Below are 274,164 nucleotides of genomic sequence, written 5' to 3' on the forward strand. Positions count from 1 at the left end.
AGTCTTCAAAAAATATTGTTTGTAAAATTCTTAATATCTGTGGGTAGTGGTACCACCAGAAACTTCATATTAAACAAATATCAAAGCCATGTATTTTACCAGTCTGGATACTCTGAATAATAAAGTTCTGGAGTTTGATGCTAGGATATGCCTCCTAAGAACAGGGTTGTGTTTGAAAACCTGCCTCCAGCAACTACAGCTGTGTGTGCTTTCTATAACCATGTCATAAGGGAAGAGTTGCTTAGATAATCTGCATCCAGAGTTGCTAAGAAAATCATGATCACACCTTTAATGTGACATGGTCACTGGACAGTAGTAAAAGCAGGGGCAGGGGAAACAGGAAATGCAAAACACCCTAGGGAAAATACCAAAATAACAAGTAAAGAAGTAGTGCTATTAAAAAATATTGAAGAAATGAAAATTGCAAAGAAGATTCTCTCTAAAATACTGCAACTGCAGAGAAAGTGTTCATTTCAACCATGATTCCTCCAAGAATCTCTTGGCACAAGTGAAATACCAGGTACTTAAGGACTGACCCTTCTGTCAAGTTCCCACCAAGGTGAAAAAAAATTGCTTGTTTACATCACTTGTAGGCAGCTCGAGAACTAAATATTTTCAAGAACTGAACTTGTTTTCTTAGGAATAAATGGTCAATATCAGCTATTCCAGCTGTCACTGATGCTGTTTAAATGACCATGACAGACTGTTTAAATGATCATGTTTAAAGTTACCATGACTAACTCTCACCAAAGGCATCTTCATTTAATCAGTTTTAGGATTCCTAACAAGTGTATTTATGTGGAAATGTTTTCTAATACCTCATTAAACAAAACATGCTGTAAAATAATTTTAAATTCAGAAACTTTTGTCTGAAGATTCAACAAATATATATACATAATATATGTATATATATACAACTATATACATAATATATAAAAATAATAAATACATATATTACTGAAAATGTTATGTTCCAAGATCATATCCTGATTGAAAAAGGAAGAAAAATATAAACATTTCTGTCCGGTGACAGAACTTACATTTTAGCCTTACTAATGTCTCAACCAGCAGAGCAAATCTTTGGTGGCAGTCTGGAAAAATAAAACTTTCTGTAAATTAAATTAAAAGGACAAACTGAAAAATATGTGTTTCTACATTTTCACAAAGGTCCCTTTCATCTTCTGTTTTACATGTAAAGATAGTGCTCTATATAAATTACCTATATGCACACAGCAAGTGTACTTTGTTTTGATTGACTGTTTCCACAGCAGTATTTCCAAATGAGGGGAAACCAGCTGGCCAAAAAATCAGGCAAACAAGACACACACATGATTCCTCCCACGGTGCTGTTCAAGATGTTCGAGCACAGGTCATGAAAAGAGTGTCGAGAGATAGATTTGTCTGGCCTCAAAAAATAATAAAAAGCAAGGGAGAGAATGAATGACTGTCCACTGATGCCTAATGAAGAGGATAGAAGGAGAATGAAGCTGAGAGCTTTGTTAGGAAATGCTGGATAAATCCTAGGAAAAACTTTATCATCATGAGTAGGTTCAAGCAGTGGAAGAGATTGCTCAGAGAGGGTGTGAAACCACCTTCCTTGCAGACCTTCAGAATTTAGCTGGGCATAGACATGAGCAAGGTATATAGAGATGGGCATGAATTGAGGAAGTTTGGACTACTTCCCTTGATCTCCCTTGGAAGTTAAAATATTCTTTGGTTCCAAGTGTTTACATTCACTGCTCTCAGGTCTGAATAAAAGCTTGATTCCTAGCCCTCCCCAGGGAATCCCACTACTGACTACCAGCATAATACCAGGAATTAACTTAGTCTCGCATACATAGGATCTAGTTACAGATTCTCATGTCTTTTCTCTTTAAGACTGACACCCCCCAAGTTGATACTATGTCTTCCCTAAATTATTAAAAACCTACAATATTTTATAATTAAATCAGAAAAAAAAATCAATAGAGGAAAAATCTGTGCTTACTCTTAGCAGAATTTTCAAGCCATAAAACAGAGAAATATTGAGAACTGATGCTGTGATTGTGCCATATTCAGTGAAATGGACTAATCTGAGGAAAAAAAATCCTCACTTGTCTTCCTGATGTGGGTGCATGAAAAGGATATCTCCTCTAGGACAATGCACCTAAGTCAAATTAAGAGACAGATTCTTTGCCCAGGTTTCTCATAGCTGTTTGAAGCAGCTCTTTTCAACCCTCCTAAGTGAATCTTCCGAGGGAAAAAAAAAATATCAACCATAATATTTGTTGTGTTCTGTTATCATTTTGCAGAATAAACAGTGTTACTAGGTCACAACATCAAGCCTAAAAGCAGGAATGAGCAATAAATGTCCTATTAAATTTTGTCACAAAATGGAGACTTGTATGGGAATTATGCTCTATTATTTTGGCCGGAATTATTTACTGAACTCACATATTCTTCATTGCTATCATCTGATTTCTTCAGCAGAGAAAAGCTAAAACCCACCAAAATCCACTGTCTTGTACAGGTAGGAATGTATGTAGCATTTTGGTACCTAAAGCTTGTGCTAAGTTTTGTATGTTTACAAACCTAGACCAACAGTCTTTGGCTTTCTGGGTTTTATTGCTGAAACATGTCTTTTCCTCTCCTCAGAATATCAAATATTATTATCAGTCCGAAGAAAGATTAAATGATGTGCTCATGTACATAAGCAGAAGTATCTTCATGGTGAAAATAAAAGTCACAGTGTTTCTGTAGGCATCAACGAAGTTCAAAAGACATTGCAAGAATATGTCAGAGTAAAAAACCAAAAATTATTCTACTCTCTACTTTGGTTAGATGTTACAATAGATATTTTATAGGTTAGATGTTTTGTTAGATATTACAAGATGTTGTAAAGGTTTTCCCAAAATTACTAAATTAGAATTTTTAATCCATTTTGTATTTAAACATAAGCAAGTCCCTCACGTACATTTCACAGACAGAGGAAAACGGCATCTCTTTTAAGAGAAGGTCCTCCTCTAACCAGGCTTTTTTTTTTTTTTAACCATTGTAAGGCTTTAGGGGATTTAGATGTTTCTTAAAAGTTTATTTACCTGAGTATGGTGACCTTAGCAAAAGCCTTTAAAGGATTCTTCCATGTTTGTCCCCTGTTTGCTATAGAGAAAGCAGAAACGATTTGACTAACATTTCCAATGGGAAACTCTTATACAGTCGAAAACCTACAGTCACACACACCTTTATTCTCCCCCTTCCCTTTCCCCTTCTCCCCCCCGCCACCCCTTTCCCATTGCCTTTTTCTTTTTCATTGAGGGGTAAGGACAGCATTGCAAATTGGGTTTTCTCAGTAACACTGAGTTCAACAGTGAGAGCAGCAGGAGGAAGCACAGTGGAATCAAATTCTATTTCAGTTTTTCTTCATGTTTTAGAAATCTGTGTGGGGTTTTACATGTTGGTTGTGGCCAATTTTCTCTTTCTCTGATTTTCTCTTAGGGTCCTTAGTTGTCTTCCTGCCTAGTCACTGAGCTTTGGTGTAGATCTAAAATCAAAAGTTCTTTTTCCTTCTGTTCTTGCCCTTGACTACTTTCAAATCAGATCAAAATATATACTGTCACACAGTAAAAAAATAGAAAAAGGTACAAAAGGATACAGAGAGAGAGAGAAAAAAAATGAAATAACTTCCTCTTACTTTTAGATAGTTTCAGAAAGAAAAAGCTCCGGAAAATTTTATTTGGGGTTCTTCCCTTTATGAGAGTCTCTTACAGTAAGTGCTTTTTTAATAGTGAGAAAGCATAACAGTGTTTCTCTAGGATCTGTGATCTGTGCTAGCTGCATGGTTTTGCCTATGTTTTTCTGATTTTTTCTATTCATGAGCAGAAAATAATTTTGCTTGGGGGTTCACTTGTCAGCTTTGATTACATGCTGCAGTTGTACAATACAAGCCACAGCATACAGAGTACAGGTAGTTATTAGTCCTCACTGAGAGGGGGGAAGAGGAAGAAGAGGATGAGATAAAGGAGTTCATTTGTGTTTCAGGATTTTTTTTTTCAGGTGGCTGGGCTTTTTGGGAGGGAAGGTGTGGAATGCTTCTTACTATTTAAACAGAAATTAGCTGGATTCTTAAAATTACATTGTAATCATATAGGCCAAAAAGATAAGATCAAGAACACTGCTAGAAAGAGCTCTTGCTCTTTTATTCACAATGTGAATAAAGATGAAGAAATGTAGAAAAACTGAGACAGACCTCACAGGATCTCCACAGAGGAGTCTAGCTTGTGAAAAACTTATGGTGGGAGAAAGGGAGTAAATAAGGTTGATGCAATTCTTTGCTTCAAACTGTAAAATTAAAAAGGCCAATCCACAGTTTACAATTAAAATATCTAGCTGTCACAACAATTAGCTCCCTCCATCATAAATACCTCTTTTCTGCATTCACAGCCCTCTTTTTTTTGATACAATAGACTCAAACTTTCAAATGTCAGGAAAAATAGCCTCCTGCTGAGATATTCTTACTCTTAACATTCTGTGTTATGTCACTGGTTTTGTTAATTGACTTTACTGTTTATGTAAGTCTGGAATTATTATCATTACTGTTATTGCTATTATACTTTTAGTAAGCATTCTGCATAAACACTTTTTGTTGTGGAAAAGAATCCAAAAGGCAAATACTAATGGCTACACTTCAGGATCAAATAAAAATTACCTTTTCTGTTATTGCATTATAAGGCTTCTGTCTCCTCTTTAGTACCAACAGTGGTTGGAAATCTCTCTACTAACATCCATACAAAAGGTTCACAAAACGCTTTTTTTTAAAAAAAACCTCATTTTCATATAAGGTGCTAAAATGTTTCTTCAGAAAAACAAGTTCTTTTAATTATGAGTTTAGTATTTTTTGTCATTTCTATTATCTTTCCCCTTTCTTCCCAATAAAAATGCAGTAGAAAAGCACAATGCTTAATTATTTTCCTTTAACCAATTGTAAGTGAAGAAAAGAAATCCTAAGTTAAACATTAAAAAAAAATACAACTGAAAGTGATGGATTCTGGTTAAATTTCTGCTTCCTCCACGGATGTACTTTTTCTGTGAAGAAAAACAGAGTGATGGACACAGGAGGAGAACAGGAAAAAAGCTGTGGTGAATTATGAAAACAATTTTAAAATATGAAAACCAGTTCCATTTGAAGAGACCCCTAATAATGCTAAACTCAGTGTTGAAGAGTTATACTGAAAACATGTTTTCAAATTTAGCAGACAGTTTATTTTCTAACAGCTGCAATTTCTTATTGGCTAAAGAAATGTTGCAGCCATCCCAACCCCCCACAGTTGCAGACTAGTTCAGTGAAAGAAGAAGCAACTAGAAAGAAATAGTCATCAAATTTATGAATTCTAGCAAGACCCATTAAAATATATGACTAATGTTGTACATGTTTAGTGTCAATTTTTTTTCTTTGATCAGCTATTTTTTCCCCTGACATGACTAAGATGAACCCTTTAAGGCCGAAACATATTCAGCTTCACTTTATTTTTCTTCTTCATGGCATATATTTTAATTTTTAAAAACTAGTTGGTTTGAGTAAAGTAATGGTCAAAAGTCAAAAATACACTTGGAAGCCACAACTGTAGATATTCAATAGGCTAAAAAAGTGCATTCAGGGGCAGACTGGAAACTTATATTCTTCAAAAACTAGACTATTTTTAAACTTTATCTGTGAAAAAATAAATGTGGAAAATCTGTTGCATTAAATAGTGGTTCAATTATATTGTAAACTTGCAGTCTGGTTGCACCATCAGGAATACAAACTTTAAAAAAAGCTGGTACTATTAGAACCAAATACTATGTGCTAGAGACAACTGAAGGTAGAGGATAGTTTTACATTTTCCCAGCGGGGAAAGAAAAAGAAAACAGTGATAGAAATAGGATATGAGAAAGGTGAAGAAAAATCTTCTTTTAGATTGCTCTTTAGTATTTTGTCTCAGCTGTAAAATAATGTAAAATCTCAGCTGAAAAAAAGAGTACCCTGGAAGCAACCATACAAATAGCAGCAATTTCTAAATACTCCTTTTGTAATGATGTGTCGTCTGGAGGTCAAAAGTGTCATTCTAGAACAGGCTTCGTTAAATGTTATTTACATAACAGCAGGAGACTCTTCTCCTAGGTTATGACAGGCTCCTAGCACGAACAAACCAGCAATCCACACAATGGTCCTCAGAATGAAAAAGTGCAAATCAAATAATTACTATAATAGCATAGCAAAAGACAGATAAATGCAGAAATTAGGGGAGAAGTATGGTAAGAGAGGTCTTCCATCTAGTATTTAGGAAGGCTGTGGATTGCATTAGCTGCAACTCTTAATGATTATTTTTGTAAACCTAAGAGTCATATAGACTGTATCATACAGATTTTGACAATTCCCATAATATAAAATGGCTCAAACTACCATTACAATCAACAGCTATTACAATCAACTGCAGGACACAGTAGGAAGATACTGAAATGTCTTTTCTGCCAAGTTGTCATTCACTGAGGCTGACCTCAGACCATTTTATTCCCTTGCTGATTAGACCATCTCTTACTGCAGCCAGGACTCCAATTTAACACACAAGGATAACACAATAATTCTTTGTTGCTGGGATTTTTTTATTGTCTTGTCACTTTATGCCAAATTCTAACATTTTACCTATGTCAAGAATGCAGATGAAAGATGTGCAGGGTGTTACAATAGATTTTTGGGTGCTGACTACCACCATCTTCGCTTATTTTATGTCACAGTAATTACATGCTGGGAAAAGGGACAGCCTTGGCTCTAAAGAGATAGGAGCAGGGTCTTTCTTTCATAGGCACCTGAAAGAAACTACAACTTTCCCCCCAGTCCCCACTATCCCTCACTGTCACATTGCAACATGACACTCCCCTGGTTTGCAAATATTTCTGATGCTGCATCTGAAAACAACGCAGTTGTGACAGTCTTACTGCTACTGCCTGTTGTATGTTGCTGCTAACAGCTTCTGTCCACTCTGGTATTTTGTTTGCTTACAAGTCCTCTTCCCACCTTTATCCCTGTGAAAGCAGCAGTCTGGACACAGCTCAGGACAGCCAAGTAATGTCCCCCTAAGCACCATTCCAAAGAATAATAGCCAGATGAACTAAAACCCACAACAGACTAGAATGTGGAGTCTAGAGCTTTCTTGTAGCAGCAGAATTACATAAATGCAATTCTGTTGATGTCAGTGAGCTCAGAAGAAGTGGGAGCAGAATGGTGAATTTCAGAATTTCTTTAAAAATCGAGTTGGCTGTTTCACCTCTACAGACATTACAGTGGAGAGCAGAAACTTCTCTGGCACTTATTCATTGCAAATTAATTGCTATTATGACTCTCCATTGGATTAGAAAAAGCAGTTGTCTTGAAAGAGAGAATACTATCTTGAGATGCTGAGAAAAGTCAATGATCAGTATTTATTTTTTTTCATTTTCTTTCCAATCAATTGTCAATCATTAAATATTCTATAATTTACAGGATCGTGTGCTTGCTTACCAATATGTTGTACACAATGTCTGAATATGTATCAGATGTAGTTATGCTGACTTACATTTTGCAATATTGGAGAAAAGGAGAGAGACTACCTCAGAAAAGACTTGAACATCTTTTTAGAGGGTAGAGAGAAGGGGAAGTATTTCATATCCAGAACAGAGCCAGACAAAGCAACATACGTTTCTTAAAATGTCAGTAGGAATGTTAGATATGTACTTTTTATGCATTTTATTTACATCCATTTGTCTTAAGCTTTCCTTCAAGAATGCAGGAAAACCAAAGAATTAGAGAAATCCCTTCCAGCAGTTTTTCTCTCTGTTAGGCCATTTTTAAATTATTGTTCTTCTGAAAAGAAGACTCAAGTGTCATGAGATACATTTCATAAGCACTGATATTCACTATCACATTTTTGTTCGTTTGCTGTTTCTAGAAGATGACAGAACTAAGATTCTTAGCTAGACAGAAAAAAATAAATGAAAATTAATTTGAACCATCATCTCTATTCATTGGCACCTGCTGAATGAGTTATGGGAGTAGTCATATTTCTTCAGCGCCGAAACATATAGTTCCTTTAAAAAAATTAGACATCTGTTATCCACAGAACATACATGTGCTACACAAATTAGCCTTTTAAATCTTCTGCAAGTTTTAGAGAACGACATCCTGGAAGGAGTGGGAATTCCAGAGTAAAGGCTGGGCACTCTAGAAGTGCAAAGAGAATTTAAAGAAAATCTCCCATGAGTCCAGAACAGGAGTGAAAACACAGCCCCGGCTTTGGAAATGGCTTCAATTTGCTGCAGGATGTGCTCCAAAACTGCCAGTGGAATTAGAAACCAATTTTGAAAAGGTAAGTGAAATCAGAAAGCAAAAGACAGAGCAACAAACACTCTGGGCTCTTCTCAGCTCCTGTACCACCTCTGTCATTGGCCTTGGTTAGCAGTGTTACAGTGTGTGGCATGACTCTTCTGTATTTTCTGGGTTTAAGTGTTTTCACATGCTTTCACGAATATTTCCAGTAAAATTAATGCAACAATCCCACAGCAAACAATGTGCTAAATGGCTTCATTATTAAAACTGTGAGATGTTTTAAAGCACAGACTTTGGAGACTAATGGGAGCCAAAGAGCAGGCAAGGCATCTGCAGGGAACTCTAAGGACATTGCTGTATTAAATGATGATTTGTTGCAACAGCCCCCTCATTAGAGGTAGAAATGAGCTGAGACACAGACTTCTTGTTTATCACAGTATGAAAATGTCCTGGTTTACTCCTTTTTATAACTCAGTTTTCCTGACTCTGGCTACAGCAAGCTCCTGCTGTAGGTTTGTTTGCCTTGCAGCCTCTGATGGCTGGTTATATCCTGCTAGACTATGACTGCACATATTATTTCACAGACTCTGAACACAGGTTCCAGCAACAGGCTCTAACTGCAGACCCAGACTGACCTAACACAGCAGTGATTCTCTCTGTCCTGGTATGTCCAGTCCTTCTGCATCACTCCTCTTCCTCCAGGTCATCCCTCAAGGTCCTCCCATAACCAGCCAACCCATCCCTTTTATCACACTTATCTTTATTGGAAATAGCTGTGACTCTTCAGGGGCAAGGCTGTATTGGGTAATTAATACAGCTGTTATTTATCAGGGGTGATGTTGTCTGTAATCCCTTCTCCTACAATGATTGATATCATCAGTCATTTCGGGGATGCAATCTGTAATGTAACATCAATGGAATACTGTGTGTGAGTACCTGCTTAGATGAATTATTAAGACAATCTTATACTGTGTAGCTGTGATGATACTTGTTTCTTAGATCTGCCTATTTCAATGTATGAATACTATGAACCATACTGTGAAAATATATTCTTGTAAAGTACACTTAATATCGTAATTTTAGTTCCAGTGAAGAATGCTAATACTTGTAAAAAAATCACATAGAAAAAGATAATTTTAATTTTGATTAAGACATCATAAAGTCCATGTGTACCAGCAGACAAGTCAATGCCAAACACCAGCAGCCTTCTGCTCATATAATTTTCTTTTGCCTTTGAAGCATTTTCTATTGATCCATAACGTTAGCGTATTCCTTATCTATCTGTGCCCCAAAATTCTTACTCTGTAAGACCCTATAGCCAGACACCTTGTGTGTGTTTCTGGGGGTGCTGTCATGGGTATTTATAAAATTGTCTCTCACAGGGAGCTTCTTTGCCGCGTGGTATTTACTTCGTGTGCAGTCTGGTCTTTGCTCAGACAAAGGTTCTTTTCTTCCCTTTGCAGTTTTTGGGGATTTTTCCTCTCCTCTTCTGGGGAGGCTGCAGCAGGAGTTTCAGGCTGCCTTGGGGAGGGTTCTGCAGGTGCCTGTCAGCAGCGGAGGTGCTGCCCCAGTGAGCAACATCTCCCTTGGTCCCACAAGCCCGAAGCCGTCCCTGCTGGGCATGGTCTTGGGAAGGGCATTTCCAGCATTTTGAGTCTCTTTGTTCAGGTGGCAGATCGTGAATTTGTGTTATTGCCCCCTTTTCGCCTTTCCTGTTGACATTCTGTTACTAAACTTATTTTTTTCACTTGTATCTACTCATATCTCACTCATCATTGGTGGGAAGAGATTGGCTGGAATCAAGAGGCAGGTTATTAATTTCATACTGGCCACCTCATTAAACTGTCTCAATCCAAGAGAGGCTTAAAAAATTTCCTAGGGTCGAAAAAGGTTTTTCACCTGCTTGAAGATTATTAGGTCTAACTAAAAGGGGAGTGTGTGGCAACAGGTTATTTGAGATTCTACCAGTAGTCTAGGTTTGTATTTTGGGACTGCTTTTTGAACCTGGACCATTCCCATATTTATCTTTGGTTCTCCAGATTGAAAGCACTAATACTGACCCATAACTCACAAGGTTTTTATCAAAGGTCAGGGTCATCACAGTGGGCTAGGCATGTGTAACTTTTAGACCAAATCACTTCAGCAGTCCCTACAACATCCTCAAAAAGCTATTGAAGCTCTGATGCTGGATGCAGCTACCCTTCCATTAAGCTGTGACAGCTGTAAATAGATCACACTACCTGCATCCTGCTTTTCTCCATCAGCAGTCCTAAGCTGTGAGTGCCATAATTTATGCAGCTGGGATTCCTGTTGCAGGTTGCAGGTGCCATGAATAAAAATCACCTATTCCACCACTCCAGGGACCGGAAAATTAACAAGGGACAGAGAAGAATTTTAGCCATATTTAAACTTTCTTTGTTTCTCAGTACATGAAACACAGTGCAACACCTGTTTTGAACTGGTATGATTAATTGTAATCATAGCAGCCTAAAAAATTAGTCAATAGTCAAAGTGAGACAATTCAAAGAAATCAAGAGTGTTTGTAATGCATTGGATTTGCAGTTCTTTTCCAAGTAAACACCTGCACGTGGCATCAAACAAATCAATTTCAGACTCAATTTTTAAATTTCTTAATTAATTCCTCATAATTCAATGGGAAAAAAAAAAAAAACAAACCAACAAACAAAAAACCCATAAAGCCCCAAAAAGAAAAACAACACCACTTCCCACCCCAACATTTGGATGGAATTGGTTAAAATAAAGGTTACTGTAAGTTTACTGAAAAACAGATGACACTGGTTTCAACATCTGGAGTCTTTTTATTTTTTATTTTTGTATAAAAAGACTGAGTCATTGCTGGATCTTTTAAAATGCAGTGTTTTTTTTTTTTTGTTTGTATTTCCAGGTATCTAAAGAAAATAATAGAATTTGGAACTCTGGACTTTAAATCATCCTGTGGACTATATAAAAATGGTACAAACATAGAGATCTTGTTTCCATGGTCTTTTGTACCATAAACATACAAATCAGAATTTTTTTGTTGTACTTTTGTGAGGGGCAGCATAGAGTTCATGACTCAAGGAAAGCAGATCCCTGTTATGAAGCACAGATTGAGGACAATGGGGGAAACTGAAGTGAAAAAATTACTTTTTATAACCTGATTCACATATTTTGCTGGATAGACATTTCTGTGTTAGTTTCTGTACAATTTCTTTGGTCTGTGTACATGCTTTGTAATGCAGCTTTTAACCCTAAGACCTAGACCCCACAATGGTAGCAGCTATCCTAAACATAGCAGAGAGGGCAGGGGAGGAAATGGGAGTGAAGAAGAGGAGAGGGGAAACAATCTCCTTCATGAGACTGGCACAGAGAGAGCAGAACTGTGTGGAGGTCAGCAGCAGCAGCAGCGACTGGGTTACTAAAAAAACTGCTGCTGTTTTTCTCCTGGCCCAGACACTGCAGTCAATTTGCCTTGACTGAGCAGGGAATGATATTTAAGAAACCAGCGTACACCAGTGAATTTCATTATTAACTTAATTCTTCAGGGATCAATTCTATTCTGAGTTCTGGAGCAACTCATGGCAAAATTCTTGTAGCTTTGCTTCTGGATTTCCTTAAATACCTATAATCCTCTCACTGTGGATTCTTGCATTGATGATCCACTTGCATTGCTGCCTGGACCAGGCATTTTCCATGTGATGTCTGGACAAGTTATCAGGCCTTCTGCACAAGTCAGCTGAGAACCGTGGAGTCACAGGAATGCATAAAGATATGCAAATGTTGAAGTAACAGCCTATTTGCATTAATCATTGTAGAAGAAAATAATACAAAAAGTTTTGTATATGCTTTATGCATATACATACCTTACTTTTATTGATAAGAAAACTTTTTGGGGTTTTTATATCATATTTTATTTTGTATTTCTTAAATCATAATTTTCCTAATTAAACTGGCAATTCTAGCATAATTTTACAGAGCGGTACTGTCAATACAATTTTAAAAATTACTGTGGCACAGGTAACTGAAAAGCAAAACAACTTAAAAGCAATATAAAAAAAAGCAATGGGTAACTTTTTTAGATGCATTTCCCACAAAAATGGTAAAATGGGAAACAGAACATTTATAGATGCAACTGAAAATAAAACCTCATAACTAATTTTGACTCAGTTCTACAAGCATTCCCTGATATACTGCCAAGTGGTCACTGCATTCAATAATCTAGACAGATTAGTACAGGACTCCTATTTTCAGGAATCCATCTGGTATTGTGGCAATTGCAGCTCTTCAGATTACTGCTATGTCCCAGCTATGTAAAATGCATCATTGCTCCAAGAGAAACCTGCCCTGTACCACTCCAGTCACAATGTCAGGCCAGTTGCTGGAAGCATATATGTTATCTTATTTTCAATGATCATTATGTATAATTAATTCATGAACAGTCATATTATGTTTAAATTTTACACTACATTCTTGTATCATGTGTAATGAGGAGGGTCTGACAAATTCAGAGATGGTGAAAAGACATATGTAATATTTTAAGGAAAGCCACAATACGAAGATTTGCTTGAAAAAAAAAAAAAAAAGAATCCAAAACATCACTTACATGAACCAACAAATACCCAGCTGTGGAAGGGGAGGAGGAGGGGGGCAGGCAGGTGTGGGTGTGTGTTTGGGTGTGTGCGTTCTTCCTGCTGCAAGCGTCAACAGCTACATCTAGTGGTTTTTGGCAGTACGGACAATTCATCTGCAGCCAAACTACGTCTGAGGGAAGCATTTTGTATTCTGCATTAACGAGAAAAGTAAAATTCTTCTCCAGTGTAGAGCTTCAGCATCAGCAGCCCTGATGCTTCACCGAAAGTAGTTCTTTTCTCCAGTTCATTTTATACTAATAATGAATCTATAGAGACTGGGAGTTCTTTATCTTTTTAATTTTTCAGTTGTATATTGTAAGATAATATATTTGTGTATATTTGTAAGACTGTATTATATTTGTGTATTTTCCTTAATACTAGGCTAAATACGCATCTAGATGAAATTATAAATTAAAAATCCTAATATTTTAATTTTGTGGACTGTAATTAAACAAGCTCAGGTAACTTGCCATAGGTTCATATCAGGGTATGATGAAAAAACTTAACTATCACATTGTTTCTGGACTTGGTAGATGAGCTATAGATTAACAAAATCTTCAAGTTTCCATAATATCAAGTATCCTATTTTTCAGATACTCCAGAAGCATTTGCCCCAATCAATTAGAGGCAAGCATACTATATTTCAAACAATTCCACATAATGGTAATTTCAGATTAAACAAAACAAAAAAATCTACACACAAACCTCCAGTCTTTTTTGCACAATCAGACAGTGTTAGCAGGAATAATTAACAATGTATGGTATCTATTAATATCCAGTTATTATTTGAAATAAGCAAGTATTTGGAAATAATATTACCAATTTAGAAGGCAAAATAATTAATTTGCCAATAAACTCATGCTAACTGAAATGTTAAATTCCGAGAAAATATATTAAAAAACTTCCAATCATCCCCATAATTAAGCATATATGACTCCATGAAGAGTGGAGAGCTTTACTGTAAATGGCAGAAATAGCAGAAGAACCTTTACAATTCAACTGGACTTGAAATCTGACATAACTTCCAGAACTTCCAGAAACTTCCAAGGTATTTACCAGTTGTTTAGCAGCCAAGTTCTATCATAGGTTAGAATATGGCAAGAGGTGGTTGTGGAAGAAGGTGTTGAAGTTTTAAATGGATAAAACTGAGCAATAAGAAATTAATTTTTTTTTTCTTCTGACATTAAATTTCATTAATCTACTATTTTGAAAAATCAGCTGGCAATTTTCTTATAGTGACCTACAACCACTTAATGCAGATAAGAAGGAAGGACTAAGCAGAGTTTGAAAGAGGCAGAATAAGTTCTATTGCCAAGGTAAGTTATTATTGCCAGTCAAAAATATATGTTATATGATACTCACTAGCTGAAACTGCTCAGAAAACATCTATTACTCTCACAGTGAACAATTTAATGTAAAGCTCCACATAGCATAATCAAGGAACATACATGATCTAATTTCTGCACTAGAAATACTATGATTCATTGATTTGTGAAGAATAGCACAGAAAATAATAAATATGGCAATGGGCATCTTGACACCAGTTTTGTAAATCTGAACTCCCTAGAAGTGGAGTGTTTGGCTTTTCTTTCAGTGGGACATTTGGTCCCACTGAATGAGGAAGGCACATGAATAGGTTGTAAAACCATATATTAAAGACTAAAGCCCAGATTTTTAAATAACTTTTTGTCTACATTATTCCAACTATTTGAAGCAAAATGGACATACCATAAAAGCACACAGCAATTGATAGAATTGGTCACAGACCACCTCTGGAATGGAGATGGGAAACCAGCCTGATCTGATATGCCACTTTATCTTTACTCTAGATAACCACACATGGCTGTTTAGCTGTATCACCTTGCCACAGCATCTTCTGCAGTGGTGTCTATTCAAAGTTCACCCTTCTTTGCCCAAATCTGCTGAATAAGAGACATACCACATGACAGATGAGTCCTTCAAGTACAGGGTTTGTTGTTAGCACCCGTACACATTTGCTACAGTTTTAGAGAGGTCTGGTGGTATGTTGGGTTTGGAGGGGTTTTTTTCCCATATTCTACAACTGTCAGCATCAGTGCTTTGAGAAACTTCTCCTTGCCTCTACCCTAAGAATACTTCTTTCTACTTGTTCTTTTTGAAACTGTATGAAAAAAATGAACGCTGGAGCAGGGGGGAAAATAGAAACCACCCATTTTCCATAATATACTGAACAACTTTATTTTTTATTATGACAGCTGGGAAACAGTGCCAGTATAAGACCTTCTGCTGGTTGAGACTGAATTTCTGTAGAAATACTATCCCTTGTCCTTGTTCTCGACTGTCACAAGGTGGCACCACAATCTTTTGGAAATGCCATTTGGAAACATAATCCTTTTCTTAGCTTCCTGTAAATCCATTATTTGTTTTGTGAGGGCAAAGCCATAATAGTCAGAAAAGCATTCACGGTGAAAGAGGACCTGAAGAATCTGTCCAATGTGTGTAGCAGATGGCTGATCATAAAGTAATAATAAATTAAATGTGAGAAGTGTAGTATTTCCAGTGTATTTTATTAAACAGTCATGAAGGAGTTAGTGCTATTTGAAGGAATGGTTTTCCAATATATTTCTAAATTATTTCAAAGTTATCAGCCCTTATGAAATCTTTTCCTGGTGGAGATGCAAGATGACCCTTCATTTACATGTTTGCATTGAAGCTGTGCCCTCGCAGTAGTTTTCTTCTGATAGACTACAAGTGTACAGTGATTTAAAAAATCATATTTCAATCTTCTTGCTGCCTTTCTTGTGACCCTTTTGTCTCTCCCTCTCCCATCAACTTACAGCAAAACAAGGAAGCCCTTCTCATGAATTTCACTATGGCCTTTATTTTAACATAGTTACTTGACATTTCCTCTTGATTTCACCACTCCATCACCTCTTGATTTCCTCCCCTCCATCACCTTTAAATGGCGGGACGGACATTTCTCATCGAGTGGATCACCATTCCTCACAAGTTGGAATGCAAGTCAAATTCTAATACATGACTTCCCAATAAAATCATATCTTACTGTCTTTGAAACATGGCAGGCTACATTCCTTCTATTCCACGTTCACACCTGATTAAAGGCTTCTTTATTTTTGCAGGGTGTTATGAAATACCCGCCACATCTCAGAAGAGGCATAAAAATTCATAAATTCAAAATTCATTAAAAAATCATAAAAATTCATAAATTGAGTTTCACTAAAATAGTGGTGAAAACCTGGGGTTGTTTAGCCTGGAGAAAAGGAGACTCAAAGGTGACTTCATCACTCTCTACAACTCCCTGAAAGGAGATTGTGGCCAGGTGAGGGTTGGTCTCTTTCTCCAGGCAACAGAACCAGAGGACACAGCCTTAAACTGTGTCAAGGGAAATATAGGTTGGATATCAGAAAAAAGTTTTCCACAGAAAGGGTGATAAAGTACTGGCACTGTCTGCCTGAGGAAGTGGTGGAGTCACCACCCTTGGATGTGTTTGAAAAAAGACTGGATGTGGCACTCGGTGCCATGGTCTAGTTGAGGTGCTAGGGCATGGGCGGGACTCAATGGTCTTGAAGGTCTCTTCCAACCTGGTCATTCTGTGACTGTGAATTCTGTGAACTCCAGCACTGTGCCCCAGCAAGCCTTCCTCTGGACAGTCTGAATAAGCACCAAGAAGTCCTTTACAGTACGACACTGTCACAGCTGCCTTTCTGATTTTGAGATAACTTTAGAAAAACTTTTTCATTTTGCCTTTCTTACTTTTCCTTATACTGGTGCTTAATATCTAACATTGGTTGGGAAAACAGCCGCAGAAAAATGTGAATGTACTTCTTTGGAACAAATCTGATTCTTCCCATGCTTGAAGTTCAGCATAGACAGAGGCATGCTGCTGAATGGACTCCTTAGAGACTTATTAAAACTCATTTGCAGTGCTTTTATGTGACATTTACTCTTTTGATGCAAAAAGAAAGGAACAAAAAAATCCAAACAACCTTTGATTACCAGTCTTCTGTGGTAATTCATCTTAATGACAATCTGACTAGAGCTAGCATATATAGACCTTCACTTACATTTCACTGCTAATGCTCCTATTAATTTGCATTGAAAATGAAGATTATTTGTGCTGGTCTGTTTAATTCTCTGTCCCCCTTACTCTGCAGCATAGCTCTTTATGACAAGGGCTGTCCTTCTTAATGACAGAAAATGACCTTTCCATTTATGTTAGCATACCTAAAAATCTTTGGTTTTAATTTGTTTTTTGTTTAGCAGCATCTCTCACTTCTACTCAGACCATCATGGGGCCTTCTGGCATTGAAATAGATGGTGCTGTTTCACAAGCATTAACCTCAGTCCTATATTTTGCAGTATGAAAATTTCCAGACTGTTATAAAGGGCTCCATGTTTCCATGACAATAAACAGATCATACTACTTAAAACAATTGTGAAACAGCCATATGAAAGGAATTTTTAAATAAAAACTTCTGTTGTTTTTTTTTTTTTGAATGTTTAAGGAAGTAGTTCCCTAAGAGCACAGAGGCTTTTCCCTCTCAGACAGAAGTGAATGCTTAGGGAGATTAAGCTGGCTTGCTGTAAAACTGTGACTTACTCCTTGATATAGCAATACACAAACCAATCCCTCCTCTCCAAAACAATCAGCATTTGCATTTTAGGAGTAGACAGAAATAGAATATAAGCAAAATGCAGCTACTCTTGCCTCTAGCTAAGATGCATACATACAGTACTTTAAAAAACAGTGAAGCACCTTAAAATTAAGATAAGTGCTTTAAATGCAGCAATGCACAGTAAACATTTCCTCTGTTGCATGGTCCTACAAAGCCCCTGTAATCAGGTAACAACTGTTTCCATACTAATAACATGTTTAACTTTATCTTCTCCTGTACTTTAAATTAAAATTCTCTTGAAATTAAAATGCTTTCCCATTCCCATTTTGAAGTTAAAAAGTTAGGCTGGGCTCCCACAAAGGACATATTCCTGCTGAAACCCTTTTACATTCTGCTAAAAAGAAGTCTTATGCAGATCATAAGTCTGCTACATAGTACTTGATATTACTACATTATGTTTTGATTAAGCTATTTACTGATTTTTCCCTCACATCTTGAAATTGAATGCAAAATAGCAACAAAGGATATACAAAGTTACACAGGTCTGAATTTTATTTTTAAAAGTTTATTTGCTTAGCATAGATAAAAAATTTACCATTTTTATAATTAATCACGTGAATATAAAATTGGGGACATTCTTTCATTTTGGATAAATAATGGCAACCAGAAATATTGATGCCATTCAGAGCAAGAATATTGAAAAAAATATATTCTGAGTTAGAGGTTTTAAGCATAATACATATTCACTAAGTGCCATTCCACAGAAACCTCTGTGTGTAAAGCCTGTGTTTTACATAGACATGCAAATATAAAGATTTTCAGCAACTGGGCTTGAGTGCATTTCAGGAACATGAAACTTAGTTATCACTTCCACATAAAGCCACCAGGATGGTTTCATAATCCCCTTTGAGTTCATCCTGTAAATTTAAGCATGAAAACCCCACAATTGTTAGAATAATGGTCTCAAGTAAAATAAATTTCAATCACCATTCAATATATATTGATCAAATATTAGTGCTCCACCTATATAAATTAATCACTTGATAAGACACCAATTAGCCACAGACTGAGATGAAACCAAGCACCCTCACTGAAGTGATTTTCATGATCTAGAAATAAGCACATGCATTTCCAGGGTGGACCATAGCAAGGTCCAATAAAAGCATAGCAAGGCTAATAAAAATGCTGGGAGGTCTAGTGGCAGAGGTGAAGAAAAGAAGCATAGAATATTTTTATCTGCCCAAGAGCTTAAGCTTTTACTCTGAATAAAATGAAACTTTCTCTTTCTTGATCAGTGGTGTCCAATGCCCATTAGTATTTACAGCACTTTGTGTGTGCTCATTGTGTCCAGGAGCATCTCAAACAAAGGCTAAACAATACAGTAATGCTCTACCCACCATGGAATTGCTTATTCAGCTTGGTAAAAATTGATAATAGGCATCATGTATGAAGTGTAATTAATACACGCATTTCTTGTTTTCTCTAATTTGAATCTAGTTTTCAGAGCTATTTGAATTGTTTAGGATAGCCAAGCTATACCTCAAGACATTTGGATGCAATCACCACTTTGGAACGTGATGAGGTGGTGTAATTATGTACGGAATCATAGGCCTCACACATTTAAGAGAAGATTAAAACTGACCTTTGTCACCTAACTGTAAAAGTAGCAGATGCCAGTAAAATCCATCATACATGTATGGAGTATGTTTCTACTCCAATGAAGACTTTTTTTTTTACTTTTTTTTTTCCCCAGAAATGTCTACTACTCTCCACAAAGATGCTATGCTTTGCCAGCTTAGCTTTCTTTGAGTCCCTCACCACTTGAATTTTCTGTAAAGGACACTGGGGGGGGTCATTCCTTTTTAGCAGAATATTTTGATTAGTTTAACTCATTTATTTAGATCATAGGGAAAATGGGGAAAATAAATGTTAATAAAATTAAAATATTAATTTGCTGGAGTACCCCAAATGTTAAAAGCCAATATCCAGTTGTGTCAAATACCTCCCTTAAAGCTGTCATGGTAATTATCTCCACTCTCCTGACAAGGTACTGCTTAAGTACAAAGAATCTGGGGATATTGTACTCTCCATTCAGCTCTTGGATTCTGCTGTAAGATGATATCTAATAGATGTATCACTACTAGTTCTATAGGTCTTCTGACAAAAACTTTGACCTGGAAAAATGTTTCATTCTCCCAGCCTGTGGGCCATAGGAAACATAAAATACTCATCTACAATGAGCTATGCAGGATGAACAGGTGACTGAGAAGTAGAAAATTAACAGATTTTTACTGGACTTCAAAAATCATCAGGTTGTTTTGTGTTTCATGTGTCATGTGGCAGAAAACCTACCATAATGGCCTGGCGGAGGGAGATGCCATACAGACTCTTGTAGTAGCCTTTGATCTCATTCATATCCACTTCATGGCGTGAAACCATGATTCTGATGAGGTCTTTGTGCCGGGTCCCAGCACCCTATTAAAAGAAACAAAGAGAAAAGGGGGAGAAAAAAAGAGAGAAAAGAATTACGCTGCTTTCATCACTGAAATATCTTTAATCAAATTCTGTATGTTAATCCATCAGACTAGAGATGAACACAGCCCTGTCCTTTTCCTCTAGTATCTCTCATAACACACACACTTCAGTCTCATAATATGAAGGTCGTGAGTTCGATCCTCACACGGGGCACCATTTGTAATTTCTCTCTCCCTGCCTCCTTTGGGCTGAATTCTCCGTGGATATAACTTTTCTCTAGTCTCTCAGCCTCCTTTGGGCTGAATTCCTCTGGGATCCTCCCTCGTGGGGAGTTCCACTTATCTCAGTCCTAATGATTCGATGAAAACTCCCGAGCTCGTTAGAATCTTGTTTCTCGTGTTTATTAACAGGTGATCACAAAACTTGACAGATCTCTCTAGGCTGGTTACAAGGTTAATTTTTGCAATTTGGCACATTTCTTTCTTCTGATGGTACAAACAAGGCCTTGTGGCACACTTCCTGTCTGATGCACAAAATGGCCCCGAACTACGCAGGTCTTTTATATTTATTCCTATTTTTACCCAATTAACAATAGACATGTTTATTATTTTTCTTAATGACCCAATGACCCATCACCTCTGTGCTGCACTGTGGCGTTTTCTGTCCAATCCCTTACTACTACCCAAAAACCTCTAGGAGAAGAACATGAAGAAGAAAGAAGAAGGGACAAGGGACAGCACCCTAAATCCTCCATCTTGTCTCCTGTTCTCTAAACTAATTTTTTCACCTAGTGATTTAAGAAAACTTTCCAATCTACACACTTACACTGTTAGCTTTTTCTATCTAACTTTAACATTTGTTTTCATGTATCACCATGAAAACATGCTCATGAATTTCATATTATATGAAATTCAATGTTTTTCTGGATCTTATAACTAAGTATCAGAAACAAGGGCACACAATCTGTATTCCAGACTCCAACATGGGAGATCTCATATCTGCCTTATGTTCCCTATGAGCACAATTCACTTCTGATAGGCTACCTCCACCCTGTTCTTTTGGGGGCTTTTTAAATATTTTTAAACATATCTTTTAGCTGTTTCCTAAAAGCAGACATCTCCTCCTTCACTGTGCTTGCTAGACAATAGGGACAGCCTAGACTTTACTGCCTTTTTTCATTACTTTTTTAATAATTTGGTAATCTTCATTTTTATAATGTTTCACTCAATTTTTGACACACTGCTCCTAACCAAGTCACAGGAGTTATGACAATACTCACATACTAGACTGTTTCATGATCTCCATCTACCTCACTAACATAGGTTCCAAGTCTGCCAGAAGGATCGTGGTTATCTCATTATAGATTAGGCATCCACAAGATTCCTACCATGAACTATAATTGCTCTCCTTTTCCCTCTTTACTACAATTGTTGTTTCATAAGGAGGGTTCCAGCCTGTTTCCTGTGGCTGTAACAGTAAAAGATGTGTGGATGGACAGATGCCCTCCTGAACACACCACAGCAAACAGACAACCCCTTCAAAAGAAGCTTCAAAGAAAGCAATGGAAGGAGTGAGAAATACTCTGATTTTCCCTCTGCTGCTTTTTCTGCCACACAAAGTGCCTAGAGACCTCTAGCTAACATCTTATTTCTCAGCTTATAAAGCATCTCATGTTTACAAAGAGGAGATATTTATTTAGATTACCTTCATCGCCAAATGGAGTTTTTCTGCAAAGAAGGCTGGCTTGCTTGTGGCACACTTTACTGGAACGAAGCAGTGAGACAAGGTCACTTCAGCTATACATTTAATAAAAGTCTACCAATAAAACACTTTCATTTTTCCTACCCACATACCCTATTCATAAATATTCATAAATACTCCTTTGATACCTTTCTTCATAATGTATAAGGCCAAAAGGATCCTTTCCTCTGTTTATTCAGAAAGCAATTCAGTCAGGGGAGAATAATTACTATAAAAACAGCACATTACCTCCTAGTTTACTGCCACAAAATTAAGAAAGGTGTTGCAACTCCCAAGAAGAAAAATGTGAAATCATTTATGCTTTCTATGTCAGAGCAAGAAGTTATAATTGATATTTTCCAAACCAAGATATAGTTTGATTTTGATATTTAGAGGGATTAGATGGAAATTATTATTTTATCCAAAGTATGTTTGACTAATATAAAAGCTAAGAACCAGATCAGTCCCTGGCTCCCAATTACATCCTTGATCCAGTGGTAAGAGGGAGGCCCTTCCTTAACTTTTTGTTCATGAACAACAGTTACTAACTTTATATGAATATTTTCTTCAACAAAACCACTGAAGGAATTTTTCTGGTTTTAATAATCAGTACTATAATATTGATTAGATATAATATATATTATATATAACATGTTATATCATATATTTAAATTATATTATAATATAATATTATATATATTATATTATTCTTGCAACATGAACCTTGGAGAAGAGTGGCTTTGGTTGAAAACAGGTTTAAAACTATTGGATCTTTGATACAAAACTATACCTGTTCTGACAGGTTTTTTTTGGTATATTGATTTCTTGTAAAGGTCTGTGTCAGCAACTCATCTGTTCTCCTCAAAAGACCTTTCCAAATATCAGGAAAGGTGCGTCTACTCATTCATCAATTTGAACAGATTTTAGGTGCAAATTAAATCACTATGATTATATTAGACTTCCAAGGTATTATTTAGCAAGCTTCTCAATGAAGCAGGGTAAGTACAGAACAGTTTCTGATCAGAGCAATTATGGCAGAAATAAAAGTTTAAGCTTAGTCAGAACGTACAGTAGGTTTCAATCTGCAGAACCACTTACCAAGGGCAGTGAGGCAGTTCTCAATATCACCTTTCAGCTCCAAATCCAGTACCTTGTTCATGTCATGCTTGCTGTATTTGGTGTACTTCTGAAAGACTAGGTAATGGGAAAAAAACAATATTCTCCTTGCACTGTTTCTGCCCTTTTCTGTCCTCACAGGTACAGCAGAGGACAGTTTGTGGGTCATCTTTCTCACTTTCTTTGGACAGCACAGCCTGAAGGGCAGTGTTGCTGCACAGACTGATGGAGTCAGCATACGGAATGGGACTTGGGTAGGATGGAAGGTTTCATTTCCCATTGGGTGGGGTGGAGTTGGCCAGCACTGGAGCCTGTGACACTCTGAGATAGCCCCCTGTCTAGGGCAAACTGGGTAAGAAGCAAGAGCATTTTGGGGAGCTCTCATTGCTTGGCATTGTGATCACAGCTGGGACGTCAGTTTTGCTAACAGCCTAAATGATCCCTGTTCCTGAAAGAACAACTAGGCTGCCAACCACACCCTTAGTCAGCAAGCACACTTCCAATTAGAGTCACTCTTGATAATCTGTATCTTTGAATTCATGACAAGGCAATGTTCAAAAATCATCCCAGAGAAGCATGAAGCTTTGTTCAACTTACCCCTTCGAAGATGTGGGTAGCTTCTTGCAGTAAGAACAGTTACAAACACACCAGTATCTGTTCCTTTCCTTTTCTCTCCTGCTTCGTACAAGGCCTGTCATAGAAAAGATGGTGGCAAGGTCAATATCAGAATAGTAAAACTCAAACAGGAATACTGTATTTTGAGGTACAAATTGCTTGTTAGTAGTGAGCACTATCCCTTGACCCAGATCAAAACTGTACCCTACCTCAGATTAACTCCATCTCTGTAAAATAATACTTCCTATTTCACTTGTGTAGTAATAGCACCTAGAAAGCAGACTTTCAGACATTTTATGACAATCATCTAGCTGTCCTGGGTATACTACATTCTTGAAATAAGTTATTTTTCATTTCTCTTGATAGTAGTCTGCATGAAATCTCAGGACTGGTAGGATTTTGTAAGACTGACTAAATTATTTCTGCAACTACCTTGTGCAACATGCAGGAGAAACCTATGCACTAAGCACTTCCTCATCTTCCCAGGGGTGACTTTTACTTCCAGGAAAGTAAAAACCAAACCAGTCTCCTCCATTTTCCTCACCTTCTCAAACCTCTCCAAGAGTAATAATAGAAGACCTCCACACAGCATGAAGATTTAACAGTCTCCATCAAGGTAAACAGTACTGAACTTTCTAACTTAGAAAAAAATATTAATTTACTTTCATATCTAGGGCTGATGACAGAACTGAACTCCTTATGTAAAAGGAATTAAAGCAGTATTTCTCAATGGCCTTTTCTTGGCTTTTTTTTTTTTAATCAATTTAAAGTAATCTAAGTTTAAATTGCAACTATGATGTAACATTTTGTAGGTGAAAACTCAGCAGCAACTGCTAAATTTTATCAAGATTTTAGCAAAGATAATCCCACTAATGTTGGAAGAAATAATAAGATCAGATGTTTATTTTAGAATTACTAAGAAAATGACTGTGATGTTTGCCAATAATCTTGAAAGGTCTGTCACTAAGAATCATCTGCTGATGTGATACTCTGTGGTATCTAACATGCTGCAGAGTTCACACTGCTACTATGGTAGCTAATTCTGCACACAGATGAGCACACCCTTGTCCCTTAATTCAAGAACTGTTTTATAAACAGAAGCAAGACTGGGTCTGTTTCCTCCACTTGTTAACTTGTACTTCAAATGGTCTGCATGCTTTTCACCAACTAGACAAGGTCTTGCAGAAATGTTTCTGAAGGTAGATATTAGGCTAAAGATCTAATTTCCTTTATATAATTAACTTAAATGAACCTAGTAAAATACTGTCTCTCAGAAATGATTGCTGTATAACATTGAAATCTCTGCAATGCACAGGATCCAGACAGTCACTGGAATCTCAAGTAAAGTCAGAAGAAGAAGTTCTGAAAAGTGCCAAGCATGATCTTACCCTGGCATCACTGTCAGCAAGTTCATCATTCACATGAGGATTTTCACATCGATCAGCCTACATAAAGAAATAAATAAAATTTCAGTGGTACTCACAATCATTCAGTTCATGAGGGTTCATGAACTTGAGAGTTCTGCAGCACTGCCCTCATACATAAACCAGTACATAACTGGAAATTGATGCAGTTATGTCAATCATCCTGTGACTAAAACTGTTGTATTTGTAATCAGAGGACATACTTCTACAGCCATCAGCAACTTACTTCTTAATTCCTACCTAACAGTTCACAGTAAGCATTTGTTTCTTGGCATGAAACTAGAGGCTTCAAACCTATGACCTGTTCCCTGATGGTCATTCAGCAGACTTCTTTTCAAGCTGATTTGATAGCTAAAACTGGAAATCCAAGCCATGCACATGGATCTATCAAAAAATCATTCTGTATGCAAATACAAGTTTCATATATACATACTCAAAAATCAAATATTTATTAATTTTAGAAGGGTATTTTAATCGGGAAAGTCCAGCGTTTGAGCTCATCTACTTTTGAATGTAAATTTACAAATCATTTTGTCCACTTATTGACTGCCTGCCCTTGACCTATTATCTAACTAGTATAAACATCATTAAAAGGAAAAAAAAAATTTCTCTAATGTTAAACATTTCTTCTTTTCCTAGTCAATTGACATGATATTATGCCTCTCACTTTTTCTAGTGCTTAAAGATAGCACAAAAAAAAGTCTTAAAAGCACAACAGATAAAAAAAAATATATTTTTTTACAATAAAGTTTTTTAAAAGGTATTTGAGATAGATCTCATTATAGTTTGTTTAAGAACAGTTTCTAATGGTCTAAGATATGAAAGTGAAAAAAAAATGCAAATAAATAAATATTGCATAAATCTTTAGCTATTACAGGTCTATCTAAAAGAGTCTTGAGAACATTGATTTTTGATTGTAGATATTGTCACTCAAAATGTTTAAACATAGCATACCTTGGCTAGAGCAACCAAAGCCTTTTGAAAATCTCCAGATGTGTCAGAGATGATGTCTTGAGTCAGGTCTCTCTTCAACACTGCAATCAAATAGTTTGTTTTGAAGTTATCAACTTAGTTGACTACATAATCTTTAAAGGTCCCATCAAAACATTCTGTGATCTTTTTCAGTATTTTCTTAATTTCCCACTTAAATATGCCCACTAGAAATGTGATTTTCTTGCTTTCTTTCATTTGGTTTCAAGTAAAGGAGTTTGTTAGTAATGTATCCTTCAGATCCTGAGATGTGCTGTGAAATTGGAGGTTAAACCTAAAATGTGCTGGAAATGTCCTTCTCTAAGGTCTTTTGGGGAGCATTGTCTAAGGTTTCTGCTTATAAAATACACAAGCCTTTTTCTGAGCCTTTTTCTTTTTCATTCTTACTTTTGGCTGCTCTTATCTCTATTGAACACAAACACAAAACTCGAAAAAAATCAAGCTCTTAATATAGGCATCTAAGAAAAAATGTCTTGGTAAAAATTTACCTCATCATCTCAGAAAACAGGATTTAATTAGACAACACAGTAAACATGATATATAAGAGAGAGACACCACATTTACACTGAAGTAACTTCTTCAAGTATTTTCCCCTAATAGTTCACTGGCTGCTCCTACTGCTAACATGCCTGTGTTGCTAACTCAACTACATTTTGTTTGGGTTTTTTTTTCAAGCCTATGCTTTTATTTTAAAATGTCAGCCAGGGTTTAGTTATAGGGGAAGAAAAGCAGCTTGGCTTTGCATGCATCCAAGAAAACATCTCAATGTGTGACTCATTCCATGAGACACCCACAATTCCAGCAGTGGTGATGTATCTTTTCCTTCTCTATTAAGATCTACACAGGTCAGCAAAAAAATCACCATGACCTCCCTTGCCAGAAACCCTGACAAATCTTTGTGAAGCTTCTTTTGCCTCCCATATTATTATATTTATATATTATAAGTGAGGCTGTGACTCCAATGTGTCTCCTATATAGTTATACAATGGTATAACTACTTCCTCGCATCTTAATACTTCTTTCTTGCTCTGAATTACCTTCCTTGTAGTACTTGCTGGCTTCTCTGATCTGTTGGTTGTTTCTTGAGGCCAGAATCTCAATTAAGGTATCTTCATCAGTTCCAAGCCCCTGATAAAAACGATTGAAGTTTTAGAGATGTTATTCAATAGAGAAAATTTAAAATTCTTATCAGAAATAAGATGAAAATCATTGGATTAGCTTTGAAGACACCACATGGAATGGGAAATAAAAATTAAAAATATTGTACTTCCATATAATGTAATTTCAGCTCTTTTGGAATTAAATTTTTATCACACTCAATATACTAGTGCCTAAAAGAAGTGCTAAAAGATCAAACAGATAAAAGATAAGAATACAAAATCTATGAAGAAAAAAAAGACTCCCCTTTTTTCTTTCTCCTATATAAGCATGAATGTAAATGTTGTGGCTCCCATTAGCAACCAGTTTTCAGAAGGCAGAAAGAGTTCATTCTCACAAAAGAATCTCCTCCAACTCTGAAATTCATCAGGGATTACTGGGTCTTGTTCTCATAAACCGAGTTACCAATAGAGATTAATGCAACAAAATGAAGTTAAAATAAAGATAATACCCAAGCCTTGAAATCTATGCCCAGTGTTATTTACAGGCCTTGATAAGTACAGATGCTCCCTAGGAAACTTTTTCTTTGGAGATTTTGCCCTTACCTTCATAGAGGCTCTTAATTCTTCAGCATCAAATTGAGCTGGAGTTTTGAGCAAAGCCACAACAACATCTTCTAGATGGCTTTTCAGAGCTTTTTTCAAAGCCTCTTCTAGACTCTGTTTCAGGGAGAATAAGAAACACACATTAGTTAATGAATGGTAAAAGGGTAGCTGCTGTTCAGCTGCAGTCCAAAAATTAGTCTGGCCTCTGATCAATCTTAGTCTACATCATTCCTATATCCATAACAGAAAGAATTATGAAGCCCTACTTCAAGTTTCAAATTTGTCACGTTTGACACATTAATTAAAAGTGTCAGGCAGGGTTTTTCAGTGAGTATTCTGGAGTGCTTTCACACATGGCAGTTCAGCTATATTGAAACATTTACAGCATCACAAGAACACTCAAAATAGGCTGCTCATTCTTCAAGAGAAGACAATGCCATATTACTCTTACAGTTATGATTGAGTTGCTTATTTGTGTAACATTTGAACTCATTTTTTATTGCATGAAGTTTGAATTGAACGTATGTAATATCACCCTGAAAAAAACCCACAAGTTCTGAAGATAAAGGCTATATTTCAATTTGACCTTAATTAAAATAAGGTGAAAAAAATAATTAAAAATCAGATTTATTCTGCCACCTATCTAAAAATATTCTAAAACCACTAGAAGCACCTCCTTATACACTTATATAAGTGCTGGTATACTTGGGGAGCAGTGTTATGGCCCTACAACTCTAATGTCCTATTCAGTATTCCGTTTTTACTCATATATACCATTCGTGCCATGAGAAACATTGATATTCTGGATGAAAATTAAGCTTGGTTTGAATACACTTTACCTTTCCTTTAGCCTGCTGATAGGCAGCTTTGATCTGCTGTCGCTGAGCATTTGTTCTCTTAGTCAAGATGTCAATGATGGTGGCTTCATCTACACCTATGAATATCAAACAAGATTCCAGTATATCCAAAATAGATTTTTGAATACAGCCAGCTAATTTTTTTAGTTATTATCTGCTTTAAGTCTTTGATTTATTGACAAACTCATATTTAACCAAAGGAAAAACTGTAATAATCTACAGACTCACAAGATTAATGATGAAGCTAAGAAGCCAAATGAATAGTTCTTACTAAGATGCAGAAATTCCATAGAAAGTCTTACAGTGTTCTGAGTGTAGATCTTCCCCTACACTGAAAAAGCCCTAAAAAACTCCAAACAAACAGAAACCCCCACTAAAAAACAAATTGATAGCATACTCCTTTTATCTCAGTAAGTCTAACTGAAAAACCTTTTGAAGGTAAATGAAATGAGAATTTCATTAAAACAGTGAAACGTTTGAACGAAGCATACAATACACTACCAGCATTACCACTGCCTCTTGCAGGAATTTTATGGAAATCAAGCCAAAAAATATTAGTATGGTATGCTGAAATAATATTTCCTTCCCTAGAAATTAAATTTTTACAACCCTTCCTTCAACATGTTCAAGAACTTTAATATAGTGTTAAGGTCTGGAACCATAATACATCAGGCTATGGAAGACAGAGATTCTTCACCAAGTGGCATAAAGCTTCACCAAGCTTTCAAAAGTAGAGGCACCCCTCCTGCTTGCCACTGCACTGCCTCTTGCTCCCATATTTTATTCAGTGCTATTCTCAAAATTTTCTAAGAATCCTAATGTACTAAGTTAAATATTTACTCCTCTTACCCTTCACAGTAATAGCTCTGTCCAAAGCGACAACATCAGCTGATGGATCAAAGTTTGGGTATGTCTGTACTCCACGGGTACCTTTTGAACTCTTCTGCAGAGGGAAAATAAAAAATAAAATTTTAAAAAGGAAAAAAAAATTATGCTCATATCAAATATTTTTTTTACAGAAGCAGTTTTGAATGCTCAAATAGACTAGGCATTTGAGATTGCCTTTCATCATCAAGGACATAGTTTTGTAGCTACAGGTAATTGAATGGGTTCAACAATGGCTATGCATCAGATCTGGCCCTTTCACAGCTCTCATATGAAACAAAAAAGTACTTCATAAATTGGTTTAGGTTCCTGAACACCTATTTCTTAGGGTAGGTTGGATTGTATAAGAAAATAATCAACTATCATAATTAGGAAGTTATGCTCAAATTCTATAGGCTCTAAATCCACAAATCCTAGGCACTTCCATAAAAAGTGCTAATTTCTTTGTTCATCTTATGCAAACTGCCTGTGTATCACACTGAGTGTGCCCTCAGCTGATTAATAGCTAAGCTTGCAAACACTTCTTGCATTCAAGATCTGGGGGAAGTGTTCAAGCCTACCCCAACAAGGAAGTGGAGACCTCTTGCCCAGCTTCTTTGAAACTTTAGACATAAGGCACAGTCTTGGCAAAGCATTATCCACCAGCTGGTTGTGGTGAATCTGCCCCTAGATGGGCACGCCCTAGTCAATGTCTGAAGATCTCTGGGAGCTGTACAACAGATCATTTGGCTTACCCTGTCAGCAATGTGACACATCAAGTTAGGGGTAGGACCTAACAGCATTAAATAAGTCATACAGCACTCAACAGCACTAAATAACTGATTCTCGCCTACTGCTATTACATAACTATAAAATGCTGTAAGATTATTGGATGAAAGATTTATAGAAAATTCCCATTGTAGTGGTATATGGTGAGATTTCTTATTAGAAGACACCAGTAGTTTAGCTAGATGACTCAGAATCATCTTTAGTCTTTCTCTAGTTTCAAAAACTAGTATTTTTTTTTTAAATCTTTTGCCATTAAAACAAAATAATATTATTCAGAAAAGGTTTTCTGAATAAATGTAAATAATTGCATACTTTTCAAGAGATCACTTTGTCTTGTGTGCTAAGTCAACAAAGGAATGGGACTGTCTCACTGCCTGTTTCTCAATCTCAAAGGCTAACCTTTGTATACTGGTTTCCATGCCAAACTTATCTACCAGCAATACAAAGCTCTCTGTAACCACCATAGCCAAGAATGTCTCAGGGCCCTGGGAATGGAAGTGGGACAGGATGGTGGAGCCAAAAGTTTGTGCACAAATTGTTGTAAAGTCAAAGTTACAAAATCTACAGGGGCCTAGAGCAGAAAACTTTTGTTTAATGAAATTTCCCCTATATAAATTTGTTTTCAAAATGTAAGTTTTTTAGGGAACTTGTGTGTTTTCACAGTGTACTGTTTTACCTTTGCTTTCATTTCAGTATCTTCACCTCATTCTGACAAAGACTCTCCATATCATCCTAGCACAGTAACTCTTGACTCCTCACAATCATATCCCTCCCTTCTAATGTATAACAGTACTCATCGTCTGAGGCTTTATAATACGTGCTGTGGCTCGTTCCACCATGAGCATGACATGTGATATGAAAGCTAGGATATACACTAGGGACTTTCTCTTCCTCCTTTACATTCCTGGGTTCCAAATCATTGGCTTCCTACGCCTCAGCCAAAGAGTTCCTGTTTTATTCACATACATTACCTGAACATGTTCATACACATCCACAACGCAGCATCAGATTACTACATTAAAGATGATCTGAGTGAATTAGTGACTGGCCACTGGGAATTACAGTTTAATCACACTGACTAGTTCTGCCTAGGAATTGATAACTTAACAGATAGGTACAAATAGGTGCAATTTTTCATCTTATAGTAAACTTCCTAGGTTATGTGGTTACATCAGACTATACACTGCAATAAAATTGGGTTCCAGTTCTAATCTGCTAGAGTTTTGCCATTGTTTTCCTTGCATCTGCATGTATGAAAGATGTTTAAATGCTTTTAAACCACTTGTAAGCATACAGGAAAATAAGCATGGTGCTTCCAAAAGCTAATAACACTTACAATACATTCCTGCTCCTGATTGTCCATGAACCATGCCTGCTTCAGAAATTCTGATACCATAGCCATGTTGACAGAGTTTCTGGGAAGAGATGCATCGAGTTACAAACCATTTTCATCATTTTCAGAACCAGTGCAACTCAAGATTTTCCACCCTCAAAATCACTTCTCTAGCACTATGACATGTCATGGTTACTGTTCCACATGGCACCTGGCCTGTGCTACTAGAGGCAGGTAACTTTGGTGTTTCAGGAGTGATGTGATGCTCCACAGCTGCTTTCTCAGCCCTACTCAGCTACTTGCAGAAGTTTTAGATAAGAACAGCAGCAGCAGCACTATTTGCTTATTAGCATAATAATATTATTAATAATAATAAATATTATATATATACATATATTATTAATACACAATAATAATTAATAATACATTAACATTAGCACTTCCTTACAAAGGGAAGTTACTAGAAACCAATTAGTCTTTCTCACTAATTAATCTATCATCTACGCCCACGTAGTTTGATCATTTGGAAACTCACTGGTAAACAAGGGCTCTTGTCTCCTTCACTGTGATTGCAATTCTTGTGTATTTTGTTAGGACAAAAGAAGATACTCCCCTGTTAAATATACTTTCATGTAATTTCTTTGACTAGACATTTTCTAAGGAAGGTGAGTAAATCTGGATAGTTTTATATACATTGTTTTTTCTGACATATTTTCTACCATTTCTCTATAATAATAAAACATTACCAATTTAAGAAGAGGAAAGAAAAATAAGTTTTGCTTTTTACCACTCAAAAAGAAAATCCACCCAGCTTTCCCAAAAGTCACTATGCAGAAAAGGAAAAAAATGAGATTTGGTGTAACAGTAAATACTCAAAAATAATGAAGAGGTTGCTTCATAACAACTTCTGTTGGTGGTGTGGAGAACGTTCTGTTTGCTAACTGAAATAGTGAGGGAATAGAAAGAAGAAATCAATGGTTTATCAAATAAAATTATTCAAACTACACGTTTTTTTTAAAACATCCTTCCTCAGCAAGCTTTAGGGAATACTTGGTTTTAAAGCATACATGTAAGCAGTAACTAGAGATAGTATTGCTGAGTAAACCAGACTTACTTTGAAACTACTGTTAAGACACAAAATTCTCTTTGCAGTCTTTGAGTACAGTTGATAAACACAATTATATAAAATTATGTTACTTATGCTGCTAACACATCCCCTCTGTCCTGTAGCAAGGGCAGGGACCAATCTTTTGAATCGATACAAGTTTAGGACCAAGGAGTGTAGCTGCAGCCCAGCTCCTTCTTTCCCTCGCAGAAAAACCGTAAAGATTGGTTCTGCCAACATTCATCTGCCAACAAAGTGACAAATACCTCAGACTGCCTGCCTGCAGCTCTCTCCAAGGTAAGAGCCAGCCACATTCCCTCTTCCTCAAAGAACTCTTGCTTTTGCTTTCTTCCCTCAGGAAGGAATTTAGCTCTGCCTGTGCTGCCAGAAAAGCTGAAACTGATTTAAAATCTGTATTTGTATGTTATTTAGAATAGGCCTCAACTGGGCAGAATGAATAAATAAATAATAATAATTAATAAATAAATAATGGGCAGAATGTTCAGTCAGATTTAAGGGCCAACTTTTTATGCAGGATAAGAAAAGCATGCTCACATCACAATTGCAACTTTTCTCAAGCAGTCAGAGTGACTTCTGCACCCTTCTGTTGACAGAAGTTAGCAAGGAGAGATGAAGCAATACTGTACCCAAAATTCTGCTGCATTTTTTAACAGCACACATGAAAGCTGCGTGCAGTGGGATGGAAACACTTAAAAGTCTCCACACTGGGTACACTGAGTCATCAGCACTGACATGTCCTGGAATGTCTGCTGACTATCTGACTCAGAGCAGAGAACCTCTCCAAACTATGAAACAAGATTCGGTCTCCCAGCACCAGATCTGAGAAGAAGAGTGTTTTGCCTGATAAATTAACCCTTTCCAGGGGGAGCTGGCTTCAGGAAGCAGTGCTAACACATCTCTTCCTTCTACATATCCCCTCAGCCACCCTTGACACCAAGCTCTAAAGGTTTTGATACCTTTGGAGCTAGTAGTAGTAGAAGGCCACTAAACTACACTAAGTTTGGTTTATTAAGCCTCTAAAACTTCATGTCTTTTCTGATTTAAATTATACAGTAAGGGAGAAAAAAAGAGGTGCGTCTTAAAAACTTTTATAAGTACTTTTTCTTCCTTTGAAATAAAGACAATGGCATGTAGATCCACCTACTTCCATATAGTAAAGAAATAATGCAATTTTGATACAAGTCAAAGCAATCAATGGCCCTTGGGTGGAGCTAAAAACCTTAGTCTGCTTAAATTAGTTTAGCAAGATAAGAAACCAATTTATATATAAAACTCTTCTTCTGCTTTGGAAAAAACTGCATCTGATAAGAAAAAAGAAAACTGGAATCTAGGAAGACAGCCAGCCCAATGATGGAGACAAGATCTTGCCCAATACTTTGTCCTGCCACTCTAAAATGTAAAGAGATCATGTAAACAACACCTAGATACATGAGGGAATACATTGAGTGCAAACATTACTTTAATATAGTAAAAAAGCAACTGATTCTCACTTGGAATTATCAACATCTCAATGGGACCAAAAAAATCAGACAGACATCCAGACTGAAAGACCTAACTGTTGTATCACAAAAAAAAATAATAAAAAAAAAAAATAAAAAAAAAAAAATCACCATAAAATTGCTTTCTGCCTGACTCTTAATCCCCTGAAGATGCCCCCTCAAGCAGGACCAATCAAAAATTTTTAAGGTTCTGAGAAAATACCGTATTAAAAATATTTAAAGACACAAACTAGATTTTTACATTACAGTCTGTGTCAGATGACAGTATTTATCTATACTTATTTAACCATATCATGAAGGATGTAAGATTCCTGGTTACTTTCAAAGTCTCAATATCAGGATTTTGATAAAAATTACAGTCATGATTTCCAGTCAGATAATCAGGCAGAATATTTAATAGAATAATTTAGTTTGCAGTGGAAAGTCTTCTGAATATGGAAACATCAGAAAGAAAAACAATCTTGTCCTTGTGAAATTCTTTGGAAAGATTTAGCAGAAAGAACTCCCAGTGAAGCAGCTTTTACATGGCTTTGCCAAGTTCTTAATCAGAAAAGCAGGATTTTGCTCTTATGTTTCTAAAAGATTGGTTTGATTTGTAAAATTTTATTTCTAAGAGATTTGATTCTCATCACTTTCATGAACAATGATTCCTCTACAGTCATAATGCAGCAAACTGTTGAAGTTTCTATTTCTAAAATTTACATAAAATGCACAGTAGTTTTCTAGGAACTCTGGTTTTACTGCAGATTTCTACAGCAACCTACTAAAAAGGCAAAGAGAAAGCATATGAAATTGTCAACTCCAAATAAGTTTACTTTTCAAGTTTTATCCATTTTTTATTCCCTTTATTTGATTGCATTAAATAAGAACTATAATTGTCCAAGCCTTTGTGTGAAATGCTCCAGAATGGAAGGAATTTCTCCTGCCCACACCAATCTTTTTCCCTGACAGTGAGCACAACCCACAGAAAGTTTGTACCAGGTCACTTGGTAAATTCAGCATACAATTCCTAAAGTGTGCTGGGTCAACAGAGAGCAATAATGAACTGCAAAATCCTACCTTCCTCCTCACAAACACTGCCTTGCAGGGCTGCACAGTCAGGAGTAAAGGAGCAGAGGGCTCTCAAAGCTTTTATAGCCTGTGAAGGAAGCTCCACCCAGCAACCAGTGTTTCCACAGCCCTTGTAATCATCTGCAGCAGTTATATCTGGGTGCCACCCAGAGTGGAGAAACATCAGGGAAAAAAAAAAAAAGTCATTGCGAAACTATGTGCTGGCAAAAGTATGAGCGGATTTCAGAAGGGAAAAGATAACAAATGAGCAAGCCACAGTAGCTCCCCTCTCCTGCCCTGACCACATCCCCAGTTTTAATAAATTGCCATAAATCTTTTGGGATCGTGAGATTAAATATTGAGAAAACTAAGCCTGAGTTATTCTCTTCACATGCTGACATGTCTGATATAATTTCGAAAGTGAATATGTTAAGATATGCCTTTGCTCAGTGAAACTTTGAGAGAGGAAAGGGTAAAGAGTCAAGGCAGCATCCTCACTTCACTGAGATCCACTGGCTACCAGTTCTGCATCTTTTGCATGCAGGCCCGTGGCAGAAAAAACCCAGGAATAAAACACATCTAGTCTTTCATATAAATAACTTTTTTTTTTTTTTTTTTTTGAAAGAAACTTATGGAAAAAGGCAGGCTTAATATAAGGGCACTAACTAATTGGCACCTATGTAATTAGAAAGAGATTGAAACAATCAGATTAAACTCTGAAGTTCAAAGTGAGAGTGGTTTGCACAAGATGAGGGTATATCTGTGGTTTTCTGCAAGCACTTCCTTGCCAAGCCATCACAGCACAACACCATGCTTATCACTAACATCTCAGATTGGCCTGGGGCATGATGCCCAGTGAAGAAATACCTGCTGCTGAACCAGAAGTGCTTGCAGTGGGCAGATAAGGTCCCCAGCAGACTTTCATCCTCCTTCTGCTGACTGGCTGCAATGCCCAGGTACCCCCAGTATGGCTGATCTGCCTCGAATGAACATACAGGAAATCCAGTCTGCCCTTGAAACCCATGTCTAACAATTAATTATATGATATGAGGAGGAGGAACAGACTGATAATTATTAGAGGGACCCTCTCAAATTTCTCAAATATAACATAACACATAGGCACATTCCAGCATGGCTTACATCTTCCTTCCTCTGTGCACCCAAATATGTGGTGCTCAGAGTTATGTCAGAGTTATTATCAGAGGACAGTGCCCACCCCAGGTCCTGCTCCTGGCAGGGGTGATGGGTTAGGAGCGGCTGCTGCTGACCCTCATAGGGATACATCTTGCTCCCAGGGAGTGCCCAGCCCCCCTGGCTCTCTAAGAGCAATTTTCTCCTATGCTTTGTTATTTCCTTTCTCCCTGTACATCTAGTATATCATTTCACAAAAGTATTTTTAATGTTTCCAGTAAGCTGAATAATTGAAGGGGCCTACCAGCTGACACAGATACAGTGAGCAAGCTGTCAGGTGTATGTTGATTTATTTAATTATGATGTGTGATATTCAGATTACTCTAGCCCACCTGAATTCCATGTCAGAATGACACTAGAAGTCTTATTTCACTTGGGTCAGGTTTTGGTCAGAATCGCTGTTTATACTCTTTTTCTGGGGTTGTTTCCCCTGTCTATTACTGAGCACTGCTAGGGGTAAAAATCAGTGCTCTAGCCTAGTAAGACACTCCTTCTTGTTGACTCTTTTTTCTAATAGTTTTCCCTAATCAGATTACTATCCAATTTTATTGCCTATTTTTAACTTCTCACTTAGTTCTTTTGTTTTTTTGGTTTGTTTTTTTTTAAATCTATTTCTATTGTCTTAAGGCCCATGTTTCCACCTTGAGAGTGATGTCACAAGAAGGCATTGTGCTACTACTCATTGCAGGAGCTGTTTGCATTTGCTTTTCCTCCTTCTTAATGGGTGTACAGATGTTGGTTGACTCAGTCTTCCTGGAGCTCGACTGAGTCACCATCTGCTCTGGACTGCTTCATTGTACAAAATGCTGCCACTTCAAAAAATGCAGTTTTGTTTCACAGAGATCTTAAAAATTGTTTATTGTTAAGTTTTTAATTGTTACTCTGTCATTTGTTTCATAAAGCTATCACAGTTTGCATATTGTTTATTGTTGAGTTGTCACTATTTACTCAGAAGCAGCAAACAATGTAGCCACTGATGTAGAGGCTCAAATGCCCCGAAAGTGACAAAAATAAGTATGTTTGTTTACAAGCCTCTATGCATGGAATGCATTTGAGAGAAACAGAAATGTTCAGTGAAAATAGAAAACTGCTCACTTGATAAACTGCCAGATTTGGCCATGCCAAATATTTCTCTTAAGGCTAGTGATGACAGCTCAGCTGGGAAAATGAGATTTCCCCAAACAATCCATCCTACACAAAATGTTAGGAAAATGAGTTAGGAATTTTCATGGAGTTTGAGAGACAGAGTAGCAGCCCTTGCATCTATTCTGTTGTAACTGTTTTTATTCTGTCCAAGAACAAAACTCTTAAAGAACAGTTAAGTTTGGGGAAATTTAGGAAATGACAATTCTACCTACACTAGACCAAAGACTCCATTTTATGAATGAGCTTCATACTTTCTCTTTAAGAGAAAATCGATGCTCACAAATTGCATTGTTATTAAATACCATTATCCTGAAAGAGCTCCTGACAGTACGGTCAGGCAATAAATTATAAAACAGAGATCTGCCTCTCTCATCTTTTGCACCTTGTGACGTCAGTTATCTTCAGTAGCTCTTATCCACTTCCTAAAAACTGAGGAGGAGCACATTACTCAATTTCCTTAGGCACCCAGGACCTGCAGTACAGCAGGCAGACCTGCTGTACTCTGGCTTCAGGCAACAGAGACATTAATATCGATGATAAAGATCTAAGAACTTGAATGGCTTACAGCAAGCCTACTGAAGGCAGTAATAATTCCAAGAAATCATACCAGGGATAATGCAGTGTTTTTCCTAACACATATTTACCAATTCCTGTACAATTCCTGTTTCAGGAAGTATGTCTCAGTTGCATTATTCAGAAAAATATCTTTCCTTCATATTGAGTTATGGGGTCTCCTCTGACCTTCATCTCTTCCTTTGACATAAGAGGTTAAATATCAGATTCAGGGAGAACAGCTACACTGTCTATTCATTTTTACCTGATATGCATGATTGCAGTTAGGTCCTAGAGTCAGGTTGTGATTATGTATATCCCTGTGATCCTGTATTATGATATTATGGGCTGGATGGCTTCAAATCTAGACGTACAATTTCTTTTTTATTTTTATGCTTAAACAAGAAAAAAGTACATATTCATTAGACACAATAGGACACATTCAAAACTGTGTAATATCTCTTATGGATTCTCTGTTAAAGGTTTTATTTTCATTAATAATGTATTTCCCATTCAGATCATGTTTCAGTTCTGAACCCCTTTGCAAGCTTGTAAATAGGGAAGAGTGCATTTGTTGATACTGATGCAAAACAAATCATAAATATTTTTTAGGCATTTTCTAACAAGGATTTATTTTATTTACACTGCATAAAATATTTACCACCTCTGTCTTTTAACATGGATTTGCATTTTGTTATTGCTTCATGAAATACTGAATTAGCAATAATTCTCAAGCAACAGGAATTCCATGGTTTAATTAAACACGAATCTGTTTCTATAATCAGTTTTAATACTTACTGCTCTCTTAGTTGCAGTAAATACCTTTCTGCAGTTCCATAGATTTTTAAAAGTGTAATGGGATGTACTGAGTCTCATGGTTAAACATGGCTTGGCTATCCAGAAGACACAAAATGTTAGTGAGCAACGCCCTGCACAGAGAAACAAAAATAGCCCATCCTCTCGTAAAAACAAGCAGAGTGACTGCATGAGAAATTGTGTAAAGGTAACATCATTAGAAATCCCATTCAGTTTAAATGAACTCACGTTCGGGTAAGGACTTCCAGAAGCTTTTCAATGTCTCAGACTGCATTCCAGACAAAAGCTCCTCTGTGTGCCAGAGTAATTTATTTGAGGAAAATATGGGCCTTCTAGGCAGCCTCTAGGAAAAACAACTTTGGAAATCCTCATTACACGTATCTTCTTCCAAATCATGGTAGAGCAAAACAGACCTGTTTGATAAGGAAGCTGTGGCAAAAATAGTAAATTACAGTGGAAGGTAAAACTCATTGCACATTCAGGGGAAAGTGCTAAGGGGACACGGAAAAGTGGGAATGCATAAGCTTTTTACTGTCCTATGCAGTGTACAGTGCTAATCAGAGGGTGCAAATAATAACAGAAGAGTCATTCAGATCAAGGGAGCACATGTGACTTTGACAATTGAACTGTGCATAAAAGCTGTGGAAAGGTTGGTGCCCTGAAAGGAGAAAATGCCCAGACATCCTCCCCAACAAAAAACAAAGCAGAAGAGGAGAGTTGGTGGTGTGTCACACCTGATCTTGGGAGGAATGGAACTGGGCTGTCTCTTCTACAGAAACCAAGCATCAAGATGAGCAGTCCTCTGATTGACAAGATACTGAACCCTGCTGCACAATTAGGTTGTTGTAACTTCAAAGAAAGAAGAGACAGCACTAATTAACAAAAAAATAATCAGCAGATGAACCACCTATGGTACTGCAATATGCAGGTTAAATTTAGCCATCTGGGATTTCCCAGTTTACTTGGCATTCTGAAATTGACTCTTTGAAGTAGCTTTACATCTACTGCCATTTCTTGTGCCACTTTTTCTTTTAAAGAAAATTAATATTCTATTTTATTTTAGATATATTTCTTATATTAAAAATATTTATTTATAATTTTATAATATTTTCATATATATTAATAATGATTGTAATAATTATTATATTATATTATATTATATTATATTATATTATATTATATTATATTATATTATATTATATTATATTATATTATATTATATTATATTATATTATATTATATTATATTATATTATATTATATTATATTATATTATATTATTATAAAATATATAATTCTTATAATATTTATTTATAATATTGTAATATTTATAATATTATAAAACATATCCATATCTACAACAAGAAGCATGTATCATGCTCTAAATTTTCAGAATCACTTCAGTCAAAGTTGCATTTGTTCTGAGTGGCATTGCCCTCACTTGGGTCCCACAACTATGAAGAAATAAGAATTACATAACTGCATAATAGTAAATCATGTTTTGCTCATTGTCTGAGTTCAAGGTGTGGTAAGAACAGTCATAAGAAACCTGAGGAAACCTGGGGAAACTACGCATTCCAATCACTCTTGTGACATCTTCTTCCCAGAATAGTGGGGATGGTTTGTGGTTAGGAGTTTTTGGAGGCTGCTTGGCTCTTACTATTTCACTCAGCACTTTACCTGCCAAACTTAGGAGACAGAGCTAATTCACAATTAGTCAGTGATTGCAAGACTGATTTGCTTCCATGGAACATTAGAATAACCTCAGATAAAATAAAACTTTTCATGTACCTTTTCTTCAAATCTTCACCAAAACCAAAGTATTGATAGTGAAAAATCCAAATGGCAGTATTCAATTTGAAAAAGTATTTTTTCTAACCTCCTGCCTCGGTTTGGAAGACAGGTGCCTGCTAGGGAAGGTAAGAGCCTCCCTTGGAATGGAAAATATAGACTCCAAATTATTGTAATTTTCAAATCAAGGGCTCTCAGGCAGAGATCTGGGGATAGGAATAACAGTTCCTTACTAGTATGTTTAACAAGGCAAACAAACAACAATAACTACAGTAATAGCAAGAAAACAGAACCAGGGGCCCTGTGACAGCTTTTCTCAGCTGAGATGGGAAAGGATGGAATTAAAAAACCCTGGAGCAGTCAATCCCAGTGCACCTGCAGGACTCTGAGGAGCACCTGCCTCGGATGGCAGGAATGAGCAGAAATCCTGAGGTGATAGATGAGATGTGTCAGAAGCTCCAGAGTGGAGCTGGAACCATGGGATGTCTCAGCAGACAAAGATGAAAATGAAGAAGAAAAAGAAAAAGAAGAAAAAGAAGAAAAATTCTATAGGTAAGAAGGAACAAAAGAAAAGAAACCTGTCCCTGAACACCTTGTCCATTTTATGGTTTTTTCCTCAATTTAAATATAATTTTATTGCTGACTTTCAGCAAAATATTATTTGGATCCAGGCATTTTCCTACAGACTTCTGTACTGTGATGTTGAACAGGAATTCCTTATTGTGTTTCCAGCCAAAACTCCAGAAAACTCGTGTTCTTTTGCTTCAGTGTTACTCTAGACTGTGTTGTCTCAAGTCTGCCGGAGAAGTAACACCTCTAGGGCACAATGGGTGACATGGTGCAAGTCACAATTATTAAAGGGAAATTTTAAGTAGTTTAAGCTTGCTTCTGTTTTGGAGATAACAAGGTTCAAGGCATGTTTGTATTTGTTGTAATTTGTCCCATCATAGAACTGCCTGAAGGTACATTACTCAGAGTTTGATTTGCATCTGATTTTCCTCAAAGGAGAAAGATGCAGATGAAACATTTCAAATGTAGCCCAATTCTATACCAGTGTAAATCATTTCTCCCTGTAACTGCTATAAGTTTCTCAAGATAATCAAAGTCATTGGGAGTATACATGGAATTCCTAGCCATAGAAATTCATCTTCACATAATTAGGCATGAAATATCATGGATAACAAAATATAAGAGTGGAATGTTGGGTCTCAATGACATTAATATAACAAAAAGACATAAAGTGTAACTGATTACTGTGGGTATTTTCTGAAGGTTGTTTTAAGTAAAAAAGTAAATATTTTTGAGGTAAAGATTCTTCTTAAAGTAAAATTACCAGGAATACCAGCCAAAACAAACATAGTGAAAGGAGTGACCTCTCCCCAGATATCAGCACTACCAATCTGTTTTAACAGCTAGCACTGTCACATTCTAGTTCAAGAATGGGACTACTACATAGACCTAAAAGATTAAACAAAGCAAAAAGCATCACAGTGAAAATTAAAAATTTAAGTAAAAACCTAAAATACCCTACTTAAATACTACTGGGAGTGTGGTATTTTCTGATTGCTTTGCCAGTTTCTTCATTTAGCAATAGCTGTAGTGCTTATATGTCTTACATAATTTATCAGTGTAAAAATAACTTGGAAACATAATCTTTCAAATATGTTTTTATTTTTATAAGATTGTGATCATTTAAAATCAAACACCCTCACTTGTTCCAATGGCTCACTTTCTTCTTTTCCATTTTTTTTTCTTTTTTTTCTTTTTCCCCCCTGTGGTAAGCAGAGAGAGGACAGAAGGCAAAAACACCCTTTGTTATCATAAAAAGAAAAATCACAAAAATAATCCCTTTAAAAAACCCAAAAAACTCAAAAATCTTTTTGTATAGGTCCCATACTGTTTTCTTTACATCCCAGTGAAGCTATAAAATATTCAAATTTGCACAACAGAGTAAATAGTCATAGAAGTTAAATTAGTGGTGGGTTATTCATACAAAGGTTCACAATGAAGCTGCTTCCTGAAAACTCACAGCGAAACTGCTTGTTGAGTTAGTGATACCAAAAGCCTTCCTTTTGTACTATAAGCTAAAGGCAGGTTTCTGGGTTTAGTCCCTTTTGTCATAAGGGTGGGGTACACAAAAAATAGCAGTGAGGTAGAAATCCTGAGCCACTGGTCTTACCTGTCTAGGCTCGATCATGTCAGCCTGCAAATTTAATTCTGTATTTTCTTTTGCAATTGGTAAATAGCACTTTCTTCTCCCTGCTTCTGCTGCTGTTTTTTTCATATTAATATAGGAATATCAGAAGTTTTGTGCCTGGAGTTATTCCAAGAAACTTACAGTTTGATTTACAGTTCAAAATAACCAGCCTGTCTCAGCTGAGGCCATTCACAGTATAACGGCATAGGCAGCGATAAAAGTATGGGCTTGTTTTACCTTTAATTTTCAGAGAAGAGAAATGACAATACACTTCCTTGAAACAACTGTAAAAAGCAGGGGAAACTTTGTTCTAATGTAGTAACAGCTTCATCTGGACCGATTTAATCACTCTGTTCATATGAAATTAGAGCTGCAATTGTATAAAATACTACTTGGAACTCTATCAGTTTAACTCCTACCAGAAGAATTGTGTTTCATATTCTTCGAGCTGAAACAAGTGTGGAGACTTATAAATTATTCTAATGAAGCCCTTCTCATCTTGTGGATATTTGTGCTTTCAGATATATAGAACCAACCTGTACTTTTTTCACTTATAGCTAAGTTTTCTACAGCTTTGAGTTTCATCTAGTAAGTTTTAGTCTGCTGGCAAAACAGGCATTGCCTGACACAGGAGTCAATGAGAAGAAACCTGATCCATGTCTATTTTATTTTCTGCAGGTATCTTGTTGCCTAGTGAGGCTCTTGCATTTTTTGCAGGTTAAATATTTATGTTCACAGTGTGGGAGGTTTTCAGAAAATACCAGAAGTTAACTCTCATCTCTCTGGAAACACTGAGAAACAGACGGATAAACATGGATGAAGGTAATTGTTTAGGACTTAGTATGTATTTATTAAAAATAAGAAATGTTTGTGTATGTTACACTATGACACATAGATATTGAGTGTGGTAAGGTGGAGCCAGGCCAATGTTTTATCAAATAAGCTGAGTTCAAATTGTGATGAGGACAACCATCACTTTTTCAGGGAAAGAAAACAACTCATGCAAATGAAATGCATTCTAAAAGAGCTAAGTCCTTTACATAACAGAAAGATAAGCACAAATGAATGAAAATAGTTTTATACATAGCTAATTATTTTTCAAAAGCTGTCTTGCTAACCTAGGAAATACGTGTTTGAATGCCAGGGATAATTTGGAAAGCTGTGTATGTATTTGTCTTCACAGACATTTAGAAAAGTGTGATAAATTAAGGTCTTCTAAGTCACTGCAGGATTTTCAAATAGTGAAAAAAAATAGTGATTTTTTTAGAAAAATAGGCCTGACTTTTCACAGTTCAACAAGTTACTGAGTATTTCAGGCATGATACTTCTTTCATTTCAGGAAATGCAATCTTAGAAGGTAAGAGAGATTGTACAGGGGAATCATCAAAGAGCTGATGAATGTGGCTTCTGGTGAATGTCTGAAAAGTGGAATGATGGTCTAATAATGTAAGAATCTTTAGTTATTTCTTAGAAGACTGAGTTCAGAAATCTTCAAAAATCATCAGTTTCATTGTAGGACAGGAAGCAATGAACTTAAGGAAAGGGAATTTCAACTGGATTTTAAACATAAACCATTTTCACTAGTAAGTGATTAAAAAGAAATTTCTTGTTTACTATTATTTTATTTAAGGCTATTTTTTCACAAACTTAGAGCTTTTCTCAAAGTCTTGCATCCCTACTGCTCATTTCTTCCCTGAAATTTTAACTCCTGACTGCTCAAAAAAATTAACCTGCAAGGCAAATAAATTTTCCCAGAGGATTCTGTCTCAAAAAAGAAATGATGATGCCACAAAAAAAGAAAAAAAAAAAATTGTATTGCCAAAAGTTGTGGGTTTCCTCCTAGATTTTTCCATAGAGATAACATGAATCCTAACCATGTCGTCTTAAAACTGTCTTTAAATTATCCTTGTATTCTTAAAAATATTTTTTTTTATGCAGATTACCTCCTATAAAAATTATTGTGACTGTTCAGGCTTCGGGTTTTTTTCTGATACAAACCCTCATGTGTCCATATTTGAGGACCAACAGGTAACCAAGGTTGGGTCTCAAAAATTAAAACATTCAGCATCCACAATCATTGATAGTTTGAGACTTTTATTAAGTATGCATTAAAGGTTAGGATAAGCGAAAGCAGAAGGCCAAATTCTAGAATTGCTTTTCAAGGGTGTACAATTAAAAAAGAAAGGAGCAGTCATGCAAAGCCTGTAACAAAAATGCAGGGTGGTTTGTCTTGCCCCACCTTAGGGACCAGGGTGCTGAAAAGCAGGATAGGGAAAGATGAGGAAGATCTGCTATTCAACCTGCAGATTCTGCCCATAAATCATGAGGGAACAGTCTTCTCTTACCTAATATTAGACCCTCCCACACGTATTTGTAAAAGTAGTTTTTCCTCAGACGTCAAACATAGTTATCAAGCATTATGTTTAAAATTTAAATGCAATAGTGTGGATTAACAATGAATTGCCAGGTCTGATTCAGAGATGAATAGCACCATTGGTGGTCTATTTGTAGTCTCAGGCAGCTGACTAATGAATGAGCAGACTGGTAGTAGCACGGAATCTCAGGTCTAACCAACATGAAGGAACAACTCTGTCTATCAGTAGACACACAAACACACATCTTTTTCCAAGGAAAGTTAAATCTACTTTCCTGCATTTTGTCCAGCATCTCTGTAACTTATAGTATAAAATGTATGCCTTTATTTTCAAGACGAAATATCAACAAAATAGAGCAAGAAAGCTTTGTTGTCTGTGGTAGCAAACTGGAATATTAACTCCTGTCATGGGTGTTTTGCTCCATGGTGTCAACTTATCAGGTGATAGCTCCCATATATTCTCTTCTCCTTGCCAGGATACTACACATACACACATATATATCCTGACTGACTGTTTAACCTTCACACCAGAACTGAAGAATAACAAGTTAAACAAGTTTGATTGTCAGCTCTGTTGGGCAATACAACTGGGCAAGGTTGTTACATAAGGCAGAGTAACCTGAGAATGCTAGAGATAAAAATGTAGTTTGACCAGAAAGAATAAAAAGAAAGTGTTTGCTTAATATATTTCCATCTTGAAAAGAACTGAATTGCAGCTTGCATCAAGACAAGCTTTTACTCGTAATACACTGTCCAAATTCATTGCTAAATCACTGTCAGAGGATGAGATGGAGTTATAAAAGATATCCTGGTATGAATCTTCATTCCAGCTGATACCAACATGATGTAGTACTAATGAGGAAGGAGTGCCCTTCAAAAACAATCCAGGCAGTTGTTAAATAGAAGGGGAAAGTACTATTCCATGCACAAAAAAGAGATGAGGGTTCAGAAGGCCCATTTTCCAACTACTGAGGTATACTGAATATTGCAACTACATTGCTACATTCCTGCTTCTCTGAATGATCACTAGCAGAGATAAAAAATGACAATTTCCACATTTTTGTAAGCCACAAAGGGAAACAATATGGTCTTGCTTATCAGGATGTTGGAAGAATGGTCGTTCTCTATCCACACTGTTTCATGTTCCATTTTCCACGTGATGAAGGAGGAAACACTCTTTATATCTCCCTGTCCAAGTCCAGAAGGAATGGTTTTCTCTTTCACTCTGGCTGTTTTAATGAACCATACTTTAAGGACACTCCCACCGCTCCTACCTGTCCTCTTCTCACGCTGCTGTTCTTTGTTTTGCGTCAGAGCACAGAGGGTGAGACGGGCTCTGATCAGTCTGCTGATGTTATTGTAAGACAGCCCAGAGCGTGCATTTTCACTATGGGTAATGTTGAATAGCAGAAAATCTGTTCAACAGTAGAAAGTGCTGTAACAAGAGGCAAAAAAGAAACTTGCTCTCAGACAGCTGCTGTACACAAAGATATCAAAAGGGCGTTTGTTTTATGTTGTGAGAGAGTGGTGTGCTTAGGAGTGTGCTTAGTGTGTGTTTAGGAGAGTCTTGGTGCAGCCATTGAACTGGACGTCACCATTCCTAAACTGCAACACCGTCCAAAGGGACATCCTCTGCAAAAATATTGTGTGCTGCAATAAAAGTTTAGAGTTTAGAGGAAAAGAGAAAGGATTTTTTGAGATACAGAATTTGTCTTTTAAGTAACAATTATATGCAATGGAGCCCTACTTTCCTGTAGAAGACTAAACGCTCACTTGGCCATAGGAAGTAGTGAATTAATTCCTTATTACATTTTGCTTGCATGTAGCTCTTTGCTTTACCTATTAAACTCTCAACCCACGGTTTTTATCACTTTTACCCCTCTGATTCACTCACCCATCACTGTGAGGAAGTGAGGCTGCACGAACCTGAGTTGCTAGATAGGTTCAAACCACAGCAGAAGCTGGTATCAATCTAGCAACATATTCTTGTGCTGCTTCTATGGGAATGCTGCTTACTAAATTGATCAAGAAAACAAAACAAAAAAACAATTCAAACTGTGGTGATAGTGGGAGGGAAGGATTAAAGTTAAACCAGATTGATCTTCGTTATATTGCATTTCTGAAATGAATTTCTCAGTCTGTCTTATGAAAACATTCTGTCAGCTTTGTTAGATATGTAGAACTTCAACTGGTCCATGGTCATTTCAATAACTTTGCAATCATCTTAATTCTTTATGACCACTTTTAAGTGTAATTCTCAGGCCTTTTCAGTGGGCACAAGCCAAGTTTTAAAGGCTTTAGTACTTTTTGTGTGAAGCTGACTGGCAGTCATTGGCAAGTCCCAATTCTGACAGCTCTTGCCAGATAGCTGAAATTACTGCAATGACATGAGTTCAGTTGCTGAACTTAGAGTCACCTATGTTTTCATTCCTGTGCACATGCTCTAATTGCTTCCCAAAAGGCCTGCCATTTGTATTTCATGTTCAGGATCAAGTATTCATTTTCTTCTGTTCTATAAACCTTGAAGGTCTAGAAAAGCAACATGTTTCTCTATAGGACTTATGAGGTTGACAAGGTAATAAAAAAATAAAAAAAATAAAATAAAATCTTTTTGCTAGTAAATATCTTTGGTTTCTTTAAAATTCATCAAGAAGATCTTCTTCTGGGGAAACAGAAATTGATCATAAAAAGAGATCAAATGTATTAGAGACTTCCAGAGACAAAATTTGGCCAAGAGTTATGCACTGAGGAGTGTGTTTGAGATGTGCTTTTGGATAGAAGCTGCATGAGACTTGCCAGGTTTTATTCAGGATAGATGGTGAATTCTGACTATATTTCGTGGACCTCAATGTGCTTTCCTAATTCAGCTAAATCTGGCAGTAAAATCAAGATTAAATCACCAAATCATGTTAGATTTCAAAAAAGACAGAAAGACCCAAAACCAAAGGTTTTCTCTGATCAGTTTCTAAGAAAGTCACCCAGGTTTAATTAAACTGCTGATAGTTTCCAATATTTTAATCTTAAATCCATTTTGGTGTCTGATATTGCAGATCTGGTCTTGTTTCACAAAATCTGTTTTTAAGAATCTCAACTGAATGTCTTGAGCTACCATTTTATTAAAAAGAGTTATGTTGCTTGTTTTTCAGAAGCATGGGTACAAAGTGTTGACCTTCCATGCTGGCAAGTCCCCAAAGGCTCGGTGCAGACTGAAACAAAACCACTGACCACCACGCACTCCACTGTTGTCCTACCAGGGAGCATTACTGATGATTCGGAGGATGCACAGGAACATCCTTCGTGTGTGATTGAAAGTGTTGTGGTGAAAGACACACCTGAGGAGCGTAAGTAGTAGTAGCAGAATCAGATTGTACTCCACTGCTTTCCACAAAAGGCAGTGGTGGTATCTGTACTGTAGAGTCACAGCAGCAGGACATTATATTATGTGCTCTTGACCTACACACATTGATGTGTAAGTGGCTAATTTTGCCTAAAGTAGGATTATGGGAAGGGTTGCTAAGAGTCTCCAAGATGGCAAAAATGAAACAAAATGTGAACGAAAAGGATGTAGATGTGAGACATCAAGTCTTTTAAAAAATACAGGTTTTGTGTCCTTCAATGACATTATCATTCACATGAGATCATATCATAATCACAGAACAAAAGCTGGTATTTTTATATATGTAATGTAGAGCGATGAAAATAATGATTTCAGGAAAAGGAATAGTTTGTGTAGAATAGCAAGGGCAGTGTTTTCAACACGTATTTTATGTATTTTGTAAATCACCAAAACTGGATCTTGGAAAACAAGACTTTTATGGCTGTACCTGAACTGGACCATCTGGTAGCTGGACAGACTGTATTTTAGAATGGTGCATCCTCTTACAGTACAGCTAGTAAAAGCAACATGCAGAGAGTTAGTATAAAATCAATAGTATAAAAGCATTTGTTAGTATAAAATCACTGCAGTATGTAACTAAATAAGAATTGTGTTAGGAACTAAGGAAATATATACATTTAAATTTTTCCAGAGTGCAAAATTTCTTCATTTCTAATAATTGTTTCGACCAATTCAAAGATTCAGAGGACTTCTTTCAGACACTGTTTTCTCTTTCACATCAGAGTACTTGAAGGTTTTGTGGGTAGGTTTTCTCTCAGCAAGTGTTGCGTGCATCGAGAGTCAGACACACCTCACGTAACCATGTGATGCAGCCCCACCTCTTAGCACACACATACACACACACTCACATTTTCCAAGATATTGGGAAAAATCCAGTTTATTTTGTAATTTTTAAAATAAAATTTTGAAGACATTCCTACAGAAGGTGAGAAAGAAGTCCAAAATGTAGCTTTTGCATTGGATATCCCTGTTTTCAGGATCAAGTGGAACCATTCAAGTGTCACACAAGTCCTCACACATCCTTCTTATGCTTGTGGTTTTCTCAATAACTTCCCAGTCTCTCACATTTTGTATTCCTTTTAATTACTTAGAACACTTTTTAGACAAAGAGAATCAGGGCAAGAATGTCAATGATTTTTACAATATTTTAGCCCTTGAATTTTGTTAACAGACTTAGAGGGAAGCTCATGGTTGCACAAGCTTGGAATGAATATAAACAAGTGGTCATTTCTGAATTCCCTGATTGGATGGAGTGAAGACAGAACTCAAGATAAAGGTATATTTGTAAAGCAAGTATTATTCTTGTTTTTGGGAACAGATAATACCTTAAATAAAATGAGGAATTTTATTCTTTTTTTTCCCCTTATATGTGAGCTCTGATTGAATTAAGCTGCGTTGCTTGGATTTTCAAATAAAATTCTTTAGCTTAGATATACAAAAGTCACTATTCTAGATAATTACATCAGTATTTTTGAATTCATACTCCTATTAGTTAATAATGATACTGGGTTGAGAATTGTGGTACTTAAATTAATTTTCCAGTAGCAAGTCAGCTACTGTATTAAGCAAGAACAATCTAATTGTTGGGGGGAAAAGTAATTTTACATTCTTATTTAACAAAAAGGAAGATTAGAAAAAAACTAATATGTATGTCATACCCTGATAAAAAAATGTGTCTATCCAGTAATTTGCAGCAGGTAGTTTCCAGGATGTAAAGTGTCCTCTTAGTTGTTATAAAAGCTAGTTTTCTTAAGAGGCAGCATGTTTCTGCATGAGTTTTTTAACCTGATTTTTAATTTTTAGTTTTAATGACATAAATATATGTAAGTAATGAATATCAGAGTATTCATGAGAAAACAATTGTCTAATGTAAGTCTGTACAATGGTGTCTAGAGGAAGAAGCTAACAAGTCTGTTACTGTATTTCTCCTCCCAGGATCCTATTTTGTCATTAGAATAAATCCCAAAAAACAACAATAAATGCCACTAAAAAAAATTTAACCGTAATATGTACATGTGAAGTTGCAGTGTATTTTAGTTGATAAAATAAATTTTGTTTTACACTAGATCAGTTTACCACATCTGGAGTTTGTTCTGCTGCTGATCACAAAGCAACTGAGTTGGAGGAATGTACAACCAAAAAAGTGCCATACATTCCATACAGCCTAGCTACATTGCATATCATCAAGGTAAAAAACCCCAAAACATCCAAATATATATGTATTTGTATTTATTTTATATACAAAGGAATGTGCACAGATGATGTTCCATAACTTAAATATGGCTAAGTACAAAACCATATTTTTGATGCCAGAAACTAGAATAACTAGTATTTAGCCATATTTAAGTTATGGAACATCATCTGTGCACATTCCTTTGTGCACATTCCTTTCTATATAAAATAAATACAAATACACATATATCCTGGTGTACTGGTTTCCTTGCTTTATTTATTCCACTAAATATGGTCTTGTATTCTTGGTTTTTTAGTATGAGTCAAAAAAGTTCAGTGGTGATTTCTTTTTGTACAGACTACATACAGACTGCTGAGCTAGCTGTAAGACAAGTTAAATACCTGAAGCAAATTACTAAAATGACTCAGACCTCTGTGGGTGATGAGATCTGGAGCCCATCTGGAGCTTTTCAATCTCCTCTTTAAACAGACTTTTCTTGTGTCTTACACTTATGATTGTGTCTCCTTGGAATTCTGCTACTTCCACAGTAGTTTTTGTGGATGAAGAGTAAATAGGAGAGTATATTTCAAGACTGCATTGCTTCTTGGTTACTTTTTTTGTCATTTGAGCTCTGATAGTGCCAGATGGTAAAGACTCCTCACTCCCAAGTTAACTGCTTGAAAATATTCTTGATGATTTAATCTGTCAGCCTAGTTCCATGCTAACAACCACAACTATTTTCAAATAATTCATCAGCCACAATAAATAATCCGAGATTGTATTTTATTTATTTATTACTATAATCTCATAATTGAGATGTTTTTGCTTTAATTTGGCTGAAGTGCTCACTGTCAGCAGAACCTGCATTGTGTGAAGCTTAAATGAAGAGCTGAAACCAAGGAAATCTCTGGAACAGTTCTAGATTTTTATAATTTTTTATAATTTACATATGATCAAGTTCATGTGTCAGTGAAATTTGACATTGAACCTACCAGACAAGTATCTTAAAAAAGAAAGGGGGACAGCAGAAGCTAGGATGGAAATTGATGAAATTCTAGCTTTAGTGACTATTATGAATTAAATAAAACTCAAAATTAATTAAAGAGATTCATTAACGAACCTCATACCATTTAAAACTTAAATTATTCACTTTCAAACAGGAAAATGCTCAATTTGTCCATCCTGGATGTAGGCATCACATTTTGTTAGTCATTAAAATTGCCAGTGTATGTTAAAGATATATCAATTTTGTAGGATTTCAAGTTATTTTAATGAAATATAAAATAAAATAGAACATAATATGTAAGTACTATGTTTTCCTAACTATAAAATGCAAAATCTGTCTGTTGCTTCCCTTTTTTTTTCCCAGTTACAGGCCTAATACTATTCTTTTTTATGAAATTTAGAATTATTATAATGACTATGTCATTATAATAGAGGAAGAAGTGGAAGGTGTAATGTTAGGACCAAAAGAGAAATTCCATTTCAAGTTATTCACAGACTTTTATTCAATAGTGTAATATATTTTCTATTATTGAAGCCTGGAAGGTTTAGCCTTTAGTAGTTCTACTACTCGCTATTTATCTCTGATTCATTACAAATGGAGTTGTTAGTGCTCGGACTTTCTAATTTCCATATTCCTCTACAGATTGTAAAAGACATGCAGCAAATGAAAAACAGACACATGAAGATAATTAGAAAACTAGATGATATAAGGAAAGAAAAGCAGGTAATTATCCTGGAGCATTAGGACTGTTGACCATTAATCAAAGTGATACAGAGAGATAAAATCTACTTCATTCACAATTACATCTCTTCCATTCATGTACCATTCTTAGTGTCTGTATGTAATGACAGTGTATCTTGAAGTGTATTTTATCTTACAGCTTTGTGAAGTCTGGTTTAACTTTTTGTCTGGCACAATGGCAGAGAATTTTCTTTTAATATCACCTTTATGTTATGACTGACACCATGGTTTCAGCATTTGCATTTCTGTAGGCTGTGCCTCTCAAGAATGACTGCAATGTTAAGGGCTGTGCCAGGTTGTATTGCCTTTTATGGCTTTTTTTTCCGAGGGTATTTTTTGTCTACTTTTCATTTAGCTTGGCTTTAGCCTTGCAATATTTTGTCAATGTAGTTTACAGCATAGCAGAATATCTTCACCTGTAAACTCATTCAAAGTGACAATGAGGATCCAGAAGTGCCATTCCTGTGATCAGAATTGCACAATATCTCTCTTTCCTTAGTGGAAGCCTTTCTGCATTCTGCTAGCCAATAATTCTCCCAAAAAGAATTACTTGTATCATATTTTTCTACTCTGTTCTGGAGTCTTTTCTTGCAGTTACAGCTTCACATTTCTGTCTATTTGTCACATCATTTTCCTTTTCTGATCCAGACAGGCACTCAGTTCCCATGAAGAGGAATGCTTTCCACACAATTAAAGTTTACTCTGGGCACACAGAAAGAGGAGATTCAGAAATTCTTCTAAAGCCACCAAGGGGAAGTGAACAAAATCTTCTGACTGTCAAGTAAAATCTAGAGAATCTCCAGTACGTAGTGCACAAAGCCTAGACACCCTTTGGAGCACAACAAGATTTCATCTTTTTGTCAGGTTGTCACATCTGCACAAGCATAGTAATACCAGTGTAAATCAATTTCTGAACTTTGGTAGGGATGTAACCCTCACACAGCCACATCTTCCACTTTCAACTGCCTACAGTTCACTAGGGGAAGAGAAAGAGAGAAGGGAAAGAGAACAGGGGAGAGCACAGCTGCATAGCAAGACACAGCAACCTGCTGGACAGTGATGCAAGCACAGGGACTGTAATGATATTACTTCACAGAATCGCTCTCATTTTGGTTGCTGTGTGGATTTTTTGCTAAGCTACTTCCAAACTTTCCCTGTCTGAGCTAAGTTTAATTTCTTTTAAATTGCTTAGCTGTACTTGGGTGGATTCATTCTGATCTGCTCTGAGAGTGGCTTTGGTTTTATTTCTGAAAAAAATACATAGAATATATGTTATTTTAGGAGTAAGTTTTGCATGAAGTCTGCAATAAATGAGAGTACAAACCTCCTGTGTTTAACAGTAAATGTTTGCAGCCAATAAAAATCGTTCATAAATGAGAATAAAGAGAGTCTGATGTGTAAACCATTTCCTTTATCATACCCAACTTTCTGTTCTCATTCACTATTTCTTTTCTCAATAATATTCTGTTACAAAGGAGGAGACCATAGCTACTATAAGGAAACATTACAGTGAGAAAATGAGGTGTCTGAAATCCCAGTTAGAAGCTTACCAAGAGCTGATGAACAAGAACAACATACACTGGGAAGATACAGTTAAGGTAAACAAGTGTTTTTGTTTTACATGGGGATAAGCACAGCAAGTATTTACAAAGGTGGCAGGAACAGGCTTTATAATTAATGCTCTCTTATGCACAGACAGTTAAATGAAGACATGCAGCTTGTAAAACTGACAAATTTTATTTTAAAATAAGCTATGGTTTTCTCCTTCTGGACATGAATAAAGCTTTGTTCAAGCCAGGTTTCACCTGGCTGTGCAGTGCACTTGGCAACAGCTTTGTTTTCATGTAAATAATGTGTGAAGGATAGTCCTAGAATATATAGGATGTTTGCTGCTGATTTGGTGATGACTGGATATTAAGGTTTATCATGTTCCTCCTGATCTGCTACTGAGGAAAAGATTCAGAGTCCTCCAGCATTTAGAAAGGGTCTTTGGAAACAGACTACCTCTGGACACAGATGGTCATTGCTAAATGAGGAATTTTAATTTTTTTAGGTCCACAGGCCTTAGCAGCCTGGTCCAAATGTTAAGACTTTTCAAGGTGTGAAACAAAAATCTCAAACTGAATGCCTTTCTGAAAAATAGTGTTGCAATTGTCAACCCTTTTGCCTTATTTTACTGCCTTCAGAACCTGAGAGAAAGAAACAGACAATTGATCCAAGAGATCAATCTTTACAAAATGAAGCAAAGAACAGAGAACTGGAGAGAAGAAAAGGTAAAGAAACAGAGTTTGTATTTTCTTTTTCGAGTCAGATGGTGTTCTTGCTATTCCAATGTGTGCTGTTTGCCTACCTGACTGCTTTTAGATATGTACATCTAAATCAGTGAAAATTGACCTACAATGCACTTGCCTTCCTCTTTTTCAGAGAAAAAATTGGGGTTTCGCCCTTTGAACAGCAATGGAGTTCATATATGTTGTTTTTTCTTACTATATTTTTCTTTCCACTAAAAATTATTAGATGGTCACTTCTCTTGCATTCCATGTTTTATGTCTTTTTTTGAAGAATTTTAAAATTACGGTACAGCACATTGCTTCTTCCTTGCTTAGGAATTGAAATTAAAAATCCACAAAAGCTTCTAATTGTCTAAGCAATTGTAATATTGAATTTCAGCTGGCTGACACAGCAGAAAAACTACTTTATTTGGTAGTTCCCAGGAAAAACTTCCTAAAGTTCCTGAGGCTTTCCAAATTTGTCTGTAGTAATGACACTTTTAATTTATTAACAGCATAGGTGTTAAAAAAACAAAAGAAATTTGTTGGGTTTTTTGCATATGTAAACATGGCCTGATATTTGTTATTTTCTGCACAAGGTTCAATTCTGTCAATATGTGCAGCAGTTCCTTTAGTTTTGCACCACTGCTTTGTTACAACCAGTTTTCATTGCAGTTCTCTGGGACATGACTTCGGGAAGATCTCACCTTGTGCTGGGGAGTGTTTGGGGAAGGAGGGAGGGAGGGAGGGGGTCTAGGGGTGAGGTCTGTGAGGCAAATTATTCCTTAATTCATGAAACTGAATGCAGATTTCCATATGATTTCTGAGTGAAGATCTCAGGCAGGATTTTTAGTATCTCTTTTCAAGTGTCCTAGCACCACCTTCCGTTTAAGTTCTGCATGGCACCAGTATTTAAAATTAGGGTTTTTACTTTTCAACCACGTTGAGCTGCTATAATATACCATGCCTTACTGATAAACTGAAAAAAAAAAACCCAAAATTAAAAAAAAAAAAAAAAACAAAACCAAATCATACTGTTATCATATTATTATTATATATCGAGGAAATGTAGCAAAAATACTGTAATGAAGAGTTAAAAGTGGTGAGAACACTGTTCCAAGGTTTGTGGGAAGAAGGAGTACTTTCTGTTAGGCAGATAGTGCTGGTAAGATTTGGCATGCACGATCTTTTCTGAAGGGTCACCGTAGGAATACTTCCAAAAGCTTTTGTTATTCAACTGTTTCAGGAGAATCAATAATTTTGTCTCTGTTATCATTTCAGTATTGTGGAAAAATGCTTAAGAAAGTAAAAGCATAGAACCCCTTGACTGAGGCTCTTGTGAAAACACTGGTGCCTGAGCAGTCTCTGTTTATTTCTGTATTTTATTTTCCAGTAACATTTGATTACTGCTCAATAACCTGTTTACACAGGTTGTACACATAAGTATCAACAACATTATTTCCACTTTATTGATTATTCTCCCCAAAGAGGATATAATGAAAAGTGGTATTGATTTCCTGCTGTTTTTCTTTTCTTGTCTTGCAGGTCTGCATTCTAGAAGATTTGTGTAAAAAGCTAGATTACCTTTATACACAGCACACGCTGAGTGAGTGTTTCAGATGCAGAGTTTCTTGATCTGTTTCTGTTTCTTCTCTGTTTGTTCTTTTGTTTACACTGAGCTGCATACCTTCTGAAGTCAATATAAGTATTTTCTTTTCAATATTGTCTGCTCAGGTGGAATAATAAAAGAATGTTGAAGCTTCAAATACTGCCTGTAATAACTCCAAAATCCTTAGCACATCTTGCTTTTTGCAGTCAGCATAATTTCTCAGTAGGTTTATTTCAACACTTGTAGCCTTTCCTTTGGAGGTGTAAATCAAAGGAAAAGTATGTATCCTTAATAATTATTTGATTTTAAATAAATTTAAATTAATTATTAATGAAAATGTAATATTGATTATTAAAAATTACTGGTTTGTGATAAAATCTTAATTTCTAAAGGGAGATAATTTCACAGAGACAGTATTGTTGGAACTGAAGATTAGAAATGCTGAAGTTATTCTTACCTGGTTTTCTATTGTTCTCAATTCAGCTTTACAGGAGCTACACAGCATCAGTTTACATGTGGAAAGATTGAAAGACCTCATGAATTTCCAGATAAAAATTCTTCAGCAAAAGTCTGAAAAGGCAGAAGGACAAAATTCACACGTGTCGGGGGTTCTAGTATTAAAAACAGAACAAGTGAGCACAAATATGGAAATGTAACTGGTTGTTTATGGGATTACTGCAGGTATTTCAAAGGCAATCAGGCTGAGTCTAGTAAAAGCTGAAATCAACTGGTATCAACAAACTGTATTAACTAACTGAATCAGTCTAATGGATAGTAATTAAGGCGTGTAAATGTATACCTGCCTTGAGAACGACACATTTATGAGGAATGATTAAAACATCACAATAATGGAACAAACCCGTTGGTTCAGGAATCACCAGTAGTGTGCTATGGCTGTCATTATATATTTGATAGTAGACACTTTGCTACCAAATGCTTTTAAGTATCCAACTCTTTGACTTATAAAAACTATATTCTGAACGTTGCAACCAAAGAAACCATCTTATTCAATATTTCATTTACTTTTCTCCATTTCTGCTCCCCTTATTAAAATCTTGGTGGTTTTACATGAAAGCTGTAACTTTTCTCTAAAAAATCCTTTTTTCTGTTTCTCTGTTTCTGCTGCATCTCTTCTGTATTTTTCTTTTTATTCTTGGATTTCTCAGCCTCCTTTGGACTGAATTATTTTGGGATTCTCCCTCATGGGGAGCCCTGCTTATCTCACTTCTTCTTATTCAAACAAAACTCCAGAGCTCGTTAGAGTCTTGTTTCTCGTGTCTATTAAAAGGTCATCACAAAACTTAACAGATCTCTCCAGGCTGGCTGTACAAGGTTATATGTTTGTAATCTGGTACATTTCTTTCTTCTGATGGCACAACAAGGCCTTGTGGCACACTTCTTGTCTGATGCACAAAATGGCCCCGAAATACGCAGGTCTTTTATCTTTATTCCTATTTTTACCCAATTAACAATAGACACGTATTTTATTTTTCTTAATGACCCAATGACCCAATGACCCAATGACCCATCACCTCTGTGCTGCACTGTGGCATTTTCTGTCCAATCCCTTACTACTACCCAAAAACCTCTAGGAAAAGAACATGAAGAAGAAAGAAGGGACAAGAGACAACACCCTAAATCCTCCATCTTGTCTCCTGTTCTCCAAACTAACTTTTTCACCTAGTGGTTTAAGAAAACTTTCTAATCTACACACTTACACTTTTAGCTTTTTCTATCTAACTTTAACGTTTGTTCTCATGTATCACCATGAAAATATGCTCACGAATTTCATGTTATATGAAATTCAGTGTTTTTCTGGATCTTATAACTAAGTATCAGAAACAGGGGCACACACTCTGTATTCCAGACTCCAACAAAAGCAATCAAAATTTAGATATTGGCAGAGTGTATAAAAGTTATACAGAGAGTTTGTTGCCTGCAGGCAGCTAATGAAGGAGAGAAAACCGACTGGTCAGTGGAAAAGCAATATCTTTGGCAAGCACACACCATCCTGCAAGAGATACAAGAATCTTTACAGAAACGAGAGAGGGAAATCACTGATCTCCTACAAAGTGAAAGAAGATTTAACAAGGCGATGAAACCTCAAATGACAGTGTTGATGTTCCTGAAATCTCTTATCAAGATGGTAAGAATACAGTTTCTGCAAAGAGGAAAGTTTATTTAATGGGTTTTGTAAGAAGTTCATTAAAAAAAGAGAGTGCAGTTTACTTTATTAATGTTATAGTCCTAGAAGTGGCAAAATGTTACTTTGAATACTATACTTTACAGGTAAGATTTTCAGAGTAACAAATGGAATTAGGGACTACCTTGAATACTCACTAGGTGGCATTATTTCTAAAGATAAATTAATGAAGCATGAGACTAGTAGCATGTAAAAAACATGTATTTCTAGCCTTTCAGTTATGTGAACTGCAGAAACTGCATTTTTTTATCTATGTTAGGTTCACACCATATATTGTGATGTCCCTGGGGCACAACAATGCATCCATGATCTTATCAGGAAGAATAAGGATGAAAGAGCTGATCTGGAAGAAGTTTTTAACAATGCTCAAGCTGACATTCTGTCCTATGAAATATTTTGTGGAAATGAACTTTTGGATGACACAAGGTATATTGAATAGTTAATAAAACAAACATAGAAATAACAGGAAAATAATTAGCTCTTTTCAGAGAGAGAAAATATATTTTGGACAATGCTGTTATGGTTTTCATGTCTATTTATGGGGGGAAGTATTAAAGTAGTGTCTTCATCTATATTATGAAAGAAATCAATAACATAGAAACACCTTGTATAAAAAGCAGAAAAACCTTTCAACTTAACTGTGCAAGTTTTATCCATTGTATTATAAAATATGATGAAATAAGCTTATTTGGTAGCCCTGTGCTACAAGATTATCTTCTCTTCCTACTTTTTCTGCAGGAAGTTCTTTACAAATTAACTTCCTTAAAAGTAACTTCTACTTTTTCTTTATTATTCTCTTTTTTTTTCTTTCGCTTTCTTTTTTATTTTTTTTTTTATTTTTTTATTTTTAATGATAGGACACACCTCCCAATGAAGCTTTTCAGAAACATTGGAAAAGCAAAATCTGATTTAGAATATGTTGAAACAGAAAAAATTGTGTTTGATTGTATCCAGACAGGAGAAATCCCCAAATGGATTAAAAGGGATTGTCTTTGTGTACCCTGGTCAGGTGAGAAATCCTTTTGTCAAATCACAGAAGCTTAACTATCCTCAGCCAGCATACTTTTGAATACATAAAACAATAGTACAGCAGTAAAAAGCAAGTTGTTGCAATGCCTTTAGCGTTCCAATGCCACATCTTCCATTTTGTGCATTTTAGTGAGCTACTGTATGAATTGCAATAGTGTGTCATGGATTTTAAATTTGGCTTCTAAATGTAAACTCCATCATTCATCTTCTCTTTGGTATCTTTATCATTTTGAAAACTGATGTACTTTTATATTCTGTCTAAATATCTCAATGCATGTTCTAGGTAGATGCACTCAGAACCTCCCTAGATTTGTCAGACATCCACTGAATAAAATAACAAACGTGGAATTCATAAGGCAGTAGCCCCTTTTCAAGAAAACTTTAAAATATCTATTGCATGAATTTAGCAAACTATGTTCCTCTGGTGGGACTAGCAGAAAAATCTTTCTCAAAATATTTGATTTGCTTTTTCTGTGATTCTGCAACACAAAGCCTGGTCTTGGTGAATTAGGGAAAGGAAGGTTGATGTGTTCTTCTATTTGAAAAAATTATAATTCCTAGTTTAAAAGATTTACTGGATTATATATTGATCTGATGTTATATCTTGGGTTATATATTGATCCCATAATTATGGGAACTCTCCAGAAGACCCTGCAATATGCTCTGAGGAGATAGAGTCACCATTCCAAGAAACTCATGCAGAAGTTTAAAATGGAAATCAAGGTAATGCATTACAATGTGTCGCTCAACTTGGTTTTAAAGTTATTAATGTGCTTGTTTGCCTAGCTGTTCTTAAGGGATTTGAGATTTGCTCTTTTTCTGTGATGTCTAAGCACATTTACACCCAAGAATGACATCGTTTTGCTAAATAATGAAGACAGTGTTATAGTTTTCTGCATGTTGACAGGATTCCCATGTTCTATTTTGCACCTGTGTATCTATTTTGTTGTTCATGTACAAGTCTTTGTGCATCATGGTATCCCTTGATGTATGTTACAAGTTAAATACATTAGAATCATGGAACTCTTTAAGTTGGAAAAGACCCTTACGATCTTTCAGTCCAACCATTATCCCAGGATTGTCAAGCTGACTACTAAACCCTAAATAAGTCCCTGAGTGCCTCATCTACATAGTTTTTTAAATACCTCCAGCTATGGTGATTAAACCGCTTCCCTGGACAAACTGTCCCAATGCTTGGCAACCCTTTACATGAGGAAATTTTCCCCAATATCCAGTCTAGACCTCCCCTCACTCAACTTGTGGCCATTTCCTGTGGTCCTCTCATTTGTGTCCTGGGAGAAGAGGTACATCTCCATCACACTCCTGCCTCCTTTAATGTAGCTGCCGAGAGCAATAAGGTTCTCCCTGAGCCTCCTTTTCTCCGAGCTAAAAACCCAAAGTTGCCTCAGTCAATAAGATTTGTGATCTAGCTTTGTTGTTTTTCTCTGGCTCCAGCAGCTCTGGTTTCAGATATCTAATGATTTGGAATTCATGGATTCCCTGTTTATTAGTAGGTTACAAAAGAAGCTTTGCCTCTTGTGAATTTAGATCAGAGTAAATAGAAATAGAAGTAACTGTTTGAACTGAGTTTTCTCAAACAACATCCACGAGTCCATGGGCCCGGGCAGGATGCACCCATGAGTGCTGAGAGAGCTGACGTAAATCATAGCAAGTCTGCTCACCATCATCTTCAAAAGGCCATGGAGTTGGGGAGACATGCCTGAAGACTGAACAAAAGCAGATGTCACCCCAGTTTTCAAAAAGGACCAGAAGGAGTGCACAGAGAACTATCACCTCAATTCATAGACAGGTGATGGAGAACCTCATTCTGAAAGCTATCTCTATCCATGTGGACAGGAGGTGATCAGGAGAAGTCAGAATGGATTCACGAAAGGTAAACCATGCTTGACCAACCTGGTAGCTTTCTGTGATGAAACAAATACCTGGATGGATCAGGGGAGAGCGTTGTCTGAATTGACTTCTGCAAGGTTTTCCACACCATCTCTCACAACATCCTCATAGGCAAACTCAGGGAGTATGGACCAGTTAGTGAGCAGTGAGGTGGATAGAGAGTTGGCTGAATGGCAGATCCCAGAGGGTCATCACCAGTGGCAGAGAGTCAGGTTGGAGGCCTGTCACTAGAGGTGTCCCCTGTTAGAGTCTGAGCCACAGAGTGTGATTTCTGATACCAAACTCTGATATCCAAGAAAACATAATGAAAATAACTGTTAAAGTTAAATAGAAAAGCTAAAAGTGTGTGTAAATTAGAGTTTTCTCAAATCACTGGATTTAAGCTAGTTTAGAAAATAGAAGACAAGATGGAGGATTTAGGGTGTTGTCTCTTTTTCTTCTTTCTTCTTCATCTTCTTCTAGAGTTTTTTGGGTAATAATAGATCATTGGATAGAAGATGCCGCAGTGCAGCACACAGATGATGCGTCACTAGAAAAACAGTATACGTGTCTTGTTAATTGGGTGAAAATAAGTATCAACAAGGCTCCATGCTGGGCCTGGTATTGTTTAATTTATTTTTTAATGGATTCAGTGGAAAGGCAGATGCCTCCTCAGGAAATTTGCTGATGACTCTGAGCTGGGAGCAGAGGCTGGTATCTGCACTGCTGTGCTGTGCTCTAGAAGGACCTGCACACACTGAAGAGATGGGCAGAGAAGAGCTGTCTGAAGTTCTGCAAAGGCAGGTACAGGATCCCGCATCTGGGGAGGAACCACTCCATGCACCAGCACAGGCTGGAGTGACCTGCTGGAGAGCAGCTCTGTGCAGAAGGACCTGGGGATCCTGGTGGACAACGAGCTGTCCATGAGCCAGCAGTGTGCCCTTGTGGCCAAGAGGGCCAGTGGTGTCCTGGGATGCATCAGGAAGAGCACTGCCAGCAGCCTGAGGGAGGTGATCCTGCCCCTCTCTTCAGCCCTGGTGAGGCTCATCTGCAGTGCTGTGTCCAGCTCTGGGCTCCTCAGCACAACAGGGACATGGAGCTCCTGGAATGGGTCCAGGGGAGCTGTACAAAGAGGATGAAGGGACCGGAGCATCTCTCTTATGAGGAAAAGCTGAGGGAGATGGGGCTGCTCAGCCTCCAGAAGAGGCACTGAGAGGGGCCTTATCAATGTCTGTAAGTAGCTGAAGGGAGGGTGCCAAGAGGATGGAGCCAGGCTCTTGTCGGGGGTGCTGAGCAATAGGACAAGGGGTAATGGGCAGAAACTGATGCACAGGAAGTTCCACCTGAACATGAGAAAAAATTCTTTACTGTGCAGGTGACTGGAAGAGATTGTCCAGAGATATTCAAGAACCATCTGGACACAATCCAGTGCCATATGCTGTGTCACAACTCTGCTTGAGCAGGGCAGCTGGGCCAGATGAGCCACAGTGGTCCCTTCCAACCTGACCTATTCTGTGATGCTCTGCTGAAATTGATCCAACTATATACATTAAAAATGCATCAAAAACCAGAGTGCAGTAATGCATTTAGGGTATTTTGACTGTTGAATCTCAAAGTGAAGAGATTCAAAATTACATTAAATACTTAAGTACCCTACATAGGTAAGTAGGGTAAGACAATGAGAAGATGTCCATCATGTCAAGTTAATGTAAAGAAGTTCTTCATTGGTAAATAATGAATAAAAACGGTTTTGGTTTTTTTCTTTTTGCTAATTTTTAGCTGCATCGCTCATTGCATTTTTGTGTTTGGTTTTGTTTTGAGTTTTTAGGTTTACCAGATAATGAAGAAACACTGAGAGATACCAACTCTGAAAGAAACTCCCTGTTTTAGAGAGGAGCACTGGAGAGAAAGCTTGAGCACAAAAGAACTCTCTGCAGTATTTTTTGAGTGGACAAAAAATCAGAAGCATTCTATACATGTGGTTCAGTAAATATCAGAAAACTTATGCAGGCATATAAGTGATTTGAAAATTTTATGCTCTTTAATAAATATTTTTTAATAAATCTTCTACAAGAAAGAAACAACAACAACAACAAAGTAAATGACCTTAGCAATGACCTGAAAGAAAGAGTCTGTGGCTGAGCAAAGGAGTCTTTGAGTCAAACACATTGCAAGTGGATGGGGTATATAAGCTTTTGCTGTCTAAAGTGGGGCATTTAGCATGCCTCCACAAGCAGTATCTTCAGACACATGGCTCCTAACTTTCATCTGTGAGGCACAAGCCTCCAAAATTAACTTTGTCCCACATCAAATTATTTAGCAATTGTTTTAGAGAGCTGGCTTTTATACCATGATATGTGTTTCAACTTTACACACTCGCTCTCTTTCTTTTTTGGGGGGGGGGTGGGGGGGGCAGTGGTTTGGGTTTTTTTTATTATTTGTTTTTTGTTTGTTTGGTTTTGGGTGTTTTTTTTCCTTTTGTTTTGTTTTGTTTTAGTTTTTCAATAAAAGATGAAATTCAATAAATAATAGACATGAAGAAAACTTTAAAAATATAAACTTCAAAATCGTACTTGTAAGAAGGTTGTAATTACAATCAAGTTGTAATTAATTCCCAAATAAATGGGAAGATGGTTGTTTTTTCTGAAGACAGCACTTGTCTCTAACAGTCTCTAATAGTTGTTGAAGATAATAATGCAAAGTTCCTGGAAGAGAATGCACACTTGAAATTTAAATACCAAATGTGCCCTTTTAGAGTCTGGTTGAGTTTTTTTTTGTCGTCTGTTAAACATGTGTACCTGGAGCTGAGTGGTTTATTTGAACTACTCAGCTGCGTCAAGTCTCATATTATAAGCTGAAAAAAATTTGTATTCCAGCACTGATCTATAATTCAAATATTATCATCACAGGCATAATTTTTTTTAATGCATATCTGTTCTTAAGGTGCATATTCTAGGTTTGAATCACCTATCAGGAGAGAACACTCTGTACGGATGAAACATCCCTCTTGTGCAAACAAATTGCTGTGTACTTATCACTGTCCTTGTGGGAGCTGTCCTTGTGGGAACACGATGTCTGTTCCTGAGTGCCATTATCCTACTCAGGGCGTTTTGCATTGGACTCTCAGAGCACACCGTGAGACTATCAGAAGAGAATGTAAGAGGAAAGGAACAAGGACATAGATGTCACTGAGATGTAGATGCATTATGGTGAAGGTGCTGCAGAGAAAAACAGCTAGAGTGGATAGAGAGGGTGATCTCAAGTGCTTTGCTGTGAACATACCACTCCAAGATGCAGCAGCACTGATGATAAGCCCAAGCTTTAAACAGGACTGAACCAGATCCAGTCCACCACAGGGAGAGAAAAAAAACCCTAAATATTTATGAAAGCTATATGCAATCTATATGCAGAATGTACACATAGACACTGTTTGATTTTTTTACTTCTGTTGGAATTTTGATTTTGTTGGTAATGAGACATTTAAAGGCAGTTTTAAATCAGCTTTAAAGAATGGAAGTTATGTAGCAAGCCAGAAGTCTGTTTTAAGTCAAAGGAGATTTTTGAGCTGTGGTTCAGCCATAGAACTGTATAACACAAAGTAATTGAATGTTTTATGTATAAAAGTGTAAAATAAAATATCCAAAAAATAAATGTTTTTATTAACTTTATTGTTTAACTTTGTTAGCTATTTAAGGTCCTCATGTGAGAAGATTCAATCTATGAAGAAATTTTGGCACTATTCTTATTCTTTCTCTAACCTTTTTGAATGTCTGACTCCAAAGCTTATAACTTAGCACCTTCCCACACCTAATCTCATGTCTATGCAAGTTTTCTGAAGCAATTTCATGGTGTCATATGCAAGTTGCTACCTTTTATGTCTTTTATATTTTTTAATTGTGTGACAAAGTGAAAAGGAATAATTCCTCTACCAGGCTATTGGTCTTTGCTTACTTATAATGTCAACATTAAGGCCAGGAACTAGATTTTAATTAAAATTATCATAAAACATAATTTTATACCAGTCACTACATACTTAAAATATAATTAACTTAATCAATACACAATAAGTGATAAAAATAAGAAAACAGTGCCATTTTGTTTTAGAATCATAGTCCAAGAGCAACGTACCCCAACAAGAGGAAAACTGAGCAAAAAATTTCTCATTTCAGCATCCCAGCTCTTTGCCTTCTCCCTACTTACCATGTTCTTACTGTTGACTGTACTTCCACTAGCCATTTTATTTCTCTGTTCCAGCATTTCACTATCCCTTCTGCAAAGGACATACATGCAGCTTTGGCAGTATGAATCATTTTTAGTTCATATAAACACACAAAACTTAACCTGAGTTGAAGTTGTCTAGAGGCATTTGGCAGTGAAACCCATCCCATCCCAGTGACATTTGAGGACATTAGTAGCATACTCTGCAAGCCAAGCAGGTCCTCCATGGGGCAGAGAGAGCATTCTTGGTGAAACTGCCTTCTTCAGTGCCTCAAGAGATGGCATATGTCAGTTCTAAATTACAGGTCTTTTGCTGTGACAACTGCACTTTTTGCTGACTTTTAGTTCCTCTCAGTCCTTTTATGTATCTTTGATTGCCTCTTCTAGATACATAACTTCACCAAATTAAGCTCTTGATTTGTTTTTTGGGTTTTTTTCCTTCCTGTATTCTTTGGAACTTACACACTAGTATAAAAAGATGTTATTATGTATACCACTTATTATACATTATTATGTGTACCATGCATGACCATAACCACAGCATCACACACAGGATTTGCATTTCATTCCTCATTTTCCTTCTGCTCACAATATGCTATTCTACAAAAGGCCAGGGACAGGTCACAAACAAGTTCCAAAAATAATATTTCATAGTCTTCTCTGTGGAGAATATAATATATAAATAGAAGATTAAAAGAAAGCTCATACCAGATGTTACCAAATTAATTTTATATCCATGACAAAAGACTTCTGCACTTTCTAACAATTAGTGCTAAAATGGGCTCATCCTTTTTATTTCACCATTTCTGTACATCGTGAAACAAAATATTCCTAACTTACTAAATATCAAATCTTTCAAAGAGAAGTTGCTAACAATAGCACTGCAATCTCTTCATGGAAAATTCTGCCAGACAGTTTCTGTGGATTAGTATAACTTTATTAACAGTAAAGTTATATCATATCCTTCTTTATGATATCTTTCAAAAGCTGAAACACACAATAAAATAAATCTGCAAATGCACAACTTCCATTGTAGACACTTCTCTTTTAAATGGGAATAGATTAAAGTCATATTCAGAATAGTTCAGAGTAAAATCACAGGTTCACAGAACAGGTCAGGTTGGAAGGGACCACTGTGGATCATCTGGTCCAACCTCCCTGCTCAGGCTGGGTCATCCCAGAGCACACGGCACTGGACTGTGTCCAGATGGCTCCTGAATATCTCCAGTGAGGGAGACTCCACAGCCTCCTGGGAAATCTGTTCCATTGGATGGTCACCTACACAAGCTATTCCTTTATGTTCCAATGGGACTTCCTGTGCATCAGTTTCTGCCCGTTACCCCTTGTCCTATTGCTCAGCACCCCCGGCAAGAGCCTGGCTCCATCCTCTTGGCACCCTCCCTTCAGCTACTTACAGACATTGATAAGGCCCCTCTCAGTGCCTCTTCTGGAGGCTGAGCAGCCCCATCTCCCTCAGCTTTTCCTCATAAGAGAGATGCTCCGGTCCCTTCATCCTCTTTGTACAGCTCCCCTGGACCCATTCCAGGAGCTCCATGTCCCTGTTGTGCTGAGGAGCCCAGAGCTGGACACAGCACTGCAGATGAGCCTCACCAGGGCTGAAGAGAGGGGCAGGATCACCTCCCTCAAGCTGCTGGCAGTGCTCTTCCTGATGCATCCCAGGACACCACTGGCCCTCTTGGCCACAAGGGCACACTGCTGGCTCATGGACAGCTCGTTGTCCACCAGGATCCCCAGGTCCTTCTGCACAGAGCTGCTCTCCAGCAGGTCACTCCAGCCTGTGCTGGTGCACGAAGCCGTTCCCCCCCAGATGAGGGATCCTGCATTCTTAACAAGAGAAAAGATACATTCTGTATTTTGAAAAGTTGACAGCTTTCAGCCTTGGAGATACAGCAACAGGTACACAGGCATAACAAAAATATGAAATTCAATTTTTTTTTATTTTTGGAAAAGGAAATGCAGCAGAAGTTACTGTACAGGTAAACTGCAGATTTAAAGTAATAGCCAAATTTGCAGATACTATCTCTTTTTTTTTTTTTCTTTTTTTTAACTGCAGCACCATGCAGACACCTCAAAAAGAAAAATTGATCCTCAGTCACTAAAACATTTGTAAGAATTTTTCAGCAACCCTAACATCTAAAGATGTTCCTGATGGGATACAATATCCATTGATTAATGAAAAATTTGCTTGAATCTTTTTCTACTGTGTAATTCTGAAATGCACACCAGAAGCATATGTCTGTTCCTATAAACAATTGCCCCCACAAGACATACTACATACTTTTTGTTTTTCTCTTTTTTTTGAAAAATTTAACTGAAATTGCTTTTTATTGCTATCACAATATAGGACTTATCAAAAAACATATGCAGGACATGATGAATTACTATATGATTATTAGTTCAGTAAAAAAACCCTATGAAACTCAAATGTCTTGCCATTATAGAATTAGGCTTTTAAAAACATTAAAAACTCTTCCTGAAATCTTTTTGTTCTCCAGCTGAATGCTTTTACAAGAATATTTCTTAATTAATATACTATCATGAAACAAATAAAATTATACAACTACATAGCATTTAAGATCTCTGATCAAAAGTTTATCGAGAGAGGAACAAGTTATTAAAACCAAACAACTCTTCATAATAACAGTTTATCTTACCCAGGCTAATGTTTGTATTTTCTTTGTAAACCATGACTATTAATTTCACAAGAGTCAAAATGTGTTACTTCTGATTCTGTTCTGTTTCAGCAAATAAATTCACCTGAGTGAGATGAGAGCCCTGCTGAGCTTCCATCTCCACTATTTGCTTGTACAGTTAACTATAGCAGAGAATTTTTGATTTAGGAAAATAATTAAACAAAAAAAAATTATTTTACAAAACCAGTTAAATCTCCATTATTAGGTGATTACATATATGGGATGTTGAAAAAAATTGCTTTTAAATAGCTAACTAAATAATTCTGAAGTTTTAGAAGGGTAACCTGGAATGCACAATTCCTCCTTTTAAGAAGGCAAGGTCCCTCATTGTTCATCTATAAGACTAAAACTGGATCTAGCCACATCTAAGTTCTATCAGGAGTTCAGAAAACAAGGAGTCCACTGTGAAATTCATCACTCAATGGGAGTCTCCCTTACCTTTATGCATTACTATCATTTATGGATTAACTAAGTTAACTAATTATGGATTAACTCCGTTCTGCATTGTATGCTCCATCCAAGTAATAGAGTGAGCCTTACTATTCCACTTTGTTAAAACTGCATTTTTATAAAACCATATTAAAACTATTTTTGCTAATACCTTTGATGGTGATACTTTGAGTGACCATAAATGGCCCATTTGAGACAGACATGTCTCAAATGCCACACCAACACAAGGTTTGAAATAAATACTTCTAGACAAGCAAGCCATATTAAACTTTCTTTCACTGAAAGAATGAAAATACAGACAAACATATTTCCTTGTTTAGTCTGCTCATTTTCCCCCTCTGTGTTTAAGAGAATGTTTGCTTTCAAAAATCCCCAATCTAAATGCTTAATAAGTCAATCTACAGACACAGAGCATATGCAAAAACAGGGCCAAACAATATATCTACAAAGATTTATGACACTTTGCAGCAATAGAGCTATGCACGACATATGCAAGCAGAAGCCACCGTGCCAAGAGGCACTGGAGACAGGAAAGTTATCTGAATTATAATGCCTGAACTGTCCTTTAGTCTGAATAATCAGGTAGTTTATTGTGCCTGAAGAGATATTTTAACCTGTGGAAACTTAAGGTAGGGTGATTTTTTAAATTGAGCACAAGCAAAATCTGTGATTCTAGTTCACCTTTATGGCAGAAATGAGAGCCTAAAAATCTCCAACAAGCCCTACTTTTCAAACCATGAAGAAAATGTCAAAGTGTGCTTGATTTGTCATTAAACCATGGCCTAATTGCATATCACTTTGTGTGCTATCCAGGGTGTTATGTTAATAACACCCATTTTCAGAAAAGCTTTGTCTCCCTCTAAAATTGGGGACTTTTACTTCCTTGGAAATGAGTGGACAGCACGCACTTTCAACCACTTGAGTTTGAAACTAAGCACCCTCACTCAGTGTTTATGCACATGTATTCCATTAAGTTTTCTTTTTAAAAGGAAACAAAAATAACACATGAGCCCACCTGAAGGAAAAATGTACGAAGGATGACATATTTTAAACCACTGGCAAAAGATGCTGTGCGGGCTGTTCGGTTTGAGGACAGCCATTAAAATTTTGATGATTCCCTTGGACCTGAAGTACAAATATCAGATTTTGTATTTAAAGCCGTTTAGATTGCTAATTAAAACCAAGAGACTCTCCTCAGTAGAACCAGACTGTTTAGCAAATTAATGTTCTTTACAGGAAGAGTCTGATCCCTTCTAGTTGGCATGCCTCATCAACTTTCTTTTATGCAGATGTTGATAGATGCAGACGAGTCTTCCAGGTAAAAACACTGCTGAATCTAAACTTTGATCAGACTGAAGAGAGATCAGATATTTGCTATGAGAATTAGTACTTAATTTTTGCACACTGTTTGTACTCCGACTATCAACAATGTTTGCACCCTGAATAAAGCCATTTTTGAAATGAGAGATATTTTCATGTAAAATTTATACATCATAACCCAGCACCATGGCTTTCCCACTTCATACAACAGCAGGTGCCATTTAAAGAACAGAAAGGCTGACAAAAGACCAGCAACCTCACCCAGGCAAGTCTTAGCCAATCAAAAGCACTAAAAAATAATTGAACAGCATCCAAGGAAATCAGTTCTTGAGTTCAGCTCTTCACAGTTTTACATTCTGGTAGCAATCTATCAAAGCAAAGCAGGGCTCTAATTTGACAAAATTAAGAGCCCATAGCTAATTAAGGCATTCCTAAATGCCCCTGTGTTTCTACTAAAAGCTCCCCTGACTACCTGGGTGAAAGCTGTATTTCCAGGTGGACTGGAGTACCAAATCCTACCATGATCTTTCTGGAAATTACATCAGGCCATGATAAGTTGAATCTCATGCCTAGGCAAGATGGGAGGAACTTTGCTCTAACCACTCCCAAGAAGCCTGATGACAATTGCAAATTCCAGATAGAAATTTTGAGCAGCTTCAGGAGAGATGAACAGAGGCGCATGGCAGTATCTAAATAATTCCTGTCACAGCCTGTGACCAGTGCTAAAGGCAACAACAACCAGAGGTTACAGATGCTTTATAAATTTCTCTGTCTGCAAGAACTACTTTTGTCCTCCGTGGAATAAGTAATTCTCTGTATCTCATTGTCCCAACAGCAAAAAAAGCTGGCATCCTCTGTCTGTGATTGCCAATGAAAGTGTGGCTACAAACATCAAATATTATTTGAATATTTTTAATACGAGGCTATTTCATTCCCTCTTTGGACACAAAGACTGATAATTAAAGAAGTTCAAGCTTTGTTTTGCCTTCTATGTTAAACAAGTAATGTTGTGCCATGCTTTCAATGGATACTGTTTGTGGAAATTAAGCTTTCCTCAGGTTTTCTGGTCAGAGAATGAGAAATGACAGAAAAGATCATTTTCAAATAGGAATTTTAGACGAAAGAGAATGAAGAGGCTATGCAGGTGTTTTTTGAAAATGGACCTATATTATTTTATTTTTGGAAAAAATTATTTTGCAGCATTTTATAAGAGGATGGTTCAGAAAAACAGAGTATTTTAAAATACATTCTGTACTTTTCCAGATAGCAATATTTAACAGTAATGAAAGAAGACCTTTATTAATTCCTTATTTGTTTCCTAGTTCATGGAACCCACCTTCACACATTAAAGTTTCTAAAAATGCAGAAATCAAATTCAGAAAATCAGAATTAATAATATTAGACAGATATATTTTATCTATCTGAAAATAATAAAAAATAAGGAGATTACCTAAACCAAAACTATATTACAAATTTAAAAATAACTCTGTATGTGCATATGCACATGATCTCAAGTAGAGTAAGCAAGCAGAGAATATAAAATTGCCGTGGTCTTCCTAGATATTCCTAACACAAGGATACCTAAAAGTTAAACTTCCAAGCTGCTCATACCTTTGTTTTCTTGTTTGTCATTGATGTTGCAATATCTCTTTAGAGATCTGTATTTTTATGATTGTTGTTGTTTTTGGATGTTTGGTTTGCATGGCTTTGGGTTTTTGGGGGTTTCCTTTGAGGTTTTTTTTTGGGGGGGGGGGTTTGTTTGACTTTTTTGTGGGTTTGGTATTTTAGTTTAGTTTAGTTTAGTTTAGTTTAGTTTAGTTTGGTTTGGTTTTTTGGGTTTTTTTTTTTACTGATAAATGTAGAGATCTTAATATCTATCTTTACAAGTAGAAATTTTCGATTTCCAAGTAATAGATTCTCCCATACAATTCCAGGGAAACACCTGGTTTGGTGAATACTGCGCAGGTTCTGCACAACATTGAAAGGAAGCGATGGAGACATCTTGTTAAATCTTTGTTTTGTCCATAGCTCGGAAGGTGAAACCATACCAAAACCATGACTGTAGCACATACAGGGAGAGCAAGGTAAAATCAGTGGATCTTGAAGATCCTAGGGATGCATGAGCAAGCCAAATATAACTGAGTGCTCTACAATGGCTGCCTTTATAGCTGAACAATCTCTAGCAGATACAAGATATTTGCTTGTAGGATACACACATCTGCTACATGATATTTGAAAGTAGGAATGAGAAAAAAGAACCTGACATGGTGCTCTTGAAATGGGTGACTAGTAGGCAGCAGAGAGATGTGGCCAGCATTTGGGTCACAGTTTTATGTAATAGTGACAATATTTTATTTTTTACTTTCATACATTCATACTGCTCAAAAAATATCCCTCTGAAGGCCAATTCCTATGCAAGTAGCAAATGAACTACAAATGCCTATTTAATGTAATTTTTGCAATAATTGTAGAACCACAGAATGGCTTGTGTTGGAAAGGACCTTGAAGATAACCTCATTCTAACCTCTGTGCCTACACCTGATGTGGACAGGGACAGCTTCCACTAGAGCAGGTTTTTCAAACTCCTGTCCAACCTGGCCATGAACACTTCCAAGGGTGGGGCATCCACACCTCTGTGCCAGACCCTCACCCCCCTCCAGTAATCTGCTTCAGAAAGCTCTTCAGCAACCATGTGTCTCAAAGTCACCACTTTTTTTGTAGACCACAAGGAGGTGCAATTGATCGTCTTTTTTCTTTCTTTCTTTTTTCTTTTTTAATTTGAACTTCCACACTTTACTAACAATTAACTCCCTGTGAGCTTTGATGTTTTTCTTTGACATTTCCTATTTTATATCAATTTATATTGAATGAAATATATGAAAACAGTAAATATCCAATACTCCTATTCTTTTGCTCTTACCTGAAGTATGACCTGTTCTTTGGGTAGGACAGTTAGGGTGCTTCTGTTTCCTTGCCAAACTCACATCCTGTGTCCTGCCTGCAATGACATATGAAGAAAAAGAAAAAAGATAAATCCCCAAACTAATGTCATGATCCTGAGATGTTTTGGCTCGTAGAAGGTATGAAAGTTCTCTTATGTTAGATTAGTAAGCTTTAAGGATGAAGCTCATGAGGTATTTCTGCACTATAGAAGGCTAGTTCAGCATGAAGATGATATCTGGCTGTTGTTTCTGTTGAAATTAGTAATAAAAATCTGCAATATTTACTTTAGATCAATCATCAGCCATCTTTCTTTCTGATAAAAAAGAAAAAAATATTAAAATAACCTTTTCATTTGACCTTGGTACATCTTATCATCTACATTATTCAAGTGCAATCAACTACTAGTCTGATTTAGCACATTTGAACAGTACATCTATTTAAATATCTTGTTGTAACCTCCCAGACAAAGATAACTCAATTGCCATTTCTTCTCTCTGAAAAAGGAGTATTGTCTCCTTTCAACATGAACTGTTACCTAATCCTCGTGCTTCAGCAATTATTTGTTATTTTGCTCATGATTTTTGTAGGTTGGAATCCTGGAGACAGAAAGAAGCAGGCCTCTTACAAAGACATTCCTTGAGCATATCTACAAAAGCCTCATGGATGCGCTGATACCCTTAGAATTTGACTAATTGTCCTTGTGCTCACAGTCCTTCCTGCTTTATTTCGGTTAGCGTTTTATCCTGAATCCCTTTCCTAGCTCTTCCTTTAACTGACATATTTGCAAGACTAATCTGACTGAGGTGATGCTTTAAGTTCCCTTAGACTGTGCCTTAGCCATTGTTATTTTTCTGTATCAGTGTTTGGTCACATCACTCAGTTTCCACCCACACCCCTCTGCATGCTTGGAGCGTGTTGCTGTCATTGTTTCAGCTATCTGTTTCCACAGCTGAGCTTTTTTGTTTCTTCTATTTACTCTGAGTGAAAAGGCGTGATTTTATTGCCCCGTGACTTTTCACTCAGCCTTTCTATACAATGAAGCTATATTTTCTTTTGTTCTTTTCATCTGTCATAATTTGCTAATTAAATAAACTTCTGAAAGTTTACAGACTCTACTAATATCTCCTTCCGTGATGAGAACATATTTATAGCATCCTATACCAGTTTTCAAATTTTATCTGTTGGTTAGTGAACAAATTATGAAAAGACTCATACCATTTTTCATTTTCTTACCCTTAAAATGAAAAAATGTATTTTGAAGAAATAGGAGTTTTTAATTCCATTTTTAAGTGAAGTATGTTGAGATCCTGGATGTAAAAACAAAATTCATCATTTGTACAATAAAGAAGGGACAAGAACTGAGCTATTTATAACTTGGTGGAATATTTTGCTCCCTTGTCTCTCCATGAGAAGTGCTACTCCTAAAACTTCTCTTATGAATACTTTTAATTTATTCTATTTTTAGACAGTAATGCTGGATCCACCCTTATTACCTGCACTTGTATGACAAGTTGAGTTGATCAATCTGTCTTAAAAATCAGTGCAAAGCTTAGCTACTCCCTAACAGTGACAGATTCTAGTAATCATTGTAGTGATTCTCACCAGGTCATTTACTTCTCCAGAAATGAAAACAGCAAGTTTTGCAGGAGCTGGATTAATTTATGCCTGTACTTAGCATCTCAGCTTCAAAATAAGTGGATCATCATGACAAAACAGAGCCTCTCTGACTTTTTCAGGAATTTTCTTGCAATTCCCCCACTCAAAAGTCAACAACAAAACATCACCTTCAGTGTGATATGTAGTGCAGCCTTTTTCAAGTGGTGTGGGATTTTGGAAAATGCAAATTCCAAATTACAGTCTGATACAGCCCTTCCTGTCAAGTGACCTGGAAGAAGAATGATTTCAGATGGGGTCCTGATCAGTGACAGGCCTTTGAGCAAGTCAGGCAGGAGATAGTCCATGCTGCAGTCCTCTGGCCAGTCCAAACAGGGCTAGATGTAAAAAAAAAATGTGCTTTGTACACATTTGTACATAGCTGGGGAGAATGGCCCTACCTGGAGGCTCTGGCAGAAAGCACCAGGGAGCACTCAAGGATGACTTCTAGGTTTTTGGACTCAGGCATACAGAGGATCTGAATTCCTCTATACCCCAACTGAAAAGGAGATACTGACATCGTATGAAAGTGTCTGAGCCACTTCAGAAATGATTGGTACTGAAGCACAGCTCTGCCTGCCACTTTGGTTACTCAGGTTGGATTAGATGTTCAAAGGGAGGATCTCCTCTACACATCATGTAAAGCACGCTACATGTGGTCACACTGACCACACGAGAAGGGTGGGCAGGAAACCCAAGTTCTCCAGGAATCTTAGAAGTGTCTCATGGATTGGCCAGAAGGTAAAGATTTTGGAATGTTACCAGAGAAGTATGGTAATTTATGCTGAAGGGGCCACAGATAATAAATTACCAGAAAGTGAGAAGCCATATGCCTTTTTTACTGGTGGATCCTGCTGTCTTGTGGGAAAGAATTGGAGATGGAAAGCAGCTGTGTACAGGAGTTCCCTATGACAAATCACAGAAATTGCTGGAGAAGTTGAATTGAGTCAGCTTGCACAGGTGGAACTCACCCAGCTGGCCTTAGACATTGCTGAACAAGAGAAAGGGACAATACTTACCCCTATGCTGATTCATGGATGGTGGCAAATGCCCTGTGGGAGTGGCTGCAACAAAGGAAGCAGAATAACTGGTAGCAGAGTGTTAAATCTGTCTGAGCTGCTGCACTGTGGCAAGACATGGCTGCCCAGGTGGAGAACATGGCTGTGAAGGTAGATTGCAGAGATGCTCAGGTAACCAAGAGTCAGGCCACAGAAGAACATCAGAACAACCAGCACTGAAGTGGCTCAGCTGAATATGGGCTGATAAATAAGTGTGGGTTATTCCCAGGCTGGTGGGTCCATGACAGCTTGGGAAATCAGGGAGGAGATCCAACAGGAGTGATACAGGGGTGAACCTAACCATGAATACTGTCTCCTAGTTATCCATGATCATGAAATACGCTGCTGTCAAAGCACAGCCAAGTGGGTAAAGCCTCTTTGGTATGGAGGATGATGGCTGAAATGTAAGCATGGGAAGGCCTGGCAGACTGACTGTCTCACACCCCCAAGACTATGATGGCAAGCTTGACTGCATGCTTGTGGTGATGGAAACAAGCACTGGATGGCCAGAAAGGACCGTGTGTCCCATGCCACCACCCAGGACAGTATCCTAGGCTTTGAAAAGCAGGTCTTATGGTAACATTGTACTCCAGAAAGAATTAAATCAGAAAATGTAATTCACTTCTGAAACCACCTCATAAACAATTAGGCCAAAGAATGCGGAACTGAGTGAGTACTTCACATTCCCTGGCATACACCAGCCTCTGGAAAGATCAAATGATGTAATAGGTTGTTAAAGATTACACTGAGAACAATGCATGGTGGGACCTTCAAACATCAGGATACACAACTGGCAAAGGCCACCTGGTTAGTCAACATCAGAGGACCTGCCAGACAGGCTAGCCCAGCATAATCAAAATTTTTATGTACTGTGAAAGGGGATAAAACTCCTGTAGTACACATTAAAAACATGCTGGGGAAAACTGTTTGCATTATTCCTGCCCCAGACAAAGGCAAACCCATCAGTGGGATGATGTTTTTACTCAAGCACTGGGGTGAAGCTTTGTGGGTAATACAGGACAATGGGGAAGTCCAGGGTATAGCCCAAGGGGATTTGATTTTGGGTGAGAATAGCTGATGAATTAAACTGAATTATGTTAATAACTACAGCACTGTGAGTTACCACTTTTGTGATGATATCATGACATGATGTACATGTGCATTATTTCACTGAGCACCTCATTTTTACTGCTAAAAAGATTATTATCAAGAATGAAAGCGAAAATCATGGACTACATTAATTCAAAATTTTGTGGAGGTTTCTGGTTGATGTTTTTGATTTTAGTTTTGATCCATTGGGTTGTTTTGGGTTTTTTTGTGTGCAGTCAATTTATGAACATTTGCCAAAGGTGTTCCATAGACTTAGAGACTGATATTTATATGTATATCAATCAAAACAGATAAGTAGGAAAAGTGATGGGATATTGAGGAGAGTGAAACTTGGCATGACATATATAGTATGGAACTAGGGCTGTCTCTCATCATTGTTTTTGTGATTTCAGGTGTGGTAATTTCTTTGTGGAAGCTGCTACAGTGCTGGGTTTTAGATTCAGAATGAGAATGGTGTTGATAGCACACTGATGTTTTGTTTTTTTACCAAGTTGTGTTTATCCTAACTCAAGGACTTTTTTTCCTTATCTGCCAATAAGGAGGAACACAAAAGAAGCTGGAAGGAAGCACAGCTGGGACTGTTGGCTTGAGCTGACCAAAGGGATATTCCACACCATAGAACATCATGGCCATAAACCACGGCCATATATAAACTAGTTACCTGAAGGATAAACTGACCTGGATTCAGGAAGCGGGGATGGCATTGGTCAGTGCGTGGTGAGAAATTTCATTGTGCAGCGCTTGCAGTTTTCACCCTTTATTACTACTACTACTACTACTACTGTTGTTATTGTTATTGTTATTGTTATTATTATTGTTATTATTATTATTATTATCGTCATCATTATTATTATCATCATTATTATTATCATTATTATTATCATTATTATTATCATTATTATCATTATTATCATCATTATTATTATTACTATTACAATTTTTTGCCATTATTATTGTATTTAACTGTATTTACTATTATTGTTGTATTTCACTTTATTTTCAATTATTAAACTGTTCTTAACTCCACATACAAGTTTTAATTCTTCTTATTCCACTGGAGTGGAGAGGGAAGAAGGGAGCGTTTGAGTGAGTGGTGACGTGGTTTTTCATCTCTAGCTGGGTTTAAACCCATAGCAATTTCTTATGCAGGCACGTTCTGAGGAAAGGGTTGGGAAACTAAGTGGTACTTTTAGCTCCTGCATTTGCCATGATCACTTTTCATCTGGTTCAAACAGATACTAATTTTTGCTTCTTATTTATATTTTGATGTGGGAGGGGAAATCAGATCTTTAAAATTTTAGAGACAACTACAAACTAGAAAAATTAACCAGGTCTTGAACAGTCCAGCCCTGAAGGAAAAATACTTCAGAGGCATGGGTTTAATGTTTTGAAATAAGTCCTTCTGTGTCACATTAAAAAAATATATTGGTTGAAAAATATGTGCTGAAAACATATGAAGTTCATGTTAAAGCAAATTTAGTTCAGGAATATCAGTGGTTCAGAAAGAAGGACAACGAGCTGTCCATGAGCCAGCAGTGTGCCCTTGTGGCCAAGAGGGCCAGTGGTGTCCTGGGATGCATCAGGAAGAGCACTGCCAGCAGCCTGAGGGAGGTGATCCTGCCCCTCTCTTCAGCCCTGGTGAGGCTCCTCTGCAGTGCTGTGTCCAACTCTGGGCTCCTCAGCACAACAGGGACATGGAGCTCCTGGAATGGGTCCAGGGGAGCTGTACAAAGAGGATGAAGGGACCGGAGCATCTCTCTTATGAGGAAAAGCTGAGGGAGATGGGGCTGCTCAGCCTCCAGAAGAGGCACTGAGAGGGGCCTTATCAATGTCTGTAAGTAGCTGAAGGGAGGGTGCCAAGAGGATGGAGCCAGGCTCTTGTCGGGGGTGCTGAGCAATAGGACAAGGGGTAATGGGCAGAAACTGATGCACAGGAAGTTCCACCTGAACATGAGAAAAAATTCTTTACTGTGCAGGTGACTGAGCACTAGAGCAGATTGTCCAGAGAAGGTGCAGAGTCTGCCTCATTGCAGACACTCAAGAACTGCCAGAACACAGTCCTGTGCCATGTGCTCTGGGATGACCCTGACTGAGCATGGAGGCTGGACCAGAAGGTGGTCCCTTCCAGACTGGCTCATTCTGTGATTCTGTCAAACTCCTTGGGCACAACTACACAGTCAAAGAGTTCTCTCATTTACTGGGAGATGCCAGGCTCCAGTACTTGTTAAGTTTGGGTTCAGTGTCTCTTCTGAAGCAAATTATTGAGCTGCTTGTGATAAAAAAGTCCATCCTTCAGGGGAATTCATCCTTCAGAGGAAAACCTTGTGGAATTTTGAAGAAACTGCACTTTTTGCAATTCTAGCAGGCTTCATTCCTTCTCAGCAATTATCAGTGTTTCAGACACTCTAGAAAAGGTACACAGTATTACATGACCTCAGTAAGTTGAGATTTTAATTTTATGCATAGAAAATGTCATCTTAAGGGGACTGGGGAGCCAACCACAGGGCATCTCAAGCACCTCTGCACTTTAAAAGCTAATCTTAAACAGTGTGGTCAAAACCCACTCTGTATTATTTGATCCCAGGGACCAAAGTTTCTCTGGAATAGATGAATTGGGGTGTCATGACGTAGCATGGTGCTCAGGAAAAGGAGGCTTGAGTTTTCATGGATTGCATAATTCAGAAATACAGTGTGCATTACTCCATTCTGTCTTCAGCTGGAATAGGGTGTGGATTAAATGGTAGACAGTGGGAAAAGTAGAGGAAGGAGTGAGAATCTTCAAAATTCCCTACAAACCATATTAGTTGAATAGACATAATGACCTCCTGATTGACATTTTGGCCTTAACCTGCCAGAACCAGAGTTTTCAGATTTTTAACAATCTTGTGTATTCTTTTGAGCTTTTACAGGAGTTTAGGAGATGGAATCAATGGAGAAATGCCAGTACTCCAGAAAACTAAGTCAGGAGTCCAGTCAGGATTTTAATTTTCTTTTGCCTTGCTAAGTGAACATTTTGATTTGCATTCCTTATTTTGGGAAATAAATAAATAAATAAATAAAGATGTCCTTATTAAGCCAGTGTAATGCTGTGGGAAGAGTTGTCAGGCAGGAATTTCACCTCAAGCTCAATTCCAGCCTCTGAGGTAGAAAAGTAGCTCTAAATACTTCCAAGGTCAAGGCATACTTCTTCCTGTGTATTCAAACAGCCCCACATCAGCTGTGACTCTTTTACTCATTACTGTGCATCTTTAAATATTACTGTACTACTGTGAATGAATACTGGAAATGTTAGTAAATAATTTCTACTTCATTCTGCATTTATCTTGGTAAAAGGGGCCCAGTATGCTCTGTCACCCAACCTCCACTGAGGTGCTCTAACACATCTTCTGTGGATGCTCTCCAAGGTGTCATCCCCTCTAACTAGATCAAAAATATCTAGTCATACTGCAATTATTCCTCACTTCAGTGTAATACAGGTCACTGAAATGAGGCGTTTCTTGCTCTTACATTTTGCTTACACTGAGCCACCGTGCAAGTATAAAAATTCCTCATAACCCTCTTAGCGTCATTTCTGGAGAGAAGAAATCATCCAGCAGTCTTTTTTTTTCCCCCTTTGAAATCATCTATCCAAAGTCACCAGAGTTCCTCCAATTTGGCACTATTCACAGAACAGACCTCAAGGTTGCATGGCTGCACATTAAATAGTAGTAGATGTTTAACTTTTCCTTTCAAGTACAGATTGTGTGAAATCTCTGGCAATGTCTTCAAAAACCCTGTGTTTCAGGAGTCTTAGTTTTTATTGACTTCTATGTATCTCATTATCTTAGTTTCTTATTTACTTTGCTCTGACACAGATCTCATCTAAGGTTTCTGATTCTCTTCTCTGTTACACTATTTTTTTACTGAATCCACCACTATACTCAGTAAAATGAGTAACACAGTGTTGCTATTAATTTATGATGAATTTTTAATTTTAAATTATTGAATAATATTATTATCAAGTCATATAACACAAATAAAATATAAACATAAAACATAAACATTTAAAGCTTTATACTGAGTATTAGTCTAGAAATGTAACTCCTTGTGAGCTGAATTCATTGCAAAACTTTATAGCTGCTATCTGTATAACAAAAAGCAGATATAGATCACAGTCCAGAAAAGTGACTAAATCAATTAAGAGCCTGTGAACAGGAAACTGCTTTTAAGAGGAACAAGAAACTTCCAGATACTAAACACCAATATAATTTTACTTTTATCAGATAATGAAAAAAGTTCATTCTTATTTATATTTCACCTGAGCTAATATTGCAGTCAAATTCATCACACCACTACATCGGTATGACTTCACTGATCTGTTGTTTATGTAAAGGTCTGGCTGAGACCATGATTCCCAGGTATCACTGCTAAATATAGGCAGTGCTTAAGCTACACAACTACACACAGAAGTAGCTTTATAGCTTTGTGATGTGGTTATACAGGCTTGAATAGGACTCTAGACATTTCTCATACAGATGTGATAAGAACAAGCCCTGTAAGCAGCTATGAATAAACAAAGAAAACTGTTCAGATGATGTCTCAAGGTAAAACTGATGGCAAAATTTACAGTTTTACAGAAAGGATAGTGTTTTCAGTAGCTGCCACCTAGTACATTTCTGCTCTGAACTTCTAGAAAAGAGTGCTCCAACAGCTCAGAAGCAGATTAATGTTCCTAAAAGGGTCAAGCAAATTGAAGCTTATGAAAATTCCACAGTCAAGCTTCTTTTTCTGGAGCATGCTTGACCTGGTGTCCATGAATTCAGAATCCAGACAGAATTTTTTCTTTGCTCTCCCTTCATTGTCTCTTTCATGGTTTCTCCTTGAAAAGGTACAGATCTCATAATAATGAGAACCTGGCAGTTTTAAACAGAATAAAAGCATAAGCACAAATATGAGAGGTATGCTGCTCAGGTGAATAAGATGTGTAGGAACTTTTATTGCCAGTGGGACAGTCCCCTTTCCTTCCTTTCTGTTAATGAATTCTAGGATCCAACAACATTTAGAAGCAATGCTACCAGTATTCAATTAGTAGCAATGCAAGCAGTAGCTAAAGGCATTGTAGGAGCCCTGGAAAATAGTAAATAAACAGCCATAACTTGAAATCCCCAAATGATCCTTTTCTTTTTTTTTCGTGTTTGATTGCAAATATTAATTTTCTCATTTAACTTTATTCTACCATGTTGAGTAGAGAATGATTGTAAAAAAGTTAAAAATTAATGGCTACAAAATATATTGCAATTTGACTTCAGACAATCTTCAGAACTTTATGAATTATCCTTCTTTAAGCAGTATATGTTTATATTTCAGGCAGGAAATTGTGAAGAGAGACACCTACCCACAGCAGAGATATCAGGTTTCAGTATGAAGGATTTCAGTATCAGTAAGTCAAGGGCTCGGAAGAACAAGACACCCATTCAGCAGTGTCATTCCAGAGAGTTAAGGATCATGGATTTAAAAGAAACTGTGAATATGTTATTCTTCAAGTTATAGCAAGAGCTGGGTGGGTGGAAATGGGAATTAGGAAACAGGTTCTTGTATTTTCTAACACTGTATGCCCCTGCCTCCCTTCCTTCATGTGAGCCAATACCACCTATCTATTTACACATGTTCTGAAAACCTGGACTTTCAGGCAAAATTAGTTCTGCCCTTGCTTTTTAATGAAATGGAGAGTCCATCAGTTATACTTTATCACATGCCTTAGTACATAGGAAGGTCAGAAAACAGAAAATGATTAAGCAGAAAACAGGGTGCCTTACGATTTCATATGAATATGAGTTTCATAGAATGAAATAAACATTATAACAAAAAGTTCTTATTACAAATACAAAAATAGCCCCAAATGCGAATGGCAAGAATTTATAAATAAAAACACAAGACATTCTAATAACTAATTGTGAAAACAAATGTGTTCCGTCTGATAAAACAGTTACATTCTAATTTCTGGTTATGTGTGAGTATTACAGTGGGAAGAAAGAACAGAACTCTGGTAATGCAAGCTCCTGATTACTGATAAAGTGATAAACAGTCTTAGGATATATTGTAACTTGAAGAAAAATGGTGTTTCAAGGAACTAACCCAAACTTCTGCTGAATAATTTGATCAAAGGAACAAACAAGCAAAGTCAGTTACAATAGGTGGTTTGTTATTGTTCCTGCTACATTTTACTATGATTTAGTTTTGTAGTTAAACATTGGCCAGTTTCTATCAAAAATGCCTTGAAGTCTTATTAGTTAAAGAAGATCTGAGCAAGCCATGCTTAAGCATTATTTATAGCACATAAACAGAAATAGCTCAGTTTTTAAGTACAATATTCAACCTTACAGTAAGTCAAGTTTTCTTAATCTTTCTCCAATAGGTCCTATTCTAAACTATATTCTACACAACAGCAAACTGACCTCTAGGTCTTGCTATTGGATGTTAAAATAAAAATAACTTTTTTCAAGTTGTGCACATACAACTGATTTTCTATAATATAGTTGATTTCTACTTTGCTGTGGATTTATTTTAGACTAACAATTTTAAAACAACTATAAGACTTTCCTCCTGTCCTACTTTGGTTTTCTTTTTTCAGTGCCTAGCCACAAATTGAAAACTCCTTTATCAGCCTCTTGATGATAGAGGTGCACACACAACCTTTTCAGTGTCTGTAACTGTGCCAACAGCACCTTCAGGTCTCCCAAAATTTGACACTGTCACTATTTTCACACTGGTTGTTTACAGTTCATTAAGACACACTTTAAAACACTAAAATTGAATGACAGACACTAAAAGGATTGAAAATACTGCAGACTCCTCTTGCTCCTATAAATATAATGTCTCTAACTGCCTCTTTCTTTTCTTCTTTTTTTTCAGTTTTTTGGGGGGGGTTTTTTGGTTTGGTTTTGTTGGTTTTTTTCAGAGACAGCAAAAGTTAACCAGAAATTATCACTGAACTTCCTTTTGTTTACCTACTGATAGAATATCTGGACTGGTAATGAAAGTTAAATTACCTGATTTAAGGAAAATGAAAAGATTCTAGGAAGGACAGATGCAACCTCAGAAGAAAAACTGTTGCTACATAGAGCAGTAAAACAAATAACAGTTATTTTCGATTGAGAAGTCACTTCAGATACCTTCTGAAAAATGCTACTGAAAACTATTAAACAGAAAACTGAACTTCAAGATGTTTCTCAGATAACTGTAAAAAACCCCCAAAATAAATGATTATTAACTCTTGGGAATCTGACTATAACTGTTTTGATTATGTAGCATAAAAGATACAGCCATAACTGCTTTCCTTACCACAAACCCTAACAACTTCATTATGATTACATATGCTATAAATTTAAACTGTTTCACTGTTAGTCAGGATTTGCTAAGTATGGACATAAACTAAATGAGAACTGAGCCAAAATTGGTATGCTTTCCATTATTCAGAAAGAGATTGTATACAAATAATGCCTTTACAAATCCTAACCACACACACAGTATTTAAAATGTTGAAAGTACATTATAAACAATAATGAATTGGCAGCACAAGACTATTTACCACTGCAGCCTTTTAAGCAACCTGAGTTACCTCAGGTCTAAGGGATTTCAGCCGTGAAAGTTTTGAAGGTTTTGAAATCAACAAATTCTTATCAAAGGAAACAGCGAACAGGTAAGAAGGACAAGACCTGTAATTTTACCAAAAACTTCTTAATATTCTGTAGGTAATGTTTATAGTATACACTGCATTAATTTATCTGATTGTCAGGAATAAAAGTGTTTCTATAAAATATAGACTGCAAGGTAATTCACTTAACATTTCATTCATCTATGTTGCAGTTTACTACTGCCACTTGAAAGAAAACATGATGCAAGAGTGATGAGGATTAAGCATGTACACACCAAAATTCTTCTGTTGATACATTAACAAATTATTATCATGGAATCTCTGTAGTACTTTTGAGAATATTTAATTCTGAAGAAAAACATGTTAAAATTGTAATCATAGAGCAATCATGTCAGCTGAATACACGGTGTTAAAATACCTTTGGGACTCTGCCAGTATTAAATTAGTACACCAGTTTCCTGGGAGCAGCCAAACTTCTTCGAATACAAAAGTTCTTTTCATATAGAAAATATCTGACTTGAGTAGTCACACTCAAGTAACACTTTAGAAAGCAGCTGTCCTTGAAAAAATATAAAATGCAAGAAAATATGAGCATTCATAAAGGTAATGAAACTTCACCTAAAAGAATGACTAAAGAATCAGCTAAATTAAATCCTTTTGATCAGTAAAATCTCTTCTTCAAATTTATCGTAGGTGGTCATCCACAGAAGGAAACAGCAACTGAAGCGATTTTTTTATTCAGACACATTTCTGTCTTCAGAGAAAAACAAGAACAAAAAGGCAGCCCTAAGAATAAAATAATAATGAAAAAAGTAGGGGAGCTTGTTTTTATGAAGAAATGGTACATAAAGCTTCATGTGACAGGCTCATTACACAGCTTGGTTAGCTCCAATTCAACTAAATTTACCGTGACAAGGTGAAAATTGGTCTCCTCACAGTTAACTATTCATGCCTTATAAAAAAAAATCAGAACAAACTCCAAAATTTTAAGATTACTTTAAAACTGTAATTAACATAAACACTTCCAGGTTGAGATTGCTCTCCTGAGAGATCCTGATTGTCCCATTCTGGGAATCCTACCTTGCTAGGCAACCTGTTGGCTCTCACACTACCACAGACTGAATAGTACTGGGCTCTGGGGATTTCATCCTCTCTTCCTTCAATATGTGAAACTTCATAAAACTCCAGGATTTTACTGACAGTTCTGGTCCTGTCCTTTGCTTCCACAAGGCCACTAATTGTAAAAAGCAACACAATGACTGAAGTATTTCCCATACAATTGTCTGCTGCACTAATTTTCCAACAATCATTAAAGACTCACTCATTGCTTTTGTTTTGGGGAAAAGTCCTCTAACTGACTTTTTTACAGAAACATGACCATGGGTTTTAGAGCTAGGGGTTTGTTGCTTGGCAGCAAATGTTGTGCCTCGAATTTTCCTAGACAGCTGCTTCTCAGAGCCAGATATGCAAGACTGCTACTGCAAACTGAACATTTAAGCATTTTTGTCTTACTGTGAAAATCTGAATTACAGTTAATATGAAGCATGTGCTAAATATCTGTACTATTTCTCAGCATGCTAAATACTGTCTTTAGGGTACCAGACATTTGCTGCTTACCTTAATTTCCAATATATATCAAGTTAAACTAAACTGCACTTTGTATGCTGCATGAATGTGACACACTGAGGTGTGTTAGACACATAGTTCACTTCAAGAGGCTGTCTTGTCCTGAAAAAAGTAAAAATAGTATGTACTGTATTACACAATTTTTGCATTTCCTCCAAACTAACATACCTTGTTTTTTTCTGGTAGACATACCTGTGCCTGAAATTAACCCATGATAAGTGATGCAGTTGAAGATTCAGTCATGCCAGACATTATTTAGAGGGTGGACTTGTCTGAATTCCCTAAGCTCTTGTTAGCTTGACTTGGAGACTGTTAGTACATTCTACAGTAGAACAAAGACAAAATCTGATAGACTTTGTCTGATAGAAGAGAAAAAAAATCTCTTATCCTAATTTAACTTCTCATTTATTTAAAAAGATTTTTAAAAAATTAATCAAAAAACCCAAATATCCTCAATATCCAATCTGCAAGTGATTGAATGAAAAAATGATGAGCAATATGTCAATTTCTCCACATGTTAACACATGGCTTTACCTCTGAGTAATAAATACTCTGAGGAGTGCATTATTATCTTCTGAGAGATATTCAGCTTCTGTGAGCACAATGTTACACCACATTTATGTTTCTCAGGAACCCACAATAGAACTAATGGAGACACAATAGGTCTTGTAATATTTTCCAACTGTAGAAACACATCCAAATAGTAAAAAACACAACTGAAATGTAAGTCACCTCTGGTTATATAGATCTGATCTTGTTTCTCTGCTGTAGTATTTTAACAGAAGTGTGACTAAACTCAGTGAGTTGTGCTGTAAATGTAAATTTGGTGTGACATTAGCTTCAGGCATAAGTCTACATTGAGTGCTGATAATTATTTTAGAGCTTTCAGTACTCCAAGACTAGAAAAAGAAAAATGTAGAAAGGATTTACATGAAATGCACGGACTTAAAACTTGGGTATGAGTTGCCAAATGCTGCATCATTCGGGTAATTGCTGCATGTATGAGTGGGTAGGATAGCCACAGTCCAGTCAAGGGCTGACATAATTTAAGCAAGATGTAGACAGTTGTTAATAGTGAATGCTAAGACTGCTGACTGCTCTCGAGTGTTCACATCTGTCTGGGCACTAATGTCTGTGCTTGACAACCTCAAGTCACAAATTAATTACTAGGCTGCTTAAAGAGCTGTCATCAAAACTATTGGCAAAAGAGCAGGTTTTTATATAGATTTGAGAAAGTGCAATTTTAAAAGAGCTCAGTGGCAAGTTTCACTGTATCACTTATGGATAAATCATACATAAGGAGGTCAGACTAGAATCCTTGTAGAGTGATTAATGCAGAGACTCTAAGAGGGTTAAGGTACAAATGATGTGGATACAAGAAGTTAAGGGTTCAAAAGGGTATAGTAGCACTTAATCATTGACTAATTTAACATCTATACACTTATTCAAATAGATATGCTACAATAATACAGTGACTTAATTATGAATTCAAGATAAGAACATTGATGCCATAGCCAGCTCTTACACAGGAGAAGAGTTGTATACATCTACATCTGTGTGTTTAAAGGAACCTATCAAAAATTCCCCTCAAGTTCAGTCAAATGCTCACATCAAATCCCCTAGCATCTCGTAGTGGGCCCTGCTGCACCTCGAGGGGTATGTGTGTGCTGGGACAGAACCAGCTGAGGCCTCATAATCAATGACAGTCTTTCAAGTATTGCCCACTGGAGAGCTGGCAGGCTCCAAGAGCCATCCCAGTGGGATGGGGCTACTTGCACAGGTGCTGTGCCTCAGGGGAGCTCAGAGATCTGCTCCCAGAGGGGAGTTTGGACTGATGGTCATGGGGTTGTGAGACAATTTGCTTTAGTTATCGGTCATTTTCCATGCTGGCCAAAACACAAGCTGGTAGCTACTGGACTTTTCCCCACAATGTCCAGTAATGATGGTAGCATTCCAACTGGGCTACAATACATTTTTTCAGAATATCTCCTAACACCGATAGCATTTTACTTGGGTGACAATTAAGCAGGAGTGTTGGAGAACTAACTTTGCTAAAGCTACTGCTTACTGCTTTAGGAAGTTCCTGCTAGCACAGCATGCTAAAACACAAAATAGTAACAGAATAGAATACCTTTTGATCCAATAATTATTAAAAATTGAAGGTTTCATACCATCTTTATTGTAAAAAGAAAGCTTAGATTTGTTATCTGTTATTTGTTACAGCCTCAGCATTTGTAAAACAAACAGTGGAGAACGTATACTTCAGATACTGATTCTTTTTCATGCTCTCTGAAGTCTCAGAGAGGTGCATACTCATACAGACTTACAGAGCTCCTGCAGTCTTTGCAGAACAACACTTTTTCTAGTAAAATGTAAAATTCAATGCTCATGTGGTTGCTGATGAATCAATATATCTGTGGGATATTTGTTACCATGAAGTAAGATACCTGTTGAAGGCATTTTCTTGTTACAATGGAGAGTTTTGATAATAGATTTCCAGATATAGTTTTAATACTGTTAAAATATTTATTGTCTTTTAAAAGCAAAATTTATTTCTGAAGTTATTTGCCCAAGAAGCCTGTGATAACTATCATGCAGAAAACATTAATAGCCTGACTTTTCATATGTCACCTCAAAACAAAGGTTGATTGAGTAATTTGAAGATAATTACAGAAGTTAAAAAATAATATTTTGATGTGAGGAATGAAAAATTCCATATTATTCAGTGGAATTCAATCTTTAATGAAAGACTGCTACATGTGTGTAATACAAGTGTGCAGTAGATTAAAATTTTAATCTGGTGTAGCTTCATTCACAACAGCCAGTGACTTGAATGTAGTTCTTCATTATTTACATGGTGTGATATAAGTATTTCCCTTTTTCCCTACATTAATATTATAACAGAAGTGTACATTTTCACTTCTTTTTTTTCCTCTTCTTTGGGTGTTGGATGTTACTTTGTGTAAATTGGTATTTGGAGATTGCATCTGCATATATATATATATATATAGGTTTTTGAAAAACTTTTAGTTCTTCAGGCAGTTGATTTTAATTTTTCTGCATTCATTCCCATTACTGTCAGTTTGGAAAATGAAAAACTAATCTAATACTCTTTTAGAGAGCAGACTGGCAAAATGTACAAGTGGGGGCTGTACCTCCTCCTCATATCCTCAATCCATTTTCATCCTTCCTGAGAGCAAGAGAAGTCAAATACTTGATGCCTAATCCTATGGAAATCTACTTTTCAAAGTCTCACAACAGCCACAAAACTCCATTTCTGGCAGCTTTTTCTGCAAGGGTATCCATGGTAAAAGCAGACTGTTACAGCTTCACTTAGCCAAAGAAGAGTTATACCCTGGTGTGGTCTAGTGAGACAGGACTGTCTGCATTAGCTTTGTGTAAACATGTAGTGCAATGTGTGTGGAACAGGTTTAGTATCTGCTCTCTTCAGAGCTTTGCCTATTTGTTCTGGGATTTCAGCCAAATGGTCATCACTTTTCCCTTTCCTCCTGCGTTTTCATAGATGCAATTTTTCAGGTGGCATAAAATATTCATCTGGATTTATGAATGAATGCAAAGGTCTTTTTGATAAAGGGGGTGAAAAAAGTGATTGTAAGTTGCATTTAAGTAAAACCTTACAAAGGGAAGGCCTTGTGAAATCATGGCTCAGGCCTTCTACTTTACTAGGCAAAAAAGGACTATAAAAAAAGTGACTCAGCTGAATTAGAGGTAGAAAAACAAGTTATATAACCATTACATGTTCACATAGTGGTGTGCTGTGGTAGGTTGAATTATGTTTGTTATGATTTGAAAGTATGTAACTGATAAAGGCCTAACTGCTTTAAAAGGCCTGCTTTTTACAATAAAGCAGCTCTCCTTTGCACCTGCCTGAGGACTCTGTGTTACTACAGACCCTAGCTCACCTCACAATTGTACACTGTACAAAACCCATTTCAGAAAGATTAGTTAATTAACAACTTTGTAAATCTGATCTTTCTCATTTACCTATGTGTGCACACAGGTGCAATACAGAAGGTTCTACCAGTTGAAACTGGCAAAAACACTGACCAACTATTTTGTTTTCTCTGTGTAGGTGTTTGGAATCAGAGACTGGAACTGAGTTAATCTGTTCTCTCACTATTTCCTTTACTTTTTAGGAAATTATGATAGCAGAGAATGGAAAACACGATTGTCCTATACCTACACATGTATTCCTTCACAGCTCTGTTGGCTAGGTTTTAAGCCTACTAGCTTAAAGGGTTCTACTGTCTGGAGTCTCCATGACAGGAACTGTTTAAAGGAAACCAGAATTTTCTTTCCCTCACTTTTGATTTTAAGGCTACAATTCACACTCTTCTTTTGCTTTGTTGAACAGCTAGTCTTAGATGCAAGTTAAAATAGAGTACCTCTTGGCATACTGCAACAGCTTCTCCTGAAAGTTTTTCAGTGAGATGTATTTGTAGGTAAGTAAATTGTCTGGCCCATGTGGACCTGGACATATACAAATGCAAAAAGAATATTCCCAACTATCTATGACATGTTTCCTTATGATTATTGTGGCTATATCTGTTCACTAATGCCATACGTTAAATTCCATGGATGTCCAAAATTTCTTAGTAATTGCAAAGATACAGGTGCTCATGTATCTGGGGCACATATATCAGGCTGCTCTGTTGCAGAACACATTTCAAAAGCTAATTTTTGTATCTCTTTTATATAGGACATATCCTGCTCCAAGGAGAAAAAAAAATTGGGGAAAAAAAAAAAAAGCAAAACCCAAGGAAAAAATCTTTTATTGGTAAGTAATGAGATGATGTTAAAATTTTTGAAGTTCGTTTTCTGCAAAAAAAAAAAAGGTGCCAAAAATTTCCTTGGGAAAAAAAAATCATCTAAGAAAACCTTGATGCAATGTTCAGTCCTCCACTGGCTGAACTTGTAAGTGAATTTGCATTTGTGTTCAGTCTAAGACAAGGTGCAGTAGGGCTCCCTTTGCCATCCTCCCTACTCAGATCCCAAGCCCAGGCAGTGTCCAGCACCCTGTAGCCACGCTGTCCCTCCCCTCGCTGTCCTGGGGATGTCCAGGGTGGTTAGGATTCATCAGGTCACACCTCAGCCTGTCAGAACTTGGCGGCGCGTCCTTTGCCCTGCCGCAGCCCGCTGCTTCATTTCATCTGCACACAGCCTGGCCTCCTTACATGCAAATAACCACAGACTGCCAAAATGAGCTGGCTATTTTCTTCCTGCTTACCTGTCACATCCCCATGGCTTTTGCTGAACTATTCAGGTTTCTTATTAACCCCAGTCTGAGAAGCAGTAAAGAAGGGAGCACTCCGCGCACTTGTGCACGTGTGTGTGCAGGCACACGCGGGCATAGGACCCAGCAAGAGCTTCTGGTTCTGGGATGACAGCGGTGCCTCTCCCTTGCCTCTCCCAGCTCTCTTTTTTCCCCCTTTCCTCTCCCCAAAGCACACTGCCTGCTAAAACTTCTCCTCACACAGCTCCATGCTGCTTTCTGCCTCTCTCTTTCCCAGCGTTTCCCTAATTCTGTTAATGTGAAAGTTTAACTGATTCTGTATCTTCCACTCCCTTGGTCTGCCAACCTATTTTCTTCATGACGCTTCTTTCTTTCAATCCAGTGACTTCCCACACCAGCCTGCCCCTTGTCCCCGTCATGATCTGGTTTCCCCTTCTACCTCTCTTTGCTTTCTGCCCCCCTTTTCTCCTGCCCAACCTGAATCAATGGAGCTGAGACATCTGTGGAAGAGGTGAGGTCTCACTCCAGGCAGTCCTACAGCCTCAGCTGCAATCACAGCAAACACACTCTTGCTGTCCAATCTGCCTCCTGCAGGCTCCCATCTTCATCTTGGCTCCTAGAGAAAGGAGATCTCAGACACAGAAATGTGGGAGCTTTGGCCAGAGTCTTCTTCTGTGACTGGGACAAATAAGTACCCTTCTAAACATGACATTTCACATTGTATGTGCACATCTGAAAATAGACTTTTACTTGCTTTATCTTGAAACTGGTTTAATTAAGGGCTGTGCTATCAAGCCGAGAACTTACTGGTAGCAGGAGAGTGAGAGCGGAACCAGAACAGTAGTGGGTGCTGAAGTAGTTTTGAAGAAGAAACAATAATCTAACATTAGTTCAATATTGTATTGCTTATGTTTCCCTGGTGTTTTTGCAAGACATCTTTGACTCTTGTTAGAAATGAAAGACAAATCTGTTCTCAGGCGATTCTTCTCCCCTACTTTGCAGCCTTAATGGTATTTGCATCTCCTCCCCCTTCTTCTTTTTTCTTTTCCTTTCTCCATCCCCTTTAAGTTGTAATTCAATCTCTTCCAACACATGATCTCTTTTCTTTTTTTGGCACTCCCTCCACCCGTTCTCTCATTAGTTTGAGTTAATTAGGAATAGTAGGCAGCCCTCAATCTGTTATGTGTTAAAACAGAACAATCCAAAACAGAGGCACAGACACAACTACGTGATTTCATTGTCTAAGGGAGACAGAAAACCAGTGGGGATTCTCTTATCTAGACTAACATCTTCCCAATGGTTAACCTAACTGGCTTTAAAATGTTCCGCAAATGCAGATCTGGACTAACAATCTTTCCCTGTTTCCTTTTCTTTTTTTTTTTCTTTCTTTTTTTTTTTCATTTCATCATTGGCAAGAATGAGTGAATTGGATTGACATGGAGGTGATAGAGGAAGAGAAATAGTCTACATGTCAAAATGACAATTTATATTACATGGTTAACAGAATGAGTGGTACGTGCAGTGGCTGCGGGTATTTTCATCTGCTGTGTTGTACAATAAGGTCCTTTTTTCCCCCCGAAGTGTATCATCAAGATAACTCCCAATTCAATGCAGACTGTTTGCTTGAAGGATCTCTTTCTAACAGTAATATCATTTGATAAATGTTGAACTGAAACAAGAATCTAAGTATTTGCTTGTTTCTATTAGTGAATTGTGTATATATAGAGGTCATGCCTGGTACTTTTTCTGTAGTGCTGATTACAGACGTTAGGGCAGAGTGTGCTGTGGAAGTGAATAATAACACGTCTGAGAAATCAAGTCCTGATTCTGAAGGTAAGGCCTTACATTTTTTGACTGACTTCATACCATGCTCTTTGGATGAAATGCATGCTTAGGGAAGGTATAGCTGTGCAACTAATACAAAAAATACATGCCTGCATTGAACATAAATGTGAGTGCTTCTGAATTTTTATGAGTCTACTCATATATGTATATGTAAATGCATAAATATGTAAAGTTTGAATCTTCAGAGGTTGTTGCATAAGATTCAGGAGCTATAGACAACCACTTTTACGGTAATTGTTACATTAAATTGCTAATACAGTATGTATGTGTCTGCATTCATAAGAAGTTGTGTGACAGTAATTTGTGTCAATAATTTATCCATTAATTAGCAATGCTAATGCAATAAATCTTTAAAGTTAAACAACTTTCAATGGTCTTTTTTGAAATCTGATATCCAGAATATAAAACCTATTGGAAAAAAGGAAACAGACACATTGAAAATCCTGCCATCAAAATGTCATTACACATATTAAGAAAAAATAACTTCCTTTCTGCCCAAAACATCTCTTTATGACAGACAAGACATCAGACTAATGAGACACAAAAGGAATGCTTAATGAATGACAAAGTATAAGCTTGATTATCAGAACATACCAGAGTGTTACAGCACTGGAGAAGATAATATCCCGTCAAAAAGACGTCCTCTGAGGCTTTACTGGGAGGTAGGGGGGCAAGAAATTTCTAGCTGGACATAGACAACATGGGAGCAAACATCTCCATACGGAGATGTTGCAAGAATTTTAGGAGATTTTTGCAATTTATTCTTAATATACCATTTGTTTATTTACTTCCCCAGCTATTGGTACAGTTATGTGCAAACTGCATTAAATCCAGCAAGGAGACAGTTTTGGCCCTTACATTGTTCTTCTGTTTGATCTTTTCTTTCCATAGCAATGCAAAAATGTACTGATTGTGTGGGTCTACTTTACACCACAGATGAAAAATTGTTCTTTTTTCACCCAAGGAAATAAAAGAATTTACATTAACAGCTCTTCAGTATTGGCAATTAAGACTGTTTAATTTATACAATCTTTCTCTTTCTGTATGTGTTTTAGATTAAAGTGTAAGAGTGGCATAAGAAAAAGGTATAAATATGTACTTTAACAAAAACTCAGGACTTGAAAAATCTCTATACTAGATGACATTAATAATTTTATGCAGTGATGACATTATTAATTTTATGAACTTTTGACATCTGAGACTATATAAATTCCAGTGGTACAAAAAAGTCATAAAACTTGTATGAACTCATATAAATCCATTTATTAGTCAGAAAGAAAAATATTAGGGCGGAATAGTAAAACTGAGTTAATCTAAAGTCTATCAAAAAGATGTCTAGAAAGTTAAAACTTTTTAAAAGTGAGGAAATCATTTCCACTTTATCACATGTATAGTAAACAAACTGGTGATTCTTCAAGAGGAAATATATTTATCCCTTCACATGCTTATATCAGAACCATGGTTTCTATCATTATCTTGTAGCTTTCCTCATGTAAAACCAATAGGCCTGCCCCTGAAATTGTTCCATGCCTAAAACAGCATGATTTTCTGTGCAATGCACACAATCCCCCCATCTTCCATTAACTGGCATGGCAAGAGTAGGAGCAAGATAGTGCTGTGGGGTAAGAAGTTAGCATTTTAGTATGTCATGAACCAGGGAAAGCATTTGTCACTAGCTGAGGGGAATGACTAGAAGATTGTTATGTAACACAAAGCAGAACCCACAGTCCCAAGTGCTACCAATTCACTGCTGTCTCTGAAGCTCAGCTCAGACATAGTTTTGACAGCAAGCTCAGCTTGAGCCACTCTCAGTATGACACTTTGTGAAAGCTTCAGAATGCAGGGTAAAATAAACAGCTGCAGAACCAAGAGAAAAGTAACTTCTGAAATGCACAGGTAATGCAAAAGCACCTGTAGGTGTTAGTGGCACATACATACGATTCATACTTGTGTATGTCTAGCCAGAGATATTACAAAAGCATAAAGCATATTGTTTTATAAGTTATTCTTTGAGAGACGCTGCTCCTAGTGGATCAGTGACTTTGGTACTAAAAACTGCTCTAAATCAGCTTGTCATGATAATAGTTTATCTTGTGCTGCTAATGCTTGCATTGCAATTGATTTAGACTTACTCTTGAGACATATAGAGGTAAAATCACAGTGATAAATATATATGTAGGATGAACCAGTGGTATTTTGACACTAGAAATGAGCATCTTTTTGGATTTGATATAGTGCTTAAATTCACTTCAGAATGAAAACTCAGACTAAGTATAATTAAATATTCATTGCTTATATTTTCAGACAAATTGCTAAAAATTACATAAAGGCAGATATTCCTAGCTAAACAAAAAAACCCAGAAAAACAGAAAACAGGTAATAAAAGAGTAAAGGCAACAAAGCTTATAATGTTTGAGCTGTAGCAACAGAATTTCTGAAGTCAAAGGATTTGTTTAGCCTATATAAAAAACTACTAACAATGATCAACCTGAATGGTCTTGTAGACAGGTACATGCAGAGTATTAATTGGATTGCTAATTTCCTCAGAAGCCAGAGGTTCATTAGGAAATTCTGATGATTGGTTAACCTTAAACTGTTAATAGGAATGCTGGAAAAATATTTAGTGATGGTGAGTACAGATTGCTTTATACAGAAATTTTTGCATCTTCATATAGCAGCATAAAAATCTATACAAAAAATTTTTCAGCTTTTAGCCAGAGAGTTTTGAATCCATTTCCATTTTTATCATGTAAACAAATAACTGAAATTGTTAGGACAAAGAAGGCATATTCTTACTGTAATGGAGTTACTACCCAAATATCCTTTCAGTTCTTGCTGACCATCCCTTTTTACAAACACTTCCTTTTTAAACCGCTGCATGGCATTACACAGACTGCAGGCTTCTGCAAATGCTCAACATCAAGCAAGAAATTTCTATCATTGATATTCATTCTGATTTTTCTATGTTGGCTGTACATCTACAAGCACAAACCTATATGAAAAAATGTCTTTACGTAATACTCAGGTTAGTACCTTTCCTTGGTTTCTAGTGTCTTGTTTAAAAGTTGAGTCAATGAACTTAATTTGTCTTCTTTTTAAATTTCCATTAGCATTAATATTTATTCCAAAATTAAAGAAAATTTAGTAGTAAATAAATTTTAGAACCCTGAGAAGTAATATCTTTTTAGATCAAAGAAAACAGTTTTTCTTATTTTGTGGTGAGGTCTGGGGAAAAATAAAAAGTAACTCAGAGAACTTTTATTTGGAAGTATTTGTGAAGTTATGACATTTTTGCATGTTTGAAATTTTAAAACTTTTTCTGAAACAAATTGCCATGACTATTTTTAAGATATATTCTTTGTGATACAAAAGCCTTCGGAATATGTTGTCAGTGTATATTATTTAACTAATTTTATACTTCAGTTCATGATGAAATTAGGGACTGGGTAGGAAAAAACAGGATGGATTTGAAATGTCTTATTGAAACTTTAATCTTATTCACTCTTAGAGTTGTCACATGTATAGCATGACAAAATAGCTATTTCTTTACCCTCGTAAAAAGAGTTTGTGTATTTGATGTTTTCTTGCTTTTTAATGCTTTATTTGTACAACTCTAGCTACACTAAAACAAGATTTTATAGTCCAATAGAATAAAATATTCATATTACTTTGCTTTACTTGCTATGACAAAGAGAAGAAATGGGGAAAAAAATCATGACAAAAATATTGTCAAAGCAACTTTTGCACTTTGTCTTTCAGATCTTCTTAAACTGATTGTCCTTCCATCCAAAAACTTCTATGATTAAATAGTTGTGATTGTATTAAGTAAACTAAAAATGCAATTCCTCAAGTACTGAACTTTTCTGAACTGTGAGTACTAAAAGTATTGATCCATCCTGTGACAATTTAACAGTGTTCTTTGACTTTATATGAACTTCCATGACTTTTCTGGCTAGATAAACAGGCTCTCATTTAAAAATTTTTCTTCCTCTTCATTGCAAATTACAGCACTTGAATCGCATGTGATTTCTCCTTAGTGAGCAGCTATTCTGTAGGTTTTCTCAGAACACTCCTGAGTAGTGTTTTGAGAAAACTACTGAGTAGAAATTTTCTTCTCTTTCACAGGGATATGACAGTATTATTTTCCATCATTAAGTGTCCTTGGCAATGGAGGACACTTTTAAAAGAAATGTATAGAGATATTTGAGCTTCTAAGAACTTACAATGTTGCAAAATATTAGACAGATGTTACACAGATACTGCATAATTATTGCACGTACATTTTTTTTTTTTAAATCTGATTTCTCACAAGAAATCAGCTAAGAGGATTTTGCTGAAAGAGTTGTTATTGATGAAAGAATAAAAAAAGAAAGTTAATCTTGTGAAAAATAGACAAGAAAGTATAAGGACAATATTCTCCAAACTGATGTTGCAGTTTCATCAGTGCAAAAGTGACCTGTGAGAGAAGAAGGAAATTGAACATATTCTAGTGTACCTAGCATGTAGCTGTCAGCTTTACCACTTAAACTTCTAGTGTACTGCAGTGGTTTAAAAGAAGACACAGGGAAAGCAGATTTATCAAGGAATGGTGAATAAAAAAGTGAGAAGTTTCATTGTTAGAAAAGAGATTGAGTGCCCTTGCATGCCCCCAACTACTGTGATTAACTGACTAGAGTACAGTGGAAGAAACTGTACTCAGGAAGAAAAGTTGTTCTGCCCAAAAAAAAAAAAAAAAAGGTTTCTGCACGGAAAAGTGGAACTGCAGTTCAAGCTCCAGCTTCCAGCAGCTGAAAAATTGGACAATTGCTTTGGGAACATTTCTCTTCAAAAGATGCATCACAGAGGTATGGATGTTTGTCCACTGCAAGGAAACATAAATTGTGTGCTTCTGCTCTCACTGAGGTGGCAAAAGGAGTATTTAGCCGTCGTTAAGCTAGAATGGGAAAATATTCAGAGTGCAAACTACAAAACCAAAGTTTTCTAATGAGGTTTTTCCTAATAAGTTTGCTTACATTTACTCAGGTTGTTTAATTAGATCAATACATACATTTCTCTCTTCTAATTCATCTCTTAGCCCACAGTAGCTAAATCTTCATCTCATCAGAACTTTATTTTGATTAGTGTTCAAGCAACGCTTTAGCTCGTATGCAGTTTGGCAATCTCTCCTTCGTCTGCTAATTCTCCCTTCAGTCTCTCCGTTTTATTACCTTCTGTAATATAAGTAAAAGTTTTCTTACTTGCCCATGCTAAATTAATACAAATTTTCAGAGGACATTTTGAGAAAACACCAGAATTTTACTTAGTTTTGAGATGAAATTTTAAATCTTTCTTGACAGTGATGAAAGGAGTAATAAAGGAGTAGTTTTATGTAAACCCTATGAAAACCAGTAGCAAAACAACTATGAATTCATGTTGGTTATGAAAGACTAAATACTCTCTTCCACTGCCTGCAAAACTTCTGTGTCAGTGGAGTCTGGCAAGATAAGGAAACAAGAAAGAGAAGTAATAGTGTTGCTTTTCAAGCCAGATTTATAACTTTAACTATATTCTGCTGGTTTTTCATTGAAAATGGGTAAGAAACTAACAGTAACTCTGCTTTTGACCACTGTCTCCTGCCTTTGATTTATTTTTGCCTCTGCTTTTTCCAGCATGATGTGCTGATCATCAAAGTAAATTTCATTTTTTTGCTATAATTATTGCCCCAGAATACAAATATCATCCAGCAAAAATTCAGAGATTTTTTTTCAGCATTTAGTATAATTACTGTGCATAAAACTTGCATTCTCACTACCAAACCAATATGCCAGAAAATATATATTTGGCAGGCTTCAGCAAGATGTTGAAAAATGCACTGAAATCTTATCAAAATACTTATTTATATCAGGAATAAAAAATCTTCATGTTCTCAGTCTTCATGGTTTTTCTTACACAATCTGAAAGAAACAAGGAAGTTTTTAATTATTCTACTGCCTTGTTATATGTGCAGTTAAATTAAAATACCTATAATTTTAACTTAATTTTTTTTAAAATTTATAAACCTCCTCAGGGATTTGCTTTAAAGGTCTGAACTTTTCTTGGGACAGTTTGGCAGAAGATGATGTTGCACAAAAATCATCTAAAAAAGAAGTTTACTTACATTCTTAATTACATAGATTATTAGGGCTTTGTTCACAGATGATCAGAGCATCACCCTAATGTAACAAAATATCAAATAACAGGAAAAGCACACCGAGGCTGTAGGTTTTCATGTGTTTATGGATAGACAAGCAGAACACATGCCACACTTCTTGGACAAGAAAAAAAAACAACAACCAAATGTTACTCTTGTTTTCTTATCAATTCTGTAACAATAAGAAAATATTTGCAAGTATTTTTTTCCTCAGAATTACAATAAGTTAGTTAAGTACTGTAATATTTTCTTGGTCTACAATGTTCCCATTTCAAACATTCTTACTTATTTGAGAAAGATTTTTCCTTCTTTTTCTTATTTTCTTCTAAGAAGAGAAGTGAAATACATTTATTGAATCAGTCCCAAAACGTGAGTCTAGTTCTATCTGCAATAAAAAACAAATGTACACAGAGTTATCATATTCACAAACATACTTTTAATTTTAAATGAAAAGGGAATAATGTCACACACCACATACAGGAGTATGGTTTTCACTGTAAGTTTTGTTCCTTCCAAGAATTACTGTTGCTGGGTTTGCATTTGTAATTCTGCTGGCTAACACATTTCTGTAACAAAGCTAAAACATTAATTCCCAAAGTGTATGTTATTAACCTGATTTCCTGTACTATGTTGTTATCATCTATTTTCCATCCTGAAATGCATTCCAGGCATCTTACAGGAACTACCAATATGCTTCAAATTTCTCACAACTCATATTCTTTTTTAAAAGCAATTACTTAATTAGATGATTACCAGGACTTACCAGACTGCTCCGTCTGAAAATTCACAAAACAATGGGAAAGATCTTGACAGGATTCAGTGGATGCTAGACTGACCACATCTTCTTTTTAAAAATCCTAGTCTACTGCTTTAGCTGTAAATTCTCATTCAACAGTGGCGCTGGTGAGTAGCACACACACAGTAGTAAAATATTTCTACCAACAAAAGCATGAGAATTGGATTATAACCATTTGGATATTAGGAAGAATTTCTTCACAGAAAGGGTAACTGGGCATTGGAATGGGCTTCTCAGGGAAGTGGTGGAGCCACCATCCCTGTACATGTGCTACTCCGTGCCATGGTCTGGTTGACAAACTGGTGTAGGGTCACAGGTTGGGCTTGATTACCCCAAAGGTCTTTTCCAAATTAGCTGATTCTGTGATTCTGTAATCACAACAAAGTAGAGAAAAATGGGAAGCACAAGTAACAAGATAATGTAGCCAACTCACTACGCCTAAACTTGAAATTAAGACTTTAACGACAGAACAGGGGATAATGTGAATCTTACTAATTACCTTAAAAAGAGAGTAGACTCTATCAGCTGGAAAACAGAGACTCTTTATACGTAATGCAAAAGTTTTATTCTATATTAGAATTTGAATTCTGAGTCCTGGTCCCCCAGACCAGAGATAAACAGATTTACACCCCGGTTAAAGTTCACTTTTCATTAGAAGCAGCAATCTCTGACAGCATCCACAGAAACCTCACTGACATTTGCAAACAAAGGCAATTGCTTCATGTTATTTGTTTGTTTGTTTAAGTTAAACTAAAAAGTTGGGAAACAGAGGAGTTGGAAATCCGTCAAAATCCTCCACTGACATTACAATACAAGGAAAGTACTTGAGTGTCACAGTCAATTTGGAAATGCTGTGTGATTAGTCACTGTGCCAAGATTTTTTATTCCTAATAAGTCATTTTCCTGCTGCAGATATGGTTCCTTCTTAGCAGTTCTAATTAGATTTCAAGTATTATAAAGGGAAATTTTGACCTCAAGATTATTTATCTGTTCCATGTTTTCTAGGCAGTTCTGTAGGAACTTCCTGGAAATAATAGTATAAATAATAAATAGCAAGTTAGAGTGAGGAGTGGGGTGACAGGATAACAAAAATAGATAATCCTGGACTTTGTATTAGTTTTACATCAGTTCAGTTGCACCTTCAGTAGGCATTTTCTTAATGCCTTCTATTAATTGCAGTTTTCAAATTTTCTGTTCTAGCAGTTAACTACCATGATATATGAAAAAAATGCTCATCTTGAGTAAAAAGATTTGAATTTTTTTCACTGCAGAGAACTCAGGACATAATACATCCTATATCAAAGCATACAAAAGTAAGCCTTTCAAAAATACTGTATTTTTGGTGATGTTGATAATTGATATAAGACAGTAACATGAAAATAATAAAAACTGATGTAAAGAAATTAAGGGATATTCATTCAGAGAATTGTTTCTAAATATCAAAGAAAGAGGTAGATGTTAAATATACCTCTGACTATTTTTAATTTTAGCTGTACAGCAACTTCTTTTATATTCTCTTCAAAACTTTAAAATTAGAAAGAAAGAGGGTTGTTTTCACTTGTGAGTCTTTCATAGCTGAAGAACACAATTACTACACAGAGGCTTAAAAAGCACACATAGCAATTATGTAAAATCAGTTGAGGCTGTCTAAAACTTGGCTTTGAAACAAAGGCTCATGGAGGAAATGTTGAAAATTACTTGGCATAAATTGTTGCTAACAATGTAGGTTAATAACTAGTGTTGGGTCTGATTCTGATCTAACACTGAACAGCTTTTCTTCGATTGATTTGCTTCAAATTATTCATTAAATTCACTGATAAGAGCTGTTATTGTGACCTGTGTCATAAATTCTTTCTCTTTATTTGTAATAAATCATTTGAGAGACCTTCAAACTATTGCATTACTTATTACTTGCTCCCTCATTTGAACCGTGCACCAAAAAAGTTTAAAAAATAATTTTATTTTTAACAGGAAGAACAGGAATACATTTGTTCTTGTTCACAAAAAGATACTCTAAATATAAGTCATTCTATGTTGCCATAGACTATTTATAGTCTCTAATAAAACTGTACTCATTTATTAACTAATGCATTGTTCTGATAATGCTGTTTTATTCAGAGTTCTCCTTTTCTTGGACCAGAGAGTATTGCAAAAGAGTATTCAGAAAAGATATGAATGTTGACTTCTACCATAAAGTTAGAAAAACTATAGACATTTATTAATTAAAATTGTCCTGTTGACATGAAAACTAATTTACCCTAATTGAAAAACCCATACTTTTGTCATATGATAACTTATTCATTGACACTTTCTATGACCTTAATGGCAAATATTTGATGTCAGGATTGAATAATAAATAGGAATTAAGAAAGTATGGAAAATTCTATTGGTATGAGTAAAATAGAGTTGCTTATATTCCATTTCCATTTTCCATTATTTCAGGGCAATGTAGAGAAGGACCTTTACAAGCCAGTTATGGTTTTGTACAACTCTTATTCCAGTTTTGTGAGAATTTTCTTCTTTCTCTAGAAATAGATACAATTTTGTTGCAGCAGACTATACTGAGTTCTTTGTATTTGTTTCTGTTTGACTTTTGTGTGATTCTTTTTAAGATAAACTAAAAAAAACAAAAATCAGTTATAAGTAATTTCAATTTAAGGATGCAAAACATACTACATTCTACCAAATATTCCTGCAGCTTTTAAGAAATGTTGTAACGATGAAATAGGTAGTCTTCTAATTTATATTATGAAGAATATTACTACCTGTAACTCAAATGGGTTCTATAGATAAAAGTTTTTTAAAATGATGTAATAATTCCTGCATCACTACTCAATCTTTCATTGCCCCATACTATACCCAGTTCCTTTTATTTTAGTTTGATGTTTTTATGATCCTATTTTAGTCATTATTTCATGTGTAAATTGTCCTATATACAAAAATAAAATATCTGTCTCCAAAAATTAATATACTTTATTATTCATGCTACAAAAAAAACATAAACTACAATGACCAGATGTCCAACTAACAGAAAGAGAAATTAATAATTCTAAATATTTATTTAGCATCATAGAATGATAAAATGATTTGTATTGGAAGAGACCTTAAGTATCATCTAATTCAACCCCCCCTGCCATGGGCAGGCAACTTTCCATTAAACCAGGTTTCTCAGAGCCTCATCCAACCTGGCCTTGAGCACTTCCAGGGATGGGGCATCCACAGTTTCTCTGAGCAACCTGTGCCAGGGCCTCATCAGGGTAGATTTTTTTCCTGATACCTAATCTAAACCTGCCCTTTTTCAATTAAAGCCATTACCTCTTGTCACTACGTGTCCTCATGAAACTTCACCTTTCCAGCTTTCTCGTGCCAGGCTCCCTTTACTGATGGCTGCCATGAAATCTCCCCAGAGCCTTCTCTCAGTGTGTTCCCCTTCAGGAGATGCTCCAGCCCTCTGGGCATCTCCATGGACTTCTTCCAATAGGTCCACACCCATCTGCTGGAACACCACAGCTGGATGCAGCACTGCAGGGAAACACACTGAGAGAGTTGGGGCTGTTCAGCTTGGAGAAAAGAAGGCTCTGGGGAGATTTCATGGCAGCCATCAGTAAAGGGAGCCTGGCACGAGAAAGCTGGAGAGGTGAAGTTTCATGAGGACACGTAGTGACAAGAGGTAATGGCTTTAATTGAAAAAGGGCAGGTTTAGATTAGGTATCAGGAAAAAAATCTACCCTGATGAGGCCCTGGCACAGGTTGCTCAGAGAAACTGTGGATGCCCCATCCCTGGAAGTGCTCAAGGCCAGGTTGGATGAGGCTCTGAGAAACCTGGTTTAATGGAAAGTTCCCTGCCACTCTAGTGGGGTGTCACTAGTGCAGAGGCCTGCCTCAACCTGATGGCCTCACTTCTATTTGTGCAGCCCAGGATGCAGCTAACCTTCTGGGCTGCTAGTGCAAATTGTCAAAACTGTTGATATTCTTATCCACCAACACCCTCAAGTCCTTCTCCTTAGGGTTGCTCTCAATCTGTTCTTTGCCAACAGAATTTTTGTGCTTTGGATTGCCCTGGTCCAGATGCAGGACTGTTGAAGTTTATGAGATTCTCACAGATCCAGCTCTTAAGCCTGTTCAAGTCCCTCTGGATGGCATCTCTTCCCTCCAGCTCACATGATGAAATGCAGCAGTCTAAACCTACCCACTGTCACAATTTATTCTTGTACTTTGGAAATGTCATTGTGAGATGAAAGCCACAGAAGCACAGAAGGGATCTCACTGAGTTGGAAGGGACCTACAAGGAGTGTCCCTGCACAGGACACTCTTAGAGCAACACCTTGTGCCTGAGAGCATTGTCCAAATGATCCTTGAGCTCTGTCAGGCTTGGTGCTGTGAGCACTTCCCTGGGGAGCCTGCTCCCAATCACCCTCTGGGTGAAAAACCTTTTCCTGATACCCAGTCTAAACCTTCACTGACTCAGCTTCATGTCATTTCCTTGAATCCTGTCACTTGTCATGAGAGTGAAGAGGACAGAGAAATGTATTCCAAGACATTTCTTTTTACACTCTTATTGTCTGTGTTGCAAAAGGGAACAATTTTTCATTAGCATAGTTCAAATTTCACCCTCAAATAGATAGATATGTATCTGTCTACTGCCTCACTCCTTGAGTATATATATCACAGAAATTTCATAATAAGTGAAACACTGCTAGTTGTGCTCAGAGAAACTGATAATAAAATTAAAGGAGTGCTTGGATTGTCAGAAATGCAGGATAGTCAGTGTCCTGCAACAGGCAAGGGAATTTGCTCTGTAGCCTTGAAAAGCTTGTCATTTTACTTCAGTGCTTTGCAATAGGAGTTATGAGAACTTGAACTTTCTACCCAGATTTGTACTCTCAATTTGGATGGTCCAAAAAATGAATTTCACATTAGTTTTGCCTCTTTTATGATATGTCTGCCTTTCCAAATCACACTAAACAGCAGCCACTGTTTCTGTTCTACTGCTATTAATGCAATGTCATAAGGAAGATTACCAAAGAGCATAGAGAATTTCAGAACGATAATCCAGTGATTTTGCAAATCTCAAAGATTTTGACTTTCAAAACATATATTACTGCTTTTGATCCTTAGATCTTCCACTTATAACTTAATGCTTGATCCTGTCAGGATCAACAGATCTACTCAAATCCCTGAATAATCCCCTTTCTGAACTCCCTGTATATTCTAAATTTGAAAGATATGTTTCAGATAATCAAGATTTTTAATAATGATATTGTCTCAACAGAGATTTTTTCTTTTTCTTTTTTAATTTGTGAGGTTTTATAAAGCCTAGGGATGTACTTCAACATTGAAGACTCAGTCTGAATTCAGCACAGATGATGCAATATAACTAGAGTGCAGCAGTGTGTCTTGTGCAACTCCTATTCCAGGGAACTTTGGACAGTACTGTATAAGTCACCATGGAAGATTGTTTATCTCCAGTGTTTTAAATTATAGCAACTTTGTAGAGGTTTCTTAGGTTTCTATGTTCCCTTTTAGAAGGCACTGTGGAATTCAGGCTGTAATTCTGATTGATCAGTGGATCAGAGGTACTCAGTTTGAAAAGTTTCCAGAGCTGTAAGTGACAAAACCCAAAGGTAGAGAACATCTACTCTCTGTTTACCTGCAATAAAGTCCTTGCACTCTAATGTCCTCTGACATTAGAGGTGGTTAAAGCTAATTACATGCAATCTTATCTGATTACGCACCTTTGAGCATGTCTAGAACAAAATAAGAAATAGATTTCTTTAATGATCAAATAGATGATGGACAAGGGTTTTTTCTGTAGAAATCTATGGGCCAGATTTTCTTACAGCTGTGATTAAAATTTCAGCTTTATACAAAGATTAAGTCTATTGTCTGCTATTGCTGGAGAATGGAGGCACGTGGACTGTGGGAATTTGGAAGACAATATGACAGTCATTGACAAAAACAAATAAAAAAATAAAGGAAAATAAAAGAGAAAAAAAAGTCTGTTTAGAGAATAAAAAACTTTTGCCTACTTGTGGGGTGCAAAATCCCAAAAGTTTATGGCCTTTAGAAAAATGAAAGTAACTTCTGGATAAACAAAATTCTTCTACAATATAAAGTAAATATTTCTCTATGAAATAGTAGAAGGTCATAGAACAAAATCATGGCTTTCAGACAGTATTAGCTCAGCATACACTGATAAAAAATGCCAAGTAAAATCAAAAATTGCTCCTGGACTGATATCTCAGGGCAGCTAGGAAAGGACAAGGCATTACAGACGGAACTAGCACTGTGTTTTAGGGATAAGAGTCCAGTCACAGGTCATATCTCTGTGATCTGTGAAACCACACTGGTTTCATTAGTTGGATTTCCAGCCAGCCCAACTAGAAGCTCTGCCTTCATCTGTGCCCTTCTGGCTATTAAATTAAATCTTATTTGATGAATATGGGGCTGCAACAAATCTTAATATATGCCAAATAGCTTGCCCACTGAGACTACAATGAACACAGTGAAAGTGTTGCAACATTGTTGATGTCCCACTGTACGGTCAGATATGAGGAGAACTTGTAAATTGGTGTGCTGTGTTTGGTTCTTAATTAATTTTTTTCAGTCTTTGAGAGGAGACACATAGAAAAACTATTTACAAATTTTTTCTAGCATAAAACTTTTACTTAACTTCCTGACACAGAGTGACAGAAGTCAGACCTAAAGTTCATGCAGCCATTGGTCTTGCACAGTGGACCTATACTCTTGCTCCCCTTTGAACTTGTATTAAATAGGGGAATTCTAGGAGTAGCTTTGAACAGGAATAAATGTTATGCTTTGGAATATCACTAGCACTATCACAAAGTCAGAAAATACATCATATACTTTGCCTGGGTGTGGAGTCTCTAGTGTTCCTTCCTTCGGCAGTGAAAAGGTAACAACTAATGACCAAATTATTGATCAAAGGAAAGGAAAGAATTAGATAGAATACAACATTTCCAAGAAAACATTAACAACAAAACTATGTAAGCTTCAATTCAAGTGTTGTATAATTCACTATAATTCACTACTTGAAATAATAGTGCAGTCCTAGAACTAGTTATAGTTCTTGAACTGCATATCATTATTTAGGTGAAATGTGAAAGAGTTTGTGACTCAGGATGGGGGAAAAATTCCTAGAATGAAAATAGCAGAAAGCTACAATAAACAGGAAGATGGCATATGAGGAAAATAAAATACTTTCTGCAGTAGGCTAAAAGCATTCCTAAGATGAAAATAAATAGGAAAATTAAGATGATTCATGAAATCCAAAGGTGAAACGGAAAGAAAAAAAGGAGGCTAAAGTATGTCTTAAATTAATAAATGGTGTAGAAAACTAAGCAGTGATTACCAGCATGTTTGGAAAAGTTGAAAGTTTTCATCCGGTATCTTTAAAGCCTGCCTGCTGAGATTTCAGGTTGTCCTTTATAGATATGGAAAGAAGATATATGTTATCATTTTCATAAGAACCTATAATAATTAACTGCTAGATTAAAGGGTTGCTTTAAAAATTAGGAATACAATGGTACCTAAATGAGAACACATTTAAGGCATTCTCATCTGTGTGAAAGACCTTTGTTTTACCTGAAACCAGAGAAATCCACTGATCTCTGTTTTGTATCTCCAGTTAGGCAAATTTGAGCAATTTGCAGGGGAAATAAATAGAGAAACTGTTTGTGGTTAATGGAGAAGTTAATGTCAGGAAGATTTCTAGAGCAGACTTTAGTGTCTAAATCTAGAAAAAAAGAATTCTACACAAAAACAGGACTGAAAAGTAATATTCCAAATAAAAATGAACAAACCCTATTTAGATATTCTGTTTTCTACATGAGACATGATTCTCTAAGGCAGGCAAACACTGTAACCCAAAATATTAAAGTCTGAAAATGCTGCTCAAATTCTTCCAAACATACTGTTCTGTGTTCAGATGCCTTCAGCCAGACAGCTAAGGCAGAAAAGCTGACAGATGCATCCAAAAGTAGATAAGAGAGCAGGTAACTTTCATTATCATGGTGTTTTTAGCAATGGGAATGGGTGCTCTTCATTCACAGGACAAGGTGAATGGCTGAAACTTGTTTCAGTCCACACATCTCTACATCTCACTGAGAGATGACTATTGTGACAGTAGAATTCTCTGTTATCTGGAAATAACTTGAACTTAGCTAAATTTCAGAAACTGTTGCTAAAACCATATGTCCAAACACAAAAATCATCAATAGCAATTATGGCATGCACTTTAGTTCAGAAAGCATGTGAAACAGAATTAATGCATGGTAAAACTAAGCTCATGATTTGTCCTACCTCATCCATCAGTTAAAGGTCCTTCATTGACAGATGGTTTAGGTGATGCCTGACACGTGAAAAAACTGTGAGCAGTGAATTCTCCAAGCATTTATGTAGGCTCAGTGAAAGCAATAAGATAATTTTATTCAATTTCTATGGCATGGATCCACTGTGCATTAATCAGAAGCCCAGCATATAAAAACAGGTTCTGTGAGATAAGTAAACAGAAAAGGCAGAACTTGAAAAAAAGGAGTTTCTTGTATCTTATAAAATTACTTGCCTGTGCAAGACATATGTTTTTCTTTGAATAATCTAAAACAGAAAAATGAGTTCCACCCAGGGTAGAAAAGTCTAATCTATTGAACAATTTGTTTTGGACTTAGATATTCCAAAGGGCACTGTGTTAAAAACATTGTCCTTAAATTTGTGGTGCTGTCTAGAAGAAACAAAACAACAGTTTTTGCTTAGTTCTACCCAGAGAGAATTTTTTTCTGGATTGATCATTTTTTTCCACCTTCACATTTCATGAAAAACACATGAAGGATTTTCTATCCTTATTATCATCTTTCCTTATCTCTGTGATCTACAAAACAAGCATTAATTACAGTACTTCTAATGTACTCTGAACATACTAAAATGTAACCCAAGGTGGCTTTTTTCTTAATGAATGTTTTCTTACTCTGGTAATTATTCTCATCAACCTTCTAGTAAGAAGAGGTTGGTTTGTTTTCAGAGCTAACAAGTGTGTCTTTGCCTTCAGACCTGCCTTCAAGTACGTGAGGAAGTTCCCCTAGGCTCTGGGTACCTGCCTGCTGAGAAAAAGCAATTTTACAGGTAAGATGAAATGGCCTTAAACTCTGTTCCCTAGTAAGGAATTTGTGGTGTCTGCCTAGGCAGATTGTTTCAGCAGCATGTTCTTCCTCGAGGTCTCAGCTCACTGGAAAGGCTTCCGGTCATAAAAATAAGTAGTGTCATTTTCCCTTTGCGATGAATTCTTTCATCCAATCATATTCCTGTATGCAAATATACCATGGCTGGTTCAGATAAAAAAGCACAAATAAAGCCAAGAGCTCAGTCAGGGCAAAAATCACTCTATTCCTTTTATACCTTTTCTCACCTGTGTTTCAGGAACGTCTTCAAACTTCTCAGCTGAAAACATGAAGAAGCAAGGCTCAGATGGCAATCCTGCTCCAGTTATGCCAGCCCTGCCAGAGCCATTAAAAGATCTGAAAATTAAGTATACCAAGGTTAGTAACACTTGCTTTTCCTAATCTTCCTTATGCATTCACTTCAGACAGGAGGATGTGCTGATTTTAACTTTATATGAACTATGGAAGCCACTGTAAATCAGTGCTTAAATTGTTTATTCTGGCTGAATTCTGATTTTACACATGTTAACAAGTGATGTTCAATGATCCTTTTAACCTAATTTAAAGCACCTATATGTGCATGCATGATAGAATAGTTCCATATTTCCCTTGGTGTGGGTGTTGTTTCTCTCCTGAAACAAATTTTCATCAGTTATAAGTTTGCCAAAAAGTATAAATGGAGTAAAGAAGGAAATTTTTCTACTTTTTATTTTAATTAAAATGAATTAAAATAGCAAATTAAAATATTAGCATATTGCATTTTGTTATCATCAGATTCAAATAATTATACCAGATAAACTTACACGGAAAGGGATGTGTGAAAATGAAACTAAAATAAAATAAAATTAATTCTGGTCACGTATTTACATTAGAGAAAATGAATCTGGTTCTGAATTTGTTTTTCAGGTAAACAAGCAGCTTATAACTAGATATAGTCTACCAATCTAACTATGCAACATTACCATAAACTTCTTGAAACAGAAAAGTCTTTCCATATAGAGTAAGAAATATACAAATAAAGAAGGTCTGAATCCAGACTTATGTTTTCAACTTTAAAAGACTCTTTTGCTGGTTGTATATCATAATATTGTATGGCAACACACAGTATCTGCTAGAACTTTGAAAAAGTGTTGCCAGAAACTTTGCCCTCTGAAACATGCAGGTTTGAATTGATCAGAAAGGACCTCTTAATTCTGGAGGTTTTTGGTTACTGTTCTTTTATTTTTCTTGATACCATTGCAAGGGAAATAATTTTATTTTCTAGAACCACTGTTTAGTTTCATTTCCTAAAGCAGGTATTCATCTAAATTAGGTCTTTTAAATTTCATGCTATACTTTTTTCTAATGGAAAAAACTTAACTGTGTTCCACTACATGTCTTTCTTGAATAAATCACACAGGATCTTACTTTGTAAATATTTAACAGAAAGATATGTAGTTCTGCCATGCGATAGCCTGCTACTGCTCTTCCTGTCTCAAAAAAAAAAAAAAAAATTTACTCTGATTTTTTTTAGTTTTCCAGTAGAAAACAACTAATATGAGAAAAACACCAATTGATGTAACTGAACATGCAAGACACAAATTCCTGTAAATATTTCTATTCTTCTAAAATATTTCATTATTAAAAATCAATTATATTAGTACAAAAAATTAACCACAAGACATTGCTGAAAAGTCTAGTTTGTAATGTGCAATCAAGGAGAGTGTCACGTAATAAATGTTTCTTTTGCCTTGACAATAGGTAGCATTTCCTTAAAAGCTGCATACAAATTCTAACTCTGTAGAAGTGCAGTGCATTTATTTACAAGATCTAGTGCATGTCTGTGGAGGCTTGATATTTGCAAAGCTTTCCTCCTCTTTCAAATATCATATAGGATTTTCTGAAAGCCCCAGCAGTGTGCTGAGGGACAAGAGAGTTGGGAAAATAGAAATGTCACCCCATATGCAACACTCATCCCCCAGTTTAACAAGGCCTTTGCACTCATGTGTTCTTATGCATCCCATTCCTCTTCTGTCCCATACAGAAGTTAGAACATGGGATGTAGACGACTAGCAACACTGGAAGGATCAAGATGAGGGAAGCACTACTTACTGCTGATGTATTAACCTTTCTGTCTAAATCACCTAGAACCAGTCATAACCTCCAATTTCTCTTTTTCCTACCATTGCATTATACCAACAGTCAACACAAAAGGATCTGAAGAGAGCTCTGCAGGAAATGTTCCAAGGACTCTCTTTATTTAACAGTCTCTATATTTTATTTTCTATGATTGGGATCATTTGATTTGGGATCATTTTCACAGGGGTCACTTAACAAAATGAGATTGATATAGCTACATTTCAGAATAAAATACCTATGCATAATACGCATATGGTATAACTTAACACTCTTCATGAAATTTGACTTTCAAGCATCAAATCAAATGTATTTTAAACACTGAAATTGGCCTGGATTTTGAACCATAAAGTAATCTTGTATTCGTTTCATGTATGAACCTCCTTTAAAGATATTTCAGTGAACCCAATGAGTATTGGTAGCTAGCTAAAAATGTGTTGGTAAATATTTTACCTAGTCAACACTGAGGAATTAGACAATGATTGTTTGACAAATGCTTTCTGTCATGATGCTTTCACATTCACTAAACCCTGTAGTACTCCTTTAATCAGAGAAACTCAGATTAGTTAATTATTAGGTTGTCAAATTACATCAGGGGGAAAAAAGGTCTGAACATTCTCTTGCGAAGTTACATGTGGAATATCAGGAAGTGTGGAAGGGTAAGACACTCTGAGTAAAGAAAAATTATGGTTGAACATTAAAATGCTGCAGCCACTAGCTTCAAGAACAAAGGCTAGGCATAAAAGCTCAAAAAATGTAGTTGGAATATCTGGGGAAAGGTAATAAGCTAGAAAGGTATTATTATAGAAACTTACTCTTTCTAAGATCAGCTCACTTTGTGGACACAGAGGGACTTAGTGGAAAATTAAGAAAATTACATAATATTTAACAGAAAGAATATGTTCTCTAATTATTAGTCTTTACAGCAGTAAAATGTAATTCCTAAATCAATAATAACATATTGCAAGAGAGGGAAAAAAAGTTGCATGAAATATTAGCCAAATATAAAATTCCTGTAAGGAAAAACCTGAGAGCAATAAAAGAAAGAGATTTCACAGCAGCATCTGTATTGACATACTTGTTTAAAGCTTAAATATTCATTCTTTGGTAGTACCTTAAGAAATGCCACAGATTTTAATTTTGCTGCTCAAAGAATATAGTGAGATTCCATTATATAGTTTGAGACTGGTAAATTTGAACTTACAGCACTTGAAATGGGCCTCCTCTTGGGCTACAAAACTTAAAGGCTTGGAAGCATCTGTAAAATTGACTGCCGAGTAAATTTTTGGTGAGTTATTGTACTCAAGAATACCTGAATGGCTGTCACAATCAATATAAGCAGGACTGAACAGGTACAACAGTTATACAGCACTGTGTACCACATCACACAAGTGATGCTGAGCTGCCTCCAGCAGCTGTCCAGCCTCAGCCCTGGTGTCTCCTCATTGCTCCTGGCCTGTAAAAATGTACTGTTTGTGTAATTCCCTGTTTCATAGTCCACACAAGAATGCTTGAGAGCAGCCAGATGAGCAAGGGCTCAAATCTGGTGATCACTTTCATCTATGCAAAACAGGAAACTGTTTTGTTCATTTGAACTGGGCTCATTTGAAGAGCATTGTCAAGAAAAAATTTGCTATAGCCAGGGGCAGATTTAAGATGGGAGGAAGTATTGGTTTTTTTCATACTTTAAGTTTGGAAGAGTTTCTGATATCTAAACAGAAGATAGCTTAGACCTATAGTTCCATGTTTAAAAAGCTGTCCTTAACAGCTATGTTAGGGAACATCCACCTTTTAGTTAGTTCCATTATCTTTCTTGACTACATTTCTCTATGAATTCTCTATGAATGTAAATCAATATTAGTGAATTATATAAAAATTCCTCCCTAAAAAACAGTGAGCTTATAGAAAGATGCTGAATATGGGATCAATGCAACAGCAGAAATTTTCTTTTTAAGCTGTACTTTTAAGTTATTTTACAGAGGCACTGAAGCCTGAAACCCTGTACAGACTGCACGATGTTGAGCCCACAAAAAAAGGCAATCCTTATTCTAAGGAAGATTAAGCAAAAAGTTATGTTTTATAAGATGATGACACCTAATGTAAAGACCAAGAAATTTCTTTCAGCAGAACTATGGTGTGGTTTGTCTGTACAGAGGTAAATTCTTTCTTCCCTCATGCAGCACAGGCAGAAATATGGCACTTCCCATCTAGCAGAAACTTCAAAATTAATTCACAATTCATTCAAAGTACTCCAGAACTGAAGGAGAAAAAGCCACTGGGAAGGCAGAGAAAAAGGCAAAGTTCAGGTCTTGTGGGTCCATTCTCTGCTCTGGTCATCTGAGTGAAGAAATCAACTGTGTTAACAAGGACAGAAACACTGTAGTCTTGAAAGTTCCTTCAACACCAAATGGATTGTATTACATCATTTGAACTTAAATCAATCATTTCAGAAATGTAAGATTTTATTCCCCTATGACATTGAGGAACAAAAACATTTGAGGGTTTTTGACTGATGTTGCCTGTGCTTTATTTAAAATACTAAGCTCTAACAGTGTACAATCTCATCTACTGGAAATCTGTATTTCCAGTTCTACTGCAAAGAAATCTGAACAGTCATTCACTCTTGGGGTTGTTGAAATAAAAAAATCTTCTCTCCTAAAATTCCAGCGAAGTAACAGTCACAAAACATCTGTAATATTTCCAAATCTTTGCAAAATAAATTTGTGGCCCTAAACCTCGTGGGCCGCAGTCAGTCACCACAGACAGCCTCCTGCACAGCACTTGCCACAGAGGGGTAGGTCCTTTTCATTTGTGCCTGAAGAGCTGTCAGCAGAGTTCTGACTCACTGACAAAACACTGTAACCCATTGCAAGATGATCCCAAGCATTGTTTTCCTCAGCAGGTCAGGGCTGTTGCTAGAGGCTGCTGCTAGCTGGTGCTTCAGAGTTGCCTGGATTTAGAGATCCATGTCCTGTTTGTAGCAAACACTCCACAGCATTTTACAAGCATGGCTGCATGCACGTTAATAAGTAGAGCTATCTGAAATGTATTCATGCAGCTTACATGAGAGTTTAGACTTTTTCTTTCCCGTCTTTCTTAACCCCATTCTGCAAGGCTACTTATGAAAGACATCTGTGTAGTTTGATTTATGCAACTCTGATGCAATATTGTATATATATTTAATATAATGAAGTTATGTTTTAAACAAGAATGGTATTAGAAACATTAATAAGAAACATATTCTAAACTAATATTATGGGTGATATTGATTGGTGCAATAAATGTAGTATTTAAACAAGCACTTTAAATATTTCCAAAAATGGTATGTTTTTCTATTATTCCTTTCACAGACAGATATGAATTTGGCATACTGTAACATCATAGCAGTGTTATATTAATATTTACCTTTTACTTTGTCTCTTTTCTTGGCAATAGCTTTTTTCATATTAACCATTTAACTGCTGTCTTTGTCCTTTCACCACAATTGCAATTTTGTGGGGATATTCTTAAAACTTGCTTCTTCACCACCTATCAGAAATTTCCATGGACTTAGATATTTATTTTACCAATAGCTTTTGTTAATTCAAGAGTTTCCTGGTCAGTCCTGATGGTCAGAGATGACAATGGCACTGTATGAGTTGCCCGCATAAAGACAAGCAGAAACATACAGAACTATATTAATATCATACAGGAATACATTAATATATTAAGATATTGTTGCCATATCCACTTAGAGATATTAATTTAATCCATCTTGATGGTTATTAATAAACTATTCACCAACTATTAGCAACTACTCGACAAGTTTTAATACTATGCAGAAAATTTTTCTGGTTTGCTGTTTCAAAGTTCCTGCTACCCTAAGCAGCAGCACCAGGTTCTTTGTCCTAATGGAGAGTGCTAGCTGGTATCACTGCTAGACTCCAGTGACTGACTGTGGGGCAAGATGCCTTGACTCTAGAGTGAAAAAACATGTCCTTACAGGTGAGTACCACGGAGATCTGGCAGGCCTAGAATGCAATGGCACAGGAAGAGAGTGAGAAGGGAGGGCACCAGCCCACCAGCCCACCAGCATCAGGAGGGTGGGCTCAAGGTACTGGGAGGATGGTTTAGCATGGCATACCCTTTTCAGCACTGACCTAAACTCAGACATGACAGAGGTTCAGGCAGAGAAGGACAGGTCCTGTTAGCTTTGGACTGTATACCTTATGACGTCCACTTCAAGAAGCAACATGCAAAACACTGATTAGCAACTTATCCTCCCTTTTCAACAGCTGTGCATTTATCAGGTCTTTTCAATGAGTATTCCTTTTCTGCTTCAAGGTTAACCTACTGTTAAAAAAAAAAAATTAAACCACTTTGACCGTTTTGCCAACAGTGTCCCAGAGGTGGCAAGCTCTAACATAGTACAGATCTTGTGCACCCACAGGTAAAACCCAGGCTCTGTCTTGCATTTGTGAACAGAGACAAGTACACCTCAAATTTCAGAGGTTCTTATGCATGTCCTAAGCACACAGAACCATATGGGTGCAATTCTGGCAATGTGATCTACTATCTCCCTACTTGAGCACTGAGATTGGACCATATGACCCTACTGTGGTCCCTTTCAGCCTTCTCCATTCCATGATTCTTTAACTCATTCAATTGACTATGACAGGGCTTTTTTTTCAGTCTCAGATTCAATTTCAAAAACCCTGATATTGGTTTTGTTTGTTTGGGGTTTTTGGTTTGGTTTGGTTTTAGCTGGGATTTTCTTAGTTTGGCAAGGGAGCATGAAAATAAATCACAGCAAAGCTAAATATAACAGTTGTCTCTGAGATATTCTTAATTCAATATACTATATTACTAATTACTAAATTATAATTACTAAATCCAAGGACTGGGTTTACTTCTGTCAGGCTGTGTAACAGAAGAGCCCTTCACTCTTACCAACCCTGTGAGCAGGAGAAACTCATGTAATTTTTCATAGGTCATATAGGGCTGTACCTCCCTTGTACTTCACAGAGAGGAAGGACCCCTTTACAATAGCATATTTTTATGACATGAAACAGAATAAAAATGCAATGTAGTGAAACTTTGCCTCTCCAAAGGTAGTCAGTTTTAAAAATCTCATCCTGGTTAAGTGTATATGTGATTCCTCATTTCTTCAGAATAATGTAGCAGTATCTATCCAGTTTTAGTTCAGACATCTATCAATCTGGCAGCTCTCAGTTATGAGAGATAAGCTTATTCACTAAAGCATATAACAGACAACAGCCATATATGTGTTACTAATATTGTTGCTTGATTTCTTCCCCTGCAGATATTTATAAACAATGAATGGCATGATTCAGTCCATGGTAAAAAATTTGCAGTCTTTAACCCTGCAACTGAAGAGAAAATCTGTGAGGTTGAAGAAGGCGACAAGGTAGGGTTTTCTTTCTTGCCCTTAACTGTAACTTTAATTTCAGTGTAACTTAAAAGAAGGAAGGCAGGCAAAACATCACCTCAGATGTACCTTCTTCATCCTGTGTACCTACTTTCACAAGCCCTTTTTAATAAGCCATAACATTTTTTCATAAAGACACAGAAAAGCTGCTTTACTTTAGCCTCATATGAGAACTGTTCTGAAGAAATTCTTCTTGCTGATTTGTTCTACTAATATGATTGATTCTTTTTCTTATCTGTGTTCATTGACATCTAAAAATTTAGTCAGGATTTTATTTTATTTTTTCTGTTTTCTTCATTACAAAGTAATACAATCTTGTTCATTGAATATTTATATAAGGTTTTTCCTTATAGAAAATATAAAAAGGACAAATACTTATCATTTCCTAAATATTTTGTGAAGATGATCACTACTGTGTGTATTTTTAGCTAAATGTTTCTCAGAACTGTCTCCTTCAAATATTTTATTTTGTGAAAAACTTATTGGAACGTAGTCCTAAAAATTATTTTGAAGCTGAAGGTAGCTTATCAAATAGTCACCAATTCCTCCAAAATTGACCTCCTTAAAGCATGTTGAATCAATAAAGAAAATTACTAAAAAAATTGTTGAAGACTGTAAAGAAACAATTTTTAAATATATTTATGATATTCTGTAGTGGAAAGTTTCAGATAGATGCCATGTAACCAAAGAGATAATGAAAACCAAAACTTAAACTCTGTATTTTTGTTATATTGTGTGTTTTTCTTACAAACAGGATTTGCTAGTGCTACTATATAGTTTAAATGTAAGGAAGGTGGTTGTTTTTTTAAATAGGACAGGCAATGTGCTCAACAACATTGAAAGTGCTGTCCAAAGACAGTTCTTTTATATATTTATATATATATGTATATTTAAGTAAATATATTTACTTCATAATATTCTTATAAAGTAAATACAATATGTGAAGGTTTTATTTCCAGTTCACAAGATGATTGTAGCTGAAAATAAAGCTGGTTTTATAATTACTGGTTTGGTTCTTGCACATATTTCATTTTCTACATTTCCACTTCAAAATCAATCTTGTATCCAAAAGTGAAAAATTTTTCCACATTTCTCAAAAAATTTCATTTTAATCAAGAAATATACATCTCTAGAATGTTTTGTATGATAAGCATTTTTTAAGCTTAACATCAAAATGCTAAACACCTTTTTATCCAGTAGAACTAATATAAAACTTTTGTCTGTGTTATAAATTGACCAAAAAATTATTGCCAATATAATAAGCATGTACTTTTTCAGATTTTTTTTTAATTTACTGTGCAGAAATTCACACTGAAACAAAATTCTCTTTTGAGAAAGACACTAAGAATAATCTTCTCATTAAAATTTTCTTACTCTGGTTTGTAATCTCATGATGACTCTCCTAATAATCTTTGTCTCTTCTGTTGTCTAGTACTTGAGTGATAGTAACCACAAACTACTAAGGTCATAATGAAGACACATTATAAACATTTTCTTAGAGAAACATTGCTGAGAAAATCTGACTTCTAATTATTTCACCTGGAGTGAAATAATATTAAAAAAAGTTAAAACCTGAAATTTTTCAAAGTTTTTTAATATCAGCTATCTATAGTGTTGAGACACTGATAATTTCTCATCCCAAAATTAAATTACTCATAACCTGCAACTGTTCAGTTACCATTCCAAATTTTTGTAGCTTTCTTTCCTTACAGGCTCTCTAAAAACTCATTGAACAAAAAGATAATACTATTCAATGCACAGGTTTGCTTTCTCTTCAATAATTTTGCAAACTAATGTGTAATGACAACTGCTATTAACTAAATTGCCTAGTGAATTGTGCAGATCTAGTAAATTACTCAGCCATTATGAACCTAATATGGAAAAGGCTAGACTTCAGATAATGAGCCAAGAGATTTTAGGAATTTAATTTGTGCATACAATAGGGTTGACAAAGGGCTGTCCACTGCCTTGCAGTGGTATTTTAAAAAACAAGAGAAGATTACAAAGAACAGACATATAGGTGGGTGGGAACTGTTTTCTTCCAGTTTGATGGCTCTTTCAAGCTACATTCCTAATCCTAAAGGCCCCTAGTAATAATAAAACAGCTCACCAAATGGTCAGCATATGCAAACAAAAAGTGCTTCTGTAAAATAATCTAAACTGGGCCAGAAAGGAGTCTTTATACTCATAGTGTAGATGTAAGTAATGAAATTAAATTTCATACAGTTAAAGAACAATCTTTTTTATTACTTTTTATTCACAGCCTATATTACTCTTATACTATTTTTTTCTCAGTCATAATTATTTCCGCAGTTCTAGTAGAAGGAACACCAGACAACATAGCTTTAATTTACATTGTTCATATGACATTTTTTTCCTTCTCTTTTCACAGTTAAGACCAAGCCACAGTGCTTGAATCCTATTGCAAAGGTGTAGAAAATTTATGATAGGGATCACAGATAGTGATGAGGTGTTTGACAACATGCTGACAGATTCTGAAGAAAAATAACTCTTAATTTGGTAGATTTCAGCTACCTGGTGTAGTTGATGTAGACAACTGGTCAGTATTACTCTGTAGTAATGGCTATGCTACTCATATAGTTCCTTCCCAAATGCCTGTAAAAAAGTTTTAGAAGTTCTGTGGCCTTCTGCCTCACAGGTCTGTGTTGGGCTTTCCTAGCCACTAACACACCCCACTCACAGCTTCTTAAAATTAGTTGATGGATAGCAACATCAGTTACAGATTCAAGATCTGGTTCATGTTTAAAGCAATTGACTATAGAGCTGACTTAGTTGAATTCACTGACTTTGTCAACCTTGATAATGATTTTCCTGAAGGAGATATTAGCAAACAGAAAATGTTTGAAAGACATCCTTCAAACATTGCATGCAAATTTCTCTGAGAAATGTGGCAAATATAATTTTCTTTTTTTTTTTTTTCAAAATTTTCTGTTTCTGACAAAAAAAATAGAATAAACCTCTATTTATGTCACTGTTTTCATTATGTTTTTTGTTTTCAACCAAGCAAAAAAACCACCAAAAATTCTGTATTTTTAAATACAGAAGGATGTCAAGCACAAAAAGACTTTTTTCAAGAAATTGTAATTGTTTGTCCTGAAATCCTGAAACAGCCTTTGAACAGAATAGTTTCATTGTATATTTTTCTTCTATAGTGAAAACCAAATGCTAAATAAAAAAATATGCAATAAAAAACCTTAATGGACCAACAAATTAGCTGGTATATGCAAAGACAGTCCTTAGACTTCAAAACATTTAGGCTTAGCTTTTTAAACCTGGTTTATTTTTAATTTTTGAAGTAATTTTATACATAAATATTTCTTAATACTTTCAAAAATAAATGTATTTTATAGAGGTTTGTCTTCCTTAATAATAAGTTTGTGTTCATTTTGTGAAACATCCTAAAGAATAGACTTTTCTAACCTGGTCTTCTTTGCACCATGAAATACTTTCAGATGATGAGTAATTAAGCATTTACCTTGCAGACTCAGGCTTCTCTTTGTAAATAAAAGAGATTAAATTGTATTATCAATGTAACTGATTGGTGTATAGAAAGGGCGTAAAAGTCTGATTTTTAAAAATAGAGTTCTTTTATGTATTTTTAGTTTGGAAACTTTGAGAACCCATCTGTTTCTCATAGAATTTTACATTGCTGAAATAACACCAGCAGCGTTTGAAAGAAAATAACCCATGTAGTTAACATTACTGATACTAATTTTCATTAGATTAGTGTTGGTTAAACTTCTTGTGAAACTTTTTTGTTAAACTTAGGCTAAACTTTTCACATTTAACAGCGAAAAAGGCGTATGACAGAAACAATTATTGACGATGTAAGTGTTTTTGTTTTCCCCACAGCCAGATGTAGACAAGGCAGTTAAAGCAGCGAGAAAGGCTTTTGAGCTCGGATCAACCTGGCGCACCATGGATGCTTCAGAGAGAGGAAGGCTCTTGAATAAACTAGCTGACCTGGTTGAAAGAGATCGTCTGATTTTAGCTGTGAGTATGGCACGTGAACTGAAGGACAAGGGGGAAAGTCCTGACTTTTAAAGAAAGATACAAGCAAGTTTAACACTGCTGCTCTTTGGAAAGCTAGGCTGTCTCAGTCATTGGTTTTCCTCTCTGTAGCCAATGGACTTCACTAAGCTGGCTTGCACTCTGATGTACTCAAAGTATTGAGTATTTGATTAGCTTTTAAGCTACCTACAACTACAGTAATTTCAATAACTAATTTTTAAGGGCTCTCTAGCATTGATCACTTGGTTAATGCTTGTCTAAACCAAAGTCTGAATCAAAGCCTATACTCAAATCAAAGCTTGAATCAAGGCCTAAACTCAAAGCCTGACTCCGTGTTTATACAAGTCAGAACTGTGAGAAATTTTGAATTTCATGACTCTGTATTTTCTTATCACTGGTCCTTCGTTAACTCCAGCTTGCAACTAGTAATCAAAGACAAAGCTTAACCAGAACCAAAGGCAGCAATGGATTATTTTGAAAAGAACAATAACATGAGTGGTAAGGAATTATGTCCTTTCTTTACAAACTCCACTGTATATTGGCTATTTTACCACATTTAACAGAAGACACATAAGTTGTAACGCTTTCAGCTACAGATTGTACACTAAGGCAAGCAATGACGTGTGAAATAGAAACACACCACCAGTTTGATAAAGGATAGTTTCCTTTCCTCCTTGTTTTAGGCTCCATGTATGGCACTACTATTAAGGTGATTGCTCTCCTATTATAAGCACATTCTGTGATTAAAATTTAGGTGGGATAATTGCTTGTGGTGAAGATGAATCCTGGTTTTCTGCAAACAGCATAAAAATTTAGAGAAGGAGGAGTATCCAACATACAGGATCATCACTCACACTGATCTAGTTATAGTTAGAAGTATTTAGCCATTAGCCATAAAACACACTGTAGATAAGCTCATAAAATTTAAACCTTCAGATATGTAAAATCTGCAAAACATCTGTTGCCCATTATATGTCCTTATGACTGCAGTAGAGTTTCTCAGGAGAAACTTTCTGTGAGTGGAACTTATGTCCTTTAAAATGCTACATTTGAATTGGGAGAGACAAAATTTTAAGAGCTATATTGTAAATAGAGCACTATACCCTCTCGTACATTAAATCATTGAATGAGCTGGACTTTGTTTTTTTATTGTACAGTCTAAGACATTACAAGCACAAAGAGGATGAATATACAATCTTTTTTTCCTCAGGAAAGATGAAACATTAAATTAGTTTTTGTTTACATTTGCCATTTTGCATAATACGAAAGAATTGTTTTTCTCTGAGGTCCATCCCAAGTCTCTATTTTACTGCCTTATTTACATTTCCTACAACTTAGTCACCTTATAACTATTTCCCTTTTCAGAAAAGGTGTGTATGAGTAAAGTGCTTTCCAGACTTTGATGAAGAGAAATTTTCTCCACTCACAATTTATCCTACCTGTAAAACTTGTACTATAGGGTAACACACACTCCTGCATGCTAGAGATCAAAATAGATGTCCAAAGCTCGTTGCAGGGTCATTTTCCCATGTTCAAACATTTGACCTGGATGAAAAATTATTCCATTTCAGTGCTTTATTTATTGATAAGATGCAGCAGACCAATTAATAGGCTTGCTTTCAATGACTGAAAGAGTCAAAGCAAGGTAGTAAAAGAGCCTCTGAAAATGGTGTTGCTTAGGATTCAATCTGTTCTGATGTTGAAAGCTAAGAGCCATCTTGTTGGACATCTTAGCTTGTTCTTGTTGCTAAGAGCCACCAAGCATTTCTGTCTTCTCTGTTTGTTGTTGTCTTCCCAAGCATGATATCTGAATTTTGTCCAGTCAACTAAAAATGTGGACTTCACAGGGGAGTTTTCGATGAAGAACTTCTTGGAGGATCAGTCTGTTGGACCAACCTGAAATTCTAAAGAATGCCAATCTGATTTCATCTTGGAATTATAGTTTAGATCTTAAAGCTATATTTTGTGCTCTTTACTGCTGAATGTCATAACAGGATTGTTCATAATGTTGAAGGCCCTCAACCTCTCTGTTTTGGAAAGCTTGAGAAAAATATTCTTGAAGTGTCAAAAATATGTTGACAGTGTTTAAGAACTGCTCATGGTCTTTATGTCCCAATAGTTTTCCCAATGGAAATTAATCCAATGGAAATTAATCCAAACCACATTTCTTAGATTTGGCTGGAAAGCAACCTTATTTACAGACTCTCTTCTGTATAAGCATGTATTTTTCATAATGAATTTTTCTCACTTAAGAATTCTAGATGTCTCATATCCTTCCTTTGGACATCAAATACTCAAGGTGTATTTAGGCTGTTTTTTACAAGACTTGAGCCTTGCTGATACTTGAGGAAATCCACTCATTTTTATGTGCCTCAGTTATTTGCACTGTCTCCTGCCTGATCTCTTGATCTGTGATTGCAGACTATTTAAAATAAAGTAGAACTGTGTTACTGATTCATATGGGAGATGTTTTTTGAGCAAATCTTACCATTACAAATGCATCATAACCACACTCTCTGCATAACTCAATACAAATCATGAAATTTTCTCACTTGTAAATTGCTACATTCAGTTTTTCGAAATGTGTCTTTCAGGGGGGAGTTAATCTAAATGTTTTTGCTGAAGCTGAAATCCTCAAAGTGAACTACCAAAAGCTAAATTACAAAGGACAGGAAAAAGCACCATTATCAGTATTTGGTATTAACTTTTCAATTGCTGTTGTCTGCAGACAATGGAAACGATTGATGGTGGGAAGCTCTTTTCCACAGCCTATCTAATGGATTTGGGAGCCTGTATCAAAACTTTACGCTACTGTGCAGGCTGGGCTGATAAAATCCATGGGCGTACTGTTCCAATGGGTGAGTAGTTCCGAGATAACAAAACTACAGAACTGAGGCCAACACGAGCTGTAAATAACTGACTTCTACCTAAAAGTTGTGCAACACAGAAAGTATCTCAAATGGAAAATATTCTAGAAAGTTTCTAAGACAGGTTATTAAACATTTGTCATAGTTCTCAGTTTAAACATTTAGTGTAGGTCTTCACATTTATTACTTGTTCTATACACTACTAACAACTATTGTTTATGGACCAAAAACATTTAACCTGTATGTACAACTGAGAAATGCGGTAGGCTACTTTTCCACTGCAATGTGTAGTTTATACAAGACTACAGCAGTGAGACCTGGGTGCCTACATATTTAAGCAAAGATTAGCACAAAGCAGAAATATTTACTTCAGTGATTGGATAATGTATTAGGAAAAGTACTAAGAGATAGGAATGAGGAAACAGCATTTGCTGAATTTCATTCTATTCCCTTTCCCATTAAGCAGCTCTATGAAAATATTGTCTCTCTAGCTACCTTCTCTCAGAAAGACAAAGAAAAGAATGGTAATAAAGAAGGAATTAAGGAAAAGGTAATAAAGAAGGAATTAAGGAAAAGGTAATAAAGAAGGAATTAAGGAAAACTAGAGTGATAAATACTTCCAACTTTTTTGCCTCATGTAGATCTCTATACTAGGTTTAATGGAACACATATTTATTTGAATCAAAGAGAATTTTATATTTAATGGATTTGATTTAAGCTAAGATCTAATATTAAAAAATGTCTGATATGTACCTAGGATTTAAAAGAGAATTTTTTTAAAGAAAAAAAAAAGGTGATAAAAGAAAAAAGAAATGAGGAATGCTTATTTCTTATTGGCTGTGCATACCATATTGAGAAGCAGGGTTGTCACTGTAAAAAGACAGTCAGACTGGAAAAATCAAACCTTGGAGCTATGAAGAAAGTAGACATTGAATCCAGATGTACTTTATGGCTTTTCGCATAGTTAAGATTTTGAAAATATCATTTATAAGTAAAATTGTATGCAGCTAAGTTTGGTACCCTACTTTATCATCTTTCTGATTTAACTGTTTCTCACAAATGCTTTGTCTGAATGCCTAATTTATTTTTTTTTCCCTTAGATGGAAACTTTTTTACATTTACAAGACATGAGCCTATTGGGGTGTGTGGCCAAATTATTCCAGTAAGTTGGAACCATTTATGTAAACACAAATGTTCCTTGTTACAAATAGAAATGCTTTAGAAATTTTGCCTATGCAAGTGCATTTGTGAAACATTACCAACCACAAATTTTCAGGTCCTGTCCCTCAGGTTACCATCCTGAGTACTGTAATTCTGATTCATCAGTTTGTGATGAATTTGTCACTTTGGTCCAACCTTGACCCTCTCCTCCTGTATATGGAGAGAAAATAAATCGGAAAATTTGGTTTATGAAATAATTTGAAAGATGAAATTGTGTTTTGTTGAAACTGAAAGAATTAGAAGTAAACATGTAGGACAGTGTAATATTTACAGTCTATAATGTTTATGCCTATGAGGCTATAAACAATAAGTTCTCTTAGACCTAGAATATTTGTTCTGCTCCATACAGCATTTAGACATTTAGATTTGCTGGATCTTTGTTTATGACTAAGAATCATTCACCATGATGGTGGCACAAGTTGCAACACAAACATGTCCAATAAAGCTCCTGTCTGGCACTCCTAAATTCCCAGTTTTGAACTTGCTCATTTCAACTCAAGTTTCAAAAGGCTTACCTGAGTCTGATCCTTCAAAAGATTTGAGGATCTCAAGTGCTAAACTTATTTTTTGAAGTCCATATAGTTTTGGTGGGTGTCTGTGAAAATAGTTGTATGCACTAGGCTCTCCTAATCCACCCACCCCTCACACATGGTAATTATGAGCAGCCTCAGCTGATCTGCTTGACAACTCAATAGATTCTTAAAAAGTCATCTTGTCCATGAGGTCTGCTCAGATGGGTGGGTCCTGCTCATGTTCCCGACGTCTTTAAGCTGATCTTGAAAATTTGCGATATCTTTAGAACACCATATTGATTTGGAGAATGTTGTTTGAATATGTTTGTATCCAGCCTCTAGGAGAGCTTGGGAAACTGCTGCTTTAGATCCTCTTGTATGTCAGATGCAAGACATTTCAAGTAAAACACTCAGTCAAGCTGTGCCCAAGAGCTAGAAATACTAGATGTGACCATTTAAAATATAATTATCTCCTGGAAGTACAAGCAGCAGTTAGAACAAACACTGACTTCCCATAAAAAATGTTAAGTATTTCTGAATATATCTTCATTTTCTCTGCATTGAAATATGAACCAACAAATTGAATGTTTCTGTATGAACCAAAACTGTGAGGACTGTGTGTATGTTGCAAACCACTTTTGATAGCTCATCCTTTCCACTTTCTTTCATTTATGCAGCTCCACTTTTAACAATGAATATGCAGAAAACCCTATAATCCCTCACTTTATATTATTTATGCTCCCATTATTTTTGAGGCTGGGGTGAGTCTAGCAAGAGACAAGGAGAGACAAAAAGAAGTGTTGCATGTATATTCCTCCTAGCCCTTCTGATTGTAATACAAGTCAAGATTAAAACTTAACCGCCTTTTTCCCCATTTCAGAAAGGTGTCTATTGAGCTGAGGCTCACGGCTCCAATGCTACCCAAACTATTGTAAATATTCTCAAAGCTGTTTTCCCCCGGTCATGTTGTCCCTTACACTGCAGAACATGGGATCCAAAGCATTTAGCTGCTCCTCAGTCTGTCTGAACAGCCCACAACAAACAGCTGCCAGCGAAACCTCCAGGGGAGAGGGCAGGTGCAGCACCATGTGCCATTACATTTTCTCCCTTAGAAAACTGAATTGATGATGGATGTGACCATTTAAGATAGCAAAAATCCCAATTGCACCACTAATCCAACAACTGCATGTAATACTTTGTTAAAGGAGTACACTCATTGTCTCTTGAGCTTGTAACTAAAACCTTGGATCCCCTGGACTTACACACACACAAAAATCCCCAGTCTTTGTATTACATGGCTTGCCAATTTTTTTCAAAACATCTTCATTCTGAAAGGACTTCAACAAAAAGTTCAGCCACCCAGTTGAAAATTTGCACTATAATAATAAAAAAAAGCTGAGGTATTTTGGTGATGTATTAGAAATAGGATACACTTTCTCATCTGTCTTTCAGTGGAACTTCCCATTGGTTATGTTCATCTGGAAGATTGCCCCTGCCCTTTGTTGTGGAAACACAGTGGTTGTCAAACCAGCAGAACAAACTCCACTCAGTGCCCTTTACATGGGATCCTTAATTAAAGAGGTAAGTCACCTACAACAGAGTTATTTACCCCTCTCAGACATGTAAGAGTATACTGCAGCTGAAATGCCACAAAGGTAATATAAGACAGGCTCTGCATGCCCAGCCTTGCACTGTGGAACTTACCTTGCTGTAAACCAGTGAAGCCAAACCAGAGCAAAAGCATGTGTATCTTTCAGCCTAGTACACACACACAAAAAAAAAAATCCCACAACAGCAATTCCGCGGACTCCATTCTTTAGCAAGTATATTTGTATTACTAAAGCACAGTACCTTTCAAAGTCAAAAGCAAACAAGGAGCCAAGTGCAGAGTACTTGGAGGTGGATGGCAATGACTTAATTAGCATAGTTATCACAGAAAAGGACCTGTTTGTACAGCTTTTTTTTTTTTTTAACTGAACAAAGTTTTTATCCACCTAGGTTTATTATTAACAGGAAGCTGTAAAATCAAACTGGTGACTGCTTCCAAACCTGTGAATTCTCTTCACATAGAAACTCAAAGACACTTTGTGTTCCTGAACAAGAGGTGTGCCAGCTCCTTCAAAAAGTTAGCATCTCCAAAGTTAACAAATGTGTCCAGTCCAGCAAACACCCAAAGAGAACAGTAAAGCAGATTCGTTTTCTTCCCAATAAAATCAACAAATACAATCTAAGATGTTTCAAAGGTTGGCACAGATGTTAACAACCACCAGTGCAGTAACCTTACAGAGTTTTAATGGAAATGACTTGGCACATTTTATAATTCTGCTTTAAAACCGTGATTCAGCAAAGCATACTGACTGACTGGTTGTGTGTTAATATTACACAGAAACTAAATTATTATCAGAATGGAGCCAAGTCCTGCTGTTATTGCATCACATAGTAAATGCTATTAGATAATACTAGGAAGAATAGCTTTAAAAAATATCCTCTATTAATTTTTAGCAATGAGTGTCTGAAAGCTTATTCTTCTGAAAAAAGTTACTTTACAGGAAAAGTAACTCAATTTTGTTATGATCTAATGAAATATCTGTTCTGATACTCTGATTATTTGAAAGGAGAGCTCAGAAGGTGGACTGTGATAAGTATCCAGCATATCTAAAAAACACAGGAGCCCAAATTCCTGCCAGTAATCACTTCAATAGCTGCTTTAGATTTGTGAAAATATCTGAAAGTCTAATTTATCTTTCTAGGTCCCAAATGTCCACTTTAAAAAATATTTATATATACTCACTTCTGGTAACCTTCACTATCTTGCTTCATAACACTTACAAGGCTCCCTTACTAATATAAAGAGAAGAGGTTCTAAAACAAATATGGAAATTAAATTCTCAAAAATGAGACTTCTGTACACAAATTAAGAAACACAATGCTAAGCAAGTGGAAAGAACCTCATTGTCTCATCAGTTTCAGGGTAAACTTTTATCTGGAAAACTAAATAAGCATAGGAAGCATTAACAGGCTATATCTGAGCATGAAATTGTAAGAAATAAAAGTTTCTTGAACAAAAGTATCAACCTGATATCCAAAATGCAGGCTTTGAATTTTAGAAGCTCCAACTCACCACCTGAAATTTATAGTTTTCCAAAAAATATGGAGCTTCTTCATGCAATTCCAAAGTCCTGTTTAGTGTTATAAAGAGACTTATTTAAGTGATAATTCAGGATATGAACCTATTTGATATTTTAATTCTATGTTTCCTCCACAAGTGTCACTGAGATTATGCAACTGCTTCATAATAATAATAATTATTTATTATTATTATAAATATATAATAATGATAATGTCATCTACTCTTTGCATGTCCTTGGAGTTTGCCTGACAAGCTGCTGGAAGAAAATAGCTTATTTTGTGAAAAAGTAGCTTATCTTGTATTCTGTGAATGGAACATATTTAATACGGGATTTATAGGAGACAATGCATTTGTTTTAAATCACAGAAAAAGCTTATTTACATAAAGAATGTGCAAGATGCTGAAACTGTGCATATCTCAGCCTGCTTCTTTGTTCTTGGTAGCTGATCTGCCTTTTTTTTGCTCTAAACTCATATATTGCCCACTGTAATTTCAACCTACATCCAGAGTTCCATCATTTTTCTTAAAAGAATTTCAGTAGAAGATCATTAATTAAATTCCATCTAGCATGGATATTAATGTGCAAAAACCAGCAAATATATTTGTTGATTCAATCAGCTTTAACAAAAAATACCTGAAAGTAAGCAATATTTCATTATACATCTGAGTAAGAGAATTTTTTAAAAAATATACTTATTCAGAAAAGGCACTAACAAAGAACTAAAGTAACATGTCCTTTGGGAAAAAATAAAAGAAGAGGTAGTTCAATAACTTAAAAGACTGGTAAAAGAAAGAGGGTGTTAACCATGTGAGAATGAAATCTTTGGGGGCTCTCGGGCTGAGCATAAATATATGGCTAAGAAAAGGTGGCTGGAGAACTGAAAAGGGAAGTAAGACCGTGTGATACATGTTCTTCTAGTTATGATCCTCCCCCACATTTACAGGACTCTTTCTTTCAATTCAGGCAGGATTTCCACCTGGAGTGGTGAATATTGTGCCCGGCTTTGGACCCACCGCTGGAGCAGCAATTTCTCACCACATGGATATAGATAAAGTAGCTTTCACAGGCTCTACAGAGGTAATATAATGAATGCAAGAAAATGTAAGCAGGAAATGTGCCCCTCTGATTCCCAGCAATGATTTAATGCCTTATTTATTCTGTGTAATTATTTTAACTCTTTTCTTTCTTATGGCTGCTGGTTTGTTAAACAAAGTCTGTTTAATGATTTGTTGGTTATTATTAACTTTAAACATATTTAAACAATGTTTGTTGCTGGAAATTGCTGGGAAGCCCTTCAAACAAAGGCAGTCCATGTGATACAGTAGGTTCTAATATAGCAAGAGTATTTTAAGTCTTACTCATTTAAACCAAAACTTTTTCATAACATTGTTTACTCTTCTTTTAAGAAGTTCTGTTATATTTAATAACAGCAGGACAGGAAGGTACCTAGGAAATCTCATTCTTCGGTCTGCACACGTTTGGATGTAGTGACAGACTTTTGGTATTTCAGTGATGCTTAGTACCATCTGGGTGGTCTTAGAAGACTGTTTGAATATGTATCTGTTTAAAAGGAAGGTCACTGTTAATTTTCCTTAACCTTCTCTCAGAAGAACTGTCAGTGCTATAATTGGAGATTTCTCATTGCAGGCTATACATAGGATTAAGAATTAGCTATATCCTTGATACAGTTCATTGTATTGTCTGTCTACATGCAGGCAAAATGGAAAAGCTGCAATCTGGTCCCTTAACTTCTTGGATGCAAACTCCAAAGATAAATATCATTACCCTGTGTCGGGGATCAGTACACACTGAGTGCAAGAGCTATGTTCACCCTCAGAAACCTTCAGCTCTGATGGGAAATCAAAACAACCCAAAACCCCTAGAAATCTGAGAAATGTGAGAAATATCCCACAGCTGTTCCCAACAGACAGTGACAACTAGAGTTCCCAGCTCCCAGTGACCCTCCACAGGCAGATGGACCAGAAGGGTGTATTCTACAACTTGGTGACTGTTCTCTTCTAGCAGTACAATTTAGCAATGAGAAATGATGGCAGGAAATTTGCCTGATGGTTGATACACACAGGCTGTTAGAGACCAAAGCCACAAGAGCTACAAGCAGATTTTTCCTTCACAGCTTTTCCAGGGCACTTCATAGTAAGTACTTCCTTTAATCATGTCATCAGTAGAGAAAAGCAGGGTAGGGGTTCTAGCTTGCAGTGTCCGCTTCCTCCTCTTCATTCATCTGAGAGAGAAATTGAAACAAGGAAGAGTGTCCATGCAGCCAGTGTAGATTGTCTCATAAACTTTGTGCATTAAAAAGCCTTCTCATGCATAAAACAGAGAGATTTTAATCTAATGGGAGTAACTGGTACAGCAGCAACCTGTGCCTCCTTGAGATTAGAGACACATGAAAGTAGAGTGGTGGTAACCAAAAAAGCACCATGTATCTTTGGGAATTACTATTACAGGGGGAAACTCTTACTAGAAAACATTTTCAGTTCATAAGGCACAAATACCCTGCACCTGACTCTTTTCAGTTGTTTTATTTTAACTTATTTTGCATGTTATTACTGGGATAGTAGAAATCTCTTAACTGATCTTTGCTTTTGTTGAAATCAGAAAAATATTATAGAGATCATTATGAACATTTTGACATTCAGCTGTCCTCTCCCTATCTTTTAGGTTGGCAAACTGATTAAAGAAGCAGCAGGGAAGAGCAATCTGAAGAGAGTTACCTTGGAACTTGGGGGAAAAAGTCCTAACATTATATTTGCAGATGCAGACTGTTAGTAGCAATTTTATTTTATTAACTACTACACTTGCAAATCCAACTGGCTTTTCCCTTTCTTTTTCAGTAAATTATTTGAACCTTCTCAAAAAAATAAGTAATTTTTAATGTTTACTGATCATGCCATAATTTTAAGTTAGTTTGCCACCAAAATTGATGGTTCCTGAATAGATATGGACCTCTGAAAACCTGTTCACTCTTAATGTAATTAATGTTCATCCTAATGAAACATGAATTCAGAATTGAAAGCAGATAGAAAGATCTTAAACAGGTTTATTAGCTTTTTTGTCTGAATACTCTTCTTGGCACTCCTGACAGGGCAAATAATGTAAATTTCCCATAGAATGTCTGAAGGTGTGTTCAGCTAAGTGTACCATGATACTCCTGAGAAGGGTGGTTTAGACATAAGCAAATGGTTGTATATCTGTGTTTTAGAGGGCCATAAAAATAAGAAATGCTAGAAAGGGAAATTTCTGATAGTGACAAAGGATAGTAAAGAATTTATGACTTGACGATTCAGGTTTATGACCTGACAAACTCTGCATTTCTTTGCAGTGGATGCTGCAGTGGAATTTGCCCATATTGGTCTGTTCTACCACCAGGGACAATGTTGCATAGCAGGATCTAGGATTTTTGTGGAAGAGCCTATTTATGATGAGTTTGTTCGACGAAGTATTGAAAGAGCAAAGAAGTATACTCTTGGGGATCCTTTGAAGCCTGGTGTACAGCAAGGCCCTCAAGTGAGTAAAATTACATGTTTCCAGCATAATTTTGTCATGACATCACAATTTAATGTCTTTCTAAACTTGCTGTTGCAATAGCTTCAAGTCTAAGTACAGTTTTGTAGAGGTTAGTCTGGAGCACAAGGAAGAAATCAAAGTGATTGTTGTTTGTGGCAATATCATTGGCCTAAGGTCTCTTTCTCTTTTCTAGTTCTTTTTATTATTGAGAGGGAACAATTATAAAAAATTGAAATGCTTTGAGAAAGCTCCAATGCAAGATCTATAAAAGTGCAAGTACAACCACTCATGCCATGTTAGAGCTTGCTAGCTTTTCATTCATAGTGCCACTCTTACATGACTAGCTTGAAGAAATAGGAGTTGCGATATCTTTTCCTCTTTTTCAAGGTACTAGACTTTCATTATGCTGCCCTCAGTTTTAGAATACTACACAATTAAAATGCAAGGGATTTTTTTCCTCAAAGATTATGCCAACAGCTTTCCCATCAAATGAACATTAAAATGCACCACTAAAAAGTATTGCTTTCATAGTGCTGTGAACTCAGTAGATCAGAGCACAGTTATAATAGTTCTCATCTAGTCTTATTCTCACATCAGTTTATATTGTAGGATATGGAATAAAAGCATGGAATAAAAAGCTGAGTAGAGCCAAAGAAAAAGTAGGAGACAAAACCACTCACATGCATTTTATAGAGTAAAATATTCTTTATTGGTTTTGACAATCATTTTGAGTAATAAAAGACACCTAGTAAACTGGAAAAAATGCACTCCAAGCCGCACAAAATTTGGGAAGTCAAAAAATATTATTTCAAATCCTGGAATATTCTCTGATGCAAGATAATAAATTCAGCTGAAGAAATTTAAAAGTCAAAGGGTAGGAAGATTCAGAGAAGTAATCTCCATTTGTCTGGTGTACAGCTAATATAAAATTAACAGAAATCCTCTCTCATATTATTGTGGCTTTACTGAGTTTGAATTTCATGATAACAATTTAAATGAGAGATGTAAATACACTCCTACTAAAAAATTAAGGAATTTAAACATGTGAAAAAAGCAATAATGAAAATATTTGAATGAGCATTTTTCTCTTCTAGTCTCATAATTTGCTTTTCTTAACTTATTTTTTTCTTTAGCAGCATTTAGCTGAAGGTTAACTATTTTATGGATTAGAAAAGTTACTCCTTTCAGAACTGGTATGACCCCATTTAATGATCATGGGGTGTAGTTGTATTTTTTATGGTAATTATGTTAAATGTCTCTCTGTCTTCAGATATCTTGTTATGTTTTGAGTATTTTTTCCTAGAAACAGAAAATTATAGCCTGTATCAGGTCTATTCACTCAAGTCTATTGCCACAGAGAAAAAGCCATATTTTTCTCCAGCTCACAGGGACACAGGTTTAGGATTATAAACTAGAGGACAAACTGTTATCAGTGTGTGTAGTTTTCATTCCTGAAATATCTTTTCATTTAGATTGATAAGGAGCAGTATGAAAAAATCCTGGAGCTAATTGAGAGTGGGAAAAAAGAAGGAGCCAAACTGGAATGTGGAGGAGGTCCTTGGGGAGACAAGGGCTACTTCATCCAGCCGACAGTTTTTTCTAATGTTACGGATGATATGCGCATCGCCAAAGAAGAGGTAAATAAATTTTCAGCAGTCTCTTCTCTCAGTGGAAGTCATCTGTTTAAATGTCTGTACAAAACATCCATTTAAAAGGTCAAGTGACTACATGAAAAATTCCTCATTAAAGATGTTGCTCCATCCTGGTGGTGTTTAAAGTGCTTTTGTTGTTTTCCTGGTGCCTGTTTCACCAGATTGCCCAAGGAGGGAGAGGAGTATGAGGCTGCCCTGCCAACAAAGGCTCCTGCAGTAGATAAATGCTGAGGTTTGGATTGTTGCATTGCTCTGTACTGTCCATATCTCTCACATATCAAAGTCACAGTGACCTGTAACATAGATGCAAGCCTTGGAGGCACAACTTGTGAACATTTTATGGTGCCTAAGGAGCCCCTTGGTGCTTGTATGCACCAGGCAGCTGCTAAGCAATATGAGAAACTTGTTGGATTGCGCTTCCAGAGGCATTTTGTTGGTGGCTTATTGTTTCACCCCTGGGGGGTTATTTAACTTAGATCAGTTTGCAGATGTGTCTACACATTATTGAAGAGTCTGCTACTGTCTCAACTAAGATAACAATGCTAGGCCACCAGTGATTGTCTGGAAGGAACCAGAGATGTTTGGGAGTGCTGAGCTGCCATCTCAACTAGCTCTCTACATAAAGGCTCAAAGTCAAGTCATGACCTCTTCACTGTGGTTTTTTTTTTACATTTATCTTAATTAATAACCACTGCAAATGGGCTGCAATTAATGCCCATTATACTACATACTAGAAAACAGATGCAGTATGTTAAACGTACTTACTACATCCACCAAGAGTCAACAACCTGAGTAAAAATGACCACAGCACATTTAGAATTAATTGTGACAGAGAGAGTAAAACATGATAGAGCTGTGTGAGACAGAATCTGGATTGTTTCCACCATACTGAGTCAAGTAGGAGACAGCACAGAGTTCTGATTTTTTTGCAGTCAGTTCTGTTAGTTACCCCTTTGTCAGCAGTACAAGGACTGCTCCTCATATTATTTTAAGTGTAATGAACAAAGAAGCTACAGATAGCCAAGACAGTCCAAAGAATTTCTGTTTTGAAGCTCACGACTTGAACACTGGGGGAATGTTCAATGTTTTCCTGATCTTTGAGAATCAATCCTTACAACTCTATCTAGAAATCAGCACAAAAACCTCATTCAAGTAGAAAGCTCGTAGTCTATGGAAATAGAACAAGTTAGATGTTGTAATGCCCCTCCAGCCTTGTGTTCTGTGATAGGCATGGGCACCTCTGGGTGCCAACTTTGGACAGTGGTAGCAGGAAAGCCAAACCTGAGGGACTATTCTCTTACCTGACACCCCTCTGGAAAGCAGAATTAGTTGTTTCACTAGTTGTTTCACATTCTCAGTTGTGCAGCTAACTGCAGGGATAAAAGTCTAATTGCAAATATAGGTGAAGGTAAAATTTTTATGTTTTTCTCAACTTTAAAAAGGGAGCTTGTCCAGAAAAAATGAGTTTCTTGGTAACCAGCATAGATAGCTAGCACACTGTGACACCGTGTTAACTACCTTTATGATGGGTGCCATTTAATCATTGTTTATTTGTTTTCATTGTTCATTTATTGTTTTATGAACTATTAACTGTAGGTACTCTTGACTTCATAATGAAAACATCTTTATGCAAGTTTAGATTATTTTTTAGAACTTTATTCCCTCTTAACTGAATGAATCTGGGAATAAGGCTGTCTAACAATTCATAAATCACTTAAAATAGTAAGTTATTCCAGTTCACTTCATATGTTTACATGTGTTTGATACAGATATTTGGACCTGTTCAACAAATCATGAAGTTTAAAACCATAGATGAAGTTATCAAGAGGGCAAATAATACCACCTATGGCTTAGCAGCAGCAGTTTTTACCAAAGACATTGATAAAGCACTGACATTTGCAGCTGCCCTTCAGGCTGGAACAGTATGGTAAGTAATGTTTTTTTAAATTATTACTTCAGATATGCAGGTGTCCATGGCACTAACTGTAAGACATATTCACAGTACTTTGCATGGTCTTTTTTTTTTATGTATTTATTCCTTGTCATCTTTATAGAGGTAGATCATTGTATCTTCTGTTTATCCTTCCTACAGGTTTCCCTGTTTAATGTGTTACTAAATTATTACTTCTTGTTGGTCTTCATACAGTTTTCCCACAAACTTAGTCAAAAAAGGAAATTTACTTACTAAAAGAAAAGGAAACAAAATAAAATGTTGTGAGAGTGCCCTTTACTTCAAGATCTGGGGATAACCCAATAGATAATCTATGAGATCAGGTTTGGTATTGTGTAAAGAAATTAGTTATCTGAAGTTCAGTGGCCATTTGCCTTGGCAGAACAGCCATCCAACAAGATTGATAAAATGTGATTGAACAAATAAAGGATATACAATCTATGAGAACTACTAAAAGGACAACTATTTCCAGCAGTGGAAAAGAAGAGGCAACCTATATGGAGTTGGAAAAGAAAAAGCTAAGAAATTAAAGAGTGAAAGCTTGGAGGCATAGCAGGGTCCAATGACAATCACTGATGAAGTTCTGCATTTCCCTACAGTTATTTCAATGCACCAGAAGGAGAACAACCAATTTTACTTGAATGCAAAACCTGTGTCCAATTTACATTTTATCCGAAAGCACTTGAAACCAGCACAAATTCCTGCCCAGGTCCTGTGATCTAAGAACATATTCTTTCAAAAAAATATGTTAACAGTGTTGACTTCAGAGTTGGTATTCTTTATATGGAAGAAAATTTGGAATAGAAGTGGGATACTTGGGATTTGCTCGTACATGATTGGTGGTCTCAGAATCCTTAACTATGAACAGAATCTCTTTTGTTGAAACCAGTAGTCTAGCAGGAGCATAGAATATAAGATATGAAAATAGAGAATATTTGGTTTGACAAGGTTGTAAGACAAAAAGAGCTTCTCAGCTAGGAAATAGGATGCGCATTCTGCCAAAATTCTTCATGCCTAAAAATATGCCTGTGAAATGCCTTTCTTATTCATTATTGTGTCTTTGTTCTCAACCACAATACAGATTAAGGTTTAACTGAGTAGAACCAAACAAAACTTCCTAAATATATAGTGAAACTACCCTGAGTTTATCTACTAGAATGATAAACTCTTCTGCAGAACATTTATCTGTGGATAATCTTTTGTGAGAGAGCTTATGTTCAAATTAGGAATTTTATTGCAATGATCAGAGAAAGACATGACTGTCTCTCTGCCTTAAGACCCTTGCTGAGTTTTAGTACTCTGATAATTTCTGTAGCTGGTTTTGATGCTTCATCTATCTGATCTCCAAACTACATATATTTTTGCAAATATATGCTTAGATACTGTTTGTGATTACCACTATAGGCTTTTTAGAGGTGACAAAAAAACACTGCTTTTTCAGAAGTGAAAAAAAATTGTTTCACACTGTCAAAAGTAATATTCCTATTTTTCCAGGGTTAATTGCTATAGTGCATTGTCTGCTCAGTGTCCCTTTGGAGGTTTTAAGATGTCAGGAAATGGACGAGAAATGTAAGTAAATATTTTTAAAACTGTAGATTCACAGGAAATTCAAATGGAAATTCCAAACCCCAACTTAAAATATGCATAACTAGGATGTCCAATTTGAGATTTTGTCAAATTAGTCTTTAGAGAGCTTAGAGGCATTGTGTTGTCAGAGGCAACATCAACCAGCAATTCCTCTACAAAGTAAATAAGAAAATTTCTTAGATGCACACTTTTTCAATATGACCAGTTGGCAGCCTACTGTGGCTGAAGTATGCTGGTAAACAAAACTGACCATTGTGTTTATGTTTATGTAGAGAAACTGTCATTTTCATGAAGACGAATCTGTGGGTAATTTATGAAACCCCCTTTAAATGCTAGGTTTTGAAAACACAAGACTATCCAACATCATTGATCTAAGATTTTTCAGTTAAAAATTTGTGAACCTAATGTTTTACAGTGTATGACAGCCAGGTCAAAAGATATGGTGAAAATAATCCTCTGTAGTTTTGGACCTTTTTTTTTTCCCCAGAATAGAAGCTGAGTAACATACAAATATTATAAACTAAACAAATTTTTTTAAACTTCTAAGTTTTTAATTAAGTTTCAACTTGAATTATATCTTGTCTTACTTGAATTCAGTCTTTGCTAAAAATGTTATATGTATAAGAACAAACTATTTTTAAAGCAATGACTAAAAATCAGTACATGTAAGCCTTCTTTTTCTTATTAAGACAAATACATAACACTTCTAATGAACCATAGAAGTGATTAAAAAATATAAGTGAGGCACTTCAGAGCTTCTCTTTATGTAGTTTCTTCAGAGATAAAGCCTAGTGTTTTCATACTTGCTCATCACTGGATACAATCTGCTTCTGATGGCAAAGGTCCCACTGACTTCAAAGGAACAGTCAAGCCAATGTTGAGAGCTTTAGAAAACTGGAAATTGAAAACCTTCAATAATTTAGGCCATTTTTATCAAAGACAGCTTTGCCTTTGTTGGGTGCCAATAACTGGGAGATAATCAATTCTGAATGACAGCCTTTTTCAGAAATATTAATTGGATTTATTTGCTGGAAATGATAGACTATTAAAAATGCTCTCTATGACAGTACATTTTGAAGGAATAAATCTTTCATGCTAACAAAGTTTTCAGGTTCAAAGTCACAATTATCAGACAAATAAAAATATTCCCACTAAAGGTCAAGGAAAGAATCATCACCAGATAGATGTCTGTCATGAGAAAATTTATAAATATGTGACAACCATTTTTACCAGAAGTGGAAATATCTGTGAAAAACCTACACTGAAAAAATTAGGATGTGGTTGTGTTAAGCCACTGACTTCCTTGATCCACAGAATAAAATTCTCTGAATAATTCTTGGAGTGATAACACCATTACAAATTAATCTACTGAATGTCATATATTAACAAAATTCATCTCCAAAATTGAAGGGAAACAGTAAACATTTTCAGCCAGTACAAGTATCCTGAGCACAGATTTCTGCCTTGCTTGTATGTCTATCTAGTAAAACAGCAGTGAGAACTGCATAACATTACGCTGTAGCAAACCCTAACTCCATAGAGCAATCAGTTATGTCTAAATAGTTCAACTATGTCAGATGTCAAATATTTAGGAACACATCACCGAAAACATAAAGGTGAAACATGCTCGTAACACATCAAAGATTTTAACTCTTTTTCACTGAGATTTCATCATGGAATAATTTTGTCCCCATTTACTTGAGATGAAGTTCCTATTCTTTGACTCTGGAGAAAGTTTTGACATCAGAAGAAGAGCTTTACAAATAACTTGCTGAATATACTTGTGATGATGTAACTTGTTCTTGAGCTGCTGTACAGAAATACAATTTAGAAATGCTTTAATTTAAACACCACTCCCAGAAATAAAACTGCTCTCTCTCCCATTTTTCCTTTCAAAAGGTTTCCAGCAGCAGTCTAGCTGCACGGCTGCCTTCCAAATATGTCCAGTGTACGTGTTAGATATCCGGCCAATTGCACACTACCACTGAAAATCCCATCCAGAACAAAACTCATATAAAAAGCATTAGCATAAATGTTGTTCTTTGTTCTCTTTTATCTAGGGGAGAATACGGACTTCATGAATACACAGAAGTTAAGACTGTCACAATCAAAATCCCTCAAAAGAACTCGTAATGCTGTTTGAGGTGCAGAAATTAACATCTTCAAATGAATCTGAAAAGGCTATCTGAATTCTTAAGTGTTTTGTTGTCCAAGTGATTCGTTACATTTTCTGCTTTCTGACTGTATAAGAGATACCTTCATACATTAACAATATAAGGAATAGCATAGAAAAAATTAACGTGATTTATTATGAAAAGAAATCTTTAATATCTGGTTCACGGTTCGTTTTAAAATTCATATCCAGAAAGATCTACTCTTGTTTGCAGTTGTAGTTCTCTGTAGTGTTATGAAAATTCTCCTTTTTCAGTATATTCTACAAGTACAGTTTGAGTTTATGTGCTCTTTTAACTGTTAGATGGCAAACTCTCCTTGCATTTTCTTTGTGGCCTTAACAAAAGCACTTAAGAGTAGTTAGCAGATGTCTCTATGTTTCTCCAGATATATTTCTTAGACTATTAAAATTGTTCATCATGCTACATGAATGTAATCTGTATAATGTTAAAAGATATTAAAAGTCACCTACAAAACCTAGTGCTTCTCCCTTCATTAGCCTTTTCTATTACACCAGTTTACCACTGGGCAATATGTTTACCACAGAGGCACCGGTGGCGTGTTCAGGTAGTCAGAAATACACTACATCTTCTATATGGGGGCTAAATATATTTTGCCAGTATTATAACTGGGAAAACATGAACACACACAAAGTAGACAATTTGCAAAGAGCCAGCACTTGGCTTTGCAGTGGTAAGTGCATAACAAATCTTAGCAGACATATGAGCAAGAAACAGTGAAGAGAACGAAGAGGGAGAGGGGAAGGCAACCTCCTTTGTGATTTATACCTGCTACATTTTTCCTGTACTCACCTTCTTTCATGTAACTTTCCTGTTCTCTTCCCTCTTCTTTCCTCCTCTAATCCATTGTCTCTTTTCATCCTTTTTCCTCATCTTTTCATTATAGCTGCATATTCTCATAAGGGCCCTCTTTAAACACCTGTGTCCCAAGCAGATCACAAGCTCAGCTCTGGCATTTCACAGTTGTCTGGCAGCTCAGCCTCTGATGGCCTCTCAGCACCAGCAGCCACCAAATAAATCAGATAAGCAGATGTGTACTGCCCACAGACAGCCAGTACACAGCCTGCTACTGACAGGCTCCTATTTTCTCAGGACTGGATCCAGAGCCACAAGTCAACTCTTTTTAGACAGGCTCAGCCTCAGAAGCAACCTTTTACGCAGTATGAGCTCTGCCATTAGTAAGAACATGGCATAACACAAATTTTTAAGCAGCATGCATTGAGAATTTTCTCAGTAAAGAAGAAGGTTTTGTTCATTTGGATACAGTGGTCATTTTTAATTTTTTTTTTTTTTTTTCTTTTTAATAAGATAAAACAAAATACAGATGAGACTTTCACCCTATGACTCTTCTTAGAATGTCTTTTTCCATTAAGAACTTGGACATAAAGTTGGCGGCATGGGTATTTCTCTCCACAGCCTCTACATTATCTACTTTTGAAAGGTGTCCATTCCAAATCCCATATTCATGCCTCTAAAGCAACTTCATTAGACATAGTTTTCAAACAAATTGAATTCTGGTCCCATTTAGGAATCAAGCACAACACTAATAAAGGAAAAGAAGGAAGTGTACTGTGAAATAATTAGAGTTTTTTCTGCGGACAATAGTAGACAGAAGAAAGCAGAGAAATAAAAATATATGCCATATAAAGTCAAAAAAAAAAAGTTAAAAATAAGCTGCAGATAAGAAAAGAATGACAAAATTACCTGAAAGACTTTAAAACTGGGACATAGTATTAGTGAAAAGACAGATACAGTGAAGGTTTTCATGTTTTAAAATAAATTGAAAGCTATTTTTAGAGTTGGTGTGGGTCTCTACAAGATCTCTACCATCGAAATCCTTCTTTTGCATTCAAGAGTAGAAGTCTCAAAGCAGGATATATAAGTCAAGTTGCATTAAGCCTACATTTGCATTTTATCTTGTATCAGGAGGGCAATTCTAAAATTATATTCCTGAACTTCCCAACTTCCATTCTTTACCTGGAAGAAGGATACAAGGGAGCAAAACAGGGTTCCTTTTTGCTGGCATTAAGCCAGCAGGCTCACACGTGGTTTCTGGTATGGTCCAACAGCTGTCATCATCCAGGTCTTAGAAGGAGACTAGGGCTAGTCTGAAGCAGCTCCCCTCTGAATGGGTGCTATGCAGGCAGCTACTTCCCTTCTCCTCAGAGTGTGCTTTGGCAGCACAGCACTGCAAATCCAGTCCTACCCATCATGCCTGTGACTGCAAGCCCAAGCAAAGAATGACTTTGGAATATAATGCAAGGAAAGGGAAAACACAGTATAGGAGAAGAACCAACTGGACCCTTGTATGCATGTATATTTTTTCTCCTTAGAATGTCTAAAATATTTTAATAACATTCCCAAAAATATTGTAAATATGTATTTTAGTTCCCATTTGACAGTCTTGATGGGTAAAAGAAAGCTGTCAATGGTCTTGTTCTGTCAATTTTATTTTTTCAATGTGAACAAAATGTGACATCTAGTAGTGATTTGAAGCCATATTTCAAATGCCTTGAGTCAGAGAAGTGCTTTCATGTGTATATTATGCATGGTGGGGACAAGGGAGGAGAAAGAGAGAGGGAGAAAGGGAGAGAGGCAAAGACTCATTCAGACGAGGTTTAGCACCCAAGGTTTTCATCAGAATCAAGTATAGATTTGGACTGATCTGATGATGCACTGAAGTTGTTCCCAAGGAATGCCAGTGTAAACAGATACACTCTTTGGCCTCTAGTAAGCTTAAGGGATTCAATATGTGTGTCAGTCCTTTAAACAGTTGAAATGTGTTTAAAGGAGGCAAACAAGGGTTCAATTTTCAGTTTCATAGTCCAGTTTTACTTACATGAGCACATTAGTTCACAGTGTATGACGATGCCCAGGCCAGAAAAAAGGAAGAATATGGCCCCATTTGTTCCTCAGCTGCCGGTTTACTGACTCAGAGGTCGGGGTGGATTTCTCTCAAAAATGCACACACCATTAGTAGTGTTAATAAAAGACATGTCTGTTAATTAAAGAAATGTCCTTTCAAAGTTAGGTGTGTTTGTAACTATGTTTATAGTATTAGAGTCTCCATCTGATGGTGAAATATCTTTGCTATGTCTTTGACTTATATCTGTACATGGGTATGATGATTTGTGGTCTGAACAGGAATAAATGAGGACTTAAACTCTGCAAATATTACACAGACGATTAAGGAGGTCCTTTCTTTTTGGGATTGAATCATTATCATGTTACTCCCATTATGTGCCAAAGCAGCACCATTGAAATTTACTGGAATGAAACACGAGAAGAGGACTAGCTGATCTCTATGTAAATATTGCTTATAATGTCAGTGAAGTCGTAGTCAGTATTTCACAGAGGACGAAATTTAATGAGAGAAATGAGCTTGTTGCATGTCTTTTCAAGGCCCTGAAAACTGACTGCTAGTTGACAGCAGCAGTAATTAAATTTTAATTTTATTTTTGAAACCATGTTACTTTTTCCTCCGGTTCTTGAAGGCAATGGCTGTCTAGGTAAATAATGTAGAGCAACATTCCAGCAGATTTAAATGGGACTATTTATTTTCCTAGTGAACTCTGTTTCTATCCCCTTAACACTATTAAAGACGCACCTTTAATATTCATGGAAGTATGATCAAGAACATGATTTTGCAGTCTTATTGGAAAGTTCTCTGTTTCAAGCAATTTTATACCACACAGAAAAGAAAGCTCTAGAGACATGGACTCCTTATGCCCATTTTCTTGCCATCAGTGAGGTGATGCCTGCCCCCTTCTCTGCCTCTGACACACTCTTTTCCTTTAAGAGAGAGGAAGCTTTTGAATGGCAACAGAGGGATAGAAGGACCTATAGGCTATTTCAGTCAAAACAGTGAATTTGTAAGGAATTCTCATTCTGTTTCAAGTAAAAAAATTACTGATAATCCTTGACTACCAGATATGCAGGCCTTAAGACAGACAAGGGAAGATATGGGAAAATATTCAGAGCAAGAAAGGCATCTGGCTTGGATAAAAAGTGAAAATTCCTTGATGAAATAGGTTTTAGGGAGGAATTTGAAAGATGTGAACTTGGCAGCCAAAAGGTTTTTTGGGGAGAAGAGTAGGCCATCTGGGACATGAAAGATAAATGAAGAAAAGACATGTACAAGAAAAAAAAGGAAAAAGGAAGGGAGCAGTGACAGAAGTAAAAGGAGTCTGATGAGGAATGAAAGCAAAGGATCACCCTGAGATTCTGAAAGATATCACTGTAAGATCTCATTATAATTTTGAAAGATTTAACATGAACTTTAGTAGATGAAGTGTTCTCCTCCAGCCCCTCTATCACCATGTTTGCTGTCAGACTGTTTTTGAACTGCCTGATCCATCTGCTCTCCCTCTTTTAATTCAAGTCATGGTACAAGCCTCTCAATATTAGTGTTTTCTACATATTCCCTCTTAAAACTGAGACTTAGATAAGTCCTTATTATTAAAAGTCCACTATCAAATAAAAGTAAAAAAAGTAAAAAAAAGGTCTCTGGAAATTTGGAAATAATACTTCCCTGTGAACTCAGTAGGAGGTCTGAAGGACTGAAGAATTACAACTTCTGTTACACTGAGAGAAAAACAGTGACTTGGTGAATATAATTCTCTGGAAACTAAAGTAAAAATTCTGGAAAACCAAGTCAGTCAGTTTAATGTTGCATGAAAAACAGGGCAGGCATAATGATCCCATAAACAGAATTGTGTATTAGGTCTTTTGACCGAAATCCAGCTTGTGAAAGTCCTCAAAGAACAGCAACAAAGACGATACCTACACAGTCTTTTAAACTGGCCATGGAAGAGCAAGAGACCATAGCTGCTTTTGAACATTGCTAGCAGGCAAAGCAGAGAGACTTGGCAGAAATATTAACCAGAACACCGTAAGGTTGTCCTTGATGGAAGCCGAATAGAAGCGGCCAATTCTCCCAGGTAAAATGGTTAGTACTGTGTCTTGCTAGGACATTCATGGTTGTGTTGAGTTCTTCTTCCCCTTGGACTGAGATTAATGAGAGAAAGGCAGTTTTCTCTTGTTCGGACTTGGTTGTTTATTCTTCTCCTATCTGTATTACATATATATACAAAGTACAAGGAGCTACATGCCCTAAGATAGAAAGGTGCAAAATGGCTAACAAAGATCTTCAAGGTCTTTTATATGTTCATTTACTCAATTAAGAAATGCCAAGTAAATTATTTTTCTTGGTGACACAATGACCCAGCACCTGCACGCTGCACTGCGGCATTCTCTATCCAATCACTTACTACTACCCAAAAACCTCTAGAAGAAGATGAAGAAAGAAGAAGGACAAGAGGAAACATCCTAAATCTTCTATCTTGTCTTCTGTTTTCTAAAGTAATTTAAACTCCAAACTTTACCTTTTTCACCCACTGACTTAAGAAAACTTTCTAATTTACACACTTACACTTCTAGTTTTTCTATTTAACAGTTGTTTTCAGGACATTATATGAAATTCAGTGCTTTCTTGAATGTCAGCCAGGTATCAGAGATAAGGGCACACTCTCTGTGTCTCTGACTCCAACAGTACTGAGGATTTTTTAGAAGGAAGAAAGCTAGAAAAGATAGCAGCAATGAGAGGATTTGTTTTATTATTTTAGTTCATATTGTCATATTGCCAATATTTCTATGTGGAGCAAAAGATTATGACTAAATAATAGCTTGACAATTATCAATCCAAGATGCTAAGGACATAAAGAGCAATTTGACAAATTCTGACAAGCTTTCAAGTTATTAAACAAAGTATTGCACCTGGCCGCCTTCCTTTCACTATCAGTGCAGAAAAACCCCTTACTTTTTCACATTCTCTATAAGTACAGTTTCATATACAGCTAAAAAGCTTTGATAATACAGCATGGCACATAGAGCACAAACTCTGCTGCAGCAAACAAAACAATGCCTTTGATCATCAAACCTTGCCAAATGGTACAAGCTGCCAAGGTCTTGCCTGTGGCCTTCTTGGTGACCTCAGTATTTTGGAATCTACATTCATCCTGAGTATAGCCCCCTATAATATGTAGTGCCCTGTGCTTATGACTAAGGAGTACACTGTGGTGACAGCAAGAATGAGACTGACATTTGAGCAATATTAGAGATGTATTGCCCTTAGAAGAGAAAAATGTCTGACACAAAGATAAGTGACTCAAGTGAGAAGCAACACTGTCCACAATTACCTATATTCAAGAACAAGAAAGACTTTTTGGGAGTGTGATGAAACAAAAGTGTCATGTGAACCTTCTATTTGGAGCAAAAATACACACAGACATGTTAGCACTACTTTAAAACCCATACTATGGACAAGCATGTGGTATTGCTAAACAGTATATGTGTGTTAGAGATCTGACTCATGTATAAAGGATCTTCAGCCCTTATTATCCACTGTGTTAATGGCAATCTTTTAATGGCAAAAGTTCCTGTGAACAAACAATCATGGTCAAAGTAAGAGTAAGGAGGTAGAAGAGAGAAGTACTCACAGCTCACAAAAACAAATTGCATGGAAGAAAAAAACCCCTAAACATGTAGATTTTTTGTTAGTCTTCCCTTAATATGATTGAGAAATTAAATTTTGGAGTTATTTACATGCAAATTAGCCATTATGGAAGAGTCCCCTCTATTGAGCTAAAGATACCTTGAGGTATGATAAACAGCTTGTTTCATGTCCTATATTTTTTCTGATTTTCTGATTGCTTCACAATGTTTGTCTCTAGACATCAGCAAACAAACAGAAGAAGACAACTGAACACAATGATCTTAGAGGTGTTTTCCAACATTAATGATTTAATTCTACTTAAAAAAAAAAAAAAGGGTGCCATTAAATCTAAAGAGAGGTCCAGCTCTATGAGAAATTATCTTAGGAGCCTAAACCTTACACTCAGCAAAGCAGGACATGTGTTTTTCTCACAATAGGTTTCTTCAGTCTCCACTGTGTAACTGCACTTATTACATTATCTTAACAAAATTATGTACAAAAGAAAAATGTCCATGCATTCACTGATACAAAATAGATCATGTCTTACAAGATGTGATTATCTTAAGAACCACTTAGACTGTGTTCTTTTCTGAATATGATGTACCAGCCACCATTATCTAAGACAGCCCTTCTAAAACCTTCAACATTTTATCTTTCAGTTTTCCCTGCCTCTGAGAATATATAGTCTTTATAGATAACTTCCACTGGGTTTTTTAATGCTAGAAGTTGGGCTGTTTAAGTGTGTGGCTTTATGGACACCAGGAGACCACCTTTAAATTTTTTTATCCAAATGAATAAATTTTATTGAGATTTGTCTGTTGCACGTGCTATTTATTTCTTCTTTTTTTTTCCCCTGTTTATACTTTACTGACAGAAAAACCTATATTTAAGTAGGCTTCATTCACAATGGCTTCACTGCCTCTTTCTTTGCCCACTTCCCTAGCAAACAAGCAACTGCCTGTGAGAAGAGTGGGGTGAGTCAGTTTGACGCAGATTTTTGTGGGGGTTTATGGCACTAATGCACTAGGAAAGCATCTGGAAAGAAGAGATTTGCAGCTCTTTAGGAGTTCCTTCATGTCATATGAAGACCTGCATGGGACAAGCCAGTTGTGTATTAAAGTGATTGACTCTAGGAGTCACCACTTTCCATCATCACCAAATCTAGCAGCGTCTGATATTTTTCACTGTTAAATCTATTATTCAGAACTGTCCAAGCTGACACTGCTTTGTCAATAACAGAGACCACTTTTGAACACTCTATAGTCTATACAAAATTTTCACTCCCATTTACTATGAATTTTTAAACAGAGTATTTTTGAGGAATGCCAGCTGTCACTAGCATTAATTTTGATGGCTCCAGGTAACCATGCAATTCAGACAAACATCTCCTATGAACATTGAAATGCTCTGTACAGAAGTTATTCATTGGAATCTGGCATTTTACTTCCTCAGGACTGCTTGCATGGTGTTACTGCTTAAACTTCCAGAAAACACAGTTTCATCTGAAAGATGCACTTTAACTCTTTTATACTGCAAGAAAATGCACATCTTTAAAACTAATCTTTGTGTTGAATGGTTCCTGGAATAAATTATTTTGAAAATGAGACTAGTAACAGTAATATTCAGCCAGGAAAATGTAAAAGGAATGTGGGGACAGAAAAGAGAGCAGATCAGTTTAGAGAATCCAGAAGTAAGTTAAATATTTAAAACTAAAATTCTTACTGTATAAATAAGACATCACATAATTAAACAATAAAATCTGTCTACTTTTTTGTGCTCTCTGTGAGAAATCTTGCTTCTTTACTGCTGATGCACAAACTTTTGAATGAGTGTGACAGTGAAGTACAGCCACCTGGTAAAATCCACACAAAGAGTACAGACAGATAATCCTGCATAAGTAGTAAAATATTTCTAGCAAAGATGATGTGAAAAAAATTATCTTGACGGTGAAAATGTTGAAAATTATGGAGAACTGGCTGAATGGTAGATGTCAAAGGCTGGTAATCTGTGGGACAGGGGAGAGTTGGAGGCCTGTGATTACAGGTATCAGTCACACTCCACTTTTGGGCCCAGTATCAATGTCTTCGATGAAGGGGCAGATGCCTCCCCAGCAAGTCCACTGATGACACCAAGCTGGGAGAAGTGGCTGACACCCAAGTGCTTCAGAGGATCCTCAACAGGCAGGAGAGATGGGCAGAGAGGAACCTTCTCATATTCAGTGAGGGCAAATGCAGGATCCCGCATCTGGGGGGGAACTGCTTCGTGCACCAGCACAGGCTGGAGTGACCTGCTGGAGAGCAGCTCTGTGCAGAAGGACCTGGGGATCCTGGTGGACAACGAGCTGTCCATGAGCCAGCAGTGTGCCCTTGTGGCCAAGAGGGCCAGTGGTGTCCTGGGATGCATCAGGAAGAGCACTGCCAGCAGCCTGAGGGAGGTGATCCTGCCCCTCTCTTCAGCCCTGGTGAGGCTCCTCTGCAGTGCTGTGTCCAGCTCTGGGCTCCTCAGCACAACAGGGACATGGAGCTCCTGGAATGGGTCCAGGGGAGCTGTACAAAGAGGATGAAGGGACCGGAGCATCTCTCTTATGAGGAAAAGCTGAGGGAGATGGGGCTGCTCAGCCTCCAGAAGAGGCACTGAGAGGGGCCTTATCAATGTCTGTAAGTAGCTGAAGGGAGGGTGCCAAGAGGATGGAGCCAGGCTCTTGTCGGGGGTGCTGAGCAATAGGACAAGGGGTAACGGGCAGAAACTGATGCACAGGAAGTTCCATTGGAACATAAAGGAATAGCTTGTGTAGGTGACCATCCAATGGAACAGATTTCCCAGGAGGCTGTGGAGTCTCCCTCACTGGAGATACTCAGGAGCCATCTGGACACAATCCAGTGCCATGCGCTCTGGGATGACCCAGCCTGAGCAGGGAGATTCGACCAGGTGACCCACAGTGGTCCGTTCCAGCCAGAACCTTTCATGTGATTCTGTAATGCTGTGATTCTATGATGCTGAGTTTCATGTTCAAAATTTCCCAAAATTCCCAAAACTTCCCCAAAATTTGTTTTCCTGATTTGGTGCAAGATTCCCATACTATTTTAGCTTTCTTGTGACTTACAAAAGACAAAATAAACTAACTCCACTCTGCATAGTGGCAGCTAGAGCAGAGGTTACTTGGGTTTGTTCTGGTTTAGAAGTTGCCTGGAGGGAGTATTGTTTCCTGGTATACATTTATTTGTTGTAGTCAACTGAAAAACAAAGTGGGAATTGGATATACCATTGTTGTGCATGGCACCTGACTGTTCTGCCTTAGATTGAGTTGACAACAGAATCCTTTCTTCATTTTCATAATTGTTTTGTGTTAGAGAATGGAAATGTAAAGTCTGAAGTATTCTTGAACTTGTTCTCTCACAATGTGGAAAATGAAGGGCTATGTGCCTTCATATACCTCCTGAAAGAGATGTCTCAGATATTTAAAACAATATTGTATCTACCGCCATGGACAGTTCATGTGAGGCAGGACAATCCCTCTTCCCTATTCTATCACTGCTTATAAAGGCTGTGGATTTTTCTTTAATCATATCTTTGCTTGTAACCTCTCATTCCTGTGGTGTTTCAGTCATTACAACTTCATCATGACATGAATTCTTCACAGAGCTGTTTGCTACCTCTGTACAAGGAGCTACAGTTCACAGTTTATCTGAACATCTTTGCTGTGCAAAAATGTTTCCCAAATTATCCTCCATAAGACTTATATATCTGAAAGTTACTAGATATCTATACATTTATCCAGGAAAACAAAAATCAGTACTTAATCAATACATAGTTATTTTAAACAAGACATGTAAAACTGAGGGCATTATTTTTTTGACCAAATAAAAGATTCTGAAATGAAAATTTCTTTTGATGAGTTTGGTGTTTGCCTTTTCTGTATATTTATAAATAATGTTTAAACCAGGCTTTTTGAACAAACATCACAAGTTGTCAAATTTCTAGTGAGAGAATGATGGTTTGTTTTGATCTGAAAAGTATCTATAGGTCAGATTCTGTGATTCAGCAATGTTGATTTAAAAGCAAAAATCAAAAAACAGATTCCCAAGCAGTTACAGTACCAGTTGTTATTTCTACAAAACACATTAATGCTGGAAAGGGTTTTTTCCCCCTGAATTTTCCCATGCACTATTTCATATGGCCTATCAATTTTTTTATTTCTTTTAGATAGCCACAGAACAGCAAACATGTACCACTGGCATCAGCTGAAATATCATATCAGCAGACTTCTGGCACGCTTCCACAAATTCCCAGTTGATCTGAAGCTATTAGCAGCCTTAATTCTGTTGACTTTTATGGGATCAAGAAGGAAGGATTTATTCTTTCCTAAGGCAATTACTCACACACATGGTGGGAACTATATTATGTCGTTCTGACCTCTACTGGAGAGAAGACCAAGGCACATGTAATTATTATTATTATTATTATTATTATTATTATTATTATTATTATTATTATTGTTGTTGTTGTTGTTGTTGTTGTTGTTGTTGTTGTTGTTGTTGTTGTTGTTGTTGTTGTTGTTGTTGTTATATTTTTTATGAGGCAAATGGAAGGAAAATAAAAATTGTTTTTTCTTCACTGTAAGCTTTAAAACCATTTCTTATTATGAATACAGGTAATAGCTTGATGCATATCTGATGGCCCATATCAATGTGAAACTAATGTTCAGTTACTCAGACATCTAGATGCTCGTTTATTAGTAGCTCCTAGTAAGATTTGGAGCAGTTTTGCAGTGGGAGCCTCACAAACAGATAAAAAGCCTAAGCTGCCTCAAAATGTTCACATGTAGTTCAGGACATGATGTAGTCAGAAAATTTTTACAATGTTAAATGTTGGAAATAAAGAAGTGGCTAGGCAGATGAAGGTAATATGTTTGGGTTTTTTTAATAAGTTAAATTCAAATTAAATTCAGCAGTTAATAAAGTGAGGACACCAGGCATCCTTCTGCAGTCAATGAATGTAAACACCATACTATGATCTTTTTACCTCTATTTTTAAGTGATAGAGTGAATAGGGTAGAAACTAAACTAAAAGTGATGTCCACAGTTAGCAAGTAAGAAAGGCAAAGACCAAGACTTCAGTAGAGAGAGAAAGACAAGGAAGAATTGAGGGACAACTTTGTCAAGTTCATACACTAACATGTAAAATGTGACAAATTTGTCCTTCTTCAGTTAAAACTGGTGAACTACTGAGACAAACTATTTCCTAGTTCAAACTCTCTGGAATACAAAAATACAGAATGCATTTGCCAACCAAATTTAATTAGGATGAGAGGCACCTTCAAATAAAGAGACAAGGTAAAGGTGGGATCCAAAGAGTTAATGAGTGTCTTTTAGAAAATGTTAGAATCCTGTCAGGATACCTTATAATCTTTAAAAGTAAACATAGCCAACCTGGGTTCACTCAGGCTAAATACCTAATCATCTAATCGTCTAACATCTAACAATCACTAAATAACCATAAGTATAACTTTTGACATCCTAGTGGTATTCTGCAAAATTGCATATGTAACTGATTTTAGGACAATGAGATAGACCCATACATTAAGTAAGCAAATAAAATTTTAGCCTCTGACTTAATTAAGAGCAAAAGGAAGAGTGCTGGGACTTCTCTCATCTCTACATCAGAATAGGAAGTAAATTATGGAGCCCATGTGTAAAGAAGAAGTCCTAGAGCCAGAAAAAGACTGCCTGGCTGGTCTGTGCTTTCAACAGCACTGGTTAAACACAGCCTCTCCTCCTGCCTCAGCCATGGCATGACCATCCCAGCACAGAGTCTCTAGTGTAATATGCATTCCTAACACACAGGATTGTCAGTTTCACAGAAAGAGCATGGATATATTTCATTAAATGAGAAGACAGGCAGATATGCTGTGCCTTTTCTGTCCCAGATATGGGGCATAAAGGAGCAGCAGCAGCAGGTCTGGAAAAGGACAACAAGCCTCTCATGCAAGCAGAGAGTGTGGCAGCTCAGGAAAAAAACAGATCCTGCTTCTGCAATGTCAGACTGGGACATGAGACATAGCTGGACCAGCTTGTCGCCAGGGGAATGAAACTACAGCCACCACCACAATGCTGCACAGAAAAGGGAAAGAAAGTCACTTCCCTCTTATCAGAGTCTGCTCTTCAATGATCTTGCTTCCATGGAAATGTTACTAAAAGCCTGATTCAAAGGGAAAGCAAAACAGAGACCAAGCCAAGGCTAGAGGCAGCTCTATACTGACAGAGACAGGTTTGTATCTCTGCTGAAGGAATCTGCAGGACATGGCCCAGAGATTTAAGTCCTCCTTGATTTCAGGCATTGTTTAGAAGATTAGGGTACACACGCTGTTGTCCAGGATTCCCAGTGTTTTCAGCATTCTGATTTGGAGGGAATGGCTGGGATAGATGGGAAGATGCCTAAAGATCTTTTGCTTTTTATCTATTTTTTATGTATCTATAGTTTTGAAGACTCTTTTTATATATAGCTGTATAGGTCTTAGCTCTTTCTTCCACCTTAGAATAGGTAGGTTACTCTTTCTCACACATTTATGCCACCTTCCTGAAATTCTGTTTAGTCTTATTTTAAATAAAAGAATTTCTAATAAGGAAGACCAGTCTTGCAGCAGCACTTAGAAGACATGACAAAACATGGGGTGTGGAACCCCTTGAAGTCTCTCCAATAGGGCAGGTCCAAGGATGGGTTACCAGGACAATCTGTCTTCTATTGGATGTACCTGCTAGATATACTAATTAATTAAACTCATTAAAAGCTCAAGGAAATCCAATACCATGCATGCACAAACAGCTGTATTTGTGCACCTGAAAGCTTTCATTAAAGAACTACTCATTATATTACTATTTTACATTGTTTGGAAAGTTTATCTTGTGATTCCAGGCAACAGGACAATTGCCTGGACAATGTGCCATAATCACAGTTTTTTCATTTTTTTGATCTAGGAGGCAATACTGACGAAGAAGAGGAGAGCAGATTTTTACACAGAACATGCCTTGAGAACTAGGACATCAGCTGTTAGATAGATAGATAGATAGATAGATAGATAGATAGATAGATAGATAGATAGATAGATAGATAGATAGATAGATATTCCTGGTCTTGTCTGATGATGAGAGCAGCATCATATTATACAGGCATTAAAATTCTCTGGAAGCTGTTATTTATAGTAAATTGTCATCGTGCCCCAGAGGATCTCGCTTCCAATACATGTGGTGCCACTTCCCTCTGTTTCTGGAAACGACAGAATATTGGCTTTCCACTGTGAAGCAAAGTTCATTTGAGGATAGGAAACACCAAGTGCCAGATTTTGGCAGATAGTATTAGAGAGCACAGTTTACAGAGAATGCCCATCTGTGTGAAGCACACAAGAGCAGCAGTGGCACTGACAGAACTGTCAGTCTGCTTTATGTGGCAGGACTGAGGCTGATACATTGACAGTAAGAAACTGCTTGTTAAAAAAACACAAGAAGCAAACATTTCACTACTTTTATTCTAGTTGCTGATTTATCACAGCTTCAGCATCATTGTTGTGTGTGGTTATCAGAGACATCAGAAGGTGCCAGAATGGTGCAATGCACTGGCAACAAGAACATGCCTTTAAAAGGGTATAAGAGATTTTAGAGTCTTTCAGTGCTAGCTATTTACACATTAAGGACTTTAAAAACACATTTTGCACGTCTCAAAACACTGCCAGATCCACAGAAGGAGTGTGCCATAAGATAGACCACCACAGCAGGAACTTGAGATAAAAAATTATGACAGGAAGGTACTAATTCCAGGCCTGGGGAGGTGAGATCTAATTATCACATTGTGGCTAACATATCTGGACAAAAATTCCCTGTGTGGCAAACTGTGGGAAAGGAAGCAACTGCTCATACACATACCACACCAAGTTACAAGAGCAGCACCTGCTACTACCCCACAGATACCCAAAACTTGGAATGTATAAAGGTTCCCCTGAAGAACAGTTCTTAGATCCCCACAACTGAGATGCCCAGGGCGAAGAAGAGCTGGTGGGATGCCCTTGGATCTATGGGTGGTGATTATCTTCAGCTTGATCTCTCTGTCTTTCTCTCTCTCTCCCCATTTCCACCCCAACCACCTCTCTTCCATAAATTTTTATGTCTGTACATTGCACTTAGTGCTCAATAAAGTCCATATTCTCAGCTTATTCTGTGATTCTGAGATCCTGTGATATTTCAACATATGATCTCGTTTTGTGCTTTATTTGAGAAAGGCATCTCTCACTAGCCAGGTCATAACAACCAGCTCACCAGGCTTACCAGCTTTTGGGAAAAATACCCTCAGTGTTTTAAATCCTTTAAACAAGGGAGTGAGCCTTGCAGACTTTCTAAAATTATCTTTAGTCCCAAATATCTGAACCTATGTCTCTATCTACAGAGCACTTCTTAGGTGATATAATAAAAAAAGGTTTTGGAATATCACATTTACTTGCATCTAGGAAGAAATCAATCCCATGTTAATTACCATGAAATTTTGTTACCTATTTTCACACCAGGATCAGATTGTTTCTTCATATAAGTTATGGTTTAGATTGATATCATCTTTCCAGAGGTTATTGGTATTTTGCTCAAAAACTGGCCTTCATACTTTGGGAACTTATCAAATTATTTTAGAAGATTTTGTTTCCTGTAATTATTATTGCATACCACCTTTTTATTTTTCTTCTACTAATTTTTCCAGGTCTTAAAAAAAAATTTATTTTTATTTATTTATGTGTAAAAACCCAAGACTCATTCCCTATCAGTGATGCAACCTAATTGCCCCAGTCTTCTGCTAGCCACTTCTCTCTCTTTTGGATAACTCATTTAATAAAATAAATTTTAGCTTGCAGATTGATCACTTGAGATAACTGTGTAATGTTTTGTGGTCAGAAAGTTCAATATTTTAAAATGGAGTTTTGATGGCTAAAATTGCTATTGATTGGAAACTATTGGCTCCAAGAATTATGGAAATTAAATATTTCCAATACAACTGTTATAACAGATGCAATATTTTGAGACAACTGGTTATAGCTATTAATGGCATCAAATTACATAATGGATTTTTTTTCTTATCTATTTCCAAGAAAGAGATGAAAAAAATGTTCTTGATCTATTTTTTTATTAAGTTCTTCACAATGGATTAAGAATGTGAAATATTAAAAACTCTCCACAACTGTGGAGAGTTGGCAAGGGCACAGAGAAAGGAGTCAAATGGTAAGTGATGAACATTATTTACTGAACATATCATTAGTTGTGTATAATACCAATGTACACATATAAGAATGGATCAAAGTGGAAAATCAGCCACAGGTATTGGAAATTCTCTTTCATTTTGCAATTTCCAAACTAAATCACCAATATTTTTGAAAATTTACACACCTGTAATATTAAGAGCAGAGAGTATTATGTAAAAATGCACAAAACATTCCAACAAAAAGTCAATGACCAAAACAAGCCTCAAAGTGTGTAATGCTATTTTTTATTATTTTTCTAAGACTCCAACAGATGTGATTCATAACTTTCTATGACTATGCACTGCAAATGAGATATTATATCTCAAAAGAAAGCAAAATATTCTGATGTCATATACTAAATACCTTCTTTAAATTTTCATACTAAACAGAATAAAATAGTCCAACCTTTTAAGTGCAGATCATTACATTCAGCTGTTCCCCAAACACCTATGGAGATTATATTTATTTCTTCCTTGAATTATTAATTCCAAATATATTTCAGATTTTACACTAAAACCTTCTAATAATGTGAGTACAAGCAAATACTTCACAGAGGATGTTTACATCCAAATATGACACTGGTAATGTTTTTGCATCCTAACATTAGCAATATTTCCATGCTGTATTGAAATCAAAGAGTCACAAAATAGAGAGATGAAATACCTGTACTTGTAAGTACCAAAGAATAAAAATATCTCATTTTCATTCACATCATCCTGATGAACAACATCAAGATTTACTGTTGTTATTCATATTGGCTATTACATGCTTATCTCTGCATATATCTGTATTTCATGAGAACACACTGATTGCTGAGAATCAGAACAGTGTACAGACCTAACAGAAAGCTCCCCAGGACAATTTCAGCTGGTGGATTCTTTGCTGTGTCTCTCTTCCGTTCACAACGTAAAGCAATCCCACTGAATAAATCCCACTGAACCCATTAACAATGAGAAAGCCTTTAACATTAACAGAAAATTTTCACTCCTGACAGAACAAGGACTCCTCATTAAGGTTTGTATACGTGATATAAACATTGCTCTACATTTTAGGGAACTATACTGCATCAAAAGTACTTTACAACTCTAATTTACTCCAACACTTCTTGAAAAAATCACCAAGATATTTTATATCTTTATATTTCTGTTTCTTCACCTTTCCTATAAAAAAATCATCTATTTTCTGAGGAATATCCAGAATTTTCTTATTATGAAATGCTAACAAACAATGAACTAAAATCTCTGTGTAAACCAATATTTTCCTACAAGCCCAGCATGCAGGAAAAATTTTTTTGTTGAAAGTATGAAAACATTACCATACTGGGTCCCATGCTTAGCTTCAGTAAGACAACTGACAATCTTTTGTTTCTGGGCTAGAGACACTTGCAGCTTAAAAATCAATCCTGTTGAAAATTTACTAATTAATAAAGAGTTTGAATTACCATACTTTTTCCATGAGTCTGAAGTTCATAGATGAGGGAGAAAAATGAAACAACTTACACTGCACTTATCTGTACGTTTTCTAACTTAAAATATAAGACTCACAGCACCCCATTTGGAGATAAGTCTCGTGGATGCTCCTGGAAACAGTACAACAGTCAAGTCAAGTATAAAATGAATTTTCCTTTGGTTAATCCTTCCAGCTCTGGCAATTGATTTAAAGACTGCTTGAGCTGAAAGTTGTATCTGGAGCACTGTGGTTTATGGGGATACATAGACTATGCTGAGGGAGTTTGTGAGCTTTTTAATAAGATCCAAAATTTAATTAGGTGGAGGTTGTTTTGTGATGTCACAGATAAGTTTTTTACTAGGATATGGCTATGATTTTCTAGTATACAAAATTAATCTCTGTTATACAGAAGGCGCTCAATGGAATTACATTTATTTTTTTGGAAGAGAGTAAGTTGCTTAATTTTGTTGATATTAAGCTTGTGAGCCTTAAAATAATTTTTAAGACCAATATTATGAAAAAGGAAATAAGATCAGAACAAAAAAACCAACCTGTTTTATTGGATTAGGAAACATTAACTTGCCCCTGGGTTTATATCTATCCTGTGTTTCCACAAGACATGTCAAAAAAAATGAACTGTTACACCCTGGACTACACAGAGATTAATACAAGTATCCAGTCTTACACTCACAGAGAAGATTGTGAAGTACATATTCTTACCCAATGTTAAGTGTCTCTATACCACTAGGGCATTTAGGAGAAATTAATCAATAATTGTCTTACCTCTATTCCCAAAATAATGTTTTCCTGCACAGGAGATATTCCTTTATCATTCTGATGTTTTAAATTTCTTTCTAGCCTTTAAGAATGTGATAAAACTATTACTAGCTGAAAGTGGTAGTGCAATAGGAGTTAAATTTTCTTCATTGTTCAGGTAAACTACTGCTTCTCTTTTTCCTTTTTAACACTTTTACAGAGACTTTAGACAGAATAGTGCAGCTTTCCCTAATTTTGGTCCTAGTTGTCTCATGTACAATCTAAAATCTTTGGCTAAGCACATCTGACCTGCAGAGGACAAGACATATGCAGAGTTTTACTGATTCTCATAAACTTTACACACAGCTGTGTTTTCAGTGAAATATTATTCTAAGGAAAAGGTATTAGGGACAAAATTTCAAGCTTGTAAGGAAAGTCAACTGAGTACAAATTGTTTTCCACTCTTCTAATAAGTATCCCCAATAAAATTATGCAATCTTAGCAATTTATTGATACAGACAACACATTTTCACAAAGCCTACCAATGCGAGAAGATGCATGCCATGTTTCTTTCTGGAGCTCCCACGCTGCAGAAAACTGACATGGGTAACATGTCAGCCAAAAGTAACATGGGTTACTTCCATGCAAGTGAAGATTTATAACAAACATTGGGAGGTTCTGCTCTTACAGGAGTGTGTTTGGGCTTAGGACAACGTCCTTCAGTGTCACATTATACTATTCTTAAGGCTCCTTATCTGTACATGGGAGGGCCCCTGGGCATTCCTGGATGCATCCCTGGGATGCATGGATTTCCAGGTGGATAGCCTGGCATCCCAGGCCTCCTGGGCCCTGGTGGCCTTGTGACAGCTATGGATGGTGGAGGAAAGTTTCCTCCTCGGCTCTGTGGAGGATAGTGGCCATTCAGGACAGGGCCAGGATGCTGGAGCGTCTGAGAGGAGCTGGGTTCTTGTGGCTGGTCTTTCTTCGATCCATTGCCATCCTGTCCTTTCTTGCTGTCTGAAATGTGTTTGGAGGACAGAATTAACAAATGATCATGAAATTCCAAAGCTCCCTGACAGGGAAATCCAGCAGCTGCCTGACTATCCTAGAGTTCAGAGTAGCAAGTCTGGGCCTCCCCTGTTCAGACCTGGGGTAATGCACCTTCATAACCTTTGTGCTGTATTTTCCATCCATTTTTTCCTGCAAGGCTCCCATAAGGGCAGATGGGAAATTTCTAAAGCTGCACTTAGATATCATCTATCAATGATGATGAAGTCAGTAATTACATGGCTCTAGCAAAGACAATCATCTGTCACCTGGGTTTCCCTCCTAGGCTTTTAGTGGCTGTAGGGCATGCGTGCATGACGAGGGAAAGTAAACAGCCAGCAAAATCCCTTAGGACAGACTGACATCCACCTCCCCCAGCTGGGCTTTCTGGTAAGAGTTACTTACTCTGTTCCCACTACACCTTCCCTAGGTGAACCCAGCACAGGTGACAAATACTTTCCTGCTTAGTTCTGGGTCAATAAAAAGCAACAGAAGGGTAAAAGATTTAGACTTTGACTGCTGAGTGATAGATAAGAGGGATTATTAACACTCAGATCAGGTTTTAATTGCATTTTTTCAGCAGGACTGTGACTTTCAGTTCATTATAGTTCAGCTTTTAACTTTGGTGCTGCCAGGTGTGGAATAATGTTGCATATTTCTCAAACAAGCAAAAGAGAGAAATGTGAACTTACTAGTTGTGATTCAGTATTGTGAAGATGTTTCAGGACATTATAGCAGTGGAACAAGCCAAGACAGTGAGGAAGACTAGGATCACACATACTTGAATTCCTCATCATGAGACATTCAAACCAATTCTTACCTTTGTTTGGAGTGGATTCATCTTGCTTGTCTCCTTTAGGCTTTGCTGGTGGTGGTTCTGTCTCAAATGGGTTTTCTTCTTGTCCATTTGATTTTTGTGCCTTTTGTTTATTTCTTCTTTTATTTTCTTCTGCTTGCTAATTATAGGGAAAGAGAAGGCATCTTTCAGTGATCCTAACAGTCTCTGTAATATTTAGTAAAATGCAAAAAAATCAATAATTCTCTATTCTTACACTTTGTAACTTCTTTTTAAGTTCCAAGTTTGCTTCCTTGTAGGATTTGGATGTTGCGTTGAGATAATAAATGCTCAGGCTAAATTTAAAAAATAATAGTTTCTTGTTAGACAATTATTTAAATATAAATAATCAGAACATTCCTTTAGCAACCATTACAGCTGTGATAAGGCCTGTATCTTTTTCTCATTTAATGTGCTTAGTCAGTACTAATATTTTGACAATGAACAAAGTGCTTCCTTACTTTATGAAGAAACCGCTTTTATTTTGGGAGAGAAAAATGAAAGAAATTGTTTTCTCTATTAATATTCTACATTCAGTCTTATAATATTTAAGAAAGATGTTTCATTAAGTAGTGCTTAACTGTTAAGTGACTTCTATAGAATAAAAGTTGCATGATATACCTTAAAAATTAATAAATCATATTAATGAAAGCTTTCAAACAAATATAGTAAGCAAGCTGAAATACTGTCAAGAAAACAACCAAAATAATATTCTTTTTTTAAAAAATTATTACTTCCTTCTTCTATTAAGAAAAAACATAGGAAAATTTCTTTTTTTTAGTGTATAGAATACTATTGTGACAACTCTATAAAATTAGTAATTTTCACTATCCTGATTTAATAAGAAAAAATCTGCTATGAAGTCTTTAGTTGACATAAGCAGCAAATATTTAATCAGCATGTACTGTTTCCTCTGCTTTGCTTGATTTTGCCTTATATTTTTCCTCCTTTTTTTTTCTTCTATTTATTTCTAGTGTCCTTCTTCCCTTTATAACTAGGGGTTAAAATAGATTATGGCATTAAGTCATCCTTGGCAAAATTTCATCTCAATATTTCATATTGCTCATATAAAATCCTTTCATAATTTCTATTGTGTTCTATAATCTTCCCTATTTACTTGCAGTTCTGCAATGCAAAGTCAAATCCCAGCTTACCTCTGTTTAGAGTTAATTTTTAGTTCAGCAGTATGCTAAATTACCCAGTATAATAACCTAATCAAGCAGGTTAAAATTCATTGATAAAACAGGACTCAATACAATCTCTAAGAGCAAATATTCCAGGGTCATTTTTCTTTACCAGTTACTGAGCCACTCACAAAAAGCTCTACTAGTCCTGTTCCACAAAGTTTCCAAAACCATGTCTCACACTCCTGTCCCAATAATATAAAGTACAGTCTTTATCAATTAAAGGCACTGAATATCTGATTCATTGAAAGTAACTGAGATTAACTCTGCTCCATGGTGTTCATGTTTCTGTCAAACATGCTAAGGATTTATGATGTGTTGTTCTGCATACTGGACAAGCTGATCAATGTCATAGTATTACAGATTCCTTATGGGCCTTTTGTATCCTAATAGATTTCTATCTTTCATGGCAGGAACGTTTTTTAAAAGTATAACTAAACCAAAAAGAAAGCCATTGAACAAAAAGCTATCAACCTTTCTGCACACACACATTAAGTGTTTTCAAAGAACAGACTCATTAATTGTTCAAGTCACTCATCACTGAACAACCAGCACTACCTTTCTCAGATATTCAGTGATGACTCAGAGTGAAAGAAACTTAGCAGATCTTAGATACAGCAAGCATTGAGTTAATATTCTATACGTACACCATCAGCAATATAAAGGGTAGGACAAGTCCAGGGTTAGTGGCATAACCAAATACCTTCCCAAACCAGGAAGGAAAGTCGTGCTCCAGAGTTTCTGATATGACTTCAAACATTCTAGTCTTCCCACTATTAAACAAAAAAGTTGACAATATATCACATACAAATATTATGAATATATAAGCTAATCACATCATATCAAACCTGGAAAAAGGATAATATATGGTATGTTAACATTATTAAAACTGCACACTGAAGGGGACACTGAAGGGGGTATTGTCTAAAGTAGTATTTATGTATTCCAAAGAGGGAAACAAACACCAAAATTCTCATTGTATGCTAATAGAATTTGCCGGATTACCGCCTAAATTACTCCTCAGTGAATCAGTGTATGAGCTGTGAACTCCATATCATCAACCAACAAATGAAGCATTATTTGTGATCTATGAAGACATGGCAGGAAAATTCAGTCCTGTTTTTTCATGTTTGACAAGAAAAAAGTTGTCCACTTGCAATTGTTTTTTGTTAAGCCCAATTCTCCTCTTTGGTGTGTACCAATGCTACACAAGTCACTGTCTGTGTTTCAGGATATTTTTGTTGTTGCAGCAATCTAGTCACCTCCATATGTAATTGCTCCAACTTAATTAGAAAGTTATTTTCTTCCTAGACTATTTTCCTTCAGAAGTGTATCAATAGATATTCTAAAAATCCCTTTCTGTTTATTTTGCCTTCTGTGCCTCATGGCCCAGAAGTTTGTCATTTTTAACCTGGACAAGACCAGAAAAATGGGTCTCTGTCTATCAATTCCAATTAGTAGTTTTAATTAGTTGTAGGAATTGTCACCAAATTGCCACCTGACTGTCCAGTCATTGACGTTTCCTGTCACTGCTTTTCAGTTGTGGTAAAGAATTTCTTACAAATGGGTCTTTTTCTTAACTCATTGCCAATGTTTACACCCTTTCAAGTAATACAAAAATTTTGGAGGCAGAATTCTTCAGACTTGTTCTTTTTTTCTAGTTGTCCTACCCACTCACAACAGATGAAAAATTCCAGCCTCTGCTTTCCTCATGCTCTCCAGTGTGCACAAAGTGCATATTGGATACTGCAATATTGATAATTCTGTCCCGTCTTCGCTACTCCTCGCAGGTCTCTGGTGAATTGTGTATATTGCTTTAATGAATGAACTAAAATTAAACAAATATAAGAATAAAGGGGGAAAAAAAAACCAAACAAAAAAAATGAAACCCCAAAAGATTCATGAATTTCAAAAAGGATGGGACACTGAGTTACCAAGAGGAAAATGTTGTGTTTTTCAAATGTAGAGGCATACTCTACCAGTATTTATTCACTGGCTGCTCAAATGTAGCATCCATGTTCAAATGTTACCTATACTGAGGCTGAATGAGCTTTCATCAGTCTGAAGTTCTCCCTGTTGGAAGTTATATTGAAGGTTTCACTTTTTGATGAAGAACAACATATCTCTGCACATGACAGAGAAAAAAAGGCAAGCATCATCTTTCTCATTTTGAAGAATAATCTCACCATTTAGTTAATACCCAATTTAATAACTGCTGCTACTCAGATCTGACCTCAAGTATTTCCCTCAATATGTTTTTGCTAGGATTCAAAAAAAAAAAAAAATCTTAATTTATATCTCCTGTTTTGATGCAAATTCTTCTGTAAATTCAAACAATTTTCTGTCTCATCAGAATTTTTGTTATGTCATGTGAGTCTTCCTTTTATTCTACCTATGACTTCCTACTCATTCTACCTATGACTATCGTGATGACAATCTCTGTCATTTTGCCTTTAGCCAAATTTAATGTGGTAAGACTTTTGCTCCTTTAGAAACTGCACTGGGGATCATACAGATGTAGTTTTACTCACAAGAGTAATGTATTATTTAAACCTTTCAATGCAAACAGAATGTCTCTTCTACCATTCTCCTACTCTTGCATGGCTAATATTTTTGTTCGATAACAAGGGCTAGGGACTTTTAAAATTTTAATTTCTTGTCTGTTTTTATGTGATAGAAGTCATATACTTGTATCTCATGTTACCTGGCGGGTAAAGATGATGAAAATGATCCTAGACTTTCCAGGTACTGCACACAAAAAGAGAAAGTGTGACAAAGTCTAAACTACCCTTAGTGCAAGACGTGTTTGCAAGGCAGGCCTAGGTGTTTAGAAAAGATCAGTGACTATGGAGGCCTTGAAGACTTCAGGCACAAATTCAGATTCACAGTGGTAGTACAGAGACATGAAATTCTATGCACTGGAGAGAGTCATGGCATTCAAAGACTGAGCCACACTATATTTATCACACCCTCACACATTCTGATCTGCCCTTCCTACAGGCCACATAGACATTTCCTAAAAGCACTCTCTTAAAAGCACAACGGGTCACTGCTCTATTCCTTAAGAATCATTTTTCTTTAGTGCAGCTGTAATGATAATTTTTTTCCTATTGAATTTGACAAAAAGAAAAGATTTTCTATTCTACATCTCAGATAAAACTTTCTAAAGAATCAGCCACTTTTCCAGGATTCCAGCTTTGGGAATTATCCACAATGAGAAATACATCACAATTAAACATTCAACATATCAGGTGCTAATTACAGAGACACTTTTTCATCACTCCGTAATTCACTGTGATGTGCAGAAGCAGATCATTACAACAATTGCAAAAGATGGAGGTAAAATGCAGAGAACCTGAAAGGACCACAGTCAAAAGATGGTGGGATGGAAACAATGGTGTACACAGCAGGCAGTGTGGAGAGAAAGAGGATGAAAAGCAGCATGGCCATGTAGAAGTTATTGGATCTGGAAGCCTTGAAGACCCGTTCTTGGGGGACGTTGCAGCACATCACTGCCCAGCACTGCAGGTACATCGACGTGTGGAGACGAAACACATTGATTGCTGGGAGACATGGAGCATAAAATGATCCCATCCTAGAAGTAAAGCAAATAAAAAAAAAATAACCACTATAATTATAGGACTTTCCAGGAATGCCACACAGTCCTTCCATCAATGTATTTTGCACACTGTGCACTCAGAAATCCATGTAGCAAACTTTATGGGGTTTTTTAACTCTTTTTTGAAAAATGTTGAAGGCGTATGAAGAAAACTATCTGTATGAACTTTTTGTTTAAAATTCCTCTTTCTCTGCAAATTAAATAATGACTTGGTGAAAAGTTATTCACTTTTAATTTTTCCAGGTAGCATCTTGCTTGTGTTGTGTGAAATATGATAGCCATAAAAGTAGTTACTACCAATTCCTACAGCTAGGTATAAACAAAATAATTTCATTCATAATTTATTATTTTTTTATTGATATGATAACATAACACGTGCTTTAGGAAGGATATTTTTGCTTCAGTGACATTTATTTTAACTGCAGTTGCCAGGGTAATTTAGGCTTTCATGCCAACAATCTGTTTATTGATTCTGTTATATTTAGTTTTTTCCTTATTATATATGGTTACATTGTTATGACACCAAATAGTTGGCAAGTTTTTTTATTTTTATCACACTTTGTTTCTTGTGTCATGCTGAATGAAGAGCAGCTAAATTCATTTTCCTGGCCAAATGGTACAGAATACAAGAGATCAGGAACCTGTTTCTCCTTAATCCTTGCCCTTGTGGTCAGGTGACAAGGTGATCAAGCTAAGCTGCTTTGCCCCTGAGTGCCTCCGACATTCTATTTAGAAACAGGAAATATATTTACATTAGGGTTGGAAAGATCTTCTGAGAACAGAAAAATGACAGGCTTTTGTATATTAGTTTAGCTCCTTTCTCTTTTTGCGTATCTTAAATAAAAAGATAAAGGGTTTTACAGAAGTGACAGTTTTACCACACAAAAAGCCTGATCAGCCAAGTCATATTAAATGTAAAAATTAGGCCTTAGCAAGAACTGAGAAGTCAACAGTGCTTGTAGAGAGCAGCTCCTGAGGAAGACTGAGCATCTTGCAGAATAGAATGAAAACCTTTTCTCCTCTACATCTGAGGACTAACAGTAGTATTGTTTACACATTCATTTAATTGCACAGATAAGGATAAATACATTTGCTTTAAGCTCTTTTTTTCAGGAACATGGGAAAAGAACAGTAAAGTATGCTGAAAGGCTAAATTTCAAAGCAAAGCACTACAGCAAGCAGTCAGCATAAACATATGCAGATTTTTACTGCTTGGTTTTACAAACTCAGTGCAAAATCCTGATGTATGTGGTCCAATAACCCCAGCCCATAATTAGTTTTGAATTGCTCCAGCTCATTGCAGTGTACCAGAGTTTGGTATATTGCATATACTTCCATCAAATTAAAGAACAGGGACATGATCAGGATTTCAGAAAAGTCCTTCACAGATGCAGATAAATCCCACCATCCTGCAGATACAACGTGCTTTTCCCCACCTACCAGATCATGCCTTGGTTAAAGATCAGTCCCAGCACATTTCCACTTATATCAAACTCAGAATATGATGGCTGAAAGAAATGATATGGATGTTTTCATTAGGTTTGCACAAAGGGCTTTAAGATGAATTAGAGTAGATGAAAACTAGTGGAGAATTACAAATCATTCTGGGTACCGGGTAAATTTAAAAGCAACAATACAGAAAATTTCTATTTGAATGGCTAATGGATGCCAAAACATTGTGTCCTCCAGTACAGCACCAGCAGTAAAATTTAATGTGATGAATGTGATTTAATTGACTGAATACACAATTGACCTCTGGCGTTATTTTTCTTTTTTTTTTTTCATATTTTAGCTATTGCACTTTTGAAGTTTTCCTTTCAACATTGATAGAGGTTGCCAATCATTTTCTTTGTTTAATATGAAGATCTTATTTCTAATTTGAGTGCTTGATTCTAATTTTTCCTTTAAGATTCAGAACTTTAAGAATGCCATGGGGTCTCATTATGTCTTTGTTTGCTGAAGAAAGCCCTCTATCATACATTTTTATTTCCAGTGTAGACACATAAATACCACAAAAATTGTTTAGTCTTTTATTTCTGTACTAATAATTTGACCCTTCATTCTGTTTTTTCAAATCTTTAATCACTTGCCCATCTCTTACCTTAATTACTAGTTTCTTATTTATGAACATTTCCATTTATAAACATTGAATACACTGAATTTACATAACAACTGAAAGGCAGCACATGCTAATTTGTGTTCATATGCACCAGATCAAAACTTTCTGCTAAGAAATTGGTGGCTTTAAACTTTTCGTTTATACCTGAATATCTGTTTCAAATATATTATTTGTACATTTATAAATATTATTTATATATTTATACACTATAGCTGGTGTCTTGCACAATTTGCCATGATGATGGACAAAAAAAAAAAACATGAATAATGCATATCTTCCAGGTAATAATTATAACGATGAGGGCAAGAGGAAAATGAGATGCAAAAATAACAATTTCCTTATGGCCAAAACAAGACAAAGTCATTCTACTGAAATCTTTAGTTAAAGCCACAGTTTTTGTACTGTGCTGTGCTTTTGGAATATGTCAAGTTCCTGCACTCTTTGTGTGTAGCTTTGTGCACATACATAACACACACAAACACACACACACACATATATACATATACTTATATTTATACATACATACATATATGTATGTTTCCAGTGAATTTATATATTTAATGTCACATGAATCTGCTTGCATAAGGGGAAAAATTAAATAGATTACTATTATTACACTTGAAAAACGTTTGGTTAAAGACATCTGTATAGGCTAGAATGTTAAAATATTTATAAGATCACACTGAATCAAATGATGCATGACTGCTTTTTGTAACATTGGCTAGCAATGTCAGACAAAAAAAGTCTGAAATACAATTATTAAACAAATAAAAAAAGAGTCTTCCCACACAACATGCAAGTTAATCTCTGGAATTCTTCCCTATTTTGATCATCAAAAATATTTTTCTTGTAGCAAACGGCTGAAAATCAATGGATATTCATGGATTCATGGCCACTAACCACAGAGACATAGGTATAGCTACTTCCTAAGGAAGGTTTTCAGCTGAGCTGTTTCCAGAAATTCTGTGATTTCCAGTTTCAACTTCCAGTTTTTGTTTCAGAAAGTTTACTGGACCTGGGGACCGTAATTTACCAGACCATTACAGACATTCCTATATACTGCCCAATAAAAATGCCAATTATAAACTGGTTTCAGGATCTCCTACAAGCAGATGTGTTGTTGTTAGTTTCTCAGCTCATGCTATATTCAAATTCCTCCATTTGATTTTGATGTTGTAACAGTTATTACCTGTTTGAACGCAATCTGACTAACTGGTAGTGTTTGTCTCCACCCCTATACTAGTCCTGTTTGAGGCAGAATGTAAAACCTAGAGATAATGTTGAAATTTCATGGGAGTCAGCAAGTAACAATGAGATTGCTGCACCAGAAACAAGATGTTTTTAACAGAAAACCTGAAAACTTTCATCTCCTCCAGAAAACTGGGATTTCCCAAAATGCAGTTCTTATCAATGCAAGACATTTTTACATGTATGAAGACAAAATTTTAATGAAAGAATGTGAAAATAACAGCTGCAATAGCTGCTTATGCAGGAGTACCCTTGATAGCCTTAAATCACATTGCCCTTTTCTGTACTTCTCAGTAAGTACAAAAGGAGTAAGTACTCAGTAAGTACTTTGGGTGCTTCACAAGCTTTAACAATTCCATGACTACTACTTAAAAGACGAAAAACATCTAAAACAATTTTATATATATATGTGTGTGTGTGTGTGTGTGTGTGTGTGTGTAGTAATATTTCTAGAACAGGATTTTTCATATTTTTCTCCACATGAGCTATGTGCTAGAAGACCCTATCCGATCAATGAAATTATATTCTGTGAAATGGTCAAATAGTAAATGTGCAAAAAATGTGTGTTCTCACAAGAAAAATAAAATTTTCTCTTACAAAATAAAATAAAATAAAGAAGTCCTAAAGTTACCAAAGCCCAAAGAAGGAGACAAATATTAAGGCATAAGCAAAATGCAAGAAAAACTAACTTCAAGGCATTTTGAATTGGTATATCTAACCTAAAGTTAACTCTGTAGCATTGAAAGCAAAATGAACATTGTTACTTAATTGTGAAGTGATAGCAAAGACATTTAAAATAAGATACTTACAAAGCCATACTCCAAGTCCCAGCACCAGCAGTAATTGAAAAACCTAACAAAGACAGCTCTCAAAAAATCGCCGATTAGAATTGTTATGTATGTTGTCATCATGTCAGAGACTGTCAGGCGCACAAATTCCTGTCAGAGCAATATTCTCTTTTAAGAATAAATTTAAGCAGTTAATAGTTACAATCATAATTAAATACTGTACTAGATCTGTATCTGTGCTTATCCTGCATGGACAAAACTCAACCTTTCTACGTTCACCGAGTCTGTAATGTGCCAGAACTACTGCCCCTCATTTTCTAGAGCTATCCTCTGTTCTAATTTGTGTTCATATTATCAGATGAGACTTCCAGAGTATGATTAAACATGATTAAACTGAGAAAGGCCTATAGCCAAGATCACTGCTATAACAGAAATCTGTGATGATACCTTCAACTGCTTTTGATCCCTTTGATTTGAGAAGACTATTAAAAAACAAACAAACAAACAAACAAACAACGGTGAATGGCTTCTCTCAAGCAGTTTCAATATCCAGTGGATAGAGAGGAAGGAAGAAAATCCTAGTGCAAATAGTCATGGCTCTACTTTTATTTTAGGCTTTTTATGTTTCACTAAAGCCTGCTATAACAGGCCTTACCCCAACAGCCCAGAAAGCTCTTACTTTCCCTGATATGAAATTCAGGGTAAAATTATTTCATTTATGAGCTCTTGGTATTCTCAGCATTTTGTTTAGCATCAGTGAGAAGAGAGGGGCTGATTTTTCTGCCTATATTCTCCCTGCTGGTGGTTTATTCTTTCAGGAGGACAGATTGTCAGGGTGATGGAAAACAGCAAAATTGATTCAATATTGAAATTGTTGTCATGGACAAATCAACAGCAATGTAGAAGGATCAAATTGAGGGAAAGGTTAGAAAATTATTTGGAAACCACATTTTATGATGGTCTGTCAATAAGAATAAATGAGAATAAGAAAAATAGGAATCAAATAAAATATCTGTGCAGATTTTCCAGTAAACTTTTATTGTTCTTTTGCACTATTTTGCTTGGCTAAAGACAGAGACGCCTTCTCAAAAGCATACTGCTGTAAGAGCTGTCTTATATACATGTCCCTTTTGAGATAACACCTTCATTTTTCCAAAATGAGTAGACAAAGAAGGCAAAGATGACATCAGGAAGATAAATTAAGAGGATAGAGGAAAGCAGAGGGAAAAAATAAATGCTTTCAATTCTGTCAACTAACAGAAGAAATAATTTCCTGCTAGACAGGATTCAAAGAAAATAATTTTTTTAAAACTTTTATTCAAGAGAAATTATTTTAGCCAAAATAAAGAGGATTTAGATACCATATCCTGTACGAGATTGTATAACCCATTTTCAAGTATGAGCTCCAAGCAGCTGCATTACCTGTCCTACCATTGTTTCCCAGCATGGCCCTCTGGGGACATCAGCAGGATCCACCTGAATTGGAGGAGCAGTGGAATTCTCTGGAATTGTACCATTGTACAGACTGGCTTCCCATATTGTCATGTTATATTTGACTATCTTCTCTTCTTCCAGCTAAGGAAAGAAATAAATTGAGGGGGAAAAAATCAACATGAGCCTGTTACCAACCCTTTGTCTATTCAAAAATTCCCATTGCTAGCTTAGGCATGGATGTAATTTACAGCACAGAAAAAGAATGTCTTTCTCTGGTATGTCTGTGACTGGCTGGAGGTTCTCAATGTTGTCCAGATACATGCTAAACATAGTGAAAGAAAGTAAACATCTTGCCTTGAGGTTGATTTCATCCATTAGGGCGATGATGAAAGTGTAGAGATTGCCAAGAAAAAGAGCAAAGATTCTTCCCAGCTGCCATCTTAGAGCTATTCGAGGGTGGTAGTTTTCCAGAGAACTGATTACATCAAATAAAGTTGGACAGAACATTCCTAAAAGTGACATAACTGTGTTCACCTGAGGAGGGGGGGGGGCAGAAAAAAGTTTAGTGAAATGTTAGAAATAAATTATTTTATTGATCTGGGTGAAAAATATATTAGGATTACTGCTTTTTATTTGGCTTTTGATTTAATAAAAGCCAAAATCCACTCGCGGTGTCTGTCAGAAGTTGATGAAATCCACACACCATCCCCACTAATCTCCTTCTCTCCATGACACAATTGTATCTGAACTGTGTTCAGACAGAGCTAAGTACTGCTGATATGGAGAGGGAGACAAAAAATTTAAAGGTTAAGAGAGAGAAGCCGGGTCAGAGAGAAAAAGTTTTTTCCACAAAGTCATCAGCAGCTCTTTATTATGCTGTGAACTTCAGGAAGAGGTGACAAAAAATATATTTACCATGGATATCACATAATTGCATGTAAACAATGTTCATCCCCTTAATGAATCTAGTCTAATGAAATTTTCTACAAAAGCAGCTTAATACTTTTAGGAATAATGTCAATTTTTAAATATTGCTGTTTGCCTTGTAGGTAGAAGCTGCACCTTTCTTTAAGTTGTATATTAGGTGCTAGGAATTTTTTCTGAGCAAATCCTAAATTCATATACTAATGATACAAACATAAGAAAATTTGATCTCCAAAATAAGAAAAATGTGTGAATTTCATTCAGAAGCCAAATATATTTATGAAACTAAATATTAATATCCAATCAATGGCAATTTTTTGTACTCAAAAATATGTTAATTATCTGTCAATAGGAATATTTTTTTAGCTAGATAACATCAGTGTTGTTTTAGCCACTCTCCTTTAGAGACACACTGCTCCAGATCTCAAAAGCATAGAAGCATAGACCTTAGAAAGACATTTTTATTATAGATATAAAAGTAAAATTATGAGCATAAAGACAAATGTTACCTACTTTCCAGATTATAACATAAACTTATAAAACAGCCTTTGGTAGCCCAGTTCTTATTAGTACAGATCTTCTACCACACCTTTAAACTGAGAGAAAGCTGAATTCCTCCAAGCTCTGTTGTCTCAGAGCTTGTGCTGCCTTAAAACAAGATGTTTTGTACACAATCTTTCCTTTCCCATAAAACTAAAATGTGATAACAAGTAACATAATTCACTCTCAACAGCCCTATTTTTCTGGATTCCAGAGGTGGATTATTTCACATTTTAATGTTACTTTCTCAGTCAGGCTTTGGTGTTGAAAATTCTGCATTTATTTTCCTTGTTCCATCATCACCATTAGCTTTATGAGGCTACCACCTTTTTGCCTTATTTTAAGTAAGGTATGCACTTTACAGTCCAGCTCAGAAGATGAGTTTGAAGTAACAAACTAGTTTTACAACATGCACAGTAGCATTTTTGCTAAGAAAGTAAAACCTTCCCAGGTTTTCATACGGCAGACTGATTTCAGGTGCATACTGTGCACATAGCAAACAAAACACCTCTGTCAGGCAGGCTGCATCTGCTCTTGAGGGCAGCATTAGGCACAGATTAGGCACAAAAAATATTGCACAGGACTCTTGGAGAGGGCAATTGGAGCTGGAAGGCATCAGTTTCAACCTGTTGCAGCATCAGAGTTACATCAATGAGGTTCCAAATAACTTCCTCTGTGCCCAGAGAGCAACCACTCTGCTTGGGTCAGTCTCAGGAGAAAAGCAAGAAGAGAGTAGGTTCCATGAAGAGATCTCATGAAACCACAATGTGTCTGGAAAACGATCCTAAGAGCACAGAGGAGGAAATGTAAAGGCCTCAAATGAAGCTAAATACTAAGTGATGTTTGAAAGAAGCAAAGAAGAAATTTGATGAAGTAGGAATCAGAGAGACATAAGCAATTTTTTTGCTAAATATTTCCCACCCACACTCAGAGTATTTAAATTACCAGGGAAAAAAGGCAACATGCAAAGCAGAGGAACACAGTTTCAAACCACATCTATTATAGAAATGCGCTAGCACGAACTTCATTTCTTTCCCACCACCCGTAGTTCTCCAGACCTTCCAAGGCAAATTTCTGGGATCTTCTGACAACAAAAAAGATGAGGTAGCCACTTCCAGCAAGTGTGCATAGGGCTAAGAAGTTAGCAAGAACCCTTAGGAATCGAGTCAAATGAATATTTTCTTCTTTTCGGCTCTCCTGCTCCTCCACGATTGCTTCCTGCACTTGTTAGAAAGAAAAGAATATTATGAATACTTTAATGGGCAAGGCCCCACAGTGCTTCCTCAATTGTTAGAAGTCAGTTAAATAAATAACAAAGATGCAAATGGACATCTGGGGTTCATGTTTTGAGATGAATGTACATTATCTCATAAAATCTTGTTCAGATCCTGGCAGATTCTGGATTTTTGGCTCCCCAGGGTTTCCTCAGCCTTTTTTGAGTGTGTCCCCAGTGAGTCTTGTTACACTTGTACTCATGTGTCAAAAAAAAGCTGCATGTTCTTTCAGCTTGCAAGGTGATACGAGGTTGAGTGATACAGCACAATAAATGTGTGATTATCTGTCAGAAAAGGAAATCTCATGCTTTAAAAATGTGCATCTGTGAGAAATGAGGAAAGCATTTTACTCTGAAAGTCAGAAAAAAATTAAAAAGTAGTTGAGATGTATGAATCCCAAAAAAAATTAGAACGTGCAGAGCTTCAGACTCTGTTCTTCAGACTTCAGAACAAAATGTTTGCCCCACATTTACCCTTGATCATAACTGATAAATATTAAGACTCTAATTGAGTCTAATATGAACTCCTGTTTTTACTTTTGACAGGTGAAAGAGCTTTTGGTCTGGAGTGTCTCCATGAAAGGAAGTTTTGTTATAGCTTCTGACTTTGGTATAGAGATCAGCTGTCCAGAGGAGAAGCTGATAATTGCCTTTTGCAGCTCTGCTCCTTTTACAGCATGTGTCTGTCGCATAAATGACTGGAGACAGCAGCAGCTTTCAAACAAAACTTCCATGGACTCACCCAAGCCAAGACTTCTCTCTTTCTTTCTGAGGTTCCTTGCTCGTTTGCAAGGTTTACAATAAAGTTTCATAGGTTTATTTCTTGAAATTAAGCCTTTTTCTCAACTGATTTGTGTTCTTTCCCAAATAGCTTTCAGCATCTGCTCTTAGGAGGCAGGCAGAGAAGCTGATACAGATTCAGTGCTTTCAATCCATGTTTCTCCACTATTTGCTTTTTTGGAATCTTCTCTGTATGGCTTACACTTGAGGGCAGTTCTCTGCTATGCCTGCAGCTGAGGAGTGGGCAGGGTGAGGGGGTGTGGTGGCTGTTCCACCGCTGAGGACAGGAAAGATAAAAATGAGCAGAGCAGGCAGTGCTCAGTGCTCCAGCTCCCGTGGTGTCACACCTGACAGTGTGACTGCAAGCCTGGCATCTTCCTCACTGCCTCACAACTCTTCTTGGCCTGTCCATTCCCTGTACATTGAATGTTAAATCTTCCTTTGCCTGCTACACTGGTGTGTCCCAGCCACCCTAGAGCACAATCACATCCTTTAACATTTAACATACAGAATATATCCCCTTCAGTGTTTTCACAGCCCTGTGTCTTAGGTCTTGCCCCAGATTCGTTACAAAATTACTCTTGAAATCAGAATTACTCTTGAAACCAACATATCCTATACACTGGAAAGAACACTGCCTTGCAAATTGGGCTATATTTTGTAATTAATTTGAAAATAAGAGCATTTTCTTACTGAAAAGCAAGTATAAACTCAAAATTCTGGGGCCAGTTCTTCTGATAAATAGCCCTATACAGATTATTGTATAATTTTGTTTTAATAATATCTCTTCTTTGCAACAAGAGAAATTGACAATGTGAGGTTGGCAAAAGGGGAGCAACATTTCAAAAAAGGATTTTCAGACAAACACCATAGAAACTGGAAGTCATCAGAGATGAGAAAAAGTAAAATACTATTTTTACAGTAGAATCGGTTTTCTAAAACTGGTACTGTCAGCACAGAGGATACAAAAGATGCTAACCTTATTTCTTTCACAATTAAAAAGAAAAGAAATCTGAAGGCAAAACACAGAGACCTAGAAGAGTGTACAGATGACAGCTGGAGTATGAGCCTCAGCACATGTAACTCTTGTCCTTAATTCCATCTGATTCCCACCAGTGTTAAGGCCAAATCGTGGTCCCTCTCCTTAGTAAACTCTGTTTTACCTTAAAGCTTGTTGTGATGGAGGCAAACTTATTATCTGCTGTCTCAGGATTGCCAATCAGGTAGTCCCAGCTTGTGAACATTTTCCAGCTGAAATTAAAACTGGTGTCATCCCCGCCACCATCATCATTTGCATTCTTTGCCATTCTACAAAGACACAAAGACACGGGAAGACCTTGTTGGCAGTAGTTCTGCTTTGTGGGCATGACTTTTAAATGGTTCCTAAGTTCTAACATTTTTTCTAAAAAAAATTCTACATCATTCTTGATGTCAATTATGAATCTTTCTTTCTGAAACAAGTGTATAAGATGGAGATTTTCATATTTAGACATATGAAATATGAGCTCACCATCCACATTTTGATGAGAAAGAATGAATTTACTTCATTAACCTCTCAGAGAAACCCTACTGGATAAGAAGCTTAATAGAAAAGCAATATTGAGAACATCTCTTAAATAGAAAGGTACAGGGCATCCTGAACTGTAATAGACTTTATCAGAGTTCACAAATAGAAAAAGAAGAAAAAATCTAATAAGAAAAAGATTCTAAAATAACAATAAACAAAATAAATACATAAATAAAACAAAAGAAATATAACAAAGAGTGTAAGAAATATTCTAAAACAAGACAGAAGAAAATGTGGTTATAACATATAAAGTAGCACTCGTACAGCTATGTTCCTTATCACCTCCTATGCACATACAAAAATATTTACTAAAGTGTCCAGAAACATCAGATTATTTCTTCAGAGAAGTATTTCTTCAGATTAAACTTAATCTTGTCTTCAAAGTTCTCTGTTTAAAAGGGGTTTCATTCATGTAATAACTGTGGTATCGCTTTGCATACTTTGTCACCTAATTCAAGACATTAAACACAAGGAAAGAGTGTACTGATAAGGTACAAATCACATAGTCTTCAGTATTTCTGGTCAGCAAAAAGGCAACACATTTTAAATCTCAATAATACAACAGAATTGTTATTAATATTAATACATTCTATGTACCACATTTTTAAATGTCCAATAAAAGACATGCTCTGAAATCTAGGATGAGAATAGTAAGTAAATAACACTGAAAATCTTTCTGAGATGCCAAAAATCAATACCAGGGTTGTTCGTATCCAGAGGAGTCAGAGATCAAAACAGATTCTTGGAAAAATCTGTCCTGCTTCTGGTTCATAGACTGAGACATTTCCTTCTCAAGATTTTCTAATGAAATAATGAAGATCCTTGTGGTTAGAATATAATTTCTTTGAGATCAGAAATGTTCCAATTTTATGTTATACACTGCAAGAGCTGAAGAGACGAGCCCTACCTCTAAATATTTCCCCTAAATAAAATAATATTACTTATAATCCTAACAACCTCTTTCACACAGAACTTTCTCAATTCTCAGTCAACAGCAGAAAAATAATAGAACCTCCTGTTAAACTGCTTTTAATTTCTGTGCTCACTGTGCTTCTTTCTGGAAAAATAGAAGAGAACAAAAGACTGCAAGAATTTCCATATGATTACCTAAACACTGGTCGTCATTAGTGTCATATGGCCAGATGGAAATTTAGAACATACAATGTATTTTTTTCTCAAGGATATTCCTTTGTTTTGGAATGTTTGTTTTTTTTTTGTCTGAGTGAGAGTCATTGAGATAAAATTGTCTAAGACTTTTCTAATCTTGGCAGTTGTTACTAAATTAAATATTAAAACTATTTTAAAATAGAGTTTTCAACTAAATCAGTTGCTGTTTTATTGTACCAGTTTGTTTCCTCCCCAAAAATACATATCTGTGACTGAAGACTTCGGGGTTTTTTTCTCAAATTTTTCTTGTCTTATGCAGGAGCCCAGTTTGAAAGCAGAACATGAATTTATCTAGTGCTCATGCAAGAGAAAAATACTGGCTTCAGAACAAAACAAGGTAAATACACTAACTGCTTTTCTCTATGTTTAAAAGCGTCTTTGAATCTTGAACTCCAAGCTTATTTTTTTTGCTACCACTGCTAGAGCTGACTGTACTACTGTGTTAGGTGGTCACCTTCCTTGAACCAAAGCTATCAAAGATTATATTACCTGGCAGCCTTTACTGTGGACTGTGAGCTACATGCAGAATTATTTTCCATATGCTTCTTTTTTGTGTTCTTCCTTCGTGAAAGAATTTAACTCACATAAAGAACCACTAATTAATAATTACTGAATTTCTTGGATTTTAACTGAAAGTCTGCTGGATGTCAAGTATTATGAAAAGATGGGCTTACAGATCTCTTCCTCACTTTATGCATTCATTTTTAATTTTGAATTTGAGAAGTGTTATAGAAGAAGATTTATTCCCACTTTCACAGCACTGTAACACAGCTCCTGGTCAAGATGAACAGATAAATAAAGCTTGAAGGTGTCTTACATAACTTTGACCTTGCACCTGATCTTGCATTGTCCTGTCCTTTGGATCAGTGTATTTTTTAAAAAATACTCCAGGATAAATGGTGGAATGACCTGTCTTTCTGAAAGTGCTTTTTTCCAGAGCCAAGGAGAACTTACGTTCGAATGACAATCATAAAGCTATAGCCAATGGACCCAACTCCAACAAGGAAATATGAAAGAGGCATCCTGAACTTGAGCCACCCAATTGTCCTCTGGTTGTTGTAATAACCATAAAAAAGTACAGAATACTGTGCAAAGCCCTGAAAAGTAAAAAAAAAAAAAAAAAAAAAATATATATATAATGTTACTTTTCTCAATTATACACAATCAGTAAATTAATCAATAGCGAAGTATTAAAACATTCACTTCAGTGAATTCAAATCAGTTGCAAATATCACTATAATAAAGCTCACAGGATAGAAAATGTGTCCTTTTATTTTAAAAAGACATAGAATATTGCATAGCAACTTCAAAATCTTTTAAAACTGTTCATTAACAATCTGTCTGTAATTCAATGAATTAAAACTTTTTTATCAACATGCTTCTTGCAAAAAGAGAAATACATTATTTTACAAAATTTATTTTTCTGTTACTTGCAGATAAAAACCCATATTTTTAAATTAATTTTCACCTTTCTAAAATGTGTTTGCATGAATTTGATATGAAAATCTCATATGTCTTTTTTGTCTAATAACAGTTGTCTGCTGTTCATTGGGTGATTGTTCAGTATATATGATAACCAATAGGTAGGGACATTTTATGGGTGATTATCAAGTATGTAGATCATTTGCACACTTAGACTCAATTCCAAAGCTCTGTCTTTCTCAGCAATTCAAAGTCTGTCTTCTTTTCTAAATGTCTTATTATGAATTACCCTCTCTTCTACTGGTCAGAGAGACAATTTTTCAAAGTCAGTTACTAGTACCTTATTAACTGTAAGAAATTACTGCAATCTACATGGATCAAATAGCTAAAATTTCCTGGTAATTCTCAGGTTAGTGCAAGAACTCATCTCCTAGAAGAAGACCAAAGCCAGAGCCTATACCAGGACAGCACAGAAGTGGCAAACCTCCAGCTGGATGTATGAATTCCATGTGCAATATGAAGTATTTGACTGCATAATTGGAGGATAGACCATACATAATTTTGAGAGTAATACAACAAGATGAAGGGTTGGTAAATTAAGAAAACATTTGCCTCCTGTTTTTCAGTTGCCCACTTTCCTTAAAATTAGTAACATCTTTCTCTTACTTGCTTTTTCAAAACATGTACTTGATTTATTGAAGCTTTTACTGCACATGAAGTGAGTCAGAGGCTTATTTGAGAAACCTATTAACAATTCTAAGCTGAAAATCAAATATTAATATACAGCACACATAAATATTATTCAAAATATCTTGATCCACATATCTCATTTTTCTTCATCTCTGGCTAGATTTATGTGCTTATGCATAACAGATAAAAATATCCTCGTCTCTAATAAGGCAAGTATTCTAATAGAGCACATTTCTTGCTAAGTACTAGTAAAACATCTTCACCAGTCATGACACATTCAAATTCAATATAAAACAGTATGTATATTGCATATTTTGGTCACTAAAGCATCCTATAATTCCATTTTACCCCAGGTTTCAATACAGCCTAATGCAGCTCTGGAGAGCCTTTTGGGTCCTCAAAATTATTAAAATGCTTTTATACTCTCTGTGTTCTGGAAGTCAGGGATAATTCCTGCTCTGTGTATCAATCAGTTTGTTGATTCCACAGCACCTCACCATAAGATTAGAAATAACTTCAACTCAGTAAAAGTAGGCATGCATGGAAGATCTCTTTAACTCCTCTCTGAGTCTAACATAAAAGACTACTGATTGAATGTGCAATAAGACTTGAGACTCTAATATTTTATGACTGGATTTTAATCTGAAAACTGTATGTTAAAACTGAATTCCACGTAGAATATATCAAAATCCAGATGTGCTTCGCTTTGCCATGTCAGTAATGTGAATACAAAATTTTGAATACAAAAGAAAGCAGAATAGGCATACTGTGCTCATCTTCTTTATTTGTTTTAGAGAGTGGTGGGGTGTCATGATCCATTTATAAAGAGATGTCTCTGCCCAAAATAAGGTAACCATACTCTGAATCATCAGTAGAGGTTTTATTTAACAGTGAGTGTGAGGGGGAGAGAGGGAGAGAGACAGAGAGAGCGAAAGAGATGGGAGAGAGGGGCTGTAAGAGACAGAGAGAGAGAAAGAGATGGGAGAGAGGGGCTGTAAGAGACAAAGAGAGCAAAAGAGATGGGAGAGAGGGGCTGTAAGAGACAAAGAGAGCAAAAGAGATGGGAGAGAGGGGCTGTAAGAGACAAAGAGAGCAAAAGAGATGGGAGAGAGGGGCTGTAAGAGACAGAGAGAGAGAAAGAGATGGGAGAGAGGGGCTGTAAGAGACAAAGAGAGCAAAAGAGATGGGAGAGAGGGGCTGTAAGAGACAGAGAGAGAGAAAGAGAGATGGAGACAGAGACAGATTAAGTAGAAAGATGCTGCCAGTAGAAAGACACCACTATCACCACCAGGATTCATGTGGCATTCTGCCAGCCTGGCCTTCTTCACCCCACCCCTGGGTGGGGTCCCAAGATGTTCTTCTGTGGTATCACCTTTAAACAGTCCAAATTCCAGGTATCCACGAGGATATTCCTGTAACTTGGGATGGCATATGGATAAGCACTTGCTTATTTTCTCACATTTTTCCACAGTAGGAATTTGTTCAGGTTCAGACAAGCCTTCACCCCTGTTAGGCCTGGAATTAACTCTTTCCTACTGCAGCATCTGTGCTTATCTCAGATTCCATTATGTTGGCTTATTTTATGGGGACAGTGTTTCCTGCTGCATTTTTTAAGTCCTTACATAGGGCTAGGAGTCCTTTGGGTTTTGTTTAAGATAAAATATTGATTGGTGATGTGTGATTATCATTTATTTCTAATTTATCTGGTAGCATAGCATTGCTACCAGATGAAAGGTACTATTTACTGTGTTGTTTAAACAAAGCTGTCATTGTCTTCAGGGAATATTTGTCAATCTGACAGGCCTGAAGAAAATTATTTTTTTCTCTCAATATTTCAGGGGATCCATCTTTTTCACTGCCTTATTCTGTATTTATTATGTTTGCATTTGCTTCTTCTGTTAACTGCTACATTGTTATTGTACCTTCTTCTGTCAGTTTCTGATAGTTATTAAAAACTTTCCCTGTCTTTCCACCACGTCTTCTTCCATGTTCTCTCAAATACATTTATTTTGCAAGCTTTGTTCTTATATTCTAATGATATACATATCTTTATATATATAAAAGATATATACATATTTTATGAACAAAGTTCTTCTAACCTATTCTCTTTAAAAAATCTTCAAGTTACTATAATTCCTTCTTTTTTTCCAATATCTCCCTGATGTTTTTATTTCTCATTTTATAATTTCATTATCATTATATAACTTTCCAGCCACATGTTTACATTTATTCTGTCACTCAAATATGTAACTTCTGATGCACTAGATGCAATGTCATTTCATTAAGTAGTCACTGTAAAATTTTATATACATGGGTTTTTAGAGCAATCTTCCATTCCTTTTATTATCCAAGGTTTGTACTGTATGTAATCAAAGGGATAAAATGTAGCTCATTATTATTTTTAATTTACTTTCCTCTTTTTTTCCCTAATTCATACTGCATTTTAAAATTCAGAATCTTAATCATATAGAAGCAGAAGACCAAATTTACACTTAAGAAATGGAAATACAGTACCCCAGAATGGCAAACCAGCTTTGAGATATTTCCCTATGTGTTTGGATTGCTACATATACTGAATACCAATGTTTGTGAATATCAAGCTTCATTATGTGTTTTGTCTGAAAGAAACATCTATACAGAGAGCTCGTGGAAAAAAAAAAAAATTAAATTAATTCTCTTGTGAATTATCTCCTGAAATACTTCATATTAAAAAACTTAACATTAAATATGAAGTAATTGTAGATAAAAGTCACGTAGATATGCAATATTGCAAGATTATGCACTTACACTAAAATCCCAGAGAGTAGCAAAATTCATAGCAGTTGCTTCTTCAGCTCTTGGGACAGTTTTTCTAGGCAAAGAGCCATATGGCTTACCCATCAAAGCCTGAAACCAAAAAATGAGAGAGATTTATATTTTAAAGCAAAATAGGAGCAAAGGAAATGGACAGTGATCTGTCATGTCTTTGAGAGACTGGTTTTATGCTCCTAAACTCTTTAATGAGAATGACCTAGTTCTACAATTCCTTTCACTGCTCCTCACATTACTGATGGAAACTATGCTTAGCATGTGCGTTCAGTGGTGTGTTCTAAATTTAGAGTTCCAATGTATCAATGTATCAATGTATCAATCAATCAAACCCTTAGTATCAATGGGTTGCCAAACTTTGCATCTTCCATTCGAAGGCAACGCAGAAGTCCATCCATATTTCTCTGAAGAGGAGTGTTCATCTTACAAAGACCAAAAATATTAAATTGTCATGCATTATGGATTTTATTGGGAGATTTTTAAATGAAATGTACGAGAAGATGTTAGGGAATCAGTTTTTGGATTCTGACAGTTCCCATGCTGCTGGCAAGATGCTTATTCAGGCACAGTACATCTCCTCTTGGGGTCCTTTCCAGGCTCACCCTGAAAACAGTTGGACATTCATTCTGTTTTGGTTTCTCAGGAAGATTGCAGAATGATAGAATATGCTGAGCTGAAAGGTACCCACAAGGATTATTGAGTCCAACCCCTAGCCCTGCAAAAGATCATCTACAAGAGACACACCATGTGCCTGAAAGTACTGTCCAAAAACTTCTTGAATGCTGTGAGACTTGGAGCTGTGGCCACTTCTCTGGGGAGCCTGCTCCAGTGCCCAACCATCAGGGTGAAGTGCATCAGGGTGAAGAACCTTTTTTCTGATGTATAACCTAAACCTTGCCTGACACAACTTCATGACATTCCCTTGTTCCCAGTCATTCATCACCACAGAGAAGAGATCAGTGCCTGCCCCTCCTCTTCCCCTCATGAGGAAGTTGCAGACTGTTTGAGGACTCTCCTCAATCTCTTCTTCTTCATGCTGAGCAGACCAAGTCACCTCAGCTGCTTCTCATACTGTTTCCTTTCAAGGCCGTCCATGATCGTTTGGATGCTCTCTAAGAGCTCAATGTCTGTTTTATACTGTGGCACCCAAAACTGCCCCCAGCACTCGAGCTGAGGCTGTCCCAGAGCAGAGCAGAGCAGGACAATCCCCTCCCTTGCCTGGCTGGAGATGCTGGCCCTGATGCCCCCCAGGACACGCTTGGCCCTCCTGGCTGCCAGGGCACTGCTGGCTCCTGTTCAACTTGTCACTGACCAGGACCCCCAGGTCCCTTTCTGCAGCGCTGCTCTCCTGTCTCTCATTCCCCAGTCTGTGGGTACAGCCAGGGCTGCCCTTCCCAGGTGGGCAAATTTCAACTTTCCCCTGGTGAACTTCACATGGCTGGTGATTGCTCAGCGCTGTAATTTGCTGAGATCTCCCTGTAGGGCCTCCCTGCCTTTGTGGGAATCAACAGCTCCACTCTGTGAACTCGCATAGTATCTCTTCAAGTCCTCTCTCCAAGGCATTTATGAAGACACCGAAGAGCACAGCGCTAAGATGCAGCCCTGGGGAACCCCCACTGGTGACAGGTCACCAGTCTGATGTCACCCCATTCACTGTCACCCTTTGTTCCTGACCTGTGAGCTGGTTGCTCACCCACCCCATGATGTGTTTATCCAGCTCTGTGCTGGACATTTTATCCAGAAGGATACTGGGAGAGAGAGCATTTACTGAAATCCAAAAAGATTACATCCACTAACTTATTTGGTTGCTTTGTTATAAAAGGTTCACAGGTTTCACAAGCAAGACTTTCCTCTTACAAAGTCATGGTGGCAGTGACCCACTGCGTTGCTTTCCAGGTGTTTTTCAATACCTGACGGAAAATTCTTCCCCTTAACTTTACCAGCCATTTAAATGAGACTGACAGGCCTGTAGTTTCTGGAGTTCTCCTTCTTGCCCTTCTTGAAAATCAGAGCAACATTGACAGCATTCAGTCAGTTTGGACACCTTCTAATTCCCAAAAACACTCAAAAAATCATTGAGAGATGTTTTTGCAATGACATCAGATAATCAATACCACCAAATCCTATAGATTTGTAGGGATCAAGCTGGAGGAATCATGCTACTGGTTGGGCTGGGAAGTTGTTGGAAAATCCTACCTGACTCTTTTTTATCTGCTTACTACAAAATGAGAAAGATAAGAGGAATACAGGCTATTGAAGTCAGGGAGATGGCACAATAATTTTAATTCCATAAAAGCCCTGCATTCTCTGGCGGGTCAGAGAAACTTGGGAAGTATTACCTTTCATAGACGTAATTTATGTCTGAGTTGAATATCTGCTCTAAGTACTTCTTAAGAGAGGTGTTACACAGAGGAAAATATGAGAGATCTCTCCTGACTTTACAGCCCTGTTATGCCTTATCAGCATGTGAGTATTGGATCTGAAAGGATCCTTTGAGCCCCAGGACTGCATCTTTCTATTTTAATGCACATTTAGTGGAGACAGTCCCCCTGGCTTTTGGTTCCTCTACTCTGTTATGCACACAACCACCAAAAACAAACAAACAAACAAACAAACAAACAAACCCACCCCTCCAGATACCAAAAAAACCCCCACACCTAAGTAATCCCAGATTTCAAAAACCATTTCAGAAGATAACCCTAAATATATTTTATATTTTCCTGTCCTGTCTAATTCAAGACATATCTCTGTAGAGAAAACTGTCCACAAAGGAAGCCCATCTTTACAGGCTTAGTACCATCTAATACTTGCAAGTGAAGCATAGAGAGAATAAAAACTTGTTTAAAGCTCCAGTCCTATGAAATATCACTGCAAAGACAGAAATCCACATGGTAATCCTCAAAGATAATTTAAAAGATTCCCACCTCAGGCACCATTACAAGACCACAGGTCAGTCCAAAGAGAATCATGTTTATTCCATACATCCAACGCAAGAATATGAAATAAGATGCTACTGATGAACCAAAGTGACCTGTAAAACATGAGATGTGATAAAAAGTCAGATGAGCTAGTACTTTAGCGTTATTTTATCTAAGGATGCACAAAATTTATTTTAAAAAAGTAACCAGGAGAGGTTTTTATACATTTGATTGATTCTAATTTTAAGTTAATTAAAATTCAAATTCATTTTAAATTTAATTAATTTTAATTTTATTTTTTCATTATCACTATAATTCTAATAATTTTTTCTCATATTGCATACTTGCAATATCTTGAGCTGGCTGAGAAAACAGAAACAAATTTATAAAAGTATTAGTTAAATGGAGTATTTAGGGTCATATAGAAGCTGGTGTATTTGTTTTTATTGAGTACTCTCTAGAAGTATGTTTCAATTATTTTGATATTTTTTTTTCTCTGTTGTGGATTTTAAGCTTTCTTGACATGCTAAGCCAGAACCAGCCCAATTTTAATAGGAAGCAGCTCAGAATTAGTCAGTTGGTAAAGTCTTTCCAACACAATAAAACACTTGCCAGTGCTGTTGTAAGAGCACTCACCAGATTTTTTCACAAGAGACAATGAACATTATCTGCAAGTGTTTATAGCCTTTCTTTCTCTTTCTATCCTGTTTATGTGCTCTATCTGCAGCCAGGTGTGCAGGCAGTCCCATCTCTAGGTGTAGGATTTGACCTCACACACTCCAGCCCCCTGACCCAGACCTGTGCACAGATTAGAGGCTGCAGGGGAGGTACTGAGAACCAAGGACCTGATTTGACCCACACTCTGCAAGTCAAGGCAAACAAAAATAAAAGCTCAACTTCAAACCCAGCTTCCTTCAGCATAGTTCTGCTGACTATAGGAGAGCTGCCAGTTAGAAAAGTACTAAATTTTATATCCATTACTAGTCATTTGCAGGGGAAAAAATAACCTTTTAATTAGATTTTCACACAAAATCTAGTTTGGGAGCCTGAAGCACATTGATAGCAAATAAAAAGTAAATCTCTCTGTTCAGAGAGACTTACATTGTTATTTCCAAGCTCTTTTGCAGACATGTTACATGTTCTTTAGGTCTGTAATATTAAGTTAATACGTCTTGTGTTATTTGGGATGTATATATTCATATTTTACTGTAACAGCTCAATCAATAGAAAATTTTATACACTTAAACATGTATAACCCCAAAGTATAAAAAGAAGCTGGTTAAGAGACACAGCTGTGCAAAGGGAGGAACAAGCCATTCTGTCAAAAATTCAGCATTTTGAATCTGCTTTATTCACCATTTAGAATTAAACCATCATTTTGAAGTTTTGCATGAAGTGGCCAATCTTAGCAGTGACTGACATACTGGGAAGAGGCATAAATCAGAGACTTTGAGTTAGTCTGTCTGGTTCTGAGATGCAGTTATAACCAAACTACACCTTTTGGGGATGCTATGGACCCAAAAAATACAGCGCAGGAAATTATGAATATTTCTGGTTAATCAGGTTAATCTGGTAATATCAGGTTACATTTGTAGACCTCTCCATGCCCCATTTCTTTTGCTCAAATCCTAATATATCCCTATTGTATTGGGAATGACTTTTTTTCATGCACTGAGTACTTGAATTAGTTTTCCTGATGAAACCTCTGCTATCCATCTGCATCCATCCGGAACATCTGCAGGGATGCAATGCATTAGCATCACTGCACCAGAATAGTTATTGCAAGCCAGTGCACAGACTGCTCATGGGCATTATTCTTTTTCACCAATCAGGCAAGAGCAGACACCTCTGGTAAATAAAAAATTAACTATGGATGAGGGTAATTTAGCCATGACTGTCGTCAGCTGCCTTTTCACAGTGAGCAGGTCCAAATAGGGACCTGCAATGGGGAACATGGAAAATGTCACAAATGGACTACACTAGCTGTGAACAAAACTAGTCCAAGTTTCACCAGTATTTTGAAGTCACTCTGAGGTGCAACATGTTCTGTATGTGAATAAAATAGTTTTAAGTAGACTTTGGCCATATTTTCCTGCATCCACAGCCTCGCCACACTTGGCATTGGCATGCAGATTGGTGTGCATTTTATAAATTTCATCAGCGGAACAGGAGTCACCCTGTCCCAAGAGAGGTCTGTGTGATTCCCATAAAGTCCTTTAGCACAGATAATACTGAATATCTGTTCTGTGAAAAAAAGAAACATCTGTTTTCTAAATATAAATACTTCATACATGTGTTCACTTCTCTTTTAAACATCAAAGCCCCAGCATCAGATTCACCTGTTGCCAGCTGAGGTGCAGCACAGCAGAACTTGATGACCTTTACTCTGGAGTCTGTCTCCCTGTGCTAGAAGGGTCTTGCATCTTGAAGAAGGGAGCCTACCTGAGATATCCCAGTGCTTCAAGCTGTTATCTGATTTTTCTAGACAGCTGGAGGACTGGAAGATTCAGGCTCAACTGGGAAAGGCTCTTTATGTTGCACTGAGAAGCATTTATTGTCAAGGGAGCCTAAGTGGCAGACCTTCCCTTAGGTATCCACAGACATAAGTCAAATCTCCTTCAAAGAAAGGGCTGCAGTTTAAATTTGATGCTGGAACTGCAACACAAAACTGATGTGTGACAGACCCCTACTCTCAAAATATACCCCGAGTATTAACTATGGACATTACATAGTACATGCCTCGTTTATATATGGGGCATCCAACACCAGTGCTTGTTCTCTCTTTGTTTTATTATGTGGCTGACAATGAGAAAAATACAACTTACATGAAGCTTAAGGTAATGAAAAAAGTGGCAGAAATAATTTCTGTATAGCCTATATAGTATAATTTTTATAAAATAAATATAGACAAAATAAAGTGAAAGTGAATAAAGTCAATGCCTAAATCCCAATTACACTTTTCCAGGATTAATTTCAACACTAGCTTTTTAACTGTTAACTGTAGAAGGACAAATTTTATCTGTAAAGTGATACTCTCTAAAGAAAATTTTCAACTAGTTAATCAAGCTCAATAAGTATTAATGAAAAAATAAATATTCACTGATTTTAAACTATGCATTGAATACAGACACATATTCTAAAGAAATTTATCACTTTGGCAGACATCAGAAATATGATACTACATCCTATTCTTACTCACTTACTTTCAATCTCCTTAATTTTCATTTCCCAGGGTATGCAGGCTGTCTTAAAATTTTCAAAATCTCTTTGAAATTTCATCCATTTCTGAAAAGAGTCACAGAAAAGAAAAAACAAAAACCACACCATCATCTCAGTGCCCAGACGCTCAGTTCTTCCTTGTGCTAATGTTACCCCTTAATCATCCACAAAATCCACTGGCAGAGTCCAAAAGTAATTGTTTGTGAAGAGGATTTTCCTTCTGTATTTTTTTAATATATCTTCTACTAAATTTGTGTGAAGTTCCTATTTCTATCACAGTTATACAAGAATTATTAGCTAATTATTTGCTTTCATGCCGATCTTCTTCCTCTTTTTTCTTTTTTCTCTTTTTTTATTTTTCTTTTTTGTTTTTCTTTTTTCTTGTTTCTCTTTTTTTCTACTTATCCTTTTTTTTCTTTTTCTTTTTTCTTTTTCCTTTTTCTTTCTCTTTTTTTTTCTTTTTTGCTTCACTTTCTCCTTTTTCTTTTTTCTTTTTTCTTCTTTTTTTCTTTTTTCATTTATTCTTTTTTCATTTTTTTTTCTTTTTTCATTTTTTATTTCTCTTTTTCCTTTTTTCTTTCTCTTTTTTCTCCTTTTTTGTTTTTATTTCTTTTTTCTTTTTCTTTCCTCTTTTTCTTTTTTCTTTTATTTCTTTTTTCCTTTTTTTTATTTTTTCCCTTCTTTTGTTTTTCTCTTTTTTTCTCTTTTTTTCTCTTTTTTTCTTTCCCTTTCTCTTTCTCTTCATCTTTTGCAGAGGGATGTCTCAAGGGAAAGACTGAACTTTGGATTCAGTCCACACAAATACCTAATCTACACCAAGATAAATTAACTTTCACAAGATACTGAACTCTTGCAAACTCCTGTAAAACAGCTGACTTTTGTTTTGATGACAAGTTTAAAAAATCAAACTGCAAGCTTTCATTAGAAGTATTTTCATGAAAGAATGGTGAAATAAAAGTTTAAAATCCATAGGAAGACAAGGGACACTGCTGTGGGAGATGAGCACCCATGGCAATATTTTTCAGGTTTCCCATCAGCTTCACAGGAAGTTAGTGAAACTCAATTTACCTTAGTCATCATCACTTTGTATGCATAGAATTTTTTTCCTTTTCCTTTTCCAAGAGCACCTTCAAACTTTTCAACAAAAAGCTGTGCTTCCCTGGAAAATGAGGGCAGAAGACAGATAAAGATTATGTTACAGCACATTTTACATTATCTCTATCACATTAATTTCTTTACTCCTCATAGAACTTCATAAAATCTTGTTCCCTTAGTAATTCTAGGAAAGGAAAGCTCTGAGATTTTTGATTTTGCAGAATACTATATATGTAATGTATCTGTAATGCAAAAATACAAGCAACTTCAGTCACCTGACCTAATACAAACATATTTTTGGAGCCCTGAGACTTGCATATGTCCAGTCAAGGTTACCAAATATGTCCAGTCCCCATAAGTCAGTAAACTGACTTTTGCACTTCAGCTATTGTCCATTTATGGGATGCACAGTTACTCCTGTTATTCCAACAGTCACTCTGACAGAAGAAAGAAGGATCTTCACGGGGTGCTGCAGATTCTTGGTAGTAATCACCTTTCTTGCTTTCTCTAATCCTTCACTTTTTCCTATTCCACTAATTTCTTCCTTGCTCTCTTCTTTGATAGTGAATAAAAGTGAATTATCATTTTGATCACCAACATCATTTGTGTCTTGCTCTGGATATGTTCAAAACTCCCTCTCTGTGTTCACAGCTTAGGATGCATTCCCAGGCTGGGACAGATATGTGTGCACTAGAGCTTTGGTTCCCTAGTGCCCACCTTCTCAGTACTACATTTAAATTAGCTCTTCTGAATTTTCGCATACATCTTCTCTAGCTGTACTATTCCCAGAGTAATTTCTTTGAAATGCAGCTTCACTGGTCCCCAAAAGGCTAAAATTTTGCCAATAGAGATACATAAGTCAAACAATATAAAGATGAAAGGAAGACTTTTAAACTCTTTATATGAAGAGATGAGATCAAGTGCATACTAATACTAATCTTTCCTCCATTTAATCCAATTTCCATTTATTGTTTTCCATAATGTCTCTCCTGAGAAAATGTGTTCTAAAGGCTAAATGCCCTAAACCACTGGAAAACAGACTAAGGATTCTTAACTGTCACTGTATTCACAATGCTGCCAAATGTTTTGTTGTCACACTGGACAGCTTCACAGCACACAATTTACAATGTAAAAATAAACAAAAATTATGATGTTTATTATTGTTTTGTATTGCATAAAGCATCTGGGAAAAGCTAGGTAATTGGGGAAAGTACTAATTGTGATGCATAAGATTGTGATGCACATTTCTTTTTTTCCAGAACTGCTAGAGATAAGTTTACCAAGTGAAATTATTTATCATGCTCATATTTTCTGCTCCTATATTTTATACAAGAAAGGAAAAAGATAGAGTTAAACTGCAAAATCTGGCAGTGTTAATGGCAGTATAGCAGTTTAGTTGGGATAAGGGAGAATTGAAATTACATCAGAAGATGGCCATTAGCCATGTGAAAACTTTTCTAATTTAATAACATTAAAAATCTCAACATCTGTGAAAGTAACTGTTTATTTTTAGTAACTGCAACAGGTTAGGGTGATCTTCAGTCTGAAGATCTATCAATGCCTTTCTCAAAAATTTAGCTTGCAGTACCAAGGATCCAAATAAGTGCACGTGTGGGCTCAAAATTGAGTTACTGAATTCAATTTTCAGTCATTGAGAGCTTTCCTTGGGAGCCCTCTGAGCACTCTCTCATTCCAAGTCTTTTCACCCAAACACAGCTGGTTTGGGCCAGGGCAAGTTCACCTGACCTTCTCAGGACCCCTGCATGCCTTTTCCAAACATTTTAAATTATGAATGCTAACCTAAGCACTTCTTTTTTTTCTCTTTATAGCACAAGGAGAGCAAAGATTCAGATTCGAAAGGATAGAAATACCCAGCCACCCCCACAGCCACAGAACCAACCTATTCATCACCTCAAAAGTGTTCCCTGAGGATCAAGTCAGTGTCCTTCTAAGGGTGTAGATCCTTTGCTTCCAGTCCTGTGCTTCTGGATCACATTTGTATTCTGTATTTTTAAGTCTGATCTTTTTGTATTTAGCTAAATATATCGACACTGACTGGGGATTCTTTATTTCCCAAGCCATTCTAAGTCTTCCAGAGATTTTACAGCACACTGCTCACATATCATTTCTTCATTTTGATTCTCAGAAAAATCTACAATTAAATTTCAGCCCTCACAAGTAAGTCAGATAAAATAGATTGGTTCAGCTTCAGGAAACCTGTGCCCAAGGGTCGCCTTTAAACCCAAGCCTCAGGATCCAAAATCTTGCTGCTCTGTCAACAGATATAAGGGAGTCCTGACAGCAGATGGCAGCTTCCTCCTAAATTCAGCAGTCAGTGCTGGAACCCTGCCATAAAAGCAGGCAGACTCAATAAACTGCACACCTATCCCCAGGGCAGCATACTATATTTTACTACCAACTCTATCACTGGGTAACTCAGGCTTGTTCAGGAAAATTTTCTGAAATCAAAATCTACAGAGTAGAAAACTTGTGTTTTCAGTCACTATTTTCAAATTTCAAATTTAGAAATTTTGAAATTTTGAGAGTTTTTCAGTGAAGGGATGTTAGAAATTTAAGGACGTAATATAAAAACAGCAATAAATACAATAAAAAGTCCTTGATAGCATATATGAGTACATTTTGCACCTATAAGTGAAAGACTCAAGCTCCCCACAAACTTGTTCTGATATAAAATAAAGTTAAGCCAAAACAGGAAGGAATTTTCCACTCTCAAATTCAAAAAAAATATTTATCTTAAACCTTTTTTGACTTGTTTTAAATTAATTTTGAAAGGTTTGATACTAAGACTAGGTTTTTTTTATTCTCATCTGCCTCCTGGACCCCCACCAAGCAATCTTTTAAGTGTTAGCAGCATCTAAGCTTTTTGTTTCCAGGACAAACCAAAAAAAATTGCTTTATGAAGGTGGTGATCTGGACCTACAGATTACATCCTGCTGATGCTCCTGAATGCTTCCCTGGATTCTGCTTTTCCAGTGGCTGAAATTTTCTCTCACCTTTGCCCCCCTTCCTCCCTAAGTGTTTTGTAACATATTTTTCTGATTTATAACCTATTTAACTGATTTTCATCCTGTTTCCCTGCACTGGTCTTAAGTTCATCTTTGCATCACAATCAACCATTTCTTACTGAGTGGTTACAGGTGCAGTCAACTGAGTTGCACAATGAAGACTGGACCAAAAAAACCTGTTGGATCCATATGTGCACAATAATTATGAAGTAATTTTTGTGTTTTATCAAAGAAGCATGAAGAAACTCCTTTCACTTTCTTAATAAATTGCTTTCCCATAATTAAAAGTTTGTTGTATAAATCCTGAAAGAAATTAGCTAAGTCCATATGGGGGACTTGCAGAAGTATTTTCATTTTCTTTCACACTGAATTTTATTCTGATCTAATAACAATGTGCTTGAATTTCTTTTTTAATTAATAGAATTGCTGGCATTAATGCATTGACCATTAATGCACACTGACCATGACAAGATGTCTCAAACACGCATTAAAAATTGTGACAATGTTTCCAATTCTTATAAATTAACAACCAAAATAATCACATAGTTAATAATCACCATATAATTAATTAAAAAAATTAAATATAGCACATGTTATATGGCCAAAAGAGTGGTAGTGAATAGCATTAAACCCATCTGTCATCCAGTCACAGTGGCACTCCCCAGGCTCAGTATTGAGGACAGTCCTGCTTTATTGATGATCTGGAGGAAGGGATCAAGGCCACCCTCAGTCAGTTTGCCTCCTCAAAGGAAGTTGTAGTGAAGAGGGAGTCAGTCTCTTCTTCCAGGTAGAAGCAACAGGACAAGAAGAAGCAGTCTCAGTTTTTTCCAGGGGAGGTTTAGATTGGATGTTACAAAAAATTTCTTCACCAAAATATTTTCAAGCATTGGAACAGGCTGCCCAGGGAAGTGGTTGAATCACCATCCCTGGAGGTTTTGAAAAGATGTGCAAATGTCGTGATGAGGGACTTGGACTAGGGATGGACTTGACAGTGTTGTGCTAATGGCTGGACTCAATGATCATAAGGTCCTTTTCCAAACTAAATTGTTAAATTGTTTTGTATTACTATTATTATTATTATTGTTATTGTTATTGTTATTGTTATTGTTGTTGTTATTATTGTTATTATTATTCAATTGAAATATTTTTTTAATAAATACATTATTTTGTGAAAGAATAGTGGAAGTATTCTTTTAGTGTTGGAATAAAAGAAAACTTTGCTGGAATAGCAGAACACCTTTGATGTTCTACAGGTATATCTTACATTTTGGTAATTTTACAAATAGCATTCTATATAACATTTTCATATTGCTTATGATGCTGGAGCCATGAAACAGAATATGTATTCAATCTCTCCTCAGCTTTTCTTCCCCCACCAGCTCTGCAGCTGGTTAGTCCACTGACTAATTACTCCACTGACTGCTTACTCCTGACCTCTGTGGTTTGTTACTTAAGTTACTTAAACCTCCTGGCCTTAAAAGTTCAGCATCAGCTTGGCACCATTCAGTCAGGGACCAGCCTTGCCATGTCTTTCCATGTCTGTGACACACGTCCCTGTCGAATATAGTTCAACAGATTACTTAATTACTGTTTCTGCCTTGATGTCTAAACCATCTAAATGAAAGACCTCTATTTGTACATCTCTGCAGACTTCTGTCAGACTTTGTCTTTTCCTTTTGTGCTATAAATAAAATGTGGAAACAGGAAGAATGAACAATTCTTAGGAATACTTTAGAAACCACAGAAAAACCAAAAGTACAGATATACATATTCATGCCCACTTGGAAGTAATGAGACTTCACAAACACGAGGATGTGTCAAAAACCACGCAGACCAACAAAACCAAGCTTTGTAATCACTGGTATCATGTGTTAGAGGTAAATTATCTGTATCACAAGATAGGCCAAAGTGTGCCCCACTAGCTAACTGTGAATTTAAAGAAGCTTTAGAGAAAGCTTATTAATTGAATTACAGATGCAAGAACTGATAAATGTTTCAGGGGCCAGGCATTATTGGCCCAGAGAAGCCTGAGTTAATTATTAATGCAAGGTGTGGAGTTACAGCTTCCAAAGTGCCGGGTGTAAGGTACCTCCGGCACTTCTGTGCTGCAGAGAGGATGCATTACAGCTCTTAGAGCTTGTTGCTAATGAATACAATTTGGGTGGATTGATCACATTTTTCACTAACAGTTCAGGAAGGTTTCAGACCCTAAGAACTAAAAGCTCAATAAAGAGGAAATGTTGACTCTCCAGGACTTTTTTAAGTCTTAGAAGATTGGCTGAAAACAGGCTCCAAAACAATTTTTGTCAGGCACAGCTTAGTTGAAAAGCAGTTCAGTAATAATAGTGGGCAAATTATAGTGCTATTTAATACCCACCTGGCCTCCAAGACAGCCAGTCTGGCCTCTGAGGCTGTCAGTACGTTCACAGTAAGAGAGATGAAATACTGATTGATGGGAGTACAAAGAGTGCAACAAAAGATGAGAAATTTCCACCATCTCACACATGCACCTTATACATCTTTTGGTTTGTATGCTTATAAAATATCTTATTTCCAATTCTTTTGTCTTGATGGGCAGTCTAAGTCCTGTAATAAAATGAAATATGCTACAAAAATACTTTAAAAAATCACCATAATATATTCTGTCTGTAGCATGCGATCTGCTACGAGAGAGTGACCATATCAGAGGAAAAGGGAAGCACATCAACCTGTTGGAGCTATTCCAAAGGAGAACCACCAAGTTGCTCTTAGAGTAACTTGGTTAGAAGGACTGAGCCAACCTCCTATGAGGAAAGCCTGAAGGAACTAGGTTTGCTCAGCCTGGAAAATAAAAAGTTTCAATCTGACCTAATTACAGCCTTCCAGTACCTGAAGAGGGCCTGCAAGAAAGGGGAGGGACTTTCCATGGGAGGATGTCGTGACAGGTCATGGGGGAATGGCTTCCAACTGAAATAGAATAAGTTTGTATTAGATATTAGGAAGAAATTTTTTACTGTGAAGGTGGTGAAGTGCTGACACAGGTTGTCCAGAGAATCTGTGGATGCCCTATCCCTGGACGTGTTCAAGGCCAGGCTGGATGGGGCTCTGAGCAACCTGGTCTAGAGAAAGATGTCCCTTCCCGTGGCAGGTGGGTTGGAATAAGTTTAATTTTAAGGGCTCTTCCAACCCAAACCATTATATGATTCTAAGAACAGATTCTGCTCTACTCTGACTTTCCTAGGGGGAAAAAAAAATATTCTCATGTTTGTTTAGAGAACACAGTTGGCACATCTCTGGATTCTTGTGCTCAGTTCTCTAATTATATGGTACCTTAATAAGATTGCTGCTGGATATAAACTACCCAGTTGCTAATGGACTTTGTGTTTTTATAGCACAAAATTTTGTCTATCTAAAATGCTATAAGCACTAGTAAGGGAAGTGAGATGAGTATACCAGAGGCAAACACATTTAAACCCTTCCCTTTTTTCATATTGGTGCAAAGGTCAGGCAGAAAAATGCACAAACAGGGATGCAGTTCCCAAAATCCAACCCTCAAATCTAAACTGGGATAGCTTTCTCTGAAGGTTTTCCAGTTTGCAACAGCTGAGGCTCTGGCCCATTAGTTTTATTTCTTTTTTGTACCTTTCTCTAATCCAAAAATCATACAATAATTATTGGTCATGGTTGAAGACTTTTAAGAGACTTTACATGAAACCATCAACCCAGCACTACCACTGTAACCCCAAAAATACTAAATCACATCAGCAAACACCAGATCCAGATGCCTCTTGAATGCCTCCAGGAGTGGTGACTCCACCATCTCCTGGGCCAGTTCCAGTGTATGACTACCTTAACAATGTCCATTTTTTCTAGTAACTGATCTGAATCTCCCTTGTCTCAGCTTCAGGCCATTTCCTCTTGTCCTCTCGTTGCAGGCACCACAGCAGCCATGGGCCCCTGCCTCACCACAACCTCCTTCAGGGGAGTTGTAAAAAGCAATGAGATCCCCCTGAGCCTCCTTTTTTTGAGACTAAACAGCTCCCTCAGCTGCCCCTCATGAGAGATGTTCTTTAGTCCTTTCAGGAGCCTTGTTGGCCTTCCCTGGACAGGCTGCAGCCCCTCAATGTCCCTTTTAAAGTGAGGGGCCAGAAAGGAGCGCAGACTTGGGGTGAGGCCTCCCCAGTGCCCAGCACAGGGGCACGGTCACTGCCCTCATCCTGCTGGCCACGCTGCTCTTGGCACAGGCCAGGATGCCACTGGCCTTTTTGGCCACCTGGGCACACTGCTGGCTCACTGCTGTTCACACAGCAGCCTCCAAGTTCCTTTCTGAATAACAGCTCTTGAACCACCTCACCCCAAGGCTGTAGCACTGCACAGGGACTGCTGCACCCCCAGTGACACAGCACTCGGCCTTGTTGAACCTCCTGCAGTTGTCCTCAGCCCACTGATTGAGCCTGTCCCTCTTCAGAGTCTTCCTGCCCTCAAGCAGACCAACACTCCCATCCAGCTTGGTGTCATCTGCAAATTTAGTGAGAATGACCCAATTCCTGTGCCCAGATCACCAATAAAAATGTTAGACAATACTGACCCCAAAACTGGGCTGTGGGAAGCACCGCTAGTGACTGGCCATCAGCTGGATTTAGCTCCATCCACCACCACTCTCAGGGCCCAGCCAAACAGCTAATTTTTACCTACTGAAGAGTGCACCCATCCAAGCCAGTTTTTCTGGAAGGATGCATTGGAGACTGTGTCAAGCACTTTACTGAAGTCTGACGGATGACATCCACAGCCTTCCTTTCATTTCAAAGCGGGTCACTTTGTCATAGAAGATGATCAGTTTGGCCAACCACAACCTGCCTTTCTTCAGTCTGTATCAGCTGGGCTTGATCTCCTGATTGTTCCGCATAATGGCACTCAGGATAATATTTGCCATATTATTTCTTGCCCTGAGAACTGAGGTTAGGCTGATAGACCTGTAGTTCCCCAGATCATCCTTCTGATCTTTCTTGTAGATGAGTGTTACATGTCCTAATTTCTAGTCAGCTGGACCGTCTCCTGTTAACCAGGACTGCTGGTAGATGATTGAGAGTATTTTGGCTCTTTCACCAGTTCCCTTATTCCTGTGGGGTGAATCCCACCAGGACACACCGTGTGTGTGTCTAATTCACATAGGAGGACACTAACCATCTCCTGGACTCATTTCCCTGTCACCAGTTTCCTACTGAGGGAGCCGTGTGTCGTGAGGATAACTGGTCTTGATGACTGAGACAAAGGCTTGAAGTACCTCTGCCTTTCTCTCATTCCCCATCCCTACACTATCCTTCTCATTCAACAGGAGATGGAGATACTCTTTGACCTTCCATTGACTGCAAATATTATTTATACTTTATATTGTCTTTAAAAGTAGAGGCCGATCAGGTTCTTGTAGTGTTTTGGCCATTCTAATCTTTCGCCTACATGAACTTGAGAACTGGTAGATCGCCCAAGTTGCCTATCTCTCCTTCCAAAAACAATAGATTCTCTCTTTTTGCTGAGATCAAGCCTAATATCTCTGTTTAACCAGGCTGGCCTTTCTCCCTAGTGACTTGTTCTCCTGTACATGGGGACACCCTGTTCCTAAATATTTAACAATTTCCCTTTTAAAGAATATCTAGCCTTTCTGGACTCCTTTGCCCTTCAGGGCTGACTCCCAAGGGTCTCTGTCAATCAATCAATCAATCAATCAATCAATTTACCCCTCTCTCTAAATTTCTGTCTTGCAAGTAATAATTAATGGTCGTTATCACCTGGTGGCTCTTCAAGTAAATTTGTGCTGACCTGAGTAGTCAGTGACAAGAAGAAAGGCAATGGACAAGTTCTCATCTCGCATAGAAAAGGCAAAGCAACACTCTTCACAAGCCATAGAAACCAGTAGAGGGAAAATTACTAGAACAAAAAAACTCTTCTGAATTAGAATATTTGTCTTGGAAATGATAAAAAGTCTGGACTCTAGGCACACTCATATATTCAGTAGAACAAACCAGTGTGTCCCCAGCCCACAGCCTAACAAGTCTATTGGTAGGGCTTGGGGGAGTGGGAATTCTTTTATCTTTTCACCCCTCTCCATGTCTTCCTCCTCTTTTTCACACCTGCAGACCTGTGAAGATCTCACCATGATGTCTGAAGGTGAGTTTAGAGTCTGACAGTATTGATACAGCTCAACTTCAAACTGCAAAGGGACACTGTATCAGAGCAGTATCCTCATCAAGCCACAGTTCTTCACAGAGAATAATCATGGGCTGTTTGACACAGGGATGTAAATTAGAAGTCGGAGTTGATCTAAATTGCAAGTGTAGTTCTATTAAGAACGCCATTTTCACAGTGAGCTCTCAGTCATGTTTTGACAGAAGGCATTTTCTGCAAAGTCATTAGTTCTACATGTTCTAAAATTACTGTTCATTCATGCATTTTCCAAAGAATGAAGGAAAATATTTACCATTTTACAAAGTAATCACGAGAGTTAAGTATAAATCATCTTTCCCACCATATGCAGTTTAAACCATGACAAAATGCTCCTTTGAAAATGCTTAAACAAAATGTTTTGATGATTTTAAATGTCTTGTTTTTTTAAAAACACAAATTTCAGTGGAAGCTGAATCCTTCCCCAAAAATTGTTTGCTCTGACAAGACTTTTTTGAAAAAACAATATTTAAAATTAAAAGTCCTAATTGATTCTAATATTAACCATTCAAAATAATATTAAAAAACCACAGTTTTTTTTGTCTTGTCTTGTCATGTATAGGAGCCTTACTGGATAGCACTTTTTTTCCACTTTTGGAAATAAAAGATGCTAATACAGAATGAACATGGAAGTGGGGGTTGGCTTATATAATTATGTAACATTTATCATAATGCTGAGAAGAAACCTCCACAATATCTCTCAATTGTGAAAGACAGAAGACAAAGAGCAGGCCAGTTTGCTCTCCCACCTACAAGAAGACAGTTTTGGTTTTTTCACTGCACATTCCAAGATATTCTAAATCCCTCACAAGGAAAGAAGCAGGCAACAGGGGGAAATACTTGCTACTAACAATGGCTCACCAAGAGTTTCAAGAGCCATAAATGTTAACACAAGATTATTCAAAAGTCACATTATGTGACTTAAACAAACAAACAAAAGTTTAAGGCACTTACAGCCATTATGTGTCCATTTTTCATATGTACAAGAATAATGCATATAATGCCAATCTATCAGACTGATGATTCTGTTATAAATCTTAAGTAACTTGCTAAAATACAGAATATAGATACCTTAAAATATGCTGATGCTATTGTAACTGTAATCATAATAGGATTTCCATTTATAAGATAAAATTTTTACTTTAAATGGCACAAAAACCCCAGGTCTTGTCTTAGAACTCAGTTGAACTTAGGCTCCAAAGAAACAATTACAAAAGCAGGGCTCTGGAAAACACACTTAGAATTGCATTTTGGTATGTATGTTTTGGGATCAGAAAAGCATCAAATGGTTTAGGCTGGAAAGAACCAGAACAGGTTGAACAGAACTCCATGCAGCTTGTGCTTGGGCACTTCCCAGAATGCAGCATCTGCAACCTCTCTGGGCAGCTTCATCCAGTGTCTCTCTACCCTCACCACAGAGAATATCTTCCCTATATGTAGTTTGAATCTAAATTCTTTGTTTTTATTACCATTTCTCTTTAAGGTTTTATTGCTGCATCTAATTACCACATCCTCCTGTAAAAATCTGTTCCCATCTTCCTAAAAAGGCCCCTTTAAATACTGAAAGGCTGCTATAAGGTGTTTCCAGAACCTTCTCTTCTCCAGGCTGAACAACCCAACTGTCTTTGACAATAGCCTGTCTTTGCAGGAAAGCTGTTCCAGTCTTCTGACCATTTCTGTGGCCCTCGTATGGACCAGCTCAAGCAAGTTCCTGCCTTTCCTGTACTGAGAACCCCAGATCTGGATACAGCACTCCAGGCAGGGTCTCACCAGGGTGGTTTAGGTGAGCAGAATCCCTTCCCTCTCCCTGCTGGCCACACTGCTTTGGATGAAGACCAGGACACATTTGGTTTGCTGGCCTACAAACCCACATTGTAAACTTTTCTTTGACTTTCCATGCACCAGCACCCTCAAGACCTCCCAAGGGCTGCTCTCCATCTGCTCCTCCTCCAGCCTGTATTGATAATGGGGGGTGCCCCAACAAAGCTGCTGCACTTGGTCTTGTTAAAGATAATGAGATTCCCAGTTTCCCACCGCTTGCACTTGTCCATGTCCCTCTGGATGGCATCCTGTCCCTCAGGTGTGTCAACTGCACCACTCAGATTGGTGTCATCTGCACATTTTCTGAGGGTGCACTCAATCCCTCCTTCTATGTCACTGATGAAATTATTATTGATGAAAGTCATCATTAAATTTCACTGGTCCCGATATGAATGACACCATTTGTTAGTGATGTCCAAGCAGATATTGACCCATTGACCAGCAACTCCCTGGGTGTGACCATTCAGACAATTTCTTAGCAACCATACAGTCCACCCATTTAATCCACATCTTTACAATTTGCAGAGGATTTTCTGGGACATTATGTCAAAGACTTTACAGAAGTCCAGCTAAATGACATACACAGCCCTTTCTATGTCCACTGATGTAGCAGCTTAATCACAGAAGGTTTGGTCAGGCATTTCTTTCCCTGGTGAAGATGTGCTTATTTTCTCAAATCACCCCTCCATCTTCCAAGAGCCAGAGTTTTTATAGGATTTTTCCTGTGAATTTTTGTATTAATAGACTGGGTATATATGTTTCTCTAATTATCACTGCCCACAACTGGAAGTATAGAGGGAAAAACAACCTCTGCACCAGCTTTCCTAACCAGATATCCCAAGGCCCAGAAGAATCTCTTGATCATCCTTGTGCTTGAGCTACAAGTTGCAGCGTCATCACTGCCCACATGGAAAAGCAATAACGTCTAAAATAATGTCTAAAAAAATAATCTAAGGGACATACCAAATCATGGACATACCAAATCATGAAGTTTCCTTAGATTTGCAAGGAATTACGGGATAGAAGAATGGCTGTAAAAACAGAAGCTTTCTCCATAGGAAGACTACAAACAAATGTTTAATTTATGTTTGTCTGGGGATCCTTCAGCTGTAAATTATCCAAAATTTAATCTGCTCATTTACTTTTTGTGAAATTCCTCTTACCTTCACAATGCTTCTAATCTACATCTCCTAGATACTGCTCCCTTTACCTTCTTTGATTCTTTTCATTATCTCTTTGTAAGTTCACCTTCTCCAAAACTATCTTGCCTTCTAAAAGGACAAACCTATAGACTTTCTACACTATATTTCATATCTGTGTTTTCTGTTCATATTAAAAACTCTCTGCAGGACAGACAATTCTTTCTCTTCTGGATATGTTTTGTTGGTGTCTTGGTATTGCTGCAGCAAATGAGTTGCCTAAAACAAGGGAGCATAGAAGTTTTGACAAAAGAATAAAGTTCTCTCTATTTACCCAGTTCCTGTGCTTGGTGGAACTTGAAATGTAAATGAATACTTAATTTTTGGTTTCCAAGTAAATATAGCAATAGGTTTGCTAGGGCAAAATACAGTTTTCTATGTGGCATAAATAAAAATACATGAAAATACAAATTCTGTTTTCGAAGAGTTCACTTTTTCATAAATTATTTTCTTTTCCTTTCCTAAAAGTCAGACTAGGGAGAAAAATCCTCTCCTCTCTCTCTAGCAGTCTTGAGGTAGTCCTGCAATTACATTATTTTTCTGAGAGATATTAATGAGATATTATTCTCACCAGCAGATAATGAGATAATGAAATATGATTCTCTTATAATCTGCATCCACGTAACTGAAGAAAGGATTTTACACTAGGTTGTAATGGAAATTACAAAAAGAAAAATATATTAGTTTTCCATATTTGATTTCAGCTTTACTGGGACAAAAAATCACTGATCTGCAACACCGTTTACCTCCACTTACTGTGAGAATACCTGCTGGGGAAGAAAGATTAGGGGTGGTCTGAAGTCAATTTGTGAGTAGGTGCAGAACTAAAGTGAGAATTCAGAAAAACAGGGAAAAGCAAGATAGCAGATACTCATTATGGAAGTCAAACCATACTTCAGGACAGACAACTTCTTTTTCATCTTCCATGGTTTGTTTCGTAGCGTGGCAATCAGTTTCTTTTTTTCTTCTACTTCTTCTTTCAGCTTGGCCAACTCCTCCTCTGTAATTGGCTCCTCCTCAGATTCAGAATCAGAGCTTCAAACAGAAGCAGGAACAAAAAACATCAGATAGAAATTTTCACAGAACATACTTCATGTAATTTCTGTTAAATTTGAGACTAGATAAATGCCTTGACATTTGCACAGAAGGGAAGACACACTTTTTTAGACTTGTTATTAATTTTTGTATGAAAGACAGAGCCTCTACACAAAACGCAGAGCTGCAGGTGAACCAGCATTACACCTTCAAAATCACAGGGACAGTGAGCAGCACTCTTGGGGTAAAATCTGACAGTCACTTTTTAAGAGTTACACTCTTAGGAGCTGTAATCAGTCTCCTAAGAGTCAAACTCAAAATGGTCAAGTGAGAATGCTATAACTGCAGCCATAAAACTGAACTCCTTCACCCTAGTGTGTCACAGTAGAGAGAAGAGACGCCACAGCCTCAGCTAAGACAAATTTAAACAGCAAATGACAGCCCATGCACTAACCACAGCTTCTCTAAGCAATTTGATCCAGTGCTACACCATACTCTGAGTAGAGAATTTCTCCCTAACATCTAATCCAAACATGCTCTCTTTAATTTTAAAACCTTTCCCCTTGTTCTGCCACTGTTGGGCCATATAAAAACTCTTTCTTCCTCCTTTTCATAAGCTGCCTTAAGGCACTGGAAGGCCTCAGAGAGATCTTCCCAGAACCTTCTCTTCTCTAGGCTGAACAATTCCAATTCTCTCAGCTAGTCCTGTAGGAGAGGTGCTCCAATCCTCTGAGCACCATTGTGGCCCATACTGAATAGACTATCACCTCAGAAAGTTGTACCCATCAGTCTTACCAATTTGGGCTTCACATGACAAAAAACAGTATCACAGAAAACTTCAAACTACATAAAGAAGAGCTGTTACTTAACAGCACTTCTATTTAATGTCATACCAATATTGTGAAGAGCAGGTTGAGAATGGTATGAAAACTGAAGTCAAAGGGATAAAGGATAACAAAGTGATCTGTGCATAAAGTTTTTGAAGGAGAATGCAAAGAGAGTCATGTCTTCATGAAGAACAGAAGGATTAAATGATCTGTTTTGAAAGAGCTCAGAATCCATTGTTGCAATCAGCTGCTTGCATTTTATAAAGCGGAGTGGTGTACCTGATATGAAACATTTCCTCTGATGGAAGATTGCTGGGTTATGCAAAGTTGGAATTTGCTGGTTTTACAAAGTTGCAGTGAGAGGGTGGGAAATGTGAGGGGTTTGTGCTAATGTAGTGAGCTTATTGAGAAAAGGAAGTTTAACAGAAAGCAAGAGGTCAAGCTGGGATAATATGGGCTTTGAGCCCTTTGCCAGCTACTGCTTTGTTTTTATGAACATGTCTCATCTTCCATTCTTCACTTTCCTTTGGAACCAGGAAAATAATAAAAAATCGAAATTTCAGAGTTTCTTTAAGAAATATGTATTTTCTAGTGTGTTTACATTATGCAGCCAAACTTGGTGGAGTAATAGCAGACTTTTCCTTTATCTCAAGTGGTGGAACACCATGTTATTCAAATCAGGAAATCAAAATTTTGTCTTCTGCAACCATAAGTCTTAGCCCTTCATAAAAGGTTTTTATTCACACATTTGAAGGCCAGAAGGGTTCATTGTGACCTGCAGGCTAACATAAAGCATCAAGTATCAATAAATATCTTGACATCAAGCCTCCATCTGCCTTGGCTCAAATTCAGTACACATCTAAGTCAGTAGAGCTCTTGAAATCAAGTTACACACATAATTAACTTCTTCATTCTATTCACCTCTGGTTTTATGACCTTATTATACATCTCTATTTTGGTTTTAGTTTCATGTCCTCTTTATGGATGCAATCTACTTTTCTCATGATTTCCGTGTATAGCATTAAAAATTAGAATGTAAATGTTTTCTTTGAGCTAAGTTGTTACAGGATAAGACTGGCATGACTTTGAAAGTATAGCATGACAAAAAAATTTGACTCAATTTGAAATCTTTCTTTCTAGTTTTTTGGGTAAATTCTATTATACAGATAATCCCCATAACATTGCCTGTCAGTAAATGCTACTCAGAAAACATTAGTGTCTTAATCTGCCATGTACCTCCAGGCTTTCCCTGAAGTTTTATACTCTCAAGCAAACCAAATAAAAATCAGTAAATTTACTCACAGACAGAGCTATGCAGTAGGAAGAATATAATCCCATTGCTAAATTTTTTTTGCTCATGTGACTGCACAGAGTTTCTAAAACCAATCAGAAAAAAAATGAAACAAAGCAGTAAAGAACTAAACTGTTTTTTAACCCATAACCATCTCAGACCCCCACAGGGAGACTAAAGGAGCAATTTATCATTGATATTTTGGGGTTGATGATTATGAACAGTGTAGAGTAGGCCCTCCTCACACTCTCAATAACAGGTAACTATCAGCCTCATCAACAACCATTAACATCTAAGAACAGAAATTTTAAAACTCACCCAGAAAGAACTCCTTCCATCATGTCACTACCCTGGGAAACCCAGTACCACAAACTAACCAAGAGTGGAATATTAAAAAAAAAAAAAAAAAACCAAAAAATCAACTAAACTAAAAATCAATGCAGAGTTCTTCTAGGATTCCCTTATGTCCTTGATGTAGAATAAATAGTGCATGAAGAGGTTTTCCTGATTTAAATGAAAAGAACAGAGGCGGAAGAGGGCAATTGCCCTCTACTTCTGCTGAGATTTTGCTGAGTTGTCCTGTGACCTCACCAAAATGGGCAATGTTACTAGAGTTTAGCAAAAAGCCACAATGACAGCAGTAAATACAAAACCATCTCTCTATCAAAAAGTTTCACTTTTCTTTTTGTTTAAGGAATTTTTGTGTGTGTTTTCGTTCTCAACTTCTGACTTCACTCTTTTCATGATATTCCATGCTGAGACACCTTGGCAATTTAAAAACTGCATCAGCAAAGTCTAAGTCTAAACAGTAGAGATCATTTGTTGTGATTAGTTGTCTCATGGACTTGCTAGACAGGCTATATTTCCATACTGCCAACCTTATTTTCCATTCTGAAGCTTTGTAAACCCTTTATCTCAATCACAGCCAAACTGATCACCCGCCTGCTATCCTTCATTCTTGCATTATTTTGTTTTTCTTTTGAGAATATTTTGAACTATTCTTATTCTGCAATATTTTAGCAGCTCCTGTAAATATAAAAATATAATATTCTTGAGTTATCTTTGAGAGTATCCTCAGTTTTTCCTCAGAAGTTTTTAGGCTTTACTACTTTAAGAACAAAGTCTTGTTCCAGGTAGCAATTTCAAGTTATTTAGTCCAAAATTATGTATTTTAGTACTAAGAACTTTGGAAGATAATTAAAAACATTGTGCCCATGTTCAATTTTCTATTTACAGTAGTCTTTTTTAATTAACACTGAGTAAATGTTTACAATGAAGACAAAAGTAAGGCAAGGAACATAGGTTTACACAGTCAGGACTGCTGTTGTGTGAGTATGGGGAACTGCACACATGAGTATAACTGCCAGAGCCAGCAGAAAGATTTTAGGCATTCTCATTGGGAAGAGAAATGAAGTAAAAACATATATAAATGGGATCACAAAAAAATTAATATAAGAGCATATCTCACTGTATTTTTTCCTTTCCTTTTACTCCTGCTGTGCTCTCCAGTGATGCCTCTGGGAGCAAAATCATCTGTAACAAGTGCTGAATGAGGAACAGGAGTTTCTCTCCCTCTCCACTGAGACAAGTGTGCCTAGCTCCCTTTGCTCCTTTATACATTGCTCCCAGTGGTTGCTTCCTTTCAAAAGCACAAGAAAGGACAAGGAGCAAAGGGACGCTAGGATGGCAAAGAAATAGAAATGTTTTTCTGAAGTGCTCCCTGTCACTGGAGTCTTCTAAAGACCCCAGGTGGCATTAGATACTTTGGAAAGTTGAAAAGTGACATTTCAGAGGAAATGAGTGGGAGCCAGATTGGAAAATCCCATCTCAGTTTTTTGTTCTGGGCTCTTGAGATTTTGATGTTGATCTTAAAAAGTTGTCTCAAAACTGTCTGGGCAACTAGAATGTGATTTTCTGAGAAGCATTGAGATTTTAGTTCTATGCAGGAAATAAAACTTGGCTTTCTTGGAGGGTTAGCAGCTTGGGGTTTGAGGCATTTTAATTTTGTGGAAAGAAAAAAAGCAGGGTAGATCTCACCTGTTATCACCTCCCTCTACCGCTTTCTCTTCTCTTGTGTCATTTTTGCTCCCTTTCTCTAAAAAACAGCTCATAAACTTGGGATATAACTAAATATGACTTTCTGGAATGTTTTCATTTCACTCAGCCATCATTTCCTCATTGTAGAACAAAGAATATCTTTATAGCTCTAATTTTACTGTCACAAATAAGGGAGTCATATTGACTTCTGGTATTTCACATCTATAAGTGAAAACAGGTTTCATGTAAGATAACTATGGTTTTATTATAAGAAAAAAAAAAAAACTTAATTACCCTGATCCTGATTTCTTTTTGTCTTTTTTCTTCTTGTTGGCCTTCTCTTTTTTCCCTTTTTTATCAGACTTTTTGTCCCCTTTCTTCTCATTTTTACCTTTCCCGCTTTTACCCCCTTTCTCGTCTTCCTGTTCTTCATCATCTTCCTTGGATTTCTGATTTGCCTGATTCTTCCTGGCTTTTGCAGGTTCCATATCAGAATCACTGGCATCATTTCCAGCTGCTCGCCCTCGTCTACGGCTCCTGTGCCTGCGATGCCCAGCTCGCCTTGTCCCACCTTCATCATCCTCATCCTCCTCATCATCATGCCTGCCTCTCCCTCTGGCATGTGCCCTTCTGGTTCTTGGAGTCTCTCTCTTTTTATCTGTGATTGATTAGAAGACAGAAGGGGTATATGTTAGAAGGAGACCTTTCCTCCTTTGTTCTTAATAATAATCATAAAGCATCTGTGTCTGGCCTCAAAACAACCCACATTACTGACCTGTTCCTTTGGCAGTTTCTTCCTTCTCAGCTGCACTGCCTTCCTCCTTGTCATCATTGCCATCTGTTAAGTGGGAAAAAAAGGCATGTGAAGGGTAGGATCAACCATTAGGAATTCAGGGGTCTCAAGAAATTCTTGGCAATTACTGCTTTGTACTTTTTTAAAACATTTTATGAACCCAGTGTTTTGGAACATGGCAAACAGTTTTCAAGAGGTAAGATGAAGACAGAAAAAACAGTTACACTTTCCTTCAGATAAATAAGCCTTAAAGGTACACCAGGAAGAACTCTTCCTTATGAAAGCAATATATAGGAAAGGAGGATGCTAAAAATACCCTAAAATTTGGAAAACAAGGGTGAAAATTCTCCTCAGACAGTTCTCTGAGATTTTCTTAAACATGAGATATAAATAACTGGCTTGGATTAAAAAGCTAAAAGAATCATTTCCTGATTTGACTGACTGGAGGTCCAGACCTGCAGCACAGCTGAAGAGTGCAGTTCCACAGGAAAGAGCAGACCTACTCTCAGTTCCAGCAACCAAATCTCTAAGCACAGGGACAAAATTTGATCCAGCTCACTTGTATGCTCTACCACATGCAAATTCTATTTTACTACTCTACCACTTGAGATGTTTTTAACATTGAGGACTTTAGAGTGATAGTTTATTTATAGAAGATTGTAGTGTTTCTCCTAAGGAACATCTATGGTTTGGAGTAGATTTCTTGCTTAATTTTTCATTCTCAATAAGTTCAGTAAGAGACAATGTCTGTGCTACCCATCAATAAGCAGAAAAGCATCCACAACATTTGCCTGGTACACTTGAAACTGCAATCACAGATTAATAGAGAATAAACTAAATAATAAAAATACTTTCACATGTATTATATCCATCATATTATCTAATTTATATCTAATTAATGTATTCTTTGAATACATTGGGATGAACATATTACTTAACATGTATCCTGAAACTGCTTCTGAAACTGCTACTGATATTCATTAGAAAAGTTTATTCAGAAGCAATACTTGAGAAGCCAGGTTCTAATGGGCCTTTTTAAGGTATTTTTGAGCTTGTATGTGTGGGAAAACACCTTAGACACATCAGCTGTATTTATATATATAGATGGTAGTAGGAAATTAATGAGAAGGCTAACAGAGATTACCATGACATAGTACAAGTAGGTAGCCATCGTTCCATTTCTATATAATCTGTATATTCCCTCTGTTTATTGTCCAGTTCCCCCTCTGGACAGGTGATAGTTGCTGAGCCTTACAGTTGCATCTTTCTGTCAAGAAACTGCAGGTATCCTCCTTTTTCAATCATCTCTAACATTTCTGAAATTTTCTTTCTATTCTTTCTTCACACATTCCCTGGTTCCCCTGTTTCTTTTATAAATTTTACTAACCACTAGCAACTCATTGAAAATTTATACACAAATTGATTCATTTAGGGACTGCTGTGGCTAACTATGAAGGGCAACTTCTTGGCTTTGCCTAGCATCAAAGAAAGGGAGTAAAATATGTCCGGCTTCAAGCAAGAAGGAATCCAGGGTCTTATTTCACTATGCACAGTAATGGGCAAAGCGTTATTAACCGGAATTTAACTGGCATATTAAAAAGGAGTCTAACTTCCCTACACAAAACATCTAATTGTAACTAACACTTTCTACCACTTCTACAGCATCTGCACTATAAGTTTTAAGATTATGCAAAAAACATTGTCATTCGATATCATCACTGGAATGCGACAATAAATGCTCCTTTGTTCTGCTTGGACATATGCCTTCTGCTGTTGACAGTAACAGGATCTCCTTTGATAAAGACCATTGTGCTGCTATTGAAAGCTTGCAAAGGTGAAGAGAGACACCTCTAAAGAGATACTTCACATGCAACAGTAGGGCACTATCTCCTATCGAAACAAATGCTTTGGCTGATCTCCTAAAGCCAAACAGAAATTCTCAGAAAAGCACTATATTGGTTAGAGATTGGCCTCACTGCAGCCTGATGAGCCCCTATGACAAGCAAGCAAATGGAAGTTTATCATACATACGGAAACATGCATCAGCAGTGAAGTCTACCGAGCTTGAGCTGACATCATAGTGACATAACAATGACAGTGACAAGGGCTTGTGATACACAGACTTACTTACACAAGGGAGAAGATAGATGCTGGAGTCTGTGTAATTCTAGTAGCAAATTCACTACACTGAAAATTTGAGATAAAATTCTAAGCTGACTTAAAGATTTCAGACTGCTTGAAAAGAGCATTATAAAGACTGTTATGGGTGAGCATACCTGAGTATTAAATCCTGTATGTTAACAGGGTTTTTTCATCTGAATTATCAAGTAGATGAGTGATAAAGAACAATTTTTTAAAAAATAAAGAAAAAGCCTAAAATCAAACAGAAATAGATATTGCCATAAAACAAACCTAGAAAGCAAGACCAGGGATTAGATGGGATTATCAGCTAGAGGTGGGTACTATAGACATGGCCAGAAAGCCCCAGCGCACCTTCAAAATTTATGTCTGCAAAGGTTTAAAATTGTATCACCAAACTGAACTTCATATGGAGATAGAGTGTTAATATGAAGACTGTTCTGTCACAGGTGTGTCCTTCTCATTCTGGTGTATCTACAAAATAACAGACCTCTTCCTGGTCCTTGGGTATGACAGATACACTCAGAGAGCATTTTGCTGAAACTCAAGTAAGAACTAAAAGTTATTGATTGTGACAAGTGTGATAGCAGTTGGTGTTGTTTAGAAGAGAAAAAAAAATCACTGAGGAGAGGGAATGGAAGAACTTTGTCACTCCTGAGAACTGTGCTGAACCACATTTATGCGTGGGTTCATGTAGGCTACACAGCCCACACCATACCCACATTGCAGCTACCCCTGGCAACTTGTATTTCACTTGCATTAATAACTTTGTGTGTCTGATTGTTTTGTACTTATTATTGAAAGACCAGTGTTGATAGCTGGCTGGGTATTTGAGTAATAAGAGACAAATAAACATTACCATATCATTAACATATCATAATATTATTGTTATTGTTATTGTTATTATTGTTGTTGTTATTGTTATTATTGCTGTTATTATTAAGCTATTTCAGATCATAAACTCCATGATACTTTTCAAAGAGGAAAGGAGCAGGTTAGGCAGCTCAAAATGTAGCAATTCAGGTGTTTCTATAAAAGTCTTTCTCAATGAATTACCAGATACTTCAACAATATTCAAACATAAATTGCTCTTCGTGATGACACTGTACCTAAATGTAGTTTAACACTTAATTTGAATGTTCTGCTGTAAACCACAACACAAACAAATAGTAGAGTGCGTTCCTCAGGCACTGTATTAACAACCTCCAGGGAGCCAAAATGTATTTTTTATGCTTTGGTTTGTTAAAATTAAATTGTAGTATCTGTTGCAGGAAAAATCCTCACTATATGGGAAATTAATATACTAATCTTGGGAACTTTTAAACAGATCATGTGATCATTTATCAAAAGTTCAGTGAATTTCCCTGTAAAACCAACTAAGTGTCACAAAAGCACTGTCTAGAATTACTGATTTTTCCAGAAAAGGGTTGATAGAACCCCTTATCTTCACAGTGTTAATATTCATAGGGCTAATAGCAGCCTTTGACCCAGCTAATTTGAGTTAGTGTGACCCAGGGCAAAAGCTCAACTGCTACACCTTCCAGGATACATCATCTAGTCCTAAAGACAGTCTATTTACATATGTATCATTAAGAATATTTGAAGATATAGTCCATAACTCCTTTTAGTCCAGGAAATCCAATCACTTTCTTATTTTTTTTTCCAAGTAGTTTAAGGGAAACTTTCTCATCTTTCTAGATTAAGGGCAGTGATAGTGTAATCCAAGCAAGCTATCATTTTACCCGAAGTCTTATTTAGACTATAGCCATAAATAAGACTACAAGACTTAAAGAAGGTGTCCTGAATATGGGCTCAGAACAACCTGCAGGTCACACACACAAAGCAGAATATCAGACAGCTCAAGAGAGGGCTCCAAACATGTTGGCTTCTGAGGAAACTAAGGGCAGAAAAAAATGCCTAACACCATAGTCTTTGTTCTATGAGGTATCTATTTAGCAGATCATAAGAATTCTTTTACCCTTACCTTGTTTTCCCGAGTTGTTTGTACGCCTTCTATCAGAAGCTATTACCCAGATTTCATGCTTTGGATTTTTTTTAAACTTATTCTATACTGGCATAGCCTTATGGATCTTTCACTGTGAGAGTGGTAATAATTCTTGAAACTAACTCATAGAACATGAGCCCACTCTTGTAATATCTGTGACCCCACTGCTACTGCGTAAAGCTGACTGCTGCCAAGCAGTTCTGCATTTTGGTGCTACAAAAATTCAGTGAAATGCAAAGGTCACCTGTATATCAAAAATGCTGACTTTTTCTATATGTTATAAAATAAATTTATTAATTATTTTTTTAATTAGTTGTTAATTCAACGAAATGGATCATCTGCCAGCAGAGCCCTGTAAGTAATTATTGTGTTTTCCTCTGAAATGGACCATGTCTTTTCAGTGCTAGAAGAACATCAGCCTAGATAGATAATAAACTAAGTGTTCAACAAGAGGAAATGTCAGAAATGTAAGATTGTATTAGACAATAAATGTCTGGCAAGTACTAGTCAAAAAAAGGGAAGTGTTATGTTATACTCAGTTCTATATATTTACATACATTTCCATATTATTCTTTCTAATCGTGGATATATGAGGGTATCTCACAACACTTCTGTAACAATAAATATCACTAGAAGTAATACCTGTGAAATATACCAGAAATAATATATCAAGATATCACAGAAAGTCTTTTGGAAAAGTGAGTTAGTGCAGACTTCAACATCCAAGATTTGAGACCTCAACACTAGAGACCCCATTCTCTTAATCTCTTTCCAGATATTGGGAAGAACACCTTGGCCCACCTTGGGCACAAAAGAAGAGAGCTTGACACACAGAAACCCCAAATAAAAATTACATTTATAGAGAAACCATAACACTCAGTATTTCAGACTATGCTTTAGTTTTCCTCTGTTTTTCTCAGTAAGTGTCACAAATTTTACTTCCAATGAACGAATATAAAAATCATACAACTCAAAAAATGTATGCTGACCATCAATAGCTATGAATTTATAAAGTAAAATAATAATTACTATTCAGTTGCAGACAAAATGGGTAATATATTGCTTCTTTTTCCCATCTAAATTGGAAATACCATAAATACAAAGTAGGTAGAATATTTATGCTTTCATGTCACAAAGACCTGGCTCTTTGAAAACTCAGTGTACAGTGCTGTACCCTGCAGACCTGAATAGTTTCCAGAAATTGTCTCTGGGGCAATGAGTTTTCCCTCTCTGCAGCAGAGAAAATTCGCCCACCTAATATTTGAGATGTTTGAGATCAATATTTGAAAACTACAGCTGGGGACCAAAGGGAGAAAATTAAATCTATTCAATCCACTTCCATAAGTAGCTCATTTCTTCTCCATTGGTAAGAAAAAATTAATGATGTTCCACTGAAAGGACAGACTGAGCTCACATAAGTCACGTTGACCCTGTAGCTAGCATGCAATACATCATCTGATTCCACTCTCCTCTTTCTGGTTTCCTTCTGGAAATGTACACATGGCAAGGTTTGACAGCTTCCTCTCAGTTTAGGGGTCAGGACTTCTAGACTAAACCCTCCCTTCAGGGATAAATAAGTTGTTTATTGCATGATTTCAGTGCAAGGATTCTAAAATCTGGTATTATAGTTATAAAGCTTACAAAAGGTAGAGAGGGAAGACAGTTCAAGGAGAAACCCCTCAGTATTTCACCCCCTTCAGGGAAACATGCACAAAAGTTCCCAGGCCTCAGTCCCTTGCTCCATCTCTGTGGATACACCTGTGTTCTCCTACCTGTGCCCTACCAAGATCTAACCTTGGAGTGCTTTGCCTTATCCAAGGCTAGAGAGCTGGCTAGTTTACAGGGTACATTGGGTACTGTAATAAAACAACAAGACACCACATTTGTGTTTGGTCTTCATCACACAATGAGCCCATTGGTGGGCTAGCAGTGGGCAATTCTCCATTTTCGTTGCAGTCTTTGCTGCAAGAATGAGGATCAGAATATTTAGCATTCAGTGCAGCCTGAGAAGTCTGAGACTGCAGCAAACCATACCAGTCTGGCCTTTGCTGGCTCTGGAATGGGATTTATTTAGCTCATTGTCATTCACTAATAATGCTGCTAAAATAGGAAGAACACATGATAATATGGAAAAAAGAGTTTATATTTAAGTTAAAAATGAGTGGTTCTGTGTGGATGTGAAGTCAATTGTATTTTTTACTATATCATGAGGAGAAAGCTCTTTTTAAGGTTGATAATTAGAGCTGACCAGCTCACCACATATTCTTTTTACTATTAAATTAGAGGGTAATAGGTATTTTCTAACTGCTCCCTTTTAAAAATCCACTCTGAATATTTTTGCCCCAGGTTGTCTTTTCCTGTATGAGATGCCAGGAACAATGAATTCACGTTCATAAATTCAGCATAATGAACCATGTATCTCCTACTATCTTAGACTTTGCAGCACACATGCTGTGAAACAAGAATTGCCAAACTAAGAATGATTTCACAAGAGATAAAAGTACCAAAAAGGGAAAATGCATTATTTGAAACTGTTGCAAGAATATTCCTCAGGACTGTCAGCAGTGATAATACAAAGCCTCCTGTAAAGAAACTGCAACTAGATTAGTTCCTGAGCTCTGTGCTATAAACCTCCAGCCCATGGACTTTTCCGGTTAGAAGTTGTTTGAGAACCATGTTCTGGAAGTATCTCATGGTTACTTGTAATGGAGGTCCAGCTTTTCAAACATTCTGAAATCATAATGCAGTCCTAATTTTACACATCTCCAAATACTCACATAACTGTCATTGAGATTGTTAGGTTTTATTGTAATTTATATATACAAGATAAACTTTTGTGGGAAAAAAAAAGTGCCAAAGAGTGATCATGATTCAGCAACAAAAATCTTTACCTTCTCCAGGTAAAAAGTGTTGGCTTGCAATGGGAATGATATCCACTATAATTCAAATTAATGATAAAGTCACTGAATCACAACACAAGACAATTCAGTCAGGTATTTTCAATTAAAAGGCAGATGTTTATGGCAAACTTAGAACCTTGTTAGTCTTAGAATTTGTTAATTTTTTATAAGCATTATATATGCTTATAAAAATGTATAGGTTTTATAGTCATGCTCAAAATGTTTCTTATGGAGACAAAAATTCCTTGGGAGCCATTAAGTGTTTTGTTTATGCTGCATTAAATTCTGTCAGTCTCTTGTGTTAAAATTAATTCCATTAGCATATACTGCTTGAAAATTAAATTAGGGTGTTGCAGAAAAAAAGTTGTAGAAAAAAAGTTGAGGCAAATCAAAGTAAGAGGAGATCAGATGATAAAAGGAAAGCAAATTGGATGGACTTTGAAAATTAACTGCCCGTTATATTCTGTCAAAATGCTCAGCAGTCCCTTCTGATGTTTTCTATTGAAGTAGAACATATTTTATTGAGTCTTACAACTAGGGATTAAAAATCTAGAAAATGTTGTTCAATAGTACCTGCCCTGGTACTTAGCAAGACCTAAAGAACAAGGAAATTTTCTTCCATGCTGAAGAGGAAAAGCATCATGCTTGTTGCATACAATAGAGATCCTTACCTTGAAAGGGTAGCACTGCTCACGAGAACTGAGAGCACTTCCCAATTAGACTTGCACATTGCCAGAATAAGCCATTAGGCATTATTATCCTATGAAAACATTTCTCAGACCCAGAACTGTGCAGTATTAGTATAGTACTGTTAATATTAGTATTAGTACTGTTAATCTTCTGTGAAGAATGTTTGACATTTCATAATAAATACTGAAAGCACTAAGAAAAGGAGTCATTGTTTCTGTGCACCTTACAGAAGATACAAAATAGCACTGTTTTCTTAGTCCTGCCTTCAAACTATATGTAAGTGCAAGTCAAGTAACAGGACTAGTCACAATCTTTTGATTTATAGTCAGTGGAAAGCCACACTACCATGCTACAACTAGTCAACTTCCAAATAAAACACATTTCTGAACAAAAGCTAATGAATTGTGACTAATAAGATTTTATATTAAAAAGAAGTAGCAGAAAACAGAATTTTCACTCTGTTGAGCTACATGCAGAAAACAAATATGTGCTTAAGTTGCATAGTTATATTTGTAATTACCATTTCCTTCTGTTGACTTGTCCTGTTTAGTCATTGTGGTACTTCACAGGGCTGCTGCAGGTGCTGGATATACAGGAGAGTGCCTGAAGGCTGAGTGGTTCAAGATGAAGCATACCACAATATCTTCCTGCTCGCCACTGAACGGATGGCGCTGGTGAAGTTTCACTCACTGAAATACAAGAAGATACTAATTTCGTAAGTGATAAATCTTTCATGAATGTTTAGTTTACTAGAATTAAAAGAATCAAAAGAAGTTATTCACCTTCTTTATTATTATTCCTGAAAAAGCTTTTCTGCAATGGACTTACTTATGACTAACACTAATGTTTAAGTGCTTAAGTGCTTTACTGCGGAAGAAGCATCTGCATGGGTATGCTTTCTTGATGCATACACATCTACAGTTCTGCAGGTGGAGGAAGTTACATAGACTATTCTTCTGTCACAAAAGTCAGATTTTACCATAGGCATGCTTAAATTCCACAGCTTTAATAGAACAGCCTGACACTGATTTAAAAAATCTTAGCAAAATGAGACATATTCTGATATATCTGCTGGTTTACACTTGCACCTCCTTGCAGTTCTGTTAAGACTCTTGCTTCTGCATTTATATCCAGATATTACACCCTAAGTTTACCAGTTTTACCCAGATTGATCTAAACTAACAGTGAAAGAAAGCCAAAATATAGTTTACAAGACAAGTCAGGTTTGGAAGTAAAAATCTGAAAGAATATTTTACAAATAAAACAGCAATGAAAATACAATTCTTGCTTTAAGTACTTAATTGATACTTAGTATCTAATAGTACTTAGATAATTCCACCGTAACTCCTCATCTGAAATTCTTTCAGTGTGACCCAGCTAAAAACGAGTGTAAGCATCTGTAGAATAGCCTACCTTCTCAAGTGCTCCTGAGTGATGTCTGGATCCTCTTACACACGGGGCTGGTAAAGCTATTTTTTTTTTTTTTTCTTTTTTTGGGTGGGGAACTGTCATTCATTTGTCTGAAGGAAGTTTTTCTGGTTATTAATCCAGTGAGGCTGACTGCCTTATCTCTTTATTTTCAAGCTTTAGCAAGGAGCTGGGTTTTTTTGTTTTCTTTTGAAACATGTTGCTCTTTCTCTTGGAGAATTAACTTCATATGTTTGAAATATTCCCCATGAGATTAAGTTTGCCTTTACAATTGTAAGAGTCTCGGTGCTATAAAACATGTTTTCTGAACATGTTCCCTTTTGCTGCATTCTTATATTAGTCATTGCATAATATCCTAGATCCTGTGGATTTATATACTTGAGAAAGGCTTTTAATACAAAACAAGAAATTTAAGAAAACATTCAAATTATGTCTGAATATCCCTAGTTACACTATGTTTCAATTATTCAGAAAAGTAATAATCATGTTCTAAAGATTCAGTTGGTAGATTTCTGTGCTTCTTTAATAATAGAAAAAAGAACATCTTGGGAAGAATGATGAGCATGGATTTGCAAGTACTTGCAAAAAGAAGCAGTCAAAAAATTCTAACTAGATATTTTGTAGCTGCAGTCAAAATGGGACCATAGCACTGGTCCTATGAGCCTTCTTCAGAATTTAAAGTTAATAATACCTCACTCACATCTATTAGCCACATTGGAAAATATTTTATTGGATATATGAAAAGGGACAAATATTGAATGCTGGCTTATCAATCTTACCCTAAAAACCTGCAAAACATAAAAATCAGAGATGCAAAAGCAATATTTAAAAAGATAAATAGAAGAATTATACATGCAGTCTGAATGTTGTCTGTGGACGGATATTTGCTATGACATATGTGAATTGCACATTCAGTTTCATTTGTTTCTCAAGGTCTCCTGACTCAATCAGCAATCAGATTTCATTAAGCACTTTTATCACAGTACAACTTGTTAGTGTTCCCAGTCTGGCTTGTAGTTTATATTTGTGGCTGAAGAGTTAAATGTTTTGTTAAGTTTCCCTTCTTGCTGCCTTCATCAGTATGTCACTGTGAGGCTGCAGTAAAGACAGGATCACTAATCAAAGCAAATAATCAGTTTCTTAAATCAGCTTAGTGCAGTGATCCCATCCACAGCACAGTCCACAGACAATTGTATTAGCACAAGAAGAAACAGTCAAATTTTGACATGATGTGGAAAAGGGCAGCCAGGGTCAGGAGACAGGAAGAGGCTGCAAACCTTTGAAGAGAGACTTACCACTGGAGTTAACATGGCAAGGAGATATGTGCTAGATTTCCCTTTACCATGGGAGTTCAAATGCTAGTCAGAGATTGAGAACAGTTTTCATTTACACTTAGTTCTCTTTAGAGCAGACAAAGCTTGAAAGGAAAAAAACATAAACAAAAAACCATACCAAATAAAACCAAACCAACAAACTAGAACACAAACAAAAAAAAAATCTCAAACCACTTTAATTTAGCTCTATACAATAGCAATTAAATCAGAGCAATACAAAATTCTATTAATAAATAAAAAAATATCAAAATAGTCCCAAGAGCAGACATGTTTAGAGAGCTGGCCTTAGTCCTGACTTTGTTGAACACTGAAAGCTTCCATGGTTGGCAAACATGTCACATTTTATTCCCTTTGTTTAAATCTGCATCTCTTGGTCAGAAACACTTACTATATATTCCAAGAGCTGAAGCATGCATGGTAGACAAAAGCTGAGGATGGCAATACACAATTATCTCTACTTCAGCTGAAAACTCATAATGAAGAAGAAATGGAAAGTCTGGTCTGCATACTTGTCTGCACCCTGCTGAAGGTATGAAGCCATCTGCCAAACAGATAAAACCATCCCAGGAAAAGAGCAGTGACACCAAAGAATGATGACTTAACCATGTTTTGTGTAAACATTGACACCTCAGTAAATCTGCAAAAACCAATTTTGCTTGTAAACAGCTTTTAAGTTACAGTGCCACAATCTATGCACAAAGAACCACTGTAATTTCCTTCTTCACACTTCCACATAGCATCTGAAAACCCTTTCTACAACCATGAAATGCACTGAATGTCAATTTTTACATTTTTGAAAGTGAATTTTTCCTCCGTTTCTAAACTCCATGCAAAACATAGGAAAATAAATTATTTTCTAACAGACTTTGCTAAAGGTTACTCTTTTCAGGATGGGATTTTTAAATGCTGTTTTGTTTAGAGGCATGCAAAATTCTGCCTGTTGAAGGACATGACAAAATCAGGGAGTCCTGGAAGTAGATATAAAAGCAGACTGAAGGCCCAGCATTGCCACCATGCTAGCAGAAACGCCTTTTTCATTCTAATGTACTACTTAATGTCAATCTTGCCCTAACTCTGCATTCAAATGACTCAGATGAATCTGAACAACATAAACTCGTGAGTCTGTGCCTACTACCCTCATTATCCCACATCTTTTCACAGCTGAGTGGACGATTTTGCCAATCACATCTGGGATCAGCAGGAGGCTGACGTGGGATGGGGGTCAAAACCTCCCCTTGGGGCACCAGCCTGCAGCAGCACCAGCAGAGCAGGGAGGTGAGACAGGCACTGGGGGGTCCCTGGTAAGGGTGAAAGGCACAGTCAGATGACAAATCAGATTGATTCATTTTGTGCCAGAAACTTCCAAAAGCTGACTTGCATTCTTTTAGAATATTAATTCTCAAGTCAATGAGTTCAGCTGTTGAACACTGATTTGGGAATGCCATAAACAGGAACACAAGTAACATTCTTCTGATGCCTCACTGGCATTGACTGAGAAAACAGATAAAGCTTAAATCTACTTGTAGAGAGAGCTTTATTTGTGTTAAGATCTGAGCCCCTTGTAGAAAGGAAATCTAGCAACTAAGAAAAACTGCAGGGAATGTCAACACACTTTTACAACTACTGTTTCTAAAGCCATTTGTAATTTCTCTGACATTTCTGAAATACTGTACTTCACATTTTTCTAAAAAACTGGAATTTAATCTAGAAGTACAGTAGGATGTAAATTTCATTGGATTCTCATAGTAGACAAAAAAACTGTGTTGAAAGAAAAAAACATCAAAAGTCTCCCAAAGAAGCTATTAAAAAAATTCTGATCAATTGATATGAATGAAGATGTTTGGGTGATATGATTTAGAGAAATCTATCCTAATTGGTCTTGGTCAATGATTCTATCCTGCTCTATTAGTAATTGGAAAATTGGAATGTCTTATTACCTCAAAACACACTTTAAAATCTTAAATATTCACTAAAACTCTCTTAATTTATTATTATTATTATTATTATTATTATTATTACTTGAACAGGAGATATTTACCAGAGTTTCTACAGATCCATATGTTCTGCTCTTTGCACCACTTCTGAAAATTTTAACTGGAAGTGTTTGGGAATTTCATGTGAAGATATGCATATATATATATATTTCCTGTAATGATAGTACTACTTAGAATCGTAATAATTCTACTTAGAATCATATTATTGTGTTTCTTCTAGCCAAAATTAATGGCTGAATGAATGATCATTAAAAGACCTGCTTTCTTTAATAATATCCAGCAGTATGGCAATTTATTTAATGTATAGCAATAGCCACACAACGGCAGCAGAGACTGCCTGTGTGACTGCTTACAGCACGTGCTCTGCTGACAAATGGGCACACTGCTCAAATAACTACGTTTACTACTTAGTTGTGGCTGTACCCAACTGAGGAACTCCAGATTTATTTCCATGACTGAAAAATACTACTGCGCTCAAACCCTGGACACACAAACTGAGGCTTGAAATACCTGCTTGGAACCATAAAACCATATGATCCTCAAAATCAAAGCTATAAAGTGAAGTATTCTTAAAAGAATTATTTGCAACATAAAAGATCCTTTGAGGGAAAAAAACACCGATAAATGTAACAGACACTAAACCCTGTCTTAAAGTTCCTATGATTTGGATAAAATTCAGATTATCAGCTAACATTCTAAAACTCTTACCAAAAACTACACCATTATGACATGCTAGTGAGCTTTTCTTCACTAGGTTTTTGCTGGAAAACAAAGGCAAGACTTTTTTTCAGAATATCCTAGTCCATGTGTCTCAGCACAAAAGTATTGTGTCATCATTTAGCAGCACAAGATCCTTGGGAAAAGTTCCACCTCGTGTTCCTGAGCACAAAGATCTCCATCACTATAGTGATAAAATGCCTCAATCAACATTTTAAATCTGTGGTGTTCCTGGTCCTCCAAGTCCTGGCTCAGCCTTCTAATTATCCCCAAGAGGAGGTGAGACAGCCATGAGCCATGGAAAGAACTTTCTTTCTAAAGTTTCTTAGTGTCTCGGAGGTTTCAGCATCCATTTTCTGTGGGAAACATGCCATGTTGCAGAGTCCTGGCCTCTCAGTCAAATTCTGGGAAAAAAATAATAATTCTATTAGCACATACTTGTTTTCATTATGTGATGCAACACTCACCCATTAATTGAAGTTTTACACACACACACATGTTCATGTCTGTCAAATTATGTTAATTGGCTTAATGCTCCTCATTTATGCACAAGTGGAGAAAAATTATGATTTTATTATTTCCATCACTCTTTGGCCATACATACATACATACATGCATACATACATGCATACAACACAGAGTCAAACCAACACAAATCTGGATTACACTTTGGTGGGAATAACTCCAGTGAACAGACACTGGAGTAACAGAGCAACATCAGACACTGGTAGAGTCACTAGAGGGGAACTGCAGGGCTCCATCCTCGGCCCTGTGCTCTTCAAGATCTTCATTAACAACTTGCATCCAGGACTCAAGGGAATACTTGCAGATTACACTTAATTGGAAGGGCTATCAAATCCTTCAAGGGAAGGAAGGCCTTGACAAACAAGAGAGCTGACCAATCTCCAACCATATGAAGTTTGACAAGGACAAGCTCAGGATTCTGCACCTAGGATGAGACAGCCCTGGCTGTACCCACAGACTGGGGAATGAGAGACAGGAGAGCAGCGCTGCAGAAAGGGACCTGGGGGTCCTGGTCAGTGGCAAGTTGAACAGGAGCCAGCAGTGCCCTGGCAGCCAGGAGGGCCAAGCGTGTCCTGGGGGGCATCAGGGCCAGCATCTCCAGCCAGGCAAGGGAGGGGATTGTCCTGCTCTGCTCTGCTCTGCTCTGCTCTGCTCTGCTCTGGGACAGCCTCAGCTCAAGTGCTGGGGGCAGTTTTGGGTGCTGCAATACAGAACAGACAGCTGTTATTTAACAGCTGTTAAAGAACATCCAAAGGAGGGAAACAAGGATGGTGAAGGGTCTGGAGGGGAAGCCATGTGAGGAGTGACTGAAGTGCCTTGGTCTCCTCAGTCTGGAGAGGAGGAGACTGAGGGGACACCTCATAGTGGTCTCCAACATCCTCACAAGAAGAAGTGAAGGGGCAGGCTGATCTCCTGATCTCCTCACTCTTGTGACCAGCGAGAGGATTCAAGGAGACAGCATGACTCTGTGTTGGGGGAAGTTTAGGTTGGATACCAGGAAAAGGTTTTTTTACCCAGAGTGCTGCTGAGCACTGGAACAGGCTGCCCAGGGAAGTGGTCACAGCACCAAGCCTGACAGAGCTCAAGGAGTGTTTGGGCAACACTATCAGGCCCACAGCATGATTCTTAGGATATCCTGTGCAGGGCCAGGAGCTGGGCTAAATGATCTGGATGGGGCTCTTCCAGCTCAGCTTATTCTGTGATTCTGTGACCCCTCCTGTGGATCTGCAGTTTCAGCTGTCAACAGATGGCAATGCATGCAAACCAACTGCACCTTAATGCAAGGGCTCCCCTTGCAGCAAAAGCTGCATCAAAGGAATGTCACGGTCTCATTACTTAGGAAAACAGTGGACCACTCAACAGATGTTTCGCTTAAAAGCAGCAAAAGAGAGAGTTTGAAATTAAACTGCATTAATCTTGCATTGTGTCAGTTATGTCTGTTCTTTCCATGACTTGTTATATCTAAATTAATCAACTGTTTGGATGGTAGAGATAAAATACCATTCTGGGTCAATCTGTCAGTGATATAAACAATGCACTCTTTTGTTTCACTGTATGAAAATAACTTCAAAGTGACGCCCAGACAGCAGCTAACTACAGGAGATAAAGAGATATCTACTAAAAGTAGATATAACCACTGGAAACAGTCCACTTTTGCTATGACCTGCAAACCTGACTTTTTGGCTAGTGTTTCTAACAGTGCATGGATGCTTATGTGCACAAATTGTACCACTCAGAGAAGAAAAACTACAGAAGAAAGCAAGGGGATCTATATGCTTTATCTCATCTGAAGATGAAATTTGAAGATTTGATTTTGAAGACTTCTATTTCATTTGAAGATTCCTATTCAACACTGTAAATATATATAAGGAAAATGCAGGAGAAGGTAGAAGTTTTGGCCCAGTCCTAGAGAAAGCATATCACTGGCAAAAGCAAAACCTGTTGAGATGAATCCTGTAACTGGGTGCCTTGCTGGAGGGTTACAACCCCCTTCAGGAGGCGTAGGCAGGGCAGGTAAGGTGAAGGGGTGGTGTTTTATGTAATGGATTGTTGCTACATATAGGTAAAACCTTACAAAAGAAAGGCCTCGTAAAATCAGGCCTTGTTATTTAGTCTAAGCTAGTGAGAAGTTCCTGTGAGAAAAGAATTATAATAATGAGAATCAGTTTGCATATCAATCTATTCTTGTGAGAAGATAGATTTCCCCCACCTGAGGGGAGGAAAATTCCACCCTTGTGAAATATTTACTTCCCAGAAGACAAAAATGCAAACATTTCTAGGAAAAAAAAAGTTTGATGGACGAGTACACTAGCCCTTACCAACCAAGGAACTGAGTTTGAATGAATTTCTGACCAATTTATTCAAACACAGTGCTTTCTGATAATCATATAAATATGGGCTATGTGAATAAAGATTTGGCTATTCTGCACAAAGAAACAAATGTCTTGTCCATCTCTGTTGTGTGGTCTGAAATTCCCCTCTTGCAGCTGAGGACACACTGTGGAGACCCTTTGTGTAAGAATGAAGGGGAAAGAAAATAAAGAGGATATAGGAAGAGCAGACTTCAGGGTGCAGAAGGAGCTACTTGGTAAGGTCCTCTGAGGATCTGCTTTTGAACTTACTTGGGTCCATGAAAGCTGGTTGCTTGTCTGACAACTCTTATGAGTGACAATTTTATAGAGCAGGCAATTTCAAAGTGTCAGAAGTCAAGACAGCAGGGAAGAACACCAGCTTGGCTGAGTGGGGATCTGCTTCCAGAATTTAGGCACTAAATGAAGGTGTACAGATGTTGAAAACAGAGACAGTACAACTACATCAATCCCCTGATGTACAAAGAAACTGTTTCTTCTGCATGCAATCAAAGTTCAATTGGAGTTCAGACTGATCAGCACAAAAAGGGCTTTACAAGTATTTGAAGAGCTAAAAGAGGATCAGATATAACACTGGTCTGTTGCTTGAAAAAACTGGTCATAAATAGGGACATAGACAAAGAAAAAACATTAAAGCCCTTTTCAGCTCTTGTCTTCAACACCAATGGAGGGCCCTGATGCCCCCATAGTCTGGTGTTGGAAGACCATGACTGGGGGAAAGATACATTCTCTGTCAACTCCAAACTTGTTCAAAACTTGTTTCATCACCTGGATGCACATAAGTCACTCCAAGAGTGCTCATTCCTGGGTACTGAGAGAGCTGGCTTATGGCATCACACAATCTCTTTCCATTATTTTCAACATCTTTGGTGTCTGGAGATGTCCCAGTGGGCTGGAACTACATTGCCCCAGTTTTCAAGAAAGGCAAGAAGAACGGCTGGTAATTACAGGCCTGTCAGACTCACAGTGCCTGATGAAATTATGGAGAAGGGTAATCTGGGAGCTACTGAAAAACACTGAGGCAACAAAGTCATTGGTCATAGCCAGCATGACTTAGCAAAAGGAAAAGTGCTGCTCAACTAAGTCCATTTCCTTGAACCATGACAAGGTTACCCAGGTAGTCGACTAGGAGAAGCCAGGAAATGTGTGGTTTTTTATTATAGCAAAGATTTTAGTAATGTGTCTCAGAGTATCCTTATGGATAAATTCACCAGCACACAGCTGGATAAGTCAATGATATTTTGGGTGAGCAATTGTCTGATGGGTTGGGCTCAAAGGGTTTATTAATCAGGGTTGGAGCAGATTAGCATTTAACGACAGTGCTCTTTAATGCATTTTATGAATCATCTGGACACAGGAACCAAATGTAAATTCACTCAATAATTTTGCCTACCATATTAAACTGGGAGTAACTGTGAATTCCTTTGAGGATAGAGAGGTTTAGAGAGAGATCTGGATAGACTAGAGAGCTGAGCTTTCATGGACCATATCATGAAATTTAACAAGAGCAATGCTGCATCTGAGATGGAAAAATCCTGGGCATATGTACAAACTGGGGGATAAGAGGCAGGGAAGCAGCCCAACAGAAAGAGACTTGGGGATTTGGATTGGTGGCAGGTTGAACTCGAGTCAGCACTGTCCCTTGGTAGCCAAAAGGGCCAACCATTCCCAGGAGTACGTCAAGCACAGAATCACTGGTTGGTCAAGGAACGTGACTGTCCCACTCTACACTGCTCTGGGGTGGCCTCACCTTGAATTTCATGTCAGTTCTGGGCACTTCAATACATGAACATCAAACTCTGGAGTATATTCAGAGGGTGACCAAGCTGAGGGTGAAAGGACTCAAGGGCAAGACTTAAGAGGAGCACTGAAGTCACTTGGCTTGTGCATCTCGGAGATATGAAGGCTGAGGGGGACCCCACTGAAGTGGAGCTGTGGAGGGGGAGATGCTGACCTCCCCCCTCTGGGAACCAGAGCTGCTTAAGAGGAATGAAGCTGCTAAAGAGGAAGTTCAAATTGGTCCTTAGGAAAAGATTCTTCACTGAAAGCATTGTCAGTCACTGAAACATGCTTTCCTGGAAAGCAGTCACAGCACAAAGTCTAACAGAGGTCAAGGAGATTATGGATGATGCTCTAGTTTCGTGGTTAGTCCTGAGAGGAACAGGGAGATGCACAATGATATTTATAGCTATCTTCTGATCTGAAATATTCTATGCTTCTGTGACTCTGGAATTAACTGTTTTACCATTACTTATGTGTACAGTGTTTGCATGTTTCAGTGGAGGCACTTGAGCTTCTCTCCCAAGATTCCTTCAAAGGCAGAAGAAATTGTAAGGAGACAGAAGAACCATTACAACAGAAGAATTAGGATGCTGAGGTATGTTTAGTGTTGGCCTGAATACCAGCATGAAGGCTTTGGAGGTCTAGGAGCTGTGTGAAAGTCTCTGGGGCTCTGTGCCCTGGATGCAGTGGGAGAAGTGAGGGGTCATCCTTGGGATGCAACTTACCTTACAGTCCTGGGTGCAGTAACACACACACACAAAGCTGGCACTTTTATCTACCTATTACAGAGGAAAAGAGCCAGTAGATGGCACTCCAGTATGTGTAACACTCCTCTTGGGGCTGACAAGGAATGTAACACCTGCTGCTTTACTTGCCTACAGGATGCTATGTGCTGCTTATCATTTGCAAAGGAAAATATGAATCTCTTAGTGATGTTTCAAGTGCACATGCAGAAAAGAGGCATCTCCCTAGCAGTCAGCATAAGTGTTCCTGGAAGTCTCCACAGTCCCCAGGGTACTCATGGACTTTGTGGCCTCTACACTGAACCACAGAAGTTTCTTCACTTCAGCTGGACAAGCTACAGGAATCAGTTATTCAAGATGTTCATGTGAACAAGAGTCAGCAAGGACTTACAGAGAAAAGTGTTTCAGAAGAATGACAAGAGGGTATCTGAGCTGTGAATGCACAGACCCTTCTCATCTTCTGACAGGATTCAACATTTTGAAGTGCTTCCTTAAGGAGTCTATTTTTACCAACACCAGTGGGTTCAAAATTACACCTGACCATTATTATGTCCTGTGGAGCAGCACTCTTTGGGCTGTACTGAAGTAGTTAAGAGGGCAGAGGCAATGCACTTCAGATGCAGCCTGCAGTGCCCAGCTTCACTTTCCAACAAATTCTGATACCTTTAATGAAGAAACTGACATTAAAACGTTCAAAAAATCAAGTATTTCTTGAATTTTGTGCTTCGTGTAGTGGATCAATAAAAAAAATTAGGGAGGGGATGAGGTTTTTTTGTCAAGTATAGTGTTTCTTCCAAACTCTTTTACACAACATATCATGTCTTGTCCTTCTCCTTTTTTTACTTTAATAATGAGGTCCTTCTGAAGGCTTAAATTCTCTTTACATTTTTGACTTGTTCTAATTGTAAAGAATATTTTTTATTGCCTTCCTTTCAACAGAAGTTATCAGTTTAAGACAGAGAAACAAAGCAATGGAGTGGAGAGGAATGGTGTTGCTTTAAACTAAAATTGCCAGAAGAGGGGAACCTCAATCCATCCAGTTCTTACCAGTCCCGTGCCGGGACCAGCAACAGATGTTCACAGTCCAGAGAGGGACCACAGGTCAGCAGGAGAGCTGAGGCAGTTCAAAAGAATTCCAGCCACTGCAGTTAGTAAGTCAGCTTCCTAGGGAGTCTTATCTCAATGCCTCCATGCAAATGCAGACGACATGGGGAGCAAACAAGACGAGTTAGAGACATGCACAGGCCTGCAGGACTGAGATCTTACTGGAATCACAGAGATGTAGTGGCATAACTCCTATGATTCCAACGTTGGAGTGTATGGACACAGGATGTGTGGGAAGGACAGGCAGTGGAGATGAGGAAGGGGTATCTGTCTTCATGTCAATGTCATGATGGAGTACATGGAGCTCTGCTTGGGGATGGCTTTGGGACCAGCTGAGAGCTTTTGGGTCAGGATTAAAGGGAGGGCAGGGTCAGGTGATGTTATAGTGTGGCTCTGCTACAGACTGCATGACCAGTCAGACCAAGAGGATGAGGCCCTCTGCAGACAGATGGGAGCAGCCTCACACTGAAAAGCCCTGGTCCTCATGGGGGACTCCAGACACCCTGACATCTGTTGTAGGGACAGCACAGCAGGGCACAGGCAGCCCAGGAGGCCCCCAGCACAACTGCCCTCTCCAAGTGAGAGAAGGGCCAGAGAGCAGAGGCAAAACCCCCTTCAAGAACAGACCATGTCACAGCCAATGACTAGAGAGAACCCCTACTATTTGCTTAAAAGGGTGTTCAAATTAGACACTGGAGGTTTGTGGAAGTCCCCACACTGATGACAGGACACTACTGCAATTCACCGTGTCATTTTTCTGGTTTTGGGTATCTAAATCCACTGAAATACACTTCTGAACCTATACAAGCCATGTAATTCAGCAGTGAGAAAATCTCAGATCTTTTGTGGCAATTTTTTTTTTCCTTATTTTAACATTTTACTCAGGCTTTATGATGAACTTAAAATATATTTCTGTCTTAACTAATTTACAGCTTAGTCTCTTAAAAGAGATTTACTATTATTATTTTCCACTCCTTTTTCTTCTCTTATAATTTAGGTTTAAAAAATTCTACACAAATCACATATTTTCAAACAAAAAGATTGACTTTTGATGGGATACGATATATTTTTATTCGTATTTTTTGTACTAATATGTTACTTTTAATTAGTTAATTTTAAAATTAATTCATATAAAGTTAATTTTTAAAGTCAAAATGTCACATGCTTAATTATATAATTCAAATGTGAAAAAAATAACACAAAATATAATTTATTATAATGGTTAAATACTTTGTGAATATATATAACTCAAATTTCAGTATCTATATAAATGAGCTAGCATCATCACTTTATCTTTTTGTATTCTTTCTGTACAGCACAGAACAGAGATGGTCCTACTATTGATGACAGTTTCTCTACTCGTTGGTTTTACATTGATCATTAAGAAGTAATTTATTCATACACACACACCATTTGCAACCTGCATTCTGTGCCTGGCAGGGTAATTAAATCGTTGCTGTCAGCAAGTCAATCAAACCAGGGCAGGGCACACAGGTAGTGCAAGGCTGACAGTGATCAACACTCTGCTGTTTTTTTAGAGGGTATGCTCAAGAAACTGCTGTCTTCCTAATTGGCAGGAAGCACCAGAACAAAACCATAGCCAGGAGTTATGGTTTGTGCTCTGTCTCTGGTTTCTCATAATTTAGAAAGCAAACAATCCAGCACATGGGTTTTGTTTTGTCACAACAAATAATTTAAGCATTTTGTATCATGGCTCTCTTTATATATGTTGGTTTATTGTGAGTCAATGTAAAGAGAGCAGCCATGGTAAGTAAAATGGGCTTCAGATTAATTACCAGCTCATGACATTATGCCAGTTGCATCATTTAACTGCACTGATCACTACTAGATATGACAAGTTCACATATCCTAGTGTTTGTACAGAGCCCCATAGTTTAAAAATGGAAGCTGACCTTCCTGTTTTTAACCACACTGATCTGTCATGTGAGAGCAGTGCCACTCTTGTAGAGGGTGCCAAGTGTAGCTACGTTACTCATTGCCTCATGAGGCAAGGAAATACTGTGCTGGACTGTCCATGCCCTGACAGAGACCTCACCTAAATCAATTTTAGGTGAGCTAAGGCTATGGGAACATTCTACGGACAGTTTGCATAGCACAGGCATGTGTGAGGGAAAATAAAGCTGTTCTGTCCTGTAGACACCTTTGTTTGTCTTCAGGACAGAACAGAGAGCTCAAATGAAAATATTCATTAAAATGCAGAACAGCCAGTGAGACTCACATGTTTATGTAGAGAGGCTCTTAACACCCACTGAAGCTAGTGGGACTTAATTAGAGGAAGTTTCCAATGACATTCTCAGCTGACGACCCAAACATGGAGCCACCCTGAATCAGTGGGCTTTCATGAAAACATTGGCACTAACAAATATTATTGCGCTCCAGTGTGAATCACAATCACTAAAACATGCGTAGGGAAGGCTTCTTGAAAGCCTGAGGTCACCTCTGGAAACCATTCCACCTACATTTTTTAACTTCCTTCTATCTCACAGAATTCTTAAAAAATAATGTGTGATTCAATGTTAAGAGCCCGTACAAGAATTCTGAGTTTAAATGTTTCCCTATGACAAAGGGGAAAGTCACCCATTTGCAATGGATAACCCCCACTGTTCCCAGCAATGTCAATATCCTTGACTATGCATAAACATGTTACAAAGATTCTAGATGAGTGAGCAGAGAACAGAGAACAAAAAAACATTGGGAAAAACAAGATCCCCTGTCATTCTTGCCATCTTCAAAAATATTCCTAGCACATTATTCAAAGTAATACTCCACTCTTTTGATGGTTTGCTATTTCAAAATTTGTTTTGTACTTTTGCATAAATATAAATAAGAACAGCTCTCCTGGACTGGACCAAAGGTCCCTCCTGCCTGTGGCTATAAACTCTGTGGCCACAAGAGCACTTCCAGCTGTGGAACACAGGCATGTCAGACTCTTCCCTCTTGTGCCCTCCTCACAGCCTCTCACCTTTTCCAGTTCACACACCTCCCAGACCTGACACAGTCACTGTGCATTAGCCAGTCCTCAGTAGAATTCTTTTTCATTAATTTGTCCATCAACCCATGCATGATTTAGGTGCCCTTTCACACCCTGACCCCTATCAGCCTGATGAACCAGCGGCTCTGCTTGTTGATTCCTCCCAACATTCATTTTGGAAGAGACAGCATACAGATGTCCCTGCCTGGTACATTGCCCTCATGATTTGATAGATCCCTGAGGAAAAGCCACACCAGCTTTCTCAGATTTCTCAGCCACAGCCAGCCTCTGCTGAGCCCTGCTGCTCACCATGCCGTGCATGCCATACACAGGCCAGCTGAAGGCTTTCCACTGAGGAACTGGTGCCAGTTTTTCCTGAGTGAAAATCCCCACAGTGAGATCCTGTGGGGACACAGTAGGATAACCCACCACAAGTTACAGTGAGACCTGCTGAAAGGTGGAGCAGGGGCAGTTTGGACCCTTGGGAATCTCTCTATTGAAATAAGTGGGATTCCCAATATAAAAGTCACACATTGCCACTTGGAATCAAGAATGTGGCTCCTGTTTGCTGCTTTTGTTTGTTTATTTATTCATTCTTGATGCCTTTATGCTTTCACTGACTGTTAGAAAGTGGGAAAAAATAAAACAAAACCAGCACCTACATAGACTAATGAGCAGTGCTCTTTTCTTCTACAAGAGGCAATGAGAAGTTTGGCTTTATACGTGCCAAAAAAAAAAAAAAAAAAAAAAAAAAGGCCAAAACAATCTTTTTCACCCTGTGACATTCATGTGTTCAGGCAATGGGATTTTTCAAAGCTCCTTTCTAACACCCTGAGCCGGAGCATGTGCACTGGAAAAAAATCCTGTTTGATAGGGCCTCTTAAGTTTTCTCTTCCTCCTGTTTCCATCTCTCCACCTTGGATGGTCTCCCTGGCTGAGATTCAGTGGCAGGCTACAGAAACAAGTTCTATGTCTGTTTCCATGCATAAATGCTGTCCCTATGTATGCCTCAGGACCACAAAATATTTTTCAGACTCTGGACAGAGAATCACTGCACCATGCAGGAAAAATCCTTGAGCCATTCCAGAGACTAACTCCATTCTCTAACATGGATCATGTCTCTCTGCTTGATCAGAGCTGGCACCTGTTGTAACCCCTCAAATCCAGTGTTCAACAATTCCACAACTGATTTTAAAACCAAGTCATCATAGAAGAAGTCAGGTGCTCAAATCTGTGTCAGAACTTCAAAACAAATATCGAGTAACGTAAGAAAATGACTCATTCATGTTATGACAGGGTTTCTGACTGGTGCAGCTGGATGAAGTGAACAAAAACAGGAAGAGAAGCATAAGCTGCTTTCCAATGATTTTCTTCAACTCGGACACAGTAGGGGTGTCTGCTCCATCACATGTGAAGCTGCCATCAGAGCCACATCTTGTGGGAACTTCCCCACAGTAAGAAACCATCCTTTACAGCAGACTACTTCCCCTATCTGCTCTGGATTACACAAGAAATTCATCACATGATTATAACATTCTCAGGCTGAAAAACCTGAGAATTTATATTGCTCTTGGGGAAAAAAAAAAAAAGGACCAGTAAATTAATTTAGCACAATAACTTCTTCCAGTTCCTTTGACACTTTTTTATTTCTCATTTCCAGATGATATTCTGGACTTGCAAACAAAGCAATCAGGTAGCCAAGGATCTACCAGGTTTCCTACCAACCTATTTTTAAACAAGGAAATATATTTCCCTGGAGCTGATAGCAGAAGATGCTCTTAATTAGTCTGCATATTAAATAAACTTGGGGGGGGTATATTCAAAATATCTCCTTTCCACACACTCTTTAATTACTTATTATGTCTTTGCTAGCAAAATACTCCTTCTCATACTCTAAATTTCTAAAGCTGAACTCAGTGTTAGCCTGCAGAGAAGTGTGGTCACTGATGTCATCCTTCCCTCCTTCTCTAGACCAGGTCACTCTGGCTGCAGGCTCTCTGGGAACACTGGATAGGATAAGGCAGAGGCACCAGTCACATCTCCCTGGCTTTCTATCAGGGGTGAGCATAAGGCAAAGCTGAATGATGAATGCAGAGCTATCTCCAAAGCAAATTATCTGTTAGTAGATAATAGCTAAGGAGGAAAAGCTAAGATGTTTTACTATATGATATGGACAAGAAAAGGGATCTGATGAAGTTACTAGTCTTGGTGTGATTTAGATTACCTGAAATGTTAGTCCAGCTGAATTAAGCAAAATTAATTCATTTTAGGGGAGCTGAAGACTCTGTGCATACAATAATCTGTTATTCCACTAAGCCTGGTCCTGCAGGACAGGAGACCACAGGCAACCAGGGCTCAGGCAGTAGCTCTTGTTCTCAAGATACCTGTTGGCACATTCATATAGCTTGAAAATGCTACTATGTGAAAAGCCTAATTTCCCTCTTTTTTAAGTATTCATGCTGAATATGGCTAATGCCTTTGTGGTAATATGATGCACCTTTTTCTTCTTGTGCCCTGTTTGGTATGACTCTTAGACTAACAATTTTGATTTGCCAACCTGACAGCATTTAGTAAATTTAGAAAGCCTGAAGGACGCACATGCTTTTGGATTTATTCACTAGATCTTCAGCTATCTGATTTAGACATTTTCTGACAAGATAAATGAGGGATAGTAGTTTGTAACGTGCCAAATGTTATGACACAGAAAACTTCTGTTAAAAATATGCCTGAAGCAAGACTTCTAATAATGTTCTTAAAATACTGTCTAGTTTCTCTGAGATAAGGCCCTTACACCTCTTAGGCAGAAGACTGTGTGCTCAGATTTTACACTGTATTGTGGTTTGTAAGAAATCCCCACCTACACATTAGATTAAACAAGAAAAAGAAAACATTAAACAAGAAAAAGAAAAATTAAAAGGATTGTGAAGCTTTATTATATTATATATTATATTGTTGAACCAATGTTGTGAAGGGAAGGATGTAAATTGAAAAAGACTGCAAAATGACATGTGGCGCTTTAGGCACAGCCATAAAGAGCACACAAATCTGTCCTAGACACCTGTGTAGTTCAGAATACATCTTATCCTTCAGACCCTTTTCCATTGTCCCTCATCAGCTGTAGGAAGACCTAAAATTTACAACAGTAATTGACATTTCTGAGCCTGTTATATATAGAAATATACATATATATATATATATATATATATATATATATATAAAATATTGAGATTTTCACTTCACACTGTCTTCTTCTCTTTTAATAAAAGCAAGAAAATACAGAAATTATTAATCCATACTTGTTTGCAACTTCAAATAAGTAAACAATTCCAGTGGTAAACAGAGTTGTGGTTCTGCTTTCCTTTCATTCACCCAGCCTCCTAAAGAAAATTATTCCTTCTATTAGTAATTTTTTTTAAAAGTTGTCCTTTTCTTTGTGTCATATTGCTCAAATATTACCCGTATGCAAAACTGCTCCATGCACTGACTCATGTACCACAAACCAATGTATCTTCATTTCCTTGTTTTTACTAAGTGACTTTATGCAGGAGAAATTATCCCCAAAACAAGTCTGTTTTAGAAATGGATCTATCTACATCTCAAGAAAACCTCCAGTGTGTGCATAAAAACAACTCATCCAATTTCTCTGGGTTTGATTTCACTGGAGTCACAGCAATCATTAGGGCCTTATCTCTTTTGTAAAGCCACACAAGGTACACCTCACTAGGACATTAGTAGGGAAGGGCAGTGGTGCTCCTGAGCCATACTGGATAATTCCAATTTACAAAACCACATTACAGGGAAGGAAACCTTCCACACTCTAACAGAATGTTTATTTTCTATCAAAGCAGCTCATCTTTTCCCTATCATAGTGCCATTGACAAAGCAGTCACATCAAATGGGACCTAAAACTATAAATTTAACCTACCTGCATTCAAAAAATGAAACTTACTCAGAATGGAAAAAGAAAATAATATAGCCGTTATTTAGAGAATGGCAATGCTTGATACGGGAACATGTGGCTGTCCTTTTAAGTAGGCAGAGAAGAACAAATAAAACCACAAGGTATTGTGAATTAAGAAGCACAAGGCATCTCCTATCTTCTATTGTCAAGAGCCATCTGAAATGCCTTCTCGTATAGCTTCTGAGAAAAGTACCTTTAGAAAGCTTTTCTCTCTAGAACAGGATCACCTCACCTGGCTAATTGGTTCCCAGCTACAGGACACCTTTTAGAGTTGCTACATTGTTGTGAGAGTAGCTATCATTTCACAGCTTTTCCGAATGAGGAGAGAAACAGCAATTCAAACTGCTAGTACCCTTTGTATTTTTGGATGTTTACAAGCTTTCATCTTACAAAAGGTTAGCTCATTTCTGTGTTTGGAAACACCAGACTTCCTATTTCTTATTGATCTTTTCATCAAACTTTTCATCATCTGCTGAGAGGCCAAGTAAATCCATTTGAAGAATAAACAGAAATATTTGATAAATACTCTCCAAACAAATCACAGAAAGAAAATTAATAAAGCAAGTTAATCACACCAAGATAAAATTGCACCTTCTGAAAATTAAATATCAGTTGGATTTTAGCTACCAAAAACCTCTCCAAAGCATGTTCATTTATGTTTGTCCATTAAAACACTGGTGGTTCCAACCACTCCTTCACTAGTTTCCCCACTTTGTAAATCCTGCCCAAAATGTAGTTAAGCTAGGGACAGAAGGGAAGACCTCAGTTCAGGCTGAAATCTGTCTCATAACTTTGCATACTGAGTTTCAACAGTTGTGTACCACATGCCTTTTTCTGAGCTAACAGAAATTTCATATTCTTATCTGCAGCCTGAAAGAAGGGATGGACAGCAGCTACTGAAGCACCTGCTCAGAAAAGTGATGAAAATTAATATAGCTCTATTCTTCACTTGCAGAATGTTGACATTTACCTTTAATATTCTTCATTAACATAATGAGAATAGCCATGTTACATGATATCCAGCCTGAGCTCAGCCTCCACCGTGTCCTTGTTTCAGCTCTTCAGTTGTTACAACTCATGAAGTAATTTGTCTGTGAAATATTTATTTTTGTCTTTTTTCCAGCTCCAGATGAGCTCTCTAAACTGAGCCAGTGTAACCACAATCAAGTTTGTATCTTTCAAACTGAGAGTGTATGTAACTAAACTGAGCTAACCCCATTCATAAAGGCAAATTTGGCTTGGAAATTCATTTCACTTGTGACAAATGGGGTGGGGGGAGTTAAGGCTATTCAAGTAGAGGCTGAGAATACAAGCAAGGGGTAACAGCCTTTAACAACAGCACCACTGCTAAAAGAAATGCTTATTAAATCAAAGTTTCTTTACAAAATGAAAACTTCTATTAAACGTTATTTTTTTCCTTTTTTTTCCGAAGATTAGTTAGGAAAAGTTCATTCTCTGGAAATGTAGCAATGAACACCTGGCTAAAGAACTACATAATGTATTTTTATTGTTTACTGGGAGTCTGTAACAGGTGGTATTAAAAAAAGCAGAATAAAACTTAAAATGTAATGTGATTACATTCTTCAAAAAACCCCAGCAGTTATAATCATGTCAACAAGCTGAAAAATGTTCTACCTGTCTTCTGGAAATGGGTACCTATTTCCTCAAGTTGCAAAACTGAATAGCCTCAAGGATCTCAACAATATGACTCTCTGGGGAAAAAAAAACACAACTGGATGGTTTTTTTTAAGTTGAAATAACAGTGTAAAGTTGTTGAGATGTTTAAGTTGCTTCTACATATCACACATGGGACAGGTACAGAAAAATAATCTCCAGGTGATCAATTATTTATTTACTCTGCAGAAAAGACAACTGCTAAATAGAAAAACAGTGAGGATCACAGTAGGAAAGCAATAAATCAGTGAGTAGCTTCTTAAAGAGGAAAACACCTACACAAACTGGCACTGCAATTTGAGGCTTTGACCTCAATTACTGTCTCTACTGATCAGAAATTAAACCTAACACCGACGGTGCAACTGCAGAGAAAATGGATGCTTCTCACAGCTAGTAACCTAGAAAATGTAACAATGTAAATGATTGGGTTTTTTTATTGTTAGGCATCCAGTAGAATCTCCTGCAGCAGTTTAAATTGTCCCTGTGTTTTGTTCCTATTTTTCTCCCTGTAGAGTGGAAGTGCAGTGATGATAGTCATCAAGCACATTGCCCTTCCTGTTCTAAATGAGTTATCTTTATCTTCCTCATCTTTACTCATACTTGCAACACCAGCTCCTTCTGATGATAGACTAATTATCAGGACTATTGGGTAATGCATCTGCTTATTAGCACTGACAAGAAGAGCAGTGGTAACACAAAGGACCTTGCTGTGTGCAAACAGAACCAATTTATTCTACTGGATTTTAACCTGTACAGACACTCAGAAAACCCAGCCTTGAGTGTGATGGTCTTTCAGTATGTGGCTGCTTGATAAAAATATGTTTGACTATGTGTGGACTTTAGCTCTTACATTTCTCTTTTCAACATTCTTCTAAGATTTCAAGAAAATAGATTATTAGCCTGTATTTAATTTACCTAAGCAGTCAACCAAATACGTTGTGACTTACTTGAGCATTTTAACTTAGAGTTCATTCTCAGCTTGGCTGAATATGGCAAATGCAATTAACCATGCATAAACTGTCAGAAAGACAGCAGAAAATTCAAATTATATGGGGATAACTCATATATACAGAAGACTTTTGTTTGGTATTCCTGGGCCACAGATAGCTCAGGGAAAACAAAAAAAAAGAAAAAGCTAATTATTCAGGGGACTAGAGAGATTATTAGCTGGCAAATATGGGTGCTCTGGTTGATGATTGGTTGTTACCATTCTCTGCCAGCCATAACCAACACTGGAAAATGGATTACAGGAGCACTCTCCTGTCCATTCAAAAAAATGATTTATCCAGCCAGTTTGAGTTGATCTACCTGATTTTTCCTCATGTGGATGATTCACAGCTCATGAGGTTCCTTCAAGCAGAACAACCTTTTCTTTGCTGATGGCAGCAAAGTTGGCTCTTCACCTAAGAGAGAAATGTCCAGAAGTGGGTGGACTCCCTTTTAGATGATACAGAGCTTCTGGGTGTGATGACCCCAGCAATTGCTGACCAAAGTACACTACCTATCCCAAATGCCAAGAGAAAGCACTGGTAGAATGAAAGATCCTCCCCAGTAATATAAACCTGCATTCTTTCAGATCTTAATAGACTAGGCAAGTCCTTAAATGAGCATCTTGGAATTAAGAGGATATTATACAGCAGGCACATCCAGAGAGTCACAAATGTGTCCAGCAAATTTGGTTAGAGCATTACAATATAATACAACAATATAAAAATACAAGGAGGTAGGGTTAGGAGTTATTGTTTTTCATTACCTAGAAAATTTTATCAGTTATTGCTTTTCATTATTTTGTGGGAGACAAAATATTTGCAATCCTTAAATCTGTGAACTCTGAACATTGAATTCACTACAGAAAAGAAAAAGCCCTTCCCAGGGCAGATTATATTTTTACAGTACCTCAGACATCTAATTCTTTAGAGAAAAAAGGTTCAATAAACTAAAAATATATGATTATTACCAGAATTTTGATAGCATCACAAGTAAATGCTGCTCTGCCACAGCTTCTTCTGTCAAACAGTGCACAGGCCATAAAATTCCTGCTTTGAGGAGGCTGCAGATTAACTTCATTACTCTTGAAAGTAATTGTGATACACTATTGTTCTTTACACAGCTAAAAAATGTGTACCCTAATAACCAGAGTAAATAAATGGCTCACTTGACAGTCCTTCCTTGTCCAGAAAGAAAGAATAGATTTGGCTATCAGGATATGCAGCTTAGAAATATAATGGGATGCACAAAAACATCTATACTATATAAACAAAATACTGCTAAGTATTTTCACTTAAGTCTAAGAATCTTGACATTCAGTTAGTTAGAACTAGCCTTTTTTTTCACCTCATTTTCTCTTCTCCTCACAACAACTTTATTTTTTTTTAAAAAAAAAGCATTCCTTTCAGCAGATATTTGCAATATCTGAACATGTCTAGCAGAATCTATGATTTAAAAAAAAAAAAGATAAAACATGGGGCTAGTTATACATGTAGACAGTTAACCCAGGAATCCCATTCTGCAGCACTTTTGAAATAAGTAGAAGTAAGCCCACCATGGCAAGATGCAGTGAAGTCCCTGCAATGACTCCTCAGTGGGCCTCCCCCTTCCTCTCCCCCTCTCACCAAGGCACCAAGGGGTCTCCAGTGCATTTTTCAACCAGCACTTCTCACCCATCGACATGATGTCCACTTCTTCACCTCTGCTGCTCTCCCACGGTGGTCAGTCTTACTTAGACACCCTTGTCTGTATCTTGAGCTACTCTCTTGATCTGTAGGAGGAAGGCAGAGTGCTATAGGGTTGCCTTTATTCTGGTTATGTCTGAAAAACAAAAGCCTCTTCTACACCCACACTGTCCTTCATCACCTTCATCACAACAAGTTGGTTCCCTGGTTACAAATGTAACCTTGCTGTTATATTTGTTTGAAACTTTGAGCTTTGCTGTATGATGTTCAAGTACATGCAACCCTCACCTTCTGTTCTCTTTCCAGTTTGCTTTTGTGTCATTTTTTTTCATTCCCTTTCATATAGAAAGAGATTACTACTCTGACAGATTTTCTGTGATAGCCTCTTCAGGCTGCACAAGACACTTTCTCACATAGATCAGACTGCTGCAAATGGTGCTGTTGTTGTTGCTGCTGCTGCATCCACTGAGCAGTACCCACTTACCACCGAATCACGACAACTCATGGAGGATAAAGTGCCAGCACTAATGGGACAGGAATAAACTTTGCTCCTGCAGCTATATAAGCCACAAGGAATATGATCGAAGCAGCTGAACACTGAAGTGGCTCCTGCTCCATCCAGACTCCAATTCATTCTAGATAACCAAAACTTTTTTCAAAGAGCGGTAGGAAAAGATGCAAAATGGAAGGAGGAAAAGTGGGCTGGAGACATCCACAAAGCCTTTGGAACAAATTAGGATCCTTGTCCCTGGTTGTTTGACGTGAACATCTTTTTTCTATAGACAAGGTCTGAACAGAAGCACTTGTAAAGGTGAGGAAGATAGAGATGACTCATCTAGAATAGAAAGAGTGATGTGGTCAGGCAGTTGTTTATTTGGCTTCACAACTTCCCAACTTTTTTAATTGCAAGGCCTCTCCAGGTCCTCCCAGGGTACCACCCACCCCTTCTCATGTCCCTGCACCATTTCTGAAGGTGATTTGCCTCTGAAAATGGAGGAATTTGGCAGCAATTTGAGTGGTGCATTACCTGCACTAGTGTTCTCACTACTACTACTAGTGGAATGGGACTGCAAAATGAAAATGAAAATGTGTCATGGCACAGAAGAAATTAATATGTAGGCTCTACCTGCTGTATTTTATTTGCTATTTACATTTGCAACGTGTCTTGCTGTTCTCTGTCCAGTTTCTCCTTGAAATTACAAGACTGTTTGTGTTTGCATTTTTTTTCCCATTTTCACAATTCTGTGTGTCTCTCTACAGTCATTGTTTCTCATGACACTCTGCTAAACAATCATTCATTTCTCTGTGACTAGCAGTTTCTCACAAAGCCATTTATATACCTTTATATATATATGTATATATATATAATGTGTTCTGGTTCTTCTCCAGGCAGAACACATCAATTTCTCTACAGGCCGTTATCATTTCCACTTTAAACTTTGTTTTTAATCCCCAACACCAAACAAACTACCAAGTTATTTCAGGAGTTCTGTTAATCTTGTTTTTTCCTTGTGGAGAATCTTGTTTGTTTCAGTAGCAATTGGCTTTTAATGTTCTACTTCCCTCTTCTCTTTCACTTGGTCTTCCTCCTGGATGTTACTCCACTGCACTACAGACTCTTCTGTGTGCTTGAAGAGTACCCAGCATGTCATTGTCACTGCACATTGCTGTTGCTGCTGTAAGAAAAAGGTCTCAATTTATTGCTTAGGAAATATCATGCCATGTTATTTCCTGAAATTTCTACAATCATGTGGTCGCCTGAGTCTTAACCAGTCAACCCCCTAAAATTCAGATGAAATATATAAAGGACAAAATACATTTGTAGAAAGTTTAGCCAGTCAAGTAAATATCTTAGTATTGTAACCATCTGCACTTGATATCAAGACTCAACCCTTTAATACTTCACTTTTAAGTGTAACCCTACAGAAATCCAAACAGAAAGATTTCTAAAAAATATTAATAGGTTTATATGGACGTACACTAATCTTTCCTTTTTAATTGTATACAGATTTATTTACAAATAAGATCCAAGCAACAGCTACTAATGGTACTTCTTTAGTTGAAACAGCTTGTCAGAGGTAACCTGACTGAAAAACTCTGGCTTTAGTTTAGTAGAGTGTTGTGAGCCCCTGATTTACTTTGAACAGAAAAGGTTTGCAGTATTCAATGGCTTGTATCATCCTTGCTGTGAACAGCTCAGGCTAATAACAGTAACATCCCAACTCCTGATTCCCTCACTTGGTGTTATTCTTCTACAGGAAATTTCTTTAAAAAAAAAAATCACTGAAGAGCAACCATTTTATGTGTCTGAGTAAATCAGAGTCAGTAGAATCATAGAATGGCTTTAATTGGAAGGGACATTCAAGATCATCTAATTCCAACTCACCTGCCATGGGCAGGGACACGACCAGGTTTCTCAAAGCCGGATCCAGCCTGGCCTTGAACACTTCCAGGACTGGGGCATCTACATCTTCTCTGGGAAACCTGTTCCAGTGCCTCATCACCCTCACAACAAAAAATTTCTTCCCAATATCTAATTTAACCTGCTCTCTTTCAGTTTAAAACCATTACCCTTGCCCTATCACTACGTACCCTTGTACAAAGTCCCTCTCCAGCTTTCTCCCAGTGGGTCCCCTTTAGGTACCAGAGCACCCTACCACCCCTCTAAAAACCTTGTCAGCCTTCCTAAGAAATCCAGCTCCTCACCAGCTGAGAGACTTCCTAGAAATCTGCTCCTCACAGGAACACGAGTCCTTTTGCTGTTTGTGTGCCCTGCTCCTGCCGGTTGAGCTGCTCGTGTCTGCTGGGCTGACACAGCCCTGCATGCTCAGCAGGTCAAGCTGGACTCCTAGCTCTGGAGCAGAATACAGCACTCCCCCAGTGCCTCTGTCATTTATAACCCCACATTTTTTTCTGAGCTGCTCATGCAGTTTAACTGTAATTGGAAAAGACTGAAGGGATAGAGTGGGAATCCAGCAGGGAAGTCCCTGTCCCCCCGGGTTTATCCAGCCCTCACACACATACACTGGTGAATTTTGTCTCAAGTGTTCAGCAAAGGATGACTCACTTTTCAACTCAAATTTGATGGAATTTGGGGACTGTTTTCGTGAGGCAAACTTCATCTTTCCATGCACAAATATGTGATAACTGGAGGAAGAATGTGCTGGATAAGGACTCTAAATATTAGCACATTGAGTCCAGGCTGGGTAGATCTTAGCCTCGTCACTGAGAGTGCTCAACTTGTATTTTGTTTGAGGAGGGAGGTTTGTTTTGGTGGTTCTTTGTGAGTTTGGAGGGACAAGGGGGTTCTAGTTTGGGTTTGTTTTTTTAGGGTTGTTTGTTTGTTTTAAATAAATGTTTGGTAATAAAAGAGAAAGAACTTCCTGAGCAATTTCTTCTTTATCAAGTGCCATACAGGCCTGAAGCAGCATGTACTACTGTTTTTTAACACATTACATAGCAGAATATGTACTTTTTTGCTGTTAAACTTGTGCAATTTAATGAAATATGTATTAAAAAAAGATTCTATTTTAAATGCCAATTGAACCAAACAAAGATGCAGCAAAACTCTCCCCTGACAAGGAAAATGCTACAAAAACAACCTCTTTCATAGCAATCTAAATCAGAAGAATATCAAAAGCATCAGACAGACTTTAAAATAACTTTCAAATATAGACTGTTACCTAATCAATATCAAGCAAGATAATTTTTTTCTAAAAGCTAACATAACACTGCTACCAGCATCTAAGATTCAAATGGCTGAAACCTCACTATAGTTCCTGTTTTGTGAACACTGACTTTTGGTATGTTTTGGAGAAAGCAGCTGAAACTTCACTTGATTTTATCAATGCTTACTTATCAGATCTACAGTATCTGCAAAACAAGAACTGAAAAGCTTAGCTGATTAGTTCTTATCAACTGCAATGTAAAAATTGAAAGGAATTCACCTGCTCATATTTTGGAACAAGAAAAGATAAAGCAGCAAGTGGAATGGTAAACAGTCTCAGTATAATTGGTTTTTGATTTTTGGATGTCAACAAGAGAAAATGAGAAAAAGTGTACCTTTTCTTAATAACCTGGATTACCATAGTCTTCAAAACAGGCTAGGTTTTAGAAAACTGTGAGAACAATCCTTACACAAAACCAAATTATGTGCCTGAAATTCCAGCAAAGGCTTAGGACCCTTCCCAGATAACTGCCTGTATTGTTATTGTCAGCCTGCTTGCACAAGACTGTCAGCCTTATTCCATCTCCCTGCGGAGGTTCCAGACTAAGTCACTTTCTCTCCCATGTCAGTAGGATTCTCCATGTAAGATTACATCTCCCTGTAATGAGATATTAAAAATAAGCTACACAAAAGTCCCCTTAGTCCACTGTGCCCTCTTGCTTTTTCAGATGAATAGGTGACTTCAATACATTATTCTCTTGTGTTGAAATTGATTAACTTTTCCACATATTGTGAGCACAATATCTCAATCATAACATTGCGGACCTCTACGCAATCCTGTTAATGATCATGTTTCTGTGAACAGCTCAGCAATATCTCAATGTCTTCTGGGGTGACACAGGACAGAAAGAACATAAATAGCCATGCACGTGCTGGCTGGAGAAAGATTCTCACTTCAGCCAAGTGCAAGAATAGAGGCAGAAGGACATAAAGTCCCAGTGACCTCTCCAGTCCCTGATCTTGAATTCCTGCTTAGATCACACTCATAGTCATACCCATCAGCCCATTCCCACAGGAACCTCTCCAAGGATTAGAGTTCCAGGGCTCCTTTGCACTTCCTCAAAGACCTCCTGCCAGCTATTAATCCCTCCCAGACCCCAACCTCCCTTTTCTGCTGGACACGGATGGGAGACACACAGATGGTCATTTTGCAGTGTCTGCAGCTTCTCTACTATGGCTCCTTGGGGTAGCTTTCCAGCACTGCCTGCCACCAGTTCACCAGACATAAAACAATGGTATTTAAACCAGGACTACTTATTTTCCCTACACTATAAAACTTTTAATGAAGGTGTAACACTGGTAAATCTCTGGATAAATGCTAGCCTTGCTAAGCTTAAGTTTAAATGAAACAACAGAAAATATTTGCAACTGTCCTCTCAACTGATTTACATTCACTGGCAGAAGGGTACAGTCTTCCATTTTAAACCTTAATATCACCATTCTTTAATCTCCTTCTCTGTTAAGCACCTGGGTGCTTATCTTGATGCCCATTACCAAAACATTTGATGTCCCACCAGATTATATTAACAATAATTAATCTCTCATCTCTCTCACCATGTAGTAGTTGGAACTTGATTAGGAAAAATTTCTCCTGTTACCCTCAGGGAACGAGCAAGCCTTGTTGACTGAAACATTAGTAAACAAGATTATGATGAAACAAACCAGTGAAATAAAAGAGCTGGGGTGTGAAGCCCAAAGCATTTAGAGAAATGCATTAGTCATACCTTGGAAGTTAACCAAGAATTTGGGGAAGGGGGGCAGAAAGCTAGTGAGGTCAAAAGGTAGGCAGAGCTAGCTGTAAATAAGATTCCCTCAAGATAGCTGACTAACACAACGTGCATGAGCCAAAACTTGTTTATTTGAACCCTGTGAACCCAGAACATATTTCTGTTGGTTAAATATCTTGGAGCTGGAGGCAGATGCAAGAGGTAAAGTTTACTCCCCAGTTACTAACACAAAGCAACCTGCTCTCCCACACCTCTCCAGCAAGGGCTGGAACAGGGATGATCAAACAAAAAAATCCCTTAACCCCTGGGAAATAGATTCCCCTGTGACAGGTGGGAATAGTCCTGAAAAACAGCATGCACATCCACCTTCTTTACATAGCACACGTTTGGTAGAGCCCAGGACTAATAAGGGAAAGGAAGGTTGGACAAGCTGCTTTGGAATTCCTCATTTATTTGTCTCAGTATCTCATCTCCCTCTTGTTTTCCTTTTCTGCCCATGTCATTCTATGACCTTGACACTTTGTTGGTGAAAACACATATTTTGACAAAAACTGCAGAAAAAAATAACACTGGGCACCAGTGAAACCACCCTGAATAAAACAAAAAGCACCCTCCTATAAGGAAAGCTTTAAACTTCTAAAAGAGTAGGATCTTATTACTTTGCAATTCTTTTTCCAGTCACTTCTGAATAGTAGATATTCACACATTTTATTAATGAGATTTACTAATTTGCAAATATTTTCTACATTCTAACACATTTTCATTGTAAATTTTAAGGAGGGAAATACTAGAAGTGAGAGCAAAGCGAAAACCATTTCACTGCATTAATAAATGTCTCAAATCCTAGTACTAAAGCCAAGCTGCAATGAACATGTCAAATTAAAACTTCTGAAGTGCTCTAAGCCCACCTCATGGCCTACTCCTGCTGCATCTCAAGTCACTTAAAATCAGTTTGGTGATGTCTGCCTCATTTCACAACTAAACTCAGAAGCTATCTAAAATTAAAAGCTGAATGAATATGTTTCCAGCAACATGGGGCAGGTCTTCTCTTGCTGAGATCAGAATATGTCAAAATGCCCCAATTTCATTGTTAGAGTGAAAAGATTATTCATATAGTCAAAATCATGACAAGAACTAACAGGAGGAGGATGAAGACTGTACGTAATTGCCAGCTGAAGTGAGAATAGTTTGTGAGTGAAGTTCACAGCAAGGTTGCTGCAAAACCATACTTTCACAAAACACATCTATCACTATGGTAGTGCCTCCTTTCCATTACTGTCACAGTTATGTACATTATTGAAAGGGAAGAAATGCTCCCTGATGCCCATTACTGTCTGGAAGCGGAGGAGAAAAATAATAACTTTGCCATATTTAGAGCTGATCCAAATTTCTTGCTGTAACCATCACATATTAAGTATTTAAGTTCAATTGTCATTACCTCCAAATAAAAATACCTAATTTTTCCAGAAGGGCCAAACTGACATTGTTCTGTTCAAACTGCTGTTCATATGCAATCTTACTCGAATAATTCCAAATATCAACTTGTAGGAGTTTCAGTATAGCAAAAGCAATAAAGCCAACTGTAAAAAAAAAAAAAAAAGATGTGTCAGAAACTAAACCTGTTCTCCAACAAAATCAATTGCAAATTAACATTCATGACAAGACTGCAACTTAGTTATTGTTATTTCAAGGGATTATATTAGAGCAATAATAGGTTAATATTTATAGTGTAGGATAATTCAATGAGCTGCTTCAGGATGAATATGATAAGGCATAAACAAGTTTTGAGCAACTATCAACTAGGTTAATATAACATTGTGTACATGTGTGCTGTATGCATTGGATGAAACATACACTGTTATGAATGTGCCAGATCTGCAATACTGATTACTCATCTTTGCTTGCAGACAGACTGAAAGTACTTGCTGTGAAGTGTGTGTGCCAATCAAGTCACAGAATCATAGAACATCCTGTGCTGGAAGGCACCCATCAATATCATCAAAGTACATTTTCTGATCCTGCACAGGACATCCCAAGAGCCACACCATGTGCCAGAGAGCATTGTTCAAACCCTTCTGGAACTCACACAGGCTTGGTGCTGTCACCACTTCCCTGGGGAGCCTGTTCTGGTGCCCAGCCACCCTCTGGGTGACAATGCTTTTCTGGATATCCAGCCTAAACCTCCCCTGACACAGCACCCTCATGCATTAAGTAGAAAGTATTGTCATTCAGGGTAATGGTGGTTCAAATATGGCTGGTTGGTGAATGAATTTTGTTGAGTTTTTTAATATCTTTCTGTTCCCCTATGTTGTAGTTATCTTCATCAGCTTAAGAAACTGGAGCATAAACTAAAAAAAAAGCACATCTACAATTTAGCTATTTTTACTCCAGCATTACACCAGAAGAGTTCTGAGTTTCTCCTCAGTGCTTTCTGTGCAAGGTTTGCAGAACAAACAGCTTTGACACTGAGCCCACAATTGCTCCCCCAGTTGTACTTTGTGGTGTTTATCCCGTAGAGGTCAAGGGATGTCATACATCTACATTTACACTTGTTCACTGTACAGCTGTGTCATCCTCTTCTGCAGTTACTAAGCTAAACTAAGCCCTACCTGCAGCATGCCCCTGGTCCCCCCAGTCACACACTGGTGATAGGCCAGACACAATTCCTTTCCTGGCACCACTATCAGTCAGGAACTACAACTGGATCGTTACACTCACAATTTTAGAAATGCTTTCAATTTAACTTCCACTAACAGTTTGTGGAACCACAGAAACTGGTTAATATGATGGTTTTATATTATGTGCTGCAGGGAAAATAGCCACATTTTACAATATGGTTTCAGAACAACTGGAACATTCTGTTTAGAGCAATCCTGCACTGAATGAAGGCAGCAGCCCTAAGGATCTTCACAGGGTGCCAGCATTAGTTGACATTCCTCTTCCTGACAGCATTATAGGTGTGAAAAAGAGTCAGATTCTTAAAAATGTTGGCATCTACAGATGAATTAGCAGTCTAAAAGTTTTGAGACCCACAAATTTATACCTGCAAACCAAGAGGCTGAGGAATCAAAGATACCATTCCCATGGCAGGCAGTTCCTGAATTCTGAGAGCTGCCAGAATCAGATTTCAGCAAAAGAATTTTCCTTCCTTCTGCTGATGACTTACACTTGGCTGAGGCAAATCATGGTGAGAAGCAGAGGAGTTTTGGCTCCAAAGCTGCATCCCAGGAAACAGGTGATCAGTGCCTTTGGGTCCCCAGCTCTCAGACCACCTGAGCACATGATCAGTCTTGTTCAATCACTTTTACTGCATCTATTTATGTAGGAAAATTGTTTGTCTAACAACTAGCAGAAGATGGCAAATAGTTCTTACCAAACAGAAAGCTCTGTCGACCGTAAATATATTTGTTTTAAAGTGGTAAGACTTTGCACTGATTTTCAATGGAAAAGCTTTGGGCTTGAGCAGGCTTCCAAAATATTTAGAACCTCACAGACTACTTACACTGATTGAAAACATCCTCTGAAAACCCAAATTTTTGTTCTGGGTGTATTCTAATAAGAATTAGAAAATAAGTATTCTAAGTTTAAAAGTGGAAAGAAGTTACTGATTAGGTTATGTTTCAAATCTTACAATTATTTTCACTTTAAAAAAAAAATGAAACCCTCAGTTCAATTTTCAAACCAAAAGAATAGAGCTCTAGCAGCATGGGGAGATGCTGTCTTTTACTTCATTCTGCCTGGACTTCAGACTGCACAGCTGCAAAATCCGTGCTGTAGAGGACAGCCTGTAGTATCACGAGTATACTTAATCCATGCAAATCATCCCACTAACCTTAATGGGACAACCCATTTTCTAGGTTGATCTGTATTCTCCAGTGTTTCCACAGTTTCTGTTAAAAATATCTGCTGAGGGAGAAGTAAATTATTAATGAATTATCAGCCTTAATTTGCCTTCTATATTCGTCAAGCAGAGCTGTGTTTAAAGACTTAGCCTTTCACTCCACTCATGGAAAATGCAAATCCAGGACTGTAAAATGCAGGACACCCTTATACAGAAGGACAGAGGAGGAGGAAAAAAAAAAAACCAAACTCATTCTTGTAGAAAAGGAAATAACACAGATCTTAGCTAGTAATTTAATGAGAAGTTTTGTCCTTTTTGCAGTAAAGTTTCCTCAGGCAATTATTTTCATCTTTATCCAGATCAGTTTAATGACAAGATCATAATTTTAAATTCATAACACCCAGATCAGTTCAGTCTGGACAGTTGGAATATTTTGGCACATGCATTTGCTTGGGGATTAACAGGAAACATATGACCATTGGGGCTTACAGAAGACTAACAGTGAAGTTCACTTCACTGAAAAACCTGAAAAAGTGGCAGCTTGACAGAAGGGTGGAACACGAATCATCACCTCCTTATTGACGCTGATTGCTGTGCTTACCTGATTGCTTTGCTTACTTTCCTTCCTGCTATTCATCCATTTAAACACCCTGTCATTGCCAGGTTATTTTGCAACAGAGGAACCTTGGATCTGCTGAGAAAGAGAACGCTGCTCAAACATGCACCATTTCTGGGTATTAACAAACCAGAATTTCTGGACATGAGTGAATGACATTGCACAGGGGAAAACAAATTATTACAGCACACTTATCTCTGCTATCTTTTGCCTCAAAAGGTTCAACACTACCTGTCTGGTAGCATCTTGTGGCAGTAGGCCAACAAGAAAGGTGTTGATCCTGGGCTGACCTGCAGCTTAGCCACCCAGGCAGATGGGCCATGTCACAGAGTGTCCCCTCTAACTGGACTGCACGCCCAGCTGACCCTCAAGAGTATTTCAGTCATTAGGCAGCTGTGATTAGACTCCTTATTCCATGAAATATCGTGCAGATCAGTGTGGGGCGACAATGGCTTCTCTGCTTTGAAGTGAAGGTGCAAATGTACAAGTGCCAACTAACTCTACACACTCCTGCAGACCCTCCTGTGACCTAATTCTTTCTTTCCATTAGGTCCCATCCCGTGACCTATTTCTTTCTTTCCAATCCACTGGTGGGCTCTGAGGATCCAAAATAATGCTGTTTCTTAGTCTTTCTTAATCAGCACAGGTTAAAATAATATGGACTGAAATGGTCCAAGTTCAAAACTACTATTCTATTCTGCATTTCTAAATCATGTAAAAGTCTACACCAGGGGTCTTGTTTTACCCATAAGTAGAATTTTTGTTCATGCAGGTAAGTGAACTGTGCACCCAGAATCATGCCTGATATAATGATGGATATTTAGTTTCTTGCATATGCACTTATTACTGGGGATCCTTGATTTTCTGAAAGAGATTAGCTTTTTGTTCCTGAAGAAGAAAAACTGTAATAAACATAAAGAGTTTAAAGCTAGAACAAACATTCAAAAAACCCAAAGTATATTACAATTGTGCTGCCACTCAGAGGTCTTTTGATTTTTCAATGCAAGAAGTCAACACTACAGGGCTGGCACAACCATTTTGCTGACAAAGGACAGCACCATTCCTCAGGAAGGAAAACAGTGAGTTCTCAAAAAGGTGGATTTCTTTTTCCCTTAGTGCCAGTTGAGGCCCTGCAGGCTAAAATGCACCCATGTTTGATGGGTTCAGCACTTGAGTAAAGTGGCTCTTAGCAGGTGTGAAATAACTGCTGAAAACAATCTCATCTGCAAAACCACACCAATTTGGCTGCACCACATTTTCTCTCCATATACCGTGTGCTGGCTGATAGAGTGTGGATAACAAGAATTAAAGACAGAAAGGGTCTATTTGCTCATCCATCCTTCTGCTACCAGGCCAGTCTTGTTCCCTGACACGTATTCAGCACTACCGTCAAGTCCTTTTATGAAAGGTGCATGCAGACTTCCACCAGTTCTTTCCCAATGCACAAGCCCGATGCTTCCCCAGGTAGAAAACCTTTTTTAAGAGTGCAGCTTTTGCTTAATTTCCTGGCATTATCTCCTTGGCCTGCCCTTGGTGTACTTTTAAGTCTCTTTCCTTTTATTTTCACTTTTGCCACATCATTCCTGTCCAACACCACAGCAAAGAAGCAGATTTGCAAAGGCAGCATTTTCTAGCATCCTCAAAAATTTTCATAGCACCTCTGTATATTACCAAATGGCTGCTATTAAAAGGAAATGCAGAATTATACAGAAGTGCAACAACAGATTTCTGTTAGTAGAGGCATGACCAAACTATTACTGATGCATAGTGAGCTTTTCTAGATGTTACTACATCTCATGCAGTCTGTTTATGAAATATTAAGAAGAATATATTTTAAAACCCTCAATAAGTCAAAATTTGAGATTTTCTCTTGCTGCTTAAGCCTTCCTAAAATGAAAACTGAAAGAATTCTGGGCAAGTCTTCTGCATTCTTAAAATGTCAGTTGCATCCATGGGTAATTGCATGTGTTGGTTTCAAGTACACAGGTAGCTTCCTATAATGTACTTTCTATTAAAATTTATACTTGTTGTACAAAATGAAATTGCATGCCCTGAAAAACAATCCCACTTAGACCATGCCAGTTGCTCAGTATGCAGAAGCCCAGGGTCTAGATTCCCCTCCTACCTGAACCTCTTTCCTACAAAGGTGACAATGCCATAGAAATCTGAAGCACCTATGTGGTTTAACATTTGCCCTGAGGTGATCCAGCATTTGATTTAACTGAAATCTTCAGTTGCCTCCATGCTTTTCCTTCATGAAAAAGCTGCCTTACCTGACAATAAGGAAGGTAGGAAAATATTACTCTTCAATAGTTACCTTCTGAATTACAAGGTGGCCTTGGGGGGACTCTCAGAATCAGGATTGATAATTTTCTGACTGTGTCAGGTCACAGTACGCCCACTAGTTCCAGGCAGCAGTCTGAGCCTGAGTAATGAACCACATTTTGCTATTACTGAATGTAGAGGTGGAAATTGGAACTGAGCACTCAAAGTTTATTTTAATAGTTTAACAGCACATGGTATCATTTCACAAAATGAGATAAATAGAACATAGGAAAGACATTTTTGTTTGTTCAGTCTTAAGCTATCCTCTACCAACAAATTCCCTGTACATATGAAATCCAGATAGTATTTCTATTGTGAATCTCAAGAACACTATATTACAGAATCACAGAATATTCTGAGTTGGAAGGGACCCACAAGGGATCATCATGTCCAGCTCTTCAATGAATGCCCTATACAGGGATCAAACCCACAACCCAGGCATTGTTAGCACCATGCTCTGACCAGCTGAGCTATATTTTCTACTTTGTAGCTGTCTCAAATCAGTTTCTTCCACTTTCTCTGACGTGTTATATCTGATCTGTTACTGCCACCAGGGCTCTGTCAATGAAGCAGTCATCACTGAGCAGTGGCAGTTTTATGCAAAAAAAATTCACTTTTTTATTCTACTGAATGGCCAACAACTCAAAATTTCAAAATTCTCCAGAAAAGAAATTCAGGGACCTGGGGAGAAAGGGTTGAAATGCTCAAAATATCTTAAAATATGACTGTATTGCTGTCAATACTTAAACTGCTGTATTGAATTATACATAATAAAAAATTCATTGTACGCATACTTAAGAGACGGAAGGGTACTTATTACACACTGTAACTGTACCACTTAAATATTGATAGGGAAATCTTTGTGAGATTCAAACATTTTCCTGTTCACTTTGTTCTAGAGGAATGCCAGCCTGCAAAACAAGTTTAATTTCTTCTGAACTTTGATATTAACACACTACGGCTGCACATTTTCTAACAAAATGCTTGTCAGAATTGTAGTCTGGCACCTTTTATGTTTACTTTGCTCAGCCACATCTAGACACATGCCAAACACATTCCTATTTTGTTCCTTTCATGTATACTAAAGTATGCACAATGTACATCCCTCAGTGGACTCCAACATGTTCTGAATGTAAGTACAAATATTTTCCAAGTCCTCAGACACACAAACACCTTCTTAACATAAATTTTACTCAAGGGAGAAAAAAACACATTATGCTCTAGTTTAAAAGCAAGGATGAGGTATGGGCAGAATTGTTTTAATAAATTTTACATGGGAGAAGGTGGGATACCCTGCTGCCTTTCAATAGACTTGTGAAAAACTGCCTGTAATTTTCTGGTTCTACAGAGACTTGTCACATTTCCAAGTGTTTATCACTGCTTTTGTTTTAAAATAAAGTTCCCTGAGAAACTGTGAGTACTGGTAAGGGTCACAGAAGGACTGCAGTGATAGCTTTAGAAAGTGTTCAGCCATTAGCATGAGTTAAACAGTGCTGATATGGTAGGTTAGGCTCCCCCTGTAATTGTTTATACTTATGACATGTTTTAAGAGTCCAAGCACACTGTATGTTCCTGAGGAAATACAGAGAGTTGACTCAGAGCACAGCAATTGCCCAGGGTTTTATTTTCTCATGTTGTCAGTTCAAGGAAGGACAGTAAAGAGCCCTGAGCTTTGAAAATATGCTCAAATTTTTTAAAATGGACAATCATTTTCAGATGCAGGGCTAAGGCTTATTATTAACCAGATATTACAAGTTTCCAATTGCTGTATTTCTCTCTATTCCTTCAATGGAGATACTCATTACTGCAAGACCATAGTGTGCTTACACCTGCTTCCTCTTACCCAGGGAGTTACCATGAGAAAAATGCATGATGTCTTCATATTTTGCACCAATACATAACAAGGCATCAACCTGCAATTTAGTTTACAGAAAGCTTTATGTCAAGACATCTTAGAGCAAATCTGCTGAACTGCACCAAACATGTCTGCCTGCAGACCTCATGCACATGAGAAACGAATTATTGCATATTGCATTATTTTTATTCATCTGTATTTTGGTAATGAGGACAATGTACTTGGCATCCGCTCACCACAACAGAGAAAAGAGGGTTTGAACACACACATGCACACACACAGTCTTCCTTCATGCAGCTGGGGAGAGTATTGAAATTGTGGCCTTACATAATGTGGAGTGAATAAATAAGAAGCATCTAACTGTAAGACAAAAAGTAACTTGATCTCACATAGTCCAACTGATTAAATATAGCTGCTCTTTATTAAATTTTGAGTTTCATTACAAAGAATGCTGGGAAATTAAATGAAGATGAGAAAATTGTGAAGAGAAGAAAAGAGTTTGCTCCCCATTGTCACCATAATCTCAGTGATGTCTCTGTCAGTGCCCAGAGTGGCAGACTAGTTTTATTTGCATGCCCTTAAATTAATATTTCCCTCACATAACCACTTGTATTGGGTTTGCATGGCCAAGCTTTTGTAGCAGGAGGCTACCAAGGTGGCTTCTGTGAGAGGCTCCCAGAGGCTTCCTCCGTGTCAGGAGGCATGAGCCAATGCCAAGTAGCTCCAAAGGCCCATATGCTTCTGGCCAAGGCTGGGCCAATTAGAAATTACAAATTACAAAAAAAGTCATTGCACAGCTGTAATCATGGCCAGAGGAGAGTGGGATGAGAACAGCCCTGCAGACACCAAGGTCAGCAGAGGAGGGGGAAGAGATGCTCCAGGCAGAGTCCCCCACCAGAGCAGGGGGATGCCTGAAGGGAGGCTGTGACCCCATGGGAGAGCTGTGGAGAGAGGAGCCCACCCTGGAGCAGCCTATCCTTGAAGGACAGCACCCCATGGGAGAGCAACCCACACTGCAGCAGTTGGAGGGGGACGGTTGCCTGTGGGACAGACTCACATCAGAGAAGTTCATGGAGAACTGTCTCCATGAGAGGGATGCTGTGGTGAGCAGGGGAAGGACTCCTCACCCTGAGCAGTGAGAGAAACAACATCTAATGAACTGACCACAACCCCCATTCCCTGTCTCCCTGCGCTGCTGGGGTAGGTGGTAGAGCTGGGAAGGAGAGGGCGTGGGGGGGAGGTGTTTTTAAGGTCTGTTTTACTTCTCATTATCCTGCTTTGATTCTGTTAGTAATAAAATCAATTAATATCTCTAAATCTAGCCTGTTTTGCCCATGATGGTATTTGGTGATTGATCTGTCCCAGTTCTTATCTCAACTCATGAATTTTTTGTTATATTATCTCTCCCCCGTCCACCTGCAGAGGGGAGTGAGAGAGCTGCTTTGGTGGGAGCCTGGCATCCAGCCAGGGTCAGCCCACCACCACTGATGAAGAAAAAGAATTGTGACACTTGTGAAGCAATAATGGAAGAGTGAGATAAATATCCTGCATTTTCCAGCCAATTGCTTACAGACTTTCTGAATTAGTGTTCAGGAAATTGGCAGTCTGCCGACCTAGCAGCATCTCTGAGTACAGCAGTGGTGTTCAGCCAGCCTGGCAGCTCAGCCTCTGTACCCTGACATGTCTCTAACTCTGTCTTCATGACAATATACAAATCTTGTAACACTCCTTAACTTGGAACAAAACTGGGAAGCCAACACAACTTATAATTAGTTGTACAACACAACTTATAATTAGTTGTAACGATCAGATTGGTAACTAATATTTCTTCTGAGAAATTTTTGTAATGTTAAAGGACTTCACCACGAGCTTATAAGTGGAGTTTTGGTGCAAAAGGACAGGACTACACTCAGGCTGCTAAATGACTATATAACATTATTTTCTAAAGAGAAGCTGAATTCTAATGTCATGGTCAGAGTTTTTCTAGTTTGGGTAGCATATCAAATATGAAAACAAATTCTCTAAGAAGTGGTCAGGAGCAGTTGCAGTGAATATGTACATCTCACTCCATTTATTTCAGTGATTCCAACAAAAGCCAACTGAATACAGAAAATTATTTAGAACTTTCCTGCTTTCTTTGAGTTACATCAAGATTTTGTACTTCATGATAAGCATATCATCTGAGCAGGCACACAGTGGCAGCACTCCAGCAGCATTCACTTTACAGTGAGTTGGTGCTTTCAGGAAAATAAGTTTTCCTCTGATGGTTTCACTTGCTTATAATTCCTGGTGGCATTTCCCTAGTATTCAGATGCAGGCCATGGAGCAACTGGAAAATGCTCTGACCCACCTTAGGACAGCACAAGAAAAATCCTGGGATGTTCTCCTGCCACCTCATATCTGACTCCCTCAAGCAGCCAGTGCCAGTGGACAGCCACAGTCACCAGGAAGGCAGCCCACACTTGTCTGACAGTCAGGCAGATGCACTGCACACATGGTGCGTGCATGCTGGTCACTGCAAGCTGGCTGCAAGCCAAGCATTGTGCTAGGCAGCAGCTGTGACAGCAGCTTTAGGGGCCTGTGCTGGCTTTGGCTGGGGTAGAGCTAATTTTCTTCACAGTGGCTGGCATGGGGCTGCTTTGGATTTCTGTTGAGCTTAAGGTTGGTAATAGAGAGATGTTTTGTTCTCACTGAGCAGAGCTTAAACAGAGCTTTCTGATTTTCATCCTGCCATGCTGGTGAGCAGATTGGGGATGCACGGGAAGTCATCCGTGAAGAAGAAGAAGGTCCTTCTGTGTCCTCTGCAGCTTCACAAGAAAGAGAACAAGCATGAGACCAAGGAAAGAGAAGCCTGGGTGCCTGCTTCAGCAAGGACAACACAGAATAGCTTCATTTAGCACACTGTGGTTCTGGGAGTAATAAAAAGTCAGCGTCAGGGAGAAGAGAGCATTGAATGGCTGCAGAAGACAAAGATCTGTGAGTTTCAACAACAAGGACATACACATAGGAGAGCTCCTGCAAGCACACAGAGTGTAGAAGTTCCAGATGCTCAGTTGGTGCCTACAGGTGTTAATTAATACAGCGCTGATAGCCTGGCAAGCAGAACTCCTACGACGAAGGTGAGCACATCTCTTGGATTACAGTTATTGCCACTGTTTTCCCCCCAGCAGTTCTCAAGACAGCTACTGACCAGCTTTATGGACATTACTGTGTATTTTCCTGTCTTCTGAATCTTCCTCTTCTTCCATCTATGACAGCTGATGAAGACTTGATTACATCAGGAACTAATAGTAACCAAAATAGATGTGGGGTACCACAGAGCATCATTTTAGGAAAAAGTGATCCTTGGTGTGTAATATCAACCCTGGAATCCATTTTGAAGTGTTGGCTCCAGTATTGTCTGAAGCAGTTCAGGATTCATTGCAGAAAGAGAAAGACATCAATTTTCCAGGCAAGTCTCAGTGCACTAGGAGGTGCCACTTCCTAAAGGAGAATTTCTGGGGATATGGTGTCAGGGACATCTCACACAAATAATGAAGACACCCATTTGGCAAGAGAGACCTTGACTAGCATATTGGGTCAGGTTTCCTGGTTCATGGGGTATGAACCACTAGCCAAGGTCTCCTGAGAACACACTTTTGCTTCACCTTCAGTGTGCCTTTTTGAAGTCGCATACCACCCATTTAAACATTTTGGCCTATTGGCTCAAAGAAAGAGAGACTACTCTGTGGAATTTCTTCTCATGCTTTGTAAAATGGTATTTTCCAGCTCTTTATGAGCAGAAGCATTTGGCTTAACTGGAAAAATGACAAAATTAAATTACATTTGCACAACAATAGCTCTCTTTTTCTTAAACTGCAACTGCTCACATGTTGTGCAAAGAGTGAGGGCTCTGTAGTAGATCTTGATTTTTTTGTAGAAAGATCTTGATTTGAAAAATCTTAATCTTTTGATTCAAGGATTTTTTACCTCATGGAACCCCCTTGGGAACTCCAGAGGCTGAAGGAGTTAATAAAGCACTACCTTCACCTCCAGAAGAATCAAAGCAACTCAGCTTCCATGGGTCACTGTTTTCACTACAAAAGGAATCACTAGCTGAACGATAATGACACTTCAAGGCATGCTTCTGGGAGGAGGCAGAATAATTTATGCCTGTCAAAAGGAAATTCTCTGCCCAGCAGCACCAGCCCTTGTACAGACCCTTTGCAGAGTAGCAGGAAAAACCTCACCAGCCCCTAAATATGCTGAACACTTCCCAGTGCCCAGATCCCTGAAGACTGTCTGTATACAGCCCTGATTTATTCTTCCCTTCGGAGTTTCTGAGTCACAGATTCTTCTGGGCAGCTGCTCCTCAGGCACAGGGTTTTCAGGGCCTGCTGCTGATGTGACTTCTGGTTAAAGTACAGGCAGTCAGAAACTGAAGTGGAAGAAGGAGAAGAGCAGCATGAAAGCATGCTTTGTTAGTTCATTTTACCATACGATCTGCTTCTGCAATACGTTCCAATCCCCTGAATATACCAATTCCCCTTCTTCAGCAATTCCTAGGTCTTGTCTCCTTGGCCTGCTACTTTGCTGGTTGTCCTCTATGTGTTAACTCCTCTGAGTACCTCTTCCATCCCTTTCACCGTACTGACATAGGTTATCAAACAGTTCTTGTAGATACTGTATAATGATCAGCAGCAGTGCTCCAGAAAAGTTCTGGTGAACTTTGAATGTGAATCATCTGATCTTTATCATTCAGACTTTTTGATAGCACAGCTGAGCGCAAAAGACCCTAGCAAAATAGCTGCTGGAAATCATGTTAAACTAGAGGAATTCACTGCCAAATGCAGACCTCTGTATTGATGCAGCTTGAATTACCACTAAGTAAATTCAACATGCACAGAAGTCCCTGGTACAATTAATAGTCATCCACTAAGTAATTTTTCCTTACTGTACTGCTCATTCTGCTATAACCTGGTCATGCAATGTGATTTTTTTTTTTCATATTGACTGGGTTTGTTTCTTTTTCTGTGTTAACAAGGATTGCTACAAAACTTCACGTCAGGAACATGGTGGTAACTCAGAACCCAAAGAATCAAAAGGGAATTTGGAACTCCAAAGGCACTAAATAGAGATTAGTGACCTAATATTGAGGGGGAAAATGGCAAACTTCACTCTTGCAGTAATTAAATGTAACAACAGCTGACAAGAGGCTCTTCCCCTTGAGGGCTTACTGAATATGTTTTAAAGTTTTAATTCTCGATTAAATCAAAGTACAAACAGTTCCAAAAGGAATCAGAGACAGCACAACCACCACTGGAATACTAAAATATAACATCATCTATCAAACACAAATCAACTGATTTCTTATCAGTCTTGTTCTTGCCATGATGAAAACCCCCACTCATCCCAGTTCAATGCCATTCTTTTCCTCTGCTGGCACTCAGTAATTTGGTCCTTTCTTTACAAGCAGCAATGAACTGTGGAGGTGGAACAATGAACTCTTTCATGGACAGAAAGACAAGAAAATAAAACCCCTTTCACTGGACATCTTTTGCTCTTGGTCTCTCTCTTTCCTGTAGACTTCTCTCTACATATTTTCAAAAAAGAGAAAGTAAAAGGAGAGATTATTAAAGTTATAATGGTCCTAAAGGGTTCCCTTCTCATGGCACATCTCTTACCTACATGGTTGCAAAGTTCGAAGAGTTAGATCCTTATTGATTATATGCAGGCATCCTTTCATAAATGCTGAGAAATCTCTGCAGGCACTCATGGCTTGACACTGTCTGTCTGTAGACTTGGGGCCCTCATGCCACAAGTCACTGCAGTAGGATGGGCACATACACCTTGGATGGGGATGGCAGATGGGCTGATGCAGACCCAGGACCCTGCTATGCTGAAGCACAGTTTTGGGGAGCAGAGCCAGCACTCCTCACCTCCCTGAATGTGTGGCAAAGCCAGCACAGCCGTGTTGCATCGTGTCAAAGTGAGGTGCTGAGCAGATCACTACAGCAGTACACTGCAGCTGCTGGGCCAGGCAAAGCTCCTCCGTCTGCTTGACTCATCAACCCGCCCTAGTGCTGCTGCCATCGCCCTGCCAATGTGCCCATGTTGACAAAACTGAAAAGCAGAGACCAAGCCAAGCACTGATGCTCCCCAACACTGCCCATTATACCCCTTTTCAAGACCTTGACATCAAGCCCAGCAAGATTTAAGCACCTGAAAATTTGAATCAAACTTTTATTCGTTAATCAGTAGCTGTGAATAAGCCATTGCACTGCGAATGTTGTATGCTTGGCTAATCTTTAGTTTTAAGGGAAATTGATGGCAACCCCAAGGTGAGTGGGGTGTTTGGATGAGAGCCACCAGGGTGAAGTCAGCAGAACTGAGCAGTAACTGGGAGAAAGGTAATTCCAGCATCGAGCTGTCATAGCCACTGATGCAGAGCCCACCTATTCAAGACAGACCCCAGACTCAAATGAAGGGAAGAGCTGCACCTGCAGACTAAGAAGCATAGGAAACGAGAGATAAAACTAATAAACAGAGGTTTGAGTATTAAAAACCAAAAAAGTTATGTAACTGTAACCAATGAATTCTGATTTACAAACTGTTAAAATGCATGAATAGTGTGAAGTTTTGATGATCCATGAGCTGGCATCCCATGGGTTACCACCATGCTCCCTATTTAGAATAAAATTTAGAATAAAAGATAGAAATAACTCACTTCAGTATGTGAATTAGTGCTGTGCATCAGGTACAACACCTGGGACAACATCATTACCCTACTAATTAGTAAAATTAGTGGAACTTACGAAAAGTAAAGGAGTTTGCCCATGTGGAGTAACTTGTGACACTGGAGCTTTCTTCTCTCTTTCAGTGGTGAACCAGGAGGTTGAATAATGACTTCCATAAGGATTTCTGGATATTTCTTTTTAATCAGATCACAAGTTTATGGTTTTAATTACAGCTGGTGAAACTGGAGTCTGTATCCCATCCCATCAAACACAAAGATCTTTCTTCATGAGATTTTGATTTTAAAAATATGTTCTTATTGTTTCTCTTTTCCAGTGTCTGTGTTTCTCTAAAAACAATCTCAAAGGCCTTGTTTAAGTAGTAATTTATTTTCCCCTCCAACATATTCTTTTCATTAGAAAAAATACTTTGTCATTTGCTACATGGTCTGTGTCCTCTGAGAAGTTGAGCAGTTCCTGAAAAGTGTGAGTGCTTAGCTCCTCACAAGGGAGGTCCAAGACAGCATCCTTCAAAGAGCACTGAGAGGGAACTAGGAAAAGGCTGATTGCAATTCTCAGCCATCTTAACAGCAGATGAATAGCTGCTGCAGTAACAAGGCCTGTGTTCATTGGCAGAATGAACAAAAAATCATACAGCCCTAAAGGCCTGGAACTTTGATTATTCTCTGAGCATCTTCACATTTAATACTCAGCCTCTCAGATTGGAAAAGAAGAGTGCTGCATGTCATTGAGGAAGAGAGGCCAATAGCCCAAGCTGCATTACATGTCTGTGGTTTTATTGTTTAGTGTTTTAGAAAACTTAAGTCAATTGGGCTTCTAACAACACCAGTCACTCCTTTAATTCAAATAATGAGAAAAGTATCAGGACTTCTTATCTCTGTTAAAGACCCACGTGAAAAGTGGTCAGGAGATCTCGAGAAGACAGTTATTTTGTTTAACAGGTAGATTCCTTTTTAAAAATCCCAAGAAATTATATCCCCACTTCTCCAGCTTTCTTCACATCTGTCATGAATGAATAATTTATATTGTTTAAAGAATCACTATAAATGTTCTCTCTTTAAAAAAAAAAAAAATTTAATATAAATTCCCAAAAGCACAGCTTAACAAAGTTCAATGTAAGGTTCACTGTTTTAGTTATAACATGAATGGAACATACAAAAGAAAATCATACTTAAATCAATTCATGCATACATGAATACATACAAAGAAGTATGTACAGAGTATATAGGTACAGAGTATATAGGTACAGAGTATGTATGTACAGAGCACCTCAAGTTCAGTGAAATACTCATGTTGGATGCCTTTGCACCTCCCAACAGGTGAGTATTGAGCTTCAAAGCAGGGAGTATCAGCCCAGACCTGAATGCCAGGTTTTGGTGGCCTGAGTGGTGAAAACAGCCAAATTTCTGAGTTTCAAGAGGTGTTGGAATGGGAAGGAGGTGCTGGGGCAGCTACTGTGAGCCAGCAGAGCTCAAAGAGCCTCATCCAGGACTGCTGCTTAGGGTAAGATGTAGCTGCCTGTCAGCCTTCCTTCTGGCCTTAACCTGGGCAGGAATTTTCCTCAGAAGTCCTCAGAAGTAAATATAATACTGTTTCATCCAGGCAAGCAGTACACAAAAATGCCATTCCAAGGCATTAGACAGCAGCTGCTGGTCAGGCAGAGAATTTCCAAGGAGCACTGCCTGCGATGGGCTCAGAGGGAGCCCAATGGCCTGGCAGTCAAGGTGGAGGCCTAAAGACAATTTCTGGGATGTAGAGCAGCCAGAGTTAACAAAATCAAATGCTGCAAGGTTCATTAACACTAGCACAGCAGTAGATGAAATTTTAAGTAGCAAAAAATGTATGAAAAAAATGTATTCAACAATGTAATTAAAGCTGGCAGCATAATGCCTAACCTCAGAGGGCCTGAGCTAAGACTATCGTGGCAACTTTGATTTTCAAACACTGTGTTCCACAATGTTGATGTTTCTTTTTCAGAGGCTTCTGGGCTACAAAGTGTCTACTTTAAGCTTTGTGGAAAGCCTTGTTTCGGGCTGTATGGAAAGCATAGTTTTTTATAAAACCTTAGCTTCAAAGACAACCCTGAAAAATACAGATTTTCTGAATATTCTAATTGATTTTTGTGGGAGAAAAAACAAAAAAAGAATACAAGCAAAAACTAACATGACTGTGCAAAGTTTAAACTTCAATGAAGTCTCCCTGTTCTTAAAGATGAGCAAAGTGCTACAGTGTACAGTGACCATGGAAAGATATACACTAATTAAGTCTCACTTTTGAAAGCTAAAAAATAACCACAAAACCTTCTTACCAGAAAACCGTATCTTAACTCCCTGTCCTTACACTGAAAACCTAACCACTGCTAACAATTACTACTTGGGAACCACCACAGTACAGTACAAGAACTTCTGTGTCCTCTTGCCTTATCTTGCAAAGTTCTGCTGCGCTGAAGAATGACGCCACTACCACTCAACAACCCTAGAAGCTCCTCAGAATGTTTTTCTCCTTTCTGGAAAGGGGAGCATACACAAGGCTCAGCAAAAGGAATCTGCTAAACTAATTCAGGTTCTGACTGATTCTTTGTGACACACCACCTAAACCCATACTCACAAGCATATCTCCAGCTCTTGCTTCACCATCAGCCTGAACTGAAAAAGTGTGAAAATTAAGAAGTGCTCACGTAACCTTAGAAAAAACAGATGAAAAAAAAATCAGTGTAACACCACAGCTCCTGAGCAAAGGGATTTTTTTTTCAAAAAAATCAACATTGTTATTAGCAGATGCTAAGATTCTTCAGTGGGTGATAAACACTATCTGTTAGACAGTTCCTGTTCATTCCCCTAATCAGTAAGAATTCATCTTATATCAGACATGAAATGATGTGTGGATTAATGGTCTTGTGATCCCTAAAGTTACAACATGCAGTAAGACTTTACCTAAAATTTTAATTTCACTAATGCAAGTGGTACCATGTACTGAAAACCATTAAAATAAACTTTTTTTTAAAGGGAAAGAAAAAGTCATTGTTGGAGATGCAGTCATGTACAGTGACTCAGTGATGACAGAATATTTACTAACAGACTGTTGTCTGCAAAAAATGGATTCGTTACCTGGTGTGCAACAAGCCAATAATTACACACTCTAGAGAGGCATTAGTTGTTTATTTCAAGGTTGCACAAGCCTGGATGCCTGGTGGAATTCCACAAATCAAGCACCCCAACTACTAAAAGTTTTTAGTATCTATACATTTTAGCAAACGAAGGAATTAGCCACAATGTTAGAAATTTGTTACATATTTCTTATTAATTAGTATCCTATCTTCTACTGGTTCATGATTCTCTTGCTAATTAGCTGCATGCTCAGTCTTTCTCTTCTTTTGAGTCAGTGGGCTTCTTGGGTTGGTGGTCTGTGAACTGGTGGTCGCAGATCCCCCCACAGGAATTACCTTTTACCCAGTCAGAGCTAATTTCAGCACACTTGCTGAGTTGGCTTTATTAGTTTCTCCCTTATCTTGGGAGTTCTACCAGATGTCACATAAATTCTGCATTCTTTGTGTCCAATATCAGCGAACATCCTTTCTTCCCAAGCCTTGTTAAACCTCCCCCTAGATCTGGGATCATTGAAGCATGTCAAGCCCTAAACTTAAACAAGGATTTATTTTTCTGATACATGGGCATCATTTACAGTTAGCTTGTTAGCTGCTATCTGTTTCACAGATTAAATCTCCTTTCTTGTTGATTAGGCTTGAAAGTATACAAAGATCAAACATCAAAGAACATCCTTTCTTAAGAAAACTTTTACATATTCCACATGTTGCAATAAGACAGCACATCAAAGATTCATATAAACCTTTGCAGATGTTTTGTTCTTATCATTTCACCCTTTGGGGACTCAGCTAAATGCACATTTTTATAATCCTGTGTTTTCTAGTAAGACGGTCCACAGGAATATTTCTACCACCAGCTCTTGTGAGCTGCCAGGTAACTCCTTCCACGGATAGGGTGTGACCCCAGACCCACTTGGACCTTTTGCCAGCCATAAACTACCTTAAAAGACGTTGGCTTCCCTTGTGCCCCACCTATGCACTTTGATACCCTGTTAATGGGATGTAATTTCACACTACTCTTACCACAGGAAGGAAAAGAGAGAGGAATTTTTACAGTTAAAAGAATAAATAATTAGTTGTACTACAGTGGGATGGCAATGGGGCTTGATGTCCATAAAGAGCAGAAAAGGAAGGGAACAAAAAAGCCTTCACAAAAGGTATTTTAGACCTGACAGGATTGAGTTGCTTGTTTCCTCCAAAGTATAAACAGCAGTTAAAACATGGGGAGGAGAAATTAATCCAAAAATATAAAATCCACTGCCTACACCATAAGAAATAATTTGACATTTTGATTTGAAATTTTGGGAGGAATAGGAGCAAGCAGAATGTTCAGACACCGGCACCAGGTAAAATGCCACGCAAAAGTACACAAATACAGCCCAGTGGGTTCTGCGTACCTATTCTCTGGAGAATTTTTGAGCCTGTAAACAACAAGCAATCTATTCAAATCCTTTATTAAAAGCCAAGGTTCATGACTGTAACCTCCCCAAAGTCACTAAGCCATTGGCTTAGGACAAGCACTTACAAGTATGATAACTTTTAGAGTAGAAATTATAAGAGTCATTGCACAAAGGGGAGATGAGAGCCAAAAGCATAGAAAGCCTTTCATTACACTCCTGCCCAAATCTGGACACAAGAAAAGACAGTGGCATGCAGAGAAGCCAATTCTTTGTCTGCTTTTTTTCCTAGAGCACACATTAGCAAAGCTACAAAACAAGTGCAAGTTGGAAAGCAACCCACATTCATCTGCTCGGCAGAAGTCAAGATAGAAATGCCCACTAATTCCTGGATATTTAAAGGCAGCGTCAAGGCAATTAGAGAAAAACAAAAATCAGAGGTAAGCTTGAGTGTGTGCTGTTTCTCTATTTATAGAGAGAATGGTAAAATAAAGCAATTAAGCAAATTAGTGCCAAGCTAAGTTTCAAAGCTATAAGCTATGACATCTCTTTTTGGTTGGGCTTTTTAAAAATTTTTCCAATATATTTTCTAACAGCTGCAGAGCTGGTATAAAGCCCTCCTACCAACATGAATGAAGTGTGTGGGTTAAATGGCAGGGTTGTTGTGATTTCTGTACCACAGGAGGGGTACAGGGACAGAATCATCATGACCCTCTACTGTAGAAGATTTGATCTTTTGTGACAGGATGAGAAAAGAAGAAAATGGGAAAGCAATGCTCTGGTCACCACATTCAAGTGGGCAAGAATCCTAGGGAGGCCCCAGCCATTATGTGAAAGACAACAACACAGCCATGCTGTACCTCACCACTGCCTTTCCATGATCCTGTTTTCAGTAAAGTTTATGGGAAAGACATGTTAGAAAATCCCATGACAAAATATCAACGAAATCTTCTGGTATACCCCTAAACAGAGTTCACAAGTCACTTGCGCCATTCTCGGGATCTCCACAGAAATATCATTGGTATAATCTTTAAAACTTCTCCTAACATTGCTATTGCCTATGCACTAGACTTATAAAATCTAGGCCTGCAGCGACTGATAGACAAGGACCATGCTATGCAAGCAGACAGTTTAGCAGCAGCAGCAGCAGCAGCAGTAGTAGTAGTAGTAGTAGTAGTAGAATTATTTATTATTATGATGATCCCCTGTGTGACAGGCCAAGCAGGGAAAGGAAGTTAACAGACTTGTGACCATCTCAGGAGGTATGATCAACTGGTTCTCCAAAGATGGAAGATTTTTCTTTTATTCCCTTTCTGTATTTTGATCAGCTGGCTGTCCAATGAAGGGTCTGATGTTCTTGGCTGGAACCCAACCAAGGGCTGGTATCTGCGGAAACAGATCCCCTTTCCCATGTAATAAGGGGAAACGGGCCTATGCTTTTTCCACTTTCTGGGTCTTTTACGAGGTCTCATGTTTTTTTTCCCTGTGTCTAATATTTCTTTAGAAGAAGAAATGTGTTTTATTATAGGAGGAATTTTGCTATCAACATAGCAATTTAAAAAATTAAACCATACACTGCTTTGTGTAGCTGTTCCATTGGAGTACATCCCTGCATTTCCCCTTTCTGTTGAGCCAAAAGTTGCTTAAGCATGGAATGAGCACATTCAATAATTGCTTGTCCTGGGAGGAAGGGAGGGACGCTGTGATATGAGAGATTTCCCATAGTCAAAAAAGCAGGAAAGTTATTGAGACGTGTAAGCAAGACCATTATCAGTTTTAATTTGCTGAGGAATCCCTAAAGCTGCAAAAGCAGTCAAAAAAGGGCAGCAAACATCTAGCAGTTTCACCTAAAAGGAAAATTAATTGTTGCAACCTCTGGAAAAGAGTGGCATTAGAAACTTCTCTTAAAACAGGAGCTTCAGCTCTTTCAACAATACCTGCAATATAAGCAGACTCTGTTATTAAACTAAAAGTTGTAGGCCATTTTTGGAAAGCACAAACAACTGCAACTAATTCCACAGTTTGTAGGGAACCAGAAGCTACAGTTACATCAGAGGCCGACTTACCAGTATCATTATCACCCCAAAGTAAGAGATTTATGGGAACATCCATAACAATCAGTATATATTGTTTGAGAACTTGTAAAGGAGTTTCACTGCGCTTGGTTTTTCCATAGCATCAAAGTTAGTAGCTAACAACTTATGAGGTGGTGAATGGAGAGTAATCTGATCTGAAAAATCAGTGCAATCTGAAAAGGTCCTGACATTTGCAAAAGCCATTGCAGGTAGATGGTAGCTATAGCTATACAAATTTGTTCAAAATCACCACCTTCCAGTGTTTGTAATCTCTGTCATGCCTTGATAACGAGCTGTGCAAACACTTAATGTTGAGTAACAATTGTCTTTGTCATTTGATGAGGCAAAAAAATCCATTCAATGATAAGCAAAGGGCTGGCTATATTAGGATCCCATTGGAAGAGCAAGGCATCTTGTTGTCCTGAAGGATTTAAAAGGATTAGCAGAAATGGGAGATCAGGTGCCCATCATGAGGCTTGCCTATGGGCAATAGCATCTGCCACCTTTTGCAAGGCCAATTGTGCTTCATGATTCAAATGTCTTGGGGAAGACAAATCTGACTCTCCTTCTAACAATGCAAAAAGAGGAGCTAAATTTGAATTTGTGATTCCCAGTGAGGGTCTCACCCAATTAATGGTCCCTAGCAACTTTTGTGCTTCATGTCATGTAGAAATTTTGTTTCAAATTCCTAATTGCTGTGGCTGTACCATTTGGGATATGACAACCTAAATACAAAATGGAGGCATTTGCTGAATCTTGTCCTGAGCTATTTGCAATTCTGCACATTTTACAGCTTCTGTGGTGTGGGCTAAGGTTTTGTTCATGTCATCTTGTTTTTCAGCTGCAATGGGAACATCATCCATATAGTGGTACAGTAGCACATGAGGCTTTACCTGTCATACTGGGCTAAGTGTCCAGGAGACAAACCACTGGCAAATTGTGGGGCTGTTTTTCATCCCCTGGGGTAAAACCACCAGTGGAATCTTTGCAAATGTTCCTTTATATTTAACCTGGGCACTGAAAAGGCAAATTTTAGTGCATCCTTTGGGTGAAGAGGAATTGTGAAAAAACAATCTTTCAAATCAATGATTGCTAAGTGCCAATTTTGAGGAATCACGGGAGGCCTGTCTGCAGGGCTCCAGTATCTTCCATGACTGCATTTATTTTTCTGAGATCATGGAGCAAATGCCACTTACTGCTTTTTTCCTGAGTGACAAATACAGGAGAGTCCCATGGGCTTGTGGAGGGGACAATACCTCCACCTGCAGTTGTTTGTTAACCAGGCTTTGTAAGACGGGAAATTTTTCAGCTTGCAGGGGCCACTGATCTACCCACAGCAGTTTGTTAGTTTTGCAGGTCAGTTTCAGTGTAACCACAAATCAGTGACCCCTATGAAAAATCAGACTAAATTCTGACTCCCATTTGTCATGAGAGTATGTCACAGCCCCCTACCATGGGAATTTACAAAACAAAAGGCTTAATAATAGCCACGTGTCCTTCAGGACTTACAATTTGGATAAAATCCTTGCTTTGAAAGCGAGTATTGCTCACCCCAATACCTGTGAGTGCCTGTGGAACTGCAGTAAGTGGCTATCTGGGGGGCCACTTAGCTTGTAAAATGACCATGACATCAGCTGCTGTATCAATAATGCCTGTGAGTGGGATATGTTGCCCTTGCCATGACAGCTGGCAGTTACAAGTGGGACATTGAACCGTCAACTGCTGAGTCCAGAAAATCTGAGGTGTCCCTGTGGACCCCAAGTCCTCCTCCTCTCTCTTTTTGCACTGTGTTACTAGACATTAGTGCCGTGAAAAATACTGAGATTTTTCTGAGTCCAGTATATGGGGGGGAATGGAGTCCAGACCATTACTTTGATTTCTCCTAAAAAGTCTGCATCTATTACTCCTGGGACCACAAACAATCCCATTAAAGTAGTTGAAGAATGCCCCAAAAGCAACACACTCCATCCCTCCCCCAAAAGGTCCATTAACCCCTGCGGGGTCAGATGGACGGAGGAGTTTAAAATAATTACCGCACAGGCTGCTGCCAAGTCCACCCCGGCACTTCTGGCTGTAAGGCAGCAGCACTCTTGCTGCAGAGATCCGCTGAAGAATTTGTGTCTGAGCAGGTGTCCATCCCGTGCTCTGATTCAGGTTTCCCAAGATCTGTTTGCCATCAACATCATATTTAGAGCGACACTCTGGTTAGAGTAGTGCCGTCCTTTGCGGCATCTCAAAGTCCTGGCGGGTTTTTCGGCTTTGCTTCTTTTGGGGCGTGGCAGTTTTAAGGAGGCCTGGTTTTCCACAGCCAGAACAAGTCTGTCCCATGGGATCAGGGCATTATAAATGATATCAGCCAAATTTTATCAATAAGGATTTTATTGAAAAATTTGTAAAATCGAATTTCGGAACAGACACAATCAAAGTCAGCGTTGAGCTCGGGGTCAGCACTGGGTGAACTCAGAACCAGTCTATGTCACACTGGCTCCCCCAAGTTCACAAACTCTCTTTCAGAGTGCTGAGTTTTATACTGTTTTGTCGGCCTGAGACTATGCAGCTTCAGTTTCTTTCTCGTTCTTGCGTTACATATTCATATTTCTGCTGCTGGTCTGTAGGTGAGTTTTCCATGGAGGGAAGAGAGTTTGAGTATTTTTCTGGAACTGGACATGGAGATATATGGTCCTGAGGAATTTGACAAGATCAGTATCAGGCGTTAATTGCTGGGTCGTTATTGTCTTGCTTGGGTGGACCCATCTCTTCTGGTGTTATCTTAATTGCTGGGTCGCTCTCTTGCAAATTCCTGGGTTTCCAGCAGCTGCTTTTGCAATCTCAAGTTGTTTGTGTTTTATACATAAAACATGCTTTTATACTCGATCTTATATATGTACAATAAAAGACAAATTATACCAACATATATTACAAAGGGGACACCTTAAGCGCAGTAAAAGCAGCAGCCATCATTTCAAACTTGTGTTCAACCATTCCAATACAATTACAAGCTTCAACAATTTCTATGATTGTGGGATTTTTAAGTGGCCTGAGAACCTTTTGACAGTCACTGTTTGCATTCTCTATTGCTTTCTTTAAAAGAATAATATACATCACAAACTTCTTGATGAGCAACTTGTGTGTCTAATGCCTCTCAAAGGCAATCCATAAATTGCATATAAGGCTCTTTTGCCCCTTGAGTTATAGATGTGAAAGCCTTTTGCATTTTGCCAGCATCGAGGGCTTTCATAAAAGCATGGTATGCATCATCTCTAATATCATCTAAAACTTCCGTGGAATTTCTCTTGCCTGAGTGTCCAGCTGTGAATGCTGCCCTGTCCCCATGAGCTGTTCAATTGTAAAGGCAGCAACTTGCTGATTTGCATTTCCCGCATAGGTTAAAAGCCGTGCTTCTAAAAGCTTTTTTCATTCTTCCTCCCAGATTGTATATTGCTTTGATGAAAGCAGCAGCTGGGAGAGCGACTTTAAATCGTGAGGAATCATAGTATAGGAATTGAGAACAGCGAAGAGCACATTAGTAAAATATGAAGAATTAATACCGTATTCCATCACGGTGCGCCGTCATTCTTTGATGACTGAGAAAGACAGACCTTCCCATGCAGGAGGTCTTTGCTGGTGGTGTATAACAGGTGCAACAATTGCTTGCACAATTTCTAAATGACCTGCTGTTAGTGGCTGCTGCTGGACCCACCAATTGTTATGCAAATTAGGGGAAAATAAATCAGGCTCATTCTCCATGTTAACAGGTTTAGGATCAAAGGGATCATCCTCAAATTCTAAATCCTCATTAGAGGCAGTAAATTGGATTTCAGGGGCCCGTATGGACAGAAACTTGTGCTTTTGCAGAAATGGGGGGCATGGGGGATGTTAAAAGCTCCTCTGCAGAATCCTTGCCTGTTCTGGCACCCTCCTGAGCTTTAAGAGTTTCTAAAATAGCTCTCCACAGGGGTAAGAAACCAGCCATGATCTTATCATGTCTCCTCACCTGATCCCAGAGCTTGACCCCACTTCATCCCATAGCTCCACTGTGAAAGCCATGCTGGCGTTTAACCTTTTAAACAAGTGATTCCACCCAGCATAAAATCAGCATAAGAGAGTGAGAAGCAACTGATTTGCTGTGCAAATCATGGAGGTTTTCTCTAAAAGTTTAGACATAAGTTCGAAAACATGTTTTTCTTCTGAGGACATATTACTGCCCATGTTCCCCACAGCTGACCTCCAAAACCTGAAGGGATTGTTCTGACTGGCTCCTGTTTCCTTTCAGCAGCACTTCCAGTTCCCTGGGGCTCTCTGCTGGACGGCCAGGTAGGCGAATTGTTGTTGTTCACACAGGAAGACCATTTGCTGGAATTGAGAGAGACAGACCATGCTATGCAAGAAAAGGCACTTTATTACACTAATTTATACACTAACTATATTTATAGTTCCATACAAAATTTTCCACTCAGACCCCCATGCCACTGTTTCCTTAGTAACACAGTCTTTTCAGCTATCAAGTGCCTATTACATGCTTCTGTGCCAGCACTGTCCTTGTTACATCTTCTCTTGTCAGAGAGGTCAGAGTGACCAAACATGATGTCTTCACTTTTGTTCCGGCCTTGAGCTTATCCCTCCCACGGCTTCCACTGTACCAGGGCCAAGAGATTGGCAGCGCTACTCAGCTCAGCTTCTGTAGCTGTCTGATCTTCCACACAGGCCCAGTCCAGAAACCTAAAACATTATTTTCCACTCAGTGTAGCTCAGTATGTACAGCTTAGAACATTGGAAAAACCATTAATGTCTAAACTGAAACAAAGCCAGCTAAACTGGTTAGGCTGTGGGTAAGCAAACACAATGAGGATTTTCTCATTATGTTGTTGAGACAACACAGAGGAAGAAGAGTTCAGGACCTTCCCTGCTGCTCCTATAACACTGCCTTGCTGGCAGTGTAAATCAGATCTCCAGCAGGTAGTCACCAAAAGAGCTGCTCTGAACCAGGTCACTCACAGGATAACCACTCATGGGCACCCTCCTGTTTGTGCCCCGGCTGGCATCAGGGCCCACCTGTACCCAAGGAAAGGTCTGACCACTCTCTCCTGTCTTTCTGCTACAGGGCAAAGTCCCAGAACCTGAATTAGTAGTAGAAGAAACCAACAAAATTGCACATAACACTTAGGCTAACTTTTCTATGCAGAGGGAAGGGATTAATACCCCATGCTCAGTCACAAAACTTTCTAAGTGTCAGTTTGGAGGACATGGTGATGTTTGCCAGGTGAATTCCTGTGAGAGGCTGAAACTAAAAGCAAGATATACAACAAGGAACACTGTAGGCAGAATTTCCATAGATTTTTGTATTTTCCTCTCATTACCTGTCTCATTACCTTATATTATTTTGGAATTTTATCAGTAAATGACACTTAGACTACCTTTAAGGTGTTCTGGTATAGACAGCTTCAAGTCTAGAGGGCAAACACACTCTTTTCTTTATTAACAAAACACTGGTATTTTTCCCTAAAGTATAGCAAAGAGAAACAGAGAATGGAAAAATGCAAACTATAACCTCTTCATGGTTTAGTTGTCCTGATGCCCTGAGACTGTTAAGGTAATTTTCTATGCTCTGCCACCTGTGTAGCATTGGTACCTTCCTTGGGAAGAAATATTCATCTTGGTTATCTGTTTGCCATAAAATCAGTTTCCCCAAAAGAAAACAACTGGTATTTGGTATCATCCACAGGTATTTCTACAGGGTTCTGGTTAAGCTTAGTAACTGCTACAGTTTTGTCTTTGGTCTCAGTCTGTTGTCCTAATTGCAAGTCTGCAATGCTCATATTGTTTACATTTTGCTCCTTTACAGACATTAGAGTTTCACAATCAATTACAAAAGGACCCAAGTTACATACATTATAAAACATTAGGGATAATTGTGCTCTTCTGTCAGCTGTCACCTTTTATACCTACCCCTTATTCTCAGCTACATCATTTTAGCTACTTTGAGGTAATCATTTTGAGACTGATGACAATCACAGTTATGTTTCTTTTCATTCCTTGAGTGTCTCAGCCAACTTCCTAAGCGTACCCATTTTCTCACCCCTGGCTTTAATCCTATCAAGAATTGGCTTCAATTCCACTTTCCTTAATATGGCTCCAATATTGCTGAATATGTAGGTCAACTAACTGGGCTATGCACTTTATACCACAAGTGATAAGGAATGCTAAGTTGAATCCCAGATCTCAGCATTATCCCAGTTTGTACTTGACAAGCAGTCCTGTGAAAGAAACAGAAAGTGGAAGACATGACCTCTTATATTGATGTTGGAGACAGAAGTGGCAAGCACACAAGGGGTTCACACAGCAACAGTCTGAGTTTATTGTGGGGCAGCCCCCTTCTATAGGATTTTCAAATTTCCTGCACTTACAGACAGGATTGGTCAAGGGTCTCAATTCCACCCAGCTCACTGGTAATGTTATGGGTGCATCTGTGCTTCAAAGGGATTAGCTGAGGTTTGGAATTGAATCTGACCTATCGTTTTTGTGTCCGGGAACTTGTTTCTTTCAATCAGCTAGGCTGGTCGAGCTGGTATCTATGAAGCCAGATTATCTGTGCAGCCTATAGACCAGCTATAGCTATCACAGCTCCTCCTTCTGGTTTTATTAAAAATGCAAAGTGCTCCTTTTCATCCCCTGCATGGACAGAATGATGAGACAACACAACAACACAGATGATTCTACCTAACTTGACAGGCCTGGCCTCTCCCAGACAGTGATGCATCCCACATATTATCGAAGATGCTACATTCATTTCCAGGAGTTGTCAAACAATACAAGTTACCAACAATAAAAATTTTCAAGATTAGCACACCTCAGGCTTATTATTTGGAGTTACAAAATTGTAACTTAACACTACAAAGAAGAAACAATTCAACTCAAAACTATTTCAATTGAAAACACACATCCTTCTGATCTAATGATGTTTCCCAATGTTTGATTTTGGTGTTTGAGTAGGGTAATGGGCAGATTAGCTTTCTATTGACAATCTTCTGCTTCGAACAAGCTGTTGGCTTGCCAGGTTATGCTGTGAAATTGTTGAAAAAAATGAGAAAAGCATGAGAATGTGAGAGCACTCAAGACTTTTGAGAGGGGTGTAAATCCACCCCTCTTCTCCCCCTTTCTTTGTTTAAGCAACTATAATAGAAAAGAGATTTTTTTTGAACAAAATTAATGAGGTGAAACTTAAACTGCCTAAATGCTATATACAATTCTTTGGAAAGCATTTATACCTCCTTGTCACAAACAAACCAATTCAAAACCACCAAAGGAAAACATCTCCCTATCTCAGCTAAATTTTTCAGGTCATATTGTGATACATGACCAAAAGTGATATGTCCTTGTGCTAGCAATGTCTTTAAAATATTTTTTTGTAAAGGTTTTTTGTAAAGTCATAAGTAAATTGTCACTCCAAGGGTCCCTTAGATGGTCCAAGGTGCGTACCTGGACCTCCTGAAGCTCTCCTGTGAAAGTACCTTCGCTTGGTTGTGATTCTTGGGTGCTAGTTATGGACTAAAACATTCCTCTGTATAAATCAAATTATATTATAAGGAGATGAGTATCTTAAGAGTTATGTACTGAAATTAAATTAAAAATGTTACTGCTAACCCTGCTGTCTGAAATACCTTTGAAATAAAGTTAACAAGATCCTTAGACAAGTCAAGTTGCAAAAATCCAAATCATGTCAAAGAAAACTCCATGAAGCAGTGAAAGGTGTGTGCGCATTTTCCTTACAACCTTGGGATTTCACTCCCTAAAAGTAACCGAGTCTCCATACCGACAGGGTAGAATGCATTTATATTAAAGGGCAGTATCTCTGCAGCACAGGATAGCAGTTTATAGAAGGTCCATAACAGGGAAATATTAGTAATGTGGTTGGAATAGAGGTATTGTGAATGGGAATATCTGGGCGCTGCACGCTTGCCCCCATGGGTGCTGGCATGAAGCCTCCAGTACAGAACAGGGCTGCAGTGGCTCCTTGAGAGTAAAGAGTTTCCAAGCAGAGAAGTTAGGATCCAAATCCATTAAAAATAACAGTATGATTAAAGCACTATTTTTTCTTTTAACAAAGGTTTTTACAAGCCTACAGCATGAGGAATGGCATTGCTTCTAAGCTTTAAATCTTTATATTTTTGCACAGTTTTAAATGACTGAGAACAAAATTTATTTTAGATTTTGAAATCACATAACTGAAATTCTAAGGTTTTTGGAAGAAGAAAACACATTTTCAGGTTATTGGAGCAAACATGATGCTTGTAGCGTACATAAAAGCAAAATTAATAAGCATTTTACCACAAACTTTAGGACATATTAAGAAAAGAGTAGCCTATATTTGTAACACTGGCACAACTTCATGGACTGCAAAATAATTAACTAAAAAAGACATCAAGCATTGTACTATAACCTTTCGGACATATTTGGCAAACAGTAATCTATATTTCTAACACTGGCATAGCACCTTCACAGTAGCTGCAAAAGAATTAGCTAACAAAGATATGTTATATGAATCAGTTTCAAATTTAGCCCACACAAATGCTGCAGTCCTCTCTCTTGAGTAAGGGGCTATTGAACTAGCTCAATCTTTTCTTCCATTTAGTATCAGTTTTTTAGAGCCTGCAGGCCATGAAAGCCTTGGCAGACTCAAAGCAGCAGCAGGCTGCAGGTGGGCTTTTCTCTCTGTCTCAGCATTGAGGGAGACAGGGAACGCGGCACTGCCCCTGCTGGGGCTGTTGTGCCCCCTGGGTCACCTCTTCACTGCCCACATGCAGAAAGGTGGGGCCATCCTGCTGGGCTCACCAAGAGGGTGGCCAAGAGGGTGGCCAAGAGGGTGGCCAAGAGGGTGGCCTGCCCTTTGCCACTGTGTGGCAGCTGTCCATGCAGCTGGCACCATTTCTTTGGGACGGTTTGGTCACTACTGCTCCCAAGGCACCATGCCCTCACACTTCTTCCCCCACCACCTCTGCCACCACTTTTTGCTCACCAGGCTCTCCACAGGAGCTTTGCCCATGCCCTGATAAACCTACAGCTGTTGGCTAAAGGTGTTGAAGGACTCAGAGGGGAGGCCATGTGTTGGAATGGGGTTGGGTGGATTGAACTATAGTGTGGCTCCACCTGCATACGGA

General features: G+C 37.4%; 4 protein-coding genes across 25 annotated transcripts; 2 read left to right on the top strand and 2 right to left on the bottom strand.

The window, feature by feature from the left end:
- Positions 1-18,113: 18,113 nt before the first annotated feature.
- ANXA1 (annexin A1) lies at positions 18,114-35,301 on the bottom strand. 4 transcript variants are annotated; one of them, XM_086867060.1, is made up of 14 exons: positions 35,155-35,271; positions 32,006-32,047; positions 31,474-31,552; positions 29,334-29,427; positions 28,467-28,561; positions 27,628-27,741; positions 26,962-27,052; positions 25,889-25,968; positions 24,899-24,955; positions 23,493-23,586; positions 22,878-22,973; positions 21,744-21,802; positions 19,917-20,039; positions 18,114-18,481 (listed from the first exon to the last, which is right to left on the bottom strand). In XM_086867060.1, exons 3-14 carry the CDS (start codon positions 31,537-31,539, stop codon positions 18,422-18,424), a joined length of 1,029 nt encoding a protein of 342 aa, XP_086723186.1. In that variant the 5' UTR covers positions 31,540-31,552; positions 32,006-32,047; positions 35,155-35,271; the 3' UTR covers positions 18,114-18,421. The 4 variants fall into 4 exon arrangements, with proteins under 4 accessions (XP_086723186.1, XP_086723187.1, XP_086723188.1 ...); XM_086867061.1 differs by lacking the exon at positions 35,155-35,271 and adding an exon at positions 32,343-32,411; XM_086867062.1 differs by lacking the exon at positions 35,155-35,271 and adding an exon at positions 32,258-32,411.
- A 5,710-nt stretch (positions 35,302-41,011) lies between these two features.
- LOC147648196 (uncharacterized) lies at positions 41,012-65,180 on the top strand. The gene is made up of 15 exons (XM_086867059.1): positions 41,012-41,192; positions 43,516-43,659; positions 48,358-48,552; positions 49,780-49,884; positions 50,675-50,796; positions 52,430-52,510; positions 54,004-54,126; positions 54,715-54,801; positions 56,344-56,404; positions 56,891-57,039; positions 58,350-58,553; positions 58,870-59,036; positions 59,468-59,619; positions 60,285-60,362; positions 63,358-65,180. Exons 2-14 carry the CDS (start codon positions 43,566-43,568, stop codon positions 60,347-60,349), a joined length of 1,605 nt encoding a protein of 534 aa, XP_086723185.1. The 5' UTR covers positions 41,012-41,192; positions 43,516-43,565; the 3' UTR covers positions 60,350-60,362; positions 63,358-65,180.
- A 24,356-nt stretch (positions 65,181-89,536) lies between these two features.
- Positions 89,537-140,167, top strand: ALDH1A1 (aldehyde dehydrogenase 1 family member A1). Of its 19 annotated transcripts, none has more exons than XM_086867164.1 (20): positions 89,688-89,791; positions 90,630-90,717; positions 90,975-91,052; positions 93,261-93,341; positions 93,871-94,015; positions 97,113-97,223; positions 109,383-109,456; positions 109,751-109,869; positions 116,909-117,013; positions 120,908-121,048; positions 123,795-123,924; positions 125,034-125,095; positions 127,119-127,247; positions 129,761-129,874; positions 131,480-131,582; positions 132,141-132,325; positions 133,798-133,962; positions 135,747-135,904; positions 137,423-137,497; positions 139,576-140,167. In XM_086867164.1, the coding sequence occupies exons 8-20, from the start codon at positions 109,780-109,782 to the stop codon at positions 139,646-139,648; spliced, it is 1,530 nt and encodes a 509-aa protein (XP_086723290.1). In that variant the 5' UTR covers positions 89,688-89,791; positions 90,630-90,717; positions 90,975-91,052; positions 93,261-93,341; positions 93,871-94,015; positions 97,113-97,223; positions 109,383-109,456; positions 109,751-109,779; the 3' UTR covers positions 139,649-140,167. The 19 variants fall into 19 exon arrangements, with proteins under 19 accessions (XP_086723304.1, XP_086723299.1, XP_086723301.1 ...); XM_086867166.1 differs by lacking the exon at positions 90,630-90,717 and adding an exon at positions 96,246-96,378 and having other exon boundaries at positions 89,704-89,791; XM_086867169.1 differs by lacking the exon at positions 93,871-94,015 and adding an exon at positions 96,246-96,378 and having other exon boundaries at positions 89,712-89,791.
- A 15,533-nt stretch (positions 140,168-155,700) lies between these two features.
- Positions 155,701-237,607, bottom strand: TMC1 (transmembrane channel like 1). The gene is made up of 20 exons (XM_086869785.1): positions 237,598-237,607; positions 206,563-206,625; positions 206,082-206,445; positions 201,492-201,632; positions 188,327-188,417; positions 187,243-187,324; positions 184,046-184,152; positions 181,101-181,199; positions 177,156-177,298; positions 174,631-174,775; positions 172,438-172,632; positions 170,305-170,484; positions 169,939-170,091; positions 168,538-168,666; positions 165,802-165,869; positions 164,098-164,337; positions 161,390-161,515; positions 159,776-159,854; positions 159,544-159,679; positions 155,701-158,693 (listed from the first exon to the last, which is right to left on the bottom strand). The coding sequence occupies exons 1-20, from the start codon at positions 237,605-237,607 to the stop codon at positions 158,428-158,430; spliced, it is 2,817 nt and encodes a 938-aa protein (XP_086725911.1). The 3' UTR covers positions 155,701-158,427.
- Positions 237,608-274,164: the final 36,557 nt, after the last annotated feature.

This window comes from Cyanistes caeruleus, chromosome Z, assembly GCF_971803275.1.
Source record: "Cyanistes caeruleus chromosome Z, bCyaCae1.hap1.1, whole genome shotgun sequence".
Taxonomy (NCBI): domain Eukaryota; kingdom Metazoa; phylum Chordata; class Aves; order Passeriformes; family Paridae; genus Cyanistes; species Cyanistes caeruleus.

Bases quoted from the DNA above. Each gene is read 5' to 3' on its own strand.
- LOC147648196 (XM_086867059.1), top strand. From the start codon at position 43,566: ATGTTCACAGTGTGGGAGGTTTTCAGAAAATACCAGAAGTTAACTCTC. The intron at 54,802-56,343 runs GTAAAGAAACAG...CTTGTCTTGCAG, and splicing joins AGAACTGGAGAGAAGAAAAG to GTCTGCATTCTAGAAGATTT. The intron at 58,554-58,869 runs GTAAGAATACAG...TATCTATGTTAG, and splicing joins TGAAATCTCTTATCAAGATG to GTTCACACCATATATTGTGA.
- TMC1 (XM_086869785.1), bottom strand. The intron at 188,418-201,491 runs GTATGGTTTGAC...CTCATTTTCCAG, and splicing joins AAGAAGTTGTCTGTCCTGAA to GGAAGCACAGCTTTTTGTTG. The intron at 184,153-187,242 runs GTAAGTGAGTAA...CATGTTTTACAG, and splicing joins GAAAATTAAGGAGATTGAAA to GTCACTTTGGTTCATCAGTA.
- ALDH1A1 (XM_086867178.1), top strand. From the start codon at position 109,780: ATGAAGAAGCAAGGCTCAGATGGCAATCCTGCTCCAGTTATGCCAGCC. The intron at 123,925-125,033 runs GTGAGTAGTTCC...TTTTTCCCTTAG, and splicing joins TGGGCGTACTGTTCCAATGG to ATGGAAACTTTTTTACATTT. The intron at 135,905-137,422 runs GTAAGTAATGTT...CTATTTTTCCAG, and splicing joins CTTCAGGCTGGAACAGTATG to GGTTAATTGCTATAGTGCAT.
- ANXA1 (XM_023944695.2), bottom strand. From the start codon at position 31,539: ATGGCTATGGTATCAGAATTTCTGAAGCAGGCATGGTTCATGGACAAT. The intron at 29,428-31,473 runs GTAAGTGTTATT...TTCCCTCTGCAG, and splicing joins ATCAGGAGCAGGAATGTATT to AAGAGTTCAAAAGGTACCCG. The intron at 25,969-26,961 runs GTAATTCAGAGC...ATTTGATTGCAG, and splicing joins CAGCAAGTACTACAAGGAAG to TGTTGAAGAGAGACCTGACT.